Genomic DNA, 283,675 nt, shown 5'->3' with positions numbered 1-283,675 from the left:
TGATTCAGGCATGTTAGTGTCTGTGGTTCTAGACGGATTAGACTGAATATAAAAACACATAAGATTTTTTTTCCCCATGTTTTTCTTTTGCGCATTACCATAGCTCATGGTGAAGCTGGTTTATGTGCAGTGACTTTCCATTTCTTACTTGCACATGTTTGGATTGCTTTTCAGTTTAACCTTAATGCTGAATATCCTGTTTTATCATGCTTGTTTTGTTCATGGTTTCAGTAACTTTACAATGTTTTTTATCCTGGTATGTATACACACTTTTAACTCTTTCAAAATGTAATTTCTTGTCTGGGAATTTCCATAGTTTTTTGTTTTGTTTAATAGTCATTACAAGTTCCATATGCAAACACCAAACAAAAGCCCCAAAAGACTGCTAGCTTGTGATACTTCTGAATTGAAAGGATACAGTGTCATTCTTAAAACATTTCTATATTGTTATCTTCTAACGACAAATTGACCTCTCCTCCCAAGTGGCAAAAGGCAGCCAGAGGACAGCTTAGCCAAGCTTACAGTTGCTTCACATAGCCAGAACAGTGCATAGCAGCTTAAATGTACTCATGAATCTTGCTCTTCTTTTGCAAGTGAGTACAACTGGCTATGTGAAGGGACAGCAGAGGTAGTGCATTCCTTGAGTCCCAATATCTTTGTATTTAAGGGCTTCTTCAGTGCTCCTTCATCAGTTTCTATGACTGTGCTCCTTCCATGCAGTCCACCAGATGCCTCACAGAGATGACCAAGCTGGTATACAGCCCCAGAATGTCAGAGCAGCCACAGCTGGCCCCAGTGGTATACCAAGGAGAATTCTGGACACGTGTCCAGTTTCCCTTGTACTACAAAGTCATTGCAACAATAGGGCTGCTGGATGTAAATTAGCTGTAAAGGAAGGGGAATGAATTGCTACTGATATCACAATGACCTCACTTAATTATTACCTGGCAGCAGCACTGTATAAACAACAATTAGCTACTATACTTATTAATAGCTTAATTACAATCTTGTTTCTTTAAATGTAGCTGCTGAATAATATTTCACCATATGGAGAATTTGCAGCATCTGTGTTAATCTGTGTTTTTAAGTTCCTTAAGACAAAGAAAAGATAAACACATGACATTTCTTAAAGGATCCAGTTTTTAACTGATTTTAACTTATAGACAGTGTAGCTGTGGCAGAGAGGGAAACCCTGAGGCATGTGAACGTGGGCCTGGTGAACAAGTAGCTGCTATGGACTTCTCTAAGTATGGTGACAGATCCAGGAGAAGTGTAGAGAGCAACACCAGGAGCTGCTTATGACATTCATTGACCTAACCAAGGCTTTTGACTCCATCAATTGTGAAGTTTTATGGAAGGTGCTGGCTAGGTTTCATTGTCCCCTGAAGTTCTTCAGCATCCTTAGGTTACTCCATGATAGGATGACCACCACAGCCCTTTGCAATGGATCAGAGACAGACTCATTTACCATCTGTACCGGTGTCACACAGGGCTGCGTTATCACCTCAACCCTTTTCTCCAACTATCTGTCTGCAATTTTGATTCTCATCCATGACTGCTTTCCTCCCGGAATTGGGGTTGAGTATTAAATGGACAGTCAGCTTTTCAACCAGCTGCACCTTCACAGCAAAACGACAATTACCAAGACTTGCATCACTGACCTTCAGTACACTGACAACTGTATTATCTTTGCGGACATTGAAACCAATCTCCAGTCCATCCTTGACCTTTTTCAGGTGCCTATCATAGCTTGGGACTCTCCCTTAATATGGGGAAAACCAAGGTGCTCCATCAGCTGGCCCCATGCCCCGCAGATAATTACCACTGGTGGAGAACCCCCAGAAAACATCAAGCATTTCCCATACCCTGGCAGCCACCTCTCCCAGTCAGTTAGTCTTGATGTAGAAATTGAACATAGGATTCACTGTATCAGTGTATCCTTTGCAAGCCTGCTTCACCATGTCTTTGCTGACTGAAATCTGCAGCTAGAAACTAAGATCATAGTCTATAATGCAATAGTTATACCCACACTCCTCTACAGGTGTGAGATGTGGGTGACACATCAAGGCCATTTTAAGCACCTGGAACGGTTCCATCAGCATTGCCTCAGGAAGATCCTTCTCATTTAGATGGGAAGACAACTGCCGGCATCCTCTCTGTAGCTAACATAACCAGCATTGAGGCAAAGATCATAAAACAACAACTCCACTGGGGTAGCTACTATGTGCAGATGGCTGACACATGTCTCCCAAAGTAAGTCCTTTTCTCTCAACTCAATCATGGTAAGAGGACCTGTGGAGGACAAAGGAAGCACTACAAAGACACCCTGAAAGCATCCCTTAAGAAGGGTGGCATCAACCTTATGAAATGGGAAGTGCTGGCTGGTAACAGGTCGCAATGGCATTGGACCAGACATCAAGCTACAGTCCACTTTGAAGAGAACAGTCTTGCTCAGGAAGCCGAGAAATGGCAGAGGAGGAAGGAAAGTGCACAACATCCTGGCCAACAGCTGTGCCCCCACCAAGTACCACCTCTCATATCTGTGGAAAAACTTGCAGACCATGGATTGGGCTCTTCAGCCATCTTAAAACTCCTTATGGCAGACATCATCTTCGTATCGAGGGATAGCCGAAGAAGAAAAGAGGTGGACAACTAGCTGCTGTGGAGTTATCTAACAATGATGATCTGTAATAACTTTATGTGACCTCATCACTGTGATGATCTCTGTATATTGAGTTGTTAAATATTCAGGTATGAATGTGTTGGTCTTGCAATACACTGGCTGTTTCTGGGAAGGCCAGACTGTCCTGCCACACAGACACAGCTCCTGCAGGAGGCTCCAAAGCAGTTGGTGCCTTCACTGGCCTCAGGAGAATATTAAGTCTTAGAGAGGCACAGGTTGTATGACCTGTTATCTCCAAAATCCTGTGGTCCTAAATGAATGATGCTTTTCTCTGAGGCAGGTGATTGGTAACTGGATACCATTGGTTGTCACTACTACAGGTACTATTTCAGGTCTGTTGAAGTAGTCAAGGGGACAAGGACTGTGTCTTCTCAATTCAGCCTTAAACTGGGCTAGCTTGTTACTTGTAGGCCTGAGGTGCACTTAGCTTGGTAATCTTCGGCTAAAGCTGGGAAGTCATATTCACTGTTAATAGCTCAGCCATTGTCTTGTGACTATCTCCCATGTGGTTCTTGGCGGCTGCTTGTCAGGAGCCACTGTGTTGCCTTCCTGTTCCTTGCCCAGCATCCTTCACATAACCTAAGCCAGTGCATTCCTATCTGAAAGTCTAACCACCCAGTACAGCTGCACAGGAACTGTCTCAGTGACCAGTTACGAGCAGCATCCATACAATTACTGCTGCCTGGCATCCTGAGAATATTCCCATGTCCACCATAGCAGGCACTGGACACATGTGCAGAAGTCACACAGGATTTCCCATATGGTGCTTAGGATACCGATCTGGGTTCAGGGGAAAACAGACCTATCCCCAGAGAGGGACACTGTGCACAGGTTTCCCACATTAAAGGACTGCACTAGGGAGCATGCTGCCCCCTCCAAAAGGTGTAATATGGTCCTGGGCACAACCTGTGCACTGTCACAGGGGTGCCTACTAGTGTGTGAATAGCATGGCAGCAAAGACAGCTATATTATATCAATCAGGGTACAGCACACATGGAGCAGGCACATTGTGTGTGATCCTTTGACCATATACTCATGCCCTAGCAGGCGAAACAAGGCATTTTTGTGTCTCTGCAAAGATTTCTGTGGCAGACATAGCAAGATGACCTCAGAGGGGTCATTAGAGAAGGACAGAATAGTGGCTTTCTCAGAGAAATGCAGGAGTCTTGAACACAAGAGGTAGGGTCAAAGGAGCATGGGGCAGGGCGAGTAGGCTGTTCCTGGCACTTCCCAGGTCACTCCACAGTCTGAATACAGCTCGGCTTGTTTCACCAGGTAGCCCGTTTACCACAATGGTTGTGTGGGACAAGTGCACTCTGGGTAATTTACTTTTCTCCCCTCTTCAACGTAAACCTCAAGTTTCCAACATGTTTTGTGATCCAAGAACTAACTCACATAGAGGACTCAGGCCTTGGGTCCAGTGAACATTGTTCCAGTAAATTACCCTCGCTCAACGTTTAGAGAAATAAATCTAAAAATACGGAGCGGCACTCCATTCAGCCACCTGGAATTAAATTCCCCAACTCTATCCCAGCTGATTCACTGTTCAAAAAGGATTAGAGAAACATTAAAACTTGCTTTGGCATGAAGACTATTGACTACCACAGTAAGTGGTATTAGACAGCAAGCATGTGCTTTGTGGACTACCAGAATGGGAGTGATGTGGGCCTTTTGTGCTTTGATATGTATAATTTTAATGTCATAGTTGACAATGCAGCTGTACTGACAAGATCGGCCTCCTCGCCTTGTGTGAGGACGGCTCCTATTTCAAGTACACAAAAGGAATGCTACCATTGTGCTCAGGTAGAGAGGCTGGTAAAAAGTCATGAACTGCACCTCCCATTGAGTAAGCAGTCAAGAAAGTCACATAGGCTCCTGTTCTAAGAGAACAGTGGATCCCTGGAACGAACAAGTGACATACATGTGCTTTTGGTGCTGCAAAGTGACAATGCGGTGCTCCACCCGCAGTGAGTAGGCAAGAGAGAGGAAAATTACTTTGCACGCAAAAACCAGGAAGAAGTATCAGGTCTTAATAATGCCTAAACATGGCTGTGCTATGCAAACATCCAGTGCAAGTTTGGGCTTCCCCTATTGGTGCTAATTTTTAATCCACTTACTGCACAGATTTGGGGGTCATGCCCAAATACTCCTCAAAGTCCTCTTCCCTCCCACCTTCCACAGCACAGAACTGAGAGGTGATACAAGACAGAAATGATGGGCTTGAGGTCACAAACCACTGTGTGAAATTACCTGTCCTGAATGATTATAAGGGTCCGTTCTGCCCTTGAAATCCGATAGGCAATTGTGGTGTGGCTTTGCCAGGCAGAGTTATCAGGGCTTTGGTACTACCAGAATCTCCTAACAGAGGAGGCATTCTTGAGGATCTGATAAGAATATCACTGATGAATAAGGCAATCAGGACTTGTAGTAAAGATTGTATCTTTTATTAGACCAACAAGATTTTTGAAAAAAAAAAATTGCAAAAGTCTTGTTGGCCTAATAAAAGATATCATCTCTACTACAACTCCTGATTGCCTTTTCTTCTAGACCAATATTGCTACAACCTGGGTACCTGTCACTGATGAATGGGCACAGATCCACTGCTTGCTTTAGGCTGCAACTGGAGCTGGCCTGTGCTGGGTACGTCCTGAATTTACCTAGCATGACAGTGAATCATCCTGCCCAGCACTCTGCAACTTCCTTTAACGTATTCCTTCCCTGCCAAGGACCTTTCTCTCTTATAATATTCTTTTACTTTCCCAACACAGCCACTTGAAAGTACACATGATAACCTTCCAACTAAGTTAGTGTATGTCTGAGACATGTTGTGGTGCAGCTGCTCACAGATTTCAGCAGGTTTTGGATCCTGACATTCTTCACTTACAAGCAGAGGCACGCTTGCAAACCAGTATGAGGGGTTAGCTCTTGCACACTCACAGAGTAACTGCTATGTCAACACCTGCTAAGGTATGGCACAGCTGCTAGTCAGTAGGAGATCAGCACCAGACATTCTATATAGAGCAATGGAGTAAAGAAGCATTACAGAACAGACTGAAATAGTAGGATAACAGCTTCCAAGCCATCTGGATCACACTGCACTTTCTCCATTTTTACTGAAATCGATGTCATGCTGAAATACCAGGGCTATATTTTATCTTCTCTTTCAAAGCTAGATCCATGAACCTTCCAGCTAAATAAGGTGCCAGACTAACCCCCAACTTTGATCCATGCCTTCCCAAAGATGTTTATGTATGTATCTAACTACAAGGGGACCCTTCTGATTGGAGGGAGAGGGGGGAAAAATATGGTCTGTGGGCCAGATCCAGCCTGTCACCTGGTTAGATCCAGTCCACGGCTGCCCCCACAGCGCTCAGCTTGGGGCCAAGCCCTGCCTGAGGCAGCCTGTACCATGATCCCACCCATATCTGCTGGCCATGGTTATGGCCATGGCCCCAGCCCTGGCCAGGGTGCACAGCTTCGTGGTGGGGCTGCTCTCACAAGCACACAATATATTAGTAAGACTTTATTTTGAGCAATTATGCAATAGCCTCTATTATACTACTCAAAAAAACCCATAAACCAAAACAAAAAATATTTTTTTTAAATAAAATTAAAAGATGTTATAGTAGATGTTTGAGTTTTAGTATATGATTTGGACTTTTTTATCTATAATTTGTTGAAATTATAGTTTCTGAAGGGTTTTATGTGCGGCCCTCAATAGCTCACCAAACTCATTAAGCGGCCCTTCAGCCAAAATAATTGCCCACACCTGTTTCAAATCCATATCACTGTGAAACAGGGCATCCTGAATCATATGGAGGGCTGGTCCCATACTTACGTGGATTTCTTTCCTATTTTTTCCTTCTGTTTGTCTAGAACATAATACCAGCCCCTTGGGCATTTCAAATGCCTAGCAGCCCAATGTCTGCTTTTCAGCATGGAAAACTGCTTTTCACATTATTTTTCCTAGCTTTTAAATTGGGGTTTTGAGTCAGAGTTAAAGAGCAGTTTAATAAATGCATGTTGTAGGCCTGGGTCTGCTCCCTGATATGAATGTCATGACACACATCAGCATCAATGGAAAGAGACTGAGGCCAACATCAGTGGAATATCCCAGCTCAAGTTTTGGGGGTTGGCTGACTCCAAAGTTCTCAAACTCTTTTGGCCTTCCCCAATTTCAAAGTCCACTCCAGGGCTCACAGGGACTGGGCTCTTGAAATTTCTCCTGCAGGCTTTTGTCTGCCCAGTGATACTTTCTGAACCAGGAGCACAAATCAGTTAGAAGTGAGGGATGCATAGTAAAGTGGAGAAAATTCAGCATATTTCATCTTTAAATGGCCATGGACAGAAGATGTTCATTCAGTATAAATGAATCAGCATTGACTATGGTGGCACTAGCTGCTACTTCTGTTTCTATGGCCCAATCCACTGGATAGTTTTACTAAACATTGTGATAGAGTTTCCTTTGCAGACAGCAGGAGTGAAAGCTGAAGCAAAAAAGGGATCTGAGCTGAAGGGATTAAGTGCCCTGCTGGAGAGCAGCAGTCGAGAGATGTATTCCTCTGGGTATAGTACCATAGAAACTGCAGTCGATTTACAGTTTGGAGCAGGCTGTGGCCAGGTGCTGGTAAGTATAGTGGTTTTCTCTATTATACAGACTATGTTTTATAAAAGAAACTTTCTTATGTAGCACTGAAAAAAATAAGGGGCAAAAAACTGAATCCAGTGGGCTTGTGTCTGATTCAAAAGGTCTTTTACAAGAGGAAAAATGCATAGGAAAAAGGAAAGAATAAAACTGATTGTCCAGTATCCTAGCACTAGAATGAAACCTGAAGAAAAGTCATTTGTTTTTCATCATGACATATTTCCTCCCAGGAAAAGTAAATAATATTTATGCACATTTAAATGTTAACTAAAGACAGAACAAAATATTCAGCAAGTTCCCCAGCCTATGGGAACTGTCATTATTACCCCTGCTTAGAGCAATGGAAGACACTGTCAATAGGTGTTTTGAAGTAATTACATTTCCAGTGCACAAAGTCTCAGCATGGGATTGCATTTTACTGCCAATTCAAATCTCGTCCTGTTTTTACAAAATGTTTGTGTGTGATGGGATCTGTGAAATGGGTCCTTGCTGGCAACATCTAATTTCGCTGCAAAAAACTTGCAGCACTTCAGAAGACTGCATATTTTTCAGAGGCAAATTATACTTTTCACTCAATGAAATGAAGCTTTTCATGAAATTCCACAGTTCTACAAGTGCTAATTACAGAGACCCAAATTCAGCAAAGCACTTGAGCACATGCTGATCTTTGAGCACATGAATAGTCCAATGGAGCTCAATAGGACTTGACATTTAGGGATGAAATTTTCCAAAATATATAAAGAGTTGTTTTTGAAAAGAGCAACATATCTTCTGCTCCTAGTTCTTGTAAGTGCATTTGAAAATCTTCCTCCAAACACTGAGGAGGATTACCTTGCTGATCCCTACCTTTTATAATGACATTTATGTGTGTGGTCCTTGACAGAAGTATTAGAATGCCTGCAAAAGGTATTTTCAACTTAAATAATTTAACTAAAAAACAACATATAAAAGGAATAAAAAGGAAACAGGCAATAGTAAACAATAGGGAAGGCAATACTGCTAGTGGAGAGTTGTTTTAAAAGCAGACCTTATACTTATATCATATATTTTTTTAAATACATTAGAGCAACATTATGTGGGTTGCAAAGTCAAGTCCCTGAGAGTTAGGAAATGTGAGGTTCATAATTGCTTATGCAAACTTAACGGGGTTCTCTTATCCATCCTATGCACTGAATGAGGCAAGGGTGCTGTAGGAAAGGCAGCAGGTGGTCATGTACCTACATTTCTAAGTTTCTTTTAGTACTGTGTAAGTTCCAGTGACTCTTTCCATTGACGCTGATGTGTGTCCTGACATTCATATCAAGGAGCAAACCCAGGCCTACACCATGCATTTATTAAACTCCTGCTCTTTAACCCTGATTCAAAACCCCAATTTAAAAGCGCAAAAAAGAAAAGCCATTTATGTTTCCCAGTGGCTCTTGCCCTACCTAATTTCAGAAACCTATTGCAAGCCTTGAAGAGGAGCTGTCTCAGGGAAGAGTCACAAGAATCTCTGACTACAGGAAGTAATAAATAATTACATTATAAGGGTCCCTCCCAGCTTCTTCTATAACATAGCCCTGGGGCTCGCAACCTATGGCCTGTGGAGCTATTTGATTCATCCTGTTAACTTAGGGCTTCAGGTGCCAAATTAATCCAGTTCAGTCAGAGATGGGCCGACACAGAGAGAGTGGGTACCTGGACCCAGCCACCGCTGCTGGCACTTTTCCCAGTGACTGAATCAGGGAAGTACCTGCCACTGCCGCTTTTCCCCACAGCAGCATAAGAAGTGTCCACAGCTGGTACTTCTTCCTCCAATAGCAGAGGGCTTCAGCAGCAGTCACCTTCCCCTGCCACAGTCACTTCCTCCTGAATGCCAGCTGTGGACAGTCTCCCCACAGTGTTGCAGGGAAAAAGGGCAGTGGGCATTTCCCTGTGCAGCTCCTGGGTGGTGATGGCAGCTGGGTGCTAGCTCCCAGTGCTGTAGCAATGAAGTCTGGCACCCGGGGTAAAGACTGCAGTGGCAGCCTGCCCTCACCCTGTCCACAGATATGGGGGGGTGGGGAGGACACATGCCCCACCATGCTTTCTAGGGAATACACACAGCAGCAGGAGTCGCCCTCCCCCTGTCCCTGTGCCCCCACAAATGAGCTGCTTGTGGCTTTGTCCCATGCTCCACCCTGCCTGGGCAGTGCACCCCTTCACTTTGGCACCTAGGGCACTCACCCCATTCACACCCTCCCCCCCACTCTTACTATGGCACTGCTAGCTCCCATCATCTGCACACCAGCCCACCTCTGATCCAAACTGGGTCAATCCAGCCCATGGCAGGAAAAGTTTGCTGACTGAAGACATAGCCTCATCTGATGTTTATTCACTTTTATTTTTATTCACAGTAGACAACAGATCAAGTTGCGGGGCTGCGAACTACTTAGTAGTCCACACTGTGACCACTAGTGAGTACTTACCTGCATAAGTAATCTCAGTGCCTTCAATAGAACTATGCACTCAAGTATCACTGGCCCTATGTGAAAAATATTAATGCAAGCTGTTGTCATAAATACCCTAGTTGTACAGCCCCAAGAACTTGCACTGCCTTCAGCATGAGTTCCAGGCACAGAAGGCATTCAGGACTGGGTTCCATAATGGGGCCCAAGGCTGAGGATGTAGTGTCCTCAAATCCCATAGTGTGTAGTCTCATGGGAGATTGAGTGCCTTGTACTGAGTTTGATGTTTAACATAAAGTCAGGTACCATAGAAGGAAAGATCATTTCAGGAAAAGCAGAGTGAGCCAGATTCTTGGGTATGTTGGGGCTGCTGCCAAAGCTATGTATGTCACCCAAGAAGATTGCCTCTTTGAGGGAGCAGATCATTACCTGCCTTTCATTTTCTGTTCTGAGCTAAGGCTTCAGATTTCTGCTAAATATTTGCAGCTCCCATAAAACCCTCCATAAAATTACTCTCATTGCCTTAGGGGTGAATCCCAGTCTAAATTAAGTCAAAGGCAAAGCTCCCCATTGAGAGTAGATGTTGACATTGGTAATAAGTGAGTAAAACATTCTGTTTTCCTCTTTGCCTTACTTTTCTAGACAGAAGCAGCTTGTTTGAAGAAGGATGTTAGACTCCTATTTTCTGAAGGAGCTAGATGATGAACAGGTAAAGTATCTGAGCCTAGGGTGGGAAGCTGAGGGCCGAAGGCAAGCCATTTACAATAGAATGACTCCCACTGATATCAGTCTGTTTTGGATCTTGCTGTCAGGTTTGGAGATTTCAGTTACCTTCAAAACTGTACATGTGTATTCACTGCTTTGGAATTAAATGGATGCAGTAAAGCAGGGAGAAGCTTTGGCATTTTGAAGGCCATACTACAAGTAAGCAAGCATGGTTTCAAGATCCAAGAGTTAACTACACTACTTAGTGTATTCCTTCAACAAAGTGCCCTACAGGCACTAATGAATAGCCTACCTGCAGTGTAGGTAAGCCCTATATTTAGGTACCTACCCAAATCGTGATTGCATGGATTTTGTGGAAATCACAAAATCAGGTGATCTCCTTGAAATTCACAGGCAAAAAAAATTACTAAAAATAAAATGCTGCCTTCCCAGTGGGAGCCAGCAGCCCTCCTGGTCACAGATCCCACCCAAGGAAAGAACAGAGGGAGGCTGCCAGCATAAGGCAAGCAGGCAAGATGGCTGCTGCCCCCACCCCTCACTACTGATTGGCTGAGAGGGCTACTTGTCATGTGGCCTGCTCCCTCCACCAATTAACGGTGCGGGGTGGGGCCACATGACAGCCCTCAGCCAATCAGCAATGAGGGGTGGGGCTATGCAATGGACAGTCTCTCCACCAATCAGCAGCAGGGGGCAGGACCACCAGGGCCACTCAACCAGCCAGAGGCATGGGGAGGCCCCAGTCACAATAAGCCCTCAAACATAGCAGCCAGCCCTGCAATCTGCCCATGAAATTGGGTGGCTGCCTCGTTAAGTCGGGTAGACCCCTATTATATTGCTTATTTTGCAGGTTAAAATGCTGCAGCAGAGATGTTAAAAGGCTTGAGGGAGGCTACAGAGAAAGATCAATGGCAATGTGAAAATTAAAATGTAAGATCTCCTGGGGTCTCCTCTCCTTGCATCATTAGACGAGGTCTTTTTTTGGCACCTCTAAATCCTGGTTATGAAATGCTTACTTGCCACTGGAGTCAATACAGCACATACTTTAGTTAGGAACATGTTTAAGTACTTTGTTGAACTGGAACCCAAAAGCTTTGCATATGTAATTGTGAATAACCCTTTGGATTCCAGAGAAATTCCAGTCTATAGGTAAGATAAAATTAGCACGGCATTTTTAGGCTTAATTTTAACCATTATCATCATCACCAATCTCTTGCAGTCAAGGATGATTGTCTTCCATTATATTCTTATCGGTGGGTCATCTTAAGATGGCTGACAAGGCCAATCTGGGATATTGTAACTTGGGCATGTGTTTCCATGTGAGGTGGGTGGCTCCAGATCCTTGACGTGGTCCACAACACACTGTTTCTGTCATAGGTGCAATACCATTGGTATTAGGTGCCATTCAGTTAATTCAGTGGGACTCCGCACATACTTCTTGCCCATCAAGGGCATGGCTGAGCTGAGTCCTCATAAAGAATATACATGTGCATGGGTCGCCTTGTTTGGTTTGCTCAAAAAAGACCAAGGATTGAGGAGTGTTAGGAAGAGATAGTAATCAGATGTTTTTTTATTCTGACTTAAATGGTTGAAATCTCTTATAGTCAGGCAACATCTAATTAAAAAGCCACAGAGCTAGGTCTACCACTGATCACTTGTAGCTATATTATGAGGGATTATTGAAACAGCTTTGTTTTTTTCTGTTTTATAAATTAGTATTTACTTGCATTTCTGTCAACCCTTGGCTAATGCTCTACTACTCTATTTAAAAAAAAAGGGGCCAGTTTTGCCAAAGACCTCACTATCCAGCCACTATAAGCACTTAGGTGGACATGTTACCACAACTACCGGCTGAGAACATGCAGACTCCTTTTGTACTAGATAGTCTTTGTATAAAAGGTGGCTTTGGCCTCAGTGAAAATGAGTACTATGGTCTTTTTCCTGTGTCCATCTATCTACAACACCGAACTACCATATATTATGTCACTGGTGCTCAATCATTTGGCCCAGCAGCCAAATGAGAGGTACAGGGCCAGGCTGAGGGCTAGAATAGACCCCACACCTCAGGACTGGGCCCACACATCTGGATCCAGACCCTACCACCACCACTTGGCCTCACGTGCTAGGATCAGTGACCTGGGAACCCAGGCCATCTCTACCTGGCCCTGCACACTGCAGTTGGTGCCCTGGACTCCAGCTGCCTCAGCTGGGCTCTGTGCACCAGGATTGGACCATGCTCTGCCCTTCATACAAGAGCTAGCGCACAGAGCCAGAGCCCATAGGGTTCCCCACAGACCCATGGCTCCCAGCACCTTGTCATTGGGAGTCCAAGCTTCCCTGTTCTATGACACTGACTTTGTTCAAGACAGACTCAGAAATTTGATAACATTGGGATGCTGTACGTTAGGATGTGTGTATATTGGCTACTTAGCAGCTCACGCATTACAGCGCATTGGAGCGGACTTGGTTAATCAAGTCTGCTGGAGTGCGGTAATTACCATGCTCCAGCAGCCTCCAGTATTCAAAGAGCTTTAGTTAAAGTGCCCCTGCTGCCATTTTTCAGCATGGGGACACTGATACATGTAATGCTCTGAGCACTTTAGGTACAGATTAATTAAAGCGTGCCCCTCCCCCCACCTCCCAAAGTACATATATAAGAAATACACTATATGTCTGTTCTCAAGCCTGATACAAATTACTGTTGTGTTACTACCAGTGTGCCACTGCCATAAAAACTGTATTCAAACACCCAGTTGAAAAGAAAATTAATCAAAGAATAAAGCTGTTTTGCATGCATCTCCCACAAGATCTGCTCCAAACTTGTACTATTTAAACTTCTAAAAGCAACACTGCACTTCTTCTGGAGAAAAAAACCCTGTAAAGTGATTGTCATAGGCTTATTTCCTTCCTTTCTTTAGGTGGCCTTGTTTGAATTCAACAAAGGCTGGAAGCTCTCTGGGATCCAAAATATATATTATAACTGTCTAGTTAAAGAACTGGGAGGTTTTGGCACAGACCCTGGCAAATTCATTTGGCCAACCAGTGTGACCATGACTCTGGATGGAGATCTGGCTGTAAAAGACAGTGGAAATGAACAGATTCAGCTCTTCTGCTCTGAAGGTCGCTATAAACATAGATTTTCCTATGGATCTGCGCCAGTAAAAGGACTGGGAGATATAGTATGTATACAAGATGGTTTGTTGCTTGTGACAGATGGATCCAAAGCTATCAAGGTCTTCTCTAGAGATGGTGAGATGATCCATCAGCTGAAATCTCCAAACATAGACTGGAATCACTCCTATGGGATGGCAATCCTGAAGTCCAATGATATTGCAATAACAGACTGGACAGATTTGGGAAAAATCCACATACTTAGGATTGACTTGAGAATGAGTGCTATCATGAGGATGTATGTGATGGATGGGTTCCACAGACCAGAACACATTGCAGTCCATAAGGTACAGTGCAGAACATCCCAAACCACAAACTACGAACACCGTTATAAATATTTAAGTTGGGGAAATGCCCAAAACGTGTTAGATGCTTTCCAAACATAGGAAGAGCACAGTTCCTGCTCTCAAAACCTTACGATTTAAAATGGGTAATAGGTCTTAATAAGTACTGTTTGTGAGTTAACAGTTTGTGCAACAAGCAGGTAGAACTGTAAGGAACAAAGCTTTCTTAAACAATTTGCAAGAGTAGTAAGTACATAGACAGAAACCACAGACTGAGTATGTCACAACCTGCAAGCACTCTACCAGTTTTATGTATCTGGTCACACAAGGGTTGAACCTAGTTCTCCCAATCTAAGTCCAGTGTTTTACCAGCAAAACTGACAGTCTGAAAGGGTGCCTGGGTAGGAAAAACATGAGTGAAGCATAGTGAACCGAGTATGATCTACTCACAGGCAGCCATCACACTCAAAATTCGTTTAGTTATACCTCAAGTAATACTCCTTTTCTTCCTTTTCTGGTGGTGTTGATAACTTCTCTTTATAGCTCAGCTATACTGTTAGCATGCAAACCCTTGAGTAGCTTTCTGAGTTATTTTGTATCAGCAATAAAGTCAAACCTTTTGAAATTCTATTAGTGCTAACTAGGAAACTATCTCCCCCCGCCCCCCCTTCCTGTCAGAGAGAAGAGATGCTGGTTACCGAAGGGCAGCTTTTTGGAAAAAAACAAGGCTCCTGTCTCAAAGTCGTGAACAAAGATAGAATTCAGAAGACAATTGGACCAAGCTATGAAAACAGGATTACCTTTGTAAACCCCTCTGGAGTCTGTGTTGATTCTGATGAGAATTTCTTTGTAGCAGATAGAGGGCAAAACTACATAGTGATGTTTAATCCTGATGCATCTCTGGTTTCTTTGGTAGTAACTGAAAATTTAGAAGGCCCTTGTGGGCTTTCAGTAACAAAAGATGGGCTCTTGGCAGTTGCTGACTGCTATCACCATAGTGTAAAACTGTATAAGTATAAATGAGTGTAACTTTGACATTGAACTTGCCCAAATACATATATTTGATTTGTATGTTGTAGATAAAACAAGAGCTGTAAAAATCTTGGTTCAGAAGCTTTTGAATAATGGCTATTCCAGACTCCAAGACAGAGGCAATACAGTCTCAGATCATTCTAATCCCATTTCTTCTACTGACTTTGTGCCGGATCTTAGGCAAGTCCCTTTATCACCTCACAGTTCCTTCACCTATAACACTGGTCTGACAAAACCCATTTCCCTAGTATTTAAATAAAAACATAGGTCAGGGTCAGGTTTTGGGTGTTGAAGAGGTAAAGTCCTACATAAGAATAAATCGTTATAACAAATTCCCAAATTTTAGAGATGTTTTATTAAAAGAATTAAATGATTGCTTTTAAAAATCCAGTGTTTCAATCATTATACAGTGGAACGGAGATCTCCACAAATACTTGCAGATTTTTTTCCTTGATAAAGATAGGGAATATTATTAGAGCTCACACATATGTGGTAGATGCATTTACTAAATACTGATGTTTGAATAGCTCATTAAAGTGATCAAGTAAAGTCATTTTTCCAATCCTAATTAGTTTCCTATTTTTAAGCTTTCCAGATGTGCTGGGACTCTCCTGCAGATAGTCCACCTTCATCTGGAAGTTGAATTGAGAAGGAAGCCAGAATCTAATCAGGGCTGCTTCTTATTCTTTTACTGCAATGGAGATGCAATGGGTCACTTAGATATCGCTAGACACTGCAGTTTTGCACAGTTTTGTATATATCTATGTAACTCTTAGCCATCTGATTTGGTCAAGTTCTCCCACTGGATTTCTATTGCCCTAGGAGTGTCTGTGGAAGGTTAACCTGTTTAGGAACCTCACTATCTTCAATACCTTCCCTATGAAAAATTATCCAGAACCAGTTAGGAGAGATGAAAAAACTGGGCAACCATTATTAGAATGCTAAATTATGCATGTGGGAACTTTCTAACAACAAAACTGCCTTCCCCTTGAGAGTCTGAGGAAACAAAGCACTGCCTCTGGCCCAGGGACATTTTCATTTAAAAAGTAGGACTTGTAATTCAGGCTATCTATAAAAGTTGTACCAGTAGAAATGCAGGATACTATGCCAGTGTGACAGAGTTATAAAAAAAAGCAGTACATGGAAAAATAGCTACTCTTGCTGCTTGGCCTGTCAGCTTTGACTCTTTTCTTCCCCATTAACCATCTCAAACACAGCTAAAGTAATCACCAATGGGAGCCATGTTCTATATACATAGTGTTTGCCATAGCTCAGCCTCACAGCACTAGAAGGAAGATGCCATCCCAGCATGCTGACAGCCGGGTAGAAGACCACACCAGGCATCTGAGCATAATTCTGGCAAATACCATGACTTGGGAGAGTCACTTGAAACTGTGCAATCACATAAGTGCTATTGGTAGGCTTGGAATCTGGCTTAGAGGGGGAAGGAGAGTTGAAGGAGGGTGGGCCAGAGAAATAGCACAGCTGCAGGACTCAACCAAGGCAAAAGTAATTCTAGAGTATGTAATCATTTCCATAACAACAACTGAATGGGCCATAACCCAATAACCTGCCCACTTATCCAGAAATTCCCCCATGCCAGTAACAAAAATAACTCTGGTTCCGGTCCTGCTGCTGATAACTCTCCAGACTGTTCCTTTGGATTAAATTCAAGCAGATCCTCACTACATGGCACAGGTGAAGTCCCCAGGCCCCTGGCTATAGGATCTGCTCTAGGATGTGTTCCAGCAATTCTGCTCCCTCTCTTGTGATGTCTATATGGGGCCATCTATATTCCTGTGGTTTCTGGTCTGGAAAACAGACTAGCCCTGATCAAAGTCTGTTCTGCGTGAAAGTGGGTTCTGTACTCTGAGCAGGACAATGTTAGACTCCTCACAGAAGATGCAAGTAGGCAGGGGGCTACCAGTTTTGATGCTGACACCTTTAATTTGCACTACATAGCTTTGAGGATTTTCATTGAGTTCCAGCACTGGGGAGATATTGGCTCAACTCTGTCTTTTGGCAGACTCTCAGACAGTCTCCTAGAAAAAATGATTTTGGGTGCCTCTCCCCCTAATCATACCTTCAGCTGAATTTAAATCGAAGGGCAACCAGATGCTTGGTGTAATCCTCCAGCCTTCTATGTCTTTCCAGCATAGTTTGACTAAGCTGTGATAAGCAATGTCTAAAAGGAGTAGGTCAAGTGGACTGAAGGATTATATACAAGCCAGCAGGTAATTTCTGGTGCACAGTAGAAAAGTGGGAAGTGAATAGATAGAAAAGCCAGAAAATACAGTCCTAGGGAGTTATGGGATGGCAGAGAATGACTGCCAAGGACACCGAACCAAACAGACTGCAATGGAGCAGACCTCATTCCAGCAGGTCAGACCAGGGTTTTCTACTTACTGCAGCAGTCAGCCATGGGACTCAGTCACCCTGGAAGAAAAGAGAAAGGACAGAATGAGTTAACTCTTAGCCATCACTTACCCAAAGACTGTTCTGATTGAACTGCTGTTGGAGCTGTTTGTAGTCTGGGAGGAAATCCTAGAAAATAAGTGGAGCAGCTGTTTAAATTAAACACCTTGAGAGCACCTGGTATTCTTCATTTGGGATTAATCTTTTAACTCTTTCCCAACAAAGGCCTGGCAGGAAAACTGCTGAATGAGGCAGGGAGGGACTCCATCCCCATAACACACTGCTACCTAGACTTCACCTGCATTTTTACTGCTAAGGAGACACATTGGAATCTAATTTAAAACAAAAAATGAGCTCTAATCCGTATCCTCATCTGGGAAAACAAGCCTCAAATCACATACAAGAACCAGTTTAAGGATTTTGTTTATAAAAGATAGGGTGCACTAGGCTACATACCCTAATTTGAACTGGCAGCAAAGATGGACCAAAAGGCCAGACGAGAAAATTAGAAAAGGGAAGTAGTTGTATGTTTTGTGTCAGAGACACAGAGAGCTCATTCAGCACCTGGGGTGGTTGGACATGGGGAGTTTGCTAACCACTGTAGAGAAGCTGTGGGGGGAAGGTAAGTCTTACCTGCTGGGCTGTCTGCACACTGAAGACAGCTGATTCTGTTGTTACTGCTGCTGCTGTATACAGTGTCATCTTGGGCAGCAGTAGCTCTATAGCACCAGCTTCCTGGGAGACTCGTTTGCTCCTCCCACCCCAGATATGCTGCAGGGCACAGGATTGCATCTGATGTGCCAAAAACTGTAGCGGGGAGGAAGTATCATTCTGCTGTCTCCACTTGTCCCTGCCCACAACAGATGCACTGCTAGGTGTGGGGCTACATTGCCTGGCTTCAATAGCTAGGCAGCACAGAGCTGCCCCTGCCCTGGTCAAGACTCCAAGCGGGGATTCTGATGGCCACTCATAGTCGATGCCCCACTCACCCACCTTAGTTACACTACTGGTTTTTGTTTGGAATCTGGCTACTTCAATGTGCAATAAGAAGTTTTTTTCCATTGGCATAAAGTTTGTTTTTACCACTTGTGAGATAACAAATATTAAGAAATCTACCCTGTAAGCCCTTGCTATATATCTCCTTACACTCTTCAGTTTGCTTTCTAACAAAGAACTTTCAGCACTTTACAGACCATGTATGAATTTTGCTCAGTGTTCCCATGCCCAGTGTGATCTTGTGGAAGGTGTGATCAAATGCATATGCAGCTTTCTGTCTGGTCTGGGGCTGGCTAAAAGGAACAACTCATTATTACACTTTTTAAAATAATGTTTGATACACCTCAAGTAACTTGGTGTCTTTGATGATGAAAGGACCCTGAGCTTAAAGTGGTTATAGAACAAGCTCAGATCATTACTAAAATCTTTGAATAATTAGATGTCATTGGTCAGTTGTCCTTAGATAGTTTGGTTTCAAGAATAATTAATTTAAGGCAGAAGCCTGGAATAAAACTATTTTACCTTAATAATTTAAGCATCTATTCCATTTGAAAACAACAAAATAATTATAATTATTATAAATAACCTACCACTAAAATAATTATAACTAAAATAATTACATGAGTTCAGTATTAATGAGCCTTAAGGACTCTGGACTTGAAAGATTAAACACATGCTAGAATCTTTTCTTTAGCATGCTTCTTCCTTTATAATTGTTATATTCTTGTAACGTTCCCCGGGCGGGGAGGGGAAGAGAACTAGAAATAAACAAAGCTATCAGCTTTTAAAATATAGGTCTCTAGAAGGAAGATGAGGATCAATAATCTGTCTGAATCTCAGCCCTTTCTTCTTAGCTGAATACCAATGGGCTTATTTTAGATGCCAACATCCTGCTGACAGCATGAAAACATCGCTTCCAGTGGTTGACTTAGTTCTGCCAGAACCCCCCACCCTGTGGACATACTCTGCTTCCACAATTCAGGGAACTGGTGTAACTGAAAGCAGAAAAACTCCTTTCAGCAGTATACACTGCATCTGCACTAGAGGGCTCTGCTGCCTTAACTGTAACAGCAGCAACCTCTATCATTTACTTGCAAGCTGAGTGCAAAGAGATACAAAACTAACATTCTGATCTAGGCATTTCACACCCACTCAGGCTGATGAAAATGAAAATCTCAAGTGCAGTACCATGCAGAATCAGACCCAAGCATTTTTAAAAGCCATCTTGGAAAAACACCTACCCACTTTCTCATCTGAGATTTATATTCTCCCCTTAATTTATATGCTCATTCAGAGTTGCAATAGGCGTGTAATCTCTCTAATGGGCTCAGACAGCTGATCTCTTAAAATCTGCAGCAGTTGGGGCCTTGTTGAATTGGGTGGCAATATGTCCTGAGGCACTGTTTTCATAAAGCACTTACAGAATGCACTCAAGCCTGCAAGAAGCAGACCCTACTGCTCACAGCAATACTTCAGTTATTACGGCACTTGCCTGTCTTTTTATACAAACTGGAAATACCAGGCAAGTTTGCATTGCATCCATCCATTATGTATGTCATCAGTTAAGGACAAAATATGCTTCATCAGCACAGCATATGTTCAGTCAGGTGATACAAACAGTGTCAATATGGATCTCACCTGCGTTAACAGAAGAGGGTGATCATGTATAATACAGATTGGTTTGAAGATGTAATGAACACAGATAGGCTGGCATCATTCAAAAAATGTCTGGGATCATGTTCCACTTGCTTGGACTTGCACAGACACATTGCAGGGTGGATACACTGTGAACTCTCAAACTGCTCTAGTCTATATACACCATGCATTCTCACTGAATCCAGTGATAGTTTGAGGTATAAATCCAGACTGGTTTATGGTCACTTGCTCCCAGAGAACTATCCTGGGTACATGAAGGAGCATTTTTTATTGTTAAAATTTATTTTAAAAATAAAGTTGACATACTACAGTGTATAGGAGAACTCTATACCCCCCCTGAATCTGAACAATATCACCTGGAAAAACAATGAGAGAGGTTCCCCTTGATTTCCAGTGGGTGTTTGCTGTCTGACTACCAGTTGTGCTTTTGAAAATCTCCCCCTTATTCCAGTGTGGGAAGAGTCAGGTACAACACTCAGCAGAAAAAGGGATGGTCAGTGTGGAAACCATTATTTTAAAATGGAAACGTTTGGTTCAGTTAAGGGGAAGATGTTGACCTTGCACAGCTGCCAGGGAGTTAAAGTCATCAGTAACTTTGTCTAGTTAGGCAAACATCAGCAGATTCACTATTAATTAGTCCCAGGGAGAGATTGTTAACCTCTTTGGTACAGAATGTTACTTTGCCACCTCCAGTTAGATCACAAAGAGAACTTGATACCTTATCTAATGCTGGATTGTGTTCAAGAGTCATTTATGTAACAGTCAAATCTAAACTTTTTCTCCCTTTATAGAGAGAAGAATGATTATGGGAGGGAAGTCCACAATCTACAGGCTGGCGTCAGAAACCAAATCTCTTTCTATAATTTTGCCTCTGGATACTTTCTATTTTTGTTAATGCAATGCCAGACATTTGAAATATATCACTTGCACTTTGGGAGCAGGTAGACTAGCGTTATTGCTAAAGATTTTACCTAATTCATTATGACATCTTAACATCAAGTTTACTGTTTTCATCAGAAAATGGCATCTACAAGTATTACACATAAGCATTTCTATCTGATGCAAAAAGTACTTTATAATTACCAGGAGTGTACTTGGTAGCTGTGTTGGTCTGAGACAAAAGGACATACAAAAAACTAGAACTCTTGGTTCCAAAGAACTCTTGGTTCCTTTTATTAGACCAACTGGAAAATGGCAAGAAAACTGTTCTTTTCTGCAAGCTTTCAGGATCAAAGTCCCTTTGTCAGGCTCTGGGAAAAGTGTAGATGGTAGAAGATGGTAAAAAGTCCCCATAGGTAGGAAATAAACATTTTTGCACAGAGGGAGCTGAAGGTGGAAGGCTGTACCTCTGAATCCATGACAGTGTCTTTGTGAGCTGTATTGAGTAGCTCTTTGATGTGTTGATCAGGTAGAATTCCTTCCCTGGAGGTGTCAGATGGCAGGCAGGGAGGTAAAAAAACTTCCTTGTTGTTCTGCAATGAGGCTTAAAATCCAAAATCAGCTAAAATGTGGCATCTTCCATGTTTCAGGGATGTACTTGGTAGCCGTGTTGGTCTGAGACAAAAAGACATACAAAAAACTTGAACTCTTGGTTCCAAAATGATATCTTTTATTAGACCTACTGGAAAATGGCAAGAAACTTCTCCTTTTCTGCAAGCTTTTGGAATCAAAGTCTCTTTGTCAGGCTCTGGGAAAGGTGTAGATGGTACAAGTTGGTAAAAAGTCCCCATAGGTAAGAAACTTCACACATCCATGGACCCAGAGGGACAGCCTCCCATCTTCAGTTCCCTTTGTGCAAAAATGAAGTTTATTTCCAGATGGTCTAATAAAAGGTATCATTTTGGAACCAAGAGTTCTAGATTGTTGTGTCTTTATAATTACCAGGTGTCTTAACCCATTTGTGAGTTATATGGCACAGCCCTTTCAGTAGATGGTACTCAAGAAAAGAATAAGTACACAAACAAGAAGCAGGGTGTAAAGTTCCCCACTTTCACAGTAATACACTGGCATTGCCCTCTGTGGTCTGAAAAAACATATGTCTCTGTGTTCTATAACAATACATACAGTAAAAGAACTAGAGTGACCCCAAATATCTATGACACTGAATAAGAGAACAGGCTAAATAATTAAGTCCAAATTATTTTCTCAATCAATGTGGCTTTTTTATATATCTGTTAGCAGACACAAATTTCCACAAGTTTGTGAGCTATTCAGAATCATTTACAGAATAATCAATGGACTTTGCATTGTTTACAAGCAGTTTGGTGCATGTTTAAATTCTGAGCTGTTTCACAGTTTGGTTCAACTACATGAATCAAAAGGTACATTTCTGTTTCCCAATTTAATGAGTGAAACTGTAAATTAAGGTTTCCATTTGGATAACTTTGGGTTTTTATAAATGCAAAACTTGCTTTTTGTGACTAGTCACTTAAGATGTTCTTTCCTATCTGTAAAATTGTTGTTAGATTAATCATGGAAATCAAACACAAGAAAGGTATAAACAGTCGCAACACATTTGTTAAAAAATTCAAATGAATATAACAATATTTGACTAGCTCTACTGCAGAATAATATTTCATCCCTGGGACTACATCAACAAAGAAAGATCTTACATATCTTGGTAAATGTCTTCTTTTCTGCCCTTCATGTCTTCCTGCACCTTTCTCTGAAATACAATTTGTTTTTGAATTATATCAAAACTAAACAAAACAGTCTTAAAGTGGTGGTAACTGCAATTGTGATCAGTACTACATGTCAGCTTCATTATCTGAGGTTCTCTGCTATGACAGCATTTTAATACAGAATAGTATCACTTGGAAAACACAAATAAAACTATTTTATATAAGCCTGCATTCTCGTTCTTCCTCCCCCACTCCATTAATATGTTGTGTTTTGTTATCAATTAGATTTTTTTCTTGGAGCAGGGGCAGTTTCTAATAATGGGCAAAATTATGCAGAATCACACAGAAATCACAGAAAATAACAGAAACTCTCACCTTATTCTGTGGTATACTACCTGGTTAATGGGAAAGCATGAAGGCTGTATAAGACATTTTCCTACCCAGCAGAAACTGGTCATGGAATAAACAAAGCCATACTTTCCCTCTTTCTGGATACTGGCCACTGGAGTTGGTTGTATACAGGGGGAGGGAATGGAGATACTGAGTCCATCAAATGGAAGTACTGTAATACCTTATGCCTCCTTCAGCACAAAATGGAAATAGTATGTCTCTGTAACGCAATGTCTTTCAGTGTCTCACTTGGATCATGCATTCAATGCTACCACTCACCATGAGCTGTTTGCAAACAGCAAGATCTATTTCATGTGGGCAAAATCCTGGCTCCATTGAAGTCAAAGAGGATTTTATGGATGGTTTTAATTGGGCTAGCATTTACCTGCATATGTATCTACATAGTGCCTACTAACAATATTCTGGAAAATCACAATACTTGTAGTGAAATTGATTTATAATCCATCCCTTATACATAAATCATAATTAAATTAAAGAATATTGGGCCAACTCCTACCATTTGCAGCTGATGGGAGTTTTACTGAAGGGAAGACTGAAGTCTGCAGATGTGGTTTGCTGAATCTCAGTGTCTGATGTTCTGCATTGTACAGCTTTTAAGTACTTACTGCCCTGCCATTATGGAAATCAAGAGTTGAGAGCCTCTGGCATCCCTGGACAATCACATCTCTCTTAATTTGATGTTTACATGAGAACCTAGATATCAAACTTCAGGTATCCAAAGCTTCTGAACTTTGCCCAGTTTTGGTAAACCTGTAAATCAAAATATATCCCCCTGCAAGGCAGTGAAACAAGAATGCAAATACACTGAGATTTACCAGCAAAGTTAGAGAAGCAGAACAAGAATAACAACAGTGATGCGAACTTTAAAATTTATCTTGCTTTTGCCACAGCCTGGACACTAGCACAAAAAAGCTTTGCTCTGATATTGTTCCTGAGAAGGTGTTAACAACAATTGTGTTTCAAAAGGAAGTATGCAGCTGCTATATTAGTTGGGAAGTGCCACACTTGTTTATTCTAACTAACGCTTTCACTTCTCATTGACTTGTGGGAAGTTGCACCTTCCGCTTCCTTTCTCCATCCTGATCAGTTATCTGGATTGGCTTATTTTCTTCAGCAAGCACCAGTTGCGTAACAAGGGGTGGGTGACTGGGGCACCAGTCCAACATAGATAATAGAAGTGCCCCAGAGAGACTCTACTGCCGTGCTGCAGTCTTTGCTTTTCTTGCTGCTGGATCCATCCTTAAGCATTGCCACCGGTGACAGAAGTGGCTGCACTCAGCACAGGGGCAGGGGGTAGGATACAGTGGATCTTGAAGGTTTGGATCTGGGGAGTTGAGGCAGATGATGGAGTAGCTGGGGACTCCTGGGAGTTGCATCCCAGTAGCTCTAGTCTCTTCATCAGCCTTGGTGGCAGATGCAGTAAGGGTCCCTATACACGATGGCTGCTGTGTTAAATCCCTGGCTGCTGGTCATACCAATACCTTCCCTGGCAGCAGGATCTCCCCTGGAGGGAGAGGGGTTTTCTATATATGTATTTTCCATATTCCAAGCCAAATTGGCCAAATCAATTCCAAATCTGTGGGTTAGTCCAGAACCATAAGTGGCCCTACTACCAGTAAACATCCTCCATCCCCACTTGGGGATCTTTCAGATGTTCCCAAATCCTTTGGGAGGCATCCTACTTGCAGGCCCAAGCCTGGGGTTGGGGTTTGGATGCCCCTGAGTTTTGCTTGCCCTTAGCCATAAGGCCCCAGGGGCAAGCAAGGGAGAAATCTCCCACTTCCACAAAGTGGGCATAAAGCCAGGGTTAATTGCATCACCTACATGAGTACTATTTCATGCCAGCAGAGTGGTTCTCCCCCGGTGCAAAGTAGGGAGTCACTGTGGTGATCACGGTATTTCCCCTAGGTAAGCATAGACTATGCTTGAGCCTTGAGCCTTGGGACTGGTACTACTGGGACATGACACTTATGCTGGCTGCAGGATACAAGCCTTACCAGTTATGCCTCTGGCATACATTCTAATCAATTCCCCTGTTCCCCAATAAATTCAATCTCCAGACATACCACCAATCATCCTCAGGTTTCATGGATGAAACCTCATCTCCACAAACACCCGTTGGCTTATTTTACCCATCCCATGTTCCATGCAACTTCCCCTGACTTCAAACAAACTACTCAAGCACTCAAACTAATTGCCTCCTCACCACAAGTTTCCCCATTAATATGGGACCCCACCTACAGCCAGCCAGTTCACAGAGCCTGAGTTCAGTGCAGGAATCAAAGGTTGAAATCCCCCAACCTGCATTATTCAAGAGGTCAGAACAGATGGTTCTTTCTGCTATTCAAAGTCCATTGTCTGTGGATATTTAACAGTCCTCAAAATGGAGCCCTTACCTCCCATGAATGTCAGGCTACACACACGTACTTTTTAACACTTCCCCCCAAGATCAGAAATGGTCTTGAAACTGTCCTGCTCAATATAGCAGTTTCATCCTTCCTCTGGGAGAGGTTTGAGAACTGGTTTTTGTCTTTGCTTTTATACAGTTGGATGCAAGAAAGAGCATTTATATGTAACCCTTGCCAGCACACTAGGCTGGGCGATGTGCTCCGGATTCTGGATCCTCAGGGTGTCAGTAACCTTGGGAACTCCCTCAGGTGGGTCTCCAAACTGAGGTGTCCCTGGGGAAGGGGTCCCTCACTTCCCAAGATCCTCACTATAAGCCCCACTGAGAAAAAGGGGTTTCCTTTGTTTATACACAACTATATACAGGAAGGGAAAAATGGATTAGTAACAATAACAGGAAATTTTTTATATATATAAGATCAATGGTAATTATTAGAAAGAAACAATAATTTGACTACTGTTTACAAATACAACATTAAGAGAAATGATGGTTGTTACCATTTACAGTCAACTCCCTCACTGATTACATTCCCCTGGTCATAACCTTTGAAACAGTTTCCCTCCAGGGTTAAAACCCACTCCCCCTCCAAATTTAAACAGCAACATGGTCGTCAGTGGTGACACACAAGGGGTGGACGTGCACCCCCTGACAGCCACGTTCCCTGCTTAGGTGATGGGCGGGGAGAGGGGGGCAGGTGAGAGCGCTGGCTAGGGAGTGGGGGTGCTAGGAGAAGCAGTCCCCGCAGTCCCCTTGTGGCCAACTGCGCCGACCCGCGAGTGCCACGCTGCTGGCACTTCTGGATCAGCGCAACACTTTCAGGTGGGTGCAATTGGCTGCAGGCGGACCCTGCTCCCATTGCTGACTGGCCGCTGCAGGGGCAAGTGCCCCCCCGACTCAGGAGGCACCAGTTGCTGGGTTCTAGCTTGAACAGTAGTTTTCCATAACAAGCCTCTGACCCAGCAGTTTCTCCTAACGCCCAGCCAGCTTCCAAACTCCTCCCCACTCCTTCTTTGGGTACTAGTGTCCCTAGGGCACTACAGCTCCCACTCCAGTGAGGAATTAGTTTCTCCCAGGATGACTCCGGCTCTCCCCTGCCCTGAACTCTGCTCCTTCCCCTGGGGAAAAGGAGGGGACTGAGTCGCTATCCCTATCTCCAGGCTCAGATTTCTCTCCCCCCCCCCCCTCCCCCCGGGGTTCTTTCCCTCCCTCAGCTTTTTATGGCTCCACAGCAGTCAATCAGAGTCCAGGGTTTGTGAGGGGGGGCTCTGGCCAGTTTAAACGCACCAGTAAAAAGCAGGCATTTTTTCTCTGCGAAGTGCTTAGGCATGGCTCATCTACTCAGTTTGCAGCCAAGCAAAACTCTGCAGCTGTTACTGATATGACAGCATCTCTGCTTCCTCAGAGCAGGAAGCCTAGAGGAGTGCACTTGGACGTACTCGGGAAAGCGAGTCCCTTTATCGCCAGCTCAGCTTTGGTTCAAGATAGTGCCGACCAAAGCATCCTGGCTTTTCAGCGGGTCACGGAGCAGAGCTAGTTCTTAGTCCACGCTACTAACACGTGCAATACCAGTCCCAGCGCTCTGAGGATTGCCTGCTTTGTTTTAGCACTGGTGGGAAAGCAAAGCACCTCAGAAGGCACAGGAAGGAGAAGGGCTTTAAGTGTTGACCAGCAGATAAACTAAGGCGGGGGGAGGGGCTTTTCTGACACGGGTGCTACAGGCACGACTGCCTGCCGCCTCCCGGGTCTGCGCGACGCACCGAGGCGCGGCGGGGCCGACACGTGACCCCCGGGGCTGCCGGCAGCGTGTGGGCGGGGCGGGGAGGCCTGTGGCAGCCCCGCCCCGCCCCCGCGCTAGTGGCTTCCTGCCGAGGCGCGGCCATGCTGGGGCTGAGGGCTCTTGGGGGGCGGCTGGTAGCGGCGGCGCGCGGTTCCGGGGTCCGGCGCCAGGTAACGGGCGGGGGCGGAGCGGCCGGGCCCGGGCGTGCTTGCTTTGCGGCCCGCCACATTTCGTACGCGCGCAGGGGCCCCGGCCGCGCCGGCGCTGCGCGGCGGGTCGGCCGGGCAGGGCGGCCTCCCCCCTCCCTGTCGGCTCCTCTGCGCTCCCGTTGGAAACAAGGAGCGGCCCCGGCTCCGCAGCGCTCCTGGGCGGGTGGAGTCGCCCCCAGGCGGCGGTGCTGGTTCCGGGGGGGGCCTTGTCCCTTTGAAGTCCGCTGTCGCGCCGGTTGTGGTGCCATCGTGGCTGCTCCGAGTTACAGATGTGTGGGGAGCCCTCCAACGAACCTGACGGTCTGAAAGGGAAAGCGGGATATCTCCATCGTGTTATCCCAAAGTTTCACCTAGAAATTCAGCTCTAGCACTGACTTAGAGTTTATTTCCTCACCTGTCACCCAGATCTTTCCCTTGCAAAACAAGAGGCTGATGGAAATTGGGGGGGAGGTGCTGTATGCAAGAAATGGGACTCCCCCTGGATTTTTGTGGGGGGAGCCACGGCAGGGCATGCTGCCACCACGCCCCCAGCTGAGCAACAGGGCCCTGCACACAGGATTGGGCCTGCATGTGGGGTTGGTTCATGGGCCCCATCCATCATGTGGCCCGGGACCTGGCCCACAGGGTTGGACCCAGCAGGTGGCCCTGGACCCAGGCTTGGTTGGGCCATGGCTGGATCCTGCATGCTGCGTCCAAGTCGACCTGCAGCCGCAGACCCATCGTGCCAGAGGGAGCAGTGAGCAGGTCAGGTTGCACGCCTTGTCCAGTGTGCAGGGCTGGCAGCCGGCTCAGGAGCACAGTCCTATTCTGCACAAATCCAAGGCTGCTGGGAGGCAACTCCCAGGAGCCCCCAGTTACTCCATCACCTGCCCCAACTCCCCAAATCCAGACCTTCAAGATCCTCAGCATCCTGCCCCCTGTTCTGCAGAAGTCCAGGGGGATAGGCTCCCTAGTTGCTGGTATTGAGATACTTACTGAAGGTAAGAACTTGTTTCTTCGTGCTGCCTTTTCAAAATCAGGACGTGCCTAATATCTTGGGGCAAATTATATGAGAGAAAGTACATTATTTTATGTGGTGTACTTGCTAGGTTGCATACCACTGGTTCCTATAAAATCACACAGAACGTCCTGCAGCCACTTCCCTTTGAATTTAAGGTGAGATTTAACTGCAAATCATTTTCCCTGGTGAAACTCAGATTGCAAAAAGTGACTTCTGTTCATTTATTCAAGGAGTTAAAAAAAAAAAAAAAATTCTGGGGTTAGTGACATGTTTGCATTAATGTGAAATAGGCAGATCACCTTGAAGGGAGCCCTTGGTAGGCTATCAGAAAGTGTTTGGGGTACAAAATTCAGGAAGAGTGCTAGGTGGAAGCAGGTCTTTTCATCCAGCGATTAAATTTGTTCTGCTAAATAATATTTAAATATCAATATTGATTTAAAATTAAATGAGTCAATGTGTTGTGAAAGCATTTATTTGTCAGGGAAAGATATTTAGCTAGTAGTAGTGTTAAATTAACTTGCAATCTAAAAGGTAAAGAAGAAAAGAAGGTTACTTGATACATCCAAGTAAATAAAAAAATATTCAAACTGCTGCTTTGATGAAATTATAACTCTAAGTAGAAGCTGTATTACTGAGCATAACTGAAACTGGTTTGATTTATATGGATGTTTAAGCAAGCGCTCTTTTTGTATGGCAGTAATTTCCCCCATATTGTGAATTCAGTTTTGAACCATTTTTTGTTTCAAGAGTACTATATTTTTCACATGTAGCACACCTTTATATATAGTATCCACCTATATTATAATATAGTATACTGTATATACTAATCCACCTATGATTTTTTTGAAGGGGAGGCTGAAGGAAAAAAATCTTTGATCTAGGTCAGTGGCAGCACCTCAGTCCTGCGCACCAGGTTCCATGGCTATCTGAGCCATGGCATTTAATGCTGCTACTGCTCAGCTGCTACTCCCTTCCCCACTACATTTCTGGATCCATTTGGGTCCTTTTTCCTCACATATAATGTGCACCCCAATTTTCCCCAGATGGTTTTTGGGGAAAAGGTATGGTTTCTATGTGAGAAAATACAGTAATAATCGGTATATTGAATTTTTTGTCTATACAAGCAGTAGTTGCGGGGCCCAGTCCTGTTCTGCCAATAATCAAGGGGGTAGGTTGAAAAGAGAGAGCCACATTACCCACCTCCTAAGATTTAGGATTCGGATTTAACAGAGTTGCTTCTTTTAGATTAATGGCTATAACTTGCAAACACTAACTTGTTTTGAAGTCCATGGGAGACTGATGTGAGCTAGGATTTTCAGGAATGGGTGCTGCGTTACAACCTTGGGCATCACTTGGTGGTAATGAATTATTGTTCAGCTGCTGTATCAGATTAATAATCTGTGAGATTTGTGCGTCACTGGGTACAGCAAAATAATAGCAGTGTATGCTGAGGGAACGTCTCCCAGTGGAGTCTGTCACTTGGGTGTCGTGCTTGGCCTGGGGGTTGATAAGTTGCTCTGGCAGCTCAGATTTTGCCAGTGCACTTTGTGGCTCTTTCTGCTTTACTTGGCAACCTCAGGTTGGGAGTGGGAGGTATTCTGCAACCTATATATGCTAGATGGCACTACCAGTTTCTCCTTATAATTGTGCATTAAAGTCTAAAATGGCGGCGGTTTTATGAGTCAAAATATCAGCTTCAATTATTTTATTTAACTTTCTTCCTTAGGTATTTGCATCTCTTGCTACAGGGCCCAGGCAAAATAATGCCACGTTCTATGAAATACGTACCTATGATGTTAAACCGGCGAAGATGAAAGAGTTTGTGGAAATGGTCGATAAATACATCCACCTTCGTGCAGCTCATTCAGAGCTGATAGGATTCTGGACTGTGGAGTTTGGGGCAATGAATAAAGCCATCCATATTTGGAAGTTTGGTATGAGTGGTGTTTCTTCATGCTGCCCTGGTTTTGTCTGCCCTGTACAGTAGACAGATAAAGGAGAATATTTCCCATGGATATCATTTCTGTTTTTGACTGTAAACAAACAATTGATAGGAAAGACTAGCTCCTGTACAGTCTGCTGAGAGCAGATACTTGCAGAGTTCAGGTGAGGCATTTAAACATCTCTCTGCGTGCCAGTTTTAGTGGATGTATGCAAATGCAAGCCACACAGACTGTTTAATGTTAATTCTAGTTTAGGGAGGCAAGCTTCTTTGAGTAGATGTGATATCTTTTATTAGACCAACTGAGTCACTGGGGAAAAAGCTCTTTGCAAGCTTTTGGGCTCAATCAGGCATAGGGAGTATCTGCTGTTATGAGATCTCCAAGGAATGAAAGAAGCTAAAAGTGTGACAGGATGTCAGTGAGAATGTAAATAGGTAGAAATTAGGAAAACAATGGGAAGGGTGGAGAGACAAAGAGGAAAAAATGCCAAAGGTAACTAAGGGAGACTGTACTGTGGTTGAGTTCTGCAAGGTAGAAAAGAGGTAGTCTTGGGGGAAAAAAAATCTACCATAGACACTAATTTGGGGCCAGATTCTGTACCATGGATGTCAGTATTAATTCTAACATTGATTGCAATAAAAGAACAGTTGGGTTGTTAGTAACTTTAGTGCATTTTATATAGTTGTCCTTCTTTGGTCAGTCTAGGATGTAGATTCTCCTCCTGCCTCTCTTTGGATTTAATCCATATTTGTGTGCTTGGAGTCATTGTCCTACTGGACAGTATTCTAGGGCTAGTTGAGTCTCCCATCCTGTAAATAGAAACAGATTCCATTTTGCAGAATTTCTTGTTCTCTTTTTAATTAATTATTTAAAAGGATTTTTTTAGGATACCCACTAAGAAATGTTTTCAGGGAAGCATAAGTAAAAAAAAAAATGTTACTTCCTGTCCAGTTCGTTCCCTAACCATATTCAAATACGGCTTTGTATTTTCTGCTATTATCATACCAAGATATCATTTCTTATTCTTCATTTATGTGTGGTTTTTTCCTTAAATTCTTGAAAAATCTTTGCATAAACATTTTTATGCAAGCTATTAAATTGAAAGGAGAACGTAGGGTCATTTTAGAGCCCTTCAGATTGAGTGGAAGATTTAATTGGGTCATTTTATGCTTTTACTTTTTAAAAAACAGGAAAGATTTAATTTTTAATATTTGATTACATTTCATATAACCAAGTGAAATGTACTTAAAGGTAAATAAAGAGGAGATTATAAAATGAAGAGACAGCAGCAAACTTTATAAAGGCTATATTACTGATCACTTTTTTTTTCTTTACCTTTTTCTTTTTTGTTTCAGTAGCCAAATATCTAACAATAGCTAGGGAAAACATATGCATGTATATAAAAATCACTACTGGTCTTAAAGCTATTAGAAGTCATGGTAACTTAGAAACTGTTGTAAATCTTGTTTTGAGTCTGATAAGAATCTTGCTTGGAAAATTGGTTTGACCTGACACTGTTCTAACATTGAGTGGCAAAGAGATATCTGCAAAATATGATTAAACTCCACCAAACTGGTTTTGACTTAATAAGTCATTTTAAAGAAATGACCCCTATTTGAAATATGACTCCTAAGCAGTTTTCCTCCTTGTAACCATTTTATTTAATTACATTTGGTATGACATGGAGGCTGAATATAATCAAGACATAATTTCTTTCCCTTTCTTACAGATAATTTTGCTCACAGAGCAGCTGTTCGGAAAGCCATAGCCAATGATAAAGAATGGCAAGAAAAATTCATCTCTCCTGTTCTGCCCTTCTTGGAAAAACAGCACAATGAAATTGCATACTTAGTTCCCTGGTGTGAGCTTGGGAAGCCTCCACAAGAAGGGGGTGAGCATTGCTGAAAGCTGCTAATGTTGATTCAATAATGAGAAATGGTTTAATGTTTAAACTGAGTGCTATATCATGTAAAAGCCCAGCAGAAAGCTTTATAGGGACTTTCTTCTACAAGAATGTAAATGAGGCAGACTATAGTATTGCTTCCTTTCTAGGTGTGTGCACTTTCATATCTGAAGAAAGTCATGGAGCTAACCTAGAGTACAGTTTCAGAGAAACTCATGGCAAGAACTAATATGAGTGGAGGCCAATATCTTGCCCAATATGATAGGGAAGGAATCTGAAAATTGGATGGTTGGAGACCAACAGTTGCCTAGGATGATTTGGATAGGAATGGCCTTACCTTGAATAAGAGGGTTGGAATAGATGACCTGCTGAGGTCTCCTCCAGCCCTACTTTGCCATGATTCTGTGCAATTCTCTGTTCAGCTGAGGTAGTTTGAACTGCAGAGGGGTGCTTAATTAACTTGGCATTGGTTTGGTTTTTTTGTTTTTTATTGTGATCCAAATCCCACAATCCTCTTTGAGATGTTGGATCCTACAGCCTATTGGGGCATTTTTTTGTTTAACAGCCAAAAATGCTTGGGACTTTCTGTACTAAGTCAGGGGTATCAAAGCTACCAGCCCATAGGGCCCTGTCATCCAGTCCTCCACCTGTGGGTCTCGGATCAACCTTTTGTCCTACATGCAGACTTATGCTTGCCGGCCCCATGTGCTGTGTGTGGTGCATAGGGCTGGTCTGGAATGGTCTGTACATAGCACGGGTTGAAGCCACAGCACGCAGGGTCAGTCTGGGACATGCACTGCATAAGATGCTTGGGGCCAGCCCAAGGCATGCTCTGCATGCAGAACCTGTGCCAGACCAGCCCTGTATGCTGGATCTCAGGCCTGTCTGGATTGGGTTTACAGACTAGTTGTGCATGCTGGATCCAGCTTACAGGGCTGGTATTGCATAGGCACCACATGTTACATCTTGGACCAACCCCATGTGCTGCACAGGGCTCAGGTCAGCACATGCTGCACATGTTGCACGGGACCAGTCTGGGGCATACACTATATGTGAAACCTGCATTGGGCCAGCCCTGCGCACTGGATCTGGACTGGTCCAGATTGGACTCTCAGACAGGCACCGCTTGCCAGATCCAGTGTGCAGGAGCGGTCCAGCACGGGTGCCACAGGCAATGCACGTTCCAGACCAGACCCATACACCGTATACAGTACGTGCCCTGGAACTTGCCATGTGCCATGCACAGGTCTGGGGCTGGCACATGCTGCATGCAGTGTGTTGGTCCGCGACTGGCACTGCATGCGGCACATGCACCAAATCAGCCCTGGACACAGGATCCAACACATAGTGCTGGTCTAGGCCCAGTCTGGCATACAGACCAGCTGTGCTCTCCTCATGTAGCCCATGGACCCAGATGAATTTGACATCTTTGTTCTAAGTGAATTGTAGCTGTGACAAGAGCCCTCCAACCTGGAGAATCAGAGTGTTCATTTTGCATTTCTTTTTTGTATTTTTCTGCCAGGGGTATACGAGATGGTTACATTCCAGATGAAACCTGGTGGACCAGCTGTGTGGGGTCAGGCATTTAGAGCTGCTATCAGTACTCACATCAATACAGGCTACACTAAACTGATCGGTGTTTTCCACACAGAATATGGGCTACTGAATACAGGTACAGCATTAGACAGCTTCCAATACAGATATGGGCACAGAGAGGTAAACGCATTCCCTGCATTCTTACCTAATGTGGGTTGTCTGGTAGGGGAAGAATATGGACCTGTATGTCCTTGTAGGGCACAGAGCTCATCTTATATAGGTCTGTTGTCAGCTACCCCTCACTACCATCCCCACTCAAAACCTGTTCTCACCTAAGGTAGCATGGCTCCATGATCCAGGTAAGCAGGAGGAAAGTTGGTAAAATTATCTGAACTCCTGTTTTTGTTCAGCCACAGCTTTGGAGTTTGAATTTGGATCTGGGGCCCATTATGTGGCTTTAACGTATTTAGAACCACTTGGGTCTGTCTCTGACTATGCTTGTCCAGAGCCAAATATCCAAGATACAGTTACTGAGCACTGAAATCATACCAATAGGGAGTTCTTGTTACTGCACATGCACCTTGAACCAGGGTGCTGTCGGGAATTGTAATGCAATATGCATGTCACAGAACTAAGACCTGAAATTTTAAAGAAGATATATTTATGCAAGTAAGAATATGGCCAAAGCTTATTTCCAGATTGTTAGAGACCTCTCAAACGGTCAGTGACCATATGTAGTGGTTGCCTGGTCATTGTCCTTTTTTTAATGATTCCAGAGCAAAGCTGTGTCCCTGAATTCGGTTTTACATGGTATCTACAGACCTTAAAAACTTGGGTGCTGAGAGAGAGGTTTTCAAATGCAATGAAATGAGCTGATGAAAAGTATGCAGAAGGGTTGTCTGCTAGTTTGCTTGTCTTGTGAATTGGTGCAGGATTCCAGAACAATAGAGAGGGCCTTCAGGAATCAAGTCTCTCTCATTCTTGTTTCCCTAGTTCACGTTATGTGGTGGAATGAGAATCCAGACAGCCGGGCAGCAGGAAGGCATTATGCACATGAGGATGCCAGAGTGGTAGCAGCTGGTGAGCGAGGGCTGGTTTTGGCATGTCTAAAGATAGTTTGTAGTACTGTCCACCTAGGATCTCTGTCTTGTTTTAACTAATTGTGTGTTTAATTTCAGTGCGGGAAAGTGTCAGATTCCTGGAGTCCCAGAGAAGTATGCTCCTGATTCCTTTGCCATGTTCACCATTGAAATAGCTTTTACCAACTGCTGTAATGACTGCAGAACAAAATGCTGTAAGAAAGCATTTGAAGATTGATCTCTGTGCTAATGTAATCTGGGCAAATACTCTTCAGTTGACAGTTATGTGGGCTAATCCCTCTCATTGTTAAATAGTAATTTTTTCTCTTCATTTATCTCTAGGCTGTCCAGGCTCCAATAAAAATTCAGCCTCTGCCCCACATGGGAGAGAACCTTTCTGCAAACTTTTCCTACTGTCTACTAATCCTACAACTTGTATCCAAAGCTCATCACTGTGCTGCTGAAATTTTGACCTGAGGGCTGCAGCCATCTGCACAGCATGCTTTGCTGCATCTTTCAATGACCAACTATGGGTCTAAGAAGAAGTCCTAGGTGCCTTGCAACCCAGATTGCAGTCAAGACCGTAAACCTTACTGGTGTGTCTGCTTGTATTGTTAAAAAAAAACAGATTGCTGTGATTATAGCTGAGAAGTCTTGCAGTAAAGTTGGTTAAGTGGTGTTTTACGTGCATGTTTAAGCAGTGTTCACCCTTTTTACCTCTTGAAATACTGCTTTGCAGTCTCTGTCTCTTTCCATTTTGGGTCCAGTGAAATCTGTTCAGTTCCTCATCAATAATGTATTTCATAGATCATGGAAACATTTTAATACTTATTCAATATGCATAAATTGGTTATGAATTAAAATCGAAGTGGTTCATGTATGCATTGAATCAAGAGAGACATGCCTACATTTTTTCAAAAACGATTTGTTCCACTGTAACACTTTAAAACTTTAATAAAATAGTATACAGCACACATTTTTAGTGTTTTCAAAGTATGTAACTTGCTAGTCTGGGACTCCCCTTGTCGTCTTCAACCACAAGGTTATAAAATCTCTTCTATGAATGCAGTATTCTGGAGGCTGTGCATCTTGGCCATAGGTAACCTTGATAGTTTTCAGCCAGCTAGTAACATGGCCCTTAACTTATTGGAGGTGGTCAGTGACCATTCAGATTCAAGCAGAGCTGACAGAAGTCCTCCCCTCCGGTCAGTTGCTGAGCCATGGGGGCACTGAGGGACCGAATTACTTGGTTTGCCACCAAGCACATAGAGGGCCACCCCGCACTCCAGTGGACTGGTCCGTGCACCCCAGCATTGCAGCATTCACAAGCCGTGCTGGTACCTGGAGGTACGTAGAAATAACTTCTAAAGCTGTGTCTATGTCCGAATCGCTGCTTCTCCAAATCAGCATCAAATCTTCGGATTCGGGCAAATCGGATCGGGGACAGTGATCTGAATCAACGAATCGAATTGCTGTCCCTGATTCAGGCCGAATCTGAGTTGGAATTGCATAGGGCCCGTTTCACACCCCCCCTATTCATTGCTCACTTCAAGTTACATTTATGGTTGAGAGTATGCTGTATGGATGGAATCTGATTAAATTTCCCAGCTACTATAACTTGTATCTCTTTAAATATATCTTCATTCTGTGGGCTACATAGAAGAAATCTGCAGTGTTCTTAGGAGGATGGTAGATTTAAGTCCAGTCCCTGGAGGCATCTGTTTAATCAGGCTTTGAACTGATCCTACTGTGTGCTATATTACCTTGCTAGTATCTATTCTTTACCTCTCTGACCTGAAACAAACTAACTGGAAGGATTAAGTTTTAGTAAAGTAAGAGGCCAAAATGGCACAGAGCTGTAATGAAACTTCCCTGCTTTCTTATTTTAATTTGAGTGAAGCTCTAAAATTTACATAAAGTCTGTAGGAAAGGAAGAATCAAAGTCTTTAGAGACCACAGTTCAGATATAAAATCTTCCTAGAAACACACTATTCATTGTAATTCACACTCAAATGACCCTGGGATTGTTATATGCACATGGACTCTGAACAGGAATCCAGACTGCTTTTTAATTAAGTTGAGAAATGAAAGGTGGAAAGAGGGAGTTAGAAACTCTGCTGATGTTTGAGATTTAAAAACCCCTAGTCTCACCTTATTTCAGTGTGAAATGAAAAAAGAAAAAGCTATAAACTGGTTGCTCCTAGTTGGGGGTAGAGAATGAGAACTGTCAGATACTTTTAAACCAAATTTCCTATCAGCAATCAGACTTTTTATTATACTCAAATTAGAGTACTTAAATTCAGGGAAGGAGACAAGACCCTGTGCTTGATAACTACTTGTTTTCCAAGTCCCTGTTATGGAGAGGCCCTCTTGAGCCTGTTGCATCAGGTCCAGTCTAGGTCCATGGATACTGTCTGTACTGCCAGAGCAGCCAAGCACTGAACCTGTGAGCTGCTGGAGAAGAACTTGAAGGTAAACCTTGGCACAGACCTTGGGTGTTTGCTTGGGACAGATAAGATGACTGGCTCTGGATGCAGGAAGAGCAGTGGACATGATGTACCTCGACTTCAGAAGTCATTATTGACTCCAAGAACAACCTGGGCCGACAATGTGAGGACATGGTCAGGAAGGCTAACCACACCTTGTCATGCACCCAGAGATGCATCTTGAGCAGGTCCAAGGTGGTGAACCTCCCCCTCTATGCGACACTAGTCAGGCCACAGTTGGAGTACTACATCCAGTTCTGGGCACCACACTTCAGGAGGGAGGTGGACAGCATGGAGAGTGTCCAGACGAGGGCCACTCGCATGATCAGGGGGCAGCAGGGCAGGCCATATGAGGAGAGGCTACAGGACCTGAACCTGTTCAGCCTTTGCAAGAGAAGGCTGAGAGGGGATCTGGTGGCCGTCTACAAACTGGCCAAGGGGACCATCAGGCAATGGGAGAGTCCCTGTTCCCTCGAGCGCTACTGGGAGTAACAAGGAATAACGGCCATAAGTTGACTGGAGTAGATTCAGACTAAACATCAGGAAGCGCTACTTCACCGTCAGGGTGGCTAAGATCTGGAACCAACTTCCAAGGGAAGTGGTGCTTGCTCCTACTCTGGGGCTCTTTAAAAGGAGGCTAGATAATCACCTAGCTGTCCTTTCCTGTCCATGGCAGGGGGTCGGACTTAATATTCTGCTCAGGTCCCTTCTGACCCTAGCAACTATGAAACTATCCCTCCTGCCCTCCCTTGGGGGTCTCCACAGCTTAGCGGGCAGGACCCGGTGATGCTGTAAGCCCTGCATTGCCATGGTCTCTTGCCTAGTAGTACTGTTGGTTCCTATATGGACAAGCAGGAAGGTGTACTGGTCTGAGGCATGAGTTGGACCAAGGTCACTGATGCTCCTCCAACCTGCCTTTCTGGCCACCAAGAAACACCCATGCATTTGAAACCCGAGGAGGCCATTCCTGGGTGGAAGCCACACTTGAACTCGCCTCTTCTCCCACCCAGACTTGCAGGCAATCACTAGGCTACAAAGAGCTGAAGCCCTTAAGGTTAAAGGTGCGGCCCCTTGGTTTTAAGAAAAAAGCAAGCAGGGATCCAGGGGTTTGGCTGCACTTGGTCGTGAGGTGTGAGGTGCAGAGGCAGGTCTCAAGCCCAGGGTGTTAGCAGGCTCTGCCTGCTAAACTATTGCCAAGGGGCTAGTGACCTGCCTCTGACTCTGCCCCACGGCGAGCTAGATGTGTTCCAGGGAAGTAACTCAGGACACAGGTTCTGCTTGATGCTACAACTTGGCTCACCTTGACTGCTGCTTTGGGCAGGATTCACAACTGTCTGTAATATTAAGGAGACTCCATAGAAAGCAGGGGTTTGGGGGGAACTGCACCTCAAGCTGCTGACAGGCAAAACTTGTGACATGAGTGACACTGTGTGTGTTAAGGCGCAGCAGGGTGAAAGCTGTAGGGATATTAGCCCCTGCTGTGGCCACAAAGCCTGCCAGCTGTCAAGGATAGGTGCAGGGGAAGGTTCTGGGGTCCTGCACCTCTAGCTGCTGACAGGCAAAACTCGTGACATAGGTTGCTTGTGGGACTGTGTCCGTCTTGGGGCAACTGATCAACTGTATTGGTTATTTCCTTTCCTTAGTGTATGGTTTTGTAGGTATTAATCATTGCTAATTAACTGGCTGCATTAGCTAGGTACTGTGTATTGAGCTGGTCTCTGAGTGATCATGATTGATTGGTAACTGGTAACACAATAGCTTAGCAGCCAGGCATACAGTAGTGTCTCCCCTTCCCCCCACACTTCCATGCCCCAAGAAAGACACAGTTGCACAAGCACTCATGTCACAAGTTTTGCCTGTCAGCAGTTAGAAGTGCAGTTCCCCCCCCAACCCCTCCACCTGTCTTCTTGAAACTTGGCAGGCTTTGTGGCTTCACCAGGGGCTACCACCCCTGCAGTTTTCACCCCCCTGTGGTATAACACATACACGACATGAGTTTTGCTTTCAAGAATTTGGGGTGCAGTTCCCCCGGAACCGCTGCACTGACATTATTGAAACTTGGCAGGCTTCATGCTCTCAGCAGACACTACCACCCCTGCAAGTTTAATCCAAATCAGACAAAAAACAAAGTTATAGATAGTTCATTGATTCCCCGTTATACCCTATGGCCGGATCTCCGAAGTAGCTCCGAAGCTTCAGCCGGATCGAAGCAGGAACCCGGTCCAGAGCTTTGAATCGAATTGCTGGCATCCGAAGTGGCTGGATCCGAAGCCCCAGATTGAATAGCTGCCTACTCACACAGGCCCATTATTCATTATAAACATTCAATCCTCAGCTCCTTTATTTAGCTAAGAGTGCTGGCTCTTACAGCACAAAGGGAAATTAGTTGTCGACACATATTAGTAACTTGCTGTGCCATTAGGACTGAAGTTTTCTAACTCAGGCTCATGGATTTTAACCACTCAAATCAATGTCCTACTATTTAAAAAACAAAACACTGTCACTGAAATTGGAGAAGGGTAAGGATCAAGGTGGGGTGGGCCAGTACTACATTCTTAAAAGTATGTCCCTTGTCTGCACCCATCCTGGTTCCTATTTTAATCCCTAGATCCACCCAAACTCTGCAGGACAGGACTCAAACCTGGCATTTTTAAAGACATGGGTGGGTGTTTGCATTGTAGTGAAACTCTTCCCAAGCCAGGAACAGCAGACTACAGTGCAGCTCAACAGTAAATGCAAATCAGTGAAACTTATGTAGACCAACAGTACTGTTATCGCTTTATTTTTTTTATTTAATACAAGGTAATCAAAATGCCTTTTTAATACTTCACATAAACAGTTATTAGCAAATACAAATATATATACTTTTTGCTTCAACTGAAAATGTCCATTGAAGGATTTAACTTAGAAATTTCTGTTGTGAAATCTCTAGATTTTGCAAAGTTACTAGATATTCCAGTGCAAAAATAGATCCCATTACAGACAGCATAAAGTGCTTGGAATGAAGGACCAACTCTATCTCCTGGGAGAGGAGAAGCAAAAACACCCACAACTTTATCCTGGGGAAAATATAACATGTAGAGTCCTAGCTGAAATACAATTAGGGAAGCAACAATTTATTAACAGCACAACAAGTGGTAACATTGTTTTAAATCAGTAAAATGCCCTCAGTGTAATCTATTATTAGAGCTGTTCACAGTCGTAACACATGTGGCACTTGGGATCATTTCAGCTGACACCCAGCTAGAAGGGCAGGAAAAAAATCAACTGAAATAACTTCAGTGAGCAGCTGACTGAGCAGCACGTGAGAACTGCAATGTCTGTATGCCATGCAGATCAAAACAGAACAAAAAAGCCTTGCCACATTTATGGTTTTGCCAGGGACTGAAAAGCTGTCAGACAATTTGGCTATCCTCAGTATTTAGCACAACTCTTCTTTGTGTCACAGAATCCAGGTTATGCATCAGTTTACTAATGCTACAATAGCAGTAGGGTTCTTCAAGACTCCTTTTTGGCAGGGTTAAGAGAGAGAATCACATAGTAAATACCCTTGGTGTGGCATATGAACCAGTACAGCAAGAAACTGCAACCATTTATATGGACCTAAATGCAAATACTTCCACCCTTGCCTTTCGGCCCCAATTCCCGCTGAACTCACCAGTAAGACACCATGGCTGGACTGAATCCATAACTTCAGTTGTTCCTGGTCAGATTGTGACTTAATGCCAACTGCAGCAGTGGTTTTTAGTGGTGTTAATACAGCATATGTTCCTTATTCATATGGTGAAGGATTGGGCCTACTATTTCTGTAAAGTGCAGTGTATATTAATCTCCTAGCTCCTTTGTGGGGATGTTTTAGGGCAGTCTCAAACTGAGTCCTTGTGGGTATGCTATGAGAAGTGAGGTATGCCTTCTACTTCTCTCCTCTCCCCCTTTAAAACAGTATTTTACACTTAAAAAATATAACGCACTATGAAAAAGGCACTTTGGCAGAGCCAAGATTAGGTCTTATTTTATGCCAGGGCAGGATACAGTGAGGACAATGCTAAGAAATTAGCATTTTATGTATTAAATTGAAGTTGTCAATGATCCCAAACGTATGTGGAAAAATCGCATTACCTAATGGTGCTAGGTAGTGTGTTTCAGTTTCTGTCACTTCTCATATGTCTTAAAAGATTCTGGGGGAATTCCAGAAAAACATCTAACCAGTAAACTACTCTTCTGGTACATGAGCACAAGGAGCTAAAACAGAACTTCTGCATGTGCTAACAGGATAGGCTCAGCAAAGGACACAAGGCACATGAACGAGACCAGTCAGTAGCACCGCTCACACGCTGTAAGTTAAACCTGTTCCTGAACCTAGGCCTAACTGTTGAAACAAGCCTAAGGTGCCTGCTGAATGCATTACTGGAAACATGTTCCTCATGCCCTAGAGAGAACTCCGGTTTAGCAACAGGACAGTCAGCCATTCTCACCATTAAAAAAAAATTTTTGCTCTGGGAAGGTCTGAGTCTCAGAATATCAATGGATATCCCAATGACTAGCTGTTCAGGGGAAACTTTTAAAAAGGTGCTTTTTCCCCACAAACAAGAGCTAGGGATCAGATAATAACTAAAACACGTTATTACAGAATATTACAGAAGCTGAAACAGTAATCATGTCATCTCCACATAGGAAAATCTGAGGTGAACTTAGAGTAACTGACCCCAGGGATCACGGTAACTGCTAGAACACAAAACCTGGAACTTGCACAGATTTCATTACATATCTATAACAAAACTAGCACTGAAAAGAGACAAAGCATAAACACAGTGATGCAGGCATAATGTAACAAACTACACTATGGCTACACAGATCAGATGGAAGCATTTTCATACCTTAATCTTGCTATCTATTTACGGTCATAAATAATACTGTTTAAAAAAAAATCTACATCTCTTCTGGTTTTAGTTTAACTGGTTTGGTAAAGCCAGAATTGGCAACACATTTTTGCTAAGCAATAACAACTTTAGATGCTGGGTACCTTTCTGATACCAAGCAGGCATGAAAGGGCAGATAGTGCACATCAGAACAACAGGCAATTTGCTCATGGCACTAGCAGCATATGCAGCCAGTGAGACTGCGGCTGTGGTCTAGTCCCTAGTTTTGCTTCTCATCCACTGCTCTCCACCAGGTGCTCGTGGAGCTGCTGCAGTACTTTAAAAAGGAATGGGAAAGCACTTGTTTACAAAAACCCCAGGTAAGAAGTAGGTGATTGGTCACAATGCTGGTGGGACAGTCCCCTGCCTTTTGCAAAGGTTGGAGTTTTGCGAGCTACCATCCACTGCAGCAGATGGCGAAGGATGGGCTAGTGAATCCATGTCTACCATCTAAGTACAGTATTGCTTTGCAGCCTATGTTTATCACTGATTGACCAACACAAACCTTGAAAGAGGAGCTAATCAGATGTGTTTTTCACAAAATAAGGCCATGGCACTGGGGCGTTTGGTGACTTCTGGTCACTGGCTGTTTTGGTGCATTCATTGCCAGCAATGGATGCAGCACCAGGGAATTTACACTCCTGACATGAAAAAGGATTGAAAGAGTAAATGTGCATGCCAAAAATATATCAATAAATAATCACTGGCCATGATTCCTCAATGAGCTATGGTTGCAACCCTAGTAAAAAAAAATTAAAAGATGGGTAAGAACAGTATGGTTGAAAGCCCACGGCCTCCAGTGGGTGCCATACTACAGTTTCACAGAGTTAGGCTGTAATAAATGAGATTCAAGTCTTTCACTTGAGAACAGTACAACAAGGCAACAACTCTGGGAGGCACTGCCTCTGTAATGGAATTTTTGTTTTCATTGCATTGAATTGCATTGCATTGAATGGTTATCAGTAGAGAGTCCAGTTTGTTTCTTTCCTCCCGTGTTTCCCCTTGGGAATATCCTATCCCATGCAAAGGAAGGCTGCTTTTCTCTTTTGCTTGTCTGGTCCTTGCAGACACAGTGGCTCACACATAACTTTCTTTCACCTTCTCATCTTGCAGAAAGGAATTTAGCTTTGCAACATCCACAACAGTCTGGTGTTTGTGCAATGACAAGTCCTTTGTGTGGTCATCGTCACTTTGGTCCTTGGCAAAGTTTACAAATACCTGCAAGAGAAAAGGAGGGCCAATGGTCCCTTTTGAGTTCTGCTTTGTACAGGATACTTTACAGGATCCATGTTTACCATGGATTTATTTCTACTTTTATTGAAATAAGGGGAAAAGTTCTCCCTTTAGCTTCAGTGGCATGATGGCTGGGCCCCCCAGCATCCACCTCCCTTTTTAGAAAGGAAAAAGTCTGAGGTGGGGGGATCTCAAGCCTAAAAACTTGGCTACCTTCTCAGTTGCTCTGTCACCTCCATGCACTGTGTTGGCTTCACCTGTCTGAAAGGTACTTTGGAACAAACTCTCCTTTCAGCCCAAACCCACTCCATGTCCTCTCTTCCAACCTCTGGTCTCTCTTTTTGCCTTTCAGCCTTCTCTCCCACTGGCCCTAAGTCCTGGAACAGGCCTCTTGCTGCCTCTGCCAAGAATCTTTGAAAACTCTTTCCTAGAGAAATCTTTCCCTACAGACCGCCGTTCCTTTCTAGGAAGTTTATTCAGGGATTCTTGTACTGAAAAAAGAATTTGGCTCACAGCTTATGGGAAACTTACTTGGTCAAGTGTAGTCTGAGAAACGGAGTAGTCTTCTATGTGAAGTCTCTTTTTGTTCTGAGACAAGACACTGAATATCCTGGCCAGGGAGGATGGCGAGGACGGGAGCTGGTACTGAAGCATGTTTCGATGCTTCTCCTTTAGAACACTGCCTGGGAACGCAAGCCCGAAGAAGTCCTGCACAGGCGTCAGGTCGGGGTTTGCTCCCGCTATCCGCACGATGATGGTGTAGCCATCTCCAAACCTGAAAGCAGAGTGGGAAACACAGGAGGGTGGGCAAGCTGCTTTCCAAGAACAGAAGGCACTCAAAATACAGGGCCATCTCCTGAAGCCTGAAAAGCAACAAAACTGGGGGCAGAGTAGTTGAGGGGGCTTACAACAGCTGCAGAGGGATGAGTTGGAGCCTCACTCTGGACTTGGGTGACAGCAGCCTTCAGTCAATCCAGCTGTAAATGGGCATGTGGTTATTTAGGCTGGGGAGTCAAAGACAGCAGCTGGATGTGCTGCTGTCCACACCATTCCTGTGTGTGCCACTGGCTATGGAAAATGGTGTCCAGTGGGCTGTTCAGCTAAGGCTGGCCTTTGACTTGGAAAAGCAACAGGAGTAACACAGTAGGAGAAAGATCAACTCTTCACCCAATAGCTGAGAACACAACAGAATACAGGCTACTCCCCTTACAGTTCTGTGGCAGAAGCAAATTAAAGGCAGTCACCTGTTCTTCAGATGCTGGACGCTTCCCAGACACCTGAACCGCCCATTGACCATAATTGCCATTCGAGTACACAGGGCTTCACATTCTTCCATGCTGCAGGCAAACAAAACAACATTTAGCCCCGGACAAGACAAACACTTACTGAGATCACCCATCTGTATTTGCAGAAACAGCAACTTAACTGAAAATGAACCTAGACCCCATCAAAGCAGACCAACGCAAGTAGACACACTGCTATAATGAGCACTACATGCCTGTGAGATGTCAGCACCACTGATCTGCCCTCCTTGATGACACTCAGAGCACAGTTCCAAAGGAAGCGTCGTGCTTTGGGATCCATTCCTGTGGTTGGCTCATCCTGCAGATGACATTTGATAAATCATGTTATGTAGTAGCCCACTACTGATACACATTGTAATCCTGTAGAAAGTAACTGAGTGGAGAAGAGGAAAATGGCAGTGAAGCCTTTTCCTTTTCTTTTTAAAATTTAAAAGTGTGATACTTCCACCCCATAATTGAAGTTAGGGGGAAAATTTTTTAGATCTGCTCTATAAATGGTCCCAAACTGGGGAAAAAATGTTGTGAAGATTGTTGTCCTTCCTCCTCTCAGATTATGAAAATCTGAAATTTCACCAAATTTCAAAATATCACAGGACACTTAGCTACTGAAACCAGCTAAGGCAGAATGGGTACCCTTTTTCTTCATCTGTCATAGATTACATACTGTATTCACTCAACTATAATATGATCCCCTTATAATTAAATTCTATACCTATAAAATTTCTAAATGTGTCATAATTTTCCAGGTATAGAATCTAACTACTGGAGGTTTGCCTTCAATTTGTCTCACTCCCACTGCTATCAGAGGGGAAAAAAAATATAGGGGATCAGGTAGCCCCCTTGTCTGCTACCCCACCCCACTGCAACCCCTTCCCCCTCTCTTTACTGTCAGACTCTGCTGTTACTGAGCGCGTGGAAGCGAGGGGCAAATTTGAAAACAGACCTTGACATAAACATACCTGTAGTAATTTGCATATATGCAAATTACTAGTTATCCACAGACTTAGTTCTGATGCATTTTACCTTTTTTTTAAACTGCTGCAAGTTTTAGCACAGCTACTCCATCAACACACTTTTAAGCAACATTTTTTTTTTTTTACCTACTTATATACCTTTTTTTTTTTAAATTTTGTATCCGAGGCCAAATTAGTCAAAGCTAATTCCAAATCCAAGAGTCCAGAACCACAAGTGGCCCTACTACCAGCAAATATCCTCCATCCACACCTGGGGCTTCAGACATTTCCAAAACCTTTGGCGGGCATCCTACTTGCAGGCCCAAGCCCTGGGGCTTGGGATTCAGATGCCCCTGAGTTTTGCTTGCTCTTAGCCATAAGGCTCTTGGAGCAAGCAAGGGAGGAGGCTCCCATTTCCATAAACTGGGCTGAAACCCGCTGCACCTCAGTGGGTACTGAACCACACCCGGAAAGCGGTTCTCCTACAAAGCAGTTCAGGAAAGCTACTTTCTTGGACATAGATACATGGTATTTCCCCTGCCAGGTTAAGAAGCCGTTGCGCTGATCTGAGCCTTATATACAGTATACGCTATGCTAGATATTAGTCTATCTGTGATGGGCTGGCTTCAGGGATGATGCTCAAGGGCAACCAGCACGGTTTCATTAGGGGCAGGTCACGTCAGACCAACCTGATTGCCTTTTATGATCAGGTCACAAAAGCATTGGATGCAGGTGGACATAGTCTTTCTGGACCTCAGCAAGGCCTTTGACACCGTCTCCCACGCCAACCTCATTAAAAAACTAGGCGACTGTGGCACTGATGCGTACACAGTCGGATGGAGTGCAGACTGGCTGAAGGGTCACACTCAGAGGGTGGTGGTGGATGGGTCATATTCGACCTGGGGACAAGTGGGCAGCGGAGTCCCCCAGGGCTCGGTCCTTGGGCCCACACTGTTCAATTTCTTTATCAGCAATTTGGAGGATGGAGTGAAAAGCAACCTGTTTAAATTTGCTGATGATACCAAAATTTGGGTTGAGGTGAGCACGCTAGCAGGGAGGGAAAGACTGCTGCAAGACCTGGATAGGTTATGGGGGTGGGCTAGCAAAAACAGTGTTTCAATACTGACAAGTGCAGGGTGCTGCACTTGGGCAGCAGTAACTAGCAGCACCCTTATAAGATGGGAAACTCCCTTCTTGAGAGCACGGAGGCAGAAAGGGATCTTGGAGTCATTACTGACTCCAAGATGAACAAGGACTGACAATGTGAGGTCATGGTTGGCAGGGCTAACCGCACCTTGTCATGCATCCACAGGTGCATCTCAAGTAGAGCCAGGGAGGTGATCCTCCTCCTCTATGCGGCACTGGTCAGGCTGCAGCTGGAGTAGGAGTACTGTGTCCAGTTCTGTGCGCCCCATTTCAGGAGGGATGTGGACAACACTGAGAGGGTCCAGAGGAGGGCCACCCGCATGATCCGGGGACTACAGGGCAGACCCTACAATGAGAGACTGCGGGACCTGAACCTGTTCAGCCTTCACAAGAGAAGGCTGAGGGGCGACCTGGTGACTGTCTACAAACTCACTAGGGGGGACCAGAAGGGTTTGGAAGAGACCTTGTTTCCCCTAGCACCCCCTGGCTTAACAAGGAATAATGGCCACAAGTTGTTGGAGAGGAGGTTTAGATTAGACATCCGTAAGAACTACTCCACAGTCAGGGCGGCTAGGATCTGGAACCAACTTCCAAGGGAAGTGGTGCCGGCTCCTACCCTGGGGGTCTTTAACAAGAGGCTTGATGTGTACCTGGCTGGAGTCATTTGAGCCCGGTTTTTCTCCTGCCCAGGCGGGGGGGTCGGACTTGAAGATCTACAAGGTCCCTTTTGACCCTACTTCTATGATTCTATGTTGAACAGTACTGTAATACTTTTATTTTGATTTTTATTTATCTAAATTTTCTGTATCACGCAAAATAAGGGTTGGGGGGGGGGGTGCGTGCATGCATATATACACATACACACATGCCCACTTCCTCCTCCAGCCCAGCACACTGTAGGCATGGGGGAAGTTGCTGTGCTGCTGGGATGTCAGCCTGCTGCCTGGACCCTGTGCACAGCACCACAGAGCTCAGTGCCCACTTTCCTTTATCTTGAGGTGTTTGCTGCTCCCCCGCCCTGGTTTCCCCATGCTCTCCGGCAAGGAAACCTGCCCCCTACAGCCAACAGTTTGCTCTGCTCATTGGTTCCCACCTGAGTTTGCAAGGAAGGACCTCACTGGCTAGCACCCTGCAGCTGGGAAGGCAGGGGCAGGGACAAACACACACAGAAACACGCAGTGCACAGCCCATGCCCCTGCATTCAGCCAGTGCTCAGCAGAAGCCTGCCCAGGCACTAAGGCACCAGCCTATTCTTATGTCCGCTTTCAATAAATTGTGATTCTTGATGGAAATATGTTTTCGTTGATCTGTGAGCATGAGGTGAAATCGATGTTCGTTGACGTTAATGGATAAAAACTGAATCAGGCCAAGCCCACACAGATCTTAATCAAATGGCCTGCACTAAGTTATCATTGTGCTAGGTCCCTATCAGTATGTTTTCCCAATGTTTTATAGTCAGTGTTGGCTGTATTTAATCAACTTTAAATTTGGTTTCCATTACTGAGCACATGGTGCTATTGGCAGCAGTTTAGTGATAGCCAATGTATGCAATGTGGTTTCCTTGTTTGCGAATGTAAGATGAGGAGCTTTTTACCCCTGTGCTGACTAGTGGGGAAAACCTTATCTTATATTTGAGTAACTGTTAACACAGATACAGAGGGCTGGATCCTGGCATCCTGTGGAAAGAACTCCCAGGGACAATATTGGAGTTTCAGGTGCTGGTCCAAGTTCTCTGTGAGTCTATACCTGCAGTGCCACTGTCATGGTAGCTGATGGTTTTGGCAAAATATTCTCTGGACTGAATTCCCAGGAACAGAGGCCCAAAGTTTGTGCCATATCTTGCCCTGTATTTTCAACTGTAACTGTATTTCTAATAAGCTCATTTGTACCTTTAAGAAGAGGCTTGATGCCTACCTGGCTGGACTCATTTGAGTCCAGTTTCTCCCACCCAGGTGGGGGGGGGTTGGACTTGAAGATCTACAAGGTCCCTTCTGACCCTACTTCTATGATTCTATGATACCTGTAAATTGGGCTTTTGCACACACAAGTGACTAGTGTTGCATCTGGATTGCTATTTTTTTGCCAAATGGCAGAACTACGTTGACTTCAATGGGTACTGGATTGAGATCTTGCTGTTGTGAGTGAAAGGAAGGGGTAATACAAAAATGGTTGCACTCACCAGGAAAACCACCGGAGGCCCTCCAATCAGGGCAATGGCCGTAGACAGCTTGCGCCGGTTCCCTCCACTGTAATTCCCAGCATATTTTTCTCCATATTTTACAAGACCAAGTTTACGAACTGCCCAGTCCCCGACCTGCAGGAAGAGAGGGCACCGTGACCTGACATGAGGACAGCAAGGACTCCTCGGCAGCAAAGGGATGCAATTTTCCTGACTCTGGTGGGTCCTGCCCTGCTGGGTCTATCAACTGGAAATACCACCTGTGCCAGTCAGTGCCAACCGCCAGCACTACAACTGTGGTCTCTCAGACCAGGGTACTGGATCATGGGATATAGCACAGCTCATTCCCCATTGAAGGCAGGAAAGGAGAAGGGCTATTTGCTCCTCTGACACCTAAAGGTACCAGTGCTGGCAGCACATCCAAGGCTGGGCACCATTGTGCAGGAAGCCAGTTACGCAGCATAGTCATTGCATAACACTTGACACAAATTTACTTTGTGGCCCCAGTAGATAGCCTGAAAGGAAAACCACCCAATATTGCTCAGGGTCTTACACGTTGCCAATATCGAGTTGGGGCTTTCAAAAGACGGGGGGAAGAACTTCAGCTGAGATGAAATAGCACAATGCATTTTACACCAGATTTGGCCCAAAGCCCCTAAGTGGCCTTGTCCAACATGTTCATTACATGTGCCGGGTCCACATTTCACCCGCCAGCTCAACCCATGGCCATGCTTACCTTGCAAACTTCTTTCTCCGGAACGCCTCTTAAGAGTGCAAATAACTCCAGATGCTCTCTTCCTGTCAGCAGCTCGCTAATAGCATCAAACTGAGGGCAGTAGCCCATGTTCTGATGGACTTCCTGGATTTTAGACAGGATGCTGCAAGGCAAGACAATATCTTGTTAGCCTTTTGCACTCATCCATTGCCATTTCAGGTACAGGAGACAGGAAAGGAATGAGGCAAATGAGTGATTTTTGAGGTGTATGACCCTAACTACTGAGGTGAATGTGTCGCTGAGGCCTCAAAGCAATTTTGGACAAAGTGAATTCATTCTGACACATGACTTAAGTGTGATGGGACCCGTTTTCATATACACCCAAGTGATTTAGGAGTATAAGTCTTGTTTTCAAAAGGGGCACAATGCAGTGTTGAACTTTTCAATGCATTTTAACAACACAGTTTTGAACTGTGACTCACATTCAGCAAAGCACTTAAGGCACATGCTTAAAGCTAAGCAAAAAGGGTGTCAAAAGTTTTAACCCCAGTGTAAGGGGTGAGACTGCAGCACAGCTGGAGACAAATATCAGGAATTTTCTTTGCATACAGAAGAGGGGAGTATCAAGACTTGCAGGATCTTCCTCTAACCTGTTTCCCTTGAGAAAAGCTTCTCCCCCCGTCACATCCGTGTCTCCAGTTAGCATCTTGAAAGTTGATGACTTGCCAGCACCGTTCACTCCCAGGAGCCCAAAGCACTGGAAACATTAAAAGATTGGCTGAGCACAGGCAGATGGGAGGGTGTTGTGCGAGCTGCAGGATCTTTATAAATGAGACTGATGCATGAGATGGGAAGAGGCCGCCCTGGCTGGCTTCAGAGTCAGGGAGGAACAAATGTCTTTGTAGTTGTGAATGCAATGAATTGGATCTGAACTTCATGAGACGGAATGAACCTGAATTCCTGCCACTGTAGAGTCACCCTCAGGTTAATGCTGAGGTAATGAAGTTAATTCCAAACACAAATCATTTGGAAGGGAGAAGTGAACAAACTTTACATTATCTACCTACTTTATGAACCCTTGTCATTGTAATATCTGGGGACTTGAGAAACCTTAGTGTTTCTATCCTAATACCCCACAGTGAGGTAGTAGGGTGCTGGTGCCTATCCCTGTTTTTACAAACACAGGGATTCAGGCACTTCCCCAAGGTCACATGTGGGGAGCCTGTGGTTAAGCTTCTAACTGCCTTAACCCTAGGGCTATCTTCCCTCTTCATTAACAACTAACGTCAACGGCTGTGTAGACAAAACAGGGGGCATTGGTGCACGACACTTTACAACGGGTTAAATACTTTTGCACTGCTTTAATGGTGTTGGTATTTGCATGCGTCAGTGGGGTACTGCGCAGTAATTTCAGCCACTGTAGCAAATTCAGCAGCGTAATGCACCTTAAATGACTTGGGGCGCAACAAACTAAAACTCCTCCAAGGAGTTTGCTGCCCTACAGCTGTGGAGCAAAGCACTGGGCTCTGTGCAGCTCAGGAGCTCTGCAGAAAGCCTGTGCAGGCAGCCTGGCAGTAGCCCGGGAAGGCAGGCTCCGCCCAAGAAAAAAAAAAAGCAGAAAGCTTGATCTTTTTTTTGCCCTGGAGCCTGCCTGCCTAAGCTGCATGGAGGCCTGGCGCTTCCCTCCGTGGCTGCAGTGCCCCCCCAGGACTGCCTGAGGCAGGTGCCTGTGGGTGGGTGCTGCCACTGCTGCGGAGGGAAGCATCAGCCCCCACCGCAGCCCAGGGACCGCTCCACCCGCTGGCAGCCCGCCCTCCCCTCCCCACCACTAGAGAGGCAGGTAAGTTCAAATGTGTGCACAACACAGGGGTTTAAAGGGCCCCAAATTGAAGCAGTGTTTTAAAAAATACACTACTTCAATGTAGAGCCCCCATTTCATCTACACACACCCAAAGATGTCAATGCCTAATTCTACTTGTGGTTTCCAAGCGCTCTGGAACCATTCAGCAAAGCCAAATGCACTGATACATGTGATCAATTGGCAGTTACCTCTCCAGGGGGGATGCCAACACAGATCCTGTCCACTGCTGGTTTTCGCTTCATTCTATAAATCTGGAACCAGAAAAAGTGAATGAGCACAAGGTAGGTGAGAGGGGAGAGAGGGGAAGTCTGAGCCAGAACTGCTGCCCAAGGTTCAAGTCCTGACCCCCTGTAGTGGCAAAACTCCCAAAACGCTCCAGAATGAGCAGGTAAGGGCACCTTTTATTAGCGGATCAAGCTGTACTAGCTAGATTTATGGGAGTCACTAGTTAATTGGGTAGCATTGGACAATGAAGGGAGCTTGGCTTTGAAGTCTGCAGCCAGGTAGGCTGAGGCTAGTTCTCAGCTGAAAGGCACTGGCCTTGCTTCATGGACTTCCATGGTGCTACCAACTGAAAGCCTGGCCCACTGTGCCCGATTCAAGCCTAAATAATGAATTCCTCAGACAACACCATGGGCATGTAAGACATGCCAAAAAAATCTGTGGTTCCAAGCATGAACAAAATGCTGGCATCCAGTGCACTAACTGATGGCACAGAGCAGCATTTTTTTGCATCTGCAAGTGATACAAGTTTGGGGCTTGATTCAAAGCCTATGGAAAGCAGTGGGAGTCTTTCTACTGATCAGGCCCTCAGTGAACTATGCTGTTCTGGGAGATTCATAAATGTTTGGGTTGGAGAGGAGCTCAGTAGATCGAGTCCGACCCCTGCCCTGGGCAGGGAAGAGTGCTGGGGTCAGACGACTCGAGGCAGGTGTATGTCCAGCTTCTTCTTAAAGACCCCCCAAGGTAGGGGAGAGCACCACCTCCCTTGGAAGCCCTTTCCAGATTCTGCAACCCTTACTGTAAAGAAGTTCTTCCTGATGTGTAACCTAAACCTCCAACAGTTTGTGGCCATTGTTCCTAGTTACTCCAAGGGATCCCCTGGTAAACAGAGCATCTCCTATTCCTAACTGCCCTCCCCCTCACCCTGATGAATTTGTAGGCAGCCACAAGATCACCTATCAGCCTTCTCTTACAGAGGCTAAAGAGATCCAGGTCCCTCAATCTCTCCCTGAAGGGCTTTGCCTGCAGACCCCATACGAGTGGCCCTCCTCTGAACCCTCTTGAAGTACAGTGCCCAAAACTGGACTGTCCCCCACCAGTATTACTAGAATGGGCAGCCCCTCTCTCACCTTGGTCAGCTCCTTGATTTCGAGGATGTCGCTCTGTCCTCCACCACTAATTATCCTCTGCCTCTCCCTGGTCACATCCTCATCCTCATCGTTCAGAGGGGGAAGCTTGGCTTCAACCGGCCTTTGGAAAGAAAGAAATAAGGGGAGAGGCCTACAAATTTAATGCACTAAATATGAAAGACACAGTACTAGTCCGCATCCACATCTGGGAAGCCCCTGAATGTCTGAAGTTCACCAGCATACAATACACTCCTATGTGGACAGCTAAAACAAAGACCACATCCCTCCTCCATCCCCTGTAGGACTTCAGAGCAGGGCTTAAATGCACAGGCTTCATGCTGACTGTTGGTGCACACAGCTGAATTCCACCTATGGCCAATGCACCTAGGATGCTTTATGCTTAATTCAGAGATTCTTTAAGCACTTCACTGCTAGATTTAGGCACTGCATAACACTTGACAGAATAAACTCCTGTGTTATATGGTTACTGCTCCATTCACAGAGCCTTCTCCAGACAAATTTGATTTCACACACACTGCTCCCATTCAAAGTATTATAAACAAGGACAAACATCCTGTCCCTGAACTATTACTTCAGACACTTTCGTTACACTTGGGTGACTCTTCTTCTGACAGAAATCTGCAGGGCAAAATAGCACTCGGTTCATCTAGCGGAAATGTTTGCTTGTGGTATGTAGGGAGATCGACTCTGAGTTTCAAAACTGCACCAGCAGTGCAAGCTTTGGGCCTAGCTCATTGCCCTTTGGAGATGATGGAACAGCTGCTTCCAGGGCTCGTCTGCACAAGCATTTTTTTCCTGCGGGTATCTACAACTGGTTGCAAGAATACTACTGTCAGTGGGAAGTCACTAAGGATGATCTGATGCTCCTGGCTGGATCTTCTGCAGCATGGCTCTGACTGCCTCACCCCATCTGCTAGTGGTGCCGCCAAAGCCACTTCCTCATACCAGACTCCAGAGCAGACCTTAGGCTTCCTTTCCCCACCATCCCCCAAAGCCAAAGCAGTGCAGATCAAGTCCTACCTTGGCTTGATGAAGAACCTGTACTGGATGAGCACAGTGATGAGGAAGAAGACCACACCTTCCACAGCCATGGCAAAGAGGTTGCGTCCCACCAGATCCCAGGACAGAGGGGACACAAAGCGATTCTCACCTGTTGAGATTACCAAAGTGCAGAGTCAGCTTTGCAGACACCGAACCAATAAGGTCACAGGCTGACCCAGGTTTGGTCTGCACATCCATTGTAATTTTAGTGATGCCTGAAGATCTCTGCTGTGCTAGGCATTGCACATACATAGAAGAGACAGCCACTGCCCTGAACACCTTGTGGCCATATAGACCAGACCAGCAAGTGAACTATATCTCCAGAACCCACAGTCAGTGCTTTTGCCCAAAGGCTATCTTCCTTCTCAACCCTTTTTTTTTTTTTTAACTCCCTATTTTAAAAACATAAAAACAGCTCACACCTTTGTAATTCAAGTTTTTACATACCAGAGAGCTGTTCCTCTCTGGCTCTGGTAGTGAACCAGGGAGGCTACCAGCAGGTTGTGGACAGCTCAGATCAGATCTCTGTGACTGCCTGAGGCTGGCACCAATCCCATTAGGTCCTGTGAGCTGAGCCCTCAATAACCAGTGATTTTAGTGGAAGTGGAGGGTGCCCACTTGAATCAAAACCAGGCCCTTGACAATTTGTCAGGGATCCCATGAGGATTGGGTGGGAAAGGGGTTATCACTTACCAAACCTTTCTAAAGCATCTGCCATGGCCTGATTTTTCACCATGTCAATGAGGCCCCGACCCAGACAGAAGTGGGGGAAGATGAGGAAGACAGACTTGAGGATGTCATTGATGTTGTTCAGCTTCTAATGGAGCAAGAGTCAAGCACAAATCAACCTTCCTGGAAGCTTACTGAGGGTTGAGAACAAAGAACAGATCCCCACTAGACCCCACCTGAACCCACTGCTGGCCTCATTCCCAGGCATCCCTTCCATTCCCAGACCAAGTGTTAGCTCCTTGGAATTAGCTGCTAAGGGCAATGTAGAACCAAGGGAAAGACACTGCCTTAAAGCTGGGATTGCCAGCTACGTTGCCCAGGGGTAGGGGGGGAGAAGACTGGGGGGAGAAGAGGACACAACATACATTATTGGTGAAAAGCTCGAGTACAAAAGTGGCCACACTGCCGTTGATGCCAATGAAAAGGTTCACACTGGTCAGCACTACGTAGGCAGTGCTGGGGATCTTGAACACGAAGGAGGCGGGGTACATCAGTGGTGTGATGGACCACCTGGTAAGCAAAAGGAGATGGCATAAGACAAACTCATTCACAGCAGCCAGCATGCTGGACCTCAGGAATGGCTCTGAGAGGAGCAGCCTTACCCATAGAGGAAGAGCAGAAGGGCCAGCACGGGCAGGTTGGAAGAGGAGACATAGGACTTCTGCTGGAAGCAGATGAAGATGATGATGACCAGTGTGGCAGGAACCACATAGTTGCACTGGAAGAAGAAAGAAATGGCTCTGTTGGGAGTTGCAAATGAAAACCAAAGGCACCTTAGCACTGTGAACAGTGGGTAAAAGGGAGATTACGGGAAAGCAGGACAGAAAATTAAAATATTTGCTCCAAAAATACAGCAGTGCCTTATAAATGCTGATTAGAGGGCTTCTTAGCAGCTTCACATCTTGCTTAGTTCAGCAAACCTATACTAAGGTAGATCACACTCCCATGGAACGGGAAATAAGTCAGCGATTATTTTCACCATAATTTCTATGGAACAGTGTCTGCAGGCCCCAGGTGACATGGGGGTCTCCACGGGGGGAGAAACATAGTAAGGGGTGAGATAAGGCATTACACGCATTAGACTCTGGTCTGAAGGGCGAGTTCATGGATGCCATCTTACCATGTCCCAGACAAAGTTTGCCAGCCAGTAGATCAATGGCTTCACCCCACTGATGAACTGCAGGTGCTTGGCTTTGCTGACACGTTCCTGGATCAGGAAAACTACGAAGCTGGCAGGGACAAAGGACATGGCGAAGATCACGCAGATGGAGACTAAAACATCCACTGATGTGGTCATCCTGGGTAGAGAGAAGTCAACAAGCCCTAATAAATCACTGTCTTATCCTGATCCCACCAGAAAGGAGCTCCCTCGCTCTGCACTGCTACTCAGTTCTGCTAGCCTACTTACTCTATGTGCATAGGGGGGAGGAAAGGAGAGCAGTCAGCCTGTCAGGTTAAGACCTCTCATGGGCATGTTCACTTTTAAGGCCCCATAGAAATGAGAGGTTTTTAGCGCATGTCTGTGTGGCCAGGGTTCTCCAGAGTCTGCAGGAACCAGAGGTTTGGGGAATGGGAAACCCCTGAACCGAATGGTAAAGAGACTGGGTCTTACTGCTTGGTCTGAAAAGCTACCAAGACTGAGAGGCCTGGGGTGTGGGGGTGGGCGTAACTTAGAGAGACTCGCAGGAACAGAGCAGCAAGGTGTCCCAGCAGAAGGTTCCTTTTAACAGCTGAGGAAGAAGGAAACTCGCTGAACAGCAGAGAGGGGAGGAAACCTAGAGGTTTCTGACCTAAGCCCTGAAAACACTCAAGCATGTGGAGGCAACAGTGGAGACAGGCAGTGCTGTCCTGTCTTGCTCTGTGTAGTTCTCCATTCACTTAAATGGAAACCAAATGGTTTTTAGAGCCTTGACAAAGCCTGTGTGTCTGGATCTCATCTCCCTCAAGAGAGGGACTATATGGCCCAGGGCATCTAGCTCCGAGCTTAAGGAAGAAGTGTTTATGTTATTGAGGTGTCCACAATGGGGGCCTAGGATAGCTGGGCTGAGACATCCCATGAAGAGGTAACAGCCAGCCTGAGTATAGGGGAGTTAAAGAAAGAGCCAGTGTGCAGACTGCTCAGAAAGGGCTGACCCTGACACCCAGTTAATGGAAGTCTAAGAACACATGGACCCCTTGTGGTGGATGGCAAATACAGCAGCCTGGTGAGCATCCAGCAGGGGATGATCTAGCAGAGAGTGACCCTCCCATTCTCCCCATCACCACTGCATCAGGACGTACAGTGCCACTTCAGAGAGCTGCTGCTTCGTGAGGTTCAGTGGGTGGTTGTAGGCGGTGATGCCGTAAGCGTTGGGGTTCTTGCCCCCCCGGAGGTTGGCCCTGAGGATGGCATTGTTGATCACATTCAGGAAGGAGCCGATGGCATGCCAGCCCTTGTTGTTGAACCACACCTGCAAAACCAACATTCCAGTTTCTGCGGGGCTGCCCCAACAGAGGGCCAAAAGACAGAGCAGCTCTTCCCAACTTTTCTCAAGCTCCTGTCTACCATCTTAGAGACACAATACACAGTTTGGTCATGGGAACACTCATGCCAGCCAATTAGCTCAGCAAGGGTGACATCCCCTCCATCCACAAGAGAAGCCTAGGATTCTCGAGAGATCTTAGTCATGGGAAAATGGTATTACAGCGCCATAGGAATCTAAAGGACTACGTATGCTAGGGCAATATGTTTCCCAATACCCGTGTGCAGCAGTCACAGCCTACTCATTTCCAAGGCCATGACTTGACAAATACTGATGTCAACAGGCAGTTTCAGGAATTTCAATGCATTTGGGACTGAGTTCCACGAGCCTCCTCTCTCCCCCAGCTTTCTACACAAAAAGCTGTGCTATTTTCTCTGTCTTTATAAGCAATTTGGGCAGAAGGCTCTGCTCTGAGCACATGTGGGACAGAAATCATGAGACACCACTACTTAGGAGCTGAACTTCAGTTAAAACACAAGGTTACCTGAGCCTGGGCTCAGTGTGCTAGGCACAAGAGGCAAGAGTTTACCTTGACATTGTTTTTTGTGTCCAGTCCTTTCATGAAGCTTGCCAAGCTATTCAGAAACCGATCTCCAGAGCTCCCCTGTGAACAGCAGAAGATTCACTTCAGTCATTGCAGCACAACGCAACAAGCACCTTATTTGTACAGCTTCCTTTCTGGCTCAGTAACAGATTCCCCATGTAACTTTAGGTGAGTCTCTCAAGGCCAACATACCCTCTGAATTCACAATGCACAGCACTCCAAAGTGGGAAGAGAGCAGAGGGAGCCCAAGAGAACCCCAGCACTGGCTTAGGTTTTAGCAATTATTAGCTAAGCATGGAGCACAATTTTGGGGAACACTAGTTCAAACATGGTGGCTCAGAGGTTATTAGGGAGCTGGTTGCAATTCTCTGATTCTCCAAGGTCATCTTCCCCGTGGTGTATGTCAGAGCAGTTTAAAAGCTGCTCTAACCTATGCTGGGTGGCAACTGCTCTGGACTGGGCACAGAGGTGCTTTATGCTGGATCCAGGGACGTCTCAGCTGACTAGACCCTGCTGTGTGTACCATACCCATATGGGAGGCTCCACTAGAGTGAGTGTGAGAATCTAGCAGAATAGAGGATTTTTCCAGTTCTCTCTTGTGGCTCATGGGGCACTTCAGGTGCCCTTGCTCACATACACACATGCTGAGCTGGGGTCACTGACAGTAAAAGCTGACTTTCCTAAGGCTTTCATGCTGAGTCCCCTTTGCAACCAGTGGGAGTTTACCCGAGTGAAAACAGTATTACCAAAGGGCCATGTCCACTTCAGGTCATCTTCATGATACTTTGTCCTCAAGATTAGCAGGTATCCAGAGACCTTAGTACCTCAGTGGCTGTTCCCAGACAAAGCAGTAAATTCCTGTGCCCTTTGATGTACTTATACTGGCTCAGTACCACCCACGCTAGTCCAGGTGCAGGGACTCTCTCTCAGGCAGCAGGAGCTGAAGTTTTTAAACCTAAGGGCTTGCTTCCTGTAGACATCTCACCCAGGGGTGCCACTGTCACACTGCCACAGCCTCAGAGCTGCAGGGACACCACTGCTCACCTTGGCAAGCTCCAAGATCTTCTTCACCTGCCTGATGGCATCATTGACTTCATGGCTTGGAGGAAGCACAAGGGAGCTGCTGGCACCCAGGGAAAATCCTCCGTACCTGAAGGCAGAAAGGGGGAGTCAAGCACAGACTGATCAGACACACCCTCCAGAAAAGGCTTCCTGTTTCTAGGAGCCTAGGAACAGTATCTAAGCTAGGGGCCTTTGCTAGTCTGATACTGCTAACAGGGATTGCTCATACCAGCAGGCACTAGATGGTAGGCACATACAGGATCGAGCCCTTGGGGCTCTGAGGGCACCCGTGTACCCCCAACAGCTGGGGAAAGGGCCAGTCAATATCATAGCTAGTTCCAGCAAGAGGCTAAAAAAATGAATCTGTTGCTGACATATTTCTAGCAAGCTTAGTGTGGAGCACAACTTCATTTTTCAAAAGAAGAATGATATTTATAGGGAATAGTGTGAGTGAGAGAGAGATTGAGTTTACCAGTAATAAGAAACCCCAAGCAGCATAATGGAGGGGTGGCAACTCACCTGAATTCATTCACCCAGATCTTATTCTTCAAGCTATGGAGATAAAGAGAAGATGCTATTTATAAAATGGGCTACCAGTTGGACCCAGCCTGAGGCCAAAGGCACTGGGACCATTCACTACTGCAGGGCAGATTCATTCTGGTTTAACTCCAGGGACATCAGGTGCATGACACTAGAGTTTGCCAACCAGTGTACCATGGCACACTCATGTGCCATCAGGCATGTGCCAGTGTGCGGCGGCATTTGGGGCTGGAGCCACACCCCCCACTATACCACAACCAGCCAGACAGGGAGCGTGGTTCCAGCCAGTGATTCAAGTGCTGTGCCACCAGCTCCCTGCCACTCTGCATTTGGCCACGTGCCACCCCTAACCCCCACCCCCTCCACGTTTGGCTGCTCCCCCCCTGTTGGTGTTTGGCTGGTATGCTGTGGGTGGAGAGGCCATGTAAGTGTGCCGTGTAGAGAAAAAGGTTGGGAAACGCTGCACCCCTGGAGTTTACCCTGCTGCTTTTTAATACCTAAGGCCCACTCCTATTCCCTCTGAACTGCCACTGACTTTGCTGGCAGCAGGATCAAGTCTGGGGCACCAAGCAAAAGTGGGTGTCAGGGTCCAATCTGGTGGCAACCCAAGCCAAAGTTCTGGGTTGGTCAGTAACATTCATGTTACTGCCAGTGTATCACAAGGATATGGGAAAACCAGGGACTTCTTAGAAAATGGAAGCGGACACGGCAGCTTTAGACTGGACTTTTCAAGCATCTCTGCTTAATTTCTAGGAAAAACCCATGATGGCTGGTTGACCCCATGGTAGAAATAATTCCTGCTGGGTCCAAGAGGTTCATGGGAGCCACAGCCATAGAGAAAGCAATGAATGCTCAGCCACCTGGTCTGAATATAGGGCTAGGCCCAAAGCCCATTGAAGCCAATAAAAAGGCTCTTACTGAACATGGTACACTTTGGGTCAGGCCCATGAAGGGGATGCGACAGAAGCAGCATGTCACACCCTGGTGTGTTCTGAACAGGTGTAAATAAGTCCTACCGAGCAACAGCAAGTCTGTACGGGAGTACAGCACAGGTTTCTGGGCCAGGAGAAAGAGTGGATTACACTCCTTAAGACTCCCCTGGACTCGCATTTCAAATTGGCCCACAGTTTTAAGTCTTTTCATTCATCCCTGCAGGAGTGTAATGTTGCAAGAGGACTTTGGCTGAGGCTCTGCACAGGGGTAAACTGCATCCTATAACAGCTGGCAGCAAGCAATAAGGGGAAATGTACATAGTAGGCACCTTTTCCCAATGATTTGTGCGTAGGTCTTCACCAGATAGTCCGATATGTTCCGGCCTGTCAGGTTCTGTAGGATGTCAGCAGTGTTTTGCTCTCTCTGGGGTCACAGGCAGGGGAACAAAAGGACACTGAGTTGGGTGTGCTTTGCTCACATCCCACCTAGAAGCCAGTGCCAACCCCTCAGTTCCCTCCCCAACCCCAGCCCATGGGCCCCAGTGAACTGGAGAACAGTCAAGTCCCTTCTTACCTGCGGAGGAGGGAGTCCCCCTGCACCAGGAGGGCACACAGGCAACATCTTCTTGATTTGCTCATTGCTGCACTCACAGGATGGGGAGGGATTCTCCATGCTCCAGTTGCCATTCAGGAGAATGTCCCTGACTGCATCAGGGACTAAAGCTGTGGTCCACTCCTTCTGCCCAACGATGCAAGGAGTGTCTCTGAGCCACAACAGAGCCAAAGCAAAAATGCCATATAAGACTGGCTTTTTAGAAAGTTTTAGGCAATAAAGACAATGAGTGATGGCTGGGACTTGCTCAAGTGCTCAGCCTTGGGTTCACACAGTCCCCACTGAAATCAACACCTAAATTCCACCACTGAGCTCTGTTACCATTTAAATCAAAAGAAAACTCTTCATAGAAGCAGGCCAGCCCTCAGCATGTTGGATAATCACACCCTAAGCTACAGCACCTTTCTGGGGAACTCAGGGCTTTAATTCAGCTTCACAGTTCTCACAAAACCTGGTACCACAAAGGCATGGGTTCAAGTGTACCCATAGTGCCAGCTCTGTCTTTGAGGTGACATGCAGTCTTGGGGAGCACAGTGGGCATGGGGCTTCCTCACCCTTGCATCTGCTGTGGCCTGGGTTTTACTTACAGAATGGATTGTCCTTGCATACAGCGAGTTCCAAAGCCAGGCTCATTGATAAGAGCATCCAAAAGCTTCTGCGTGCCTGCATCCTCTGGGGCATCGTTACTAGGGGGGAGTCAGAGACAAAACATCAGGACCCTGCGATGGTGTACACCAAGCCACCCAACAGCAAGGCAAGGCAAAGACACAGGGAAAGGGTCAGGGGAACGAAATGAGGGAAGTTTTCTCTGGAGAATGTTCAGGCACACGTGTATACACAACACACACATGTATACACACTCTCCCTCTTATTTCTGATTGTTATTTAGCTACTTCCAGACTTACCTAAAACCTTGAGGGAAAATTTTCCAAGGCACAGATTGAACATGCCTGCCCAACTCCCATTGAAAGGCTATGGGAATTAGGTGTCTAACTGCCTTTTGAAATAAGCCTTTGAAAATCTCCTCTCCAGTGGGAAGCTCAAAGCACCAACATGCAATCAATGTCTGACTGCTACCAAACATGACTGTCTCAGTACGGCTGGCAACAGAATAAATCATCCAAGGGCACCTCCACATGCCTGTACCCACCTTACTGCTCTCTGCATAAAGGTAAAGGTGAGCTGGCATGCTGGCAGCTACACAATTAGCTGAGCAGTTCCTAATCCTTGAGAAAGCTCTGTGAAGCCCCGCGCAGTCAAACGCAGGGGGTAGGAAGAGGCAGAGTAGGAGTGAGGAGCCGCTGCTGCAGGACTTGTCTTCCTCCCCAGGAATATGCCCTGCAAACATCATCCCCACCTGCTGGGAACAACAGCTCTTCCACCTATGGATGTGGGAGTTACCCACGTATACACAAGCCCACAAACTCCACTGAGTAACTGTGGCCACTACTCTTGTGGAAAGCAACTCAGCAAAAAGCTTTTGCTTCCTTTTCATGTGATGTAGCAGCAGAGTGCACTAAGTTCTATGGAGGGAAAAGCATTATTATAGACCCCCTCCTCTTTTTAAAGCAACATAAAGGTCAGTAGTGTCTTTCAGTTGCACTGTTTGGTGAAAAAGGAGATCAGAATTTGCAGGCACACCCCAGCTGCCTGGACCCCTGTATCATGCAAAAGGTACCTGATAAAGGTGTACTGCTCATCATACATCCATGGCTGCAGCTCCAGGCTGGGGTATTTGCCAAAGGGAGGGACAATCAGGCTGAACATGAGGGCAATGCACACGAAGACAGCTGGCAACACAATCTGCAATCACAATGGAAGAGGAACAGTTGCCTTAAAAGGGGTGTTTACAGACTCAAAACAAAGAATGCCTTGAACTACAGCTGGCCAGGAATATTTCAATGAAATTTTCAACCAGGAAGATCTCTCAGATGAATCCCCAAGGGCACAGCATGGGAGACCCAGGTTCAAACTCCTGCTCTCTGTAAGGATCCTGAAACTGTCTCCCCCACATCCTACACCTGAGTTCAGAAGTATTGGCTATTCTCTGATGGGTCTGTCTGAATCTGACTTTTCCACAAAAACATTCCAGAGGGTCTCAATCCTGTTCTGACACAGAAAAAAAACACATTTTGGACCCTTGATGTTTTTGCCCAACAGAGGATCCCTTTGAGGCCAAGCCTGGGTTTACGTCAGGCCATGGCAGCCCCTGGGAGGGACCAAGATAACCAGATCACCTTCCAGGGAACCCCAAAAGAGCCACCAGGTCTCACCTGGGCAAAGAAGCCCTTCCGGCTGCGCTTGGCGATGAGCAGCCTCTTCCACAGCAGAGCAACAAACTGTTGCTGGGTGAGCTTCCAGCCTTTCATCTGGTAGGAGCCTTTGCCATCCATCCCGCTGAGCAGGTCTGTCTCTCTGGATTCTGCCAACAACAATCACCAGATTTCCACGTGAACAGAACAATAACTTCTCACTCATGGGCTGCTTCCTCTTGGGAAGGGAGAGTGTGTGCGCCTGAGGAGGAAATGGGGCAGGAGAGAGGGTAGAAAAGCTGCACGCAGCCTTACCTCTCTATCTCCTGGCTCAGAGCAGGGTCAGGCCACCCAGCACTTAAAATGCTGCTGCCCACAAGAGCCCTGCACTCCTGCCAGCAGCTCTGAACTAGAAGCGACAACAGCACAGTCTTCTAGTAATGAGGGAAGCAAATCTCAGAGCCTAAGCCCGCTGATGACACATGCCCTGGTATCTAACCCAACTTCAAATCTCAGGACTTGTTGCAAAAGTGCCCCAGCAAATAGGGACTGGCGCAAAGGTACAGAATAAGGGGAAAGGTGTCAGAGAGGATATGCATCTATCTATATTTATTCTCTCTGTGAGGCAGGAATCAACATACACTTAGGCTGAGGCTCTGGAAACCACCAATGGGACTAATGCCACATGGACATCAATCCCTAATGCATCTGATGGTGCAGCTTGTGAAGCTGAGGTTTCTGAATCCATCTACTCATTAAGACCTCCCACATGAAGAGGTGGCCCTGAGCCAAGACATTAGTCCTGAACACCTGCAAACACTACAGAAAAACATAGTTCTGGAGCTCAGCTTTTCAGCCTAGTGCCACCCTGAATTATAAGGCATCAAGTAGCAAACATGGTGGTCTATCTATTCTGAGAATGGGAATATAAACCTGGCCTTGGTGAAGGGCATTTTGAATTTCAAAGGGCAGGTAAATACTGATACAAGAGTAGGAAAATTTAACAGCTGAGTTACAATGTGCTTTAGGAACAAAGTTATTGTGTTGATGTCACATCTCCATATTCAAGATATCACTGTGGATACTATATCAGTATAATGAGCTGGGCCAGTGCCCAATGAAAACAATGGTAAAAGCTGCCTGTTGACTTAGTGGGCTTTGGGTCAGGCCCCATAACTCTCATTCTGGCAAACTGCCTCATATTTGTGCATTAGATTCTTCAGGGTCTTACCACCCACCTCATGCGCCCGACCATCTTCTAGGCTCTGAGTGCCTCACGTTTAGCTGACCCCCTACTTGGAGCGGACCCATTAGCCTGGGGGTAGGGCTTCCACCATCCAGGGTCTGAAGTGATCCTGGCTCTGTGCCCCCTGGGAAACACAGGCCTAGTAGCCCTTGGGGGTACTCGACTCACTTCAAGAACCTGGTGTGCTTCCCTCAGTCTGAAGCACAAATAGTGGTCTCCCTTAGTCAGCCGAACCAAGGGGACCCCAAGGCATAATCTAGATCCACTCCCAGTAAGTCTCCCACACAAGGTACAAAGGAGAACTTTATTGGTTACACAGAGTAGGTCTGGAATAGGGTACACGGTTGGGCAATATCAGAAAAATCGCATAAAGCAAACAGGGTGGCTGGGTATCCTTTGATCACACATTTGAGTTACTGCAAGCTATATATCTAGTTAGATCTCAGGTAGCTTACTCACGAGTATCATCCAGAGGCAGGTGGAAATTCTCTCTGGAGGCAGGCAGTTTACTGACTGTCTGAAACTTGCTCTCTCTCTTGAAACTCATGATCAAGGAACTGCCTGCCTCCAGAGGGAATCTCCACCTGCCTCTGGATGATACTCATGAGTAAGCTACCTGAGATCTAACTAGATATATAGTATCTCAGTAACTCAGATGCGTGATCAAAGGCTACCCAGCCACCCTGTTTGCTCTATGGGATTTTTCTGATATTGCTCAACCCTGTACCTTACTCCAAACCTACTCTGTGTAAGCAAAAAAGTTCTCCTTTGTACCTAGCGTGGGAGACTTATTGGGAGTGGATCTAGATTATGCCTTGGGGTCCCCTTGGTTTGGCTGACTAAGGGAGACCACTATTTGTACTTCAGACTGAAGGAAGCACACCAAGCTCTTGAAGTGAGTCAAGTACCCTCAAGGGCTGTGTTTTCCAGGAGGCACAGACCCAAGATCACTCCAGACCCTGGGTGGTGGCGGCCCTACCCCCAGGCTAGAGGGTGTGCTCCAGGAAGGGGGTTGGCTAGACGTGAGGCACCGCCAGGGAGGCACTTGGAGCCTGGAAGGTGGTCAGGTGCAATGAGGTGGGTGTCTTTGCGCAGGAGCACCCCCTACTGGCTCGCCACACTGGAGCTCAGCTTTTCAGCCTAGTGACACCCTGAATTATAAGGCATCAAGTAGCAGACATGATGATCTGTTTATTCTGAGAATGGGAATATAAACCTGGCCTTGGTGAAGGGCATTCCGAATTTCAAAGGGTGGGTAAATACTGATACAAGAGTAGGAAAATTAACAGCTGAGTTAGAGCGTGCTTTAGGAACAAAGTTATTATTGTGTTGATGTCACATTTCCATATTCAAGATGTCACTGTGGATACTGTATCAGTATAATGAACTGGGCCAGTGCCCAATGAAAACAATGGTAAAAGCTCCCTATTGACCTAGTGGGGTTTGGGTCAGGCCACATAACTCCCATTCTGGCAAACTGCCTCATATTTGTGCATTAGATTCTTCAGGGCCTTACTGTGCACCACAGATCAAGTCAGGATACATAATTCTGATTGCCTGACTGACTTTGCTCCACTCTCCTCGGCCATGACCCATGAAGGAAAATAGGGATTTAAAAATATCCCGCCCAAGGACAGAACAGCCAAGGTTTCAGTCCATCAGGGATTTTAACACAGCATAGAAACTAGTAGCACATTCACTGGAAGGAATTTTGAAAATATATTCTTCTTCTGTAGACCTACAACCTAATGCGTATGAAATCGATGAACTCCTTTGTGTGATGCTGCTTGGCTTTTTCAATTTCTTCCTAACATCCAGGTTCTCTTGTATTGCCATTTGCCAAACAATACAGACAGGGAACAGGTTTTTTCTAGAATTACTGTTTTTCAATGACAGAAGAATAACTGGGCAGAGAGAGAGACACCTGCACTTATTAAGACATGGGTCCTTCCAACTCTACCTGGGTCTATGTCTGAATCATTGGGGTCAAAAGCATCGTCTTCTGTGAAAGGACGAAGGCAGCTCTGTCTGTCTCCAAAGACCCGCCTATTCCTTCTTGCAGGTAATGTACCATCTAAAAGGTAACAGTATGTATTAGTTGTCTTACTCTATTGAATAAAGACAGCAAACCAGCTTAGGTCTCAATGAGATGTAGAAACTGGGAACAGAAGTGTTTACAGCTCTTACATGTCAGCGACAACATTTATTTTATGCATGGACCTAAACAGAGGCCAACAGACTACAAAGATTACAGAGCTGAATCTGAATCTGTGGCTAAGTCAGAAATGGAACTCTCATGTTCGCTTATTTCCGCTTCCTTGCTTTATTTAAATCACTAGACCCCCTTATTTGCCCAGTGACTGCATTCCTTTTAACAGGAATTCACCCCAACCAGGAATTCAGCCCTCCATCAGCTGCGTTCATTAGCAGATACATAAAAGTCCTGTGTCTAAAGCAGTACAGCTAGAGCTTGCATGACACCTGTGGCAATGTGGGCCTGAGACAGCTGTGCTCACCTGATGTCTCTGCATCCACCCCACTGTCATCAGCCACTTTGAGAAAGATCTGAAAGGCAAAGAGAGGTTACAGTGGAAACCAGAAATGATGCACGACAGCAGTGATGGGCTGGCAGAGATAATGTGGGAGATCCTAAGATTGCCAGGGGAGTAGGCAACATGCCAACATGGGAGAGAAGGGTCATGGTATTTGTTCCCTGGATGAGAGTGACTGGGGGAAATGGGGGGACTTCATGGGACACTGCTTTGCAGCCGTGACTATAGTGCAATTAGTGACACCTGACCACTTACCAACAAAATGTGCCCCCTAGAATTCTGATCATGGAGCTTGGGATGCTATTTTTTGCTAACAGCACACGTGCTCTCTTAATTCTCATGGATGATGGCATGCAACACCCACGTTCATGTACATTATGAACTTTTTTATTTATAGCACTGTTAACCTGATAGAGCCACCATTAACTCTCAAGCACAATTAAGCAGAGTTAGTGCTGACTGTAATCTTCATCTCTTTGCAATGAAGAGGCAGGCATGAAATAATACCCTTAGGTCAGGGGTGGCCAATTATTTAGGCCCATGGGCCATATAGGGAGTGTTGAGGAGCTGCTGCAGGCTGGGCCAGCATCCGCCCCTCTGTGCAAAACCTCACCAAACCTCCCTATGTGGGTGGGGCTGCGGGCAGAGGAGCAGCTGATGTCAGTACGGGCAGGCTGCAGCTTCAGAGGCAGCTCAGCTGGTCCCCCACCACCACCAATGCCACCTCTGGGCCATCCTTCTACCCCAAGAAGGGGCTGGAGCTGTTGCCAACCTTTGGCATCAGCTCCCCAGGTGCAAAAATGGCAGCAGCCAGGCACAAGCTGCTCCTGGGCATTGGGAAAAAGTGGGGCCTGGCTGTGGGTGTAGCTGCCTCTCCCTCACTGCTGCCGGAGCCCTTCTCACTGAGGCCGCCTGGAGCCTGAGCTGGGGCTGTCCTGCAGGTCCTTCCTGCTGCCAGGCACCACGGACCTGGAGCAGCCTGGAAGCAGTGCTGGTGTCAGCAGCAGCAGTGGGGAGGAGCCACAAGGCATCCCTAGTGTGGGCTCTGGATGGCCACAGCAAGAAGTGTCCTGGCAACAGCAAGGAGGAGGTGGCATGCCCGCCGCCAGGTTCTGCTTCTTCCTGGCACCCAGCAGCAACATCTATCAGGCTGCTGCCATCGTGAGCAGGGGGTAGATAGGGGTGCATCTCTCTCTCTCTCTCTCTCCCTTTCCACCTGAACTGTTCTGCAGTTACAGCATGCCCTAATCCACAATGGCCTGGCCCCTCCCACAGCTTACACCGGCTTGCACCCTGCACACCAGAAACAGAACCAGGTAGGGACCAGCACCAGCTGTGGATGCTGCCGGCAGATTCCCACTGGAGACCAGGGCATCTGCCTGGGTCCACAGGTGACGCTGGATCCCACAACTTTGTGATTGCCTGCTCATGGGACAGATACAATCAACTGGTAGGTCAGATCCAGCCCACAGGCTGTATTTTGCCCACCCCTGTACTGGGGGCTGTAGAACATGTTCCTGAGTGCAACTCAGAGCAGCTCCGAAGTATCAAGAAGTGCTTCATACAGTAATTTAAAAATATTCAAGATCAGCTCATGGGTGTAGGATGGGTACACCTCAACTGATTACAAAGGATTTGTGTCCATATACACCTCCTGCAGATCCAGCTGTTAATTCCTAATGTCTGTCTCTCATGAGCACAGACCTAAATGGGGCAGGGGGAAATAAAACTATTTTCAGACTCCTGCAGATTATAAGCTCAGAGCCACACCAGTTCCAAGGTAGGCAGGCTGCTCAGGGAGATGGGATGACTTTGCCCAGGTCCCCACAATCACTTGCTTTACACTTTCTAAGAAGCTTTAGCTCACATACCTCCTCCAAAGTAGTTTCAGAGATGCCGTAACTTGAAATACCCAGGTCAGAGAGGCGGTCATCAATCTCATGGAACAGCTCTACAAAGGCTCCCTCTCTAGCAGCTTCATACGGCAAGACATAAGTAAGTTCATGGCCAATGTCCTCCACCAGCCTGGCCTCAGGAACGTGTTTCATAATGAGGTTGGAAATAGCAGACACATCTGGAGGAACCAAAGTACAAGAATGTGCCTGTGCTGTTATTGTGCACTACTGGTTAGTAAGGAATAAATAGGCTCAGGAACCTCCTTGGGATACATCCTCAGATGGTGCATATCACCATGATTCTGCTGCAGGATCAGATCCAATGGAGCAACAGACTTATACCACATTAGGTCCCAGCCCAGCAGCTCTTTTGTAATTACAGCATTTTCAAGACTCTTGGAAACCAAACAACAGTAAAGGAGCCCTACACGCCACACTGTCCTAGCACAACAACAACCTCTACATTTAGACGTTTATCTTGCTGGGATCCTTTGACCCCAGCTAACTTCCTGCCCCTTGGGCAGGGGGCTGGACCCAATGATCTTACAAGGCCCCTTTCAGCCCTAATGTCTATAAAATCTATGAAACCTCTGGGAATGCAAACAGGCTGACAAATGGCATCATCTTCCATGGCCATTAACTCCTGGGCCTGTCTGAACTATATTTTGCTCATCAAGCAAAATATCCTGATATTTAGCATACTGTGTTCATAACGCTCTAAAAATATTAGTTGGTCAGTCCTTACAACCCCCTCCAAGTGGCTGGTAGGTCAATGCTATGATCCCCATTTACAGACAGAAGGAACAAAGGCACCATGAGGTTGAGCTGCCCAATAGGTGGGTGAGAGAGGGTCATAGTGTAATCACTTGCAGTCCTTACCGATTGTCAGGGTGTCACTCTCATGGTCGCTGCCAAGCCCAGCATCAGAGCTGCTTTGGGACACGCTGTCATCCTGGTCCAAAAAGAAAAGGTGAAAACTTATCTACAGCTGGATACCTAGGAAGCCAGCACTATACTGCACTCTCCTTACAACATCCTCTAGAGTGGAACAGCAAAAGAAAGGGTCTAGTATAGGGAATTTTACTATGGTTTGCTGCAGTAAACTGTTGAGATAAAACAGTAGGGCAATGACAGATGCTTGTATTTACTCTATTCAACACAGGAACCAAATTTCTCAAAGCAGAAACATCCGTTTCCATGCTGAAAACAATGATTTTAAGGACACCCTGCAAATGATGCAACAGTTTAACCAGATCTAATCTGAAGGGCTGCATCAAATAAGAAAAAAGTCTTCTGTGGCAGTGAGATGGGATTTCATTTCAGCTCACCTATTGTACTGTCTCTTAGTCAATGCTTTTTGGACAAGCTTAAGGTCTGATACAAGAATGATGAGCATGAATAGGGAAAGGGAGCAGATAGCAGCTATGAGAAGCTGTACCTTTTTCAGGTAAGACACAGTGCTGCTGCTGTTTCTACAGGAGCTCAGTGAAGAGTCCACATCCTTCTTGACCAGGGTGAGATAATAGCCTGTTCCCAGCTGGTTCTTTAGGAACAGAGAAGAGCCAACACAGCACAGTTTGCCATGAGAAATGATGGCAATGCGGTCCCCAAGGATGTCTGCTTCATCCATGTGGTGTGTGGAGAGAATGATTGTGCGGCCTAGAAATAAGGGAAAGGCAGGATGATGTCAATAAACTGCAGCAAGTCAATGATATCACTGATCTCCTCATGTTGTTGAGTGAGAGCTGCATCCAGGCTAGATGGTGTCTGCATATGGTTGGGAGATAGAGAAGAAAGTACCTGGCATCTGTTTGGTATGACTTTTCTCTTCTGTCCCATGTCCCAACACCCTGTTCATGCACTCATAGTGCTAGGATTGAAAAGGAAGCACCTGCACTTGCTACGGGTAATGGCACTGACTGCACTCACTAGTCTGCATTTGTGCCTTTATCTCAGACATGCGAGGTGCAACCTATAGCCAAACTCCTGACCTGCCAGATTCTGCTCAGCTGCGGGAAGAAAGGAGGTTTCAGGGTCAGGCAACTAAAAGGGACTGAAACCAATGATACAGTCCACATGGCACATGAAGGTTTTTCCCTAATACAGACATTGAAGAGCAGGTTCTGATCTCAGCCACCCAAGTGAATCAGGAGTGAATTACTCCAGACCCATACCAGCATAAGGGAAGAATCAGGATCTGGCTTCAGGTCCTCTTCCCTCCCTTAGAAGTGTAGCAGGACATGGCTCATTCTTTGGCCCTTTGGTATAGTTCCACCCTCTAAAGAGCAAGGGCTCAACAGGCAGCTTGGACATGGACCAGGGTATGCTGGCCTAAAGTACTGTCTGTTGCTGTCTCCTACACAGGCCTTTAACAAATTTCACATAAAGATACAAATAATGCCCCTGTGCCCCCTCTGATCAGTCAAGGAAGAATAATCTGCTCCACATAACCCATAAGCCACTGATGCTGTCTGGCTTTCAGCAACATGCGTTAACCAGGGGAGGAAGCAGGTACCTTGTCGATATTTCAGCAGCAGTTCCCATATGCCCCTGCGAGAGTATGGGTCAACACCAGCTGTTGGCTCATCTAGAATGACAACCTTTGAGCCACCTACGAAGGCCAGGGCTACCGACAGCTTCCTCTGCATGCCACCTGCAGAATGGGGGAGAGAAGCATTCATGTTGGAGTGCTCTAGGTAGGCAGGTGTGACAGTGAAGCTCAGCAAGGGGTATCTATCAGATTCCCATCTGCCTGCACCCCAGTGCCTCTTGCAGTCATGTAAGAGAGTTAAGAGACACTAGGCTCAGTGCTTTCCCCACCTCCCCCCAGTGGCATGGTGCCAGGGTAAATCAGGAAGGGAGATGGATGAGGTGCCAGGGTAAATCAAGCAGGGAGAGGGGTGAGTCATACATGCTGAATGGCAGGTTACATTACAATCCCTTGACACTGAGGCAACGGAATCTCTTACAGTGCCCTCCTCAGAGCTTTTCAGGCAACTAGAGAGAGAGGCATGAAGATCTGAAGCTTCTGGACCTACCGGAGAGTTTGCTTGTCTTGGCCTTGAGTTTGTGAGGCAAACCAACGTCCATCGCCATCTGTTCCATCTCCTCTTTCACCTCCTTTTCTGTCAGGCCTTTCAGGCGTGCATAGAACCAGATGTGCTCTTCTACCGTCAGTCTAGGGGATGGGAGCAGGCCCAGGCACAACTCAACACTTGGACTCTCTCTCAATTTAACTTGTTTATGGGAAAATAATTTCTAGGACCAGGATCTCCAGAAGGGGATAGTGATTATAAGTGCTCAGTGTAGGGCCTACGAGTGGGTGCTCAGTACTGTGAAATTCCTTTATGGTCTGTGCTTGCACCTACATCCAAAAATCACTTTGGAAATATTTGCCTTATTTTCTCAGTGAAAAAAAAAAAACTTTCCAGAAAAATGGTGTCTAGGGTACGGTTATAAACCCCAGGCACAAATAACAAAATGGAATGTCTTCCTGCCAAGCTGTGTATTCTGTATATGCCCAAACCTGTTTTGCACTGGACTGACACCTTTGAGTACACCTTTTTGCTATAACCCACACTACATGCTAAGTCATGGAACAGAACCCAAGAGGTGCCACATGTTTGCTACACGATATTGCCATCAGTGAACGTTATAGGCCAGAATCCCAAGCCAACAAAACCATGACACACATTTAACTTGGCATAGCTCAACTGACACAGATGGACTGGTACGAATCAGTGGGGGATCTGTTCTTACAAGTCTTGATTCTTGGTCTGTGTACATTTTAAACCATAGTGATAAAAATAGATGCTCTTTGTGGTTTGACAAATTTTCAGAAGGAACCTTCTCACTGCTATACCCCAATTACCTCAACAGCTGGGTTTCCCTTATTCTAATCATGGCTCTATGGAGTTTCTCTGGAATTAAATTACCATGAATGATTCCAGAAGCTGGCTAAGAGCTGCAGAAGGTGGCAGTGTCAAAGACCAATGCCAGCATGATGTTTTGTGATTGATACTCACAAGTCAAACAGCACGTTGTGCTGGGGACAGACACCCAGGTTCTGCCTGATGGTGCTGAGCTCAGAGCGGATATCTTTGCCCAAGATGAAGGCTGTGCCTGAAGTCGGAGGAAATAAGCCAGTCAAGATAGACCTGAAATGACAAACATGAGAGGTACTAAGTTCCAAAATGCCATAGAGCAGTCCAAAGGGAGAAGTTCAAGAGCAGATGAATGGATAATGGCTTGGACTGAACCCTAGGGAAATGTGCAGACCTGGATCTGCACATTTCTATCCATCCTTCTACCTGATGACCCACATCAAGTAGTTGCTGCATACAAGCAAACACTAACAGGACTGTCTCCTAAATGGCACTGCTAGGTTTTCACCACTGTTACATCACAGTGCATGTGCTTGGTTCTGTGCCAGAGAAATGTTTTCCCTTCTTCCAAAAGCCTGGAAGGATTCCACAGAGTCATCCTATTCCAATAAGCCAGGGTCACATACTGGGTTATTAAAAGCACTAACTGATAGTACATCATTCAGATACATCCTTGACCTGAAACCTGGCTACCCTTCACTACCATCCTAAAGCTGCACCCCCTTCTACCTTTTGGGCTCCACTGAAGTCAGCAGAGACAGGCTGAGGCCCTGGATCTATCCACCTATCTACCTGCATAACCTGAGTAGGGTATTCAGGATAGAAAGAGTACTGGATTTCAGAACCACTTTAAGGGGTGCTTCTCCCTCTCCTTCAAAAAACATGCTGTCCTTACATAGTGGTAGTTTTCCCAGCTCCATTATGTCCTAGGAAAGAGGAGATTTGCCCTTCATAGAAATTCAGGGTGAGCCCATCTACAGCAACTTTCTTGCCATCACGATAAACCTTCACCAGGTTCTGAATAGACACCCCAAGTTGGAGATGAGTGGGTTCTTCCTCCATGCAAACTGAAAGAAAACAAAAGCAATCAGCCAGGTAGCACAGAACACACATGGGCCCCCTGTCACTGTGAGGCTGAGCTGCTACTGAAGCAGCCGCTGTGTTTCTCAGCAGAAACGCACAGGAAGGTGGGGCAGCTAGAAAGCCTCCTGGTTTCCTTTTCCACAGGTGCAATTCCCTCCATGGCTGCCCACTTCAGCTTTGTACTAAGTAATACTTGGATGACCAGCATGAAGACCCTGATCTGTGGTCTGGTATAGTTCATGGAAAAGCTACAAGTGTTAGAGCCTTTTGCCACTGAGCATCCACTCCTGAGACAAACCGAGAATCATTTGCCTCAAAAGAGTGAAGTCCTACAAGCCTCATATGGACAATAATTCCACTGATTTTTGTGGAGTTTTTGGCTGTACCAAGACTACACAGTCAGACAGTGAGAAGGGACTAAGGTAGGCATGCTTTTAATTGAGGAATGTTAAACCCTGATGTCCCCTACCCAGGCAAATCCCCACTGACCTCATCTAAAACAGAGCAGCTAGGTTCTGGGCACAGCACATCCAACACTCACCCTCTGAAGGGCCCTTCTGATCAGAATGGGGGTACTGCCTCTTCTCTGATTCTTCACCAAACCAATAGGACTTTGTGAAGGGGAAATACCAGGGCCTGGGAATTCCATACTGGCCTAGATGGGCAACAGAAAGTAGTTGCATCAGCCCAGAAAATCATGCACATAATTTCTTTATTCAAAAGGTACAGGATAGTAATTTTAAAATCTGCATCAGATTTAAGGGCTTGGATACAAAGCACATTGACACCGGAATAATCAGTCTTTACACTGATATAGACAAGGAGCAGACAGACAGTTTAAACACCTACATCTGAGTAACTTACCTGAACCTGGTGTACAGCCATCAGGGGAAAATTCAGGGATAAAGCTACACAGGTGCTTCATGTATTCACAGCTGTTCAAAGGTAACCATTGCCATAAGTAAGCTATCACCTATTCCCCTGCCAACTGCCAGCAAGGTACTGTAACAGCATTCACTGCAAGCTGCTGTCTGGGAATAGCTGCTCTTCTGTCTGCTTTGCCTCAATGTAAATTTACACTGGTGTATAAAGCCAATAATTACCAGCTTTGACTTGATTTTACTGATGGCTGAGACTTCCCCCAATGCCCTTTTGTAGGAGACATATCAGTTCTGCCTGAAACAGGCAGTATTTGGTCTCTTGGCAAACAGGCAAGAACAAATCTAAAGAGTGGGTATCAAAGAAGAGGGGAAGAGAAGGGTAGTGAAGACAGAACATCATGTCCTACAATCAAGGCTCACCTGGGAAGACAGACTCAATGTACCAAGTCATAACCACATAAAGGAACGTGTCAAAAAGCATCATGGCAGCAGAGGTGGTGAGGCTGAAGCTATCTTCTTCCAGGGGGCTTCTGAAGAAGTTGTCCCACTGGATGCCAACTCCCTGCTCCTCAAACAGTGCAAAGTACTCACAGCCAAACCCAAAGGCTACTGGGGACAGCAAACTCTAGAGGAGGAAGAGGTGAACATGCTTAAGTCTTTGTACTGTTCCTGACACAATAAGACCTGGTCTTTAAAAGTGAACTCACTGGGGGCAGCTCAGAGCTAATGTAACGTGACACCCCTAGCTTACCACACTAAGGATGGCAGCTTGGCTTCACTGAAGTAAAAATTCCCAGCAGGGCTAGGACTTCCACCCAAGGTGCACAGACAGGGACCTGTCAACCCCCTTCATCTGATTTGGTGCTCACTCAGTCCTCCTTTAGGGTTGGGCTCATGGTCATGTGACTCCCTTAGAGGACCATGAGACAAGAAGCAGATGGAAGGAAAAAAAGCCAGTGGTAAGATAGGTACACAGCCTGTACAAGAAACGACTTAGCTTTTGTGTACATGGGGGAGTGGGGAGGGATTCTCTGCCCCTAGTAAAAAGCAAGAACTTCCCTTCAGCCACAGAACCTGTTGGCCTGGTTTGTTCTGACTGAGTGATCCTTTGAAGAGAACCCAGATTTCTACCACAGAGGAGGTGGTAAAGTTTTGCATTTTCAGAAAAGTTTTTGAAGTGACCCAAAAATCATTCTAGAGGTTCTTGAAGCCTCATTTTCCATAATGCCTGCCTGTCCTTCACTGCAACTGCATCATCCTGAGCACTTTCCTGACCTCACCAATACCCAAAGCTGCTCTGTAGTGCCAAAACTATTTCAACTTACAGCAAAGATTTTGAGAGAGAAGCTCACGTAGTCCTGCCAGGCAACACACAGCACATACGGCAGGTAGAGGATGAAGTAGATGATTCCACCGCAGGCTGCTGCGAGATTGGCCCGGGAGAATATAGTGCTGATGAGGAAGCACTGCAAGATGGTCACCACAGCAAAGACCGAGAGGAAGACGAACACCACGCTGGGGTCACTGTACGGCAGTAGGTTTCCCATCTGGGCAAGGACATATTTTGTGTATCAGGCATCAGACAAGCTCCCCGGAGAAGTAATTAATAACCATGGCCTACACTGCCCCAGCTTGCCTGCTTCAGTAATCAGTGTTGTAAGCAGCTGGGACAGGGGCATGGCTAATGGTATATTTTCCTACAACGTCAGCAGGAGCCTAGTGGCAGAGCAATTAAGGTATCACACTACAGCTCCAGAGGGGCTATTCCATACCCCAGGGGCTGCCCCCTAAGTTGACTCAGATGTAAATAGGAATCTACTTGATTGGGCTGAGGAGTCAAAGGTGGCTGGGTATGATGCCAGCCACATCATTCCCTGATGGGCCACTGGCTGCAGAAGCTGGTGGACTTTCACTACACTAGCCCAATGGGCCACCTCACCTCAGGGCTTTCTGACTGGACTCATGGTACCTTGAGGAGCACTAGCTCAATAAAACTGCAGCCCTCCTGTTATTTTAAACCATTCTGCCTTGCTCCAGGACCAACTGCCTCTTGCCACTGGGTTACCACCTGCTCCCTGAGTTTAGCTTTTCTAGGTTGCTGGTGCAGTGAGGCACAACGCTGTGATGTGGCTACAGAAGACTGACACCACAGCAAAGGGGACAGAGACAGCACCCATCTCACCTTCAAGATCAGCACCAGCAGCCCAGCACTCATAAGGAGGGGGATGAGACTGCTAATGAACCAACTGAGCCAGAGGATGCCATTGTCCAGACCCATGATCCTCATGGTCTCCTTCAGGCGGGCCTCCTTCTCATACACAATCCCCTTGATGATCACAGCCACTGAGTAGATCCACGCCAGGGTCATGAAGAGAGGCATTGAGCGGCTCATAACACGCAGGAAGCTGAGGGAAGGAAGGTAAAGGGCCACAGGAAAGGGAGAGGGAAATGCTGCTGTGGTTATTTGTACTGCAAGAAGTCATGGGACACACGGCACTCAAGAAGTGGCGAGGAAGGAGAGGATGGCTGTGGGTTCTGAGAACCTCTGAGACAAACTGATGCAGCTTCTTGGGTAACACTGGGTGAGTGGCTCACCTCTTAGCACTGAGGTTACATCCTTGCATGGCAGGTGGAAAAACAGTGCTGAGCCTCACTAGGGCCATTCCACAGGCAGTACATCCTGGACTGGAAGTTGTGTACCTGCCTTAACATGGACACACTTCTCAGTGCCTCTCAGTAGGACACACTAGGATGTGTGCAGGCCACTACACTAAGCAGCTAAATGGCTTCTAACACAACGGGAACCATGTGTGTAAAGTGGGAATGCCATGTCTCAGCATAGCCCCCTTGGTGCCATATTGCAGCGGCAGACATGTGCCCAAGGGCCCTGAACAAGGACCAGTCACCAACTGCATCCCTTGTACTCTCCTTGTATACAAGTTCTGCTTCTTCCACAGGGAGTAAGCTAACCACCTGAGGGTAAGGAGACAGTTTCCCCCATGCACACAAGCCATGATGGCTGACCAGCAATATGGGGAAGTAACTACCCCTGCCCCCCCATTTTGCACCTGGGAGGTGCAGTCCCACTCAGAGTTCTCCTGAGGCAGGGCCTCCCCCACCCACATGGGGAGGTGGTTTGAAGCATCACATAGTCCTAGATCCTTTGGACACATTCAGAGTGCAAGAAACCCCAAGCTGAGCAAAGGAGGTGGGTTCACACATTGATACAGAAGTACAGGGCTAACTCAGTAGTATGCCAGAAGCCCAGTTCTGCTAGAGACAATAGCCACATTCCTTGCAACTCTGTGGATCAGCCCTGGAGCCAGCAACTTTCCTAGAAGGTGGATGTCATGCCATGCAACTTACATATCATCCACGTAACATGGGTAGGGCATCTGCTGCACATAGACACCGGTCTTCTTCTCTGTGCCCGTCTGCACCCTGATGATTGCCTGCTCCACTACATCCTGCAGGTAGGCAAAACCTCCCCAGACATAGCGCATGTCTTCAAAGGGGTCAGCGCGGGGACCAGGGTCCCAGTACCTAACCCAAGGGAACAAAGATGACTTGTTAGAAATCTTTGCCCAAGCTCCAGCCTCTCATAAGATGAGCATGGGGCAACACTCACCCATCCTTAATCTTGTTGGTCCTTTCTACATTGTCTATGTCCATCCGTATCTTGTACTTGACATGTGGTGGCAGCTCTGTGCTGTCTGGAGCAATTTCATTGAAGACAATACCAGCCCAGAATTTCCTCTCGTCCAGCAGCTCCATAGACTTATTTATCAGCCGCACTTCTGTGGCTATAGGCTCCAGTTTGTCCAGATTAACACACTAAAGGAAAAATGTTTTGTAAGTAAAGTGTGCAGGTGACACTATGCCATGAGGGAAGGAAAGCACTTTGCAGGGCAGGATCAGAACTCAAAACTACCTTAATATGAGGGAAGGCCTGAAATCAACAACATGAAACTCCCTAATGACAAAAGTGCTACACTCTGGAAGGAGAAATGAAATGCATAAGCACAATATGGAGATCAAAGGTTGAGCAGTAGTATTGCATATCTATATATATCTATATCTATCTATCTGGGGGCTATAGTGGACCACAAAGTAAGTAAACAATGCAATGAGCTGCACTATAGAATTCTGGGAAGCATGTACAGGAATCAGCCCCGATGAAGCCTCAGCTGTCTCATTGTGGGTCCTGCGCATTAAGAAAGATGTAAGTATCTTGCAGAGTCTAGAGGAGAGCAACAAATAGAATAAGAGGTCTGGAAAAGGCCAAAGTGCAACTGGAGTTGCAGTTAGCTACAAGCATGTCAGCAATAAGAGGAAAATCAAGGAAAGTGTGGGTCCTTTACTAAATAAGGGAGGCAGCCTAGTAGACAGATGATTCAGAAAAGGCTGAAATACACAATGCCTTTTTCACCTCAGTCTTCACAGGCAAGGTCAGCTCCTAAACTACTGAACCTGGCAGCAGAGTTTGAAGAGGAGATAAGCAGCCAACAGTGGTGAAAGAACAGATTAGGGACTATTTAGAAAAGCTGGACATGTACAAGTTCACAGGGCCAGACAGGATGCACCCAAGGGTGGGAGTTGAGGGAGTTGGCTGATGTGATTGCAGAGCTGCTGGCCACCTTTTTTGAAAACTCATGGTTCTTGGGAGAGGTCTCAGTGACTGAAAAAGGGCAAATATAGTGCCCATCTTTAAGAAAGGTAAGAAGGGAGGATCCAGGGAACTACAGACTGGTCAGCCTCACCTCCGTCCCTGGAAAAATCATGAAGCAGGTCCTCAAGGAATCAATTTCTAAGCACTGGAGGAGAAGGTGATGAGGAACAGTCAGCATGGATTCATCGAGGGCAAGTCATGCCTGACCAACCAGATTGCCTTCTGTGATAAAATGACGGGCTCCGGGATGTGGAAAAAGCAGCGGATGTGACATATCTTGACTTTAGCAAGGCTTTTGATACAATTTCCCACAATATTCTCACAAGCAAGCTAAGGAAATACAGCTTGGATAAAAGGACTGTAAGGTGCCTAGACAACTGGCTGGATCATTGGGTTCAGAGGTAGTAGCCAATGCCTCATAGTCTAGTTGGTAGCCAGTATCAAGTGCAGTGCCCCAGGGATCAGTTCTGGGGCCAGTTTTGTACAATATCTTCACCAATGACCTGGAAGATGGCATAGGAGTGGGGCCTCAGCAAGTTTGCAGATGACACCAAGCTGGGGGAACAGTAGATATGCTGGAGGGTAGTGCTCAGATTCAGAAAGACATCAACAAATTGGAGGATTGAACCAAAAGAAATTTCATGAGGTTGAACAAGGACAAGTGCCAAGTCCTGCACTTGGGGAGAAACAATCCCATGCACCAGTAAAGGCTGGGAACTGACTGGCTAAGCAGCAGCAGCAGCTCTGTAGAAAAGGAGCTGGGGATTAGAGTGGACAATAAGCTGAATATAAGCCAACAGTGTGCCCTTGTTGCCAAGAAGGCTAACAGCACACTGGGCTGCATTAGTATAAGTGGTGCCAGCAGATTAAGGGAAGTGATTCTTCCCCTCTATTCAGCACTGGTCAGGCCACATCTGGAGTACTGTGTCCAGTTTTGGGCCCCTCACTACAGAAAGGATGTGGACAAATTGGAAAGAGTCCAGCGGAGGGCAATGAAAATAGTTTGAGGGCTGAAGCACATGACTTCTGAGGAGAGGCTGAGGGAACTAGGCTTATTTAGTCTACAGAAGAGAAGACTGAGAGGGGATTTAATAGCAGCCTTCAACTACTCCATCTGGTTCCAAAGAGGAACAGCTGAACAGCTAAGCTGTTCTCAGTGATAGCAGATGATAGAACAAGGACAAAAGGTCTCAAATTGCAGCAAGATAAGTTTAGGTTAGATATTAGGAAAAACCTTCTCACTCAGAGGGTAATAAAAACCTTAGAACAGGTTACCCAGAGTGGTTGGGGAATCTCCATCCTTGGCAGTTTTTAAGACCCAGCTAGACAAGGCCTTGGCTGGGATGATATAGTTGGGGCTGGTCCTGCTTTGAACAGGGGGTTGGACTAGATGGCTTTCTGAGGTCCCTTCCAACCCTCATTTTCTATGAGTCTGTCTGTGACAGAGCACAGCTTGGGTTCTAAACTACCTCAGGCCAGGAGGCTGAACCAGATGACCTCTTGAGGTCCCATCCAACACAACAACATTACTAGGAATCCATTACTTAGCATGGCATGACAGGATAGACAGAGGTGACCTGATACCTTTATAGGTGCTGCCAGGCAAGAAGCAACACTGAGTGAACCCAGAAGAAGTGGGATGTTGCACCATCTAGAGGTGAGGGTTGCAACAGATTATTCACCAAAAGATATGCCAAATAAGAGATCTGCAATATGATTTCCCTATATAAAAGTCTCCACAGATGGAGCACTGTTTTCCTCATCAGACACAGTCCTAGTCCAAAGCATCTGTATATCAATAAAAAATCTCTGATTCTATATGTCAGTGAAGAAACATGAAAACAGTTCCCATTACTTGCTGTGACCAGGAGCAGTCTGGGCAGCCAAGGGCTTCCAGTAACCCCAGCTTGTTTTGCGGTCACCAGATAACAACACATGCAGAAAAATAAGCATCAACAGCACCAATGAGACTGGCTATTATCAGCCACTCATAACAGTAGGGCAGGGCTCCATTGAGAACCACCTGGAATGGGTATGACAAGAGTTACAAAAAGAGGGATCCTAACAATAGGTTCCTGCATCCATATTTAGGTATCTAAATAAATGCTGACTGCCCAGCAAGCCCCACTGAAACAAAACTACTTAATTTAGATGCTTAATTATAGACTTCCAAGTGTAAGTATAGACCCCCACTTTTAAAATCTCAGCTAGACCATTTAATTGATTTCTTGAAGCCAGTTCTCTTAGGTGCAATTTGCCCGAGACTGCAAACGTGGAGACCAAGCCACAACCCCATCCACGCAGTACTTTTAGCTTGCCTCACTTAGCCACTTTGCAGGGTGTGGAGATTAGGCTGGCACTGGAGGTCACAAGAGAAAAGACTCCTTGCTCTCAGCAGGGGAGTAAAACCATTACTGAGCACCAGCAGAAAGAAGCATGCATGCAAGCTAACCTCCATGAAGCGGGATATCGTCTGGACAGCCCGGTCAGTCTCGTTGAAGGCATCCATCCAGGTGTAGGTTGAGCCATTCACCAGCTGAATGTCTTCAGGTCTCTTTGCCAAGAAGAGGGAAATGTCTTCAACTGTCCAACTGGAGCCACGCAAGTGCATGTCCCAGAGGCCTCTACTCTTCAGCAGCGTCTACAATTGTCATACAAGGGGAAACAATGACATTTAGATTTGATCTGTAGCTCTACCACGCATGTGGCACCACACCAAATGCATGAAAACTCCCAGAAGGAAATAAATTCTAGAGAGACATAGAGCTGGTGTATCACAGCAGGGTATCTGTGGCACCTGGGTCAGCTGCTTGCCCGCTGACTGAAGGGTGCATCCACTTTACTTGAAGATAAGCCAAGTGTAGCTGCTGCCAGGGAATATAAATCCCAGCAGAGGCTGGCCACCCACAACAAAGCCTATCACCTTATGAGAGGCAACTTGCAGTACAGAGGAAGATCACCGGTAAAGCACCTGAATCCTCTTCTCAGCTCTGCCACTGACCTGCTGCATGACCGTGGGCAATTTACATCACCCATTTCCTTTTACATCTGTGTTTGTCTGGTCCATTTGCTTTATCAGCTCATCAGAGGAGAAATTGTGTCCCATGAGAATAAGGTCCTCATATTGGGGTGCTTCTCTAATACAAATAATAAACAGAAATCTACAGGTGTGTCTAACTGCCTATTTGAGGTATTCCCAGCACCACACACTCTGCCTTGCAGGATGGAGATTGGTCTTGTATTTGGCCATCTCTATTTCCACTAGAGTGCAGCAAAGAGCTATGTACTTTGGACTACAAAATTAGAGCCTTAACATCCCAGAAAATCACAGGCTCCTTTGCTAAGTCTCTTCTCTCCACCAGGGGACAGGCTTCAGCAGGGTCCTAGGAAAGGCTGAAAGCCTTGCAAAACAAACAAACATTAAAAAAAAATAAAGCCCGTGTTGAAAAGCAGAAAAGCACAAAGACAGAAAAGAAATGTGTTCAGCTGATCTGTGGTTGCTAAGCAGCCCTGACACCTTCCAAACAATTCTACCCTTCCAGCTGAGACTGGGCCGATCAAGCGTAGCCGGGAATTCAATTCTTGAGGTGCTAAACATAAATATCAATAGAGTGAAGCTGAAGTGGCCTCCTCCCTTGTGCACTTATTGTACATTACTGCATGCTATAATCCTTGATGCAGAGAGGTTAGACAAGGAGGAACCACTGGCTGGGATAGCAAAAGGAACTTCAACACTTATCCTGTGTGCTTGTGTACACGTTATCTCATGGTTAGGCTGGGCAGCAGTCCTACAACAAAGCAATGCTGCAAACAGAACAGTTAAATGGGCATGTGCATGACAGCTGCAGGGGGACGAACAGTCCAGTATGCTGTGCCTGAGAACCCACAGATCTGGGTCCAAGCCCACCCACTGCAACAGGCCCCTTGTGTAACCCCAGATAAATAACCTAATCTTGCCTCAACTCCTCCTTTGGAAAACAGATTATACACCCTTTGTCTGGTTAGCTTTTAAGCAATTTGAGGCAGGGACTATATATATGTGCAGCACAGCACACAGCTGGCTTTGACTGAAGCAAGAGCCTCTTGACAGTGATGTAACATGCAACATTATGTACAGGATAAGGGGTTGTTAAAAAAAATAAAATTGCAAAGGATCTGGCTAGGCAAAAAGAATGTAAGGCTCAGAAATGGTTAAAAACTTTAAACAACAAAATAAGAAACGGGATGTCAAAATGAAGGAGAAAATAGCACAGGGAAAGAATTTCAGCAAGCACAGCTGTGACAGACAGTCAGAAGGCAAAGGGCTGTGAGGTTAACAAAATAATATTGCAGAATACGGAAACAGAGCAGACTAGGCCACACTGACAAAGGAGAACGCAGGGAAGAAAAACAGAAAGGGAAGGGGCTAAGTGATGTTTTCTCTAGGCCCCTCTTTTCCATTTTGTCTCCCTGGAGCCTACAAACACAAACCCTCCCAGCAAAGAGTCACACTTCCTGCAGTGAGGGGTCTCGCACTTTTCATATTCAGCATCCATGTTACAAGCAAGCACACTCAGGCAGACAGATCCTGCTTCCTTGTAGTCTTGAAAGCATCAGGATCAAGTCCAGCGTGTCAGTCAAGAGCTAAGAAAGCACTTACCATAAACATGCAGTGCCCTGAAAAGCTAGAACATACATACAGTAACACGATCACCTTGCTGTCTTATGGATAGCATATCATTCAGCTTAGACAGGCAGCTGCCAAGGTCATTAGGTGAAAGCACTGACCTTCCTTAACAGTGGACTTGGCTGGAAAGGCTTGCATTTTGGCCCAATATGTATGTAACCAATCCCTGTTCCATTTCTAAATTTAACAGAATAGTGACACCAAAACTTGCCAGAGTTGTTTGCAGTAAAGGACCCCATGAACCAGCGCTGGGATAGGTGGCTTTTATAACTGAACTGTTTGTTAAAATTCTGGAGGGAATGGGCAGCTCTTGGAAATCTCATGAAACTTCTGCCAGAGCCAGCATGGGTTAATGACAAGGATAAAACACCTGCCTGGGAAATCTGGGATCTCATTTAAATATACACCTGCTTTTCAAAGGATAACAGATGCCTGGCCCTGGGGCAGTGTTCTACAGTTCAATTTACCCTCTCTAAGCCTGATGTTGGCCTCACTTAAGCTAGCCCAAGCAGGAGTAATACCCATTAAACCAATGCCAGCACAAAGGTGACCTCCTGGGGCTTCCAACCTGTTTGTGTCTATGGGAGAGCACACCACGTTGTGCAAGGGTGTGGAATGAAGAATAGTACCTCTAAGCCTTAAAGGATTCAGAAGGATTCCCTCAGTAAAACAACACTATTCTGCTGGGAAGGCAAAACCTGACTGGAACCAAACCCAAAGGCTTGATTCACTGCTGTATCACTCCCATTTTGCCACTGGTGTAACTCCTGTCACCAATAGGGAGAAAATGCTGGCAGTCTTACTCTGAGCAAAATAGTGTCATGCTAGAGTACAACTGGGTAAAGCAGCAGTGAGCTAGACCATTAATTAATGCTTATTGTAGACTTGCCGGGTCCAAACCTCTACTCACTAACAGAAGCATAAACAAGGTACTCCTTGCAGATATGTAAAAGCAGGCTCCTTCTCTGTAACTTAGTATGTATGGCATGTTAACCAAGTGATCAGGTATGCAGTTAGCAGTTGCTGTTCCCCTAGAGAATTTTTATATTGCAAAATTAAGCATAGTATCCAATTCAAAAATAGATTTGACAAGGTTTGGACCCAATCCTGCAAGGTCTGAGCATCTACAGGACACGGAGTACACAGTGCCTGCTACACTCAATGGGATCTGAAGGAACTTGACACCTTACAAGCTCAAGGCATAGGTTGAGTCTGATTTCTCCTGATAACATCTGGAAAGTACTTGCCTTAGAACTCATTGCTATGCAGACCTATAAAGAAGATCACAGCTCAGCAAGTTAAATGCATCAAAATAACCCTGCTCCCTGGGTTACAAAAATGTTGCAGGCCACCAAGTTTTGCAGTGTTAATAAGAAGCGTGGATGAAAGAACCCAACCCAGCATGGCAGATGTAAAATCAGTGGCTAATGATGCTCTGCTCCTGTTCATGCAGCTTGTAATGGGATTACAGGGTCCTGTAAAACAGAGCCTAATGCACCTCCCCTTGTTCTGAACTCAGGTTAGCTGGATCTTCAGCTAGTGCAAAGTTGGGCAAATCCCCAAGAGTCACTAGAGCCCTGCTGAGAATTTAGATCATCTGGGTGTAATACACTCTCCATTTCAGAAAAGCACTTTCCTATTCAAATGATACAGTAGCTGTGTACTGACTTGAGCTACCCCACGACAGAACTGTTTTGAGAGTGAAGCATCCCCTATGCAGCTTCCACATGCCACCCTTTGGTCTCCCTCAATCTTAAAACAAATACTTGAGGTTTTCTTGCCAACAAGTGGCTTTGGTGAGGACAAAGCTATCCAAACCATGCAACAGCAGCACACTAACCCGGATCAGATCCATCTCCTGGCTGCTTTCCATGAACGTCCAAATCTTGGGGCCTATCTCATCCCACATGCCTCCAAGGTCACGGAACACACCCAGTTCCTGGAATGTCTTGTTCACCTGCCAGCAAAGGAGAAGAGTTAATCCAAAGCAATGAAGCCCTAGGTCTGAGCAGCAGCCAGGCCTGGTGAACAGTGATCTGCAAAGCCAGGCATTGCACTGGCTATGCTCTTGCACTTAATGGAGAACTTGGGAGCTACTGCAGTCAGCTGTGTTTGAGGAGGGAAAATATGATCATGAGCCAATACATCTGCCTACCAGGGCAATGCTCAGGTCATTCCATTTGGAGGCTGCTTTCTCAAGGATGCATGGCAACAGGTTTTTCCACAGGGAAAAGCACACAGGAAAACCACCTCCCAGTTGCCCCTCCGTATTACAGCTGGCCACACTATGAGCATTCAAGGCTTTACTAGTACCCCTTCCTGGTGTCCCCAGCTCTCTCTCCTCCAGCATGGATGATGAATTAGGGCATGGATGTACTCCAACCTTCCCTCCTTTCCTTTGATTCCCCATTTTTAGGTTTCAACAGAAGGCAAAAGCAAAAGCCTAAGAATTCCTCGGCTGGCATTTTGCCTACAATCATCTTTATGCTCAAGTGATCCTTCCTGGACTCAAGGAGCCAGATCCAACCATCCTCCTAACCCAAAGCAGCTGAACTGTGCTGATTCCACACTGACATGGGTTGTGTAGCTTACCTCAGACATGACCTGCCTTGTGGCTGGAGTGTCAGGGGTGTACAAGACCTTCCCAATCAGCAAAGGTTTCAGAGCCCTCCAGATAATTCGGGAAAGTGGACTGGACTCCAGGTTCTTCATCAGCTCATTACAGTAGGGAGCTAGGGAAAGAGGGGACTTGTGTGAGTCACCCAGAATCACATGACTGAATAGTTCCAAGGTGCTTGCTCATGGCAAATGGCTCAGCTGGGTGCACTTAAAAATGAACATCTAAGCAGAAAGGGCTTCAGTTAAAAAAATAAAAATATGTGATCCTTAGTTACACAACTGTACTGGAAACCAGGTGCAGTCTCATTATACACCTCTCAATTCCCCAGGTAGCTCTGCAACGCTGTCACTCCGAAAGCAAGACATATAATGTCCATAGTGCAAACTGCCTCTATGCTCAAGGGATCCTCTATGGCTCATGAACTGAAAGACACAGTTCAAACAGAACAGAACAGAACAGCACACTCACCACAAAGCCAAATTTTTCCAAGGTTCCAGGCCAGATTTTCAAAGCTCATCCCCAAGTGGGTACCCTGCATACTTTGTGTTTTTGAAAATCCAGTCTATCGTACATTAGTCAAGGCAAAATGGCAAGGATATCGGGGGGGGGGAGAGGGGGGAAGGGTCTCTTTTTTTGGACCAACTTCAAGTTTGGGATAAACTTAGACAAGCTTTCAAATGTCACCTGAAGAGCCGAGATCTGAAAAAGAATATATTGTTTAAGAATATCCCAACAGTGAAGCTGATCAAAAAAAAAGATATCACTCACAAAAATCCTTGCCTCCTGCATGTTTCCTGAACCATCATGGTTATAATGTCACTCAACACTACCATATCAAGGCAAAGTATAATGAAGCCAATTGGAGGTGCTTTTTCCATTGAATTTCCTAAGCTCAGATTAAATGGAGTGGTACCTACAATAGCAGGGGACTAGATTCAGTGGTCCTATTAATCAAGACTGCACTATGTAAATTAGGAGAACTTGCACTGCATTGTATGCTGGGAGCCAAAATGTACATCAGGTTGGTATTCAGTATCTCATCACATAGAGTCTCAGTATGTGAAAACATGCAGCCAGAAGCCACTACTCAAAACAACTATTAAGTAGTGTATCAATCACAAGAAAGGGGTGCCATGTAATAAGTGGGCTAGTTGCGAGGTAAAAATGTGCGATGTCCATGACTGAACTCTACTTACTTGTAGAATTATCATAGAAGCTAGCTACGTCATCTTCAGTGCTGTTGCCTCCAAACAGGGCTTTGTAATTGTTGTCCTCGTACCAGTTGAGAGACTTGATCTTCAGCCCTCCCCCCTCAGGATGGCCACACACAATCCTCGACACAGCCTGGTATATCTGGGCAGAGGAGCTTGAAGCATTCACATTGGTCAGGAACATCACCTCCTGCCTCATGTCACTCCAGCTCTTCATGCTCAGCAGCTGTAAAAGAACAATTGAGGGAAAAATTTTGCTTTTATCTCTGACATTACACAGATAGTTTGACATTCAAAGGATCCATCTCAAGAGACATCTGATCTAAGTTAATACAGCATGAATATGTAACAGACCTTGTAAGAATAACCCATGCATTATCAGTGGGGAACAATATAATATCCATGGGATAGGAGGGGGAAGCCAATGACCCTATTGCAGTGTCTTCTTTATTCTGTATTTTTGGCTTAATTGCCTGGAAACTTCCCTCCCTTCTCCCAGCCAGAATCCACTGCTACTCCTAGTTGCAAAACCATTTTTGTTCCAACAGTCGCCTCCTCCTGGCTGAAGAATGGGGTGAAGCAAGTCAGAAGCAGGGAAATAATGCAAAATGACTCAAATTAATTAGACACAGCTCTGAAACATTCAGAGGTCAAGCCATGAGGCTGAAAACTAGCACAGCTTCATTGAAGTAAATGCCAGCCTATCCCTGCAGAGAATTTTACCCACGTGGTCACTCCCTCCCCCTTCCTTAGCAATAGCATTCGCAGAACATCCTCGGTGGTAATGCTAACAATTACAGATACAGCTGAACTTCTGGGTCACAGCAGGGAATCCATATTATCCCCACAATGGTACCTGGTCAAGCACTAAAATAGAACCGTTCTCTGTAGGTGCAGGGGAGTCATCTCACAGGTCAGTTAGGGAACATGCTAGCCTTCCTCTAGCATCTGACACCAGCATGTCTTGACTCACTTCCAAGGGGACGTGTAGCCAAACACTTCAGAACTGGACAAAGATACTGGACAAACATCCCTCAATGGCTGTACCTCTTGGACCCTGGGAACAGGTAACAGAGGGTCTTCCAAGAGCTGAAGGGAAGGGACACATTCCCCAGGACTACTCTGAGGCCTCCGCCTCCTCTTCCAACACTCCTGCTGGCCTCTGCTCCCATCAGCCAGCAGGAAAAGAAAGGATGTATCTTACCCAGAATTAGCCCTGGTCATCTCAGGCACATTTTTGTAGTTCCACACAACTGTGATCTCTTTCTATCCCAGGTGTCACTTAACATTCTGCAGATTCCTCTTTCTGAGACCGACCCAGAGAGGGTGCGGGAGATGTTAACATTACAGGGGTACAGTCTCTCACTGGATTTCCACAGACAGTGACACAAAGTCAATTAGGGTATAGCTGTCCTGCTAGCTTCACGTATTGTGCTCTGACTTGTCACTTTATTTTTTTACTAAAAGCAGACAGGTAAAGTAATCCAAGTCTCAGACTGCTGACACAGCCACATAGCTAATGACAACCCAGAAACTGGGCTGCATCTGAACAATGCAAACCAAATTCACCCATGAATTCGACAGCGCTTGGATCCTGGGTCTTTCACTAGGGGGGAACCCGGCCCACTGAGCTCATTCCCAGAACTGTGGATGTTTCAGACGTGTGCCAACACCTTGGCAAAATCTCAAATGTTATTAATCAAGAGCTGTTCCCATGTCACGCACAAGATGTCTGTTTATTTTTAGCTGTATAAAAACACGAGCCATATTGGTATGATGGAAGAGAGTAGGCAGAACAAGCGAAACCACAAAGGCTGGACTGTGTTATCTGTTTACCTAATGTTAATGGTTTTCAGCAGATTTTTACTTCTTCCACTGCCTGGGTCTGCATCCTAGACTGCCACTACTACAGCCAGCAGGTTCAACACTTTATGTAGGAAACTAGTATTGCTTGATGCAAGGAGAATAACCATGTGCATTTGTTACTTTAGGCTGCATATGAATTCACTTGAATTTTTCAGCTTGATAACACTTAAACAGTTGATAAGGCCAGAACTTTCTCAAGGGACTAGGGAGTTTGGGGTGCCCAACTCAAAACCTCCTTGAGCAACTGTAGCCTAGAAAAACATGCCGCTTTTCCTTTGCTGATGTAGCTGAAGTGGTAGAATATGCCTAGTGCGGATGGAGTTATACCAGTATCAAGGTGCTGGGGGTGGCTATTTCAAGAAGGAGAATAACCATACTATTTTAAGTGCACAACACCAGGGCCTATTACTGGTATATGTATACTGGTTTAAAAGCCCACACAATTAGTGTAGAGCTTGTCCACACACGAAGTTAGCATGGATTAACCAGTGTAGTGTAAATTTGCACCTCCACTCACTAAGGCCTGGTTCCCGGGGCAGCTGTTCCTTGTGCACAGTCAGTAAGAGCAGCGCTTTCAAAGTGGAGTAAACGACCTCACACTTCTGTGTGTTGAGAGAGTCTGCACAGGAAGTCTATGCACAACCGCTGCACTGCCACAAAGCTGTGCACTAGCTTATCATAGACTAACTCCCCAGGGTAGACACAGTTACACTGGCCCAGCACTCCAAGTCTCCTATGTGCACTTGCATGGCTATACTGGGCAGCCATGAGACCAGGTGTGATTTGCAACTTTCACAGCTGTTCCAGCAAATGACCCTTGTGGGTAGATGCAGTTCTGCTAGTGAAATGGCAGATTTCCTGGTATCACTTAATTTTCTCTGGAGGCTACAATAAGCTAGGCTACCAAAAGAACAGTTCTGCAAAAGGTTCTTTGCCAGGATCCTTAAGTTGGCAACACCTGGCCTTGAGGAGGGCTGATTTTCAGAGTTTGAAGTATTCATACTCTGAAAATCAGACCCCTTTGTCTTCTGCTGGTCATCAAAGACTGCTAGTTTCCAAGTACCTTGCAGTTATCACACTCCTACACCCATCAAACAGCATAGGGAGCCTCCTGCTGTATTACTGACTGGATTATGTAACCTTTTCTGAGGGCAAGCTTGATTAGACTGATAAAATTGACTAAATCAGACTGAGTAGTCATTCTGGTGCCTCATGGCTCATTCAGTCTACTCCTAAAGCTCCTTCTATTTTCCACCAACAATGGGTTCTCTTTCTGCACCTCCATTCCTGCTTAGACCGTACTAGGAATGATACAGAAAACTCGAGCATGAAACCGCTCCCTCCCTTTTGCTGTAGGGGTATACAAGTGGCATGACTAAAAGCCTCATTCTACTCTGGTCCAGAAATACATCTAGAGTGGCTCTGCTGAAGTCAGGACACCTTTACAAAGCATGCCTCGATGTGTTAACCAGGGAAAAGGGGAGGGGGCAACTGGAACGCTTATCATCAGGGAGGGCTTGAAAGTCCAAGTGGCTAGTTTCAGTCTGACGGCAGTGGTTTTACAATGCCCTGGAGAAAGCAGTCTCCACTGCAGAACAGTTACTGAGTAGCAATGTGGTTTAGGGCACAGGGTACTGGACAGGCACGCCAGAGCCCAGCTCTGTTGCTGACCTCATGTGTGACCCTAAGCAAGTTACCTCACCTCTCTGTGCTTCTTTGTCCCACCCCACCAGCACCTAACCCACTCTGTGTTTGGACTAAGCACTTTGTTCCAAGAGCTGTTCCATGACTATGTATGCACAACACCCGTCACTTGGAAGCCTATTAGAGGCCTTCTGGCACAAGCATAATACAAATAAGTAATAAGAAATGACCCTTAGCTTGATCTAGCAGACCCTGCCATTAAAACAAACATTATATCCTTTGTGCAAGCAGCTTTGCCTAGTCTTTCAGAGCACACAAGGCCCTTAGAGAGGAGGTTATAATAATAGCACCCCCTGTGGGGAGTGATGCCTGTTTACACCAGCTGAGGATCTGGCCCTTGTGTATTTTCAAAGGCATTTAGAACTGTTTTCCTAGAGAAGTTGGGTGCTTCTTGCTGGCTAAGGCAAGGGAAGGTTCAGCACATAGGCTGATTCAGAGAGAAATTCAAGAATATGAATCCAGACATTCCCATAGGGAACTAGGCTTAGTCCTTTCTGTGATTAAAATCCTCCCCTAGAAAGGTGAGTAGGGTATGGCTCAAACAACAGCCCTCCCTCCCTCATCCGCCCCTGGGCTGCTGCCTCACTAAACAAGGGAACAAATTCCCCTTCCCCGTTTGTTACGCAGAGAGCAGCCTGCCAGACAACCAAAAGTAACTTTCGGTCAAGCCGTCTGGGGTGGCTCCTGCTATGCTGTGCATTGCAAAGAAAAAGCTGCCTTTGTTTGCAAGGCAATAGGGGCGAAGAAAGGTATTCCCACCCTGGGACAGCTGCCAAGCACAAGGCATGTTACTCAGGCAAGTTTTCAGCCACATCAGCAAAGCGAACATCACATGGCTTCAATTATTTTTACCCCAGACAAAAAAAAAAGAAAGAAAGAAAGAAAGAAAGAAAGAAAGAAAGAAAGAAAAAAACAAATGCCAGAGTGATGTAACGGGAAACAGCTGTAACCAGACCTCAAGGCAAGGCTTTTAGATCAGGCTGTCCTATGAGCAGCAAGCCATGATTATGAAGCGAAGCTGATCTTGAAATCATCTTATTCATTTCCCAGTAAAGAGACCCCCTGGCAGGGTCTAGGGCTCGATCAGGGTAGGATACATGTGCCAGGCACTACTGGCTCACATCGCACTGGCTCCCAACGCCCAGCCTGCCCTGTGGAAGGAGCACTCGCAGCGACCTGAGGTGACCCAGCCTTGCTCGCGCCGAGAGGTTACTCCAGTTCATGGCTGGAAGGCGCTCTTACCCTCATGTGCCGCCAGAAGCCTAACAGGGAGGAGGTGGAGGAGGAGGGCAGCATTGTTTAGTTTAGATTAAACAGCAATTTTTTTCCCCCGGAGAGACAACATTTAGGCATAGTGACAGCATATTGCTTAAAAGTCAGGATAAGAGCAGTAAGCAAGATAACTCCCTTGCTCCATAAATAACATCTTTGGGGGGGTTGGCTAGCAACGGGCATTTCAGACTTCAGATTCCCCCACTCCCACCATTTCATCTGCAAAACCATGCATTAGCCTCTAGAAAATTGGCATTTGTAAAACAGTGCAGGTTGCTGACTGCTGAAAGGCACTGAGCAGCTGGGCATTTTTTTTACTTCACAGACCCAGCCGGGAATGGGATGGCAGAGAAAAGTTCTCTCCACCACAGCATGAAGGAACAGCTTACCTCTTTAACAAGCTTCCCGAGACTCTCCACCAAAGTATCTGTGGCATCTGAAAGGTCCTGCAAGGAGGACTCTAGAGAAATTCTTTTCTAGAAAGGAGAGAGAAACAAAAGCTGGAGATCACAAAAAAGGAAGAAGCAGGGAAATGTAAGCCCTCTGGCACATTCACACTCCCAAATAGAGCCAAGGCAATGGATGGCCTAGGGCAACGGTTCTCAACCTTTTTTGTACCAGGACCCATTTGTAAAACATCAATGGCCAGTCCCGACCTAGTGCCCCTCACTGCTGATCCACTGCCCGCCGTCCCCAGACCTCAGCCCCCCAGTGTGTGGGGCAGGGAAGTTGTGTGTGGGGTAGTGGGGATGACCCCAAGCAGCCTCTTGCAGGCTGAAATTCTGCCAGCCTGCAAATGAAAAGCCACAGTTTCCCACATTTTTCTCCTTTAAAGGAAAATCCGTTTTTAAAGTTTGTTCGCGACCCTTTCATATGTTCTTGCGATCCACGGGTTGAGAAAGGCTGGTTTAGAGGACAGGGCACTGGATAGAGATGGCCTTGGCCCAGACTTCCTGAATGACTTCGAGGGAGTCATTTAACCTGCAACGGACCTCAGCTCCTCATCGGGGACCTAAAATCGGGACCACCCATCTGGGGTCCTAAAATCAGGGCAAGCCATCCTCTCCTCTGAGGGCTTGGATAGAGGTGCTCAGATACATCAGCAATTAAGGCCACACAGACAGAAGTAGCAAAATGTGTGTCCCTTCAGCTGGGAGGGAGTGATATGTTCCCAACTGCTCTCGGCCTCAGAGCACAAGGAGCCCCCTTCCTCTCAGCATCATAATGCTGCTCTTCAAATGCCAGGGTATGACAGTTGCAGGCCTAGACATGCCAAAGCTGGGGAAGTATCCAAGTCAAATGAGGGCAGAACTGTCATTACCTGCAAGCCACAATTAGGAAGGGAGGCAGCCAAGCTACCTGAGAGTATAACAGGGTTGCTGGTCATGCTAGCACGTTCCTGCCACCTCACCTTTGCTGCAGAGCCATGTTTGCAGTTTGGTCCCCCCACTCTCAGACCCCAAAGGAATGCTAGCTTTGGTGGCCTTAGGTGAGGCCTGAGTGTTTGAGCTAAAATGCATATAATTTCCTTTAAAAGCAACTGGTTTCCATAGAATACTATCTGTGGAAAAGAGTACTGATAGGTGCCACGGCGTGGGAGTCACTGCTTTCAGGAAGCCTGTACTTATTCTGAAGGCAGATCTGTGCTAGCTGTGCTGTGTGCAGAGACCATGGCAGGCAACTGCCTGCCAACTGCTTTGTTTACACCTAGTCCCAGGATCCATCCTGGGCATTTTTATTTCATCTCATTTTACTTTGGGAAGGAGCAAGGAGCGATCTGCAAAAATTATACTTGAATGCAAGACATTTCACAGGAGACAAGTGTCAAGATTATTTAGCTCAGGTGTTTGTGCTAACAAGTTTGACAGCATCTCTCTTTCCGAAGGCAAGGGCATCTATCTTAAGATCATTTTCTAAGGTTATGCATCTGCAACTAAGAGCATGACAAAAAAATCAGACTAACACCTGAGAAAGCCCTTCCATTTTAAACCCCAGTTTTTTGGTAGTTCTGAAAAATTATCCTGCAGACTAAAATCTCTCGTGCTTATAACACTGATCTGGGAGGGAGAAGAACCTGTGAGGATTTCCTTTGGCTTATTCTCCTGAGAAAACAAGTGGCTTGAACTGCAGTTAGTCTAAATGGGCACTGCTCCATTGAATCTGCTGGGAACACTTATGCCAACTGAGGATCTGCTCTTCATTGCTTTTACCCACTAAATGTTTCACCTGCTTGGTTGGTGTGTTACTCAAAGTCTGTTGAAAACTGTGGACAGACACTCATAGACGTCAGTGGGCTTCAAACAATCAAGGCCTTAATCCTCAGATAACTCAAAATACACAATGAAAGGTAAACAACAACAAAACCAATTCAAACCTGCCTCAGGCTTCCTCCTTAATGAGATGTATTTGAAAAAATGTGGCTCACAAACAGCAGTCACAGAAGTGTGCTGACACATTAACAATAAGCTAGGGTAGGAAGCCCTACATATCTGCACACAAAGGACAAGCTCTTCTGGTGAAGCACACATAGGAGACAAAAAAAAAAAAAAAATCAACCCCCCCTTCCCCCGATTTCCTTTTCATTATATTACAGTAGCATTGAAAGGCTGTGACAGAGCCTGAGGCCCCCATTGAATTATGTTGTGTACTGACACATAGTTGGAGAGAGCCTCTGCTCTGAAAAGCCTTCAATGTAAATAGCTAAGATGAACCAAGCACAGAAGAAGAATATATTATATTATCCCCCACTGCACAGAAGGGGAAACTGAAATCCACAGGGCGTTGTAGTGACTCGACCAGAGCTGGGACAAGAAAGAAGCTCTTATTGAGTCTCAGCCCCGACCCTTGACATGATTCTGCCTCTCTTGTGGAGTCCCCGCAATTTGCATTTATGTTCCTTCACACTGTAACTTCACAGAAGCGTGCACTGAAGTAAGAGAGGAGAGAATGTGGCCTTCTGTGTTCACTGTAGTTTGATCCTGATTCATACCCTATATGTGTGAAGCAAGTCAAGCTAAGTGTAGTGTTAAGACCTGTGGAAGCATATCCCCATGGGTCTTTGCATGGCAATAAACTAAGACGCTCTATTAATTTTTTCCAGCCAACTATGGAAGAATTCATCTGTCCTTCTTGGGCATGAGCTGAGAATAGTGGGAAAGCTTTGGAGGACTGGCAGTGCTCAAAGAGAGCCACCCTGCATTCACACTCCAGAGTGGCTGTGTTAAGGGCTGAGCAGTTCTACATTCAACCCTGCAGAAAATGGCCCACTCCCTTTGGGTGTAGGTTGAGAGAACTTGAGGAAGAGATTGACTTATTAGTAGATGTTTTGGATCACTCGATATCATGTCAAATTAGCTTTGCAGAGAAGCCAAGCCCTAAACAAGGAATTCACAATCTGGCTTAGTGTTCTTTCCACCTCTGCCCTGAAGGACAAGAATAGATGGCTGACAGTCAGAATAGACAATGCACATCCCAAACCATGGATGTTAACAGATGTTTCTCATGCAACATGCAATAGGATGTGTTTGGATTGCTTGAGTAGGTCCAAGGCTTGTGGCCAATGCAGCTGCACACTTCCACATGACAGCTGGTTGCTTCTGGTAAATAAATGCAACTTCTTAGTCATGTTTGCTTTAAAATAGGAAATTGTATTATTTGTTAAAGTTACAATTTAAAACAGAATCTGGTTGATAAATCACTCGTCCTAAATTTCCCCACATTGTTTCCTAATGATACAAGTCCTGAGTTACAGTTTATGGTATGGGTGGAACCATAGCATTCAGCCAAAGACGAAGCAAAAACGACAGCAGAAGCTGGAAACTCAAATGTTGCTTGTAGTTCTAAGAAAACCTTCCCTTCATGGCAACTTTGCTTGCTGCATGAAATTAACTGGAATGTACACACAATGGAAAGTTCAGTTTATGCTACAGCAATGACTAAATGCCACCCATGTCATTAAGAGAGTGAGAAACAATTGTTTCCTGTTATCCCACCCAAACCCTCCACATGAGACTGGTGTAATGTGAATCACAGCATTTACAGAGTCTGCAACCATACTTATGAGGCAGGAGAAGGTTGGGTTACATGTGTTCAGGGGGATGTCTGCAGTACTCCATGCAAAACCCCACATGACTGCACTAAGGTACATGTGAGCTGTCCCTGTACACAAAATACTAAAACTACAAAGATATAAGGATGGCAAAAGTTTCTCTATACCTGAGAAAAAAATCATTTACTTTGCTTTGTTTGTCACCTGGCAGCAAAAAAACCACTCACAGAGATTCGATCGCTGTCTGTCAGAAAGCAGAAATAACCCCATATAGAACTGGTACAGGGGACAGTTGGTGTCAGATATGGTGGGTCCACATGGTCATACACACATATGCACACACACACACCTGTTCTACAAGGACAGCATACACCCATTTTCCAAGAAAAGCTGCTTCCTCTTTTGCGCTTTTAGGTAATCACTTGCAGAGTCACTGCTGTACTTCCATCTAAACTGACTTGCCTATCTATATATGTGCTTATACGAGGCAAAATCCAATTAACCATAATTAATTCCTCTGCCATGTTGTGACCCATCACCATCCTCCATTTTGAAGATGGGGGATCAAGATGCAAAATTGCTTGGTCCAAGGTCACACAGTAGGTCAATGACAGAGGAGCCAGACCCAAGTCTTCACATAGGGTTCTCTCTCTCAGGCCATCCCTGGGACACATCTTCAGCTATTTCCAGTTTAGGCAATTCTTCTTTGGGATATTCTAGATCTAAGAAATCGACTAATATTAAGTAGGATAAACACTACTCTTTGGGTCACTGTCTTCACCAAGCTGCAATCCTAGCAGTCAATTCACTTCACTTTGGGCCATATTTATTTCCTGTCTGGCACCATGCTATACACATGATTTCCCTGTAAAGGCTGTTTCCTTGCTAGTTATCTGTCACAAAAGATTTTTTTCCCTTCATAGTTGAACAAATGCCCTAATGCAGGAAGATCAACATACCACTTGAGCCCTTACTGTATAACTAAAATGGCCATGGAGTATTGTAGAGGGTGTACTGCAGTGAGGTGAATTTAACTGAGACTTATCTGCTCATACTATTCTTTTCCTTTGGTCCTGAAAAGATCAATGAAGGCAGTGGAGCCACATGCACATACATCAGCTGAGAACCTGCCCCAGAACTTCTGTTAATCTTGCATTTGAGCTTGAGAGCCTATAATTAAAAAGGGCCATTTCAATGGGGTTCCTTTTTCAGGACCTTAACTATTACTTCTATGATTTCTGCCTGTCAGTTTAACTGTGAGGTTGAGGCCAAATGAAGCCTTTCCAGAGTTTTCTTTATGCTATTGTCTTCATGGCTTTGTGTGTAAGTATGTTTGTTCTACATCAGCTTAGGCAGTGCCTATTTAACACATCCTCAACCTTCTCTATTTCCCATTTTGTGCTTCCTGGTATGTCTTTCCATGTGTAATGTCCTATCCAGGTGCAGCTTAGGCTCACCAAATTTACTTCCATATTTTGCATCCACCATTGAGTTGTGGATGGAAATTGCCAGGACTCCAACCAAACTAACTATCCTTGTGGAAACAAGTACTCAAAAGTTACCTCTATAAATCTGGACTCTCAGCAGAGATAATATCTGGCTACAATCTGGATACCCTCTATAAATCTGGGGCTCAAAGTAGATGGGGAGATCATCTTGCGGTTGCAAATTGTTCCTACATAGAGAAAGGCTGGGACTCAGTTATTTGAAGCGTCACCTCTGTGAAATGGGCAAAATACACCCCTATGAGGAAGGCTGGAAAAGGTCACTGAAAACTTTTATCCCCTTTTCCAAGTCACCAAAATGCAACCATCACCTTTTATTAACACCTTGAATAATTAATACATTAGCTCATATACACAATTAGTGTTCACTAAAACAGTTTCCTTCCAAGAGCCTGCACTTTTTCCAAAACAGCTTTCAGTGCTACCTTGGTTCTGGCCGCTTTTACCTCGTATCTCTACACTCACCACTGGTTCATTCTCATCTCTCTACATTCATCACTGGTTCGTTCTCTCTGTAAAGGCCTCTCTTAGGAAGGAAAAATGCAGACAGAGGATATGTAGAAAACAGAAAGTGAGCTACAGTAAAGAAGAAACTGACCTTTATGTAAAGGGCTGAAGAGTAATCAGATTCTAATGCTGACTAACCAACCCATTTGACTGGCGAAAAAGTCAAACCATTGATGCCTGACTGTTTGTCCTGGGAGCACATCAAATCTGCATGCTCATCATGGGTTTATTTCCATCAGGCAAACAGCAGAGTATTTCTTTTATTGGACAACAGATGCATCCTATGGCCCCTTCTGTTCTGTACTCTTTGAACGAGCATTGAACAAGCTTTAGTTCAAGTGCCTCCGCTGCCATTTTGAAGTGCAGGATGCTGAATACACAAGACGCTGAGGGCGTTTTAATTAAAGCGACTCTAATTAAAATGCCCCGCCACCCCCACCCTGGAGCACATATAGATGCCCAAGTGCATTTCTGTTGGATGTCTATGGGTTCATTCCAGTAGGGCATGTCATTTAGTACTTGCTTAAGCTATGTGGCAGTAAGTAAGCACTAAATTAATACACAGTACTTAAGCAAGTACTAAATGACTGGGCAGTAACAAGTTTTACTGAGCAGTCCTGACACTGCACGGGTTTTTTTCCATAGCACTGTGCAGTAGCATCAGCATCACGGTTTGTGCCCAGAGATGCTACATCGCCATAGCAATGAGCTACAGCATTGTAGCTCGTTGCTATAGCAAGTGTCTTGTATAGACTCACCCACAGAGGCACACAACATCAGACCAAAATACAGGAACAATGAATGGACCCGCTGGTTACCATGCAGCATAAATATTTTTCTCCTGACAAATCAAATTACAGACCACACACATTTGCAAGGCAACATCCTCATGTAACACATCATCCCAAACAAAAGACAGTAGATGGATGATTAGAGAAAGCTTGGTAGTTAGCTTGGGAGTCTAAGAACCTCTTTATTTTCCCCACTGGCATTAAATAATCCATTCTAAAACTAAAGTGTCAAGTACATTTGAGCACTTCCCCAAAAGCTTGCCCAACACAGCCATTGTATCATGGCTTCCATAAAATCCCCTAATGTCCAGCACTGCTGCTCCCATCACAGGTTATGCTTTCTAGTCAGTGTACTCACCAGCAGAGGCTTCAAAAGGTCTATATTAGCATGAAAGGCTAGGTCTGCTGCGTGGAGCTTTTCCTTAGGCAGGTTGCAAATGAAGCCTTCGCTGACCGCTGCTACTGTCTGATTGTGGATCATAATGAAATCAGACAGCTTCGATGCATTGCATAGATCTTTCAACCGCATTTGGTAGCCAGACATAATGACCTGGAAACATTTGTGAGATGGCATAAAAGGTCATTAATAAATCACTCTTGGAGCTAAGCTAATATCACCTAGATAGAAGGTTTCATTGAGCTGCATCAGTGTCTAAAAGTTAAAGTTAAAGGAGATAGGATATTTCTCCCTAAGGACTTCATGGTTATTGTCTATGAATGATCCTGAATTGTGAAGTGGGGGAGTATGTGTTCCCACTACAGTGCATAGGAAAATCTCTTATAGATGAGCTGTAAGGGGATCCACCAGTCAGACACACATGCACAATAGCAGGCTCTTTACTCTCCACAGCAACCATTTCCTGAAAACTAAGGCAAGCACATTGCTCAATTCATGTCTGTCTGGGAGCTCAGTCCCTGTGAAGGCTTGTGGTTAGCTTGAAGAAGTGTGGCAAATGTAACTGAAGAACAATGACCCGTGTCCTAAGTGCCTGCACAAAGCACAATTTCTACCTTGCAACCATATGGGACCAGATTCTTCTTGCTTCACACACAGGCCTGCCAAAGGGAGTTGAGAGAGTGAAGAACTTGTGATCTCTGCTTTCTGAGTTAATGGAAAGGCTCTCACTGAATTTGAGTACCAGCTCATACATGTGTGAGAGGGAACGGCAGCTTTGTTTGTAGTGTCAGACAGTCCCATTGGTGCTTCCTTCCCAATTAACAAATACATACAAGATGGGAGTGTTATCTCCTTCCCTCCCCTCTCACAGACAAGTAGCCACAGGCTAGCGTTTGTAATTTTGCAATGTTTTGGAACTAATCCAGTGCCACTAAAATCAATGGAGACCTGCCACTGTCTCCAATGGACACACGATCAGCTCCCTGTCAGCTGCCCACAGATCTTTCACTTCAAGTTAAGGCTTCCTTCGTGTCCATGAAGACATGCAAAGAAACCTCTGAGTAATCATTTCATGCCTGGGACTCTTGCTGAGTTGATATTATGTCCCTTTGATAGGTCATTCTGGGATTTGAGGCCTCTGGATAAAGGATGGTAAAAGGGTAATAGACAAGAGAAGTTCCATGACTTTACCAGAGGGCAGGGAAGGAAGGGTGTTGTTTTGCTTTGTGCATCTCTCTTTCTCAGCTTGTTGGGTTTTTTTGTTTGGTCTGTAATGACTGTCAGGCTTGGACCAGACATCAGCCCGGGTCATATCTGTTGAGCCATCAGAGTAAGATTGCTCTAATATTTTTCAAGGATAAAAGTGTGTCAAGCACCCAAATGCCAGTTCCAGAAAGTATGTATATGGAGCTGGTAGGAGGGACAAAGCTTTAAAGTGCAAAAGTCTTTAGTCCACCTCTGTAAAAGAAGAAGGATCCAACCTTAGCAGCCTGCTGAATAAATGGAGGACATTTGCCATTTATACATGATGACCCCTTAATAATAAATCAGTAAGGTGAGCATTGCCACCACACCAGAAACAGAGAATAATGGTATTGCTGCTAAAGCACTGGATTGGGAGGCCAGGCCTCAGTTTCTAGCTTAGACAAAGGACTCCTAGACTCAGGGTAAATCAGTTCATCTCTCTATCCCTCAGATATCTATCTGTAAAATGAGGATTAACACTCCTTCCTTCCACCTTGTGACCACCTTGTCTGCTCCAGTAAGCTCTTTGGGGCAGAGACTGTTTCTCACCCCATACTGGTCTTAGAACAATACGTTCCCAATCTCAGTTGCATCTTCCCAGTACTAACATAAGACAAATAATAGCTACATAAACATTTCTCTAAAATAACGACACAAGAAGCCCTGACTGCCCATCGCCTCCCTAAAAGACCCCCAACCGTATGAAAATTCTGAACTGCCTGAAATGGTGGTAACTTCAACAGGAGCATAAATTATAAATGACAGGATCATCTCTCTGAAGATACTTAATCTCACACTCCATTTTGTAGACGTTGGGATGGTTTCTGAAAAACAAGACTCAAGGCACTTTGCTGGATGCTCCCTAGTCATGCTATTCTTTCCAGCTGAATAAGCCTTGCATATAAAAATAAAATTGGGAGATTTGTTCTAGGCTCTGCACACCCAGGCAGGTAAAAGCAAGAAAATCCCACAGCTCAAAGCTAGTAGAGCTGCTATACAGTGACATGAAGCAGTGTCACCTTTCCCCCAGATATCCAATTAGACCGGGATCATTGGGGTTAGGATCCTTTTTTTTTTCCTTTTTGGTATATATGCACAGTGTCTAGCACAAATGGGTGCACAAAACTTTTGACATAATAAATATTAAGCAAATTGTAAAATTCCTTTGGCACTCCTGGTGAGAGAGGGCAGAGTTTGGGAATAACCCCAGGTCTCATACATGGGTACAGAGCAACAGTCCCTAGACAGATGTCAGGGATGGGGACATGTGTTTGCAAGGGGAGCTGTAGTCATTGCACTGACTCTCCGTTACTCCATCAAAGTCAAAACTCAAACCAGGCCTTCCTCCTCCCATGTCAAAGTTCAGCAGCAAAGCCAGACCTCTCACAGGAATCACCAGCAAAATCAAACAGAAACATGGAAGCTTGTCCCATGCTGTGGCTTTTGCCAGGAATGATGGAGTCTACTTCGATTTGATGCTATTTGCATTATAATAGTACCTGAGTGCCAGCAAGAGCTGCAGCCCCACTGCCCACCTTAACTGAACTGCTGATTTTGGACTTTGATTTCCAGATCCCAATATGAGATTTAATGATTTCTGCAATACTGGCATGATCCACTTGTAATGGAGTTCCTCAGTTAGCAATGTCATGGTTGCCAGTGTAGTCCTAATATGTTGGACTGCTAAGTATAACTCATCTTGTTTCTCAACTGCTTTTGTGACTACCATATTAAGGTTTAAGACCATGCCAGTGAGTTGATCTATTTAAAATGTTTCTGTGCCTTCTGTTGGGATGCAGTGGCAGAGGAGTTAAGGTCTTATGCTTCAGCTCTAAGGGTGCAAATTAAAGCCCTGTTCTGGTTTCTGGCCCACATTTGACCCAGCTGTAAAAGGTCATGGAGGTGGGGAGCGTGGGGGGAGCATCAAAAGCACCGGTATTGGATGCCATTCAAATCACTCCCCTGTGTGCTGTTGGCCAAGAAACTGGCATGCCTTAACCTCTCTATCCTGATAGGCTATTAGGTTTGGAGGGACATTCCTCTCCACCTCTAATACTCTGTGCTATACACACACTGCAGTCCTCTGACTATTCTGTATTCATGTCTCCTTAATTCTGAGTTTCAGAATGAAAAAAAAAACCCCTACAGTTGCAAACAGAGTCCTTAAAACAGTTAAAAAGTTTTTTTTTTAACATAACATATAATTAACTTGCATGATTAATTATTAAAGTGTATTACTGAGACAGATGGCTTCATGAAATTCAGAAACGCATCAGACATTTATATGAATGAAACAGACTATAAACACCGCAGAGGCAAATCTAGAAAGAGCTGATGGTCACCATACTACAGAATATGCAGGGCTCAACAGCAGAGGAGAGGAAAGAGTCCCCCACTGTGCAATCTGATGTCTCCAGGTAAGTTCTATCAGCAGAACAAACCTGGGAGAATTCTCCCAGATCATCTGAACACGTGTACACAGCCTATCCCTCAGCTCCCATCTGTAAATGAGGTAACACTGCTTGAAAAGGCATATCAGCTCTCTCAAGTCAAGGGCCCCAGTATTCCCTCATGGTGCCTTTTCATTACATGCATATCTTTTAACCTACTGTCCTTACGAATCTCAACTGAAATGAATCCAAACAGGAAAGAAAGCTGCATTACCCCATTTTGTAGATGGGGAGCTGAGGCATGAAAACTCAAATGACTTGCTTACAGCAACACAGCAGTTCTGGAGCAGAGTTGAGTATCTCCTGACTCCCAGGAGCTAATCCAACCTTACTGGATGCCAACTGAAGTGGGACTGTGAACTCTTTGGGGCAGGCACCATCGTTTGGTCAGCATTTTTACCATTTGCACCATGTGGTCCCTGCTTAGGACTAGGGCTCCCAAGAGCTAAGATAATACAAACAATAAATGATGCTCGAGTTCCTTACCCGCTGGAGGTTGACCTCAGCATCCAGCATCTCATCCACAACAAATGGTGGCAGGGACATATTTTGATGGAGGAAGTCTGAAAACGTCTCATTGTCAACCAGAAAATCACGGAGTTTCAACCCTGTCAGGTGAGAAACATTGAGTCTCGGTTAGAAGCAATCTAAAGGAGAAAGAATATGAACTCTTCAGACTAGAACAATGAGAGATGAGAGGGGTGAGGGCAACTATGCAAACCAGAGCACAGAGGAAGAACAGCAGCTGCTGCCTGCATGCTCTGAAACACAGCTTTAATGGATACATTCAAATTGCTGAGTTTTCATTTAAAAAAAGAACCTTTAAAAAAACTGTTTTCCAACACCCTCACAAAAGCCCAGCTTGTGCATTTAATCTGCTGCCAGGCACGTGAGACACCTCCCAGAATAAAAAGTTTTTCACTTTGGGTGACAGCTGCTGTAGCACAGGAGGCCTGCGCAAGTTTCTGGTCCCATTGGAACACTATTTTGCAGTCTGAATCAGGATTGGGCTTAAACTGGTGCACATGCCATTGAGAGTCTTATCAGAGTTTATCATGCAAGTGTTCAATCATTGCTAATACAGCTATGAACAATAATCAGTCACAAGATACTTGAAGACTAAGCCAAGACAAAAAAGTGCAGACACAAGTACATCACGTAGACAGATCACAGAATCAATGTCATCACTTCTGTGAATTTCCTTTTTTCTTTTTTTGTACAACTCTTGCACGAGTGGACTTCTCCCCCCCTGAAATCTCAAGTTCCTGGAGTCAGGGGATTACATAAGGCTCAGCTCCTCATGTTTCAGGAGAAAAGCTGGAAACTATGACCCAAATGTACCATTAAGACTCAAGAGGGTAAGAAAAAGACAGCCATAGGCCAAGCCAATGAGGTAGATAACCCGGCTTGCTTCCACTCAAAAAACAGTGAAGGCCTTAGACAACTGACATATGAGGACAGGCAGTGAACAAAGCCCATGGGTCGAGCCCTACAAAGATGATAATGCCCCTAGCCTCCCTACTCCATTGTGGCTGTGTTTCTCATCCCTGAGGGAGCAGCAGCTGCTATTGCACAGAGTAGCTCTCTCATTTTTTATTAGCCTGTCTACTTATAAGAGATCCTTGGCACAGATGAGGAGAACCCAAATAACTTCCTCCAAGCTGATGGGGAAGGGGGGTAGAGGCTCCATGTCACAACAACACGGGCCCTTGCTCTATGTATGCCACTCAGGGCTCTCTTTTGTGCTATTCAGTGTTGCCTTGGCAGGACACCAGTCTGCTTGAAGAATTATGATGAGAAAGCTGGAAGGGGAGGAAGGGAAAAAAAGCAAGGCTGCTTGTTCTTCTTGCAGCATGAGTGTATCGGGGTTACTGTCGGTCATTGCTCTCTAGCCTACATCTCTGGTTACAAGTTCCATGTAGCCTTTTTGTTCTACATGAAAAGTAATCATGGCCATCAGCTGGGTTGGAAGGAAGCTGGAATAAAGTTGACAGGAGGTTACTCAAGTAGGAAACACTTTCTTGCTCCCTTCCTAGCCAGGACCGTTTATGAAAACACCCATGGATCACACTACATGGGGGCTGGGGGAAGAAAGAAAAGACACCTTAAGCAGGCTTTTTCAAATTAGAGCTGTATTTCTTTTTCCCAGCTGGGGCTAGGATAAAGAAAAAAGGGCCAAATTCTCATGTGGCATTAATCGGTGTAAGCCATTTACACTGTTTTGCACCAGCTGAGGGCTTCAGCCCAGTCAGACTGAGATTTAGTGTTCTCTTCTCTCTCGGATTTCGGTTATTTCTGATGTGCATGCAGCTGGCTAAACCAGGGGCACTCAAACTTTTGGCCCCATGAGCCAGATGAGTAGGGCAAGGTGGGTTGGATTGAGCCCAGAGTGCCAGGATTGGACCTTGGGGCCCAGCACTGCCCCCACCTCGGCCCAAGCACCAGGAGGGGGCCCGAGAGCCTGGCACAACCCCCCCACCACCCCCGCGCACCAGGATTGTTCTGTGGAGGCCAGGAACTACCCTCTCCCATCCCAGTGCACTGGGATTCAATCCCAGGGTCCTGGCACCACCCTCCTTCTGGCCCCTCACACCAGAATTGGGCCCTGGGGAGCAGCACCATCCCTGCCCAGCCCTGCACACTGGGATCAGGTTCCCCAACCACTACACAGAGGCCACAGCTCCCCATGTGTCCAAAAATTTGGGGATGGGGGAGCAGTGCTTCTGCTTTCCTGCTGCCAAATGTCCAGACCCATGGAGAACCTCATGGGCCAGATGAAACAGGGTCCTGGCCGCACTTGGCCTGTGGGCCAGAAGTTGAGCACATCTGGGCTAAACAATTTTGCTCCATATTTGTTTTTTAGTGAGATCATCAACAGGGCTGAAATTCAGAGACAAAGGGGAAGGTGAAAAAAACAGAGGCAGCTAAAACCCTTAAATAAAACAATTCTCGTACATTTCCCAGTTGTTCTTCATCCTTTGTTATTTATTACTGCATGAAAACAGACTCTTTGTTAGTTGAAACCCTCTGTGTAATTTTGTCTTTTTGTACAACTTTTTGTACAGGAAAGCAACCTAACTCATTTTATAGAATGTCAAGAGACTTTTTGAATTCCCTCCAAATTAACAAATATAACAGGCCCAAAGTGTGTGTTTTTCCTCATGGTAGCTATCACTTAAAAAAATGCTCAGTGCTAGACCTGACTAAATACAGAAATGTCCCTCACACAGGATTTTTACATGTCTTCCAAGTTTATTTCCATAAATATTTGTGGGACAAGAGGTCTAAATGATAACACCTTTCATGGAACAGAGTTCTTGACCCTTTTCAATTCAGACATTATGCTTTTGATTGGTTTGAAGTTAAGCTGTTTGCCTTGAGCCACTTGTCTCAGCTGATGCAGAAGTCTCTGGCAAAACAGGTAAAGGCCAAGTTGAGAGCCCCAGTCCTGGTGTTAACCAAAGAAAAATCATTCTCTCTTTCCCTCCAGTGTCCCTTCCAGCTGTAGACACTGAATAACGTATAAATTTCCAAGTTCAAGTGAAATCCTTCCAAATCACTGAGAGCTACATAATGACTCACACAGGAAGCCAGAGCAATGCAAACTAAATTCCAACACTTTATAGATTAAAAAAAGAAGGCTCTTTCCTAATACTTCCTGTTCAATACCACCATCATTCTATCCAAGATTTTTTGTCCACCATTGAGTAACACTGAACCATGCAATACATTGGTTAAACACTTGCGCCAATGCCACGAACAGAACAGGCAGCAGAGCTAATGCCAGATGTATTAAATAACAGAAGCATTATGGCATGAAAGAACACATGCTGGCAATGACAGCGTAGTTTCAAAACACTTCTCTGCTATTAAGAGAAATTCTTCAAAACTCACCGGGAAAATCCATATACGACATACTGGGGCAGGACATCTCCCCTCCTTTCATTCCCAACAGAAAAAAACAGGACCATAGTATTGGTAGTATTTCTAGTGAACCAGCTGCAGATCAGGTTTCCAGGGTGAGTGAAAGGGACGAAGAGAAGGCAGGAATCATCCTACACACAGCATGAAGATGATTTTACCAACATGCACCCAGACCCAAGGGCAGAACTAGGTCTCCTGACAGTCAGTCCTATCCCCGGCAGCAATGGAGTCCAGGTCCTAGTGGACAAGCATCCACTTGGTGCTCACGTGTGTACATATGTACCATCACAAGTACCACTCAAGGGCCAGCTTGTTAACAAGTCTAAGCAGAGAGGCCAACAGCTGTGTTAGCACAGAGAGTAAAACACAGTTCCATTCCTAAAGAACATGTTCCCTGCCAGAACGAAGCCAGAACATGTCTGGGTGGGGCACTGCACCGTTCTGCCTGCACTGCTAGTCGAGTCCTGTGCCTCTCACATGAGGAACAATAGACATCACAAGAACTGAGGGAACAATACTTATTATTAACATTCTGTTAACCAGAAATTGTGAAGCAAACAAGGCAGCATGTCAGGCTGTGTGCCAGTATCTCCAGCGATTCAAGACAGAAAGCAATTATGGTATTTTCTGTACTTCCACTGCTGTTCCTGGATTTATTAATATTTGGCAAAACTTGCATTTCTCAACAATTCAGCTTCTCCTTTGCCTCGATCCTGAAGTGACATTATAACCCTTCATTTATTATCTCATGTTCTGCTCATTTGACAATGACTGTGTTGCTATAAGAACAGCATTATCAGTGCAAGATCAAGCAGCAACATGAGAGGGACTATGGAAGTTTTGCCAAATCATAGAAAAACAGAAGTAGGAGCACCTCACAAAGCCATCTAATCCAACCCCTTGCTCAAGGAAGGATCATCTTTGTCTAAACAAGCTCAGCGAAGCGTTTGTGTAACCTGCCCTTAAAACCTTAACATTCCCCAGCCTCTCTTCTAAGCGGTCTGTTCTAGTGCTGAACATCCCTCAGAGCTGGAAGCTTTGTCCTTACCACCAGCAGGTGTCTTGGAAGTGTCTGTAGGAAATAACAGAGGGAGATGAGCCGGTTCCCAGGTCAAAGACCTTAAACACACCTAATCCCTATCAATTAACGAATGTGGCAACACAAGAATAGGAATGATAAATGTCTTTTTCTCTCCTAATGAGACAACAGAAGGAAGACTGAGACGGACAAAGGCACACACTTGGTAAAGTTCCAATTCATTGGATTCTCAGTTATGGCTAAGCTGTACTTGGTACTGAAACTAGAGGAGGGGGACACCTCTGCCTTTGCCCCTCTCTGTATTCAGGGGATGATCCCATTGATGAAACAGGGCAGCTCAAATGCATGCTTGGCTTCCAAAGGCCCAGGTGGGAACAGCCAAAAGTAGCGCAGCAGTCCTTTGGGCATGTCCCAGCCTCTTCAGCCACTTCCCTTGCAGCTGGCACTGCTGTACAAAAACCCCAAGGGAACTGCTTTATTCTAGATGTTCTGCCCTATAGCCCACTTGGCCTTAAGTATAAAAGGGGCTAAATGGCTGGGTCCATTGCTCTTGAACCAGGTTTTAGGTGCAAGAGAAGGTCATGTTCATACATGGTGTTTGTTAGTACTAAGAGGACCTCTGCTTTTGGAAGAGCTGAAACTCTGGACCCCTGTCCTATCAGTGAATATCAAAAACAGCAGGGCAGAATAGACAAAGCAGATGCACTTGAAGAATTAAAAATTATTCTCCATCCTTGAACTCCATTTAAGTTTTACAAGTCTCATGTACCTGAGAGAGACAATACTTAAATACCCCAGAGAAGTGTGTATGGCAAAATGACTGGCAGCCAGAGGCTCCCACACCAATGGCTTGTCAGTGTGATTTAAAATGGAGATTGAAGGGGTTTGAGTTTTTCTTTTTAAATTTCCCTACAACCTTTACAAAGAAAAAAAAAAAGAGAGATCTCCTTTCAGACAAATAATAGAACTGGGACTCAGAACCATGGACTCTCACCTTCTCTGGTTCAGGCAGAGGAAAGAACAATTGCCTTAATGCTGGACTCTGAGTTAGCAAAGTGACCTACTGAGCCAATGACCTACATCTGTTACACAAAAAACAACCCTTTTCGATTCCCGGTGATCAGTTGGCATTTGGGCTTAGCAAGTTTTGCCTGCTCTTGTTATATTTCCCTGATTAAATTTTTGGCATTGTGGCTGCAAAGCAGGCTGGTGTGATACATGGACCTCCTCTGCTTTTAATTGCTTCCTTCCTCTACAAGGCACCTCCCCATTTCCTATATAGTGGATATCATACTCTGCAGCTAGCTCTGTTCCTAGCTGATACCAACAGGAGCTAAAAGAGTCATGGGAACATGTTATGCAACATTACCCTGATTCACTGACAAGTATTTGAGTGGCTCAGCAAGCTCATGGTGGAAGACCAGTTAGTATATGTTGCCGGCACAAGGTGCCCGAGGGAGGCAACAATTGGGTTCGTTGCCCGGTGTGCGTTGCGCCAATAAACACACTGGGGGGAGAAGTAGACAGAGTTTATTTGAGCTCAAGTAAAAGGCGCAGGGAGACTGTATGGTCTCAAATCCCGCGCGCCTAGCCCTGCAACAGTTTATATTTATATCCTGGTTATTTTCTGCAGTAGTGTTTTCCACTAGCTGCCCCCGCCCCACCCCTTTGCCTCCTCTCTTCTCTCTCTGAGCGGTGCCCTTGCATTCCACAGATAACAGTTTTTAGGGAGTTTCAGCTTGCTTGCTACTCATCCTGTTTTCCAGTATTACAGGAGGTTACAAAAGTTCAAAGAAAGGGTTACAAAGGTTCGGCGGGGGGGGCCTAGAGCAGAAGGGCTTCATCGACACTCGTGGTCTTCCATCCCTCTGAGTTACCTAGGGTTATGCCCAGTGACACCAACATATAGAAATACTGGGTTAATTTCCTGGCAGTTGTAACATCATTCCTTTTGCAGGTATAAGCATGTTCTTTTACTCGGACAACCTGCCTTTCTGCTCTCAACCCATAAGGCATATGAACAGTATTGTCAGTGTTAAGTCACCCATAGCCCACACATCTGTCTACTCCAAACCTCTCCTGAAGGTTGAGAAAGGTGTAGGCGATCTTCCTTCCTCTCTGCTTAGTTTACTTCTGCCGCTGGATTTCTCCTGAGCAGTAGTGGTGGGATTAGGGAGAAAGTTGTGTGCTAACTCCTCACTTCTCTCCCAATACAGAGATGGCTAACTCCTTCGCTTCCTTCTGCCAGCTGGCCATGGCTGGGAATATTTCAGAAGAGCAGTTCCATCTTAAAATAATGTGTGGGCCAGGCAACCCCCAAGCACTTCAGATTGCTCAGTGGACCAGGACAGAAAGTCAAGAGCCCTCCACTTTATCCACTGCACTAACAGTCATCTTTTTTAGGTCTGTCACTCATTTTAGTCCCAGTGACCACACCCTTCTACACAAATTTAGTTTCCTCTCAGTTACATCATTGCAAATGATTGCATGTGGCCATAAAGAATCCCTAAGTAGGGCTGTAGGAAAAGGAAAATATGTCCCTACTCAAAATTCCCTGCACAGAATCAACTCCTTGCATTCCTCATTTTCAGGTCCTGCTCCCCTCCCTTACCACAAACTTGGTCCTCTGCCTGTTGAAAGTCTCAGCAATACTAACCACAAAAGACATGGGAACGGCTGCCCCTTTACACAGAGATGAGGTAGGGAGAACAGAGCAAGACGATCATTGCAAAAGCCTGGACAACAGGGGGTAACGAGGCTCTGGGTAAGAAGCAGGTGACATTTTGCTGTTCAGGCAACCCTGTATCTTACGTCATTGCTGCACATTCAGGAGAGAGGCAAGTGTCGTAAAACTGGACCCAAAGAGGTGCAGTTCAACTCTGGCCGTGTTCTGTGCTCAAACAGCTGCAGCTGAAGCACTGAAAACAACAGCAACAGGAGAGGGAAATAGACAAACAGAACAGCCCCCAAGGTAGAAGTCAGGGCAGGAAATGCCTTTCAGGCCTGCTGAGCTCACTTTCCAGGAATTCCCCAAATATTATTTCTTTGGTCACCACCAGGGCAAAGGAGGGACTTTCATCTCATGTCCTGCCTCGTGCATCTGACCCAAAGCAAAGATCAGCATCAGAAATACTGCAGTTCATAACTGAAGAAGAAGCATTAGGCAAACGTGCCGCCTGTGCAAACAGCAGCCTGGAGTTAACTGGAAACCCTGGAGGGAAAAAAAATGAACCAGATTGTATCTTCACTCCTCCATTCCTGCAAGGCAGTAAAGCAGATGCACTGAACAGCATAGTCAGCTCTCATGCAAGCAACACCATCGTCCCAACTGTAAGCACTAGTCACTGTGAAAGAGCATACACTGAGGGGCCGGGGCCACGGCCAGATCCTCCACTAGTGCGGGTCTGCAGATCCCAACAAAGAGATGCCAAGATGCATCAGTGGAGATACTAACACCGCAACTGGCCAACCATTGCAAAACCAGCCACAAAAATAGTGTGCACTCTACTAGGGCAGTATTACTTGCCCCATTTAGTACCAGAACCCTGTTGTACTTAGCATAACAACGTACATCCCTACCCAGAACGACTTACAGCAACAGAAGGCATAAAGACAAACAAGACTTGCCCAAAATTTGCATAGCAGGTCGGGGCAGAGCTGGGAAGGAAACCCTGATCTGCTGGTAACACCATCACACTGGAGGGTAGGGTGAGTTCACTGGAGGTGGTAGCCCACAGAAGGAGCTCCCTCTGCTCCCTTTCCCTCCTCCTATTCCGAAAACAGCACTGGGGCTGGGAACAGGGAAAGGCATTGTTAGGGGAGAGTGACTGTAGGTTCACAGCAGCTCTAAACAGCAGCTTGATCTCCCAACCCCTGGGACTCAACAGCAAACGTCTGTTGGGTCCAGGTGATCATTTTAACTCATGGCGCTTTCTGCAAAGGATGCCCTTCTATGCTTAGAGACAGAAGTGCATTTCTGGAAAACCTACAGGATGCATTTAGCTTTCTTTGCAAACTACATGGAGAACCTCCCCCTTTCTAAAAAATTCTAATAAAAAACACAACCATGGAGGAAGAAAAAAAAAAATGTTTATGGTGTTTGTGGAAGTACCTCTGAAGAGCATATGTTGCTAAGACAACTGTTACTGCTTATACATTGACTGTGCTGGGAACAATCTGACCTAGATAATACATGTGGTTATAAACTCAAAAATGTCAACTCAAAGCTACAGTAAAATGTATAAAAAGCAATAAACACAGAAAGGAAAGTAAACCAAGAGCATGTGCGCACATGCATGTGTGTGCATGCACAGTGTGCTTGCATGTGTACACCTGCAGCATGACTTCACAGCAGAGCTTGGCCTTCAGATAATGCTGGAGGATGCTATGCCATTGCTTGTGGAACAGAACAGCTCAGGCTCTTGAACAACACAGGCCAGGTGGCTTTGGCAGTAGGCCTGCAGCCCAGGGGCAGGGGTGGGGGAAGTGTCTTTTCTAGCACCTGCACCAAGGCAGACAGCTGGGAGCTGCACTTGCACCACGGCCAGTACTCTCAGCTGCTCCCTCCACATGCTCAGCTTCCACCCAGTTTGGGCCTCTCAGGGCTAGAGAGCTGCAAAGTGTATCTACACTACCTCTGCTTCTCTGCTTCGCTCTCCCTCATCTCATTTATGGTTTTGAATAGACTGGCCAGTGCCTTTCATGCTACCACCCACTGCTGGCAAAATGGTATATATAAACCTATTCAAGTGCTTGGGATAATGTCATCTTCTATGGCCTGGCCTACAGAGAGGATCAAACCTTAACACTACAGGCAGCAAACAGCAATTCTTATTTAGCGGAGAGAATGCCAGCCTGTATGTGTGGATATGAACATGCCGAGTTGTGTTCTTGTTGCCAAATGAGTACGGTTTACATGAACATGTTTGAACTGCCAGATGAGTTAAAAACACCATTCATGAGGCTTCCCCCATAGGATGTTCTTCTCTGGACTATACCCCTTTTAAAAAAAATTAAGTTAAATTAAAGCAAAAACAAGGGGAGGCTTTTACTTTAATGCTGACAAATGCTTCCATGCTCCTAAGGACTGTACTGGCTTCAGGGATAGCTGTGATCAATGGCTATATATTTATCTGTGCGCCTTCTGCCGTTGCTTCAGTTTGTGGTTCACTTGGCACTACAGCTAACCTGACAACAGAAGAATTGGGCAGAGCAACTGTGGCAAGCATCACCTTGAAGAACTGCTTCTAAGGCCATTATTCTGATGTTTGTTACAGTGGGTTTAAATAGCTTCACATGATGCATTGAGCTCTTTTCTGTTCCCTCTTCCCCATACAGTATATACAGTCATATGATCAAATCTGATTTAGACAGAATGCCATGGGGTCAGTTTGAGGCACGCTGAGGAAATGCCAGTGTTTTGCTAAGGTGCTGGCAATTATGCCATTCCGATACGGGGGACTAGAGGAATGGGCTCAACTCTCTCAAAGGCCATGTCTCCTTTGACACGTCAATCTACCTGCTCTGAGATTCTCCTGCTTCAGGAATGCTGAGTGCTGTTAAAGGTCTGCCCTATGGCAGCTGGATAGCATGTGTTGAACAAGCACTCAGAAAACCATCCCACAGCCAAGTCCAGAATGAGTGTGTACTTTCCATACCCCACAGGTGAATCCATTTCTGGCATACACCATGTTTTAAGGACAATGTGACAAGATCTGATGTAAATCAGCACAGCTGCATCAACTTTAAACAGAAATTCTCCAGTCATACAACAGCAGATGAGTGACACACATTATGCAGATTTTTATTATTATTATTATTATTTTTTTTTTTTTTTTTATCTTGAAAGAACCCAGAATGCTTTAGAAATGTAAACCAGCATACAGTGGTAGCAATTTCACAAGAATAGACAAAGATGGTGGTAAGTCTCCTTAGAACCGATGATCTTCAAAATGGTATATATAAAACATCCTCAAATTCTGGGCAGATATTTCATAAGACACTGCCGAACCAAATCAAGCGTAGAATCCAGCCGTGGCTCAGACGTGAACTATGAATGCTACCCGGACCCTAAGCCAGCCTTCTCAGCAGAAATAAGTCAAATGCAACCTCCAACAAATCAGGCAGTTTTTACATTTCACAGTTTTGAGGTTAAAAAAAATGCCAGAAATAGACCCAGAATGTGTGTCGAGACAGCCTAAAGAGGAAAAAAATAGCTGCAAAGACAATAATACGGATATAGGTCTGATGGTATAACCCTGGTATGTGGTACAAACAATGCTGACAATATAAACAAAGAGAAGTAAAGAATGGAAGAGCATTGAAGTAGTATTATTTTTAGCAAAACTTTCATTTCTCAATTCCAGATAGCATCTGTGTTAACTGGTAGAGTTTTAAAAGCTGCTTTAGATGACTGAAGCAGTCACAGAGTTTTCAGAACCAATACCAAAGAAGTCTTGTATGTGCAGATATCGTTTGTACCGAATCCACTATCAGAATTAGGAAGCACTTGCTTGTTTTATTATTATATCTGTACTCAGACAGTAAAGACAAACTAACAGCAAGATAAAAACTGTACCCATAAAAGGCTGTACTTTGCTACCTACTGGAGTAGCCTTATGCTGTATTCTAGTTTTAGAAAATGTGAACTTCAAATGTTCCCTAAGCACATAACTAATTGGTAAATTGCCATTCAGTGCACTGCCGAATATAGCAAGGGTACCAAAAATGCCATCCTGCTGGTCACCAGTACAGACCAACATATGCTTGTATTCTTGTCACATCTCTATTTTGACACACACACACATACACACACAATATCAAGGGGAATTCTCAAAAAACACTCAGCCAACACTTCGCATTACTAAGTCAATGATATAGATCAGTGGGAGCACATTTAACCTGAAGCTGAGCATGTTTAAGCTCCCTACTCCAATGCATATGCACCTCTCCCCCGTAAAACTTTCTCCTATCTGAACTATAGTTTCATAGTTGGTAGGGTTGGAAGGGACCTGAGCAGATCATCAAGTCCAACCCCCTGCCATGGCAGGAAGGAATGCTGGGGTCAAAACTCCCGGCTAGGTGATTGTCCAGCCTCCTTCTGAAGACCCCCAGCGTAGGAGCCAGCACCACTTCTCTTGGAAATTGGTTCCAGATCCTATCTGCCCTGACTGTGAAGTAGCGCCTCCCGATATCTAGCCTGAACCTACTCTCAGTCAACTTATGGCCGTTATTCCTTGTTACTCCCAGTAGTGCTCGGGGGAACAAGGGACTCTTCCACTGCCTGCTGGTCTCCCTTGGCCAGTTTATAGTCGGCCACCAGATCCCCTCTCAGCCTTCTCTTTTAGAGGCTGAACAGGTTCAGGTCCCGTAGCCTCTCCTCATAGGGCCTGCCCTGCTGCCCCCTGATCATGCGAGTGGCCCTCATCTGGACCCTCTCCATGTTGTCCACATCCCGCCTGAAGTGCGGCGCCCAGAACTGGACACAGTACTCCATCTGTGGCCTGACCAGTGTCACAGAGGGAGAGGATCACCTCCTTGGACCTGCTCGAGATGCACCTGTGGATGCATGACAAGGTGCGGTTGGCCTTCTTGACTGCGTCCCCACACTGCCGGCCCATGTGCATCTTGGTATCTATAATGACTCCAAGATCCTTTTCTGCCTCTGTGCTGATGAAAAGGGAGTTCCCCAGCCTGTAGGTACACTGCTGGGTCTTCCTCCCTAGGTGCATCACCTTGCACTTGTCAGTACCGAATCCCATCTTATTCTCATCCGCCCACCCCTGTAACTTGTCCAGATCCAATTGCAGCCTGCCCCTCCCTTCTAGCGTGCCCACTTCTCCCCACCTCTTAGTGTCATCTGCGAATTTGAACAAGGTGCTTTTCACCCCCTCATCCAAGTTGCTGATGAAGATGTTGAACAGTGCAGGCCCGAGGACTGAGCCCTGGGGGACCCCACTGCCCACATCCCTCCAGGTCGAAAATGACCCATCCACCACCAGAGCTGGCCTGAATTTAAAACACGGAGTTCCAGACATCCCTGGATCCTGGGGAATTTCAGATGTGAGCTATGAAGCTGGCTCCATTTCTGCAAGACTCGCACAAAAACAATGCACATTGTACTGCGCCACCCTGTATCACGCTGCCAATCTCAACCTCTGACCAAGGACACGCCAGTAAGCTGTTAAAGAAAACTGAGGTGTTGAAAGTTCATGAGCATCCTGGCCCCTGGGACGCTGTTTCCCAGGTAAAATAAATTCAGGCCTCGACAGACCTTTGTATCTGAATTGCGGTAGAGAGAATTTTGTTACATAAATCTTATCTTTTTTGTGAATGGTTCCTTGGAAAAATAGAAAGAGAGCACCAAAACTCATTTAATTTTTAAAGGGATAAACTCTCAAGCACAGCACATGGAGGACTCTGTAGGTAAAGCAAGCCCAATTAATGAACAGTTTCACTAATTTCCCAATGGACACAGTCCCATCAATATCACATTATCTTCCTAACCATCCTGCTGCTTTTCACTAAAAGCTGGCTATAGTTCTGGTATAAAACAGAAAAATCAAGAGATAATCCAGAGTCAGTTAACTTCACTATCTGTTGCCTGTGGTATTGGGACACAACGGCAGCCTACCCCAAAGAGACGCTAAGCAGCCTAGAGGATTTAGGCACAACGTACATTCATTTTAATGGAAGAAATATGTGAGATTACCAAAAATACTAGTGCTGACTTAAGGGTCACAGAGATTTCAACAAAAGAAGAATTCACAAGTAATGACCATTTTGCAAATCTGATCCTGGGTGTCCACATATGCTACACAACATTCAAAAATCACAAGGACCGAGACTGAGACAGGGGCATCTCTAAAAAGTTACCTGGATCATGCACCATGGTACTATTTTGATAGTGAAAACAAAAGCAAAACTGTGATATAGAAGGCTACCAGTAAGAAAGCAGGATCCCAATGGGGAAAGCAATTAAAAGGCTAATTAAAATGCAGGTTAATTGTATCACAACCTTCAAACAAGTTGCATGTAAAGTGTGTACAGCAAATTTAACTCTTCCCAAATGCCCTCACCTGGGAGCAGTTGTTTCTTCACACCTTAGGGTGCTGTTTTTCGCAGCATTTTGTCTGGAGCTGCTTAACTTCATTTTGGCTCACACAATGGCGTTTGTGAGGGCTGCTGTTTACACCTATGCACAACTCCCTCAGGAATGCAGCACTGCAGGGCAGGTGCCTCTACACTGCTCCCTGGAAAGCAGTGAGTTTGTTCTTTGCTTGGCTTGCTTTAATTTGTAGCATATGGTTAAGGCATTTCACCACAGCTCTCAAGGGGTGAGGCTGAGGCTTGCATTAGCCCCGAGCTAAAAGCCATCCCCAGCTGTAAGCAGGTGGGATTAAGAAATCAAAGGTAGCTGGCAGCCACATCAATATCTTGTGCACTGCTGACTACAGAAGCTGGCATGCCTTATTCACGCTAACCCAATAAGGTGCTAAGCTTGGGCAGACATCAGATTTTAGTCTAATTCACTGATTCCTAATCAAGGTTCCACCACACTCTCAGGTGTCCTGAGATCCTTTAAAGGGTGCTGCAGGGTGCCACAAAATGTTAGCATGATACATGAAATAAGCCCAGAGATAGGAATCTATAATGTCAAAAGAATCCTGACTTGCCATGGTCTATGTTCTTTGCAACAACAGAATTACTTTTTTTTTTCTTTTTTTTTTTAATAGTCAAAAAACAAGGGAATGATAAAAGCTGGTATTTTCTGAGGGACCCTTGTGCCAAAAAAGGTTGACTACTGCTGGTCTAATTCCAGAGGTGTTTGGTTTCCAAGGGTGAGCTGAGCCCCTTAGATAGTAATGAAAGAGAAAAGGATTTGAGGTGGCGTGTGTATAAATAAAGAAACCTAAATGAAAAAGGAGAGTGGTGAAGCAAGTAGGAAAACAGGAGATTGTTTGGGTAAAAGGGAGTTTATTAAAATAGCCTCTAGCTCCATCAGCTCACACACTGTTCCTAGGGTTTTTTGTCAGACAGTTTCTGGTCTATAAAAATAAATTACACAAAGGGACAACCCTCACATGGGTGTAATTCTGGAATATTACAGTATGTTTACCAAGACAGTTGATTAGAGTCCATGTTTTGGATGCCATCAGGTTTCTTCCTATGCTTCCTCAACAAATAGTGAGCAAATTTCATGTGGGTACCTGTTCTGGATCTACGCAGTTAGTCTGTTTTAAGGTTTGATGGGCTGTTTCAGTTTGGAGGAAAAACTGATGATGGACTGTACATTCATTTGGGCATGAACTTTTCTTTTATATATCTGTAAAACGTTTAGCACAATGAGGCCCTAATTTTACTTGGGGCCTCAAGGCACGGATGTCATATGAATAATTTGTCTGTGTAACTACCTTTTGCTGCTGGATAGTCATCTGTTCTGTAATTCTAATTATTCAGATGCCCAGACATTTTTTTATAGCATTTTTATTATTGTGTAAATCTAAAAAAAATAAAAATAAAAATACAAAACCTTGAAAAAAAAATGAGTAAGCATCTGGCCTTCCAAAGGGGTTAATGTCTCACTGTTTCCAAGCTCTCAGAAGATTTGTATTTCTATTGTCTGTTTTCAAGCCTCATTGACTCCATCTGGTTATCATTTAATTGCCTCTTCATATACCTTTTCAATCAGGGCATTTAGCATTTGAAGGCATTTTTCTATGCAAAGACAGACTGGAGAGGTGAACTCCTAAGGTTGAACAAGTCCTTTCATCCCCATACCAATCACCGGACTTGTAGTGCATGTTTATTGTGAGTTTTCAAATATTACAAACTACTGGATTAAGATGAAAAAATGTGAGAGGAGAGACTGATGAAGGGGTGAAAAGGAACAGAATGAACAGAGTTTTTGATAATCATGCGTTCCCTTCACCAGCAGCAGCCCCCTCTGCAAATGTCTCAGACCCCAAGGCCATTTCAGATCAATTGGTATAAACTTTGGTCACTTCTTATGATGGCCAAAGTCAAAGGATTCTGGCAGCTGCTGACTAAATACCCAATGCACACTAAGATACAGATGCAGATATCATTAGCCATGCCAAAAAGCAGCATGCTTTTGAGAGCAAAGAATGTGCAGGAAAGAAGTCTATACAATATTTCGAATGTTTCCCCTTATAGCACATTTAGGGCCTCTTCCAAAGCCCCAGTGAAAAATCTTGCCACAACTGATTTCAACTGACATAGGGCTAGACCTGTACCGGGAAGGGTAATACAAAGCAATTTAAATAATTATCTAGGAGTGGCTTTATTTGGTAATAGGTCCTACTACTTGTATGGAACATTTGCATCCGAGAGTACCCTCTTTCCTGATGACAATCAGTGCCAGTATCTGAGGAGACCCTCTCTCTCTCTCTTTCAGAGGAAGGTGAATAATGTCTCAGCATTTTCCATGGCTGTGCAGTTGGTTTGCAGGACACAAGAGCAGTTTCAACTACCTGAAAGGCTGCCATACAAAGGAGGGAGAAAAATATGAATCCTCCTTGCCACAGAAGGCAGGACTGGTGGAAAGAGGCTTAAAGTCTGCTGTGCTGGATTTTTACATCAAGTATCAGGCAAACTTTTCTAACTGTGAGAAGAGGATATCAGTAGAACAAACTGTTCAGCAAATTCTGCTCATGGGAGACTTTCAAGAGGAGATCTAGTATTGTTACTCCAGATAAATAGTTGCTTTCTTTACATGGTGATGGTTAGGGCTAGAGGTTAGAGCAACATGACATTTTTGTCTACTAGTTTTGTTAGCAGGCTGCTCAAACAGGTGATTCAGGGTTGCCCAGCCTTTGCTTTCATACAAGTCAATAGTCAGTCTCCCATGAATTTTCCCCTCGAAGACAGATACTGGCAGATTAAATGCCTCTTTCTCAATCTCCCAAAGAGAAGTTCTCCGAGCTACAAGCTGGTTGCTCATTCCACGTGGCAGGTCAAACATTTAATTTCTGATGCATAGAATTTGATCCTCTGGCACTGAGCCATTTATGCCAACCCAATCTATCTTTTCTGTAAGACAGGAGCAGTAAGACACAGCCTTAAATCTGTTCCTTAAGTGGAAAAAATATGCAACATGAGGATTTGGTTAGCAGCAGCATCTATTTTGGATATGGCATGACCTGACAACCTTGGGCTTGCAACTCACACAAAACAGCCTCTCCCAAACAGCACTGTTTTTTTTCCACAAGGTGTTTGCATTAGAAAAGGGTCCCTCACACAGGGAAGGCTCTTAGGAACTACCACAATACACAACATTAAAATACTACATTTGGGCTGCTCAAAAATGATAAGCAGTCTTTTAAAATTATTTCCCCTCAAAATGTAACAAAATATTTGGCCAGGAATTAATTTTTTTCCTGTATGTGTGGATAGAAAAAAAACTTGAAGCTTTAAATGAGTTTTTAAAATTGTAATGGAGAGGTCCACACTTTTTCTAGTAAAATGGGAGGGAAATGAAGCTGCCATTTCATTGAGAACAAAAATCTCAAGATGAGCTTTCTGCAGACTTTTTCCATTGAAAAAGCCATTTTTCAGTGGAAAAATAAAACAAATAGGGGGCGAAGGGAGGGGGGGAGAAAAAAAGATCAGTTCTAGTGCAACTCCAGCCCCCACCCCCCCAAAAAAAGACCAGCAATGACTAAAATAGAATTAGCAAACCACATTACAGACATTTGGTGGCTGGGAATGGTACTGCAGACTACCAGATCCCTCCTCCCTCCCTTTATCCTTCAAGAAGTGGTAGTCTGTGGCACTTCAAGCTGAAAGATCATTTTTTCTACGTGTCACTGGAGAAAGACATCAGGCAACCATGAGAGACTGATATAAACTTGGTTTAATGGAGACTTTGTAAATCACCATGTAATGAAAGGGACAAACCGGCTTTGTTCCTTCTGTGCTGCACCAACAATAGAGGGTCTGTCATGCTAAATACACTGGGAACCACAGCAAATGCTGTTTGGAGGCTTCCCTCCTCTACTCTTTTATACACACTTGAATTTTTTTTTAAATTACTTTATTACAGAAATATGATCTTTGATGTACTGGCTCCAAACTTTTGTTTTGCAATCAATTTACCAGTCTTTATTCCCAAACATAACATGAGCATGCTGGCTTGGAGTTAGGAAGTTGCTCCCTACGCAAGCCATTTACTGGCATGACTCTTCCCCTGGATGCCTCATGCAGCTGTGTAGTTGTGATAGAGTTTTTGTACATCCAAATTTTATTCTCATTGTAAGTTTCAGGACAGAATCCTGAAGTATAATCTTTTCAGTGCAATCTCATATGCAACTATCATGCTTGCTGTTTAATGACGTGCTGTTAGCTTCTGGAAGGCAACATGAATTCCACCACTGATTTCAGCAGGGATACGGTGCTGAAAAACAAAAAGAGCTAAAATTTTCCATCCCCTACCAGTGATTTGAAGCCCCTCAAATTTTGGATGCCCAGAGTAATACCTCTTCAAGACCGTGCCGAGGCACTCACCATCCAAAAAGCTAGCGCCTGGGTACTCGGACATTAAGGGTAGACAAAAACTGCCCACTGTTTAGTAAGAATCTTGGCCACTGCTCCTCTCCTGTGCTGGAGCCGAGTGGAATGAGACTGTGTAGTTGCCCTGTATATGGCATTGGCTCCCAAAATGCAATGCAGGCAGGCTTACAGGAATGTTGAATGCATCATAGTTAGGGCCTGTCAGAATGAGGATATTCAGGAAGCCATGCTCAAGTTAACAAAAGGTGTTATTTTAAAGTGCATTAGTATAAATTTGTTAAACCTTCATGTAGGCCCCTCTTTCTGACGGAGAGTGGCCTTACTTCACATTAAGATAATTAAATCTACTGAGGCCTCTGAGCACAGAGCTCAGGCTGCATCCCAGCACCCAAGGAGACCTTGTGGAGTTTGGGCCGTAAGACAATGGTCCCATCTGTCCACACTCACGAGACAAAGAAGGGAGCAGCTGCTTAAGGCTCTTAAAGTCCCCGAGGCAGAGAAGTGTTTCAGTTCTCCTCACAGGTAAAACTCAAGGCTACAGGCAGGGCTTAGGAAATATAAGAAAAAGCAGGTGCTGTGAAAAATTGTGGGCTGATTTTTGTAATTCTGGAACTGGCACAGCCCTGACTTCAGCACTTGAAACCATCTAAAAATCAGCAGTGCTCAATCCCTGGCCCACAGCCCAATGTCATCCAGTCTGCAGGGTTCCCCATGGGTCTGGAAAATTGTGGTGGGAGAATAGTGTCATCACACCCCTGTTGCCAAATTTCTAGATCCACGGGGAGCCCTGGGCCCTACACACCAAATGGGATGCCTAATCCCAGCACACAGGGCCAGGAGGGGGTGGTATCAGGCTCCCAGGACCCAATCCCAGTCCATGAGGAGTTGGAGAGAGCAGTGCAGAACCCAGGGCCCGATTCAGCCTGCAGACTAGCCCCATAACATTCAGCCAAGAGACTGAGCACTACTGATCTAGATAAACATTTTGCACAGCCTCGCTCTATATGATGCAGAGTGCTTGTGTCCACTTACAGGCACTATTGCTTCCAAAGACTGAAGCCATGAGAAAGATTACCAAAAGCAGTAAAGTACAACCTCTGCTTTAAGGGAGCACATAGTCTAAGTGTGGTCCAGTGAGCAGCTCCTGGAATGGCTTGGCAGGATTGGAATGGATGTAAGATTCACGAACAGATAAAAGGCAGTACGTGTGGCAGAGCCAAGCCGGTAACTACATAATCTTATGACCAAGACCCTGATTCTGCAGAGTACTGAGCATGTGTCAACTCCCCACTAGATGATACCAGGCCTCTGCTTGGGTGCAGAGACATGTGCATGACTTGATCATTTCACTAATTGCTAATCTTTTTTTTTTTTTTTAAAACCACTAGCACCCTCCACTCCATCACTTCTAAAAGGGAGGCAGAACATACAGAAGCCCCTTCCTAGGGGCTGTCATTTACTGTAGCCCAGTGGTTTTCAACTCGTCATTTGTAGACTTCTAAAAATGATCTAAGGAGGTACAGACTCCTTCGAATGATAAGTGTGGGTATTCACATACTTTTGATTGATCATAGGCATCTTTTAAGGACCACTTAGTGATAATCTGCAGACCCCCAGGTTAAAAACTACCGCTCTAGCCCACTGGTTAGAATCCTAGCCTGGGTCTTTGGAGAAGTGAGTTCAATTGCCTGTTCTGCTATAGACTTCCTGTGTGACCTTGAGCAAGTCATTTACTTTTGGCCACTGTTCCCAGCCTGGGAAGTGAGAGGAACAGCAGCACTTCCTGTCCTCCCAGGGGTACTGCAAGGATAAGCAGATTAAAATTTGAGACACTCGGATCAGATCCAGCCCCAGGCCATCCATGGTGGTAGTACCCTCAAGCACACAGCCTGCATGCCACCTCCTAAACCAGAAGTGGTGTAACCACACCTGCACAGCACTTTGGGCAGGTTATCTAGTGCTGAGTGATAGAGCCAATTACCCATTCACACCATGGGAACACATCAACACTGCTTCTAGTTCACAAAGTGGCCAGTCCAGAGCAGCACAGAGCTGCCAGAGACAGTAAGTTTCCCGTGTAAGCATGGCTGGAGGGAAAGGACAGCACCTTGTTTTAGGGCCCCTGAGAACTATTTGATAGTGGAAGGAATCTCATAAGAGCTCTAAAAAAAAAAACAACCTGAATATTAGGAAGGAAGTAGGTAAATTAGTTTCAAAATAAGATTCCACTACAGGTCTGCGCTCACTCTCCCCCAGCTGTGTTCTTTTGTCTCATTGACTTGGTTTCTTTTACATAACATTTTAGCCACACTGAAGTACCTGCTTTGCCATTGTTCTTAGAAATACACAGCTATTATTTCCACAAAATGCATGCAAAAAGCTACAGCACTAGCAAATTCTCAAATGCATCTTGGGTCAACTCTGAAGTTAATAATTTTACAAAAAACACTTAAAAAGATGCATATATACACAGCCCAGAACTCTGAATCTGGAGATGAGGTTTGTATTGGTATGATGTACAGATTATTTAGCAAATCTGATCCATCTTTGTGTTGTAGACCATCTTGTTTACAAAAAGAGAGAAAAGGGCAATCAGTTGTAAGCAGCAAACTATAGTTAAATGCATGAGGCTTTTTTCAGCCTCTAGTTACCTGAGCCAGACTTTCCAAGCTTCCGAACTTTTCCCAGGAACTGCTGAACATCCTTTATGCTGCTGTCCTGCTGGCTGTACAACAGCAACCTCTTGGCATCAGAGAACAAGCGGGAAACACTGGAGGAAGGGAAGAAAAAGCCACCATTAACCATGCAAGGCCACACAAACCTGCATATAAAGATTCAGTTTGACATCCTTGGTACCAAGACTCAGTTCCTTTTATATAAAAATACAACCCTCCATAATACAGTGAAAGCTTTGTTAAGCCATCACCCCTGGACAACAGTGAGACCAGCTAGTAAAAGAGAAAAGTCAAACAGAGTTCTGGAAACCTTCAAACACTGGAAAGCAGCTGTATAAAGGTGGGGGTAGGGAGCTCCTCAATGCAGGTCAGACTGCTCTCGTCTGGTGGGAGAGAAAATGCCATTTGGAAAGAGCCCTTTAAAGCTCACCATTCTAAAAATGCATCTCCATTTCTTTAAAATCCTTTTCCAAGTAGCAAGTGAAAGACCCTTAACTCTTTCCTTTTTCATGGCCTTGTGACAGTATTTAGCAGAATTCACAAATTCATTGGGCTGTCAACCCAATGAACCACACTCACTTCTGGTTTGTCAAATGTGCGCCTTGGCACCCTTGCCCTTAATCCACATCTAACAATCAGATGCTGGTCCTAAACCTCCCAGTTCCTGCTTTTCTCTTATGAGCACATACAAGGAGAAACAAGATTTGGTACTTACATGGACCGGTTAAAGTTTCCGACAACACCAGGGGATTCCCCAGGAGTTGGGTAGCGGAAGCAAGGGTTGTTAGCATTACAAATAATCCCCTGGACCCAAGGCAAGGTTCCTGCTGAAGGCATGGCCTTATTTGGAAAGTGACCTGGAAGAGAAGAGCAAACATTTGAGAACAAAGGTCTGATTTTGCCAAAACTGTGAAATCTTCTGAGAAACAGGAAAGACATCATATGCAGACTTAACCTTGTGTCTCTTATGCATCTCACACCTTTACTAAAAGAGAACAGAATTGCCAGTTCCAGTATTTTGAAAGTCATTGGTCTGTTCTTCCGACCTTTATGAGATTTTACAGGCTAAGCAAGTCTCTTTGTAATGAAACTGGAGATTTCCACAGGTCACAGGAGCAAAGGATTCTAGGAGCTGGGCCTTTTAGAAGAAAAACATGCCAACATTTGAGAGACTCCTGATAAAAATGGAGTGGGCAGGATTGACTTGGTAGAAATTTGGCACGAACAAGGAATTAGTTATCCAGCCCTTAATTTGGAGTTAAAATACTATCCAAATTTCTTCTACTTCAGCACCTGGTTTCTCATGTTCTGGCAGTGACTTTTGACCGCTCCTGGGTAAGCCTTACAACCACCTCTACCTTTCCTTGCAGACTAAAAATGAGGGGCCAGCAGGCAAACAGAGTGGGTATGGAATAGTGATCATTGCTAAGAGCTTGAATTTGGTGTAGCAAAAGGACACGAATATGGCCACCCTCTTGCCCTCCATTTCCTTACATCTATCCGCTGTTCAGGGCACACCCCAAACGGAAATCTTTTTTCCTGGTGCAAAATGTCACACATGGAACTTGTGTACCCAGCTGCCAGGCTTAGTTGACATGTATATGTGTGCATACACACACACACACGTCAAGACCCTGAAGTTACTCTTGATTTACACTGCTCTTACTGAGAAGAATTTGGCTTGTGGCAATGTGCAAAAACTGGATGCGGGGTCTTTAGGTCCTAAATTTCTGAGTTGCCTCCTTTTCAACTCTTGTTTGCTACTTTTAGTTTTAATTTTAAGAGGCACTTCCCACTCTACACTTTAGATGTCAGGAAAAGTTCTGAGTTACAGATCACAGAACCTACAGCTCACCCACAAATGACTCAGCTCCTAGGGAAGGATTTACAAAGAAATTCAAGAGGGTTGGGCCCCCAACTTCTAATGGATTTCATATTAGTTTAGGCAGCTGTGCAAACCCCAGCTCTTGTAAGAAAAACAAAAATGAAACTAATCCTGCCCCCCCCCTAAAAAAACCTATTTTTTTTTTCTGGTCAAACAATGCTACAGAAATTAAGGCAGTGACAAAGTATTCACAACCACAAGTTTTTACAGCATTTTACTAGAAGGTCTTAAGAGACTTTGTCAATGGATGGGAAGTTAAATGCTCTCCCTTGCCCTGGCCTACAAGATTATGGGTCTGATAAAGCCTGTCATTTTGTTTTCTGTGCAATGGAAGCACCCCATACTACTCGTCCCTTATAATGAATGAAAGAAAGAATAAACAAAGTCTACAAAGATGACATAAGCACACTATTACTCATGCACAGAGAGTGAAAATGTGAAACAGCCACTGCCATTTAATAGTAAGTGGCCACCCTTTGTATTTAAGAGGTGAACCACACGAAAACAGACTGGTTAGCATCTCCTTTCTGAGGCAGATCTGCAAGCACTACTCTTCCTTTTCAGTAATTTCAAAAAATTAACATGAGGTTTTTGGTGGGATTTTAAGCAAATGGTTTCTAATCACCGGGAGTCAGGACACTCTAGATGAAAGAGAAAACAAAGGTAACAAAAGATAAAGCCAGCTATCTTGAAGAGCTGTGCGCACAGTGGTCTTTAGTTGACTATGGTAGAGGCCATATAAATAGCAATTACACTAAGCAAGTTTTCCCTTCATTTCAGATAAACTGCCATTTTAACCAGTCCAGGCACTTAGAAATTGGATTTCTGAATGGCCAGTCTAATCCAGTAATAGTTGGGACCCTCTTAGATGCAAGCTGGCAATTTTAGTTTAGTTTTAAACCAGATTGACCCAAAACATTTAAGCCCTTTACAGTTTCAAAGCACTTGTGCATTGCCTAGTCAATACAACCATCTGGAGTGACTGGCAAGTCATTTCATAACACTGTATACCAGGGGTTTTGAACCTTTTTGAATCAGTATACCCCCAGCAGTCAGACGTGGAGAAAGGAATGGAGGGGGTACAGTCCCCAGCTGCCCATGCCCCCTTGGGCCTTCTCAAGTACCCCCAGTTGAAACCCCTGCTGTACAGCAACACCATGGCAGATAACAACCCTATTCCCCTACAGGCGTATGCAGAATTGCCAGAGTTCACTGTGACCTGGTTTCAAGGTTTCTCCTCACAGCCCCCTCCCAATTCAACAAAAGGCAGCATTCTGCTTTACAAGACATTTGTGTCGGGTTGCAAATGAGTGAGTGTTCAGCGGAACTGAACCAGACTAAAAGAATCCAGTTACTTGTTCTTGGAAACTAACAGATTAGAGAGCAAATTAAAAAGAAGTTGTCAGGCGCCACTCCAGGTTTCCCACTAGAACCCTTGGAAAATAAAAGCATTAAGAGGAGGAAGGAGGTGAAGCACTGACGTTTCAGGTGAAACAACAGCCTATTAAAATTCAGCTCTCAACACAGCAGTGTTAAAGCAAAGGATTGAGACAGACATATGCAAATCTGGGTGCAAGTCTGAATTAAACTGGGCATTTGCTGCTGACCTCCTTTAGTCTTCTGTGTCAGCCACTTGCAAGACCTCATAAGGAAAGATGAAATGAATGTCGCAAAGAATTTGAACACGTGAAGTTTCACACAAGGAGGCTTCAGGTGCCTGCCAAACACTGCAAGAAGCAACAGACCAGCCTGGCACAGAACAAGGCTGACATCCTCCAGAGTTTGCTGGAAAATGGGACACTGCAAACAAACTTGGGTCCCACTGAAGTCCAGATGCTGAATGAAGTATCTTTGTTTGAAGAGATCCCAGCTGGCAGGCAACATTTTGTACACAGTGCATTGGTGCGGAATAGCGTGCTGATGCTATAAAACCACTTCCATTACCCACTATGTCTATTTTAAAGTCACTTATGAATCCCTCCCAGTTTTATACAGCTGACTCTTAGCACAAGTATTAGCCCTTACCTAGCAGCAATCCTGGAATGGAAAGGTAAACAAGGAGCCCCTCCTCAACTATCTGATTGCTAATGTGAGAAAAGAGTTACTATCTGAAGAGCACAAGGGGCACAGCTGACAGAAGTCAGGCTTGCTAAATAGCAAAACCACCTGGAGTCCTGAAGAAGTATCTTGAGAATGTGTGGAGCAAGCCTTCTAATGTTAAGAGGTAAAAAAGAAAAAAAAAAAAAGAAGGCTCATCTCTATCCAAGAACCTTAAAAGGAAGTTAATGAAAAAATCAGTTGTCCTAAAAAGGGGGGTGGAAGGGGGGCGGTTCAGGATTATCTACCTAGTACAAAGCCAGCATAGCAACTCGTTAGAATGGATGCCCTTTGTAGCATCTGAAGATCAAACCTCCACAATGCTAGGTGCTGTATATATATTTAGTAAGAGAGAGTCCCTGTCCCAGACACATTGCAATATAGGATGCCTACACAGAGCAGTGCAGCACCACAGAGATAATGCAGCTAGCTCTGGCTGCATCACGCTATACAGACATGGCCTAATTACACACAGACACGGGAAATTATTTTCTCCACAGCAGGAAAGCAACAGAAGTTAAGAACAGAACCCACGCCCCCGGTGTCAGTCCAGCACTCTATCCTGGTTAGAGCATTATCCTCCCAAAAGGGAGGAACAGGCAACGCTACAGGAAGATGGAGTCGTAGTTTTCCATGCCGAGAGAGGGGAGGGCTCTGCTGCTTAGCCTGCTGATGCAAATAACCTCCCTGCAAGGCAAGGGGCTCTGCACTAGATGGCTGTGGACTCTCTGGTCAACCAGGGCTCTGTGTAGGTGCACAACAGCACGGGTCTGCTCAGATGAGGCAATTCTTAACATTAGCTGCACTATAGGAGGCAGCCACACTAGGGAATGCTATTACAGCACAGCAGTGATAAAGGGCAGTGCTCAAGCCACAAGGTAAAAAACAAACTGGCAGGACCCATCTCTCCCTGCAGCAGACTGAGGTGAAAGGAAGGATCTTAAAACAGCCCTGAAAAGTTTCACTCAAGGCATATAACCAAGAACCCCCGTTTACTTCTTAGCAGTTGTAACCCTCCCTCCTACACATGAAACAAACTGTACCCAGCATGGTTATAAACTGTGTTTTGTACTTACATTCATGTTGCTCATAGGGCGGATATGAAAGTCTTACGGAGATCAGTATAAAGAAGATAAAGAGAGGCCAGGCAACTTCAATCAGCAGCTGAAACTGGAAACAATAAAGACAAAGTCTTAGGTTTTCATATTTCAAAATCCTGAGAGCAGAGTACAACTCTCCTGTAAGCCAGAAAAGACACTGCAAGAATCGCATCAGCTCCCTCTACTCATCTGCTCCAGGGTCAAGAAACTGTTCCTAAACAAAAATATCAGAGAACACTTATTTGCCAGGGATTCCAGTGGCAAGCTCACTGAACATACAGAACAGGCTGTAGAGAGGGGTTGTTTCTAATTACCACTTGCTTGAGTCCCTGGAGAAAAGCTGGCACTTATCCCACAACACCATACAGGCAATTAGCAGACATTCTGGCCTTATGTTTTCGGCATCACTTGTAGGTTTTTTAGGGAAGGACAGCTCCACTTTCATCTTTACCAAACCACTACCATGTCAAATTCAGTTGTCAGTGGCACCAGCATGTAACAGGAAAAAACTCCAGTTTAGCTAATGGAGATGCATAGCATACAGGAGAGCAGAGCTGAACCCATACTTTATGAAGCCGTCTGAACCCATCTTTATAGTGTACAGATAGTACATACAGTTGCAAATAAAGATTTGAGCTGCAGTAGACTGGGCATTGTAGATGCACATAAATGAAACCCAGTTCTAAATGCAAAGGACTTAGAGCCACCTGCCTGGGGCAGAGAAGATGGGAAGAGTGTGGTATTTTTCTCCAAAGTTATTCAGATGCAGAGAATAAGTGTGCCCATGCACAATGAGCACACTCTCTCACTCCATATTAAACCTAGAAGGTGAGAAAAACAAGAAGTTTTTTGGGTTTTTTGGTTTGGGGGAGGGAGGAGTTGTTTTATTTATTTATTTGCCTTTTTCCAAAGTCCTCTCACTTTTACAGCAAAAAGATGTTTTTGGTCTCTGTCCTTAGTGTTCATTTCAGCCTCAAGGGAAGCACCAGGTCTTTTGCAGTCCAGTCTTCTCAAAAGGTATCTGCTCAGTCCTTCCACACATCACAGGTCAGTGGGAAAAAAAATCTATTCTGATTATATAACTGTGAGTTCTAATCTTCCATGCTATGCAAGTGTCCACGTACTGTACTGCAAGCAGCTAAAATTAGTCCCCTGACATTCAATGCAGAACCATCCATGCAAAGTCAGGGAAACATTTCTAGTTATTTACTGTAACTTAAAATAAACCCAAAACCATCATCCTGGTACTGTACTTTCAAACAATTACTACTTATTCCATCCCCAAAAGCCACTCAGTGAGGTTTTCAAGGATGCCTAAGGGACACAGACACCCCATTCCCATACAAATTAATGGGGATTGGACATCCAAATCATATAGGTACCTTTAAAAATTGCCTCAGTTTTTCCAGAGAGGTTAATCATTATTTGCAATGTACTTACATGTGAATGTAAACACTACATAGAGGAAGTCTAGTGACAACACTGTGGTAAGGTTTGTTGATAACATCTGAGCTCTACCTTTACAAAGATAATACAGGAGACCCTCACAAGTCCATACAAGTAGGTTATTCAGGGTTACCAGGAGAGCAGGACCATTCCTGGGGATGACATGCTTCCTGCAGCAGCAGATTGCACTACAGTTTCACTTCAGGCACTTGGGGTTCCCCAGATGCACAGCTAGTAGTTGCTTACTGTTCTTTTCCCTAGGCTGTTCCTCAAGCTTCCCATTCCACTAAGAATAGCAAAAGGATGGACCTAGGGATAGCAACTCCTCTATAGTCCCAGTGCACTGCTCCCACTTACTGATATCTGCAGTTGGAGTCTGCACAGCTGACAGTGGTGGCTGCTGCAGAGGAAAGGAGCAGAGTTGTGAACTGTGGGTTTCTGAAAACTCCTCATGCTCAGGGCTTCACACTGTTTCTCTCCATTTTTGGAGACAGATGCTGAAGTCCATTAATAACCCCTGAGCTCTCTGGCAGGTCATTTCCAGGAGATATGGATGGGAGTGGAGCCCAATCAAGTGGCGCACAACATCTCCCATCCTACCCACTTTCAGCTAGGCACCACACCAGCCATATGCATGCACACACAAGCGTTAGACAGATAGCAAAATACACAACGTGCAAGTGTGTAGGGGAAGAGGGCTCAAGCCCTTTAACCTTCAGGGAGAAAGAGAGGTGGCACTTTACTGCAAACTGCTGCATCACCACAGCAAAAGCATGCAGCTGGAGCAGATTGTCTGCTCCAGCAGGAATGGGCATGGATATGGTACATGGAACAAGCTTACAACTAAGTTGGAATTCCATAGGATGGTTTTGGTTTACTAGTTGAACGCTGTGTCCATTCCCTAAAAAACAGTTCTCATCCTTTTGCTTCCAAAGTGCAGTGGCTTCCTTCCACAACTGCTCTGGCCTTGAGGCAATGCCAGTTACCTTATCACTAACTCCGTATAAGCTTCATAACTGGGTATCATCCCTACATTTTCTGCATCTATGCAAACAGGCAGTTCGGGGACATGGGTAGCCCAAAGTTGCACAGAAAATTTAGGCTGGACTGCAGAGTTCCTAACTCCCTAGTGTGTACTGTAGGTACTACTTTTTGCCTCCCATAGCATGTGATTATTATTGTGATGGCAAAGCAAAATGTCTAACCCTGCTGAACAATCTGTTGCTTCCTACCCTCCCATAGCAGCCAGGGGGAGAACTATCATTGCACACAATGGATGGGATCATCAGAAGAGCTCAGGAGTGGGGGTGCGGGACAGAGGAAAGAGTTATATACACATCTCAGTGGGAATTTTACTGTCATTAGTCAACTGGACTGATGTCAAGCACTAGTTGGCACTGGGCTCTTTGAGGGTACAGAGTGAGATCTTGCAGCACACCAATAAGAAGCTTGCTGAAGACTACACCCACAGCCACCCTGGCAACATTTTTAAATTCAGGGTGTTGCCAAATCCTGTGCATTGCCTATAGCCATTTACATCTCTGTGCAAGATTCTAAAATAGCAAACTATTTGCAAAGCCAGACAGGAACAAGAGGAGGTATTGAATAAAGGAAGCCGAATCAGAAGAACATGTTTTTACACAGTACTGACCCCTGAACCTGATTTTCCTTTCCTTCCTCTCACCTGCAGAGCAGGCAGGATACAGTTCTGCTGTTGGAAGTTCTCCAGTACAAAGTAACTCTCAAGCTGCACACGTCAAGCCGAGCTTTGAACCCACCTTGTGCAATGCAGATCAAACTCGCTGCAATTCTAAGGACAGGCTGCAGTGGGAAGCATATGTGACAGCAGCACTTGTGGGAAGAGAATTTAAAAAGGAAGGCGGGGGGGGGGGGCAAATATATATTTTCACATCCATGTTCAAGCTCTTTTCCAAGTCAAATCCTCAGTTGGCGTAAACCAACGTATAGCTTTGAGGCACTTACCCAATCTGCCCCAGTAGAAGGTCTTACTGCTTAGCCTTCAGCAACAAAATGAGCAGAGAGAAATGTCCCAGCTGGCCAGGAGAGTGGTGCTGCAGGGACATGAGGCCCTACTGTTTTCATGTTTCCATAATTTAATATTCTTCCCCTCTGGCATCACCAGTCAGAGCTCACATGGGGATCATTAGCAAAGTAAAAGCCTTGGGGACAGACCATCAGCAGCAAAGACAATTAAGTGAGCCTGCCCGAGGCCTGCCTTGTAACTTAGTTAATGATCCATTAAAATAAAGAAGATTACTGTTTTCTCACACATCCGATGGACAGCTATGCTGGGAAAACTGCAAAACAAACTTTCCAGAAGGCAGCAGAAAGATGGGAAAAAAAACAAAACAAAACACAAACAGACCCAAAAACATGCCAAAACACAAGCTACAAGGGCCTTCCTTCCTCCTTCCCCATTGAAGGATGCCCAGGGGTTGCTACTTTAATCTTGTGGGACCACTAAATGGGTTAAATGTGCCCTGTCACATGGAGGTTGCTCTACGCTGTTGTCAATGCGTCTAGACCTAAAGTAGACCCTCTTGACTTGCCTTCCTTCTCTGCCAGATTTAATTAGTGGTTTTAGCAAAGGCCCGGGAACAAGAGACCAAATCCTTTGGCCAACAAGTCACAGTGGCAGGACAACAGGTGGTGGCAGAACACTGACAGTTGCTTTATTCATGACAAGTTAGGATGTTTTTGATGTTTCGGGCATTGTGCAAGACTGTCTGTCTGCTAGGTTAGACCAGAGGTTAGCAACCTACAGCTCAGAGGCATTGGATCTGGCCCACCGGCTGCAGGTGCTCTCCCCATGCTGCCTACCACCCTCCAGGCTCTGACCCAAGGCGAGTCATAGCTGGAAAATTTTGCCTACTACTGTGTTAGACAAACACTTGGCTAGGATGGTTCATTCTGCAGTGGGTAGAGGTTGAAGAGACTTCTTGGGGTCTCTTCCAGCCCTACTTTTCTCTTATATGAACACAGCCCACAGGTGTCGATGGAGTTCTGTCGGTTTATATCGAGGTAGAATCCAATCCCTAAGTTTTGTACAAAAGTACAGACCTTTGAAATGGGGCTAGAGCATACACTGGACTTCAAGCATCCTTGTACTCTACCCACATGAAGAGTTCTGCTGCAGTCAATTCATACATGAGGCCCTGCCACAGCAGGGATGTCCCATCCATTATCACAGTACAATGAAGGGGACCTAAATGTACAACTCCTAGGTTGAAGACCTAGGCAAGGAGGATAAAGCCCCTGTGAACAGGACTTTATGAATAATGTGAACAGAATGAGAATAATATGTAAACTGCACACAGCTTCCTGACCCTCTCCTCAACAGCCTTGTTATTATGTAGACAGAAAGAACCCAGGCTCACATTAGGAAGTCCTCTTTTCAATACCATATGATAGGCCATGGTCAGTGCCACACCGAGTGGCCATGAACTTAAAATGGATCTCTTCCCTGCTTACACCACAGCTAATTTGGTCCTGAGAGAGAGTCAAACCAAGGCTTTAGGGACATGGTTTCCATTTCCTCGAGTGACCACAAATCACCCTCCTAATCCAGTGCATCCAAGATCCATGCATAGCCAGCTGGCAGTGCCTTGACATTTACAAGATTCAAAAAGCTTAATCGGACCACTTTCCATTTACCGTCTAAACAACTTGCTCCAGTGAAAGCACTCTCCTCTTACACAAAAGTAGCCTCAAAGATTTTTCTCTTTTAGTCTTCAGAGAAACCACTGGAGCTACAATACCCTAAAAGGTGCAGCAAGTTAAAAGTCTGGGATCGTGAAAGGAATGGACTGTGTTTTCTTGCATATTTCCTTAGGACCATATTCTTGCTGGTTTCCTTCTCATCCCAAGTAGGATATTTCCCTGTCATTTATGTTGTGTGGTACTTCAGTACTAAGGTTTAGGGCACAGGCACAAACTAGCCATGATGAACTCCATGTTCCATCAAAAGAAAGTAGATGGCTAGCCTTTAATGCTTCTGTATTTGAATGCATGGCTGTACCTACAGATTCCCCCCCAAGTCTGCTATGTAAGCTATACCCAACCACAGGCATTTCCACCTCCCTCCAAGTGGAGGTCATTAGGAGAGAATCTGCTATAGCAGAACAGAGGGTTACATCTTGGCCCCATTGATGTTTTAGTGGGGAGTCTGCCATCAATTTTAGTGGGGAAGGATTTCATCCCTGTTCTGCAAGCAACAGAAGCTTTTAGATCAAGAGCTCACAGTACTTACAGATGGCCCAACCTAGTAGGATTCCTGGAGATAAACAGATACGATATTATGCAAGTGCTCAAGTTCATGGGATGCTCTGCTCCTGCCCCATGCCTCACTGGGGTAGGGAGTTTGCCTGGTCTCAGCTACGTAACATTTTGGTTCAAGCACTCAAGCTCCAATGCAGAATGCTGGAGGTGCCTCGCACCTTGTACTCCCACTGACGTCCGTTCCCTTCAGCGTATCAAGGAAGATGTGTGCTTACAATGGATCAAGACACCCTAGATCAGGATCATTCTTGGTGTGGTGGGTTATGAGGCTGTGACGGAGGCAAACAAACACAAACCACCCTTAAAAGCTCCCACACACTTACAGTTTGCCTTCTCCGGTAAGTGAAGTTCTTCCATAGCAGCAATCCCAGCTGTGTCCAGAAAGCCATCTTCCTTCAGCAGAGTGCCACAGCCCCCTTCGTGCAACAACAGCACACAGAAGGGACGCTGTGGCTGAGCATGAACTGGAGAAAGAGAGGAAAAGCCTCCATTAGCCCGGAATAAAGCAATGAACAAGGGCCACATTCTGTTTTCATTTACACTGACAATCTTGTAGAATCCAGTTGCCAACTGCTGCAGGCTGGCTGGGGGGAGAAAACAGGGGGAAGTAAGTGTTAGGGAGGAGAAGACGAGGATGTGGAATCCTGCTAATTCCAACAGATGTAACCAAGTTCTGACTTTGACCCGAAGCATCTATTACCTCAAGGTTCCTAAGCTTAGTAGGATGACATCCCTGGGAGAACAATTTTCCCCAATTTTTCTCCTGATCAACAAGTTTGCAGGCACAGAAACTAGGAAACAAGACTGCTCTAGTCACAGCAAAGCTGTTTGGAAGGTCCTTTGATTTGTATGCAACCCTGTGGTGCTCCTAGGAGCAACTTTGTTTTGTTTTAGTGCTGCCTTCCACGTAGGTTTTAATAGCCAAGCACTGGCATTGAGATAGGCACGCCACTCCTCCCGAGCTCCAATTTGTGGCAGGCAGCAATGCCACTTCCAACGGAAATGCTAGGCAGGGGTCAATGGAAGGAGACACACCCATCTTGCTGAACACAGTAAAACTGACAGACTTTTGCCCTGCCCCTTTAGCCTCCAAATGCAGGGAGGTAGTTGGCCATGTTAGTCTGAAGTCAGACTGAAGGCAGGGCAGAGATGTACCTGAACCCAGTCAGAGATGCAGAAGCTTTCGTGAGCCCAGATCCACTTCATCAGATGCTGAATTCTTGGCACAGCAGTGGTGACAACAGTTTTGTATTCTAGGCCAGGACCTGACAATTTACAACCCACAGGTTGGATCTGGCCCACCAAGTGATTCCATCCGGCCTGCAAAGTCAGGATGTCAGCAATAACTCAGCACTGGCAGAAAATCTGCAGCAATTTGGCAGCGCAGAAGCAGTATCTGTTTTGGTGACAAGCTGGTGGTGGAGAAGCAGCTGCAGCCAAGTTGCTAGTCTTCAGTGCAAGCTGCAATAATTTGGCTCACCACTCCCAAAAGGCTACCAACCCCTATTCTAGGCTCGTCAGCATAACAGGTTCTGGTTGGTAGTATTGCATATGCATCTGGCCTAAAACAAGTGACAATGAAAAGGGCAGGACAACCCAGGATCAGGTTCTTGTGCTTTTGTTCAGCCAGCACTGCCTTAATAATCCAGAAGGGATTGATCTACATAAGGATACTCAGGAAAATTAAGCCAAATTAATCAAAGGTGTAACTTCAAAAACAAAGTCACTACACAGTGTAGAAGCCTTGTGTGGATAGTCTCATTCAAGACTAAAGTGGCCCCTAAAATCAATTTAGTTTATTCAGTAAAATAAGCTAAATCAAATTACCATAATAAGGCCCCTCAAATTACCATAAGGCTGTCTATACAGGGAGTTAATACATCCTAGTTAGCCCACTTTTCAAGTTAATTCAGATTAAAATTTACCAAGGGTCCACCTATAGATAGGGACATAGACCAATTCACAGTTTTGCAGCTTTTACAGAAACAGTGAATTTGGTAGGCCTCCCATAGAAAAAAAATCCCAGTCCCTGCAAAAAACAGGAAAACAGCAGTGGGGGTGGGGGTGGGGCTGCAAACAGAAAATGGCAGCAAACCCTGGTGCCCTGGAGCACAGGAAGAGATTGACAGGTGGCCACCTGTTAATCTCCAGGGAGGGGCAGGACATCCAGGTCCCCTAACCCAAAAGTGTAGGGAAGGGAGGGGGATGAGGCCACTTCACTTCACAGCAAAAAAAAGTGGTGGCTGATGCTATGCCGGGACCATGAAATACAGAGGCCACCTCCATGAATTAGGTAGGTTCCTATCTGTAGACAAGCCCCATGTTTATAGGAGAGGTATTACGTTTATCAAACTCCTACCTAACCGATTATCCAAACACACTGAAATACAACTGCCCTCCATAACATCTGTTGAACTGGGAACATATATGCTTTTCATAAGTGTCTGCCATGCCAATGTCTCAGTACTGTGACTGCAAATTGCATGCCTATTTGCAAGCTACACGTTTCCAAAGAGCACAGGCATGGTGCAAACAACCTCCTTGGGCGAGAACCTTCTCTAGGCTGCCGCGCAGGAGCCCAGAGCGCACGTGGTCACCATGGTTCTTTCTGTACTTAAAGTCTCAGGATTAGTGAACATGCGGCTCAATCAACTCTCCAAATGTCATCACAGGCTAGGTTTCATTCCTACAAAGCAAAACATCCCAGGGACATTTAGATTCTAAGCATTCCCTACCTCTCGTGCAGAGTCACCCAACCCCTCCCTACAGAATCAGCTACAGCCCTACTTTTTGTCATAGCAAGGTCCCACTGCAGCTTTGCAGCAAATCAGCATTAAATATTCCCAGCTGTAACCAAATGTAACCCAGACAAGAAATGGAATATGAGGTGTTCAGTTCTCTATTCCCAGTCACCCACACATCTCTGCTGGTGTTGGGGGGGGGGGGAAGGAGTTGACAGCATTTCTTTATTATACACTTCAGCACCCATGCTTGATCATTACTCACTGCGCTTTAATACAACAGACTAAATCTGACTGCTACCTGATTACAAAGAAGCGACTCCAGGAAAGCAGAGCACCCACGCAATTAGATAAACATTTTCAAAACACTGGCTGCATGGCCACTGCCTGTGGGTCATGAGTCAGGCCTCCTCCCTCCTGTGTTACCACTTAAGTCAAAAAATAATTTCATCCCTTCTTCCACAGGGACTGATCCTGCACCCATTAAAGCCAAATTTACCTCATATTCCTTTGCTGAAGTCCCTGTGGCCCTTGTAACAAGGCACAGTAGAAACCAGAGCTGTAATTTACAGGACACTCCAGGTGATGGCTAACTGCTAGGTAGCTGGGTTAATCCACAGGAACAGAAAGCCAAAAGGTGTGTCCCACACCACTGCAAGCAGCCTGTGTGGCCCAGCTAATAACTCCTCATGCAGGGCAATCTACTTGGTAGAGCCTAGCTGCATGTCACAGACTAAATGCAATTGTGCTGGCCTTGGAGACTAGACGAATTAGCCTGGAGGGAAGGTAGAGATGCAACAAAGGCTGACTTCATCAGGGACTTGAGCTGGATGTTTCCACTCTTCAGTTAAAGGACAGTTATGGCTACTCTCTCCCAAAGAGGGACACAGCCTGGCCCTGACAGAACCCCAAAGTACCAAGCCAGGTGTGCAGTGTACCCACTTCCATCCCTCTGAACCATCTACCTACTGCTGAGAGCTACATACAGACATCCTGCTGGAATGCCTGTCACAAATGTCACCACAGATTGGGCAACAAAGGGCATATACTGGGGCTGCTCCAATATGCTGTAATTACAATGTGTCAGAGCAGACTTGATTAAGTCTGCTGGAGCAGGGTAATTACCATGCTCCAGCAGATTCTAGTGCCATGTGTATCAGCATCCCCACACTGAAACATGGCAAAGCATGGACACTTTAAACTTAAACTTAAGCTTTTTTTTTTTTCCTCCATGAATTTTACAGCTCTGTGGGGAAGTTCAATGCCAAGAGAAATCAGCCAGTTTCAGTCATGGTTCATATGCCTCACCCCATTAAAGTAAAAGAAAGCATTTTGTGAACCATGATTATGTGCCCCAAACGACCATTTCCAAAATGCACAAAACATAAAAAGTAAGAGTGCAGGTCTAAAACCAAAGTTTGCTCCCATTTGCTATTATGGGCCATATTCTCTACTGGTCTCATTTGATATTGTTACACCATACGATCTAACCCTGCCAATTTACAGCATGCCAGCTTGCTTTTATATAGCACTTATAGCCTGACAAAATAGCAAGAAGCATCTTTATCCTCACCAAGAAGTGAGGTATAATAAAACCTCCAGGTCAGAACCAGATATATGCTTAGCACCAAGCCCAGTAATTACTACTGTATGCAAGTCCTGTAGGTTCAGCCATTCCCAGGAAGCAAGCATTTCCAGGAATAGGCCAAAAGGTAGCACACACCATGAGAAGATCCTGTGAGGTGTCCAAATGGGTGTGTGCACGCACAAGCAGGTTTAATTTTCTAGCTTTGTCACAAGCTTCTTGTATGTGCCTCTCAGGGCCTTGGCTCCTCCTCACGAAAAGTTGGACAGCAAGTAAGGCAATGTGGCACCTTAGAGACTCACTGGTTGAGAGAGGCTTAAGCTTTTGCAAGCAGCTAACTTGCAGTCAGATGCTATGATGTGTTGCAAACCAAGCTGTGGCTTATGAAAGTTCATGCCTCTCTGAACTAGTCAGGTCTCAAAGATGCCATCTTGCCCCACCTTCTGCCCAACTTCTTAAAATCCTCAGTAGAAGAGGTGGTATGCTTTTAAGAACAGAGACCAACTGGAACAATGTAGTTGTACTGTACATAGCATAAAAGGGTCCTGATCAGTAGCAACTCCTCCCTCCCCCATGAAGTGGCATTATGTAGCAGCAATCAATCAATGTGAATAACAGCGTGTGGGGTACGGGAAAATGCACCCTGCTACGAAGGTGCAGACACACACCAGGTTTCGAATCCATCCAGGAGACCCATTACTGAAGAGAATCCAGAGAACAAAACTCTGCTTACCACCCTTGGGGGGGGAAGAAATGTACACTTTCAGGAAGGACCCATTTCTGTAGTTCTCCAAATATCCCCCAGATCATTCTGTTCAGCTGGAGGGAGCAGGGGCAGGGAACTGATTCTTGCATTACCAAATCAGTAAGCGTCTCAGTCTACAGAACCCGTGGATCTCTCTCACAGGTGGGCAAAATGTGGGCCAGATGCAACCCACCAGGGCCATTCCATCTGGCCTGCGGGGCCCCTAAAAAAATTTAGAAAGTTAAATATTTATCTGCCCCTGGCTGCCTATCATGCGGCCCTCGACGGCTTGCTGAAACTCAGTAAGTGGCCTTCCACCCAAATAATTGCCCACCCCTGATATATCTGAATCTCTGCTCTTGGTCAGAGGCCATTTGCTCCTCTCTAAATCTGGATAGCAAAGTTTCAGAGTAATGGCATGGCACAGTGAGGGCCTCCTTTGCCCCTGCATCAGGAAAGACCTACATCTAGAAAGCTGCAAACAGATGCCAAGTACTACTTTTTAGTCACTTCTTTGCTGACATCCATGGCATCCTCCTATTCTGCTCACCACATCACAGTCCTATGAGTCTGTCTCTAGCCTACCAAGCACTTCTACAAGGCCTGAAGACAGGTGGTTTCAGTGCAGATGAGCATCTGCTCATGCTAGGGAGGGAGGGGAGCAGGGGTATGTAACAGAAAGAGCAAACCAACAGAGGACAGCCTCTATTGTTAATGCTGAAGGTGCATTAATAGCAAAAGACAAGCTATGATGCACCATTTATTAATGGTACCAACCTGCCTCCCTACTCAGAAGACAAAACTTCAAAATGCCTCCAAACCCAAACCAGTCCCAGCTCAAAACACAAAGCCTGTACTTGTAGAATTTAAGACAGAAAAAAAGAGCTGCAGTAGCAGAGACTCAATCCCTGACTTTTCTTCCCACTCCTCCCTCCCTCCCCTTCACATCCTGCCATTACTGCTGGTCTATATTAAGCAAACATACAACAGCCTTGAAAAAAAGCTTTCTGCAAACAATGAAGCTATTTGCTGTCTTTTGGAGGGGAGGAAACCTTTCCCCTAGAAAAAGAAAAAGCAAATGTATCAAGCCCCTGGTGACTGGAATGTTTTGGTATACCAGGACTGGAGGGTTGGCAGGGGCAGGAGGGTGGTGGTCCTTAATTTATATGTTGCCAATTTTAATCCAGCCCTAGTCAACTGGGTCTAAAACCCATCACCAGGTGATGAGTGCTCAGCAGCCCACATGAAATGGAACTGGATGAATGCCACCGCATCTCAGTGGACAAGGGTCCACATCACAAAAATCCCCTGTCACTGTTGGCAGCTATCCAGAGACCAATGACTGAGGGGCCAGGGAGCATAGTACTCACAGCCTGAAAGACAGACCTCTGCCAGGTCTCTTTAGAAGCATATGGGTGGGATGGCATAGCCTTGTCCTGCTAGTGCCAGTGCCGTCCACATGCTGCGAATAGATAAAAAGTCTGGTGGATTATCTATTCTCCCTCATGCATAAGCAGCGAGGGTCAGAAGCAAAGCATCTGCTTGACTTCACCAGGCTTTGGTTCAGGTCCTAGAATTACATTCTTTTCAAACAAACATATCAGAAGAGGGAACAGACAGATGAGCACAGAACTTAAGCTTCTTGGGGCACAGATCAAAAGTTACATTTTTCACACAATCAGCCCCCTGAAAGTGCTCTACAACTGTGCTGCAACATGTTCACAGCTGCAAAGTGCTTCTAAAGTGGCTGATCATTCAACAAATTAACCCTCAAAGGAGGCATCAGATGAAGGCACTCCACTTTAGAGCACCTTAGGAAACTTGTGTTCCCTAGGGTTAATTTGTTGCAGCCCAGTCCTGCCCCTGGGGTTGTCTGCAAGATGGATGGATGGAGTAAGCTGCCAGGTGGGGTTTGCCCAGCCAGAGCTGCTGGGAAGGTTGCGAGGCTGGGGGAGGGGGGGGCAGCGCTTCAATCTCCAATACACCCTCATCCATCTATTGCACCAGGGGGCATTGATTCTTGGCCCTTTATGTAAAGCACTGAGTTTGCCCTTGGAGAAGTCTGTAAGACATCTCAGGATTTGGTGCCTTTTACACAACTCCAGATGGCACTTCATGTTATAAAGTCACATGCTCTGCAAGACCCATGCTAAGGCAGAGCCCTTGACAGAAGAAGTCTTATCACAGCAGCATCTACAGTCCAATCATTGGGATCAGGGCTGCATTGTGCTAGGTAACACGCACCCATTTAGTAAGAGATTTTAGTTTGAATAGACAAGGCAAGCTTGGGACAGCTGCTATTCCTATTTACAAATGAAGAACTGAGACAAAGATTAAATAACCTGTCTAAGCTCTCATGCGAGGAATCTAAGAGACCTACAGCTCTCCCAAGTCACAGCCTATTACTTTAGCCACCTACTATCAGAATCCTTCAAAATCAGATGCCATGCTCTCCTAATGCAATGGGATTACAACAGTTAAAGCGAACTTATTCCTACTCCATTACTTGCACTTTGCACCACACAATCACTGGCTTTGACAAGGACACGATTGCAGCTTGTAATCAGAAGTTAAAGGTGCATCAAGCTGGAGAAAAGCTTTATCAAAGCTCCAGCAGTTTGGACAGTCACAGAATGGTGAAAGTTACAGGGGAGTATGCAACTTAAGTTGAAATCAAAGGATGTGGAAGGTTGCAGTCCTGATTCTATTCAGGCTTAAAGAGGGAGTGACTGAGGACAAGTGCACGCACAAATTTACGGACTTGCACCTGTACTGCTCCAAGAGATTAATTCCCTTGGAAAGATATTCCAAGATGCTTTGCAAACCCACAATTAATGCAGACTGTAAAGGAGAGGAGTCATTATGCATCCAACAACAGCTCAAAGGGTTGGAAATTAAAGAGGAGCAAGCCTCTGATACTAGCAGTTTTCAGATGGACTAGGTACCACACCTCAGCAGGCTCTTCTAGAAGAGCCAGAAGAGATAGAGACAGGACCCCAGTTTTTAACATGTCAGTCATCTGAACAACAAGGTTTCTACAGCAACAGAAACATAATTGTTCTCTTGCATCACCTGAGGAATCTGAAGCAAGTTAACGTACCTTTTGTCAGTAGCTCTTTTAAGTGACTTACCCAAAGTCACACAAGGAACCAGAAAGCAGAGCTGGGAATACAACCCACAGACCCAGTTCTCAAACTGCCTGCCCAAGCACAGCACACACTGCAGCACTCCTGAGTACTGTAATGCAGTCTCAGCAACAGCTGTGAGCTTTGAACCCACAGCCAGAGATGCAAAGGCACTATCAACCCCTCTGCACAGACACCGGAATGCAGCTCTTTCGAAATTTCCCAATGCTCAATGGTGCTTCCTTGAAGTTTGCCAAATAGGCAAGTCAGCCCCCAAATTTCCTACTCAGTCTTCAGATGTAATTCAGCAAAACATTCTCTCAAAAACATGACCATGTTAAATTGCTGGTTTATACTGGGGTATTTTTTAGTAGCACAGCTAGATTAGTGTTGACTCAGCAGGCAAGAGGAGAAAGGTGAATTACAGTGGCCAGTAACTACTTTTGGCTGGCCACTGTTAGCAAGATCCTGAGCTGATGATTTACAATTGTTGATACAAGCTGCCCAGATGGCCCTACATGTACAAAAGGAAGGGGAATAAGATTCAGACTGCTTTAACAGTTTACAACACAACATACAAGTTATAGGAAGATGATTAAACCATCAAAGAATCAGTTTAGGGACCCAATGTCTCAGATCTGAATAAAACCCAGCTCATTCACAGGGTCTGGCAAGGTAAACCTGGTAGTATTTCATTTCCCAAGAGCCCAACATTACAGAAATGCAAGGTCAGCTGGTGAAAGACAACTCGGCCTTTTGCAGGGTGAAAGTCTGGTAGCTTGGTGCATGGATGGTGCGGGGGGACGGGGATGGTGTTGCATGCGTCGGGGCTAGTACCATTCTCAGGCTCAGACCCAAGTTGAAATGAAATGTTAGGTGTGGGGAAGGCAGCAGGAGACAAAAGGTCAGAGCTGTAAAACAGGAATAGGAAACTGACCCACTGACCCAAGCTAGAGTGAGAAGCACCTGGATTTTGTCTCTAGTCACTTCCTAGGTGCATGCCAGATCATTCTCCTACTAGGCTCCGTCAGTACTGAAAGACAGCCGCTTGGCATTTCACATCCCAAATTAAACCTGCAGTGACTGTACTTAGGTTAAAAAAAAGAAGAGTTTTTTTGCAAATTGGAGTACATTTGAACTGGAACTCAGAGGCAGACAAACCTTGCACCCCAGAATATTTTTTCCCTTTCAACTTGTAATTGCCCTTTAAGGACATGAGCACCATAAAATCATTTAATGGGTTCTATCCTAAAAGCACGAGAAAGACCACTGAATAATCAGCAATCAGAGGACAGGGAGAGATGCAGAGAACAGAGAATACCCATACAATTCAATGCTCTGGGCATAGTTTGGCAGTGCCCTGCACCTGGCTCATTTTTCATGCCAGCATGCAAAGTGTAAAGGTCTACCAACTCAAAATAATGGTGTTTTACATGCTCTTTGCCCTAGACCAAGCAACTGCCCCAAGTGCAAGGCAGCGGAGGAATAAGGGGACATCTTTCTATGACATTTCCTGCATTTCAAAAGCCATCTCCTTCCCCCAAACACGTAGTTCATTCACCAAGCACTGTTCTGCTTTTGTAGCACGACGATGCCCAGTTAGCTCATGCACTGCAAATAAGATCCTTAAAGATTCTTCTTCTGGCTTAAGGCGTGATCCTACAGTCTCCATGGAACAGCAACCAAGTAGCCAACTTTTTGCAAAAAAGCTGTATTTGCATATATCACAGAATCTGACCTCAAGAAGTTGTATGAATGAATCATGGTATACACACCAAATGATGTACACTTCAAAATTACACACAAAATGAAACGCATTCATCTGTTTCCAGTAGCTGTAATCATTTTAATACAACAAGAGAGCATTCTAGTCTCTCTTTCAGTCATTTTAATAAAAATGCCTACCTTTTTCCAACCTAAAAATAAAAAAAACTTCCAAATCTAGTCCTTCTCAGGGAAAACAAACATAGGAAAAGCAAGGTTCAAATCAGACCAAAAAGACAGAACAAATAAGTTATTCAATTCACCATGGCCAATGTCCAAAGATCCAGAGTCCAGAGTAGCTGAAAATCCTTCCTTCCTATATCAGAACTCATGGTAGGGGTGATATCTTTTACTAGACCAACTAGATTTTTGCAAAAAAAGTATTGATTTGTAAGCTTTCAGGCACAAGCACCTTTCTTCCACGTTCTAGCCTCCACAGGGATGACGTGGAAACGGTGGTGATCATCCATCCTGTTGAGATAACAGGGATGCTCAGCCCTAATTCACCGTGATGAGCCTTGACCACAGACCACCTCCGATACAATATGGCCAACAGGTGAGCCAGTTCTAGTAAAAATCAGTTTTCTGGACTGATAGTGAGACCCAAGTCATATGTTTAGAAGGGCTAATATAGGATGGCATCTAACTCTGGAAAAGACGCTTTTTAGCTTGGTAAGTCTTCAAAATGACGATCACCACAGGTTCTCTGAGAAAGCCAAACAGCGCACCGCTTTCTGACAGATAGTGCTGAAAGAGACACAAACAACTCTGGGCACTTTTACATGTGCTCCAGGGGTGGGGGGAGGGAGGGCACTCTGAGTGGCTGGAACAAGTTTTGTATTTCAAAAACCCCTGCCACCATTTTGAAGTGTGGGGATGCCAATACATGAGACGTGGAAGCAGGCTAGAACAATTAAATTGAGTCTGCTCCAACGCACTGTAATTACAGTACATCGGAGCAGCTCCACAGCACGTCTGCAGGCACCCTCTGTTCTTAGACCAGTGATTCTAAACCCGGATGCTGCAATCCTTTCAACGGTGCAGCTGTGTTAGCACAGGTAGGCATGTAAACTTGATTTCGCAAGATAAATCCAGAGATTTCAAAAGGGCTCCATAGTGTTAAACATATTCTGACCTGTGGTCTGAGTTCTTTGCAATGGAAGAATTGCTCTATTATTTTTCTGTAATTACACTTTTTTTTTTTTTTTTGACTAAGATAGCATTTTCCAAGACGGTGTCTCAAGTCTAAAAGGATCAAGAATTACTGGCTTACACAAAGCAAGAACCCCCCCATACTGAGGACCAGATTCACCACTGAATTTTGAACACTGAATCACTTTTTGAATGCTGAACTGTTATAAAGCTAGCTTGGGCCAAGGTAAATTTACAGATGTTTTGTATCACACTTGCTGAAGCATAGGCAGTGAAGCTAGCCCTAAAGTTGCAATTGTAAAATCTACCCTTCAAGGGTCTGGCTATGCTAACGTTCAGCAGCACCTAAAGCAGTGATCATACAAATCAGAGGACACGGGGCAAGAAATTATCAAATTTTGGACCCTGCTTTTCAACTTAGAGTTCATTTCCACTTCCAAATGTAACTTGGCTCAAATTTAACACAAGGCGTTGTGTTATAGCTGAGCTCATTTCAATGCTTTGTCTGGGAAGGGCTATCTTAGTTCTCCATGCCTTTCATTTCCAACATTTTGGGGTGGTTGGTTCCTCAAACAAAGAGGTCTGGAAGGCAACAATGTGTCTTGCACCTCAAACACTGCTTTTGTTAAGCTTTTCAGGGGTGAAGTTATCCTTCTGTTTTCTGCCTGGTTTTGATATCAAAGGGAGTTTGAAATACAAACTGTAACTGGCTCAAGTTGAAACTGCAGTATTAGCTGTGCAGTTCATTCAGTGGAGTACAAACAAACATCACTATCATTTCCCTCTTGATCTTTGCCATCTGGGGCCAATATGCCAAGAACCATCGTGTGTCAAAGTAACAAGGAGCAACGACCACATGCTTTTATATGAAAAGGAAATTTTTAGTTCTACTTTTAGGATCCACTTGTATGAAGAATAAAGTTGCCAGTTAAATTTATGAAAGACAAATTTTGCCGAGTTATACCCACATCACTTCAGTGAGGTCATTCATGAGTGCAAGTGAAAGCAAATGGGGCCATTGATACACATCTCAAACACTTCAAAACATGCAACCAAGAAAAACCTAAGGAGTGATGGGGAAAATGGCATTCCTGTTGAACACCAAGAACAGAGGACTTAAACAATTTATAGCTGGCAAGATGTTACACTTCTTTCAGGCATAGCTAGAGACTTCTGCAGTATCAGCGTACACAGAAAGACAACAGTGGTAGAAGAAAAGTTAAGGGCTCTGTAGGCTAGCTTTTCACCCAGATCATCATTTGTCAACCAGGTTTTCAACCCTTGAATAACCACAGAAGAGTGCAAATGGCAAAAAATAATCCCTCGCTCCATGCTTCGCATAACCTCCATCACAAATCACCCAATACATGGACATCTTGCAATATGCCAACAGTCAATGTCTTTTAGGATATTGTTACATGTTACACTTAACACGTTATATTTAGATTATAGTAAACATTAATACAAACTTAGAAAGTTTTCTGAGCAGTTGCACGTTAATGCTTACTACAGTCTAATACAGATCAATTGTAGTACTGCACTGAAGTCTTGAATTCACTCCCGCGCAGTGCCGTGCCAGAGCCCTGAACTGCTTGCCGGGTTCCCACCCTGCTACCAGCATCAGAGCCTTGCCAGTACAAGGCTCCATTGCAGTAAAGAGGCTGGGAGCCTGACAAACTGCTTTGCTGGGGGCTACCATTCTACCCACACCCACCACACTGGAGCCCCTTGATCCAATCTGGACATATCGGGTGGGGGGTGTAACTTTACTACGCTATGATGGCACTTAGCATGTGCTTCACTACTTGAATGCTCAGATACTAGTGTTTTAAGTGCAGTTAGCAGGTGCTAAGTGTAACATGAAACACTCTCCTTTTTATATGAAGGTGCAGGATTCATAGCTAAAATTAAACAGATTTCATTAACATCAAGTGCCTAGATTGCATCAGAAAACACCTTCCTACTGCTTGTTTTCAACAGACTTATGAGAAGCTCTGACTCCAGATCTAGCTCTTACAAAAAAAAGTGACAGCTCAGGTGTGAGCCATGTAGAGACGGAGAGGCTGTCCAGCATCACGAGGAAGACAGGGTTAAAAAACCTAAAGAGAATCCCAGACACCAACTCCAGCATCACATTAGGATATGCCTGGAAATGCAAGGGGAATGCATTCACAGAACTTTTTATACTCCTCTGTGAAATCTGAAACATCATAACCAGAAAGAAATAAGAACACATCCTGCTTACCACCAAACAACTTTGAGGTAAACAGACTATTCCAACTTTTTCTCTGAGCCTAATCTGCATAAAATGAACTGTTTCAAACAGGAGATATTACCACATGTTCAACTCTCCTATGAAATATGAACTTTCATTTCTCCCCAGGAGAACTTTTACAATCTTTTCTCCTATGCCTGAAGAAGGGTGCTTGTGCCTGAAAACTTGCAAATAAAATACTTTTTTGCAAATATCTAGTTGGTATAATAAAAGGTATCACCTCTACTATGAGTTCTGATTCCTTTCACAGAACTTGGCAGTGATATGCAAGGTGGCAGGGATTTCCAGAAGAAGTGTCAGGAAAGCAGTGGTGGCATTTACCAGCTTAAATGAGCTTTGTTCCTCAAAAATATAAAACCTACAGGCCAAGCTACAAAAATATCTTCAACTCTAATGTTACTTCAGTCTTAGCCATGAAAACCTGAAAAGCACTAAAAAATGTGTCTAAATGCCTCAAAAGCAGAAGTCTTAGAGATGTCCCAGGTAGTAAATGGATTGAATTTATAAACACAATCCAAGAAACATTTCTAAAATTATGCAGAAGAGGCAGCAGAAATGTGTCATGCATATGACTAGAACATCTGCCATGGCTAATGCTCTCTTGCAGGCAGATGGGGAAGACGTATATGCCAGCAAGCGCAACTCACACATTTCCCCTTCCGGCCTATGCCAGAGGACCAGTTAATACCAAAATGTGGTTTCTTCTCTAACTGTTGTGGCTCATGCTTTCAGCTCCCATGTGTGTTGGCCCAGAGGCAGACTGTTAGACATGCAAAAAAGGGCAAATGAAAGTAATACCTGTTAAATATAATTGTGGGGGTGGACTTAACACCTTGCCATCAAAAACAATCAAAGAGGACTGTAGGCTGAACAGAGCAATAAGCTGTTCATTCCCTGAAAATGCCCACACTGAGCAGAATTTGCTCCATTAACTTTAATATCCTAAATGCTGGTGCAAGATCATCTATTTTAATGACCGCCTATACCACCCCTTTACAAAAAGATGCATGTATATTATGCCTTCAGATACCCGCCTTAGATTTCAGACTGCAGTTTCTGTTACACACATGGACATGGACACACACACACACACACACACACACACACTCTCTCACTCTCACTCTCACCCTCACCCTCACCCTCAGTCTGATAAGAGTGTTATTCTTCCTTCTAGCTTCCTTTTTTTTTTTTTTTTTTTTTAAACTAATTCTGTGCTTTTACTGAGGACAAGACATTCCTAGCTGGTGAAGTGACATTGCTCTGCTAAAGTAAAAGTTTATACCAGCTAATAAATGTCTCATGCAATGCACCCACATTTTTTCCATGTGTGAATGGGACTAAGAAGAAGTCATATGTGGGACATGGCATCTGGAAGAAAAGAAAGAACCAAGAGGACAAGAAGGAGAAAGAAAAAAAAAAAGTCTCCATACAGATCAAGTGACCAGGATTTCCCCTTTTGAGAACTGGAAACTTAGGGCTTGTTACACATTATTATACTTTGAGCTTCTCACATGTTGATTAGTGCTGGTATAGCTCCAGTGTGGAGCTCATACATTCAGGTCAGCAGCAGCCTTGAAGTCTGGAAGGTAAAGAATCCCCACTCCCTTCCCCTATCCCCTCTCTTTCGTTCCTGGCTCCCCACACCCCCTCAGGGCTCCCCTCCTCAGCCAGCTTACTTGGGGCTGACCTAGTTCTCCCTTCTTGCCTGCTCCCCAGGGACAGTGCCAGCAGCCAAAAGTAAACAAGGAGCTGCGGGGCAAGGGGGAGTCAGAGGACTGGTGATCTGGGATGTTGGGGACAGCAAGCCTGACCCAGAGGAGGTCAGGTGACACAGGCTGATTAGGGCTGTGCAGCTGCAGCAGGCTGATCCGGACTGGTGTCTCCCCAGCTGCCCGTCAGGGGTCTCCCCTGCCCAGGACTCTATCCTGTCCCCCCGGCTTACTTACAGCAGCTGTCACTGTCCCAGGAGAGCAGGCAGGGAAGGAGAACCCATCTGCCCAGCAGCTGCCTCTACCACCACCATCGCTGCCATTGCCACTGCCTGGGCCCAGCCCAGAGAGTGGCATCAGCAGCTAGGCAGATGCCTGACTACTCCCCTGGGACAGTGCTAGCAGCCACAAGCAAGTAGGAGGCTATGGGGGCGGGAAATAGCAAGGTGAACCAAGCTGGTGGTACCACTCTGTGCTGGTGGGTGAAGGAAAAGCAATGAGCAGATGGTGGGGGACCTGCTGGGGGCAGGCAATGCCAAGGAGTGGGGTTTACACCAACGTGCAACTTAGAGTGGCCACACATTAGTGTAACACAAGCTGGGTAAAATCACCAATAAATGTGCCCTACAGTGGTGTAACTTTAAGCCACCTAAAGGGTGCTTAAAACTAAATTCACATGTTAATAACCCAGGAGTTAAATACTCCAGGAGCCACTTAAAATGAACATGCAACAGAGTCTTTGGACAAGGTAAGAATTAGAACAAATCGGTAAAACTGGCACAGAGCTGAGAACAGAATTGAGATCTCCTGCCTAGGAAGACAGGCATGGGGCAGATGCTCAGAACACCTCTGCTACTGAAATTCAATGGACTATGGAGCCTAAGAATCTCAGTCAATTCCACCACCAAGATTGCCAATAAGTATTTTAAAAGGTGATGTCTTCCTCCCTCCCCGCACTATGGGCCACTGTTCACTAAAACCATCTGCCCAGGGTTGTTTCTCACAAATCAAGCTGGCATCAGATGGTAGCATGTACTTTCTTACAGCACCCACTCTCCTGTAATCTCTGGCACACGCGAAAAAAAAAAAGGGAAGAAGCCCGTATCTCTTTTGTGCTGATCTCTGAACTCTGGCCAGGGACCCTGGCTTTTTTCATTCCCAGGGAATATACGTTTCTATGTAGCCAGACAACCAATCTTAGAACCAGTCTTCTGCTTTCCTGCCTAATACCAACGGTTCCCTAGTAAATATAAAAGAATCCAAAAAAAGATCTTTTATTGGACTGAGCTAAGATTCTGAGCAGCTCACCTACAGAAATAACTGAAGGGCATAAAGAGTCACCACAAATATCCACATTCGAGCTACTGAAACTGTGGACTATAATGTCCATTCTTAATACAACCTTTGATCAAGCTTTTACCCTAATATACCAGAGAATAATGTTCTGAGGTATTCTTTATTTTTCCATGATGTTAGGCTGTTCTGTCAGAAGAGCTGCATCACCAGTTTTCCATCCTACCCTGTCTCCCTCAGCCTTTAAGGCAAGAATGTTTTTATCCAATGACAAATGTTCAAAAAAAAAAAAAAAAAAGCTGTATTTTAGCCATTTTCTTTTTATTAAAAGAAAAATCTATGTTTAATCTATACTCAAATCAATACCCTGAACCTAGCAACACTAATATTCTTTCACCACTTAACATTTTCATAGGACTTACTGTGCAGTGAAGAAAATTTTATTGAGGTTGAGAAACTTGGCTCAAGTCAGATATGTGATTTTTACATGAACTGTTGCGGCTCATCTCTCCTATTTTTGCAGTCTCTCTAAGAATCTCCTGCGTATACTTGCAATGCATGTTATAACACTCAGCATTACAAATGTGTTAATGTTAGGTACTTAACACACAAAATACATGCTCCAGAGCCAAATTCTCAGCAGATGTAAATTGGCAGCATTCTTTTGACATTGACAGAATTCTAGCAATTTATACCCAGGGAAAAATCAGAACACACCCCCTCCCCCCCTACACACATGTCTTCCCCAGTTAGACTAAGATAAGAAAGGGAATTTGGCATTAAAGTAAAACACCCAGGCTGGATTCTGCTGCCACTCACATCAGAGTGCCAAAACAATGGTCCCGATACCCTGGCATGCGAGCCAATACACACCCTACAGGCACCTTTCTTCTTCCCAAGTGAGATTCACACCCTGTTGACACTTCAGTCTCATGCAGCCATTTGACATTCTTTACAGTGTGAGCAAAGTTACGAAGGGTCTGAGCCTATCACAACACAATGAGAAGAGATAAAACTAGACCTTTTCCGATCCCTCCCTAGAACAAAAATCTTGCTATCAGTCACGGCCAGATGCGCTCACTGATGTCTGTGGCATCGCACACATAGCAGAGGGGAGATGCACCATTGAAATCACTTCCGTTGCATACAATTCACTCAAGATCTAACCTTGCACTCATGATTAGATTATTCTCAGTCAGTCAATCTAAAATACCTTTGAAATCAACACAGCTTCTTCAGATTTGCACTGGGGTAAATGAGAACAAAGCCTGGGCATTAGTTCTTAGTCTGTAAACCCCCCTGCAAAAGCATCAATAGGAATTTTGCCGAGTTGAGACTGCAGAATCGGCTGTTGGGTCTTTGTGGAGTTTTGTCTCACGCACATACACCTAGGATCTGCTTCTTGGTTGAGGAAGCAAGATAGGTTAAGCAAGGCAAAGTTCAATTAAAGAACTATTGGAAAGGTGAAATAACTTGGAAAACATACAAGGTAAGATCTGTTTCTACTGAGGCCCTCATATAAATGAGGATCAGGACAGTAGCACTGAGGCAATCATTTGTGCCACTAGAAACTCATCCTTAGCAGTGGTTTCTGTAGTAGTGCAAACAAGCATTTAGATACTTTTTTCCAAGACACCCAATTTTATCAGGTAGCTAAAGAGAAGAAGTCATTATTTAATATTTCATTATTTAACATCAAGTCCCATCTGAAAACTTTGCAGGGTACAAATGGGGCTACCCTGACTTTCTGTAAATGCAAAGATCTCTCAGGGTGTTAATTTCATATGTAGGACACAGTGCAGATAAAAAAAGACACATTTAATTCATAAGAAGCTCTGTAGGATCTATGGCCACCAGATATGGAAACAGATAGAACTGGATCCACCTCAGAACAACACAGGGCAAGCACCAGTTTGTTCTCCATCACAGACATGCTAACAGGAGTATGCCCAGCACTGATTCCTCACATCATTTGGGGGCTCAGAAAATGCTGAGGGGGTACAACATGCTTACTACAGCACTCCATAACACAGTCTGTAAGTAGTAAGTAGAGGCATGCCCAGAATGATCTGTCATTGATCGCCTGTGTCCCACCAAGAGATTTCACCCAGCAAGATCTGCTTCAGACCCAAAAAATTGCTGGCTGAACCCAAGCACACCTTTCAGAAACAGACAATGAGTCTCATTGTAAAGACTCCAAGTGGCAGGGAATATACAGCATCCATTAGTTAGCTGCTCCAATGTTAAATAACCTGAAGGTGCCTTCTTAACCTGGCAGGGAGAATACCATGCATCTGTGTCCAAGAAGGCAGTTTTCCTGAACTGCTCTTCTGGCATGGTTCAGGACCTGCTGAGGTACAACGGCTTTCAGCCCAGTCTATGGAAATGGCAGTCTCCTCCTTTGTTCGCTCCAACGGCCTTATGGCTACGGGAAAGCAAAACTTGGGGGCATCCAAACCAATGCCCGCCAAAGGTTTTGGAAACATCTGAAGCCCCAGGTGTGGGTGGAGGATGTTTGCTGGTAGTAGGGCCACTTTGCCCAAATTAGCCAAAACTAATTCCAAATCCAAGTGTCTAGAACCAAAAGTGGCCCTACTACCGGCAAACACCCTCACCATTAAAATGGTTGCAGAGCAAACAAAACTTTGGTCTAAAACGCAAAAAAACAAAAGCTAGATTTCCTTCCCCACAGAGCCCCACTGAAGCAGGATAAAGTGAGATAAAGTGTCACTTGGTGCAAGTAAAGGCACCAGGGCTTGGCTCTTTATAGTCAGGAGCAAAGCAGGCAGAGTTTGTGTAGTTGCCGTTACATGTCATTCCAATAATGTGGTAGACAAAGTCCCTAAAAGTAGGCAATAATAATCCTTGTTGGATCTCATCATATACCGCTGGTCACTTTTTAATTTAATTTAAAAAAAAAAAAAAAAGGCAAAATAGGCAGTAAGAGTCAAGCACTTGCAATATTTGGAGTCAATATCTCCTTTTTTATCCCGGCTGCCCCCATTCAAAAATTGAATTCGTACAGGGGTCAGTCAGTTATGATTTGGAATCCAGTATTTGGATTTGTTAACATGGCCACATGTTTGAGTAAGCTCAGCTCCCGTATCAGCCCAATGCAGCAAAGTGCATAAGCAGATGCTTCAGTCCTGCCTTCAGCGCAGTTACAGATACCGATTCACACCGACTGAAGGTCCACCCAAAATAAACTATATACAAGCGTCTAGGAGGGTGGTTCTTTGCAGGGAAAACTATTCTCAGTCTAAGATACTTAAAAGAAATTAAACTCAAAGTTTAGGAAAGTTCGTTTAGGACTAAAAAATAAAGGAAGATGGAAATCTGCGTGAAAACTTTAAAAGATATTTTTTGTTTTGTGGAGGAACGAATATTAGAGTTTAGGCTGCATTCCTGTATCCCTTTGCTTTTTTCCCCCTTAAATATTTTTAGGTATGTGAGACATGACACTGCCAAAATAAAACAGGAGCACTCATAATAGGCTAATGACAGGTTGCAAGGCAGCTCTATAATAGGCTGCAATGTAAAAACAGAAGATATACTGTGGTGTTAAACCCACAGCAAGGATATGAATGATCATAATCCTACGTGCCTGTGGACCGGGAGCCGCGCCGTTTATTTTAATGGATTTACATGGCGCAAATGGGAGACCAGACCCCGGCCCATTAGGTGTCGGCATTCCTCAAAGAAGGAAGAAACACAGGGAAAGCAAAGTCTATGTTGCCCATGGATACACTGAGGTGAAAAATTCATAAAGAGAGAAAACAGAAGGGGGGGGGCAAACAAACACAAAAAAAAACCTTTTCTTCTCCTTCCCCCCCCAAGAGTTTCCTTTATTCTGTGAAAACATCCTCGTGGGGACTGCTCCCGACTCGGCAGCAAGGGGAAGGGAAACGAGAACAGGACCTCCAGCTACTCAAACCCCATCTCTTTCTTCTCCTCTTCAGTCACAAACACCGCTCCTCGGGCTCGCAGTCGTTTCCCGCGGAGGCGCCGCTCGCGGCCAGGGTTACTCTCGGGCAGCGCCGCCGCCCCGCGCAACAGCCCCGGCTGGAGGCGCCTCGCGGGGCAGCACCCGCCACACACCTCGCCGGGCACCCCGCAGCAGCAAGCCTCCCTCCTGCTTTGTTTGGCGGGGTTTAAGAAAGGAGACACTATTCCCCCCGAGAAGGGGGCGAGGAGGGGCGGAGCGGGGCGAGAGGGCTCAGCCCTACCTGCGCGCCCCGTGCTGGCGGGCTCCCCGCTGCCCAGCGCAAGTCCCGCGTGCCCCGACCACGACGTCTGCTTCTGCTACTGCCGCCGCAGCTCCGCGCTCGACCCCGGCTGCCTTTATTGCCTCGCTGAGAGGTTATTACCGGTCAAGCCCGGCTGCCTCCCGCGCTGTTTATACTGAGCCGTCACTCAGGCGGAGCACGTGGAGCCGCGCCGCCCTCTTAAAGGGGCCGGGGCAGGCAGGCGAGCGGGGCCGGCGGCTCGGCAGCCTCTCCCGCCCCGCAGGCGGTGAGCCCCAAGGGGCAGCGCCGGGCTCCCCCTCCGCTGCTAGTCTGTGCAGCGGGAAACGCGGCCCCTTCCCCCCCGCCCGGGGTAGTTGCCAAGTGAAACGCAGCAGTTGTGCTTCGCTGGATGAAACACGCTGCCTTGTTGTCTCGAAGGTGCGAGGCGATGTGCGACACGTTTCCCCCGGCTTGGATCGCCCCCGCTTGCCCCTGCTCGAGCGCCTCCACACCGGTCTTGGGCCCCGCTGGCAGGCTGAGGTCACCACTGTAAAGCATTGGTGCACGTGCCCTGAGATTGGCAGTGCGGCCCCTGTGAAAAGGCGCCGCCAACAGTATTGGCCTGCAGGCGGTTTCCGCTCGCCATCCACCTGCTTCGCCCCCGACACCGCTGGGAGTATCTGCCGGCAGTCCGTGATCGCCACTGGCAGACACTGACGCTGCCAGCAGTGTCTGTGGGTGGTTGCCGACTGCCACCCCCTCCCCGCCCCCGACGACCGTGCCGTGGCTGCCTGCAGTGGCTCCCCACTTGCCTTCGCCAGGGTCCTGCTGCTGACACCGCTGCCTGTGGGAGCTCACCATGCCCCCCTAGCCCCCAGGGGCATGAGGCATTCATGACACAGAGGTGCTACAAAGCCAATGCCACCAGCAACCAGGCTGTTCTCCTGCAAACTCAGTTGCAGTGGGCAGGTCACGTGGCCCAGGTGGACAACAACCGTCTACCAAAGGCTGTGCTGTACATGGAACTGACAACTGGGAAATATGACAGAGGGGCCTCACACAAGCATTTCAAGGACGCCCTGAAGAGGTCCTTTCCTGCCTGCGGTGTTGACCACAAACTGGAAAACACAGGCTGCAGATCGTGATGCCTGGCGGCTTCAAACCAAAAAGGCAGTAGCCCTATTTGAATGACAGGGCAGAGCTCACATCAAGGAGAAGAGGAGGAGAAGCAAAGATACGCCCTCATCTAGCAGCAACCAGCCATACACGTGTGACCGTTGCAGCAGGATTTGCCTCTCTGCAATTGGACTAGTTAGTCACCAGCAGGCCTGCAACTGGCACGGGCAGTTACCTTCCTATTACCTTCATAGACTTCATAGACATTAGGGCTGGAAGGGTCATTGGCAGATCATTGACTCCAGCCCCCCGCCGGAAGGGCAGGAAGTCAGCTGGGGTCATAGGATCCCAGCAAGATAAGCATCCAATTTTCTCTTGAAGGTGTTCAATGTAGGTGCTTAAACTACCTCTGATGGCAGGCTGTTCCAGGCCTTGGGGGCTCAGACAGGAAAGAAATTCTTCCTTATGTCTGCCCTGAAACAGTCTTGCAGGAGTTTATGACCGTTCAACCTCGTCATCCTTTGGGGCGCTCTGGTGAACAAACGTTCCCCCAGATCCTGGTGGTCACCCCAATAAACTTATAGGTGGCCACCAGATCACCCCTGAACCTGTGCTTTTCCAGGCTAAAGAGCCCCATGGCTCTCAGCCTGTCATCATAAGATCTGTTTTCCTGACCTCTGATCATGCGCGTGGCTCTCCTCTGGACTCTCTCAAGCTTCTCCACATCCTTTTTGAATTGTGGAGCCCAAAACTGGACACAATACTCCAGCTGCGGCCTCACCAAGGCCGAGTACAAGGGGAGAATGACGTCCCGAGATTTCCTGGAGAAGCATCTATGGATGCAAGCCAGAGTTTTGATCGCTCTACTAGCTGCAGCATCACACTGCAGGCTCATGTTCATCTTGTGGTCAATGATGACCCCCAAGTCTCTTTCTTCTGTAGCGCTATCCAACGTAGCACTGCTGAACCTATAAGGATGCTGCAGGTTTTTCCTCCGAAGGTGGAGAACCTTGCATTTTTCGGTGTTAAACACCATCAGGGTCTCGCCCACCCATTTGCTGAGCCTGTCTAGGTCAGTGTGGATCGCCCTCCTGTCTTCTGGCATGGATGCTTTGCCCCAAAGTTTGGTGTCATCAGTGAACTTGGCAAGTCCGCTTCTGACTCCAATGTCCACATCATTAAGAAAGATGTTGAATAATATGTGTCCAAGGACAGAGCCTCGGGGGACCCCACTGGTCACAGGTTACCATGATGAGTGACTTCCATCAATTACTACCCTCTGGGTCCAACCGACCACGTAGCCAGTTCTCCAGCCAGCGGATCGTGGTGAACCCAAGGCCACAATTGGCCAGTTTCGCCAAGAGGTGATCTTAGGATACCAGATCGAAGGCTTTTTTGAAGTCAAGATATATGACATCAATCTCTTCTCCCTTGTCCAGGTGATAAGTCACCTGGTCATAAAAGGAAATGAGATGGGTCAAGCAAGACCTACCCACAACAAACCCATGCTGGCTATCCCTCAGGATGTTGGCGTCGGCCAGTCCATTAAGGATGGCCTCTTTAATAAACTTTTCTAAGATCTTCCCTGGGATAGAAGTCAGGTGGATGGGCTTGTAGTTTGCCGGATCCACTTCCCTCCCTTTCTTGAAGATTGGCACCACATTGGCCTTCTTCCAGTCTTTGGGCACTACACCAGAGCCAGAGGCTGGGCTGTGATGCTTGCCAGCTCCTTGAGCACCCTGGGGTGTAGATTGTCAGGGCCGGCTGACTTGAAGGTATCCAGCCTCTCAAGGTGTTCCTTCACAAGGCCAGCATTAATGGAGGGCAGGGGATCTCCCTCACCTGGACCTCCCTGTCCCATAATGGGCAAGGGCATCCCATGGGACTGATGAAAGACTGACACAAAGTACCCATTTAATAGGTTGGCTTTTTCCTGGGCGTCAGTTGTCAGTTGCCCCATCTGATTCAGCAGGGGACCAATGTTGCCCTTGCTTTTCCTCCGGCTCCCCACATATCTGAAGAAGGACTTTTTATTGTCCTTGATGTTCGAAGCTAGTTGGAGTTCAGTTGCAGCCTTGGCTTTCCTGGTTTGCTCCCTGCAGGACCGGACCAGTGCAAAATAACCTTCCTTGGAGGTGAATCCCATCCTCCATCCTTTGTAGGCCTTTCTTTTTAGCCTCAGGAGGTCTGCTACATCCCTGGAAAGCCAGGAGGGCTGCTGTGCCCTCTTACTGCCTTTTCTCCAAGATGGAATAGACTTAGCTTGTGCATTGAGGATTGCTCCCTTGAGAAGCAACCACGCTTCTTGAACTCCCCTCCCCCTGGAGTCGTGGTCCCTTAGGGCCTCACTGACCAGCCTCCTGAGCTTGTTAAAGTCAGCTTTCCTGAAGTCAAGGACTCCCATGTTGCTGACTGACTTGCCAGCTTTACAGCCGATGGTGAAGGTGATCGGCTCGTGGTCGCTGTCACCCAGCTTCCCATCGATCACTACATCACCGATTAGGTCATCCCCAGTAGCCAGGACCAGGTCAAGCAGCGCTTTATCTCTTGTTGGCCCATAGACTTCTTGAGTCAGGTAGAGGTCATCCACGCACGAGAGGAACCTTTGCGACCGCTCGGATTTTGCTGAGTGATCCTCCCACGAGATGTCCAGGTAATTGAAGTCACCCATGACAACCATGGTCCTGGAGCATGCGGCCTCAGTCAGTTCCCAGCTGAACTCCTGGTCAAGCTCAGGACTTTGAGTGGGAGGTCTGTAGTAGACTCCCACCACTGTGTCCCCTGTGCCGTGTTCCCCACAGATTTTAACCCAGAGGGTCTCAAGTCGTCCACCCTGGTCACCAAGATCAGCTTGCAGGGACACATAGCTTTCCTTAACATAGACAGCTACACCCCTGCCCCTTTTATCTACTTGATCCCTCCTATACAGGGTATAGCTATGTTTACCCATGGTCCAGTCATGGGTGGAGTCCCACCAGGTCTCCGTTATCCCTATGACATCATAATTATTTGCACTGAGCAGGAGGACGAGCTCCTGGCATTTGTCTGTGAAGAACTGCCAAAAGGGGCCTAGTTCTGTGCACCCTGACAATATCTATAAATCTGTGAACTCCTGCACAGGCCCAGGCACCCTCAAGCCCTGGGAGCACTTTCCCAGCCCCTCCTGCTTACTGAGATGCATACCCGGGATCTCTGGCATGTCCCCAGTAAGAGGGGAGACTCGGAGTTCCCCCTTACGGAGGCACATCCCAGAAATGCTAAGATTAGTTAACCTAGAGAAGACTGAGGGGGAATTTGCCAAAAATCTTCAAATACAAAAAAAGTGTCTTTTAAAGGGCTGGTGATCAACTGTTCTGTGCATCCGTGAGGGGACGGGAGAAGGCATACTCTTAAATTGCATAAAGGAAGATTTAGGTTAGACCAGCAGTTCTCAAACTCTGACAGATTATGCACCACCAATTTAAAACAATACAACCTTACGTACCACCAGCAAATGTTTCAGTTCAAACTGAAGTACCACTAGCAAATTTTTGTCATGTAAAGTAATTAAAATAAATCTGTTAATGTGTACGACTGACAAGCTGTCTGCGTACTGCTGGTGGTACCCGTACCACAGATTGGGATCTGCTCGGTTAGACATTAAGAACTTTCTGAGTTCCGTTAGCTTTCCTGGATCATAATATTAACTGAGAATATTCAGACAACAGACATGTTGTAGAATCAGAAAATATGACTGTTTTCTCTTTTTTTAGGATGAGTGATTATTTATACAAAATTCATTAAAAAATGTGCTTATTAAGCATTTGTTATGTTCCTATTTAAAATGTTTTGAAGGCTTCTCCACCCACATCAGCACTGGTCTAGTTAAATTGATGCACACAGAAGCACTAACCATTTTTTTTTTGTTTGAACAATTTATTTTGTTTTTACTTCACCCTGTTCCTAACCAATGTAAAGTAACTCCAAATAATACCTTGTCTTCACTGCAGTGTAACCTCAGATTGGCAATTATGAGTTAGGCAGAAGGCAGGGCAGAGCTGCACTTTGTACACTAACTATACCAGAGATGTATAACATAACCTTTCATGAGCCCAAGCTCACTTCCTCAGATACTGTGAAGCAACATGCACAGACAGGGCTGGTCTCTGTGCATGGTCTTTTAATTTACAGCATCTGATGAAGTGAGTTTGAGCTCACAAAAGCTTATGCTACACATCTCTGATTTAGTCTACAAGGTGCAAATCTACCTTGCCTTCTATCTGACTTCAGACTAACAGAGCTAACTACCTCTCTAATTATGAGTTAGTCACTTTCTTTCAGCACAGAGATGTTGAACAGCAGTTGAGTATCATCCATATGCCTGCTACTGTATTCCATAGCCACAGCAGCATGCAGCCAGCATGAGAGATGATAGGTTATATCTGTATCGCCACTCAGGTTTGGACTCGGACAAACCCGAGACTGTGGCCCTGCCCACTCACTCTTGCTCCATAAATGCTCCTTGCCTGGAAATGTCGTGTCAGTGCTTTTTGGTAAGGGATCTTAGCCCCGTGCCTTCCCTTAATAACTCTTGCAGTACCTGTGAAGTGGAGTGAATGGAGATATACACCCAGACTTACACGCATCTTGCCTGAGGCTCCATTTGCTCTCATAAGGTATTGTGAGACAATCCGCTTTCTTTCTTCTGAGAGACAGAAATGGTCTAGGCCTAGGAATTCATTACCTGGAAGGATCAAAGCCAGTGTGCTATTGTTTCCATTTGCTCAAAGCCTGGACTAAACTGAAGATAGTGTCCACACAAACCTCTATATTGATTAAAGTAACATTTTATATCATACCTTAAATTAAACCTGTGCAATGAGGCTGCAGATAGGGCCTCAGTCATCTAATTATGGAGCGGAAACAATCCTGGGAATTAAATCATGGCCTTACAAAAATCAATGCCATTGACTGGCTTTGTGGCCTGGCTTTCACTCCATAGTTCTTACTGTAAGTAGGAAGCAATGAACAGTGTAATGTAACAGTTTCCCAATAACCTATAGAATGCTAATTTGTTATCTGAACAATTTGCTAATACTGGTGACTTGGTCACACATTTGGAAAGAAGCTGACATCAACCCATAAATTTAAAAAAGGCTTAGGTCACATTTTAAATGATTTGTATTACATCATTTGACCAGCTAGAGTTGCAAGAAACATGACCAATATTTTTCCAACTCCCTGAAAGCAAGGCTTTATTTTCACAATTTGTGATTTAATTGTATTATAGTTGTCATACCTCTATTTGTACCCCAGGTAAAAATCTGCCTCAAGAAGTTTATTGCTCTTCAGATTTCCCCTTCCCAGTGCCTAGTGGCATATCACTTTTAGAACCAGGAGCACAGCGTCCTTGGAATACATTGTATGAATGAGTCGCTATGAATTTTTTAATGGATGAAAAGGCTGAAAACATTTAATCTACAAAAGACAGGCAATTCTAAATTATGGCTCCCTTTCCAAACATAATACAGCTCCATTGCTCATATGTAGTAAAATCTTCTATATTATTGGGTAGGCTGCTAATGCTTTAATATGAGTGCAATCTGGTTGATGTATGGTTGCTGTGGAAACTGTATCTTTGAATTTTCTGTCTTATGTGTTTCAGTTTTCAGCCATAAAGTTGCTTTAGCATATTTTTGCATTGTATTTTTTGTTTCTTTAAAGAAAAAAACAAGGGAGAAAGTTAATATTCTGATCTGAATATAGATTCATGAGAGATGAGAGTGATCAGCATTGGAAATAAAGTCAGCCACATGAGACTCAAACACACCATGGAAATATTCACATAAATATTATATATTCACATAGCCAAGTACATGGGCCTACATCTTGCATTCAAAACAGTGGCCTTAACTGTACGTTCAGTTATACCTGCAGAACCTCTCAGAATAAATTTAATCTGTGAGGTGGAACTGGTTCAAGACTGAACATTTTTTTCAGTATATATCCTCAGATCAGAGGAAAAAGGAATCATATCATCTTATGATCAATATATTAGGAATTATACAAGACCATACAGAGCACTAAAAGAAAGCTAAACAATGGGGGAAGAATTTTCAAAAGAAGGCAGCATTTACTAACTGTATAAATGGTTAGCACTGAGCATCTGGAAATATCACCCTGATAGTTATCTTAAATTCTGTTTTGTTTTAGAAGTACAGAACATTTAAAGTAGTCTTTTCAACCAAAATACAATAGTTTTTTTAGTTTTAGAATTTTATATTTCTGTCAATTAATAAATTGACAGGTGCTTTATCTGTAAAAATAAAATAAAATTAAAATAAATAAAACTTTAAAAAAATAAATAAAATCAGAACCTTCTGTTCAAAGGAAAAAAATGAAGACAGTTTCATTTAGCCTGCACTGTTAAAACACTGATAGCATTATATGCACTCACAATCTACTTAATAATATTTTTAGCCTTATACTGTATTTACTGACTGCATTAGAGTGGCATCTAGAAGCCCCAACATGCTGTGCAAATACAAAGTGAGAAATGGACCCTGTCTCAAAGAGCTGAAAATCCCATTACACAGGTCTGAAAGAGGGCCGACAGGAGAAGAGGCATGGAGAAATGGAAAAAGTAGTCTTTGGTCACCCTGCAAGTTAGTGGTTGAGAAGAGAACTCCAGTTTCTTGACCTCAAGCATAGTGTCCTTCAAGTATAATGGCTTAATTTGCAGCAGAAAGTATTCGCTTCAGATTCAGATTTGTCTGATTCGGAGGGATAATGATTCAATTCAGAGATTCGAATCACTGTCCTAATTCAATTTGGCTGAATCAGATCTGAAGATTCGGCACCGCTTTGGAGATTCAGCCATAGACTAAACAGGCAGCAGTCCTCTCCACAATGGACACAGTTGCCTCCAGCTGGTAAGTCTGTTGTGGTGGACAGCGAGGGAATGGAAGGGGCATGTGGGAGGAAGGGATTGGGGCTGGGACAAGCTGCCCAGCCAGGGTGGTAGGCGCAGGACTTGGGGAGGGGGGCGGAGGGGTACAGGATGCAGGGTACAGGTGCGGCAGTGCGGGGAGCTGGGGCTATGGCCTGGTGCCACTGCTGCTCCACATCCTGCGTCCCGTGTCCCCCTGCCATGGCGTCCCTCCACAGGTGTTGCAAGCAATGGCAACACCTGTCTCCCACACCACGTGCCCTTCCTCACCCCAGCTGGGCAAGCAGTGGCAGGCACAGCTCCCCACCACCACATGCACTCCCAGGGGAGATGGGGGACCTGTGCCCTCCATATCTCTACATGGGGCAGGTGCTGGTTGCAGGTGTGGATTCCCACCCTGCTTCCCTCCTCTGGGGCCTCCACCACCCAGCAGGCATGACCTGACGTGGCTGGGGACAGTGGGGCTGTGCGGAGATCTCGCTGCTGCTTGCCCCCCTGCTGCCCTGGAAACATACCTCCTCCTCCTCCTGCTGCTTTGATGGGCACAGCCCCACGGCACTGCCCTCACTGCAGCCTCGTGTGCAGGAGGTGCATTGCCGAAGCAGTGTAGGGCAAGCAGTGGTGGGCGAGGAGATCCCTGCATGGCTCCTCTGCTCCATGACACACCAGGTAGCGGGAGAGGGAAGCAGGGTGGCAGGGAACAGTGGCAAGCAGCTTTTTTATTTATCCTATTAAAGGTAAATAAAAATGATTTTTATACACTGCACGTTCCTTTATTACTCATAGTTTCATAGTTTCATAGTAGCTAGAGTCGGAAGGGACCTAGGTAGATCATATTCAAGTCCCTAACCCTATTTTTCCCACAAGCATTTTGTCTTACCAATCACAGTTTTGCCAACTATGGGAACTTTCAGGAACCTAACCTCCATGGTTGGCAAGGGAAACCTGTACTTGTTTTTTTAACTGCCAAGTCAGCATTTGGGGCATTTGCCCTATTCACTCACCCTAGTTATGCCCCTACCCCAGAGCATTTTCCATGGTGAATTATTGAGTTTGGAGTGTGCATGTGGGAACAGGTTAACAGATTGGCATGCTCTGGGACAGGGCATAGCCAATTTGTTTGGCTGGTGTGCCACATATTAAGCTTCAACCTTGCCCAAGTACTGCTCTGATCCCCACCCTGCAGAGACACACCTGATAGTGTTTGTGCCTCAAGATGCCAGAATGGAAGCAGGAGGGCTTCACCAAGCGTCAGAGTAAACCTTTTCTATCCCAACAACTGCCACAGTTTTATGTGGTGAGCAAAGATCCAAAGCCGTGAATATGGCAGTGGCTGTAGACCCAGGGCAGGGTTAACTTGTTTCTTGACTCTTGACATCTAACTGGGAGTATAGAAAAATGAGTGCTAAACTAACAGTATGGGTGAAAGGAGAGGCCAGGTGGGAAGTAGAATGTGAATGGGGAGTCTGAGACATATTGCTCGGGATATTCCTCTTGTGACAGCTGGGTAATCTTTTGGGACTCGTGCAAAACACATCAGTTGGCAGAGGGAGGGAGCGAAAATAGCCATGGGAAATGAGGAAGGATCTTGCAGAGAGGAAACTAAGTATACCCATTCTTAAATCCTACATGCAGTAAGCTGTTTAACAGTGTGGGCATAGTGCACATTTCTCATTTAGGCTCTAAAGTCAAAGCCCAATGAAGTCAATGAAAGAGGGTCTTTATTGGCTTCAGTGGGCTTTGGATCAGATTTGAAACATTAAATTGTTTTTTTCCATTGGACTTTCACAGGTTATTTTTGTTTCATCATTTGCTTTTTTTCCAGACTGCTCATATCCAGTGCCACAGCAATGAAGTTTGGCACCCAGGGCAAAGCCTACAGTAGCAACCGACCCTCACCCCACACACAGATGCGGGGGGCGCATGCCGCCCATGCTTGTCTGGGAGTGCACACAATGGCATGAGCCACCATTCCCCCATTCCTGCACCCCCTGAAACAAGCCAGTCGCGGCCCTGTCCCGCACCCTGCCCCAGCTGGGTAGCGCCTGTTGGCGCCACTTTGCTTTGGTGCCCAGGGCAGTAGTCCCGCTTACCACCCCTCCTTCTTGCTACAGCATTGCTCATATCTATTTTCATTGATCTCATTTTCCTCTTTTTTGCTGGCCTGGTTTCGCTGCATACTGGATCAATTGCCTGGTCAATAAACTGTCCTGGTAGAGTTAGATGAGACAAACAAGCTATGCAATTCCCCTCTCTCAAGCACATCAGACCTGTCACTTTGTTACTCATAGCAAGAAACCATCTGATGTAAAATTAGGACCTGGCTTTGAGCAGTAAAGAAAATGAAAGCTGAAAGTATCTATTGCTCTCCTTGAGGGTCTTGTAGTAAGAGTATTATGGGGATACTGCATCTAGAAATCTGAACATTTTTAACCCTAGATGACCTAGTTAGAACAATTCAGGAAACAAGAAAGATGTATGATCCGTTTAGTAAAACTTTTCTTCAGGAAATTGTTTCCCAGAGAGCTTTGATCTCTTCCTCCCTCACATTACTTGACAGTGATGTAGCATAGCCTCAGAGCCATGATTCTTTACTAATGGATTTCTTCATGCAAACAGAATTGCATCAAGCATCAGCCCTGGTTTTTGAACTGTTCCGACCTGGTTTTCATTACCTCATCCCAATTAGGAAGGCTCCAAGCTTGAGTTCGTGGAAGGATTGTCCTAATTTTAAAACAACATTATCACTTTGCTGGGTGAGATTTTGTTAATGTGACATTTTATCATCCCACCTCCAAAGCACATCTCCTTTCATGGGCGTTAGTCACAGAAGTTTAGTTACAATCTATTACAGTTCCTCCCCCTCCATGCGGTCCAATAGGAAAACCTCTTTATATACAACTGGCAGCTAAAACGGAGTCACTTTGTTTAGGGTTTTGGAGGTTTTTTGAAGTCTTGCTTATGGAATGTGTATTTAACATATTCAAAGTTAACAGATAAGAAAAAGTCATTTTTGTATAGGGATATTTGTACAAGAATCCTTATAGTCATCCTGATGCTTCCTTATACAACAAAGCTGTAAGACCTCAGTGCCTTATAGTTTAAAAACTACAATAAATAGTAATTTTTAAAGGTTCTGAGTTCTGCATGAGTGTTACTATCTCCAACAGAAAGTGGTATCCCAGTGTTATAGATACATCTGTTCTCTATCCTACCAGTAACCTCTAGACAATACATATCAGAATATGTTTACAAAAAACCCCAAAGTGATATGATACTCATTGTTTAAAAAAATGAAGTTTCTAGATGAACATGCCAGTCTATATGTTCATTTAGAAGATGATTCTTCTCTATTGCTAGATCTTCAAGTAGTACAAATCCACGGACTTCAACAGAGCTAAACTGATTTTCATCACCTGTAAATCTGGCCTATAATTTCAAAAACAACGATGCATAGAGGTACAAATTAAAATACTAGATGCTAATCTAGGTCAGGATTTCTACATTTTATAAAGAGATTCTTCTCCCTTTGGACTCCCCAAAGCTAATATACGTCCCATATCATAATGCAGCATATGCGTGTCTTAATGTTAAGGCTCCAGATCTGTTCCTATGAAATCAATGATAAATTACCATATTTACTCAAATCAAGACAGGGTTTTTTCCCCCAATCAGGATGGACATCATCAAACACAGCTCCAAACAGTTCGCCCAGAATCTCTCAGAATCTTGGCCCCTCTTTCAGCCTGTCACATATGATCAGAAAGAAAAACAAAATTCTCCCTTGTGTGTGTTAATGTGTATTTTGACTAAGATCAAGCGAGACTGGGGACATCTGAACCCCATGGCCTGGGGTTTGCATGTAGGATACCTGCCTGGATTTGGGGAGCATCCAAAGTTCTGGACCAATGGGTCTCAGAGGGAGGATACTGGCCCAGTGCCAGAGTCACGCAGACTTGACTGAGTTCTTCTCAGTCAAATTTTGGAACTTGATTATTGGGCTTTGTCCAATTGAATTTGGAACTGATTTGGTGTTGATAAAAATAACCCCCTCCCCCATCCCGGTTTGTAGTATATATATGTAGATGCCAAAGTGGTGCTTGAAAAGTTTGTTTATAGAGAACCCATTCTAAAACTTGCAGCAGTTTCAAAAAAGGGAAAATGTATCAGTTCTGGATCAATTAAGTGTATAGGTACCGGTAGTAGTAATTTGTAGTACTTTGCAGTAGTAATTTGCCTATATGCAAACTATTACAGGTATGTTTATTTCAAGGACAGTGTTTTCATATTTGCCCCTCACTTCTTTATGCTTACAGAGAGCATGCCCTAACAGTAAGAAGTGGAACAAGGGGATACCTGTCCCCTAGATTTATTTTGCTGCAACAGTGGGAGGGGGCAAATTCAAGGCAAATCTCCAATAGTTAGATTCTATATCTGGAAAAATATAACAACTTTATAAATTTTCCATATATAAAATTTACTTACTGGAGGGTCATCTAATAATTATGGTTGTTATATATATTCAGGTAAATATAGTATTGTCAACTGCAATGGGACCAGGACTAGGAAGTAAAAGCTTGAAGAGCCTGAAAAATTGCATAGGCCAGTAGCGCTCAACCTTCATCCTATGGGCCAGATCCAGCCCATGGAGCTGTCATCTGGCCTGCAAGACTCCCTACAGGTGCAGAAATTTAGCGAGTGGTGGGGTAGGGTGGAAATCTAGTGTGGCAGTGGCAACTCTAAATGTTGCTCCCTTACTGCCAAGTTTCGAGCCAGATAATGTGGCTGTGTGTGGAGCCATTCTGGTGTGTGGCCAGATTCGGGTACATGGGATTAGGCTAGCACACACCTAGTTCCAGGCAAATGGGGTCAGGCCAGCACACAACCAGATCTGAGAGCGCAGAGTCAGGCCAGAGGGCTGAATCAAATCCATGCACTGACCTCGTATGGGATCCAACCCGTGGACTGACCCTGCTCCACTCATCTAGCCCATGGGGCCAGAAGCATATGCACTCATAAGGTAGTCAAAGCTGAGACATCTGCACAGGCGTTTCAGCCTGTTCTGTATATTACAGGCCAAATTTTCAAAGAGCCATTTTGCACAAGTACAGATGACCCTAGAAATACACACACTACATAGGTTTTCTGTGCAAGCATGGTGGTTCCATGGATACATAATTAATGTGCACAAGTCAGATGTGCAAAACTGAGGTTTTTTAAAACTACTATGCTGTTTTGCCATGCCCAGTCAGAATAAGGAATGTGAGTCATGCAGATTCATAGTGTCATGCTGGGACATGGCACCAGAAGCAAAACCTCACGTTAAAGCAGAAGTGAAACTGACTATGCACGAGCTCCATCAAACACAAAACATTAACACACAAAAGGGAGAATTTTGTTTTTCTTTCTAAACTCAATTTAGGTCACTGGAGGCCAGATCCTGAAGTAACGTGAACTGGACTGTCTGCATCGTCCTGCCCTTTTTAGTTTTATTTACAATAGTAAAAACTTTAGAATCCTCAGTGCAAAACCAAACTCCTCTCAGTTAACATTGGTTCAACAAGCTAGAATAGCTTCAGTGATGTCTTAGATGTAGATTTCATAGACGTTAGGGCTGGAAGGGACCTCGAAGATCATCAAGTCCAGCCCCCTGCCCCAGGGGCAGGAAGTCAGCTAGGGTCAAAGGATCCCAGCAAGATAAACATCTAAACATTTCTTGAATGAGTCCACAGTAGGTGCCTGCGCCACTTCTGGAGGGAGTCTATTCCAAGTCTTGGGGGCTGGGACTGTAAAGAAATTTTTTCTTATGTCCAACCTAATATGGTCCTGTAGGAGTTTATGACCGTTGATTCTTGTTTTTCCTTGGGGCGCTCTGGTGAACAGATGTTCTCCCAGATCCTGATGCACACCCCTTATGTACTTATAAGTAGCCACCAGGTCCCCCCTGAGCCTGCGTTCTTCCAGGCTGAAGAGTCCCATGGCTCTCAGCCTCTCTTCAAAAGGCCTATTCTCTTGCCCTCTGATCATGCATGTGGCTCTCCTCTAGACTCTCTCAAGTTTCTCGACATCATTCTTGAATTGCAGAGCCCAGAATTGGGCGCAGTACTCCAGCTGCGGCCTCACTAAGTCTGAGTACAAGGGGAGAATGACATCCTGAGATTTACTTGAGAAGCATCTATAGATGCAAGCCAGGGTTTTGTTTGCTTTACCAGCTGTGGCATCGCATCGGTGGCTCATGTTCATCTTGTAGTCAATCATGACCCCAAAGTCTCTTTCAGCAGTGGTGCTAGCAAGTGTAGCATTGCTGAACCTGTAAGTATGCTGCGGGTTTTTTTCCCCTGAAGTGGATTACCTTACATTTATTGGTATCGAATGTCATCAGGTTTGTGTCTGCCCACTTACTAAGTTTATCCAAGTCAGCCTGGATCACTAGCCCGTCCTCAGGTGTAGATGCTATGCTCCAAAGTAGTGTCATCGGCAAACTTAGCCAGTTCACTTCTGACACCAATGTCCACATCATTGATAAAGATGTTAAAGAGAACCGGTCCAAGGACACAGCCTTGTGGGAATGCCACCGGTCACGGAACACCATAATGATTCGCTGCCATCGACTACTATTCTATGGGTCTGACCTTGGAGCCCATTTCCCAGCCATCAGAAATGTAGGCTTTACATTTTTACTCAGCTTAACTCGTAAAAATCAGGGAGTTTTTCGTTGGTGTATGTACTCTGGATTTGACTTAATAAGTAAAAAAAAAAACCCTTTCATTAGGGCAAGGTTCTTAGCTAGTGTAAATTTTAGTCTTTTCAGCAAAATCACCAAAGGTCTGATGATTTTACAATAGATGAGAAGATGGTTGTTTAAGTTCACAAAGGGGCTTACAGATTTGGTTTTGCCCCTTTAAATGTTGGGTTAGATGATGTCAGTCTTCGGTTCTCTTTATCCACCAGGCAGCAAAGTCCTGCAGTCTTCTAGATGTAACGCAACTCCTGAAGTCAATAACAGTTAGATTCTAAATTTTGTCAAATAGTGTTTTCCCTGCTAGATAGTCAAATAGTGTTTTGCATAATCTCCCCCCTGACCCCTTGTGGACATGTGCCAGGATAATTCTTTCAAAAAGCTTACCCAGGATCGAAGTAAGACTAACTGGCCTATAGTTTCCTGGGTCCTTCTTCCTCCCTTTTTTGAAAATGGGAACCACATTGGCCCTATTCCAGTCCTCTGACACCTTGCCAGAGAACCATGAGTGCTCGTAAAGCCGTGCCGGGGGTCCTGCAACGACCTCTGCTAATTCCCTCAGCATTCTGGGGTGGAGATTGTTAGGACCAGCCGATTTAAATACGTCCAGTCCCTCCAGAAGTTCCCTGACTAGATCCTTACTGACCCTAGGCCTGGATGTGCCTCCCCTGGGTCCTATGTGGGTCCGGATTGGCAGGGGGGTGACCCAGTCATGGCTCAGAAAAATGGAGGCAAAGAAATTGTTAAATAGGTTAGCTTTGTCATCTGGTGCGGCGACCAGATTTCCTAGCGTGTCTTGCAGGGGCCCCACGTTACCCGGTACCTTCTTTTTACCCCCTATGTATTTAAAAAAGGACTTCTTGTTGTCCTTGATCCGGGTAGCTAGTCCCAGTTCCATCTCCGCCTTGGCCTTCCTGACTGTCCCCTGGAGTCCCAAGCAACCAAGGTATAGTCCTCCCTGGTGATGGCCCCTCCCTTCCATTGGGTGTACACCTGCTTTTTAGCTAGGAGACATTCGCGTATGCTTTTGGTGAGTCATGGAGGCTTTTGCGCCCTCCTGCCCTCTAATCCATGTTGGGATTACCTCCCTTTGGGCTTGAAGGATTGTCTCCTTAAGGAACAACCACTCTTCTTGGATACCCGATTCCCCTCCCCTGCAGGACCTCAGTGCCTCCCTGACTATTCTCCTTAGCTCATTGAAGTCCGCCCTCATTTAAATTCAGGCTCAGGCTTTTTGAATGTCTGTCCCTAGCCCTTATCTTGTAAGTCTGTGCCTCAGGAACCTTTTCTAGTTATTCAGTTACTGCCAGAAAACCTTGAACTGGGCTTGTAGGGTGAAGAGTTGACAGCAAATTCATGGTTCTTGTAATCGGTGGTCTGTTGAGCTGAGTGGTCAGCGTTTTCCTGTCATTCCAAGCACCTTGAGTCAAGTTATATCTTTTTTTCCAGCATCCCCTAGAGCTGTACTGTCCTTCAGAGATGCTTGATGGCTTCCTTAATTGAAAGTTATTCCAGCCTCTGGTTTCTGTAACATGTTATCAAAGTTCCTCAACAAAATCATGACGTCTTCAGAGGCTGAAAATGGAGTCCACCTGTCTCCCCTGACCACTAGGGGGCTTGAAACTTCTGTCATTCTCTTTTTACATCCTGGAATCTGTTTCCTTAATACAAAAGCATATGCCCATTAGAAAATCTACACACCCCAGAGCTACCATTCATCTTTGCAAAGTCCAAAACCTTAATAAAACACAGCCTTCCACGTGGCCCCTGTTCCCCACAGCTAGAACAAGTTGCCCCAGGGCCCCATACTCCTTTATGTTGCATGGCAAAGACTCTTTAATAATCATGGCCTCCACAGTTTTCAGTACTCTAAACAACTGGGTAGGACTTACAAACCCATTCCCCTCGGAGTAGGTCTGTCTAACATGCCTTTTTGTCTGCAATCAGACCATGTAGTCAGATAAGCCCTGCACCTTCTTATTTTTCAAAGTCTACAGTAGCCAGTGCTTTTCATTCAGGAAACCCCCAAGGCAGCTACTTGGGTACTTCCAAAAACAGGAGCTGAAACGTCCACAGTTGTGGCTGGCCCTACATATCTGAGAGGCAAATAAATCACAGTCATAGTTGCATAGTCAAGAAAGGGGTCTCCACCTCACTGCTTAGTTTTCCCCTCCTGGATAGCTGGAGGTCTCAGATTCCAACAATTCCACCAGTTCTTGGGAGGCGCCATCCCAGAACAGTCCCACCAGGCCTGAGGTGGTCTGGCAGCATCTATAACCAAGTTTTCATTTAGGTCTTTGCAATAATTTACAGGTCAGAAAATTTAAACTAAGATCCACGCTTTGTGGGGTCATCATCACTAATCTCTCACAATCACAGATGATTGTCTTCTATGATTGCCTTATCTGTGGGTCTGAAGATGGCCGACAAGGCCAATCCAGGATCAGCAGGCTCTATTGCAACTCATGTTTCCATGTGGGGTGGGTAGCTCTGCATTCTTGGTTCCGTCCACAACACACGTTCTGCTGCTCCCCCTTTTCCATCTTCTATTGCCATTGTGACATTTCAAAGTACTGAGATCCTTGCAGCAGATTCTTGCTCCATTTAGGGTGGTCCTGAGTGATATACTCTTCCATGAGTTGATGTCAATGTTGCATTTTTTCAAGCTGGCCTTGAGGACATCCTTGAAGCACTTTCTCTGCCCTCCTCTTGAGCATATGCCTTGACTGAGCTGATAGACTAAAATTTGCTTAGGGAATATCAAGTTGGACATCTGGATGATGTGGCCATGATGCTCATGGTGTTTGCTTGTGAGAGGACACTAAAGTTGATACATCTGTCTTTCCATTGGATTCAAAGGATCTTCTACTGGCAATGGTGATGGTATTTCTCCAGTGACTTCAGGAGTCTCCTGTACGTTGTTCATGTCTCAGCTCTGTACAGTAAAGTGGGGATCATGACTGCTTGATAAACCATGAGCTTGGTTTCAAATCTGATGACACAATCTTTGGACACCCATTTCCTCAGGCATCTGAAGGCCATACTTGCACATTTGAGGTGATGTTCGATTTCTTCATCAATATCAGCCTTCTGTGAGGGATGGCTTCCAAGGTACAGGAAATACTCAATGTTCTCCAGAGTCTTATCATGAATCTGAATTACTGGAGCTGGGGACCACTTATTAAGAGCTTGTTGATGGAGGACCTCAGTCTTCTAAATGTTAAGTCCTATTTTCTTGTATGCCTCTGTAAAGACATCAGTGATTACCTGAAGGTCTGCTTCCAAGTGATTACACACTGCAGCATCAACATAATGGAGCTTGATGATTGAGGTCAGGGTAGTCTTGGTTTTGTCTCAGAGTCAGCAGAGATTAAACAACTTACCACCTATTCTGTAGTTTAGTTCCACTTTTACAGGAAGCTTGTTGATGGTTAGGTGTAGCATCACAGTAAGGAATATCAAAAAGAGTGTTAGAATGATGATGCAGTCTTGCTTAACCTCAAAGGGATCTGTGATAGATCTATTACTGAGAACCATTGCTTATATACCATCATGGAGCAGGCAAAGAATGGTGATGAATTTTGGTGGGCATCCATACCTCAGAAGGATCCTCCACAGTACTTCTCAGTTGACAGAATCGAAGACTTTCATGAGGTCAAACAAGGCCATATAGAGAGGTTTATGTTGTTCCCAGCATTTTTCTTGCAGCTAACAAGCAGTGCAGATCATCTTGGTTGTGCCTTTTGATGCCCTAAACCAGGGGTAGGCCAGATTCAGGCTGCAGAAGGACTTTCTGTGGCCCACGGCAGGTCCCTCAATCCCACCTGGCCCCAGACTCCAGCCTGCCCTGCACCTGCTCCAGACTTAGCTCAGCACAGCGGACCAGTTTCAGACCAGTTGAATCTCGTGTGCACATCCCTGACCCCCACCAGCTCCAGAATTGGCTGCCCACATTGAGCAGCGGCCAGGCAGAAGCTGCTGCTTAGTGTGGGGGAAAAACAGACCCTGCCCTTCACTGCTGCTGGGTCCTTCTTGCTGCAACTGCCTGGATCCCATGCCTGGGCTGCCCTGAGACTCCCCTGCACTGGCACTGCTGCCCTGCTGGACAGCCTGGAAGCAGCAGTGATGGCAGCAAAGAGGAGCTGCAGAGCAGCCTGGGTATGGGCTCTGGGTGTCTGCACCAAGCAGCATCTTCTGCCTGGCTACTACTGCTGCTCAGTGTGGGTGGGCAGTCTGGAGCGGGCATGAGGCAGGCCGGGGTTGGGACTGCACACAGGTTCCAGCTGGCCCACTCTGGCTGGGGTGAGTCTGAAGAGGGTGCAGGCTGGGGTTGGGGCTGTGCACTGCTGATGGTGGTAAGGAGGAGCTGCAGGGTGCATAGGCTCTGGGCTGTTGCAGTTGTGGTAGGGGAAAATGTGATGACTGGCTTGCAGCAGCTGTCCAGAACTGCCTATGTGGCCTGCAGGACCAAATAATTGCTCCTGCCCTAAATCCACACTGAGATTCCAGGAGGAGCTCTTCAGCATGTGGAAGAAGATGGTCCAGGACGGTTCTCACAATGATTTCCTGTGGTGGACAGATAGGCAATCCCTCTGTAATTTCTACCACTGTACCCATCTCCTTTCTTGAAGATTGTCATGATCATAGCATCACTGAGGTCATTTGGGATATTCTCATCATACCAGATCCTTAAGATGAGGGCATGGAACTATGATATGAGGTCCTCTCCACCTGCTTGAAGAATTTTGCAGGGATTCCATCACCTCCAGATACCTTGTTATTCTTCATCTGCTTGATGGCTTTCCTTACCTTGTCAAGGATTAGAGGGATTTCTAGATTGTCTCGGATTTCTAGATTGTCTAAGACTGGGTGTTGTTCTCAGTTTCATCACACACCCTTGCCAACAACAGAGTCTTAGTTGAGGTCTTCAAAATGCTTTTTCCAATGGGCACTGATGGTTCCCCTTTCCTTGATCAGGTCTCCTCCATCGTTAGGTCCCAAGGGGGCTGGTCCCTGAGTGCTCAGACTGTAGATGGCTTTGGTGGCACTAAAGAAACTCTGCATATGTTGGAGGTCAGTGAGAGGCTGAATCTCCTTCATCTTGTCTTCCCATCATCTGTTCTTCATATCATGGGTCCTTCTTTGGATCTCTGTCTTGGCTTGTTGGTGATTCAATTTCTTGCCTGATTTCTTTTATTGTGGAGAAGCTGCTCCACATCAGCTTCCACATGGTTCTTGACAGAATAGTACTTTAATTCAATGGCAAGGAGGCCAAGACAGTTGGAGATCTCATTCTGCTGCTTTGTGGTTTAGAGTGCATTTAATCCTTGACCAAAACATAGACTCTTACTAACCGCTCAATCCTAACCCTTCTTCTTCATTCAGATGCCCTGTAGGCCTCCCTCAAGAGGTGTGTTGGATAGTTCATGAACATTCTTCTTCTGTACTAATTCAGGGTAACTTCATACTTAAAGCAGTTTCTGCTGATCAGGAGACTAGAAGTCCCCTTCTGCTATCCTCTCCCCTATGAGGCAAGAGGCAGAATATGTCATTCTTATTCCCACGGTTTTCTCTGGTATAGAAACAATCCTTGCCTCACCCTCCCCTCCAAAGCAGTTCATTGGAGGCCCTGACCAAAACAATATTACACCTTTTCCCTAAAGATGCTGCTGTAACAATTTTTCAGGACAATCCTACATTTTGGGGCAGTCTCAGTGTCTCTAAGGAATCCCTGAAATGCAACTTTGTCCCAAAATTTGGAGTATTTGTCCTGAATCAACCAATCCTTCCAATCCAACCCAATGAATGTTCCTGAGATGCCAGATACTGCCAAGCAGCATCTGCCAAAAGGCTGTATTTAAGTATCCCATGCACAGCCCTGTGGGACCACAGCTACACTGCTTCCGGTTCAGGAGGTAGTCTTGCGGGTAACTGGTTCACCTATGGTGCTGCATAACCTGGCTGCACTACTTTCCTTTGGTTCCAGCTAGGCCATGTCTGGTTCAGGGGGTCTGTGATTTGACAGGTAAAATCTGGCCTGAGTTGATCATTCTAGTTTTGCCCACACCACAACTAGTCCCCCATGACTGCTTGCTTTCTCCCAATATCTTCTTTTGCCATTCCTTGGGGCCTCCAGTACTCCATGCTGTTGGAACCTTCAAGTGGTTATATAATGGATCAGGAACTGGCTGTTCCTGTTATTTGTCTCATGGCTAGCAGGCCCTGGTGCCTTTAAAAGGGAAGAGACCACATTTCTATCCTTCCCATTTAATTAAAGAGGAAGGGCCTAGCCTCTTCCTGACCAGCCACTAAAACACATTCCCTTGGGAGGAAAAATCTGTCTCCAGCATCCGTCTCCCCACTGAGATTGCAGGGCAGTAAGATTTCCTATTTACTGGTAGTTCCCTCTCTTGGTAGCAACAAAGAGTGTCTCCTTCCTTACCAAACAGGTTGGAAGACCTTGTTAAAATCTTGCTTGTTAAAACTGCTGTGTTCTGTGATCTCCATCCAGAATTCTGCTGTGAATGTTGATGTTCACATATTTATAAGGAAGGCCTCATCCAGCTAGAGCACTCTGTAAGAGAAAGATCAGATTACCAAGAGCCCTGTTGTTTGTCTCATGGGTTATTTCACCACAGTAGGTGAAATAGTCAGGCTTCCAGGAGGAAATCTATACAATGATACATTCCTAGGAGCTGGAATAGAACTCTGTCATTAGTTGCCAAAGGAGCCATTCAGAAAACACAGGGGCCAGAACTGATAGGTGCTGTGTGCTAAAAGAGGAAGAGAGAACAAAAAAGAAACAAAACAAAAAACTGGAAAGCAAATGTATATGCAATCAATATGCTGTAATTCAAAGCTCCCACTCCCTCTGTGTGGTCAGCCACAGAGTCTTCAGGAGTTTAAACTGTGACAGGTTGTATTTCACTTCTTAACCAGTGCAAAAGCAATGGAATGCAACTTCAGCAGACTTTTAATTCTGGGTGCCAGAGAATGTAATACAAAGCCAACATTAGAAAAAGCTGTATTCCAAATGTATAGTATGCAATTTTATTCTTAAGAGTCACTTGCCAAATCATTTGGAAACAGCTTTAAATAGTTCAGAGAAAGAGATTTCCTGGAATTCATTTATTGCTTTGTTAGTGCATAAAGCCAGGAGAGACAGGAGAGTAGACTCCCTATCATCATTCTCTGGGATGCCTGGTTCAGAGACAGGACACTAGAAAGGTGAGCTTTGGGTCTGACATAGGCTGGTAGTTCCTGTGTCCCCAGGACACATGGATTAGTCTGATCACTAAAGGTTTACTCATTTTTACACCTTCATATCTCTCCATTTATGCCCAGCTTAAGGCATCCTGCTATAGCACGAACAGTATAAGGCCCAGCCTTCTCCATACTTATAATGATAGTCAGCTCCAGATGACCTAGTTATAAATGGGTACCTAGTCATTTGGATGGGGAAGTCAAAGGCAACCAGAACTGAATGCTGGCTACATCATTCCCTTGTGTGAGGCTATGGAAACTGCTGTGCCATGATCATACTAGCCCAATAGATTTCTAGTCTCTAATGTAAATTTATCTCAAAATCAGCCTTCAAACCCAGCTCACGATTGACCAGGTTGGGTGGGTTTATCTTGTGAATCATGTATAGGTGTTTGCATACCTAACAGTGCTAATGCTGTGGTACCCTGTAGCCCCCTTAGAAAGGTTCTCATGGCAACCAAGGGTGCCATGGCACTCTGTTTGAAAATCACTGGCATATAGGAAAGCATCAAGACCTAAACAGTATTTTCCTGCCTTTTATTTCTCCTGCCTCTCATTTAAAGAGCTTGAGCTAGACTGCAGGCAATATGGCAGCATTGTCATTTTGTGCTTTTTACAGGACAAAGTGCCATCCAAGGTTAGGTGATCTATTGGGCTAACATAGCTAAGACCCTTCAGTTTCTGAAGCCAACAGCACTAAAGAGAATGATGGAGAAAGTAACCAATCTGGCTATCTTTGAGCTCATCTACTAATTACGTCCATGGCAGGTTATGTGGAAAATGGACCTGAGCTTGTCCCACTCACCTGAGTCCACTGATGTGTTCCAGCACTGGAAGTTTGCCTATGACATGCTCTATACTCATTCTTAGTGTCTGCTCCCAAGCTCGCAGTCTAGAAGCTGCCACTGAAGTAATGTCACTGGCAAACTTCTGACCCTTCAACAGGTTAGTGGAAGGTTGTGCTCAGCCCCATATTCCACAAGATTTATGGCTGACCCAGTGTGAACAAACACGTAGACCTCCTAGCCCAGGTACTCATCCTCACCTGGTGGTTTTCTCTGGCACAAGCCAGGAGGAAGGATGAAACTCATTCTTTTGGCTCTGTAGCAAAACACCTTCACTACTGTCCCACCATGCCCCAGACACACAGCACAGAACATAGTCCCCAGTAAAGACAGTTCATTCTCATTTAAAACACCCACAATATTTTAATTGCTTTCCACTTTAATTTCTAAGTGTTACATGCAAAGATTGAACTACAATTGTAAAGCCAATATTAAAGACTTGTTTCCATGGTTCAGGTAAGCACGACAAATAAATCTCCAATGGCAGAAAATTTGAAGCATTGGCTGTTTACTATGCAATTACAGCTTACTCATGTGGCTAGAACAATGGCTAAAACCCTTGTGACTTTCTTTGTATAGGGAACCTAATATTGAGTTATTGACAGTTTCCTGCTGAGAGCAGATCACCTGTAACATTGCTAGTGGTGTCACTTGTCAGCTATTAATGCCAAAAATCCCAAACTGCACTGTTACAACCAAAGAAGTATGTGTGTGTGTGGGGGGGGGGGTGTTAAAAATGTAATTTTAAAAAGTTGTGTCAAAAATGTCTGATTTTGAGGGAAAAATCCCAAACAGGAAAAATCAGGAGGGGTTTTCTCTCCTTCCGTTTTCTTTATTTCTATCTTTCTTCAGTGGAAAAAAAAAGGCAAATAAAAGGGGAAAGGGAGAAAAAAGACAAAACCTAAGAGACAGGTTGGAAAAGAACAAAAAAATCTGATACAGTAGTGCTGTAGTGTTGTTATATAGCTTTAATGGTGAGGAAATATGCAAGAAGCAATACCTGTTTGCTGGTATCTTATATTGGACCAGCTACACCGTTGGGAGAGATGATAGACAAGTTTTCAGGTCTGAAATGCCCGCCCTTCAATATCTCTGGATATTTAGTGTCTAAAAGCTTTTCTAACTTCTCCCTCAACTATAAAGCATGTCAAAAAATGGTTGCATTTTTCCCCAGTTATCTTCCCTCAAGGAATCTAAATAATTTTCAAAAAATATGTACCATTTTTCCCAACTCCTTGTAAAGCACATTGCATATAGGCAAGGGATGTCCAATTTCTGCCTGCAACCTGGATTTAGCCCATAAAGCTGTGTCATTTGGCCTAAAAGGCTTGCAGAGGGGCTGTGTGTTAATGCAGCTGTTTTACCACTGATCCAGGGCTATGCTGACCAGCATGACATGTGTAACTTTTTCCAGGCTACCAAGACAATCTACAGACCCTGCTCCATTGGACAAAACCCTCTCCAATCACAGAACAGTTCCTGGCTGCTCAAGAATGACGATGCCATCCATTTGCATTGGGAGGAGCATTTTGAACTCCACTGTATCAGAGGAGACCCTCCAAGCCATTTTGCAATGCGCTGCGGGGGATTCCCTTGGCAATCCACCAACCATCAGAGAGCTGAAGCAGGCCATCTAACAGATGAAAGCCAACAAAGCCTGCGGGCCAGATGGTATACCCACAGACTTCTACCATAATGGCAGCTTGTGGCTTACATCACTACTCCATTAGCTTATCTTCCACCTTTGGGATGAAGAGGTCATCCCCAGGGAATCTCAAGAACACGACCTTTGTGACCATCTACAAGAAGGGGGACAAATCTGACTATGGGAACTACAGGGAGATTTCCCTCCTGTCCATTGTGGGTAAGATCCTGGCCCACATCCTCCTGAACCACCTTCATCCTGTTGCTGACAAGAACTTTCTGGAAACCCAATACAGCTTCTGACCACCCCAGGACACTGTGGATGTGGTTTTCATTGCCAGGGAGATCCAAGAAAAACATTGGGAGCAAAAATCAAGAATTGTTCGTGGCCTTCATTGACCTGACCAAGGTGATCAATTCCTTAAACCATGAAACTCAGTGGACCATTCTCCAGTGCCTTGGCTGCCCGCTGAAGTTTGTCACCATGCTGAGACTCCTGCATGACGATATGACTGCCACTGTCCTGAGTGGAAGACCTGAAACTGATGTCTTCTGCATCCGAAACAGGGTCAGACAAGGTTGCATGATCACCCCCACTCTGTTTACCACCTACATGACTGTCATCATCTGCCTCATCCAAGATGATCTATCATCCAGTGTCAGTATCTAGTATTGACTAGACAGGAAGGTTTTCAATCTTGCATGCTTCCAAGCAAAAATGAAACTCACCACCAAGGACATCCACAAACTTCAGTTTGAGGATGATATCTGTGTGATGGCTCACTGTGCACAGAATGTACACAATGGCACCCTAGATCTCTTCAATGCTTTGTACAAGAGACTTGACCTGTCCTTGAACATTGCCAGAATGAAGGTTCTCAACCAAAGGAAAGGGTACAAAGACACACTCATGGTCGCCCTCAAGCATGGAGACATCAACACCAATGGCTGGGTGGAGCAAGCTGCTGACCATTCAGCATGGTGCCACATGGTTCACCAAGGCATGTGCCACTTCGAGGCCCAACGACTCAATACAGAGGTGGAACGGCAGCGGTGGAGGAAGGAGAAGGAGACCAACCTGGGGCTGTGAATCCCACTCTCCTATGCAACAACATGCCTCCATTACCGAAGAACACGTGCATCCAGAATTGGGCTCCTCAGTCACCTGAGGACCCATCATGCCTGATGGACATCATCCTTGATTTCAAGGACTGCTACTGACAATGCCTGACTGCAAACCCTGTGGAGAAACAGAATGCTCTGTGAGTTATTCATGTTGTGCCACTTAGCACTGTTTCACGCAGGAGTGAGCAGCTCTGTTAAGGACTTAGAACAGAGCAGACAGATTCCTGGGTGGTCACAGAGGGATAGAAACAGGGCAAATACCCCAGCACCAACACCCCTGTCCACACTAAAAATCTTTTAACTGTTATTTTGGAATTTGGCTATACAGTCCCTATAGCTGGTTACAAATAGCATGATATTTTTTGTGCCTGCACAAAAGCTTTGCTGCTAACAGCCACCATGGGCATATTCCCAACTCCCAAAGTGCTCAAAACGAGGTTCATTAACAGATATTGTGGGGCAACCTCCTTCACTATCCCACACTGCCCCAGCAAGGGAATACAGATCAGTACACAGAACTCCATCAGCCAGATGCTTAGCAATACATTCTGCTGCACAGGAAGCTAAGAAGAAGAGGGACTAGTTGGGCCAGTAAAAGAGGCTTCCTATAACATACCATGCTGGATGGTTACAGGAAGACAAGCAGGCTGTCAATAGGGAGGAATTTAGGAAAATCTGCCTTCATTGAAGCTCAACATGAACCGATAACTGTGGGAGTACCTGTGTAGACCAGCTGCTGGCACTTTCAACATCAACAAGGGCTTTAGAAACTCTCTTTATTTCAGGTTTAAAATCTTTGCATTACTACACATATTTTTGTCCTCCATAGCAACTGCAATAGTCTTCAGAAACTTGAGTGACTCACTGCTCTCAACAGATGCTCTTCCTGTTTGACAATCCCTCCAGTCCCACCCCCATCCTACAAATGTTGAATATATGGAATGTATGTACTTGCTATTAGGAAGTAATGGAACTGGAGCGATTGTAGTTAACATCCACTTTAGCTATTACACTGTATTCTTAGAAAGAAAATGTTTTATTTCCCTTTAAGCCCTAGACAACATTTCTGGCAACTTTCATGAGAGCTTTGCCATGCATGTGAGGTTTTGATGCATCTTTCTCCCTCTGATTTATATCTTCCAGCCAGGCTTGCCTGAAAATCTTCTGCAAGAAACAAGCCTAGGGGGCATATAGGAAAAGAGTGGGTCTGATTCTACAGCAGACAGCAAGCACAGTCAAATTCAGGTTTCCTTCTTCAGATGTGAACATACATAGTCATAACAAGTTATTCATTCTAATTATTCATTCCCACAATCGTGCAAGTTTTGCATGCATATATTTTTGAAAACACCAATCTCAACAACCAGAGGCTTCCTAGATTTCTGTTTCTAGCACTGATTCACAGTCAGTTAGAAATCAAGCTCATGGTCTCTCAACTGCAGTCCCCTGTGCTTTTGCTATAGTGATACTGACAGTTGCTAGGCTTTGTTTTGATTCTAAAATCCTGTAGGGTCATAGGGATAGCTGTATGTAAACAGCTGTCATCAACTTTTTCTTTTAAGATGCAGAAACTAACTTACAACAGTGTACATCTACAAAGTTAGAACTGAATATAATGGAGCATCAAAATAGATTGGGTAAGCGGGCTTGGATTTCAAGCAATACATCAAAAAACCCCTACTTTTGATGCCATCACCAATACAGTGTCCCACTATTTTACTCACACATCTTCCTACTGTATTGCATTACAAGAATGGTTTTAAATCACTTGTATTCCAGTGGTTCCCAGAGGCCATCCAAGCTGTTATGGTAGGTCCTGTACAAACTCAGAACAGCAGATTGTCCCTGCAGAGGGATATTGATGATTGCAGATCCTTCTTGAAGATGGGATTCAATCTCTGTATTTTTTTTTTAAGTCAGTTCAATCAGACCACAAGGAACCCTTTGCATGTCCTCACTATACACATCCATGATGAATGCTGAAGAATTTTCTCCAGCTAATTAGAAAAAACACTCTTTTCCCAGCTCTCTGCTAGAATACCCCTAATGAGCTCAAGGCAGTCACACCAGATAATCAGGGTCCCAAAATTGTACAAATAAAGGAAAGACTGTCTTCTACCGTTTATCGGGACCAACAGAAAAATGCAGTGAGGTATACAGCTGTAGCAACACTGAGACAAATAAAGGCTAGAGATCCAACACTAAAAGTCTCTCTGTAGCTTATAGTCAGGGCTCATATCAAATCCAGTTTGAAGAGCTTCATACAATTATCAAAGGCAGATCCATAAATAAGACATTTAAAATTATGTGCCTTTCAAGCTCTTATAATTACTGACAGGCTTAATGATATTAAAATAATCAAGTCCCCATTTGCTTGATGTCAAAGAAGATGTAACAGTTGACGGCATCTGAGGCTCTGACCTAACTGCTTGTAGCATTTGGGTTTGTTTTTCATTTGTCTTTGCCAGCAGTTAACACTGAACCATCCCTTTTGCATTTATCCACAAGACAAGTACAATGCGGACAGAAGTACCAAAAACCTTCCCACTGGAGCAGGAAAAATGATCTTTGGTGGATAGAGGGACATGGTCTCTATGTCCTTTCAGACTGTGGCCTCTATTCTCTTCCTGTATATTATTCACAGGCAAAAACCCTTACTCACATCCCACCATCTCCTCACACATATAATTCTTAGTAGTTTTTCCAGAAGGGTTCCTTCTCCCTGATAACTCCATCAGCTGGTCTATGAACCAAGTGAAAGCTCCTGGAGCCAGATCTTCAGCTGATGCATATTATCACAGGCTTATCCAATTCAACTGAAGGAGGCTAACTTGCAACAGCTGAAGACATGGCTTAGCTCTTTTCTAGGTAGCTAGGGGCTAGTGAGTTAGGTCATGCTGCAACTTATAGTACAGTGACTTAGGTCACACATTTTACCTACGTAGCAGTGGGGACTGACCACTGGATCCGGAATCATAAGCCTTTAGTGTTAGTCACTAAAACTAGAAGAATCTTTATTCACTTTATTCAATAGCCATAGATAATTACATTTTCTCACTGTTACGAATGGTAAAAGTTGCAACCTAATTTTTATGAGGAGTGTTTTAAAGAAAATAACAGCTCTTATCTGGGCATAAAGGGGAAAGAAAGGAAGTTGTAAATAGATACTGGAACATGGAACTATGTGTTGTAAGTGGAAGGATCATAGCAAACATATAATTTATTGACTCAACCCAGGAACTGCTACCTCACATAGTTAGGCACATCATAACAGTGCTAGAGACTGTAAGAATGAAAATAGGTAACTGGATTTTTGTGTCAATGGGCTATTATACCTTTGCCAGAAGGGACCCTGGTGTGCAATCCACAATATACAATGGTTCAGGGTGAGAATGCTGTCTCTTGGCAGCTGGAAAGGCAGTTTTTACAGTTACTAGTTGTTTGTAACCCCTTAGGTTTGTGGTACCTGACTTGCCACATGTATCTGGGGCTACCTTTGGAAGGAGGCTTTCAGTGCTTTTGAAAATGTGTGGCCCTTTACAAGGTCTCAATTTGTGTATCCAAACACACTCATCACTCTTCAGAATTTAGGCTCTAGGTTCTAATTTGCACTCTGCATGTATTAAATGGCCTTAACCTAATTATTAATGAGCATTGATGCATCTTAGAAGATCACCACCCAGCTGGGGATGATACAGCATGACTGAGGACTTGCCTGCATCAGGAAATCAGCACTCTGTAGGCTAAAAATGCAAATTGATAGTGCAATAGCTACTCTGTACTAACTTCCCATATAGAAGCTGTCACTGCAAACTAAGGTAGCTTCTGTACAGGCATGTTCTGAGTGAGTCTTTGTATAGGGATAGTCCAGAGCTAGAATATCAAGTAAATTGCAGGAAGGGATTCCAGAACTGTTGAAATAGAAGATTGTATAATACCTACCTACTTAATCCACATCTACCACTGCTTCATTTCAATGAGCTGAAAGCTTAGCATATCAAATTGTGCGTTCTGAAAAAATAAGATTTTTTTTCTGCAAATACCATTAAAAAGAAACTATTCTGAGCCTTCCTGGATAGCCTGGCCAACAGTCTTTTTTAACACTGGTGACAGTCTGGGAAGGTAACCTAATAATAAACAACACACAAAGCTATGGTGGAAGAACATTAAGGCTGCCAATTCAAGCACTTAAAAGTTCAGAATTAAGGTTGCTAGACCAGATTTAATTCACTACCATTATGATGGCCTTTACTGGTCATACAACCACACATTCTTTTTAGCCCTGCCTCATATTTGGCTGAGGCTGGAAAGCTTTCGCCCATGAGGGTCAACAGCTTGTTTTCTCCTTATATTCAGTGTGTAGTTCTATACCTAAATCACTAACTATTATCCAGATTCCAGAATCATTAATTTCCCCCTGGGCTTTTCTATGTTGCTCATCACTATGGAGTAAGTTGTTCACAAACTGTAATGAGTGAATGTTCACAAAATACCTGTTTGGTGATAGGTTGACATTATCCAGTTATACAGATGAAAAACTGAGACAGAGGGATGAAGGTTCAAACTGTCCCCTGGTTCTCGATGCTCAGTTTGACATGTTTAGGATCTGAATATTCAGATTATTTAATATTTTATAGTACTTGATGTATTTAAAGAATAGCTCCCCTTAGTTCCACTGGATCCATTTAAGAACGTCTGCAAGTTAGCTCTTGGTCCCAGAAATGGCTGAACCATTTTCAACAGCAGCTTTCCAAAAAATTCACCCTGAGGCCTACATTCTGCCTGGGAAATTTCAACCTGAGTAGTCAAAATTTAGAAATGTTGCAAGCAACTGTGAAAAGTCTCACAAGGGAAAGTTATAGGCAGCCTTAAACAGAGGCATCATTCTTAGCACCACCTGTAATCATTAGCACAGATTGCACCATGCTGCTCAATCCAGTGGCCAAATGAGATTAAGGGTTAGTAAGTATCAGGGAATCAGAAAGTCCTTGAGCAACATACAGTATGTTCTATAATTTCATAAAGGACACTGTAATCAATTATCAGGAGTCATCTTTTTATTTAGAAAACGGTTACACCATGAGTTGTTGCTGAGCCCAAATACTAATACTTGAAACCTAGCCTGCAGAGTACATTTCTCAAGACTTGCCAATTAACTAGACTGGAACAGATGACTGGAAGGGGCTTCTAGAGCTATCAAGTCCAGTCCAATTACACTTAAGGCAATACAAACCTTAACTTTTGTGTGATTAACATGTTAATTGTACGATAAATTGTAACATGTCATATGGTCAACCAATTTATCATGCAATAACAATGGCAAACCAGCCAGAAAGATGTTTCACATTTAGTGTTTGCATAGGGCTTTAATATGAATTTGTGACATGTTAAAGCTGCAGGGGGCACAGCCCAGCATAAGGACTGCATGCAGAGACCTTTAAGGCTTTGCCATGCAGCCTGGCATCAGGGATCAGCCTCTGATGCTGGGCTGCATGGCATAACTTTAAAGAGCCAGGTGTGTGATGGAATCTGAAGAATTTTATCTTGGATCCCAAAAATCACACATCCTGCAATATCAATCTTGAATGTCTGGCATGGCAGGGAACATAAAATTCCTCAGATCCCATTTAATGCTAAAATTAATGTCTGATAAGGCCTCTCACATGAATCAAGTGATACTGGTATAAAGGGGCCTGGACTAATATTAATTACCTATGAATAAGAAAGGAAGTAGGCTATAGATCATTACTGCCCCCCCAGTAATTACATTACATTGGGGGCAAAGGTCTGACACAAGTCATTACAGATTATATATAGACCAAGCCAGCAAACCCAAGAGATATAAACTAGGTTTAATTCAATATAAGAATGACTACCCAGAGTTGTCCTGTTTTAATAAAACTAGCATGAAAATAATCCCATCTGCAGTCATATCAATATAACTTTGTGAGCAGGTTTGGCTGATATTCCCAACAGAGATATGTCAGTTGTTTCTAAGCTTAATGGAAGGGTTTTTGCGATGTATGTGCTGGTACAGAAGTAACTGGGACTGGATCCACCAGTTTCACCCACATCCTGTGTGGGTCAGATGGTCATTAGCATGAATGTCAAATTTTCAAAGGAAAAATGAAAGCCTATGCCTCTTCCTCTTTACCCCTCTCCATCCTGTACCTGCTGGCATTATTGTTTTTCCATGTGTCCTACAGACTAGGTTATTCCTACAGTTCATTTCTCTTTTCACTTACACTTTTCTCAGAAAGCTTTGCTTTCTTCATCTGACTCTCCTTGTATCTCATTCACCTTTGATCTTCCTCTCACCTCTCCCTTTCTCTGTCCTTATCTGACATCACCATTATCTTTTTCCCCATTTCCCCCCTTCCTGGGACAGGAACAAAAGGAAGAGCTTTCTGTAGGTGGAGGCTGAAAGGCAAGTCCCACTCACACTCTGAAGAAGAATATTTAGGGAGGCATTTGAGGAGTGAATTTGAGAGCATCCTCAAATACAGGGGAGTTACCTGCTCCAGCCTAGCCATCATTTGCTGTCTTAGCCTTCAGCTTCTGAAACATTTTTGAGGTACTGCTTTCTATGAAGAGGTCAAAGTAATTGAATTAAGCTAAATGAATGAACTCTTCAGATAGGAAGAGTTATAGACATATGCATTATTGTGTTATTATTTCACTGCAGGTAGTACTGCCATATTTGGGTGTGAAGAATCTTTTTATTCCTTAGACCATGTGCACATGCAGAAATTATATCAAGGATGCTTAAGATGATTTTTCAACCAATAAATTAAATTAGTGTATACATTTTTATAACCGCTGTGATGGCAGCACAAGAGAGAGTCATTTCAACTGAATATAACCAACTTTAGTTAAGCCAAAATAAGTTTGGCTTTAGCTTAAGTAAACTGGTACATCAGGCTCCATGGACTTTTAACTAAATCAGGTTAAAATCAGACCTTAAAATAAACTGGTGGGCCACCAGGCTGTTCTTGGTGGGGACTTTCAATGCTTGGGTGCTTATCTTGTTTCTAAGCTTAATGGAAGGGTTTTTGCGATGTATGTGCTGGTACAGAAGTAACTGGGACTGGCACCAGGGGCTGGACCCGATGATCTTGCGAGGTCTCTTCCAGCCCGTAATGTCTACGAAATCTGTTAAACCTTGTATAGACAAACCTATCGATACAACAATATGTGGTCTGCAATGCACCAATAAGGGAGGTGCTGTTGGGGCCCAGTGTTAATATCAAGTGCAGCTAAATAGAAATAATTCACACTTTTCTCCAAGACACTGTTTCAGGCAGCCCTCAAAATCAGGCGTTGTTGCACTTTTCACATTTTAAAAGGTCATCTGTGCACTTATCTCAAAAACTGGGGTTTTGTCAACGCACAGAAGTTGTACTGAATTAACAGAATCTATTCACACTCTTAACTATGTTAGAGCAACCCCTTGTGAGTGGGTCAGGGGAATAGATAAAGGTTTTATAGGTAAGCCAGAACTTACTGGGTCAAATTTGAACTAGTTTAAATCATTTACAATATAAATTATTTGCTGTGACATCAGATCTTTAGTCATTACACTTTCACTAAAAGTTAGGGCCCACCCCAAGTTACATTCAAAACTAGGCTACTGTCTTACATTACTACAACTCTTAGGTGTAGATAAGTCTGATTTAATATTTGTTACTGAAAGCTCATGTTCATGAGAACACCTATACGAAATGAAGAATTACCCAGTTCTCCAAGAGTGCAAAGTTATGCAGACATTTTGATAATGGCATCATCACATTCCTCATGGGGCCTGCCATTTAAGCTTACACTATTGCTGCATGTTGAGAGATACATTTTGTGGGATCACCCAGCTGCCAGGTGTGACCAGTGAAGATTCGCATTCCCATAGTCTAGGCTCTGGCAATTCTAGAACTTCCATGCAAATTTAAATGGGAGGCAGCTGCCCGAGTTCTCCATCTGGTATGAATTACCCAGCAGCAAGGTCTGATTGCAGCTGCCCAGACAGCCATGCACAAGTTGAAATCTGTACACAATACATAGCTCAAAGAGTGCCAGAGGGTAGGCTTACAGTGAACAGTCATGTCTGTATCGGTTTCTCTTCTAGCTTTCGTTGGAGGCATTAAGACATGTATGGTAAGTATTTTAAATTAGCTTAAAAATATCTTTGGGAACACTTTCTTCTTATGGAAAAGGCGCAATACCCTTTCTGTTTAAATATCAGTCAGTGTTGTCTCCTAGTCAGCTGTTGTTTACAATGGCTTTTATTTGCTCTATAACTGTCTTAGCTCTTGTCCTACTCTGTAATTGCCCTTTTAAGCTTTGAGACAAGCAGAGCTCTTTACAGGCAGACCTACTGCCAGGCATGTTGGGAACTGTAGGTCTTCCAGTTCTTTTCTATACAGACCTCAGCAGCTGGCGCACTACAGTTCCCAGAGCACAGCACAGAGTGTACTGTCCCGGCAAAGACACATGGGTTTTATATTAAGCACAGGCAAAGCAAAAAAAAAAAAAAAAAAATTACATTATGATCCGCTTTTAACAGCTTTTGTACTGAAAATGAGTAACTGGAAATGCTTCCAATACTTGCCAAACAGAGTGGATTCTGCAGGGACCTGAGCAATGAAGCAAGCTAATTGCTTTTGTTCCATTTACCTACAGGAAGAAAATGTTCTATAAGAAAAGATTAGAATATGTTGAAGGCTTGAGCTTGCTAGTAAATAGATTTGTCAGGCTAAAACTGAAGAGTGCTTTTGTATTAGGAATGAAAAAACCCATGAATTAATATAATTATTCCTATAATTGCTACTGAAATAAAAACCCACTTGGATTCTGACAGGTAGGATCTAATATGACCCTGCTTCCTGACATTACCTATACCTCCAGCAACTACAAATACAGTCAATGCCTTCATGATTAAGAATAATGGGAAAAGCCCCAAACTGCCTCATCAGATGCATCTGGTTAAGACAAACTTAGCACAGCTCTGCCTGACTCCATCTTTTTAAGCTTCCCATGAATAAGCTTCTGTCTACAGAACCCACAATCCAAAACTTGGTACTGATGACGTACAGAGCTAGGCCACTTGAGTGGGACTCCTATTTCTCAACTGGTGAATTCAGCTGTTGCATATAGCCCTCCCTTTGGGAGAACCAGCAGTCCCCTTTCGCTGCTTCTGTCTTGAGTTGCAACTTCTTCATTAACTTGATTCCTATACATGTGTTTTGCTGTACACCTTCCCAAGGGAACTGAGGTCCATTTGCAGACATGTTACCTAATAAATATAGAAGAATGCCAAAAATCACTCAGGATTGAACCATCTCTTTGCACAATTATTTGCTAAGAATCATTTTTTTTCTTGTTTATTAGCTCAACAGCAAAAAAACTGCCTGCTCAAACATGCAGCTTTGGATGATACACAATGCCTGGGGGGTTTCTTTTCTTGCTCTCAGTCAGTTCTCATTCTTTCTTTGTGTTTCAGATGGACAAGAAATAAATGTATAAAAGATGAAACAATGACTTCCTAGCAGTTTGTCCTAGTTCTCATCTAAACCATACAACTGTCCATGTTGCATACACTTACCAATTTTACAGCTCCTTTTTCAAGGACCCTGGAAAATGCGACCCTCAAATTGCACTGATGCATTTTGATGTTGTGATGTAGCATCCCATCCTGTGACAAAGGGATAAACAGAGTATATTTGAAAATGCATCACAGAAAATAAGAAGGGGATCTATTTTAAACTTGTAAATCTGGAAAAATTAGAAAAACCCTGTCTATAGTGGGGATTTTTGCTTATGTTCACCCCCAGTGTCTGTTAGAGGGATAAATAAACCAGCACAACTCTTTAGTGTATGTATGCAAATCAAAGTTGTATAGCTATACCAGCTATATATGACAATGGTTGAAATCAGACCAAATGAAGAAAAAGCATAAATCCTTTATTTTTTAATCACCCCAGTATGCCTATCTATTGTCCATAATATGGTAGTTTGGGCTTTTGATGAACATATCTGATAAAATTATCTGGAACATATATTTATGACAAAATAGAAAAAAAAACCCAGTCCATTTTCACTGCAAATGTTCAGTTTTTCTGTAGAGCATCCAAATCACAGTGGTAATTTTGTTTGGGTTTTTTGCTTTGGAGTTGTACTGAAATTTCAGTTTCCATATTTTCACTGAAAGCTCAAGAAATGTCAAGGAAATTTTTCAAAGAAAAGTAGAGTTTGTTACAGTTTTTCAGGAAAGAACAAACCATTTCCCAACCAGCTCTAGTTACTGTATCTTTAAGGCCCCTTATTTCAAGTTGGGACTCTATATCCTGTAAGACATTGGCTCTGTTAGCAGCCTAGTACAATGGCAGAACCCCATTTAAGCGAATTAAATCTGCCTGGGCATTTGTACTTTCAGGACTGCAGCCTGCATGTTTACTTCCAGGGACACTGTCAAGCAGTTTCATATAGTATTTCACTTTCCTACAAATAAGCCAGCAATTGTATCTCACTCAGACCCTGATCCCATTGACATTTGTCCCATACATATAATCAGCACCTTTTCCATCAAAATGAGCTGGTGAAACTTGTGGTGTATGCTAAAGGTGAGAAGATCTGGATCCCCATGGGTCTGGAAATGTGGTGGTAGGAAAGTGGTGGTAGCATTAATTGCTGCAGTTTTGGGGGTCATGGCAATTAACATTGCCACTACTCCCTTGACACCAAATTTTCAAACCTCTAGGGAATCCTTCAGCCATATGATGTGACTCCTCGTGCTAGATTGGGCTGGTGCCCTGGATCAGCCCATGGCTAGAGCCAGCATGTTGAGTCAGACCTGGCATGCAGGGCTGGGCCCACTATTTGGCCCTGAAGCTGGCATGGGGTCAGACCCAGCATATAGGGTCAGACTCAGTGTATCAAGTCAGACTTATCATATGACCCCAGAAATCATGAGTGGAGTTAAACTCATTGTGTGGGGTAAGACTTAGCATGTTGCCCTGGCACTGGCATGTGGGGTCAGACTCACTGCACCAGGTCATAATAGCACATGGCCGTGGAGTTGGCATATGGGATCAGGTATCTCATGTGGGGAAGATTTGACATACTGGAGCAGACCAAGCATGTGGTCCAGAGTTTACCTGGGCTTGGGATGGGCTTGGGCTTGACATGGGGTCAGACCTGGTTTACTGGGTCAGTCCACAGGCTTCATCTGACACACAGGACTGGCAGCAGGCTCAGCTCCTTAGCTGCTACTACTTGGTGTCTGCAAGGATTTTTTTTCATTCTGCCTCTTAAAAACAAGGTGTGTGTGATATCTGGGGGACATGGTACATGTGAGAAAATACGGTATATCTCACAGACTTTACAGCCTGAGGGATAAGCCCTGAATTTTTTAAGGTACAGCTGTAATAGGGTTTTAAAAAAATCCGTATTGATTGCAGCACTGTTCTTGAAGTCGGGGGGGGGGAAATTTTGCTTGCATCCATGCACACGCTGATGTGCACACACAGTATAGTTCTCGAAGTTGAAGAGTTCAGTTTGATACACAGCACATTTGTTTGCACATTGTGCTCCTCAAGATCAACTGAGCTGTGCTATAGTTCTGGCAAGGGAAAAATTGTACAATGTATTAATGAACAGTATAAACAAGTACTGAACATTCAGTGAAATTCCTGAAGTCCACCTGAAAGTTTACACCTCTCACACCTTTCCGCCATGCCATCATGAAATCCAGGACTTGAACTTTAAATTGTGTGTGCCACCACAAAATCCAGCCTCATGAAGTAACACCAGTATCGGTTCCTGTTGACAGAGAGTTATTCACAGTAACTAAAGGAAGGGAACTATCAATAGAAAGTTGTATAAACTCTTTTAAAAAAGTATACTTTTTTTCTAATGTACATTACCTCAGTTGTAATATAATAGGCTCCTTGCGACATTTTCTTGTGTGTTTATAAAGTCAATGGAATCACTGTCATATGTAAAAAGACCCTAGATAATTAAATGTTTAGTAAACAACAACTGTGCTGTTTGCCTTAAATACCCTGCAGTGAAAGACAGCAAATGTAGGTGGAAAAATCATCAAAACAGGAGGAAGCAATGTTATGGAAACATAGCTTTAAAGCTTGTGAGGGTGCAAATGGCAAAATTTCATTTTGTGCCTGTAATAAGTTGGGGTTAACGAATTATTTTCTTTCTTAAGGGGACATGGGAGACAGAAAGACAAACAGCCTTGTTGTGTACTTAGCTGCTTTTGACTGTTTATGGTCTCATTTAAGGAGTTTGAGCCTTATATATGAAGCCTATATTTTCCTTCATTATACTGATGTTTTTGTACATTATAGGAATATCTGGTAAACAGCTTTGTTGAGGAACCTGAAAGACTCAAGATAGAGTCTGTGTCCAGACAATGGTTTGGGTTTCTAATGAAAGAAAGAAAGACCACAAGAGGGGGAACCCCCACCCGACCCCCTGCCCAGCAGAAACATGGCTTTCCCGAGCAAATCAAAAGGTATTTTGAGAGAGAGACAATTGTCTCTCAAAGTACCTAGTGAAAAAGATGTGGGAACAGTTTTTCCAAGTGTCTTTGGTAGTTATTTTTACATTGCTTTGCAGCACAGATGCAGGAACATACAAATTATGTAACAATGAGTAGCTGAATTATGAGCAACATGCAGCTCCTGAAGACAAAGCAGTTTCTTTCATCTTTTTAATAGATACTTAATGACAGCTAAAGTTCTGGTGTCTCTTTTCTATGCTATGTACAAAGAAAAAGAAAACCGTTGGGTTTTTTTATGAATACCACAAGCACAAATCATTTTTGCAGAACTAATCTCACTGGTTTTCTGCTTTCCTTCAGATCTTTACTAGTATTAAAATCATTTCAAAGGCAATTGTGGAAAATACACTCCTAATGAGGATCAAATAGCATCCCTGTGAAGGCAGTCTATGTCATTAACCAAATTATAGGCCAGCTGAGTCCTGTCCACACCCTGTTCGCCCCTGAGCCTTGTTGGACCTGCATCACTGAACAACAGTGCTTCAGCTGTGGCATAGGTAGGGCCCTTCTTGAAAGGGCAGGAAACTGATTTGCCTGTGCAATGACTACGGGATTAAGTTTTATATAATGTCCCTGGAGGCCAAATTCAGAGTCCGTGGAGTTTGACCCACTTAACCAAAGTGTGAATTTAGCCCTTATCACAAAATCCAGACCAGTTGAGAGGCGCACAGATGGCTTAATCACTATACTCCTTGCTCATTTTGTTGTGCTTTTTAACAAATTGCCAGGCTTCCCCACTCCAGCATGGTGGTTTTAATTTTGTCCCATCCGGTCGGAACTACAAGGAACGTTGCTTCCCTGTCAGAAAAGACTGCAGACAGAGGCCTCCTTTTATTTAACTACCACTATGTCCATTCTTTACTGCCAGCTCAGAAGCAGTGCCTGGGTGCTGGGCTAAGGGGGCTGCAGAAGTCCCTTCCTAACTGCTAGTCTTTAAACAAGACCAAAATAGGTAGCGCTGCCACACTAACTGCCTTACGGCATAGGTATAGGATGCGTGCACCACCGAAGGGTCATTCACGCTGCTGGGGGGGAGCGGCCATGGCGTTTAAAGGAAACCAGAATCTCAGCACAGAAAGGAAGACCGAACGTGCACAACACAACCACCTTTTCCTCTACAGCCCAGCAGCACAACACCCGAGTTGACCGAGAGTAACCCCGTGCGGGCTGAGCTTGCAGTGAAAACAGGCTGCTTTCTTGCCAACATCTGCAATGAGCAAGCACGAGCTGTATCTGAGTGAGCCTGAGCCTAACTTTTCCAGGGCGGTGCGGGAAAGACTGGAAGAACAAAGGCGTTACGGATCCCTTTTTGCCTTGGCGGGAGCCACGGATCCCACCACCGACCGTCACCTCCTGGCCGGGACACCCGCCTTTTTTTCTCCCGCACTTCGGGTGGCATTTTAGTGGCAGGGGGCATCTCTGAAGAAACCCGCTCTGTTTTGCGTGGAGAGGGAAGGGCGAGGGGGGCTCTGTGTGGCATGGGAGGGGTGGGCTGCCCAAGGGCTTCGGGCCAGCATGGAAAGGGCTGCTGCCTGCGGGTGAAGAAGGCTGGGGGTGGAGGAAAGGGGGCGGGGGCAGCGCAGGCTGCAGCTGCAGCCGCCGCGCAGGCGCGGTTGGCGCCAGCGCTTGAACTCTAGTTACCCCACGGAAGCGGCAAAGTAGGTGAAAGGCAACTTAGTGTCAGCGCTCCCGGGGCTGGCGACTCGCAGCGCGCATGCGCCGCGGGGCTGCGGTTGAGGCGGCTGAAGCCGGCTGTGGGGAGACGATGCGTTGGGCCGTCTGAGCTGAGCTGAGCTGGCTGGAAATGCGGGTTTCCCTCAAGCTGAGGCAGGGCTTGCAGCACACGTCCCTTTTCTTAAAAGCCCCAGATTCTGACCCAACTGAGCAGGAACTGGCACGCTCCTGCCCAGGGCGGCAAGGCGCTGGGGGTAGAGCCATGATGTCCAGCGGAGGCTAGAGCCAGGGCTTGGGAGGCCCTCGGGCTCCCCCAGCCCTGCATAGCTCGGAGCACAGGTGCATCGTGCATGGGCCATGTCCAAACACGCTCTGGACTGGGTTGGAGTCAGGGCCCTGTAAGCGCACAGTGGTACAGGTCACTGTTTACATGAGCTTTTCCTCTGCCATCTCGGGCACCTTCAGGAACGCGCTTGCAGATGAGGCCTGTAAAGGATAAATGTCCCAGGAGCTCCCGCATTGCCACCCATAGCACAGTGGCACTCCAGCAGCCACCCCTCCGGGAGGCATCCTGTCTGCCACCCAGCACCAATGGCAGCACAGATCACTCTGTCGCTTTGATTTAAGCCTTTGTTTTTGTGTGCTTTTATTAGTAATGGCAAAATTGCACTTAGTAATGAATAAGTTGGGGGTTAATGAATGACTTAAATGAGACATGGGAGATGGGAGGACAAGTGGCCTTGTTTTGTGCTTAGCTGCTTTTTGCTGTTTATGGTCTCATTTAAGGAGCTGAGGCAAGTCAGGCTCTGTAAAGACCTACAATGCCTTTGACCTTTCCATGGCCATTTCCAGTTGAAGACTTGGGTGCTGACAAATTAGATGCTGCAGTACCCGATTTCTGGGTTTCCAGGCCTCTGAGTGGATGCAGCAGTAGTCACCCAGGCTCTGCATGCAGCAGCTGGGGAGAATTAGCACAATTCAAAACCCCACACCATGCAAAGCATGTAAAACCCACTCTCTGGATCTTGAGTGTCAAATTCAAGGTTGTAGGCCTCTGTCCATGTGGAAAGTGGATCTGTCCTAAGGGCAGGTCTTTCCATGGGCAGAACTGATCTTACCATTTCTCTTTTCAGGCAGGGTGCCAGAGGGGTGATGGTGCTGCCATTCCATCTGATAGTAGCTGCAGTGGTTAGAGCACTCGTCCAAGAACTGGGAGACTTGTCTGTAGGAGTCTCCTGTTCATCTTATGCCCCAGTGCAGGAAGGAAGGGGTCATTGGGCCAGGAAGAGAGGCCAGGTGATGCTCTAAACCAGCGATTTTTGGGCCGTCAGGAGAGGAAGGGAGCTGGGGGGTTTGCTCCCTAGATTGTTCATACATTTCATAATATATTAGTCCTGCAAGCAGGGACCAGAACTCAAGTTTCTCCCTTGCCTGGTTGTGTTAACCAGGAGGCTACAGAAAGTCATAATTGTTCTTGCTTTCTTTTCTTCTGAATCCATAATTCTGCCTGTTGCACAGTGGTGCAGCTTCAACAGGAAGGGTGGCTGCTTCTACCCTAGAATAGCAACTAATTTGATGGTTAGGGTAATCTCTGGAGAGATGGGACACATTCCTTAGAACCCTCAAGCCTAATGCCTGGATGAGTTCATGGATTACTAGGGCCCTGGCCACGCGTTACATTTGTCATGATACATATGCTATGCATTGTGCTAAAAAATGGCTGATTCATCAGAAAAATAGTGGATCTACAACAAAAAGTTGCTGTTTCATCTGATCTGTCCTGGAATTTCATCCTGTGGCAGGATCTAGTCAGCACAGAATATGCCTGCATGCTTTGTGATCCTTATAAATAACAGAGAATGCCACCACAACAGTAGTGCCCTAGCTTGAGACCCACATTTTTATTTAAGGACATCCAGAGAGAGAGGATAATGATTAAATGACAAAACAAAGATTCAGTGATGAACCATGAACTTAGGTGGTGCTTTATAAATGTCAAAGAAGCCACATTACTCCCCCTGAAGAGCGTATGGAATAAAGCAGTGATTTCTGAATAGAATGTTGTTTACTGAAAGTACATTGCGTACCAGTGTCTCTGGGAGGGAGAGATTCCTAAGGATCTGTTATGTTGAAATGCAAAACAGGGCCTTGTCTAGCCAGAATTTATTAAAGACCCTGGCTAAATGGTTACAACTGGTAAGAACCTGGGGTGCTTAACTCTTCTGGGAAGAATCAAACCTCTTTAAATTTAGGTCTCTAAATATGGATTTAGAAGCCTCGTATTAGACACCCAGATATGAACTTCCCTCGATTTCTTTAATAGTAGTATGGCATTCCTACATGCCCTGATGGAGACAGATATTTCCTCATTCCCATTCAGTGGAATCCCTCCACCCATCATGTCTTCCTCTGCACCTGCCAGTTTTTTGTACTGATACATTTCCCCTTTTCAGAACTGGTCTGTGTTGTTCCATAACAAATAAGTGGCACCTGTCTAATCACATAGAGCACATCAGTCTCCTCAGAACCCAAGCAGGATGAAGCAGAAACTGTCACTTTAAACCAGAGGACCATGGTGCTAGTAAAAACAGAATGATGCTGAAGCTACTATAAGATAGGTTGGCAGCACCATCACCTTCTCTGGCAGCATGTCTTAAAAAGGAAAAGGTGAGATCCAGCCTGTTCATGGAAAGACTATTGTAGGTGCTCACTCTTAGGACAGATCCACATGGAACACTGGTGTCTGAGAGTTTGGGGAGGAGTGCATTATCTCCCTGTATAACAGGAAAGTACAGTGTGTCTCTATCATGTTTGATTTGGCTATACAACAGTGGTAAATAAACAATTTTCAACCTTTTACAAAGCCCATCAAAATGCTAGATGCCTCCCAGTACAGGTGAAGACAGAGTCCTAACCCCAAAAGCCTGTAGTCACTTTTCCTAAGTTAGGAACAAGGTTTAGAACAATTAAGGTTGGCCTCCAATACATGACTAAGCCATGGGCACTTCACATCAAGCATGCCAGGCTGTTAAGTTATGCCTATATGCAGGAAGGTGCTGTTTCCAGTAGAGCTCACCATTGGCCCCACTTCATTCTCAGAGTCCACAGCAGAATTCACACAGAAGTCAAGGGGGGAAAAACTTGGGGACTCTTAAAAATCTCACAGCTATTAGAAAATGGGATGGGTCATGTGAGGTTCTCCAGTCAGCTGCTAGCTGAAAGCCTGGTAGTAGGGCTTAGAGCTTGCACACCCAGTTGCAAAATACAGGCCTATACCTCTGACAGGCTATCACCAAGCTCAGTTTACTCCAGTGAGAGCATTATCTGAATAATGCAGGACCAGCAGTATTGCAGTTTAACAGCCTGGGAAATTAATCTTTCTTTCACTCTCAGCTGTTCACTGGAGCCAGCACAGTTAACCCTGAACCTCATTATCCTTGCCCAAGTCCTTCCTGAAGGGCTCTTTTCACAATGCTTGCAGTAAGTGGTTCATTGAAATTTTTAGAGCCAATATTATAACATGATTTCTCTCCACTCTGGGTTTCTTAAGGCCTTCCTACCTTTGTCTGTATGTGCAACAGCAAGCTCCCCAGGGTGGGCCTGTTCCTCAAAACTTGCACTAGGGCAGGGACATGAACAGGGAGGTGGCCTGCAGCTCTCTCACTGCTTGCTCCCCAGCACAAGCTCCTACTGCCTTCTGAGGCTTGTGGCTTGTCTTCTGGACAAATTCCTACCTACCTCACCGCCTGCCCATCAGCATGACCTCTGTACCCAGACCAAGGATGCGTGGGAAAAATGGCTTTTGCCATATGGGACCAGTCATTGTGTTAAACTCCAGCATCCCTTTACCCCACACTCTTTTCACCTTATATTATTTCTGAATACACGGAGAAGAGGTCAGGGTATACTTCATCATGAAGGATGGTCCTTCTGTATTTGCAATGGATGCCCCCTAAAAGGCCCCTCAGAAGAATAAAAATGTGCATCCCCTAATGCTTGCCAGGTCTTATTTACCAAAAACACCTTAATAAATTCTGGCACTATGTAAAAAGCGGTTTATGCGTAAATTAACATCCCTGTGCCTTGCTGGGGGTAGTATGAACCAGTGAAAAGGCTTCAGTTCTTACACAGGAGTTCAGCAGCCTTTGAAAGAAGGATAGATAGAAACAAGCCTGATCAGTATACATTTCTGGGCCCTGCATACTGCACAAAGAAAAGGGTGTATCTGGGTAGGAAGAAGAAGTGGTTCTATTTTTAAAATCCCAGGAACTGAGAGGTATAAAAAATCTGGACATTTCATTTAGGTGCCTTGGTGGGAGCTGTTTAGTGCTGAGTTCCACAAAAAGTCTGGCCCAAATAGTGTAATTTATTCTCAGACACAGCACATTACTCTGGCTAAAATCATGTGGACCCAAAGAAAAAATGAACCTCTTCCTTATGCTTCTCATGCAGCCTGTTCTCATGCAAAAGGTGAATGACTTCTTGTAACCCTGACTGATTTCAACACCAAGTGATTAAGCCCTGACATCTACACAAAGTAAATTAAGGAAGTGGTTTTACAAAACAGGCTGCCACAAGACAGGCAGAAGACTAATTTTGTACCAAAAAGTCTGAGTCACACATCTCACATATGTGCTTGGGATATATTCTTATAGAGAAATAGCTCCAACATGTGGACTGTCCATGAGGCAGGTACTGTATTACACTTCATGTGCTATAAACTGTGATACTTACGCTTTTGCTTGATCCTCCTTCTCTGAAGATTAAAGTGAAAACTGGTGAGTCCACCCTTGTCTCAGACAAGCTTCACCACAGGCAGCAGCAGTATCTCCAAGTTCCTGGGTATTATCTAGCAGGTTTGCAGCAACTCAGTAAAACATTGCTTTTCCCTGGTGATTGCCAGTTGTATTCAGAACTTAACAAAAAATAAAAGATTATGGAACTTTTATGGTTGCAAAAATATTAACCAGATGTTAACAGATGCAGTGACCTTAGAGTCCCACATCCCCTCAGCAGGGTGAAATGACTTAATCATTACGTTTCAGAGTTAACAAACAAAACTGTTTAATTGCTGGTCCAAATAAACCAGGAGGAAGACAACAATATGTGAAGTTCTGCAAAGTCTACATGTAAGTGGCATCTCATTGTTACACTGTAACCAGATAGAACTTAGTTTACTGGCAGAATTTGGACAGTACTTTTACTTATTTTCTCCTGTCCACAGAGGGGTGTTACCTGAGAAAATTACTGGCTCCCAAACTGTTTCAGCATTGTGGGGAAGGAAGGAAAGGGAAAGGCTTGTGATTAATGTGGGTTAAAATTCTTCTGCTTTTGAAATGTAGGTCCTCCATCCTGCAGTGACCAAAGCACTTTCTGCAGTGTTTGATACCAGCCAGGCAGGCATGCAACTCGTTCTCAAACAGAAGCCTGCAAGAACAACAAGGGCAACATCTCTTGTTGTAATCTAACCTCTTCCAAGTATCCCTCTTCCTCAGCAGGTCCCTGGAATCCCTTACAAAAGAAACGGCTCTGTTTTCTCCCCAGACTACTACTACCATAATTACAGCCGCCTTGTCTGAGGTACCATTGCATTCATAGGTCACCAGAAATTCTTCAGGATATCCACAGAATACCTCAAGGCATAGTCTGTTGTGTGGCGTCAATTCACCAGCTCTCCCACAGCCTTCTGTTCAAGCTGCTTTACTTGTACCTTGAGAGTTGCTGGTCCCTGGGATTACACTTCTGCTTGGTGTCCTGGTACATAGTCATACACATTTACCTTAGCACAGTGAACTGGATCACACTGCACTGCTCCTGGCTTTCTTGTAGATTTGCCTTTGTCCCCCAGCTCTCCTTAGAGGCTGACTAAGGACACGCTGATCCCATGGAAGAAGGATCCTAAGGAAAAAGAAACATGGAGTTCCTGTCCTTAGGGAGCTAGCTTAGTCCTACCTCAGCCTTCCCATGCTGAAGCCCCTGAACACAAGTACCTTTCAGTCATTTGCCATTTACCCACATTTAGTGTTTGTTGACCCCTGCAAATGTATGTCCCCAGAAGCCACATGACTTATCTCACTAGCTCAGTATTTTTTCTCTTGTATAATTCCAACACTGAAACATAACATTCTCCACATCCTTTGCTGACCTTTTAGCTGTGTTGTGTATTGTTGAATAAATAGCCCATTATGAGAGTGGGTGAAGGGGTATATGTTGTACTTGCGAAAGTGCTTTGGACCAAAAGAACTCAGATCTAGAATACTTTTTGTACTACAGCTGTTAGTAGATACAACTCCTGAGCTGGCTGAGATGCTGAGGCCACTCAGCAGAACTGGATCTGTGTGTCTGTGACTTTAAATACACAGAAGGGAAATTAAAGCTGTTCTGTTAGCATTAAACTCCAAAGGTGCATCTAGTTCAGAAGGTGGTGTTTGCAAAAGCAGGGGAAAGGCAGCTGGGGGCATCCTGTTATGAGCAATTTAATATTGTTTGCTTTTGTTCTGAAATCCATTGACTTCTGCATAGTCCAACAGAAATGCAGGGAATTCTCATTGGTTGCCAGAGCAGTGAACTGACAGAAGTGGTGTTTTGTTGTGCCATTGGCCCCCTGAAAGTGCTCTACAGCCATGCCCTGACAAGTGTATAACTGCAGAGTGCTTTAAAAGTGCCAGATCAGTGACAAAAGAACCCTCCTTACATGAGGGTTCAGATGAAGGTGCTCCAAACCAGAGTACCTTCATTAATTTCTATCATTGCCTGCCCTGCCCCGCCTCACCCCACCCCATACTGTCTTCAGGATGGGAGGGGAGGGAGCTTGGTCTGGGGTTTGCCCAGCCTGTGCTGAGGATGGGGGTGGATTGGAGTCTCCCCCACCTCGTCAGGCTTCTGTTCACCCTTCCCACCCCACCAGCACAGGCTGGGCAAATCCGGGACCATGCTCCCTCCCCTCCCATCCTGAAGACAGCACTGCAGCAGGCTAGGGAGGGAGGCTGCAGACATGCAGCCAGCTCCAAAGTAGAACTTGACCCCTCACCCTCTCCGACCCAACAGAAGAACATCTGTTGGTTTGGGGAGGTCACTGTAACTCACAGTGCTTCCCATGAAGCTCTGTAAGTTACAGCGGGGAGCTGAACATCTGTCAGTGCTCTATGGGCCAGACTTTTAAGAGTAGGTGGGTGGCTAAATAGCTAAATTAATGTGGTCCATGTGCATCATCCTCTGGCTATTAGCTTTGGAAAGTAATTTGTTATAAAAATTCTTTGCTCTTAAGATGAAATCAATCTATTGGTAACTAAAGTTTTAAAAAACCTAGGATTTTAAAGTAATTTCTCTTGTATTTATTTTCACTGTTATAAGAACATTGCCCTACAGCATAACAGGCAGTACATGAATAAAGGGCATCATCAAAAGAGAAAAATAAGTCAATTTAATTGTCACACCCAACTTTCAGAGAACCATTTTGCCCCCTTTTACAAAGAAATCTGAAGTAAGCTCAAGGATACAGTAGTGTCAGAGATACACCAAGGATTTTCAGGATGACTACTCCTCTACAGTTCCTGCTGTGTTACATTGCCAGACAGCCTTTTGGAAAGGAAACTCTTGCTGGGTTCTGGTTGAGGGGGATTCATTCTGCTTATTCTGTTACTCAGTAAGCTCAGGCATCCATTCTGGCTATAGCCCTTTCACCCCAGCAGGACTTTATCCCAGCTCTCTTGGATGAAGGGTAAGAAAAGTGCACTGCAATCTTCAAATTTTAAAGAAGCTTCTGTGCTTTGGTCTTGACTGACCTATATTTATTGAGTTCAGTTTTACCTTAAAGCCCTAGTTCTGTAGGCACAAGTTGGAGTGAGCATATACATGCTCCTCCAAAGGCCACAGAATGATTTGGACATTGTGAGAATGTGCCTAGACTATTCTCAGATATAAAATTCCTTACATCTGTAAGTGGTTGTAGGATTAAGTCTTTAATTTCCTTTTGGCAATAAACTACAAATTATTTTTGCAAATATTCATCAGAGCAGTTGTGGGAAGTGACTATGAAAGGGTTGTGAAATTGTTTGGATTGATGTTTGCTTTGTGTTTAAAGACATATTCCAGGTAAGGCATCAGAGAGAGCCCAGAAATCACAAGATCCAAGGTCTATGCCTAGCTCTGCCACTTGCCTGCTGGGAAGTCATTCCTGCCCTCATGAACAAACCTTTTGTCTTACACCATTTCTTTGCTGCACCTGGAAGAATCCCCCCCCGCTCCCATTCAGTATGTGCACCAGAAATGAAGTTATGTTGCTGCTTCACAAGGCACATGCAGCCTTGAGCACATGTTGATGTCAATGTCTAAGACAGAAAGACTAACAAAAACTTTTAGGTTTTTGATAGCCATACTCCTTTGTTTTGGGGAGCTAGTAACTGCAGAGCAGGAGAAAGAGGGCAAAGTGTGCTTTGCAGTGGTACTCTGTGTGTGGCATGGAGGCACTGTAGACAAACTGGGTTTGTCTACATGAGACAGTTCTACTGCGCATCAGCACCTCATGGCAAAAGCTGTGCTAATGTGCAGTAGAATTAGCCTATTGCACATTAAGCATCACAAAAAGACCATGAGCCTTTGCTACTGCTGTGCATCTATGTAGTGCCTCATATTAGAGGTACTAAACTTAATGTGCAGTAGCAAAGGAACATTAACACATGCGTAGATGCGCCCGCAGTGAGCTACTTGGGGTAGGGACTACCTTCCTATGTTTGTACAGCACTGAGCACAATAGGGCCTCTATGTACACCTGTTACATAAATAGTTCCAAAAGGCAGATGTTACCTGAGGTTGCACAAGCCACTTTGTTGTCTTTGAACAACACCAAACTGGAAATAGCATGTAACTAATGTATTTTGAATGTTCTATAAAACAATGAATGCCAGTGTGATAGATAAGGATGTTAACAACTTCCCAATGTTCCTGATGAGTCTGTAAAGGAAACAGCAATGCTTGCATCTCTTTCTGGTGGTATATAAATACATTCTATAAGAAATAATAAATGGAATGTAAAATACTTGTGCTGATGGCTAAATTCCCAAACCATGATTCACATAGTCTTTTAGCCACACAACATCCATTAAGTTTAATGAGAATCAAAGCATTAAATCCCCACACAGTTTTAAAAAGTCTCTTATGAGCATCCAGTACCTGGAAACCATTTGGTTTAATTTAGAGTTTACTGGTGGCTCCATGACAGGCTGAGGTGAACAAGTTGCAAGCCCATCATTAAAGCCAGTGCCCAAGTCAAGTGGATTTGTGTCTACCCTCTGAATCACACATTACTCAGCACCATCACCAACCACTGAGGCCGAAATGTCACTGAATGAGATCATGCATAACAGTGGAGTAAAAAAATAGCATATATGTATATGTTAGGTTTTGACTGGAAACAATGCTATAATTCTCCAAGTGGCTGCACTGCTGTAAGATTGGATCATGTCAAGATTGCCTTCTCAGTTACCAAAGCAAGTAGGCCTTGCAGCTGCAGTTGCCAGACATGGAAGAGAGTAATTTTCTGGACACTGCTTTTTCATGCTGCTTTTCTCACTGGCAGGCAGAGCCAGGCTAAGTGCTGGTAAGACTGGGCAAATTCTACTGAGCTCCTATAGGGTGTCCCTAATACTAGGGTAACTAATGAGGCTGCTCCAGGCATCATTCAGGAATCTATCTAAAGATATTTGATGTATCCCAATATTTTCTGGTGCTCTGGAGAGGAAAGTTTCTAGCTCTCTCCAAGCATGGGCTGATTAGGATAATTTTAAAGGAGCAACAATTGCACTTGGAGAAGTCTGAAGTAATGAAGCCCTTTGGTGAAACACATTAATACGTCTCCTCAGTGCCGTAGCAAGGGAGGGGCAAGCAGGGTGACTACCTGGGATGCCAAAGCGAAGCAGCACCCACAGGCGCTGCCCAGCTGGGGAGGCACAGGGATGGGGGAAGGAGGGCTCCTGCTGCTGTGTGCACTCCTGGACAAGCATGGGGGGGCATGTGGCCCCCAGATCTGTGCCTAGGGCGAGGATGGGCTGCCGCTGCAGGCTTTGCCCCGTGCACCAAACTTAATTGGTACAGCACTGAACCGCCTTCCTGAAAGAGCATGGGTACAGTATTTGGAATAGGTCACCAGCACAAGAGACAGACCAGTGATGGAGAGAAAATATGCCAGTTCCAGAGTTGCACCCCAACATCTAGAAGTGTTTTGTCTAGACCTTTAGAAAAGCCTGAATGCTTATTCTAAAGCACTGAAGTAACAGAGCAGGCTCTTCATAGAAATGGAGGTAAGGGACTCCACCCTACAGACAGCAGAATACTTTGACCCAGCCCAGCAAAGCGCCTTGAACAGATGCAGAATGATTCTGTAGTTAGCAACCATGATTCTTCTATGGATCATGCCTTGTGTAGTTACATATACCTGCACAGAGTGTAAAGAGGGTGCAATTACTTGACTGCAGTCAGAGTTTCCTGAGGGACAAAATTGACTAGGGGCTTTAGTCCATGCTACTGTTTTATATGGGAATTTAAGTCATAATTACTTCAGAGTTTTGTGAGGAGCTGGTAGTTCTGAGTGGACAAGTATACAGCCTGATACAGACTAAGAGAACTTGATTTGCAAAAATGATTAATATCCATCTTCTGTGAAAACAAAGAAACAAATAAATAAATAAAACCCAGGCTCCTTTCAGTGTTTCAAGATGGACACCCTAAAACCGTGGAAAGAGTGCAAAGTCCCAGCTCATTTTTGGAAGCACTGGCCAGAGTACCTAGAACGTAGAATTAAGAGTTTTAATTATGAAGATTGAAGTACGTGGCTCCAAAATGGAACCAAAGCTTATCTGGGACTGACTTTTCTCTTCCTTTTGATTTTTGGCAGTAATTTGTTAATTTTTCCACCAGTCAATGACTCCTAGACATGTTACTCTTTGTGGGAAAGCTGGTGTTTTTGCCCCAAATTAATCTATGGCTACAAACATCCACCAGAGACCACTAGGCATATTGCATTTTTGACACAGTTTACTACAAATGTTTCCCAGTTCTTTCTTTTCATTTAAATCTGCTTATCAGCTGCCCCACATGTTCAGTTTCCACAAGCACTGCACCATTCAAACTATTTTACCGTAAAGATTACAGAGTGGTCATAAACACACCTGAAGGAAATACAATTCTCATAGCTCTACAAAAGGAACTGAAATTGCTGGCTGGAAAAGTATATCCACTAGTACTGAAGATTTGTAGTAAGTGAGAGCTAGAGAGTTCAGGAACAGATTTTTTGCTTTTTGGGAAAAGCTGTAGTTCAAAATTAGTTTTTTTTCCAAATCAGAAGACAAATAATTGAGGTTTCTTTGCAACAAAATAAATGTAGCTGTCCCCAAACCAGGTTTTTTAAATGTTTCATTTTTCATAAAATAATATTTTGGTTTTAACTTTATTTTTATTATGCAACAACATTTCAGGACAAAAGAAAAAATGTTCCTTCCCAAGAATGCTGAGACAGAACTTCATGATGTTACCAACATGCTTTTCTTAAATTCCTTATTTCTCCAGATTTCTTTTAATGGAATATGATCAGAATTAAATATGTGCATGCAAGGAGTTTAGGTTTTCTCACAAAAAATCCCTCTCCATGCCTCTTCACCAACAAACTTTTTCCAATGCAAGTTTACTGCTTATTTTAAATATTGATTAAGGGCCATTCCTGTAATTATCATGCATCATCTTTACTCGTAGGATTAGTCCTATTTTGTTGAAGCCAAAATGATAAGATTCTGATTGTATTCTACTCATGGTCTAAACGCAGATGAACACTTCTTCAAAATAACTAGTGAAATAGAAAACCAGGTAAGTTCGAAACCAGTCATGCCCTAGAATTGCAGCTGGGGTGGCCATCATAGAGGACAGTCCAGTTGTCCCTTGTCCTCTATTAATACAAAACCCGACACCTTTATGTCCTCTATTTTTCTCTTGAAGAGAGAGAAATCCTGGTTTTTTCTTGAAGAGAAAAATAGAGGACATAAAGTATTACAGGGTTCATATCAATAGAGGACAGAGTAGCAGAAAACCAGAATGTCCTCTATGATAGCCACCCGAGTTGCAATGCATTTTGGGTCTTCTGGTGTTTGAGGAAAACTTTCTTGCCTTTACTTAAAAAACAGACAAAGAAAAGATTGAAATAATAACTCCTAGGGGTCAGACATTAAGGAAATTAATTATGAGGCTTTTAGTATAGCTCTGGGACCTAGCAATATCACATTGTTTGCATGAGGAAACAGGGCAGTTCACACTCTGCAGGAGACTGAAACAGTAGAGAGATAGACAGGAACATTTAAGCAGAAGGGCATGTTTGCTGTTCTATAAAAAACAAAGAAGTTGAATTCTGTAGAAACCTGCCAGCATGGAGTACTATTGTTTATCCAAACAAAACAACTTCCTGCCATTCAAGGAAGCAGAAAGACTGGAGAAGCCACATGTGCATGTATTATAGAATGAGCTACCCCAGGCTGGAGTTCCACAAAGCAGGAAAAATCAGGCAGAAATACTGCTAGCTTCAACAGCAACAGCAACAGAGAGTGTTTATGAAACCAGGCCACCAAAATGTGAAAGATAGGAAATGTATGTGAAAACTAGAAAACCATGTTCTCACCTATCTAGAGATGTTGTACACATGCCATTGGCTCTATAGACAAGTGGGAATTCTACAATAACTCCAAAAGGAAGTCTAAATGGATACAGAAGAGTAACTGCTCTGTGGCTGTTGAGTTAGTTATTGGAAACTAACAGGTTATTACTCATAGAAGTCACCCTCAGTCAGATCTTTTAAAGTCTAACAGATAACATAATCCCCACTCAAGACTGGTCATAGATTTGTTTTTCCAGGCAGTGCCGGATTTAGGCTTAAACTACTTAAGCTACAGTTTAGGGCCTCAAAATATGAGGGACCTCTAAATAAGAAAAAAAAAAACCTGACTCAATATTAAGTTGAATAATAATCAGTTGGTAAATAAAGAAGATATGGGAAAATGACTCTCTAAATATGGACATTTTTGTTCTAATATGACAAAAATATACATGCATTGGATTATTTTATCGTATGGGGCATAGTAAAATGGACATAGTTTAGGACCTCACCATGTCATAATCCAGCACTGTTTCCATAAACCCAGACACTTCCAAGGGATTTGGTAGGAAAAAAAGCTGTAAAAAAAGTAAACACCTTAAGGTTCCCTATCCTTGGGCAGTCCTCAGATTCACCCTAAAGACTAATTACAGTCTAGGAGTCAAAAATTAAACAAGAGGGGAAGAGGGTCCCTGGAGAAACAAGTGCAAGTGCACTTAGTAGGTCCAAGACCTCCTTAGCACCACACAAAACAGACAAGAAGCATTTAACCAGCCTCTGTATAGCAGCATAGCAGCACAGCTGGGTGCATGGGATACAGGGGCAGTGGCGACTTCTGGTTGTTCCTACACCACTGAGGCAATCATGACCATGTGGCTGCAGGTGTCAGCTGGTTTTTGTGTGTCCCCCCAGTTGGCTCCAGAGTTACTTGCCCTGGTCCCTCCACTCTAGTTATACCACTGGATTAGAAGCAGCTTTGACTTTTTCAATACATGCACCTATCCTTTAGGGAGTGCAGAGGGAGGGGTGGGGACCATTTCTATTCTGCCCTCTTTCTCAGCATGCCCTGCAGAGAAGACCAACAAAACCCAGCATTTCTACACCTGCCCTTTCTATTTTGTATGGATAGGTTCTATCTATGCTTGAAAAACCCACCTACTCTTTTCAGTTCCTCTCTCCTCATCCTCACTGATGGCTTTTTTGGTCAGTGACTGCCTGCTTTGTTCCCTACTTCTTTGTTTACAGGAAAAACCTGGAACTAGCTAGCTAGACATAGCCCTGGTGACCTTCCTCCTCAGCATTACAGGGCCATCAAGTTTAGATTCACTCCAGTAGAAACCTTTAAAAGCAACTTCAGATACTCTCACATCAACAAATTGGCACATATGTGCATTGAGGAAGTTATTCTAAATTAATGTCACAGAGGTTAACATCAATACAATGAGTTTGAAGTCGAGGTATGTTATTTTGTTTTGGCATCTTTTGGAGGGGGAAGTGAAAGTCTTATTACAGAACACTGAAGAGTTCATGACAATACTGTAGGCAATGTGAATGCAGGGACAAATGTGGAGGACTTCTGTGTTTATCCAAACCTGACTTGTTGGAGAACATTGTGATGCAGTCTTAATTATTGCTAAATAAAGCTGTTATGTGTATATTGTTTAGAGGATTTTTTATACAGGGTTGGGGTTTTCTGCTTTTGGTTAGGGAGAGAGAAAGGAAAATCTAAGACAGATGATCTAAGACTGAAATTTTAACCTAGATTTTGGTGTCACACCCTAACTATAGATTATAACATTTACATTACAGATGTTTGTAACACAGTGCTCTCTCACTCTGTGAATTAAAATGTTTGGGGATTTATTCATTGTCATAGATTGTTAGGGGCTGGAAGGGACCTTGCAAATCATCGGGTCCAGCCCCCGTGCTTTAGGTAGGAGGACAAGTGACCCCAGCGAGGCTAATTTTAAATTAATTAACCCTAACACCCCACCAAACACACAAGCCATAACACCCTACCTCAGGGGTTGGCAAATTTTTAGGGCAGCGAGCCAGGTGCTTGTGACTCAGCCACAGCCATAAGCTACTGATCCCATGCCACTGGTCCCCTCTCAGCTCTGTGCCCCCCTCCACTTACTGTGTGCCACTGAAAGCCATGGTTAATGCCAACTGAGAATGGCAAATTTGTCAGTGGGGGTACAGTGTAGGAGGCTTTAAGTGTCCACTGTTAGTGTATTCCCCTTAAATCACCTTGGCCCAGATCCAAACTCTTTGTGGTCTGGATCTGCAGGTCATAGTTTACGGACTCCCATCTTATCTCCTTCAACAGCAGGTTTTGACCCATAGCTCTTCACACCTAGATCCCTTTTGCTGCAGAGGTAATTGTTACCTTTATAGTTTGACTATTGGAAAAAAACTTGGGAGTCTTTCCCTAGGGTTACAGAACAGCAGTAGCCTGTTGGAGGTCAGGCACAGTGTTCTCTCTGGGGAACAATGTGGTTTAGTGGTTAGCTACAGGGTAATGCACATTCCATCTGAATGCTTGTGGCTCTACCATGTCCGAATACTGGGTTGTGTTCCTGCTTGCAGAGGCCTTATGAAACCCTTTCTCTTGCTAGCTTATTAGTGAAATAGGGAAGCACCTCATGCTTGACAAACATCTAGTGTTGTGGTTTATGCTTTGGTCAATTAAGGCAGGAAAAGTGCATTGGAATATAAAGCTCAATACTAGAGTGCTAATGTTTGAACTCAGGGCTCTCTTTTTCCCAGGCTAGCAAATGTGTCTCTAGTCTAGACAACTGGCTTTATGTGATGCAGCAGTGAGCCTCTATCCCATTCTTTTATATAGATATGTTGCTTGATCATGGCTAGGTATGACAGGGTCAGTCTGGCTCCTGTTTTCTCCAGTTGCAGAGAAAAAGTGAAAAGTCATGAGATAGACAAACGCTTCCCCCTACATAACTGATATTGTATTAATCAACATGGGAGGAGTACAGATGTAGAAGTCCATGACTTCTCTTGCAGATAGTGCCTAGAAAAGAACAGAACAAGCAGTGAAAACAAGTTATATGTAGCAGCACATCCATGAATGAAGCCTCTTCACCTTGGCTGTGCCATGTATTCACAGTGAGCTCTGAGCTCACCACCTGGTCTGCGCATGCTTCTGCCAAAGCTCAGCATGACTGGTGAGCTCTGATCTCACCTACTAATCTGGATGGGGTATGGCCAGACCCCCTGCTTTCATGCAGCTTTGGAAGGGGTGAATGCTGCTGCTATTTGCCTTTCCCTTCAGCAACAGGGGAAAGGCTGGGATGAGCAGTGGTTGCCCCTGGGATCCAGAGCTGCACCTAGGTAGGGGCTCAGGAAGGCCCTATGCCAAGAGCTGACATGCAGCACAGCCAAAAGGAGGTGTGACTGTGCTGCCTCACCCCTTCTGGATCCATTGTGTCACATTGGAATACATTATGATCTGTATCTACCTAATTTTCATGGAAAATTCACATGCTGATCAAGTTGATTTTGTATGTTCAGGTTTTTTGGGTCTTTCTGAAAGAAATTGCAAGACCAAGGGTTTAAACCTCGTATCAGGCTTGCGACTCCTCATTAACTAGGAGTCTCAACCTGCAACTTCATAATAAATTATGTGCTTTTTATGCCTTTTGGTTGCCAAGTTTGCCTCTACAACCAGGAATGCCAGGCATTTGGTTTTTTTAAGAAAAATGAAAGCTGGGATTCTTGTATAACATGAATCCAGGAGCTGGTTCTTACTCTACTAATATAATACCTCTCCTCTGATGGTGTTTCCCAGCTTTATAGCCCAAAGCATTTTACAAAAAGAGAAAAAAAGTATCATGCCTACCTTACAGATGGGGAGATTAATATGTACAGAGAGAAGCAACTATCCCTGTAGAACTAAACCAAAATAGGCCTGAAAGGGGCTTCAGGAAGTCATGTAGTGTAATGCTGTGCTCAAGGCAGGATTGTTTCTATCTAAATGATCCCAGCCAAGCATATCTAAGCTGCACTTAACAGCTTCCAAGGTTGGAGATTCCACAACCTCTCTAGGCAACCTGTTCCAGCAATTAGCAAGTTCTTCCTAATGCAAATCTAAATTTCTCTTGTTCCAATTTAAGCTGATTACTTCTTGTCCTGTCCCAGGAGTATAAAGCAAAGAGGTGCTAGTACTGACACTGGAAGCCAGTTTTCCCAAGAAGGGCTGTGTAAATAATGATTTTTTGGGGTTCAGTGTCCAAACCAAAAAAAGATAAATGGTTTTAAAAATGATTGTTTGGGATAACCATAAATAAGTATGTCTGTTCCCCCATTTTCTCTGTGAAAAATAATAAAAATCATTTATGGGTTGAGTGAAACATTTGCTTGACTAAAACAATTTTTTGTTTGATTTCCAGATATGTTTTTTTTTTAATTTAGCTAAACTAAATAGAAAATCTTTCTGAGGTGACAAGTAAAGGCATTTCAAAATGTGTCCAAATGAACTGCTTCCACATTTTAAAAAGTTTTTTTTTCATCTGAAACTCTTTGCTCAATTGAGACTGATTCTCAGACAGTTTTGACTGACCTTTTCCAGTGAGCATGAACTTGGTTTTATACTGCTCAATGCATGTCCTTCCAAAGCATCTGATGAAGTGAGCTTGGGCTCACAAAACTCGTGCAATACACATGCACGTGCGCACGCGCGCGCACACACACACACACACACACACACTTTGGTTAGTTTATAAGGTGCAATTCTACCTGGCCTTCTACTTCACTGCCTTTTTCAATGAATAAGCTGGTTACCAAGGGAAAAAAAAGAACAAAAAGTTGAGACCCTAGAATCCCAGTCCTGTATGTGGTATCTTCCAGGCCCCTCTATTTTCTCAGCTTAGATATAAAGCAGTAACAAAATGGAATTAAGCTTTAGAGAAAGGCTGGTACTCATTTCTTCTTCCTGAGGACCATAAAGATCCCCTAAGTAAAGAAGTCAGGTACTGAAATACATGAAAGAAGCAGCTTTGTGGAACAGATTTAGCTGCAAAGTTATTGTGGGCAAAGGGACAGGGAGGGCTAGAGTCCATATTGTAGATCTTATCTTTATTGTTCAAGGACTTTCATACGCTCTCTTCATGGGCAAGCGCTAACATATGAAATGCTGTTTGTTTCATCTGCCAGCAGCTGTTTGTTACCCTCCTACTTCGTTCCTTCTCAACTCCCTCAGAGGAAGTAAATTTCAAAGAAGAATGGGAAGCACTAAAAGATTTTATCAAGAAGAGACACATCAGAACTGCACACAAAGGGGAAGGGGAGTGTCAAACAGGAGAACTTTGGGACTGCATCAAACAAATCTCTGGGCAAAGATGCCACAGAAGAAATTCAATGAAAATTACCTTCTGTACTATATGCAGTGTTAAAAATAAGAGCACAGACTTTGCTGGGGAAAAAAAATCTTAGCCTGGACCGGGTAGATTGCAATTGTTAAAAAAAAATCCACACACAAACTGAGAAATCAGAAGTCTGTTATTTCTATGAATGACTATGCCATAAAGAACATCTAAATCTATTGATGCAAACCTTTTCTTTTTGAGAAAACGCTCCCCCCTCCCCACAATGCATTAAAGATAACAGTGATTTCTTCAGCTAAACTGGAAGACTAAATTGTCACTATCACTTTGATATGGGCACCTTTGTAGGCACTTTTGATGTTGTATCTATTTACACCAGTGCCTTTCTTGAAGTTTTCCTGCAAATGTTAACAGAAGCTCTTTTAAAAATCAATAAAGGAACCAAATACAGAAGCACTCACTGGTAGGGCACATCTCTTTCATACCTTTAATGACTTTACTTTCAATAGAAAACACTATCTATAATTGCAAGGTGTAATGAGGGGAACATAGCCTTGTGCTATGCAAATACTTTCATGAAGAAATTCTACTCATCTCTTTTTTCAGTTTCCCAAGATATATCACACAGTGTGTGATCTGTTGTTTAGTGTCAATCTACATAATTCAGACACTACAATGGGCAAAGCTTCATCTTCTCTCTCTTTTTCTCACACACACCAGTGGCTACCCCAATACACATATACGTGTGTATGTTTCTGATTCACTGAAATATTCTAGGAGCTCAAGTCCTATTATCAAACACAACATTTCTGATAAATTTCAAAAGATAACCATTTTCCCATACACGCACAAAATGCTGATGTTCCAAAGCTGCCACACAGTATGTTTTTTAAAGTTTCAACCACTCGTACAGTGCCATTGGCCAAAACATGCTGAACTGGGACATGCACCATTGTCATAACATATTTGCCAATATTGTTAGATCTGCATGTCTCAGCTTTGGCACCTTAATTCATACTTAAAGACCTGAATTTAAATAACCCAGTTGTCAGAGTTACAAGCCATAAAGAACATTATCCCTGATAAGCAGATTGCTTCTGTTTCCATTATATTTGCCCACTTTGTCCTCACACTACTATTTCAGGTTTGGGAATGCCATATACCTACAAACAAATAGCACTACTACAGGCACATGTATGATCACCAACATATGCCTGACAGCCCAACATATGTATGACAGACCTTGAAGTCCATTTCCTTCACAGCTGCACTCCCATCACCATGATCTACCTAAGGTCTATCAATGACATCTTCATTGTATGGAAAGGAATCTCAAAGAATTTCACCAGGACTTTAACAATTTACACCCCTCCATCAAGCTGACTCTGGAATACTCTGCATAGCAAATTCATTTCCACATTGCCACCACATTATATCAGAAACCAACTGGCCACAACAGCTACCTTCACAATGACATCTTTCTTGCTAAGCACACCAGTAGATCCATTGTCTACAGCCAAGCTTTGCACTACAACTGTATGTGCTCTGTTGTAGGCGGAGGCATTCTCTCCACCACTTACTAGGATGCACGTTAAGAATCTGGACCAGGGATTCCTATAATTACAATACAACCTCAAAACTGTAGCCACTCAAATCAACAAAGCCAGACTCAAAACCCACTCTGACCAAGGCCAAAACAAGTTTCTCTGTTTGTTGCCTTTAGCCCCCAGCTTGAACACCTTAGGCATATCGTTAATGACTTCCAACGCCTCCTGGAAAAGGATGGCCGTTCCAAAGTAGTAGTGGGGGAAAAAAACTTGTTGGCTTACAGTAAGCCCCACAACCTCAAATGGCATCTCACAAGCAACAGGCTACCTAATTCCAAATCTCACTGAGGCACCAGGCCTTACAACAGACCCAGATGCCTTATGTGCGCCGGCATCAAAGCAAACCATGTCATCACTGGACCAAATAACATGGATTATAACATGCAAGATTCAGTTCACTTGCAACTCCACCAAAGCCATCACCTGCTTACAGTGCCCCTCTGCTATCTACATTGGACAGACTCAGAGATCCCTACATTACAGATTGAATGAACACTGCTCTGACATCATCTGCAGAAAGATGGGCAAGCCTATGACAGAACACTTTAACTTCCCTGGATCCTCTGACACGGACATGAGGGTAGCTGTTTTCAGACGGCAAACTCTTTAAATCCGATTTGAATGGGAAATTGTGAAACAAGAAATCATCCACAGACTGAATTCTGTTATAGATGGTTTAAACAGGGACTGCAGATTCTTATCCCTTTATCTGAATTAGCTGTTGTGACTCCTTTGTTCCTATGGGTTTACTGCTTGTTTGTTTGCCTCTCCCACCACTGTTCCCCTTCCCCTCTCTCCATTCTTTCTCTCTCCTCCACTGTCCTTATTCTAATTTCTCTCTCCTATATACTCTGCTTTCTGCCATCTTTTCACATGAACTTCAGCTCACAAAAGCTTGTGGTGTATCTACTTTTATTAGTCTATAAAATACAAATCTACCCTGCTTTCTACCCAGGGCTGCCAGTTGCCATTGTCCTCCTTGAGAAATGAAAAAAATCAGGCCCCTTTTATTCAAATATGGATTTCTATTCCCAGCTTTAGCTATCCAAGTATAAAATGTTTTCCAATTGTTCTTAATTTGTTAGCAATGTTTAAAGAAGAATGAAGAGAGGAAGACGTATCACTAGACTGCAGTTGATCTTTGAATCATTTTGTTTTCTTATTTGCTTTGCTTATTTCGTCAACTCCTCTAATTAACCAGGAAGGTAGGAACAATTCTTTTGGTTAAATATATCCTGATGATCATGGCTCCCATTGTCAGAAGGCATGTAATTACCAGGAGTTGGATCCAGGATTTTTTTAACAGTTGTCTGGTATAATAAAAGGGTTGGGAGCCAGAATGGGCAGAACTGCAAGCAAAGAAGGAGGCATCTTTTTGTGTCAATGACTTTGTTCTAAACAGGATGATGAGTCAGGATGTGAGCCACAACAAGCTTTAATACAAAGTTTATAAAATATTGAGAATGGGGTCTTGCCTTCCTGTTGGCAGCTGGACTGGTCTTTCTATTCTAGCAACAGGCTGCTGCTTTAATGCAGTGCCATACATTGTTTTTACTTGGGGCTTTCTCTTGAGACGGATTTATCTCCCCATCTTGACTTCATCCTACTAGAATGAAAAGTGAACTTTCTTTCTCTTCCTTTCCTGCTGGTAAGAAACAGGCTTGGACTGATACGACTGAGACAAGGAAGTCATGATCGGCATGTGATTATCCGGGGTTGAACTGGAAGTCATAACCTTCCCTAACAACCTCTTGGTATCCACACCAGTCCAGCTCTATGAGTTGCTGTTCCCAAATGGCTAAACTGAGTCCTGATTGTTTTTGGAGCTGCTAGTAATTACTGTAAGACTAAGAATGCTGATAGGAACAGGTTATTGGCATCTGAAAAATTTCAAATCTCAAGTGATTTGATGATGTAAATGTCCAAAGGTCTGAGGTGAAATCCTGCCTCTGCTGAAGTCAAAGGGAGTTTTGTTATCAATTACAGCTGAGCTTTCATGCAAAGCTTTCCCTGAACTTTGTTGGATCTGCAAATTCCTCCTGGATAATGCATTAAATCAGGCTTTGTCAGGAGAGTCCGCTCATTTTTGCTCACAGGTGAAAAGAGAGCAGCACTGACCTTTCTTGATACTTTGCCACAACCAGATTCTGGTACTTAAACTGCCACTTAAAGGAAGACTTCAGAGCTCCTGAAGAGGTAGAATTACTTGTTCATTCCTGAAAGGCTATGGCCTGAAATCAGGGGCTCAGCTGGTCTAGCACAGCTGGTCATCCCAGTCTGACACCTCCTGAGCTGAGCACCCAAGCTAGACACAGGTAGCCAGGACCCTCCACCTGGGCCTTGCCACCCACCCACTCCCTGCCCCTGGACTGACCAGCCAGAATAAGATGACCCTTCACCCCCTCCCTATATAACCCCTATAAGTCTCTGGGAAATGGGTTCAACTCTTAGCTAGACTACTTTGTTGTTCCTGAGGGCTTATGACTCTACTGCAGGGGTGGGCAATTATTTTGGGCAGAGGGCCGCTTACTGAGTTTTGGCAAGTCATTGAGGGCCACATGATAGGCAACCAGGGACTGATTAATATTAATTTTCTAAATTTTTTAAGGGCCCTGCAGGCCAGATAGAATGGCCTGGTGGGCCGCTTCCAGCCCCCAGGCCGCATTTTGCCCACCCCTCCTCTACTGGCTCTTTGCCTGACCCTTTGGGTCCCTAACTCAGTCTCTTCCTCAATCCAACTCTTGACATGATGTGTCAAGGGAGGCAAGAGGAAAGGTGTATTTGAGCCAAACCCTGTTGCCCCTTCCTAAGTGGTGAAGCAATAGTCATTATCAACTGATGGCTGTTGGTAGCTCAAGTAAAACAAAGTGGCAGTATCTGTCCAGTCCAAAAACACTATTAGAATTGGTGCTGACTGGAAACCATGCCCTTGTGGGGAACAGCTGAAGGATGTGGAGAACCAGAGCCTCAGCTGGTGTAAAATCAGTGTTGTACTATCCTCTGGGCTCAGGGCCTGAAGGGTTTGACTGGTGAAGAGCTGGTACTTTAGTTTTATGCCACTCAGGGACCCAGTTTCATGAAGAGGGGCTGCAGCAAGCTTGTTAAGCACTAAGCAGCTGGAGCATGCCTGAGGAGAGGCCCTAGCCCTGTACCTGAGGAAGTAAAATTCTCACCTGCCCCTACTTGTATTCAACTGAAATGGTTTAAAATTGGCAGTGGTTGGGGAGAGTTACATTGACTGACATTTTCCAGAACAAAGCCCAGTTCTCCTCCTGCCCTATATCTTGTGGCATGCCTCCTACCTGTGCCAAGCAGGCGTCAACACACTCTCAGGAGGCACCATCAGGGGCACCATCTGATATCCACATTGCACAAATGTCATTGAATCTGTAAGGCAGTGGAGAGTCAGGCTTGGTGGATTTCATTCACCACCAGGTCCCCCCTTAAGCCATCTTTCTGCATTCCCATGGCCTTCCGTACCCAAATCATCCTGCATTGGCAACAGGTTTTGCTGCTTTGCTGGGAATCACCATTTTATTTTTATGTAGTGACTAATTTTTATTCCTGGTCAGGACCTGCTTCTTCCCCTTACGTAACCGCTGCTTTCCTGTGGTTACTTATTCTCCTTAATAGTCTCTGATGAAGTATTTTATCCAAAGCAGTTTGGAAACCTCAATAGGTGGTCTCCCGATTAATCTTATCTTGGACAATGCTCTCATCTGGTGTGAATCAGTATTGCATTTTTGAAGTCAAAGCACCATTTTACAGCTGTGGAGAATCCAGTGGCTGAGAATCTGTCCCATTACAGTATAGATTCATTGATGCTAGGGTCAGAAGGGACCTGGGCAGGAAAGAGTGCTGGGGTCAGTCTTAATTCTGCAAATATTTACTGCAGAGGGGTGACTCTACTTTGTAGAAGCAAGGCTGGTTTACCACTATCACATTAATAACGTCTGAATGTTGTACACTTCTATCCCTAACAGATTCCTCCTTTTACTACTTTAAAAAAAAGGATGACTACAGCATAGGCCGCTCTCCAGTCAAGCAGCTGTTCTGGATGATGCACGTTTTTGTCAACAGCCCAGCTGTTTTATTCTTGAGTTCCTTAGAAATTCCCAGGCAAATGTCATCCAGCTCTGGCAATCAACTGACATGTTATTTCTGAAGCTGCTGCATCACTTCTTGTTGGGACACCTCTGTTTGTGATAGTGGCTCATCACTAGAGGAGATGCCAGGTGCCTTTCCCATGGCTTTCCCCAGGCGCAAGCATCATAATGCTGTTTCCTTGCAAGAAAGAACCAATACAAAGTCTCTAGGAAAGAACTGTCCACCAGAAAAAATCACATAAATGAATTCTGAGAGTTCAGATTATTATTTGCTGTTGCAGCTATTTCAGGAGCATCCAGGAACTGACGCAAGAATGAGGGCCCTATTTTTCAAGGTATTGCTCAAACAAACAACAATGATCATAGGCGGATGCTTAGCTGGATCTTATTCAAGCTTAGAGAGCTTATGGAATTTCAGGTATTTCCTGGTTCCAACTCCCAGGACTACTGAGCGTTTACATTTCTGAAGTTTTAATTGCTCCTTACAGAAGACTGGTAAGATGGTTCCTGTCAAGTTTATTATCTACCACACAGGAGAAGAGGGAAATGGAGAAGGCAAGAGTCTTGTACTAGAATGAGGAGGAGAGACGTCAGAGCCCATGAGCTAGAATTAGTTTTCCATGCACAGTCATAGATTCAAAGATTGTTAGGGGCTGGAAGGGACCTTGTAGATCATTGAGTACAGTTCCTCTGCACTAGGCAGGAAGACAACTGGGGTGAAGTGGCCCCAGCGAGGTGACTGTCCAGCCTGTCAGACCATTAGTCCATCCTTCTTACTAAATATATATAATCTTAGTGACCTGTGTTACCAGTCCCACTAAAACCACAAATTGGGGAAAAGGGAGTGGAAAGGGGGAAACAAACAAGCCCTAACTACTTCTTGGAGGGGAACATCCATTGACATTTGAAACAAGGTCATCAATTTGAAAAAAGTCCCCAAGATCACCATACCCAGAGAAAATTAGGTGGAACACTCTTTTCTGGTTTTTTCACATTGTGCCCAACAGCATTCTTGGGAGTATAAACTGTCTGAGTCACTGCTTTGCCAACAGACCGGTTGCATTTTGCCTCATCCACTAGCATAATGGCATTATTCTGGAGATCTCACCAGTGTGCCCCTCCCTATGACTCACAAGAGGGTAGTCATGATTAACAGGCACAAGCACTGCAGGCACCTGCATGAGCAGAAAGAAAGAGATGGGAGAGGGCAAGTGAGTTTGAGAAGTGCACATGGGATGAAGCTACCTCCCCAACCCCCCTCCCCTGAGACCCCAGTCTTGCAAAATGATTTTCTGCAGACAGCCCTTCAGACACATGGAGCCTCTGTGGGGGAAGTGAGATCTGTGAGTGCAGGGGTCCCCCAGTGCAGTATATTAATAGATTATGGCTTAAGGCCCTTAGAAACACACTTGGAGTTGTATATACCATACCTACATCATTTGACTCATGCCATTTTAAAGGTTAGAGGTTTGAATTTTTTTAACACCCTCTCTTTATGATACAAGAGATTTGAATCAGTTCCTATTTTACACAAGCTCAGTCAGCCATCCTCCTCTAACTGTTCACATGGGATAGAAATATCCAAAGCTCCCAAGTGATTTAGGAGCTAAAGTCCCATTGAAAGCCAATAGGATGTGGGCATCTAAATTACTTCAGCACTTTTGAAAGGAAAAAGCCACCTACAATGCACTTGGAGATACTTTATAAATGTCCAAAGAGGGCAATAGAAGAATTGGAAACAGAGCTTGTATTGACTTTAGCCTGAACAGCAGTTAAGATATGCAAAATGTTATCCAAACATCCTATGTGACCTCTACAGTGCTGAGAGAAATTTTGGAGAATAGTAAACAGTAGAAAAATACCCATTCTTGTCATCAACCTATTTCTGATCTAGCAAGCACTGTCAGCACAGCATCAGCCTTTAAGTTCTACACAGACTGAACAGGCTATTATTTCCAAAAGCTTACAAAAATATGTCTTGATCTCGCATGTATGATCTCGAGTGTCTTTCCAGGTAGTTGACATGCAATCTTAGCTGATGTTTCTTTGATATGTCAGCACTTAAAACCATAACAATTTGAAATGGGTCAGCATTGTCAACTCTCCCAGCTTGTTCCAATTTGGATATGGAAAGCACATGCCTTATTTTGTTCTGCATTTGGCAAGGATACTCAGGGTGTGTCTGATTTGTTTCTAAGCCCCTTTCTTCTCTCTTTGACTCTCATATCAAAGAGAAATACAGCTTGAGCATTTTCAAATCCTCAGTCTTAGGCTTCAATGCTCAGGGAGTTAGCAAAGTCCCTCTTCTGCAAAATATTTGCAACTATGGCAATATGAAATGCAAAGAATAAAATCCACAAGACATTAACCAAAAGTTTCTGAAATTGCTTATACACAATTAAAAAAACCCAGCCTCATAAAGACTTCAGCCCAAAAGACAACACAAGCATTGCAGTGTGTCCAGAAAGTGAGCCAATATCTATGTTATTAATCCGCTAATAACACCCTTCCATTTAAGCATGGAGAAGGCAGGGTAGGTCACGCTGCTGATTAAAAAGGCAGGTGGCTTGTGCTTATTAGCAAATTAGGACCCAAAAGAGTTGTGGTAATTAGCACACCATTAAACATTATACAGAGACTGCTGTGTTAAAAAACTGACCTACCAAGGCTCTAGCATAGCTTATTGGGGGATTTGCCCCTACTTCTGAGGTCTTCTGTGCTCAGGGAAGAGGGAGGCTGTCAAGAAAATGATTCAGGCTCCCACAGGGCTCTAGCATAGACTAGAGCACCTGAGCATTTCATCACTGATATGAAGTCCCGGGGTGACTTGTGCCAGAGAAGGATAAGCCCCCGCTAGCCTACTGCCAGCACCCCTTCTCCACCTCACATGGAAGCAGACATAGTGGGGAAAGAAAGTGCCGGGCTGCCTTCACTACCTTCCCACCTTTTTCCCTTTATGAACGAAGAGTTCTGCTGGCCATATCTGGCCCAGATATGACTACCTGTGCTGCCTGAGCACCACCAAGTGGCCAGAGCTGACTAGAGAACCTAACCATTGACTCACCAGCAAAAAGAAGCCTTCAAGGCCAATTGGACATGTGTGTTGGCCCTCTCCCACAGGACAAACCTCACTGAGAGAAGGAAGTAGTCCAAATCTCTCAGAGCATTAAAACCAGCACCTCAAACTCTACCCAGAAGTTTTCAGGCAGAAATATAAGGGTAAGAGTATATAGTAACTAAAAGCATTAGAGTCAGCCTGAGTTGTTTGGCCCTGTCTGCTTGGCCTTGCTTCAACTTGTTCTTCATGGGGTTGTTTGCACCCAAACTCTTAAATATATGACTACATAAAGGACAGGGCAATGTAGAATGAGGCCCCTTGGGTCTAGGTTTGAAATGATAGTGGCTGGGGGGAAAAATACCCTTTGGGATGCAACTTCCAAACATGGTCCTATTTCAGTGACCAGCATGAAAGATACTAAAAGGGGCTAGGCTGTCTATCACTTTGCATTCTTCATGCTCCATGTACATTTTCAGACAAATACAATAAAAAAATAGAATCGTAACCCTTATTACTCTGCCCTGGCCCATGTTGTGGTCCAGGCTGCTATAAGGAGCAGACTGCACCGTCTTGAGAAACAGCTCAGCTTTCACCATTCTTTTTAAGACATATATTCCTTCCTAAGCAGCCCCTGGGGTGTTGTGGATAAATGACACCATTGGTTGGCAGTGTATGAGATTAATAGGGAAAGCTGGTTATTTGATGTGCCCTATATAATAGGTATTAGCCTTCCCACTCCCCTCCATCCTTGCCACCTCCCCTTCCTCCTGGCTGTTGAGTACGTGTGCGCCCACCTCTGCCTCCTGCCCGCCTCCGCCTTTGCCTCCTCCACTGGGCAGCGGGGCCTCACCCCACTTTCCCCCACTCCCTGCTGGCTGTTGGGTGCATGTACACCCACCTCTGTCCCCTGCCTGCCTCCAACTCCTCCCTGCCTGGGCCTGCACAGCCAGTTGCCGCAAACCAAAAGCATTATGGACAGACAGACATGCAGACAGACACGCAGACAAATGGACTAAGCCCTTTATTATATTCGAATTTTGGGTGAGGAATCTATGTGTTCGGTGTTTCACAGCAGTTTCAATGAGTCAAGCAGTTTCAGTGAGTTTTAAGCCATCCTACTGGTCTGCTGCGTTATGTGAGAGAAATACAGGAATGAAAACCTTGGTAAGATTTCAGTTATTTGTATTTCTTACATGGCTGCCACGAGTTTTTAAAGTAGCTTTTCTCTAAAATGCAGATTGCTAAATTGTCTTGTTTGCAAGAAGAACAGTGACATCTGGTCACAAGATTTTCAAATATATTCTGCATTTTGAACACTGGATAGCTGCTTGCTAATCTTTTTGTCAGTTATCTTCATAGGGGTAATGGGCCAGACTTTCCGTCAGTGGGAAATGCCTTCTCAAGGCCATGTCAGGCTCCTCAAAAAGTTAGCTTGTATTTTTCACATTTCAGGGGAGGAGGAAGGTGTGTCGCAGACATATCTGCTGTGAATATTTTTAGAACTGCTTCCTTAAGTGGGACTTTTCCTGAGGACCCTGCTAAGGGTGATTGGACCAAGCTATCCAAGTAGGCTGGATTTGCTTGAAGGCCTTGGAGGGAGGCAATACCCAGCAGAGAGACTAAAATTAATAAACCATAACAATTAAGAGTAAGAATGAAAAGACTTTTCAGGTCATTGAGCCCTCTGACAAAAGACTGACATCCCACAGCCTGAGAGGTATCTCAGGGACAGGAAGTCATGAGTGTCATCAGTGTATAGGCCACACCTACGTTTGAACAGTCTCTCACTGTGCCTGAAGAAAGCCTATGAGATAACACTGTTGTCTGGCCCCTTATCTCCAGTTCCTGTTTCATAAAAACCCAGAAAACTGCATGAGCTGACAAGCTTGTAACCCCTCCGCTTTTATGTTAACTCATTTTTGGATGCAAACCAAAGCGTGACTGGTCATATGCTTGTGGGAGCATCGATACAAGTCCACAGGGCAAAGATGGCAAAAAGAAAGCTTTGGAGCTTCATACAGAGAAAAGAAACCCATAATGATATTCTGCAAAGTATACTCTATATTCTTTGCTTGAAAGTCCATACAATCTTAACATTTTCAGTTGTAATCTGCCTAATACAAGTAGTCAATCTTCCTCTTATCAGTGTTCTGGTCCATCTGGTGCTGTATTCCTGGGAGACAGCAAGAAAGAAAGGGTTAATCACTGCACAATGCCTACATTTGTAATGTAGAAAGCTTTTTAATTTGGTTTGCTGGGGCAGTTCAGATCTTAGCCAAGTAATTTCATTATCAAACATTGTAATCAGCTCCAAATTCTGATCTGACTTTGATAAAAATCTGGGAGTTTCATAGTTTCTAGGGTCAGAAGGCACCTGAACAGATCATCGAGTCCAACCCCCTGCCTTGGGCAGGAACAAGTGCTGGGATCATAATACCCCAGCCAGATATCTATCCAACCTCCTCTTGAAGACCCCCAAGGTAGGGGAGAGCATCACCTCCCTTGGGAGCCCATTCCAGTGCCTGGCAGCCATAACCGTAAAGTAGTGCCTCCTGATATCAAGCCTGAACCTACTCTCAATTAATTTGTGGCTGTTATTTGTTGTTATCCAAGGTGGTGCCCGCGGGAACAGAGCCTCACCTATTTTCTGCTGGTCCCATCTGGTGAGTTTATAGATGGCCACCAGATCCCCTCCCAGTCTTCTCCAGTAGAGGCTGAGAAGATTGAGGCCCTTTAGTCTATCTTTGTAGGGCCTGACCTGCTGCCCCCTGACCATGCAAGTGGCCGTCCTCTGCACCCTCTCAAGGTTAGCCACCTCTCTCTTGAAGTGCGGCACCCAGAACTGGACGCAGTACTCCAACCGTGGCCTGACCAGTGCTGCATAGGGGGAAGATCACCTCCCTGGACGTGCTTGTGATTCATCTGTAGAATTATAACTGCGCAGATGTCTCCTTTGGTCCCTTTATTTTTGGTGTTAATCTGAAGAATCAATTAATTTGATGGTTAATTTTTAACCCAGTATTTATGTTCATTTATTGATTTGACCTTGGCTGGATTTCCATTTGATATAGGTAGGGGCTCTTATTTTAGCATGAGGAATAGTAACCAAGGCTTGCAGATATGTTTTTTTTCATTTTATGTTTATTGAATGTTTTTAATAAATTTACTACTGAGTCGCATTTCTTTCATTAAGCACTGCAGGTCCAGACTCCCAGAGGACCAAAGATGGATATAATCTAGACAGCCTGCCAGCCTGACCTGGTCTGCCTGATTAGCCATTGGTTCTTACATTTAAAAAAAAAAAAAAAAAAGCCAAGCTCTTTGATTTGTGTATGTAATAAATGGGGGGGAAATAAGTGCAACAAACTGATTTAGTGTCTAAAAATAACGCTTAGCAAAGTCATGAGCTAAAATATATTTTGTCTCCCTGTGACTATACCATTGGCAAATGGGAGAAGAAAAAGATGTTCTCCCTAGACAAATGCAAACATTCGAAGGTGTTGATGAGACTGTCAACCTGCTAATCTCAAGTGGTACCAGAACTGGAGCCGTCAGGAAGCACTGAATATTTTCCAAAGAATTTTTTTTTCCATGGGAAACAAAATGCTACCTTTCCAGCATAGAAAATACAGAATACACCACATTCAGAAAAAGTCAGTGCTGTTATTTAGTACAATGCAAATTGAATTTCATGCCCACATCTCTGTCCTCCTCTGCTTATGTTGTCAGTGATTATATGCCTCTGAATAACAGCAGGGTGAACAGAAATTGTGCCGTGCGGGTCTCTTTGTTGGCATCATTAAATGCAGACCAGCGCAATAAATTCCAGTGTCAGTAGTTTAAGAATTTCATCAAGGAACATTAGAGAATTGATCTTGAGAAGTGGCTGCATAAGGACAGCTGAACTCAATGATTTATTATTTGTTATTATTTAATACATGCTATAGGAGATCAGAGATCAGGTATTCATTGTCCTAGAAACAAAGAACGACAGACAATCTCTGCTGACCCAGACAATTCATGGTGTACACATAAAAGGCTTGACAAGAAAAAAACAAGGCCCAGAGAAGTGCAAAGACTCAACCAACTTCACAGGCAGCATCAAGAACAGACCCACATGTCTCATAACTGTTAGTTAAGCACCCTATCCTTTAGGCTACACAAAAGACAGCATTATGCCTTTGTTATGGTTCCTAGAATGACTCTGCTCAGAAGCATGGACATGCTGCTTCAAGAGGACATATCACAGTGGTTCTTCAGCTGTGGCCTGGTGACCATGCCACAACTTCAGTGGAACTATGCCATTTTCTACCAGCTATGGATTTGGCCCATAGTTCTAAAACTAAACCAAGGTATGCGACTGTGCCATTTTCTGGAGCATGTAATGAAAAGCAGACATAACAGTTAATGTCGCAGTTTATCATGCATTAGCAGATGGATGACAAATAGATCCAAGGAGGTGATACTTCCCCTCTATGTGGCATTGGTCAGACCGCAGTTGGAGTACTGCATCCAGTTTTGGGTGCTATACTTTAAGAAGGATGTGGATAACCTTGAGAGGGTCCAGAGGAGGGTCACTTGTATGGTTAAGGGTTTGCAGACCAAGCCCTATGAGGAGAGACTAAGGGACCTGGACCTCTTCAGCCTCTGCAAGAGAAATAAGGCCGAGAGGTGATCTTGTGGCCATCTACAAATTCATTAGCAGGGGGCAGCAAGGAACCGGAGATGCTCTGTTCACCGGGGCGCCTCTTGAGGTAACAAGGCACAATGGTCACAAACTGACAGAGAGCAGATTTAGCCTAGATATCAGGAAAAACTTCTTCACAGTAAGGGTGGCCAGAATCTGGAATGGGCTTCCAAGGGAGGTGGTGCTCTCCCCTGCCTTGGGGGTCTTAAAGAGACGGCTGGATAGGCATCTGGCTGGGGTTATCTGACCCCAACACTCTTTCCCACCCAGGGCAGGAGGCTGGACTCGATGATCTGTTGAGGTCCTGTCCTACTCTGGCATCCATGAATCTATGAATCTGTGAAAACCAGCATGAATCACCCCAGGCTTATGGCAACTGAAATCAATGACACTAAACTTGAATAATACTGTAATAACATAAGAACTGCCATTGACTGGGTCAAACTATAGGCCTTTCTTGCTCAGTGTCCTGTGTCACACAGGGGCAGAGTGGATGCTGAAAGGGAGAGTGAACCAGGGGGGTTTCCACTGTTCTTTTCTCATTGCAGCCTCCAGCATTTAAGGTCTAGGACGTTCTGATTTAGAAGCTGTGTCCCTGACTCCTGTGCTCAATGGCTACTGATGCCCCTTTCCTCCAAGAATGCGTCCAATCCCTTTTTGAACCTGGTTAAACTGCCAGCTTCCACAACATCTGGTGGCTGTAAGTTCCACGCTTTAATTACAGGCTATGTGAAAAAGATTTCTTTTGTTAGTTTTAAACTTACTACCTACTAGTTTATGACCTCTAGTTCTTGCAACATGAGAGATAGTAAATAATAAATCCCTATTTACTTTCTCTTCAACATTTTATATCCTGTAAACCCTTATCACACACACTCCTTCAAGCATTTCTTTTCTAAACTGAAAAGGCTCCCCTCATATGGAAGACCCTCCATACCATACAAAAATAATGGACTAAATATATACATAAGATTTATGGCACATTTTAACCTGCCTGCCATCCAATAACCCCAGCTAACCTCTATATTTTACCAGCTACATTTTATTAGCTGTTGAGATTCCCTTCTTTTGTTCCCCACACCTACCTGTCTCACACCTGTTAACTCCTGTCCCCTCTGATCTTCCCTGCCATGTATTTACATTTTCACAGACCTGCATTTTGCATATTGGCTTAAGCTTCTATTCCAGCATTTCTCAACCTGTGGGTTGAAACCCAAGAGTGGGTCACAAGAATGTATGAAAGGGTTGTGAACGAACTTTAAAAATGGATTTTCCTTTAAAGGAGAAAAATATAGGAACCCTTTTCCCCTTGCATGGCTTTTCCCTTGCAGGCTGTCAGAGATCCAGCCTGCGAGGGGCTACAGGGGGTCCCCCGTGCCCCCCACACACTGGGGGGCTAAGGCCTGGGGGCAGGGGTTTAGCAGGTCGAGAGTGAGGGGCACTGGGTTGGGATGGCTATCAACTTTACAAATGAGTCCTGATACAAAAAAGGTTGAGAACCACTGCTCTATTCGACCCAAGAGAGAAGAAAAACACCAGAGGACTCTCCCTATGTCTAAAGAAGAGTGCCTGTGCCAAAAAGCTTACAAAGAACAATTTTCTACCTTCTCTAGTCCTTATCCTTTCTGAGGTGCGGAGACCAAAACGGGATACAATATTCAAGGTGTGGAGATACCATGGATTTATAAAGGGGCATGCTACTATTTTCTGTTTTGTTTACAGTTCCCTTCTTAATAATCCCTAACACTTTGTTTGCTTTTTTGCTGGATGATGAACACTGAGATGATGTTTTTAGTGACTCCCAGATCTCTTTCCTGTGGTAATAGTGTAGACATAGCTAGGGTTATTTTTTCCCACAGGCATAACTTTACACTTATCTACGTTGGATTTCATCTGCTATTTAGTTGCCCATTCACTCAGTAGTGCAAGATCCTTCTGTAGTTCCTCACAGTCCACCTTGGTCTTTACCACTTTGAATAATTTTATGACTATTTTAACACCAGCCCCAACACAACCCTGGAAGTCCTTGTGGTTTATTCCTTTCTATCCAAAAAACTGACCATTTATACATACTCTTTGTTTTTTATCCCTAAAACAATTCCTAATCCACAAGTGAACCTTCCCTCTAATCCCATGACTACTTGACTTCATTAAAAGCCTTTGATGGGGGACTTTTTCAAAGGCTTTTTGGAAGTCCTGATATATCAACTGGATCACCCTGATCTACCTGCTTATTGACACCCTCAAAGAATTCTATTAGGTTGGTGAGACATGCTTTCTCATAACAAAACCATGCTGATTCCTCCCCAGCAAGTCATGTTCATCCATGTACTAAAAGGTTCTTTTTTTCATTATTTGTTCAACCAGTTTTCCAGGAACAAAAGTTAGACTCACCAGCCAGTAGTTCCCTGGGTCCCCTCTAGAGATGTTTTTTAAATATTAGAATCACATTGGCAACCATCCTGTCCTCTGGTACCAAGGTTGTTTTTAGTGATAGGTTGCATACTATAGTTAGGAGTTTGGCAGTTTTCAAGCTGAACTCCGTCAGGATCCTAGGATAAATGCCATCAGGTCCTAGTGATTTGCTACTGTTTAATTTATCAATTTCCTCTACTATCTCATCTATGGGGTTCATAATTTGGGTCAGCTCCACTGCCTTGTCCCTAGAGTGAAATGGATCTGATGAGGGAATCTCCTTCACATCTTCCACAGTGGAGACAGATGCAAAGAATGCATTTAGTTTCTTTACAATGGCCCTGTCATCCTTTATCACTTCTTTTACACCCTGATCATCCAAAGGCCCAACTGACTCTGGGGCAGGTCTTTGGCTTCTAATATACCTAAGAAATTTTTATTGTTGACTTTTATGTCCCTAGCAAGTTTTTCCTCAAATTATTTCTTAGCTTGTCTTATTACAATTTTATGTTTTATTTGTCATAGTTTGTTCTCTTTTTATTTTCCTCATTAGGACTAATTTCCACCTTTAAAAAAAGCCTTTTTTCTATTTATTGCCTCTAGAAATCTGCCATTGAACTATGCTGCCTTTGTTTCAGTTAGCTTTCCTTTTTTTGATTTGCAATATGTATTTGCTCTGTGCCTCCTATATGATGTTCTTAAACAGTTCCCATGCTGCTTGCAAGTTCTGTAGCTCCTTAGGGGCCCCTTTTAACTTCAGTCTAAGTAGTTTCCTTATTTTAATGTAGTCTCCCATTTTAAAGTTAAAGGCCACTGTGGTAGATTTTCTTCTTATCTCCCCTCCTACATGGGTGTCAAACCCAGTTACAATCACTGTCACAGAGCGACTCAGTGACACTTACCCTTTGCACCAAATCCTGTGCACTACTTAGGACTAGGTCAAGAATGGCTTTTCCTTTTGTAGGATCTGTGGTGGGCCAGTAGGGAACACTCCTGCGCAGAGCCACCCACCTCACTGAGCCTGATCAAAAACCATGCTTTGAGTGTCTCCCCTGAGACACCTACATCTGCCCAACCCCTTTCCTGGAGCCCACTTGCAGGCCAGGGGTAACCGCAGCCACCACTTGGACTCAGGTCTTTGTTAGGTCCCACCCGGGGTACGCAGACCCTGTAGATCTTGAGGGTGCTTAACAGGAGGAGAGCAAAAAGCCAGGCCCATCTTAGCCAGGCAAGTAAGTGATCCAAAAAAAGGCTAGTCCCTTCCCTCTAAAGCACACACCATGAAGTGCCCTATATGTGAGAGAAAGAAGGAGCCAGCAGGCTCCAAGGCTCCCGGGCTAAGCGGAGGGTCAGCGGCCCCAGGTCTGCAGCCCCAAGGAGCCTGGCAGAAATTCCCCTTACCCAGGTGTGCTGGGAAGGGAGGGGCCGATATTGCCCCTGCCGGTATAAAGGAGAGGCCGGGACGGAAAGCGGAAGCAATGCAGAACCGGAAAGAGGTGGAGCAGGAGCAGGAGCAGGAGCACACCGGGCACGCTGCAGGGAACGCTGAAAGCAACGAGTGCTGGTAGGAGCCTCTGGCAGAGCAAAACCCCAGCGGGGTTTTGGGACCCAGTTTACTGGCCCCTGCGGGCCTAGAACTGTTTGTTTACCGGCCTGGAGCTGGCTGAGCCCCTGCAGGAGAAGGGTACGGTAATAACCCTAAAAGAGAGGCATTGTTGACTTTGGGTACCATAGCCTCTGTAATAGGGGCACAGTTCAACAGGGAACTTAATGAGATTCCTTTTTAACAACTTAAGCCCTACAAGGGGGCTTTCCGAGAGCCAACAAAGGGGTGCTTGACCCCTCGAAGGTCAAGCTTGAGTTGAAAGACAGCTGTAGACAAACAGAGCAGCTACACAGATCAGGGGAACCTTCATGGTTGTTGTGTTTGTTTTGATTGACCTTTTCTTTTGTGGATTATCTGGGAGGAACTGAGGATACGTGGCCGGACCAACCAGTTGGCCACCACCTGGTAGAATGGGCGAGGGTGTAGGGGTGGCGGAGCCCTCAGAAACTCGGGACCTCGCGAGACGCCGGGGAGACTCATAATTGGACTACACGCTGAAGACATCTGAACCAACTCCATTAATATCAAGTCGTGGCAGAAAAAACGTATGCGTGTGAGACCCCAATTATAGGTGATGACACCCTAAGCAACTGGCAGGTGGCATCTGTTAGGTCCACAGGGGACAGTGATACCCGACACTGTAACAAATAGCTTTATTGATCCCAGAGGGATAGGGAGAAGAAGGAATACAAAACAGCAGAATATAGAAAGAAAACCAACCTTGAGCAAAACAGCATAGGCTTGATGCCTTTTGATACGTGACTAAAACACTGAAATCTAAGTCCCTAGCTAGATTTCAGGTAAGTTACTCACATCCCCATCCAGAGAATGTTGGAGGCCCAGAGCTTGATTCAGTGACCAGAAGATGTGTCCCTCCATAACAGGAGGGATCCTGTTAAATAACCTTTCTGAACTTATCACCTGGACCCAACCAGGATCAGGTATCTTCTAAGCACCACTGATGCTAACCAGTCAGTTTGAACTATGTCAATCCTCACCTTGATGAGTGGCCACTGCCTTAGGACCGACTGCCCCTTCAGGTAAATAGCAGGAAAGGTCACACAGAAGACCTGGTACAGGAAGATGAAATCCTTCCCCCCCCCAGGATCACCTAGGCAACCAGGTTGAAAGACACATGAGCAGAGAGAGAGAAATACAAAAGAGATTAACAACCAACCCAAAGAGGGGGCTGGGATGGAGGTTTTTCACAGGTTCCAGGACTAATTGCTCCAGAAAGCAGGCTTTTATAATGTCAAGAAATGCTTGATCTCTATATCCTGGCCTGAGGGTAGGTTGGCCCAGTCTATTTGTGGATAATTGAAGTTGCCCATTATGGCTGTGCTTTCTGCTTTCACAGATTCTCTCAGCTCCTGTAGCATTTCTAGCTCACTGCTGCCATCCTGTTCTGGGGATCAGTAATATAGCCCCAGACATACTTTTTTCTATTAGAATTTCTGCCTGCAGAGAGTCTATACTACCTACCTTACCAGTTAAAAAAAATCTTCTCTATTTGCTTTGATACAATCTTTGATTTAAGGGTAGTATTCATTCATGAGTACAACCTATTCTATCATTCCTGTATAACCAGTATCCTTGTATTGCAATATCCTGTTGATTTTTCCTCATTCCACTATGTTTCTGAGATACCTATGATGTCAATATTGTTAGTTGCGGCTCAGCACGGAGGTTCCCCCATCTTGGATCTTAAACTTTTGGCATTAGCATAAAAGCACTTATACTTTTTCTCATTGTCCATTTGGAACTGACCTTTTAATCATTAAGTCTGTTTTGTTTGTGCTGGTCTTCAAAACAGAGAAATCAGGCATTTCTTCAGATGTACCTGGGTAATTGTATCTACTGTGCAGTAAGCTGAGTCTCCCCTCAGCTGTACCCTGCATACTGCAGCTGTCTTTGAAAGGCCTCAGAAAGTGGAAGGGTGGGGACATGTCCTATTTCCCTTGGTGGAAAGCAGCAGATAAAGTTTGACTAAGTTGTGTAATATGGTCTTTGAAAGAAAACAGAGAGGATGAAAGCACAAAATGGGAAACAGTGAAATTTGTTGAGCTTAGATTACTGGGGCAGTGAACTGGTTGACAGAGACAAGCTAAGGAGTCTCCTGCAGAGAACCTGCCAGCAGACTTCAGATCCCCAGCTACTGCAGGTCAGCATAGCCCCACTAAACACAGCAGAGAGATGCTGAATTACCCCAGCAGAAATCTGGCCTTGGGGTTATGTTTTAATGTGTGAAATAGAACGGTAATTCCTTACACATCAGTTTGGGAATGTGTTGCCATCTTGAGTTGTTTCATTTTGGATTGCCTCCTCAGCCATTTCTACAAAAGGAATTCAGGCCCTGGGTAGACATTACACTTAAGACATAATTAAATAGTTAATCATATCTTTAAAGCATAAACCAACCACATGTTCAGGGGATTAATGGTGCAATAACATAGGGAATTGACTATAAACCAACTACATAAAATAGGTGTAATAACTCTGTAGCCAGTTTCTATTGCACCTTAAATTGAATGTGTGGCAGGGACTGCCCCAGGACTTGAGCTCCAGAGTGGTATTGACTGGCTGATCATCAGCTAGCACAGATGGCTCGGGGCTTGAATCACAGGGAGATCCCTTCCAGTTTACAGCAGATCAGGACAGCCCTGGGGCTCAAACCCTGGGGACTTCTCAGCCAGCTGATTGTTGTCTGGTAGGGTTTGCCCCAGGGCTAAAGCCCCTGGGCCATCCTTGCTAGCTGATGGTATATTGGGATAGCTCTAAGCTCAAACCCCGGGGTGGTCCCAGCCCTGCCACAATCAGCTGGTTGAGACTACTCTGGGGCTCAAATCAGTGAGGAATCTAATGCTGCCAACAATCAACTATTTGTGATGGCTCTGGGGGCTTGAGCCCCAAGGCAGTCTCCATCAGCTGATTGTTGTTCAGAACAAAATTACCCCAGGACTCCAGCCCTTGGGCAGTCCTGATCTGCTGATCATCAGCTAGCTTTAGGGACCACACAAGGGCTCAAACTGGGCCCATCGGTATCTGGAGACAGCCAACAATCAACCGATCTTGATCCTGGGTTCCTTGTGTACCAGCAGGCATGACTGGGCTTCCTACCATGAATGTGAAGCATGGCAAGGGCATGATTGTTTGAATCAAGGCTCAGATCCCATTGCGCCTTCAAATGAACATTTGTCAGAGGCTTTAGAGACAGAAAGAGTGAGAGTGAAGGAGGAGATGAGAAAGAGAAAAGATCAATGAACATAAAGACTAGAAGTTCCACTCTGAAACGTGCAGCTGATGTAACAAAGCAGTACTAGTAGCCACCTAGGATTAATTATTTCCTGATGTATGTCATACTTGCATCATCATCTTCTCTGCAATGCTCATGCCCCACCCAAAAGGAATAGCAGTGAAACTAATTTAAGACCAGTTCTCGAGAGCTATGCTATTTAACCACTGGTAATTTGGGTCATAGGTGGAATATTTGACATCAACCTTTTACCTAGCATTGTATAACCTCCCAGCTTGTTTTTTATTCTTTACTTGTTTCATTCTTGCTGGCATAGGAACACTTACAATTAGTTAATACATAATATTTAGATATTAAAGGCCCCATCAGGAAAGAGAGCCTGCATCAGCTTTTACTGTGCCAGGTGCTGTACAGACATATAATGAGAGACTATATATATGCAGCTGTGGCAGGATGGTCCCTAGGGGTGCTGTGACCGCCCCTGGCGCCCTTGCCTACCGTGCCAAGTCTGGGTCCTGAACGCACCCTCTGTCTCGCCCGCCACGTCTTTGATCTTATTATCAATGGGAGGCTGCCTTCTTGCCCCCGCCAGCACGGGGCTGGTCTTGCTATACCACGATTCTGGGGCTACCCCCTGTGCCGGCCCCCGCCGGCCTGTCTCTGTGACTGTTCTAAGTAGCCCACTCTCTTCAGGCTTCCTAGTAGACTTGCCCTTCTCTCTGGGGCCTTCCACTGGGCTTGCCTCCTTCCGGGGCTTCCCTTTCACAGGCAGTGCCCCGCTGGGCCTGCCCGGTGTCCAATATACGCGCCCTCTCCCGGGGCCCTTGCCCACGCTTCTTGCGCTCTCCGCCCCCACCGGGGCCCTCTATGCTCGACTCGGGCTTCCCTGAATTGGGGCTCAGGTGGCCTCAGCCTTACCTGGCCCCCAGATCCCTTTTTGGATCCTGTGCCCAACTCGGGCTTCTCAGGATTGGGGCTCAGGCAACCTTAGCCTCACCTGGCCCCCCAGACCCGCCTCTTCGGGCCTACGTCCCACTGGGGCTTCTGCCTACACCGAGCTCTTCCCGAAGCTGCCCTCACTGGGCTGGGGTCAGGACACCCCCAAAACACAGCACCCCCTGTGGTGCCAGGAACACCCCCATTTTACTGGGGAGCTCCTGATGAGGCCGCCTCCACCCCTACAGCCTTGCCCAGGCCTCCGGTGTAATAATCAGAACAACCAACCAAAACAGAAACACAAAGCCCCTTGGCCATAACACAAATCTTAGGCCAACCTGGCTATCCTTCTCTCATCCCTGTCAGGGTCCTCTTCACCCTGTATCTGCACACTGGTGCACACCACCCTGCTCACTCTAGCAGAGCTCTCGCTCCTTAGGCTGCCAAAGGGGAACTGGCTCTGGCCTCAGCCTTCTCTGTTTATGAAGGCCAGGCCCTGCCCCCTGGCGGTCAGCTGACCCAATTAGTTGCTTTGGCAACTCACAGCTGTGCTGCCCTATTGTGTGGCAGCCAAGCCTATATCACCATTATCAGTAGCAGGCTCCTTAGCGCCCTGCTACACACCATTATCTAGTAGCAGGCACCCTGGTGCCCTGCTACAGTAACCCTGTTTATATTTTGCATGTTTGACTTGGTTCTGTTCTATAATGATAATTTTACCCATTTCTCATCTCTATATCCTCATTAGTATACGTGTTTGAGGGGCATCTGTTTTCCTTGTTTGTGCACATGGGTTATGCTCTTTTGAGGTTAAAGTGTATGCACACCTCATGATGGGGGTCCAGCCTGCAGGCAGCATATGCCCCATGCTGGTCCCAACACGCTGTGTGCACAGTGAGCCCTGGGGCTGGTGTCTGCTGCCTGGGCTAGACTCAGGACTACAGGAACTACACCAGTGATTGGTCCCCTAGTGGGAGGTTGGTCCCAGTTTAGCCTGTAGACCAGCCCAGTGACCCTTGGGCAGGATGAGTTTGTCACTTCTGCTATGGTGTGTTTTGGTGATTCACTATAGCAGAAAAGGCTGAAAGAACTCCCTAAAAATACCACTGATATAAGGCAAGGTCCAAAATAGCTGGGATTGGGAAGCAACCTGCAGAGGACTGGCAGAGAAGTGGTGGAAGCTTCTGGTGGCATGGAGGAGTGGCAGAGACCCCTGGCTGGAGGTGGCAGCCAGAACGGCGCTCTCTAGCATCTCACCCTAGCAATAGAGTGGCACTCCAGTGCAAGCCTCTCTACCTAGCACTTGCTGCTTTGGCTGGTGGAGGTGCTAGAAACCTTCAAAACAGCCACAACCACTGGTAGTGTGGAGCAACAGGACCTCCAAGGGGGGCCACCCTACCCAGCACTTGGCACTTTGTCTGGTGTAGTTGGTAGAGCCCCAGATGGCAGACCTGGGTGAGACTCCCTTCCCAACTGGGTGGGCTAGGTGGTAGCTCCCTGGGTTGGCTTACCGGTGACTGTGGCTGAGATCTGTTTTGAGGTATAGTTAAGGGTTAATAGTTAAATTTTTCCCTGAGGTGTATGCTTGGTGCCCTTTTCCCTTGTAATAAATCTTGTTTTAGTTTAACATTTGCTTGTGAGGGAGGAAGTTTGTCCACATTAGAACACCTACCTTAATTTTATTTTCCCAGTTTCTGGGTCGGGGCTTGAGCTCAATTTAAAGAGCTGGTGTGAAACCCCTAGATTCAAACCTGGCCCTTGTTACTGCCATCCAGTGCTTGTCAGAAGGGTTACATATAAAATCACCTGAAGGGATCCTGCTTTTGCAAGAAGTGATCAGGTGGAATAGCAGTGATCAAGTGGAATCCACAAGGAATAGGTAACGTGGGGTTGGATTCTGTCACCGTTATTCATACTGATATTCCACAAGGAATCCCTTTGACACGTGTGGGAGTAAAGGAGGAGGCCTGGAAGAATCCAGCTGTCCATGGCTGCTCCTAACATTTAAACAGAGAACACTTTTGTGCAGAGGACATCAGAACATAACAACTACCATTTACTATGGCAGATCATAGGTCCATCTTGCTCAGTATCTTGAGTCACACAGGGGTGGAGAGGGGAAAGGGACAATGAACTGGGCTTGACCAGAGGCATCTTTTCACTGTTTCTCTCTCACTTGCAGCCTCCAGCATTTAAAACCATCTCTGCAGGGATCAGGAAAGGCTTTTTGATCCTTCAGTAAGGTCCTGCAGACCTGAGCGGGTATCTCACTGGGGAGCTTTCAGCCTCCTGCAAAGCAATGGTTCTATTGATGAGCCCATGATATAACAGGAAAAAAATGCTTGAAGGCAGGGATCCTGCCTTACCATCCAGTCTAAGAGATGTGGCTGTAACTCCAGGCAGTGACTCCCCCTCCTCATCAGCATCTGTGACAGCTATTATGTGAGTCAGAATAAATCAGCAACTTCACCCAGCAAGGCAAAATGTTATCACTTGGAAGGGGCTCTATCAATGCAGATAACAGCTTGTCATTCTGCAATGTTCTGCCAGTCTTTTGGCAGCAAAGCACCCACAAAAAGGAGCAACCCATGCTGTCTGCAGCTCTGCAGTGAACTCAAGTAACCTCTCTGCCTGCACTTGCACACTGTATGGAGAGCATGCCTACTGCCTCAGAAAATCTCAGCTGAGGGCCTGGGGGGACTTTTCAGAATGGCATCTTGCCAAACAGTGTCCTCCACACACCAGAGCGACCCAGAGACTAGAACAAAGATACTCATTGATAAAACACCCTCTGCAAGATCCCGCCTGAATAACAAGAGCATATGTTCTGCATTTAATTATGAACTCGCAAACCTGCTGCATCAGTAAATGCATCAGCTATGCCGTAAGAAAAAGGCTATGCAATCACAAGCAATGTGCGAGCCCTGCTACAGGAAGAACATGAGCTGGTAATTGTGTCTCCTAAACTAATTAATACTCACTGACAGCTAATTACCTCTACTTCAAGGGGTTGTTAGAGCATGTTCGGACATTGTTTCAACTTTGTGGGTTTTGTGGAGGTTTTTTTCAACCAGCAACAGACATTATAGGCTGACTGCATGTTTCCATGTTAGGCAGGCCTAGTGATCACTCTGACAGGTAAGGCCACTGGAGGGAGGGAGTCAGTGTTTCACCTCCATGCCACTAGCAGTTAGACAATAAACCATCAGCCTGACTGTGGGACTGAAAAAGTGGGACAGATTCCAGCAGGATCACAGCTGCAAACATACCCTTGTGTGGAGTGTGACACTGACATAAGGGAACAACAACTAAATATGTGTTTGAACCCTAGTCCGGATGTGGAAACATCACCAGACTGTTTGTCACAAATTGAACATGTCTGTCCCTTCACAGAGCCTCTTTCATCTGATGAAGGTGTGATATTGAGCAGTCTGGGATTGTTATGACCAAGGATCCTGGTTTTCTCTATTTAAAAATTGCAAATTCTCTGCTGTAAAAAACCCCCAAATGTTCTCTGATTAAAAGCCCCCAAATCAATCTTTTCCTATGATTAAAATTAAATGCCTCAATATTTTATTGATTTATTTACAATTTTTAAGCAATTTGGAAGCCTACCAGTGCCTCAGTCACTGTAACAAAATACATTCTAAATGCCTATAAATGTTGGTGTTTGATTTTTGGAATTTTTTTTTTTTTTCATGGAAAATCAGATTTCTTCCACCCCCTTCACACACCAGGATGTAGGTCCAGCTGTGGCTTCCTCCCCCACACCATGCTGCTTTGTGGCATTGAGCAGTCATAATATACTGATGCCCTTCCCCTGCCTATGCTGCTGACCTGCATTTCCAACCCATAGTCCCGTCCCCCCAGCCCTGCTGGTGTCCCTTACTCCTGACCCAGAGCCCTCTAGCCCTGCCAGTGCTCTTCACTCCAAACAAGCGGCACCCTGGCCCAGCCAGTGTCCCTCACTCCCAGCCTACAACCCCCTACCCCAAATCCCCTGTGTGAGAAAAGGAGTGGGTATATGGGGAAGGTGGGGGGAGGGTACAGGTGACACGGATTGGGGACACATGTGCCCCCTGATATTTCTGTACCTACACAGTGGGGCATAGGACTGCAGCCAGGCTGGACCAGCTGCAGGCAGAAGGCACCTCCATGGCCTAGTAGGCAGGGCCTGATGTGTGAGCTATGGAAGCGGCAGAGGCAGTTATGCAAAGTTGTGCTGCCGCTGCTGCTGGATGAGCAGGAGGTGCCTGCCCTGAGCTGGTCCAGCCTGACCACAGCCGTGTGCCCATCGTGGGTGCAGAAGTCTCGTGGCTGCCCCCCGCCTCCACCGCGTCATCTGTGCTCCCCCCTGCCCCTCTAATGCATGGGCTGTGCCCCTTCCCTCCCATAGACTTACCTGGACAAAGCTGCAGGAGCTGCTTTCCACGCTGCCTGGTTGCCATGTGTATGTATGCATGCACATGCATATGGCACCCCCTGCCTCTGATTGCCCTCCCCACTCCCCACAGTTCGTTGCAACCTGGAACTCAGCCAGCCTGCAAAGGGAAACCCTGCATTTTACTTTTTTAAGGGAGAAAATCCACATTTTTCTCAGTTAAAGGAGAAAATCTATGTTTTTCTCCAGTGAACAGAAAACCCAGATCCCTGGTTATGACTAGAGGATCAGGGATCATCCACTGTCCTATTGGCTCTCTGTTCAGTGTTCCAGCAGCATAATATCATTTTTGGATCCTAAAAAATGCCCCTTGGAGCCAACAGGACTTGGGTATAGCCCTAAGCCAGCAGGGTCCTAGATGCATTTTTGTAGAAGGAAGGCAAAATCCTGAATCAATACTTCCTCCCTTCCCTCCCCCTCTCATGGGGATATACACTGCTATGGGGGGATGTGCTGTGAGGGAGTGTCTAGCAGTAATTGCCCCTAGTGCCCCCACTAATCCCTATACCCCTGTAGCAGGCTAGGAACCTGAGAACTGTTGTGATGCCCTCTACAGGTTGCTTCATCCCTGCTAGACTTTCTCTCTCAACACTGGCTCTAAAGGTCTCATCTTGTTTTCCCACCCACCATGTCTTGTTGAAAACTTAATGAAAGGAAGGCTGCCTTCGGTGACTGCTGCCTACACTGCTTGCTTTCTTCTCCCTGTGGTCAACTCTTCTGACCTGACTTGCCAGTCAACTCTTCTCACCTGGCTTATGTTACAACCTCCAGCTGCCCCCAACAGTCACAGCCATGCCCTGCTGGTGGTATGCAATGTCACATCCAGTGGGACACTTGTCCCCAAAGCCACCTAACCATTTCAAGCCTTTTACTACCATGTTGGGGCCTCAGCCTTCCTGGCTTGCACGCGTCTGCTCTAGCTGGCTCATTAGCCAAGGCCCTCTGTTCTGGACCTGGCCTCTGGGCTCCAGCCCTATCAGACTCTCAGGCTTCAGGTCCCCATCCCTATCTCAACCCTGTTCTGGGTGCTGGGCCTTTGGACCTTGTCTTCATCCTGCTCCGGGCACTGGGCCCCTTGGCCATAAGCTCTGCCCTTCTTGAGCTCTGGGCCCCCTGGCCTCCTCATCTGTGCCTCACAAATGGGATCTCCAAACACCACCTTTCACAGTCCCACCCAAACCACCCATTAGCAAACTGGTTATCCTTCAGGCTTTGTAACTAACTCTTGGCCTTCATTGCAGGCACTCAGCTCTGTTCCTTTAAGTACTGGGCTCCATCCCGGGTAGCTGCAAAAGCACAGCCCCAGCCAATCTCTCTGACAAAGTCCTCTTCAGGGCAGAGCTTCTTCCCAGGCAAACTGCGGACACTCATTGCACCCTCTCTCTCCAGATCTGGGCTGGTGTATTTCCTAAGCCCTGCCCTGCAGAACAAGTGACTCCCTTGTCACCTGACTTGCCCTGCAGGGTCTTTCCTTCACCACTGCTTTGCTGGTTGCTACAAAACCCCTGCCTTTAAAGGGGTCATGCCACTTTCCAGTAACAAGGCAAGGATTCCATTACAGCCCCTGTAACCCAACAGATCCAGATAGATCTATTAAGGTCCATTAAGGCAGATGCATGAAGACAGAAGCTCTTCTTTAGCTTACCCAGTCCCAGAAGACATGACATTCCATGCATGCAACGAATGAAGGTTGCTTTGATGCAGCCTTTTAAAGAGAAGGGGCAAGGGTGAACCTAAGGAAAGTAGAACGCACAGGATCCTCCAGGGTTCTGATCAACCACTGAGGTGCATCGGTAAGACTATTCTGTTGCAAACCCCCCAATCTAGGGGAGGAAAGTGGGAGGCATCTTCCATATTGCATTGTAGAGAATGCTTTTGGAATGGCAGAAAGAGTGTGCTAGTCAAAACAGGGAACAGAGATTCAGCAGCAGTTGGCTGCAATGAAGAAAAACTTATGAAGCAGCTGTGGTAATTTTATTAGGCTCAAGAGAGAAAGTTACATGAGAGAGAACGTCTTCTCAGACCACTACTGAGAAACAGCCAACACCTTAGCTGCTGTAAATCATCCCAGATCTACTACCTTCAACACACAACGCCCGCTTATACCAGCTGAAGATCTGTCCCAATGCATTTTGATCCCAAATGATTCATTCCTCATCTCATACCATGTATCATCTTCTGTGATGCGGCACATAATGTGCCAGCGGACAGGTGCATGTAACTCTTTTACCATGCTGTGCAGTATAGTAATTCACTGTTCGCTGATGTGTCACAATTTTTTTTAATGAGGTGCCTCTGCTGCTTCAAAAAGTATGAATGCTGAATATTAATTTTATTATATAGATTCCATATTCATTTGGATCCCATGGAAGGTCCAGTATTTTGGGGACTGGACGTGTCACCTTTTAGTCATCCTTCTGTTAGATAGGGCTTGGGAAATAAATCTTTTAGTTTTCTTTCCCACAAACAAGTCAGAGGTAGAAAATACGGATTCCCAGGGAAAAAACAAAGATCTGTGATGGAAAGCTTTATAGTGTCCATGTCAACGCGGAAGAGAAAATACATCCTCTTTGTCTTTCATTTAGTAAGAGAGGGCTAGAGCCAGCTCATCACATGTCTGTGGTATGAAAGCCAAGAGCTGGAAGAATCCTGCTTATGCAGGCTAGAGGGAGTGCCTATTTGTGATTTCAGAGAAGCTAAAGCTGAAACCTGATATAAATCTTGTATCATGCACTGAGTCAAAACCAAACCCATGTAATCTGTTCCATTCCCTATTCAGGAAGAGACTTAAGCACATTCCAAACCTGAATCAGATGGAGAGTCCCATAAACTTCACTGTGGCTAATTACATGGTTAAAATAGGGCACATACTTCTTTCTGTCTGCACTGGGGCATCTGAGTCTGATTCCACTTCCAAGTCAAATTACTGGAAAGACTGAAATCTGTAGAAATGAAGCTGGATTTGTGTTTAAAACGATAAGGAAAAGCTGGTGCCGGCTAGCTGACTATGACTATGGATGTATGCAGTTAAAAAAGAAGCATAATCTATTATAATATAGTATTGATTTTTTAAGGTCTATTTATAGTATTACGTTAAAAAAATTCACAGGCCATATTGTCATGTAGTGTAAACCAATCTAACACCATTATAGTCAACAGAACAATGCCAGTTTACATCAGCTGTGGGGCTGGCCTTGTGTTCATGGAACATACACATCAAAAAATTCAAAAGTCACTCTGGACCAAACTGGCTCACACACCCTTAACTCTGCCCCCTTGTGTTTATTAATTGACATTACCCAAGCTCCTGTTTCTTCATTCATAGCAAGTGGGGCAGCTGAATTCTTCATTCTTCATGGGTGGAGACCTTCCTCCCTCACATCATCAGCCTATCAAGCTATCCATCGTCTGGGCACTGAATGAGACAAAGCTTTCCTAAAGCTTCCTTTGAACCCATGTGCACAGAGGCAATTAAGTGTCCATGTGTGCATTTAAAAACCCTTATTATCTGGCTAAACCAAATTGGATCTTCTCCAGGTTGCTAAATATGACGGACACAGAGATTATCTCTGTGCTTGGCTTCAGTATTCTGATGTCTCCTTCAATCTAGTCAAGAAAAATCACATTTTTCTTTTTAAACAGGATAAGAGAGAATATTTCTTGTTCTCTTGTATCAAAAATAAATTCCAAAAACAAAAACAATAGTGAAACTGTTTCTGCTTAAACTCACCAAAACAATTCACTCAGGCAAAATTCAAACCTTGAAAAGTTCAGCCCTAAAATTTAACAAAGTTGCTAATACTTAGAGGGAAAAAAGAAACCTGTAAACTGGAAACAAACTGGCAGCCTTAACTGTAACTGGGCATATTTACATGTGCAGTTAGTGCTCTATGGGTTTACTGCACAGTAATTTACTCCATAGTAAACCAGCCCTAGGCAGTCATCTATACACGCAGCCATTTGGAAGCAGATTTGCTCCTTATGGCAGTAGCTTGCTCCAGGCTTCCCCCGGCCCTGCTCCAACCCCCTGCAGCATCCAGGGAGAGCTGGAGCTCTGGCCACAGCTGCCTGGGGGCCATGGGCACTCTTTAAAAGGCAGCCCCACGTGCTGCTCCCTGGCCACCTGCATTTCTGGCCCAGAGCAGTCTGCAGAGTGCTGGCACAGCCCTCTACAACTCTGTCACCAGAGCCTGCATCCACCATGCAGTGGCTGCTCCACCCCCAGTCTAGGAGCTATGACCCATGGCTCAGGCTCCTGCTTGCCATCCTGCTCGCCATGTTTCCCTGCTGCAGCACCCACAGGCTGGGCCAAGACATTCTCGGCCTTATCTTCCCCTGCATGCCATGCAGCCAAGTGGCCAGGCTCACCGCTGTGCCCTCCAGGATGTGCTGAGGCACACCATGCTCTGGGTCCACAACAGTCTGGATGTGGTGGTGGGGTTCTGTACCCTGGGCTTCCCTCAGTGCTTTGAGGCCCTAAATAGGACCCACATCCCTGTCATCTGCCCATCCCGTGGTGACCACTCATACTACAGCCGGCGGGGCTTTAATTTCATTGTGCTGCAGTCTGTTGTTGACCACCAGGGCACCTTCACCAACATCAGCACTGGCTGGGCTGGCAGCATCCCGAATGTCTGTGTCTTCTGCAATTCCACCCTGCCTGCCCTGGTGGGGAGTGGGCACTTTGTGCCAGGGGTGTTGGACCTCCAGCTGGGCCAGGTGACAGTCCTGCCCCTCCTCATTGGGCACGCTGCCTACTGTTCCTTCCCTGGCTCATGTGACCCTACACTGACCAGCTGGACCCCCACCAGGCACATTTCAACAGGTGTCTGGACTGGATCCACATGCTGGTGAAGTGTGCCTTCAGCCTCCTGAAGCAGTGCCAGCTGTGGAGGCAGGAACAGCGATGGACCTCCCACACTGAGGCCCCAGGTGAGCTGCATACCTGGTAGTGGGGGTCAGAGCACTGGGTGTGAGAGGTGCTGGCAAATCACCTCTTCCTGCACCCTGCACTGTCGGCCATCTGGCTGGCTGGCCACAGACCCCAGCCCCACCATACACCCCCAGCACCATGCTCACAGTGGACAGTTTTCTGCAAAGCACTTTATACCCCTCTACAAAAACAGACCTCATCCCCCCACCCCAAACAACAGACCCCATCCCCCTCTCTCTCTCCAAAAAAGAGCCCCTCCCACCCTCCCTTCAGTATAGCAAAGCTCAAAGCAGGACCATCCCCAATGAGATCATCCCAGGCAAGGCTTTGTCCAGCCAGGTCTTAAAAAGCTCCAAGGATGGAGAGTCCATTACCTTTCTGGGTAGCTTGTGCCAGTTTTTTACTACCCTCCCAGTGAGAAAGTTTTCCCTCATATCTAACCTAAATTTCCCTTGATACAACTTGAGACCATTGCTTCTTGTTCTGTCATTGCCACCACTGAGAACAGTAGCTCCATCCTCTTTGGATCCACCTTTCAGGTGGTTCCCCCAGACTCCTAACCATTTTCATTGCCCTCTGCTGGACTCTCTCCAATTTGTCCACATCCTTTCCATAGCGGAGGGTGTCATAGGACAGTTACTGGCTCCCAAAAAATGTCCAAGTTCATTACATATGTATGTGTGTAGTTGCCTTCTCTTTGGGGACTTTCCTGCCACCCCTTGATAGGAGAAAATGAATCTCTCTCTCATTGTGTGTGTGTGTGTGCACGTGTGTGTGTGTATACAAATAGATAGGAATACACACACACACCACAAAGGGGAGACCCCTGACTCACATACAATAAAAAGCATCCACTTTGACGTTTGTTGTTGTTGTTGCAGGGCTCCACCTCCCCTTCTACCCTATCCATGCCCAACCTGTCTTGGTCTTGAAATTCTTAATTCCTGGAGGACACAGAATGTCTCACCCTGCTTATACCACTAGCAGGTTTGTTCCACCGTCAGTCCTCTGATCTAATGTTATCAACTATCCAGTCTGTTTTACAGTTACACAATCCCTTGCATCAGCATAAGTTTACCTCCCAGGCCTCTTCCCAATAGTGCATTCAGGAAGGAATCTTTCCTTTCTTTGTTTCTCCATGTAGCAGAGTTCAGGAGAACTTTCTCATTCTCCTCCTTCTCTTCCTTCTGCTTCCCCAGCCATCCCTTTCACCAGGACTCACTGTGACTCTCACAAAGCTCTCATGGTCAGCAGTTCCATTCACTATCAGCTGTCGTTAGTACAGTCTACCCAGCTCTATGCCTCCACATAGATCACAGCAATTACTGCCAGTTGTTCCTCTGTCCCCTTCCTGGGGAAACTAACTTTCATGTTATTTCTCTTTTATAGATTCTTCCAGTTCCAGTGGATATTCCAGATCAATCAGCTTTCCCCTCTGCTGACCCCAGAGGCTCCACAGGTGGACCCCATTTGATGACGTCATTTTTTCATGCCATGCCTCACACTCTCATTCTGGGTAAGTATTTTGCATTTTTTTCCTCTTTACAGGGGCCAGTTACGGCTTCCTTGTTACAGAGGCCCACAACTGAATGTAGTATTCCAGATGTGGCCTTACCAGCGCCAAATAGATAGGAATAAACACTTCCTTTGATCTGCTGGCAATGCTTCTACTAATGCAGTCAAGAATGCTATTAGCCTTCTTTGCAACAAGGTCACACTGCTGGCTCATATTCAGCTTATTATTATCCATTGTAATCCCCAGGTCCTTTTTGCAGAGCTACTTATTAGCCAGTCCATCCCCAACCTGTAACACTGCAGGGGGTTGTTGTGTCCTAAGTGCAGGACTTCGAACTTGTCCTTATTGAACCTTATAAGATTTCTTTTGGACTAGTCCTCCATTTTTTCAAGGTATTTCTGAATCCTACTTGTACCCTTCAGCTTATCTACTACTCCCCCCAGCTTGGTGTCATCTGCAAATTTGCTAAGGATGCACTGTATCCCATCTTCCAGGTCACTGATGAAAATACTGAACAAAACTGGCCCCAGAACCGACCCCTCCAGTTGATACCGGTTGCCAGCTAGACATTGAGCCATTGACTACTACCCTTTGAGCCTTATGATCCATCCAGGCTTCTATCCACTTCACAGTCCATTCATCCAACCTGTACTTCCTTATTATCCAACTTGTACTTCTTTGTCATCCAACCTATACTCCCTGTAGCCGTTTTTCTGATGCAGTTTTTATTCTTTTCCTCCTTTCCCATTATAGTGCAAGAACTCCCCAGAGACTCTATACAGAAGTGATTGTTAAATTAGGCACAGTAATAGCCTTTGAATAACACTTTTTCAAGTCAGAAGAATCCACTAATTTGATGACAGTCCTGCGTATAGTTTTAGGAAAAGGCACAGTTTCCACCAACACATGCATACTCAGACATTCATACACTAATGAAAAATAAGAAAGATAAGAGAGAAAGATGCCTCTTCATTACAATTAAGGTGAAGATAGAGAATTTGTGCTGCTGCTTCTTCCCTTGAGACCGCTAACTCATGTGGTTGCTTATTATCTGGACCAAAGTGGTGGAAACTGACTTGGAGCTTATAAGGCATGTGGGGTCTCTCATCAAGCAGGAGAAAAATCTGTGCTGGCTTCACTAATTACTCTGGCCTTTCAACAGCAAAGAAGAAAGAATTTGGAGGAATTAATATAAACCCATAATTTGTATTAATGGCTCCTGACCTGAGCCCCTGAGCTATAGGGGGCCCAATCCTTCCCTCTGCAGTGTCAGCACCCCCCACAAAGCCACCCAAGCAGGGTACTAGCTGCACAGGTGGTGCCCCAGCTCACAGGCAGCACCTGCCAGATCCAATTCTTCCCCAAGCCGGCATGGGGAGCAGCACCCAGTGGGCTTCCAGCATGCAAACTCAGGAAGAGTTGGATCTGGCAAGTTCTGCCTGTGAGCTGGGGCAGCACCTGTGCAGCTAGTACCCTGCTTGGGTGGCCCTGGGAGGTGATGACACTACAGAGGGAAGGATTTGGCCCCCTACAGCTCAGGGGCTGCATGGCCTGGTAGCAGCTTGTGCAGGCAGGCTCAACTGAGAAAAAAAATGGTGGCAAGGGGCCTGATCCTCTTTTTTTTCCCCACAGAGCCTGCTTGCCTCTTCTGTGGCTGGGGGACAGGCTGTTGGCCGGCTCTGAGCTGTGGGGGCCCCAGACCTTCCCTCCATGGCGGTGGCACTTCCCAGGTGGCACCCATCTGCTCACAGCGCACCCAGGCGGCCCTGGGGGGTGCCGCTATTGTGGAGGGAATGACCAGGGCCCTCGGCAGCTCAGGGGCCACTTGGTCAGCCAGCAACTTGCCCCCTGGCTTTGGGCAGGCTCCGTGTAAAAAAAAAAAAAGTATCGAGCATTTCACCACAACAGTGACAGAAGCCCCTAAATTGAAATGGTAGGTTTTTAATCATTGCAATTAAAAACACACTGTTTCAATTTAGGGGAGTAAACCCCCATCATGTGTACAAGCAGTCTAAGAGAACAGATGCTGTCCCACCACCTTTTGGGACTACAACATAGTGCTACCCCTTACCACTAAGAAAATAGGAGCCAAATTCTCAGCTGCTATGAATCTGCATGGCTTTAATTACTTCAGTGGAGCTGGGCTGATTTATGCCATGTAGGACCTAGTCCTGTATTAACAGAAAGGAGTAAAAGCTCTATAGGGCAGGAAGTTACTTCTTGTTCTGTATTTGTACAACACCTAGTGAAAAAGAGACTGGGGGTCTATGATTAGGTTCCCTGCCTGCTACTGCAATGTAGTCATTAACAATAACCACATTGTATTCTTCAGACCAAATTTACTGGTTTGCAGTACCGTAGCAAGTGTGGGGCGAGTGAGAAGACCACCCCGGGTGCTGAAGTGAAGGGGCACCAACAGGCTCTGCCCAGCCAGAGTGGGGTGCAGGACAGACCCGCGAGTGGGGGTGAGGGCAGCTCCCACCACTGCGTGCACTCCCAGGCAAGCATGGGGAGGGCATGTGCCCCCCAGATCCATGTGCGAGGCAAGGGCAGGCTGCTGCTGCAGGTTTTGCCCTGGGCACCAAGCTTCCTAGCCACAGTATTGCTGGTTTGGCCACTAATCCTTCAGATCAAGTTTATACATACTCTGGGCCACATGCTAAGCTTGCATCAATCACTGTAGTTACATAGACTCAATGACCTTTTGCTGGCTTCACTCCATTGAGTTATATGGGGTTGCATGGGGATTATTGCAGTTTCATTGACCCCAGCTGACCTTTATGTCCTCTGAAGTGAGATATGCTCTTTGCATAGAGTTTGTAATTCAGCAGGTAAATGGTTAATGATAATGGAAATAGATGTGCCTGGGTTGAGTGTCATTGTGCCAGCTCTTCCTCTCTGACAGTAGTCAGAATCCAGTATTTCCATTCAGTGTATGGGAAATACAGACACTTCAGCCTGAACTAGCACAAAAAGGCAAAATTTCCCATCAAACAATCATTTTCCCTCGACACCAAAAGCCATTTTTTTGAAATAACAAAAGGATCTTACTGAAATTTTTCATTTCAATAAGGTCAAAACATTTCAGTTTGTTAAGGTAAAAGATAGTTACACAAGATATAGAAAGAGAAAAATCAGTCTTCCTTATTAACTAGAAAACTTCGGAATGAGCGACATGGTTGCATTGGGGCTGGAGTATTGTTGTAGCCATTATGGTCCAGGAAACATACAAAAGGTGAGGGACTTTTTGTAATATCTTTTATTAGACCAACTATAAAGTTGGGAAAGAAGTTTGGCAGGTTATCAGGCACGAGCTACTAGATGAGGAGAAGTGTATGTCTAAAAGCTTGTCAAATTTCTTTTCCAATTATACAGCTGGTCCAATAAAAGATACCATGAACGCCCCCCCCCACAACCGCTCTTGTCCATTGTTACAATCTGCACCAATCTGAGTAGAGCCTGTTTAATTACTCTGACTCTGTCGACAGATGGGATGACACACTGCTAGGAAGAACAGAGGGAAAACAGATCAGGTTATTTTTTTAATCACTTCTTGCCAACTTCAGTTTAATCAAATTGGATGTGATAGAACTGTCTGACACAGCAGTAGGAAACTTACCCTCTTGCTATAATTCTGTGACTGATTTATCAGCTTAGGTTATTATCTTGCTAGATCTTAACAGCTAAAGCCTGGTTTGAGCCTAGTCACCTGAAGAGAATTTGTTTACAATGTAGCTAGAACTTGTGAAAGTCCAGCTCATAGGAAGCAGGGGAAGAGTGTATATTCATTTTGTCACAGCCAAGGCTGGCAATATCATGCAACTCTGAACCATCTCCTGCGGGGCCTTGTTCTTTTATTCTTTACCTGTACCTTCCATCCTTACACTGTTTTCCAAAAGGAATCCATAGCGTGGCTTTCAGGATCAATACTCTGTTTTATTGTCTCCTCTACTGTTTCTTTTCCATTGCAGATAAATATTACCAGTGTGCCTTAGCCTTGAATTAGTTCAGTTTTCTTTTCATCTGCTGTTAATTCAAAGGCTTTGTTACAATAGTCACTTTCATTCTCCTCCTCTTTCATCACCTGTCGCTTCCAGTCGTGCTCAGTGTCAGTCTTCCCCATATCTCCAAGCTGCAAGAAAAAAGAGAGCCAGTCTCCATATCAGGTTAGAACACATTTTTGGCTGACCTACATATTTCCACCTTATCTCACACTATCTGTTTCTACAGGGACTGTAATGAACACAAACACACAAATCCAACAACCTTGGGTTTCTTTTTTCCTCTTTACATCTTTTAAAATAAATCTGGTGAATGTTGATGTTTCTCAAAGAAACAAATTGCTCACAATACCAGGCAAAACCAGGTAACAGCTTAGAGCTGGGAGAGGACAGTGCCAGGAAAGTTGTTGTACCATCCCCACTACCCTTGTACCTGGGAGCAGTTGAGTAGGAGGTATGGTTTTAAGATGGAAGCAGTGGCTGGATTAAAGTGTTCTTGGCCCATGCCAGACCCTTCTTTCCCATTTCTGCCACAGACTCCCTTCAGGGCAAGTTATTTAGCTTCGTTTCCCCTCAGTTGACTCCCTATAAAAAGGGCCAATCATTGTCTTTTGTCTGCTTAGATTGCAGCAACTGTCTCCTGCTATGTACCTGAACAGCATTGAATGCAACAGACCATGATCTCAACTGAGGTCTAGTGGCTGTGCTATCATGGAAATAAGAAAAGCAAACAGGAACAGCAAGTGTGTATCCTGATTCAGATAAAAAACAGAGCAGGATAAGAAGGTAGGCCCCCCGCCTGAAAAGCGAAAAGGAAATGTGCTAAGTGGCAATGTCTGCATCTTCCACTTCTAACTCCAGAATCAAACAAAGCACTTAAGCATGCACTTAACTTCAATCCCTTGAGCAGCCTCATTTAATTCAAAGAAGGGAAGGCAATTTGTGTCGGCTGAGAATCTGGCCCTATGGCACTACAGTACTGTAAAACGAGCAGAAGTGGGGAAAGCAGAGGCATAGCAAGGCAGGGCTGCTGACACATGGGGCAGCACCAATTCCTACCAGGCTGACTGGGGCAGCACAGTCTGCTGCCATTACAATGGCAGCTGTGTTTGTCCCCCTGCAACAAAGGCAGTATCTGGGGCTATTTTCCTGGTTGTCCTCCCGTCAGTTACTCTGCAAGGAAGAGAATCAGGTCCAGAGTATCAAAGTGATCCTGTGATTGACAGAGAAAGTGAATTCATGATGGGACCTGTTAGATATGTGAATGTGGTGAATCTGCATGTGTAAACCTTAAGGTACTTTTTGTTACTATCTCTCGAATTAGCTCATGCTGATGTGTGTAGAGTTTTACTTTCGCAGGCAAGATTCTTTGAGTCGATGTGATTGTGGCAGCACAGTAGGGGATGCTACTATGCAGAAACACCCACCACTGTGCCAGGCCCAAAATCTCGCTTTGAGGGTCTGCCTTGGGGAGCCTACTTCTTGGAGAACCCCTGCAAGCCTAGGGTAACACTGCCACCACCTGGGCACTGGTCTCTCACAGGGCTCTGTGCAGCCTGGGGCACATAGATCCCACGAACCTAGGGGGTGCTTTGCCCACTAGTATTTCTGGGTGCTTCTTTGAGCCTACGGCATCCCAGGATAACATCAGGAAGAACTGAGGGAAAATAAAAAGACAAACGTTGGTGACCAGGTAGGGAGCAGAAGGCCTCTCTCTCTCTCCGTGCCCAACATTGTAGGATGTAACCCGACACCTTTATTGATCAGATGGGGGGACTTGGACAATAAAAATCAGAATACACTTTAAGCAAACTAAAGCAACTTGATTATTTACAGAGTCTGGGTACAGTGACCCTTTTAAGACATGACTTGCCTATATTTAATTCCTAACTCCTGGCAGGTTTCCAGGTTTCTACTTACAGAAATCACCATGCCACTGCCTGGGGTACTTGCTTGTAGTTTCACAATGCCTACCAGAAGGAAGAGAGAGCTCCCCCACTCCCTCTAGGAATTTTATCTGGCCAGGTCACTTGATTGACTAGCCTGAACCACAAGGACCAGGGAGGGAGAGGGGTCACCTGGGCTGTACCCCTATTCTTCATATTGCTTATGGATTCATAGCTATGCCCTTGAAAAGCACCCTACTTCACCTATGTCTGGGAACCAGCTGTGTCCCCTCCAGTTATAGTCAGACTGAGCTGTGCTGTGACCTTCAGTCTTGAATATCCCTATTCTCTATGTCTCAGTACAAAAGAGCTGCCCTCAGGAGAATCACAGCTGGTTCTGAACAAAGCAGGCCATCTGCCCACTAACCCAGCCTCTATCATTTCAGTGATGTGCTCATTTTACTGGCTTCAACTCAAATGTAAGATTATCATTTCAGTCTTCAAATTACCAGAGAGGCTGTCTCTCCCCAAATGGACTATAATGGCTGTAGGAGGTTATGCCCATGAGAACAGTGATGCTGCCAACAGGAAGAGACACTCACATCTGCATGAGAGTCTGATCTAGGCAATTGGCCCATCCTTTTCTACCTCGGCAATACCATAATGACCAGAGACCTTACCTTCATGTCAAAAAAGATACACAGATACACACATAGGGCGCATCCACACATGTAAGCACATGTGCTTGCAGCAGCTCAGAGAGAAGTGGTGCAAATTTGAGCCGGGGCTTTTTGCTCCAGCATACGTGCTTGGACATGCACTTTGTTGAGGAGAAAATTGTGCCACTTGGGGCAAAATAACCCTGCCTGGCTCCTCCCGGATCTGCTGCTAAGGGGAGCTAGAGCCTGGGGTCAGAATCTATGCTGTCCCCAGCAATATAAAAAGCTGCCCTGTCCTGGCCCCAGTGGTACAAAAAGCTGCCCTGGCAAATAGTTCAGGCCTACTCACTCTCAGGAGCTTCTGGGGCCCAGCCAATTGGTACCTGAGGACACTACCCCTGGTGCCAGCTGGACTGCTGAAGCAGCCCGGAGAGTTCCCTGCACCCTCTCCCCACTGCAGCAGTCTGGCAGTGGGGGCTACTACCTGGCTATGACCTGCTGCGCACCTGCCAGACTGGGATGAGGCATCTGCCCCTCTGGGCCAGCTGCCAGTGGGCTGTGGCTGCAGGGTTGGCCTGTGTGGTACTACTGCCATGCGTGTCCCCTGCCTGGCCACCTGGGCAACTATCACCCAGAAGATGTTCTGGGTGTGGTGGCCTACTTTGAACTGGCAAAGCATGTCCTCCTGGCCCCATTTGACCAGGAGGTCAGCCACAGCCAGCTGGGTCCAAGGTGCCAGCTCTGAGCAGGCAGGGTCCAGGCACTGGCCTCACTAGCAGGAATTCTGGTGTTCCCTACTAGAAAACTGAAAAATCCCTGATCAAAAAAAATCCCAAAGTCACTCTGTAAGCTACCCCAAAATCCGTATTCCTCCACAATTAAAACAAAAGACTGCTATAAAGAGAGAGAGTGAGAGACAGAGACAGCGATCAGTTGCGCAATGTTTTATTGATATATCTACAGTGTTAAAGCACTGGCTGTTGGGGGGCTATGGTCACACAGGGGTTACAGCTCCCCAACAAGGGCCAAATGGCCCCTGCAGGGGCTACCACTCCTCCCCACAAGGCCCACATGCCCCACTCCAGCCCCCCCCCCCCAATTGCTGCCCCACCTGGCCCCATCCCCCACCAGCTGCTGCGACTCCCGCTGATGGCTGCCCCACCCAGCTGCACCCCCCACTCCTCCAGACCCTCCAATGGCTGCCCTGCCCAGCCCCGCCCCCCACTTGCACCCCCAGGTCCCCATGGCTTCCCCTCCAACCCCAGGCACTGGCACTTAAAAAAAACAAAAAAACAAAAAAACAAACCCTCAGAAAAATAAATGGAAAAAAACCGCCTCTACTTACCCCAGGGGCAGGGGTAGGAGGGCTCCAGGGCCTCCTGGCAGAGCCCCCCCAGGTAGCATAGGGCAGGAGGGCCCGGGTTGGGGCTGCTGGGGCTGTCCCTCTGCCCCACACTGTGTGGGGCCCCAAGTGATCCTGATGGCAGCTGGAGCTGCCAATAAGTGCCAGGGTTTCTTGGTTTTTTTCTTTTTAAAGTGAGCGTGCTGGGGTAGGGGGGCAGGGAGTGGGAGCCTCGGGGGTCTGGGCAAGCCGGGGGTCGGGGAGGCTTGGGGGATAAGTGAGGGCTAGGGCTGGGCATCACAGGGATCGAGGGGGCTGGGGGGGACTGGGGCGGGCACCAGCAGGATCAGGGGCCTCGGGGGGGGGGGCAGGCAAGGGGTGGGGCCGGGCACTGCAGGCATCAGAGGGTGCAGGTGGGGCCCCCCATAGTCCCCTCCCCCCTCCTCTAGCTCCCCCCCCCCGACCCCTTACTCCCTGGCTCTGGAGCCCTGGTGCTGAAGCACGCTGCTTCAGCACCAGGGCGAGGTGCCAACCACGAAGACACTCTGGCAGCCAAAGCATCTCCCTGGAGGACTCAGCCTCTGGTTTCCTCAGGCCACAGTCCCAGACTATGCCCTGCTCCACTTTTTTAAACTCCAGTTTTTTTAGACCCCTGGATATCCAGGCATTTAATTTTCTCGCCACGCTGCAAACTTGTAGCGCAGGGAACATCTTTTCATTCCCGCACTACAAAGGGGTTTGAGACGGGGCAAGAGGCACGTGCCTGCTTGCTTCTCAGACTAGTACCCTAGCAGATGGAGAGAGAGAGAAATAAAGATAACTTATGGTTACATTTTATAAACTGGTGAAACAGTTGACTATTGTGATGATCAGCCAGGTTTAAGATTGTAAGAATGATAGACGCCATGGAACTGATCACCTAAGTGACAGTTTGAATTAGAATCAAAACTCACCTTGAGTTTTAGATCAGGCTCAGCAATGCCTGAGCTCCATCAAGATGAATTTGACTCATGTTATGCTGCATTGTGCTGTGAAGCCCCTATTTAGCCAACTATTTTAGCTAGCACCTGGTCTGAAGCATGTGAATTATAACACTGACATTAAAGGGCCAACCTACATGCTGTATGTGCTGAAGTGGCTGGCTGAATGAGGTCCTAAATTTTCATGTCAGGTTTGAAGTGTAAAAGATGCTGCCATTTCAACTGCATTCATAGAGGCCCAAGTAGCATCCGTCAATGTGCAAATGAATGCACGGTGCTGGAAGAATCGTATCTCCAGACATCATCCGTAAGGCAGCAGCTGCCAATGACTTGTTAAAAAAATGGAAACCTGGAAAATCAGGTGTTCAGAGCCAAAAATACCCAATGACAACACAAGTGATTAATATTTATAATGCCAGTCCCAGAATAACTTCTGTGTTGCTGAGAGATGGTTATACACTGAAAGCTGAACTCCCACCACATGTGGTATAGGTGTAGTAGGGGCACGTAAGCCCCAGTGAGATTCTGTAAAGATCAGTTTCAAGTACGACAGAACAAACTGGAACTCTATTAAAACCCTGGGGCCCAATTCTGCCCTGCATAACACCCAGTCTACACTGATGGAGCTCAAGCAACATTGACAGTCCTCAGGCAGGTTGCACTGTTAGGAACCTGTGGTGACCGAGTGAATAATCCAATCTTTCTCCCTTTTTCTGATGCAAATGAGCAGAAGCTCTGAGATTATTACTCACCCTCACATGATCCAATTTGCCTAAAATAGTAAGCGACTTCAGTGAGTTTCATTGTTGCTTTATTAAAAACTGTGGGCAAAGAAGCCAAACTTTTCAGATAGGAATGACTCTATTCTCCAAAAATTCACCTAGGAGCAGAACTGAGAGGAATAACCATGCAATATCCAACTTCTGCTTCCAAGCCCTGAGCATGAGGCAGGCTTATAACCCTGACCAGATGTAGTGCAATTGCTTGCATGCCTGTATTGTATGAGGAAACATGACATTCCCATTCTTCGTTTAAGGTGAGCTGTGGCCCAGGCTCATTTTTCTTCTCTGCCTTTTGAGGTTTCTGCATCTCCCTACAAGCCCATCTGCACTGCACTGGGTGTGCTCTATTGCATGCATCCCCTGCCTCATCTTTTCTCTCTCACTCCCTCCCCTCCCCTTGGCTGGCTCCTGGGACCTAGCATGCAGGCAGCTCTCCATACATGCACAATCCCCCACAAACCCACCGAGACATACACACACCCCTCCCCTCCGTAAACACCCCCCACAACAGGGGACAGCCAGACTTAGTTGGAGACAAGCTGGTGGCAGGTTGGAGATACATGCCTCTTATCAGGTCCTGTATTTTGTTGTTGTTGTTGTTCGGGAGGAGAGAGAGACCGGCAAGAACAATCCTGCCCACAGCTGTTTGAGAGCCAGAGGGATCAGGGCAGTGCCCAAATTCTGAAATGCCTTCGCCCCAGGGAGAGACTGGCGTACCGGCCCAACAAAAAGGGGAACAATTTCCACTTCACAGAAGCTCTGAGAACCACAGCAAGAAGGCCTTGCCTGAAAGCTGCTAAGTCCCCTTGCCATGCAAGGAGGGGGATGATTTTTGTTCTTTTCCATTTTTTCTTTTCCCTGTGCAGTCCCAGGAGGAGGACCGTTAAGGTCTAAGTGAACAGAGTAACAAGAACACAGGTGAAATAAGACCTTGAGCCTGTATGGCAAGTCTAAATATAAATCCACCCATAAAGATCCAGGGTGACAGATGTATTAATATCTGGATGGTGCAATGTCAGGGAGTAGGGGAGGTTAGAGCCCCAGAAGATGGGCTAGGCCCACCACACCAGAGTCAAGCTACAAGGGAATTCAACTCCTACCGATTAATATATTGGATAACATCAAGTCCTGGCAGGTGAGAATTGGGCAGCTTAACTAATTCAAATACTCATGGCACAGTCAGGCTGAACACAGGGCCATTGAGCCCCAACATCCTATCGTGTGCTGCATTGATAATCCTGACTACAGTTGGGGATCACAGGGGTGTCACAGCGCGGGGACCTAGGAGTGGCCATGATCTCCCTAACACCCCCTACCGTGCCAAGTAGGTGATTCAGCACCCTCTTTCTCGCCCGCCACGTCTTTGATGTTGTCTAAATTTTATAGAGGAGGCTGCCCTTTTTCCCCTTGGACACGGTGCTATGTTAATCCTGTCCCCTGTTTTATATGGAGTGACGGGTGCACGCCAGCCTTATGGGCTATGTGTGCCTCCAACCTCCCCTGTAGCACGCCCCAAGCCTCGCCGATGTACCAGACATTGTCTGGTCAGTTTCCTTCCTGCTCCCTACCTGGCGCTCCTGGGCTTGTCATGCAACCAGCGACCTGACTGGCACCCCCGGGCTTGTTAGCCCTCTTGGGCCTGCACAATATGTCTGCCCCTCTTAGGCCCGCTCAATATGCTCGCCCCTCCCTGGGGCTCCTCCGCATACAGACGGTGCCCCCCTGGGTCCTGTCTCTCCGCGCACTTGCCCTCCCCAGGCTCTCTGACCGCACACTCGCCCTCCCCAGGCTCATCTTTATAACAGCACCTCACCCTGGGTTTTGATTCACGTATGCCTCCTGGGCCCTAACATGAACACCCTCCGGGCATCTGGCTGGTGCCCGCACTAGTGCTCTTAGCAATTGGGGCTCAGGTGGCCTTAGCTGTGCCTGGCCCCTCCAAAATAATCTGTTCCCCTTCTCAGGGTTGGGGTATTGCACCCCTAAACTACAGTGCCCGGCTGGCACCAGGGCCTCCACCACTGTGGAGCCCTACTTAGCTTTCCCAATATTCTCTCTCTGGGTCAGGACACCCCCAAAGTGCAGCACCCTCTCCAGCGCTGAGAGCACCCCACTTTACTGGGGAGCTCCTAATGAGGCCTCCTCCACCCTTACAGCCTCACCCGGTCCTCCGGTATAACCATAACTAAACAGAACCATAAGCCAATCGGCTGTAACACAACAATACATCTCCTGGCTATAACATGCAATCTAGGCCCACCTGGCTTTCCTGCCAAACCTTCCAGTCAGGGTTCTCTCGCCCCGTACCATGGTACGGCCACTCGGGTGCTCCGGCTGCTCTGCTCAACTCAGCTGCAGAGCTCTGGCTCCTCAGGCTGCCAGAAGGGAACTGCCCGCCAGGCTTCAGCCTGGGCTGTTTATAAAGGCCAGGCCCGGCCCCCTTCTGGTCAGCTGACCCACGGCGGTTGCCACGGCAACCAACCCCTGTTCTCTCATCATAGGAACAGAGTGCCCCTGTGACAAGGGGTCAAGGAGTCAACAAGTCAGTCTGGAAGGAGGAGTCAACAGGCAGAAACCAGGGACAAGGAAGCCTACAAGCAGGACCCAAGGAAACTAGGAACCAACAATCCTAACCCAGGAAACTAGCAATTTATAATCAGAAACCAGGAAACAGTAAACAAGGAGTGGGAAGCTCAAGGCTAGAGAAAGAAGCATTTGTCCTCCTGACTAGCACCTTGGGCTTTGAAAGAGCAGCTGCTTTTAAGTAGACAGCCATACTCATGCAGGCAACTGGGGCCAGCTTGAGGCAGTTAAGCCACTGGCAGCCAGGCCCACTCAGGTAACCAGGGCCAACTGAGGGCAATTTAGTCTGCCTGCTGCCCTGGCTTCTGACCCTTCCTAACACAGAAAGGCACTGGGAGCTTCCATCCCCACGTCCATTCAGATATTTACTGAGCCAACCAGTGCCATTTTGTTGTGGTCTTTGGTGCCAATGACTAGACATTAGATTGATATGCACACCTCTTCCCCCCCATGCACAATTTTATGCTTTAAAAATAATGAAATATGCACTTAAAAGAAAATTCATGATACTGTTCACAATTTACAGAAAATGAAATAAACCCATAAAAAATAAACTTAAAAAAATTTACTTGGTAATCATCCACATAACTAGTAAAAAATTAATCCTAAACACATATGTGCTGATTGTATTTATGTTCTTTTACTTGCTTGTGAATGAATAATTAATTTCACAATATGAAACTAGTATTTTTTCCAAATTTTCCAATGTCAATTTGTGATGCTTCTCAACCAGAAACAATTTGTACACTGAGACACATTTCTCAGTGCCCACAGATGTTAAAGGACAAAACTTGAAAACAGAAATAGTATAACTGGCACTTGTCTTTGTGGTTCCAGACCAGTAGCATCCCAATAACATTTCACAGCTAACAGCAACTGCACTTCATAGCCAAGGTTCCTCTTCAAACATCTTTGCAGCTTGTCTAATTCACCGTAGTGAGAGCCCCCATGTCTCAAGTTTCTTGATCACCTATGGCAGAGCAGGAAATGTGTCTCAATCATTACAAGATCCCACCCCCCCACCCACAGGGCTATCAAAAGCTGTTATACAATACTGATAGAGGCTGCTTTGCTGGCATTAAAACTTATCACATTTGTTAAAACCTTGAAATGCTGAGTATAAAATAGGGCTGCTTTTAGTTAACATGGCTGCATTTAGTTAGGCCACGTGTCAGTTTGGGCTCTGGGGGCATGGGCATGTCAGGCAGAACTTCTTTGTAGAGAGGCACCCTTAGAGGTGCCTTTACAAACACTATGTTTGCACTTGAAATTATAAAGTTGACAACTGGAAACTCAAGTTTAATTTGTTCAGCAACCCAGTTGCAGCCATGCTTCAAATAAGTGAAGTGCAGCAGGTAAGGATGGAATACTTGAAGTGCTGTTGCTGCTTTCAGTATACTGGCTTCAGCAACAGAAAGTAGATGCAATATCTCTTAACTGCTGTCAGTGGAAGTAGGCCACAGTAAACATGCAGGGTCATTCATAGGATGAACATGGGCTGCCAGTGTGATGCTGTAGTCAACAGAGCTCATAGCATGTTGGAATGCATTAGCCAAGGCATAGCAAGCAGGGCTAAGGAAATGATACTTCCTCTCTACTTGGCATTGGTGAGACCCCAGCTGGGGTACTGTGTCCAGTACTGTGTCCAGCACTTCAAAAAAGATGTGGAGGATCTTGAAAGGGTCCAGAGAAGGGCCACAAGAATGATTAAGGGCCTGGAGGTCAAACGTTACAAGGAAAGACTAAGGGACCTGGGACTGTTCAGCTGGGAAAAGAGAAGACTGAGGAGGGACTTGGCTGCCTTCTGTAAGTATGTAAGGGGTGAATATCGGGAGCTGGGAGAAAAACTGTTCACTAGGGCGCACCAGGAGAGGACAAGGAGCAATTGACATAAACTGTTAGAGGATGGTTTCAGGTTGGATGTAAGGAAGAACTTCTTTATCATAAGGGTGACCAGAATCTGGAATAGACTTCCCAAGGAGGTGGTACAGTCCCCAACCTTGGAAGTCTTCAAGAGGAGACTGGACAGACACCTTGCTGGGATCATTTGATCTCAACAGTATTCCTGGCCAGAGCAGGGGGTTGGACTTGATCTTTCAAGCTCCCTTCCAGCCCTTAATTTCTATGATTCTATGATTCATAAAATGTGCTATTGCATTATTTGTCCTCTCCAACCCTTTTCAAGGCAAAAGGTTCAACAGCGAGTTTCTCAGCTATTAAAGTGACTACAGTTAAAGCTCTGTTATCTGGCATCCCCCCCAGAATGGGGGGGATGCCAGATAACAAAACATGCCAGTTAATTGAGTGGCCCAAACAGGCATCCTTGCCTGTTTGGGTCACCACCTCTCCGGCCACGTCCAGGACATCGCTGCCCCTTCCACGGTATCACCGACCCTCCCGCAGGCCCTGCAGGCTCCATGGGACAGAGAGGCTGGCCCCACGCAGCCTGCTATGCCCCAGGCCATGGGGGCTCAGCAGCACAGGCTGCTTTGCCCTGGGCCATGGGGGCTTGGAGAAACCGGAAGTGCCACGGTGGGCACTTCCGGTTTCACTTTACCTTACAAGCCGGCATGCCAGTTAATAGAGCATGCCAGCTTGTAAGGTGCCAGTTAATGGAGTTTTACTGTATATAATGAGCAATTGCCTGAAGTCTCATCTACAGCAGCCCAAATGTGACTTTCCACATTATCACTATGAACCTCCCTGTAAACTGTGTCAGGATAGTTTTCCCTACAGTCAGTTCATCTGGAACATGCTGATTTAAACCGTATTTTTCCAAGAAACCACAACAATATGGATTATTTAGTCTATTCTAGGGAAGATGGCTGCACACCATCGTTTGACAAAGGTCAGCATCAAAATTGTCAAGCTCTGCAGAACTAGGCATTTGTCCAAGAAGAGTTTGTTACCTTTTCTTTTCTTAGTTAAATGGTTGCTAGTCTTCGCACATTGCTGTATCTGGAATTTTATCTCCCACAGAACCTGCTTCCCACATATTTGACAAAAATATTTTTGCCCTCAGTCATAAAGTTAGTGCAACCTGCTGATACAGCAGTACACTTTTGCTTTCGGTAAAATTTGGTAAAATAACACCTTTTGGTATTATTAATAGTAAGTAGCTAGCACTAAGGAAGCTCTCACATAACGTTAGATTAATAAAAATGACAATCTCACTTAAACAGCTCCTTTAAGACAAGACTACCTCATTTCACAGAGGCAAGCAAGGCTTTATTAATGGCAATGGCACCAATGGTATATCCCATGCCTGCCCACCTGCTCCACTTGCATACTCCCAACCCAGAAATACACCAGCGAAGACTTTCTAGGGTGTCCTTTTTTGCCTGTCTCAGGACATTTTTGTCCCCTGAACAGTAGGGATGACCCCCAAGTGGCGTTACCAGTTCAGTCCCTGTCATACTAGCCAACAGTGAATGTAATGTGCATAAAGGAGGTGGGACCAGGGAGCACTCTGCAAAATTGTGATGACTGTTAATTTGGGCTACAACTCCCAGAAACCCCCAGGGCCTGGAATTCATGGGAAAAAGAAAGAGGAAGCTAGAGGCTGGAGACGAGAGAGACATGTGCACATGAAACCTGGTCAGCCCTGTGCAGGAGGAGTGCACAGTGGAGCTGGAGATCCCACTGGCGTGGTTAGCCAGGATTATGTGGACTGAAGGAGCTGGACTCAGACTTGGGGGCATCTGCAGGCTTCTGTTTGAATGCTCTAGGACCAAAGGCTTGTTTGGGGACAGCTCCAGAGGTGGGCAGTGGGGGGGTGGGGAAGCTTGGTGATAAGTATATGTTATCACAGTGCTGATGTTTCTTTATCTTTTACCCTTCCCTCCATTTGGCCTATTATCCTGTAACCCTGACCCCTATGATTTTCTGTTTAAAAGTGGGCACTCCCCCTTGCTTCTTGTGCTGGTTTCTGGGGCTGCATCACCCCCAGCAAACTGAAAATCTGGACATCAACTTACATGCCTAAGTGGGAGCTGAACTCTCCTAAAGAAGTGGCTGTAAGAATGTGAGGGGTTAACTTACAGAGCCAAGAGAAAAAGAGAACGCATTAGAAACTGATCTCAGCCTCCATAAATATAGCAACAAGGCGAGTTTTCCTAATGCATGTCAGTGGAGCTGTCAAGTTTTAGATTTGTATGAGGCATCACCTTAAATAAGCTTTTCTACAAGAGTTTTTAGCAAAAAAGAGATGTGAATATTGCAGGGGGACTGCTGATTTGGGGGGCAGGAACTGACTGGGCTAGAGTGAGGGCAAACCAGTGCCCGAGTCACAGAGCAGCTCTTCCCACCAATCCTCAAGGCTCGTGACAGACATTACACATAAACCAGTTTAGGTGATCAGACACTGGTTGAAACCTGTAATAGAGCAGAAGTTCAGTGCACACAAACCAGTTTGAAAATGGCTGAAACCGGTTTGAGATAAACCTGGTTGAATATAGTATCAGACTTAACTGATTTGGGCCAAATGGGTTTATGTCTGCCCCAGATCCCTTGCTGGTTTAAAATAAATCAGACACCCTCAATATCCCGGCATGCTCTCTGGGCTGGGCAGTGCTCTCTGTTTCACAGCAGGGCTGGCCCTTCCCCTCTGCTCCCTGGCTGGAGCTCTCCAAGATTTCTGGCTGCCCCACCTCCCCTCACCACTTCTTGCTAAGCAGGAATTCCCCCCTCCCCTCTAGCAGACCACATACTAGCTACAGTCCCTGATGAATCAATAGGTAGCTAGTAATGTCCCTCTGTTGTTTTCTTAATGGAGTGATAAACACTGAGTTAGGGGTGATAAACACTGTGTTATCAATTCCCTGCAGGGCTACTCAGAGCATCCTGCCTGGCCTGCCCTCCTCAGCGCAGTACTGTGCAAGGGAAGGGAGGGCTGCTCTAGTGCTCCCCAGCTTCTAGCTTGATCCACTGCAGCCATGTACCTGCATTTCTGGGATATCTGTCTGGTTACAAAACTGATTTAGCCTAGACAGCTTAGCCTACCCTGCAAAGATTGAATCAATTTAAGCTCAGGCTTTTTGAATATCTGTCCCTAGCCCAAGTGTTCTGAGAAGCGAAACGCAAAGGACATTGACAGACGTGAGTTTGCCATATGATCGACCTCTGAAAGTGCTCTACAGCTGTGCACTGACAAAAGTGCACAGCTACAGAGCACTTTAAAAATGCCTGATCCTGTGACAATCTGGATCCTTATCATATGGGCAAATTGATCTGAGCATCTCCATTCCTAGAACAGCATGCTGGTTGAGACAAGGAGATGACAAAGTGAGAGCTGGCTTTCCTCTGATTTGATATTTAACGTAAGTGAGTGAACTTGATCAGTGCTGGCTTGGCAGCAGCTTTCTGCCCTTGGTCATTGACTAGGATTCAGAAAAGCTCTGTTCGTTGGAAACTTTGTAGCTTGTAGCCTAATATGGCCTAGTTACTTATTTCCAGGGGGTACATAACTTGACTTCATTCCTAGGGATGTTTAATGACACCCCTGTGTTATTGGCTTTAAAGTAGAAGGAGAAAGGGCAATGAGACCTCAGAGAAAAGTGGCACAGAAATCCTACCTTCTTTGTTAAACTGCAAGAACATGCTTGATACTGCCAGAGGAAGACAACATTCCTCCCCACACAGCTTACAGTTGAAGAGCTCAGTCCTCTAAGAGCTGCTAGCCAGACTCGGACATAGGCATGGGTGAACTGAGTGGCCACCCAGGGCCCAGACAGAAAGGGGGCCCAAAAATGAAAAAAAAAATCACAATTGCAAAAAAAGTTTTAATATTGCACATATATCTGACTGGCAATGTTATCAATTGAGAATGAACTATTTAATGACATTGAGACCACAGATGTGATAAAAGACTTTTGCAACAAAAAAATCAACCTGGTCTAACCCATGTGGCAGCCCAATAGTTGCCACCTCCGCCCAAATATCAGGGATGATGTGGTGACAATGGGTAGGGCTTCCAGCCAGCACCAATTTACTTCCCAGCTGGCCCCTGTTCCCCACAGGGCAGCCCGTGGTCCCAAGAAGGTCTAACATTTAACTGATTTAACTAGTTATACCTTATTTACAAAACAAGAATAATAGGAAAAGTTATTTACAAGTGAACTCAAAGGCAAAACAAACCAGAATGCATTAGTCAACCCTTGACTCAAGAACCACAGGTCGGGTAACTGGCAGCTTTCAGCCACTGCTGAGATGCTACAGCAAGGAAGCTTCCAGCAGTCCCAACGGGCTTCCCAATAAGCAACAGACTGCCACAGTGTAAGATTTTCTGGTTTGTAGCAATCAAATTGTATTAAACCCCAACCCCACAAAGAGGCTGAAGGGTGACCCTCTATGGCAACCAAAAAGGCAAGCAACAAGCAACAGAATAGGCTCCTGCAGCAATCAGCATGACCCAAGCACAAAGCTCATGGACTCCATCCTATGACAATCAGCTGCAGAATAAGGGACAGGACTGAGTCCCCTCTGGGGCAGTCAGTGGCAGAGGGTCAGCAACTGTTACCAGATTTGCCCACTACTTTGGGGTGTGCTCATTTATTAGGGCTAGGGTCTTGGTAATTCTATTAATGTGCTGCTTGTGTTACTGGTGTTTCTATACAGAGCTGTATCTCTTCCCCTGCAAGCCTTCACCCCCAATGGAGCTATCTTGCAGGACTCAGTTCAGTGGGGCTGGGTTCCTCCAGTCCCAAATCAGTCATACACACAAACACACACAGATTAACGTGACACGCCTGACCTGGCTGGGTTGATCAGCATGGACAGGCTGACACCCTCATATGCCAAGAATCAGTTCATCAGAGCAACAATAACCACAGTCAGACACAAGCACACATTTAAACAGAATACCTCTGAATCCGGCTGGGTGTCCAGATGACACCCCCATGGGCCAGCATTCAGTTCATTAGGGCACGTCTGAGCCAAACTGGGTCAATCAGCCTGTACAAGCTTATGTGTTTCAAACTCAGCATGTCCCAATCTTTTAGCCGCTTGATGAGCAGACCCCACAGTATTTTTGGGCTACACAGGGATCTTTAGCTTAGGTAAAAGGAGTGTTGCTGCAGAGCAAGTGGGGGAAAGAGAAGTAAAGAAGGAAAAATATACCCAATTACCACCAGTTTGACTATAAAACTTATTTATTGCTAAGTAGATGAAATGTATATTGACACTAGTAGTAATAGACATGCAAAGGAAAAACAAATACACAGTTACAGTATACCCTGGTTTCACTAAGTATTTGGGGAAACTTAGCTCAGGCTTACCTAATACAGTTCAAGTTCAGAAATCTATGCTGAGAGAGAGAGAAGAGAAAAGAGAGAGAGAGCTGGGATCTCACCAGTCCACGGCACTCGGGTTGCAAAGCTGACAGGTCAAAGTTCTCAGCACGATCCTTGAAGGGAGATGATCTTCCTCCTGCAGCCTCTCCAGAAGAAAGCGGGTGGTATCAGCGCACACACTGCTGCTTCTTTTACAGATTTTTATACCCCCAGTTCAGCTTCTTTCAAGCATTCTCAGTAGTGTAAATCAAATTCTTTTCTATTGACAAGGGGTTATCTGATTGGAACATCTCAGGAACTTGATTGATACTCAGGAAACACCTACTTGGGAGCCAGCTTGACATTCCTATGGATAGCAGATATACTTGATGGGATATCTCCTGGTGTCGTCAGAAACAATAGATTGCAGCATCAGGGTTTTGGATTTTTACTTGCTGTGAACAAGCCTCAGATTAGCATGACTTTTCCAGATCTTACTATAGTCTTTTAACAGACTTAAGGCACTTATTGGAGTGTTCATAACCTGTTGTGGAGAGGACTTCTACCAGTTGTCTCAGGAAAAGTATGATAACACTTGTGGTCAGGGCTCCAATGGGCTGGACGCTGTGATGAACCCTGTACCATTGTTCAAATGTTATCCATACCCCCTCGGACTCGGTCTATTGCCTCAGCATTCCCTAACCCGGCAACTGAGTTGTAGCCAATTAAGTTTACATAGGCCTCCCATAGTGGGACCAGGGAATGTACGGCCCGAGATGCCTAGTAAACTTACTCTTGCTTAGAGGTGGGGTGGGGGGAGGAGGAAAAGTCCTTTGTAAATCCAGATTAGAACTGGTCTGATAAGTGCTGAGCTGGGTGTGAGGGTTGATTAGCATTTGGAGCACAGCTTCCCATCATGCAGTGCTCCCCTGCTTCGCTGATCCCACAATTCACTGCAGTCTCTGCTTCAAGTTTTCTGTTCTCCATCTCTCATGTAAATGAATGGTCATCTGGTTCCATCTCAGATGCAAATGAGACCTAGGGCAGTTGTTTCACTTTTGTCACCCTTATCTGGAGGGTTTTAGGTGTGTCTCTCACTGCATCTTAATCAGTTTCTGTTTTGGGGGGGGAGCGATTTTTTGTGAGTCAGACAGTCTGTGTCCTGTGTCAGGGTTCCCCAAGAACATGGAGCTGACAGGTAACACAACACACAGGCAGCTCCCAGGGGTTGCTGCTCTACACCCCCGCTCCAGATGACTGGCTGGGTGCCCCACACACCTCGCTGCTCGCCAGTCCTGCTCTGAGTGCTGACCTGCGCCCTCAGGTCCTGGGGACCCTCATCTTGGTGCTCTGCTGCTCCTCAGGATCCCAGTGCCTTGCCTACTGCTGTCCTGCTTCCCCAGGGAAGATGAGGTGTTTCCTCAACTCACCAGCCCAGCTTCCTGCTCCAGATAAGGATGCCGCCTGTGCTCCTGCTTCTTCTCTGCAGTGGAGTGGGGGGCCGACCACCACCCCTAGCCTCCAGGACACTCGACACGTCTACCACACTGCGATGGGGCCTTGGGGCACCAACTCTCTGCCCCAAGCCCTAACCGCAGCTCCCTTTCTGCTGCAGGCCTGGAAGCATGGCTCAGGGCCTTCAAGGCTCTTCAGAGGGATCTGTTAGAAATATTATTAAAAATGCATTATCAATAGCTGTTAGCTCCCATCAATAGGGTTGTCCTTTGAATAAGCAAGGCTGCCAGCCCTCCTTGTCTCCTTAATGAGAGAGGGAAGGGGGGGTTGGAAACTGAAGGAAAAACTCCAAGAGCTCTCTTTGTTCTGCAAATTTACTATCTCTTTGTTACACTAAATCACACTTTCTTTCATGGCTCCCACGGCTCTTAGGCTAAGATAAGAATAATTGCCATCTTAGCCTTGAGGTTAAACCCTCCATAACCTCCAATGCTTTCTGGGCAAGCGCAATAACCTAATACATATTAAGCCTATCCGCCCCGCATACTTAAGTAGCTAATTATAATACACATGGGATGCATGATCTGACGTATTCTCATGCATGTTTGTATGAACCGGAAATGAGTTGTAAGAGTTCCTGTTTCTGTACACGTGCCAGAAAAGAGGGGATAAAAGCCTGCTAATGATTGTACTCAGGGGCAGAGGGTTTTGATCTTTTGTCTTCTCCCTCTGACCCTATTTGCAAATATATACCTTTTGTCTCACCAACAATGTGTGCCTAAGGATTTGTTATTCAATGAGCCTCCAAAGAAAACGAACCGAGAGAGAGTTTTTTTTACTTCAGATCTCTGCTCCCTCAGCTGGGTCAGCTCACCCCAGCTCTTCTTAGGCCCCCTGCATCGTTCCCCAGAGTCACTGTCAGCAGTCCCCACGCCACTTCGGCTGCTGCTTTTATCCCCTCCGGCAGTCCCACCCTGGCTTGCAAACCGGCCAACCAGGGCTCAGGGTGGTGGGCCCCCAAACCCGGCCATCCCCCTTCCATGCGAATGGGGGATTGAAAACCCCTTCTTTCTATTGGCTTCTCTTTTTCCAGAGGGCAGGGCTCCCCCGCTCCCCCCTTGGGGTCGCTCAGAGTTCACCAGCACTGTTTCTAAACCAGGGTAAGTATTTCAGGCCATGTGGTGAGCCCACATTGGCAGTCTGTTACACTGGTTAGACACCCAAAACCAGGATTCATTCTTGAAAACACAGGCCTCTTACCTGATCAGGCCATTTATTTCTACAGTCTAGAAACTATGAGGAGAATTTTATCACTATTACTGTTTAGAATTCCTCAAGTTGCTCACGTTAGTTTGGGTCAAAGGATGAGGCATGTAAAGACATACATACAACTTGTCTGTGAAGGACACAGCAAAATGGTGCAGTCACTTGGACAATATGAACGCCAGTGTTTTTAACTGGAGTGCAAATGAAAGCTATGGTTAAAGGCTACCCAAGTGTACATGAAGTCCCCTTTCTCCTTCAGGGATTTCAAGATCAGGTTTACAAAAGCTAGTCTCAGAGCAAAAATTACTTTGCTGGCTAAAGTTTAAGCCCAAATGGCTAATGAGCTATTTCTGGTATAGAGAAAGTGAAAACAGAACTTTTCCCAAAAATTGTGTTTTTTGGTGTGACATTGTGCCGAACAATCCCACTGTAGGAAACACTGAGAAGATAAAGTTGATATCTGGAAGGAAAACACTGCACTGAATTAAATCATTAATCTATGTGTTTTCAGCAGTAGAAAACATTAAAGGGCATTAAGAGCCCTCTTCCTATGCATTAATTATCTGCATTGCAGGGGTAAAAGCAGTCTCTGCAGTGCCATTGCTTTCAGTCTATGTAGCATCAGGTAGGATAAAAAGTGAATGAGGTACAGTAAGTTCCAGCATGACCACTTCCAGCTGCTGTGCCGGTAGCAGCGAGTGAAATGCTTAACTAATAGAAGGCATGCTGAGATGCATTTAAACAATATTAATTTTATGGACTCTCTTTATTTGGAGCACATAGCTTGGATTTGTTTTTACATTTTTTAAAATCAGATAATACTGATTTGTAGCAACCACAATTCTTTATGGAAGTGAAACAGTTTGAATGAAGCTCTCATTGGGAGAGGGGGAGGCTGACTCCCTAACCCAGAGGTCAGGGAACTCATATGTTGAAGTCCACTGCCCAGCTCAGACCAGGATCTTGAACCTAGGTCTCCTATCTCCCAGAGAGCAGCCAAAACAGCCAGTTATTCATTCTGCTGGGGCAGGTCTTGCTGGCTTTTCAGAATTTAAAAAGATCTTAGTTTCATCCTGTTATGGATTGGAAAACAGTATCCTACCTGCTCTAACACAGCATTATGAGCGCATAATGCTACAAAACACTGTGCACATACCTAAGACTGTAGAGTAACATGTTGTACAAGGCAAAATCTAGACACTGCCTGTGAGAAATTGTATGCAACCATATAATTAGACCATCAATACTTACACACAGAAGCGGGGCAGACCAGGAGCTGCTGTGGCCCTAGCAAAGCTGACTGCTCAACCATGAAAACTGTTAATTCACCATCTTAACTTTACTAAACTGCAATAATAATCCTAAAGAAATGTTCATGTGTGCCAGGATGGGTAGATCTTGGATTTTGGAAAAGGGCAACCTTCACTGTAGGCAGCACCCCAGCTCCTAGCATCCCTCCCATTGCCAGCAGACTGTGCTGGGGGAGCAGCAGTATGGACTTTTTTTTTTTAAGTCCTTCAAGCAGATAAGAATCTTCCCTTCCCCTTCCCTTCTCCTCCATGTTCAGCTGCATGTTTCTTCCCTTCCCCTCCCTTCTCCTCCCACTTCCTTCTCTTCCCTCCTACCCCCATCTGTGGAGTGTCATCTACAGGCTGAGCTACAGCAAGGTTATAACCGCTGACTCCTGCAGAAATGGCTACAAAAAATACCATTGCTATCTAGAAATCCAGATATTAAAAGCATTCATCTCCTTGCCTGGATGCACTTCATAATCTTGCATGCTATGTGGATGGACAATGACCCCACCTGCTATATTCACAAACAACACTGCAGCAGGAATCAACCATGCCAGACATGGATGTGTACTCTCTGGCTTACTACTAACTACCTAGGGCTGTGAGAAACAGGGCCTATTCAATTCTTATTTGGATTTGGCTCAAATCAGGGACAGTGATTTAATCTGTTGAGTCGGATCACTATCCCTGATTTGATTCAGCCGAGTCTGAAGATTCAATGCTGATTCAGCAAATCAGTGATTTGGACACAGGCACAACTTTAAAAGTTTTTTTCTACATACCTTGAGGTAGCAGCACAGCTTGAGTGCTGCGGTGCTGGGTCACATGGAGCGTCCCGACACAGGAGTGCAAGGGAGACCTCCATGTGCTCAGCAGCGAACCTGGAAGTGGACCGGAAGTGCTTCTGGTCCACTTCTGGATCTGCCAGGGAGTTCACTGGGGGACCCCCCATTCCCACCTGGCTCAGCAATAGGCTGCAGGGGGACTCCCCAGACCCAGGAGGCCCCCCCAGACCCAGGAGGCACCAGTCAACAAGATGGGGTGGAGAGGGCCCTGCGCACTCCCCAGTGGACCAGAAATGCTTCCAAGTCTGCTGCCGAATGCACTGGGGAGCCCCCCGCACTTCTGTGGGACTCTCCATGCGCCCCAGTATTGCAGTGTTCATGAGTTACCTGGTACCTAGAAGTATGTAGAAAAAACATTTAGAGTTGTATCTACATCTGAATTGCCAAATCTGTCTGAATCAATCTGGAGAGATTAAAGTGTCCTCTGATTCAATTCAGATTTGGGGATGCGATCACCAAATCAGGCCAATCTCTGCCGAATCGAATCAGGGACCGAAACTTTGCACAGCCCTACTATCTATCTCAAAGAAATGTATTTTTCCTAACAACTACCTGATTCTTAAATATCTGTGGTGAATAATTGGCAAACAGGAGGTGCTGTATATCAGGCAGTGGAAACTGTTGGATCTGTCTGGCTTCACACACTAAGGGCATGTCTAAATGAGAGTGCACATGTGGTTTGTGGCACCGCAGACTCGGGTGCTTGTACAAGTGATGAAAATTGCCCTTTTTGCAATTTAATTTACACATACAGGGCTCTTTTACGATTTAAATGAGGTTGTTGCGATGAAAAATAAACCATGTTCCATTGTATTTTGGTTTCCTTTGACACAAATTGCAGTGATATAGCCATTGATCTGTCACGTGTACATGTGAATTCACTGAATCATTGGCGATGCTCAAGAGGGGGGCACACGGGTGCATGTGCACCCCCTGAGCATAGTGGTGCATCCCCTGTGAAAAGATGCTGCTGGCCTGTGGGCGGTTGCCTCTCACCACCCCCTCCCTGCTGCCAACACTGGTGGCGGCATCAGCAAGCAGTCCGCGATTGCCACTGGCCATTCCACTGCTGCTGGCAGTGTCTGCAGGTGATCGCCAACCACTGGTCGGCGCTCACCTCACACCCCTCCCACGGCCAACAGCTGCCTGTGGGAGCTCACTGTGCTCACCATTCATGCATTGAATGATGTGTAGTGAGCCCCTTTGTCCAGCAGATATCACTTTAATTTGCAGGTAATCTGCTTGTTTCATGCAAAGAACAGAAAACTGCCTCACCACTTTATGCAAGTGGCCAGGAGTGGTTTCATTTCCAGCTAAAAAGTAAACTGCGGCCACCTGGTCCCAGGACTGCAGGCAGCAGACAGCTTCAGGAAGTGGCCGTCTCCTGCATGGGCACCCCTGCCCACCCAGCATGGCCCTGGCCAGGGTGCCCACCTGGGCCTTGCTGCCCCTAGCTCCCCCGGGGAGACCCTGATTGCCAGTGGCACTGTTGGCCCACAATCCACCCTTGCTTCATGCAAGGAATAGAAAACTGCCTGGTTGCTTTACCAGAGGTGGATTACGGGTTGACGGTGCTGTAGGCAATCAGGGCCCCCTTGGGGAGCTAGGGGCAGCACAGCCACAGGCAGGCATCCTGGCCATGGCCATCCATGGTATCCCTGAGGGTCCTTGTAGGTGACAGCGGCTTTCCAGGGATGTCTGCTGCCAGGAGGCACCATGGGCAGCCCTGCTCCTACGCACTGCCATTTGCGATCAAACACCATCCCTGCTCAATCCACAGGTAAGCCAATCCTCTCACATTACTGCAATGTGTCTGAAGCAAGCTAGGGTATATTTGGCTTGGCTTACATCTCCCACATCCCCCAAAGCCAGGCATTTACAACTTTTCCTATGACAGCAGGCAGAGTTGGATGAAAATTCCTTTTTATTTGACCAAAGCAGTTACTTTATTGACAATAATCTAAGCAGACCTGAAATAGCACTGGATGCCCACTCCCCAATTTCCTAAAGAAGCAGCAGCATTACCAACTAAGAACCTCTCACCAGCAGCATTACCTGAACAGCAGCAGCATTAACAGAACTCTTCGTCCATCATATGCTCTTCTTTCCCAGCCATGTACCCTCTGTCTGACCCTCCCCTTCTCCCCTAGAGCATAGTGGTGCTCTCCTGGCCCTGCTGGAGTTGGGGCACTCCTCACTCACAGACAATGTGGGTGTCCCTTGGGGAACAAGGACAGTGGCCTCACTGAGGGTCACCTCCCAGATACGGGCAAGCTTAATGGATCTCACATGTTTGGTCCCGAGGTGGAAGAGGGGGAAGCTGCTTACAATTTGGGGCCTCAGTCACGTGCCTAAGAATTTCCTCTTTAAATGTTGACTCCAAGTGGTGGGTCTCCTCAAGATTAGCATGGCACCATGAGGCCATCTCAAGAAATTGTTTTATGCTGTTTATGATATCCCTTTGGAATTCCCTAGTTCTGGCTGTGCTTTCCATATTTATTTCCTCTAAACACCTACCGAATTTCATCCCACCAGTCATCCACTGTGTTCCCTTGCAATTCCACAGCTGTCACCAAAGCCTCCATCATGCTCTCTCTGGACCATTGCTGCCTGCAGTGGGATTCACGCATATGCTCAGCTCCAGTACAAGCTGGTGTCCATGGTTCGGGCTTCCATCAGGTGTGGTAGCTGGTAACAGGAATGGGAAAACAGAGTATTCATGGTCAAAGATCTCATCCCCACTCACTAAATGAAGTTAAAGTTAACCCCCACCTAAGCTACTTACAGAAAACCCACAGCACATCCACCCTACTGGGAGCAAAACATTGTATGCCTGCTATAGTCCCACAAATCAATATAATGCCCCTTCCCCAAAACTTACAAGTCCCTGGGCATGGATCCTCTGGTGTCTCCAGCACTGAAACCAATCTTTGGGTCTCTGGAACTTCTTCCATGTCACACGAGTCCAGGGGAGACTGTACAGTTGCATCCAATGTGTCCTCCTCTTCCTTTGTGTTCTGTGGCCAAATCATTGGGGATAATGACTTACTGGTCAGGATAACTGGATCTTGGATGTCACCGTCAACCAGCTCCTACGAGCAGTTGCCTCACATCTCTGACCTATTTCCTGTAGGAGTGGCAGGACAGTCTGTGGACTCTTGGCTAGATGCAGTCTCCTGAACCCCTGTTGTCCCACACGGAGACAAGCCTTGCCTGCATCCTTGACAAGAACGATGGACAGCTGGTCATAGAAGGGTGCAATTGTGCATGCTGCCCCAGAACAAGAGTTCTCATCCTTGGCCCAATGAAAAGCACATTTCAGGGCCTTGATCGTGCTATGGCACTGTGTCCAGTCACAGTTGTGCCCATGCATCTTCATTTCCTTGGTAATGGCTGTATAGACTGGCTTATTTAGCCTGTTTTCCAGCCATTCAAGGATCTTTTCTTCTGACCAAATATTTATTGATCAAATCCTTAAGTTCTTCCCAGGTCCAGTTGGGGCCCTGGTTTATAGATGTATCTGGCTCCTGCTCTGTACCCTGCAGACTTGACTTGTGCTTCGGCATCACCATTGAATATCTTTTTGTGGCCACTAGGAGTCAAGAGAGGGCTTGCTGTGCTGTCACCAGTCATGAGATGCTTTCTGGCAAAGACTGAGAGCAGTTATATACATATATGTTTAAAGAACCTTTTCTGAAATTCCACATATGCATACCTATGAAGGTGTGAACTGTGTCTCAGTACTGGCTGTCAGGGGAATATGCTCAAGTGACCTTTCCTAACAAAACACCAGTGATATCCATAGCCTGCCCCAAATTGTCCCTCATCATCCAGAAGCATAGATCATAATGGCTGTCTGCCGATCACACCCAGAAGTCTTTGCCTGGCCGCTCTCCCTTCACGCACACACACCCTCTCCCCAATGTCCTACCTATCAATTGCTCAACTGTTCTGGGGGTCTATGTGGTCTGATGGGGGGGGGCTTGCGGTTTGTCCATCGAAGTGTTCAGCATCCCCCTTTTTACTGCTGAGCACTTGGTGGATTTCAGGGGGCATCGCCAAGAACCCTAAAAGCCCAAGTTTTGGGAGAAGGGCTGGTTAGATGAACCTAGTGTGTTTAGGAATTTAAATGGAGCAGGGCCATTAATGTTGCCCTGTTCCAAAACCAGTTATGAGGCAATTTCAGACCATTTTGAGTGCAAGATTACTTGACTGTTCTGGCACCTTGTTGCCTGGCATAGGTGTTGATGTGCCAATGGTAGGTAGCTATTAAAAAATCGTGCTGGTACCACACATCCACATTTTTCCCTGTCTTATTCCGGAGTGGGGTATCTTGATAGGATGATAATTTTTGGTGGGCCTATTCATTGGTCCAGTAAATGCCATTATCTACTCCCCTGGGAGTATGATGATTTTCTGGGGTCATCCTACACCCCATGTTTTTATGGGACATGCCCTTTCCCCCTGCAAGCCAAATGCTCTCCTGAGCTGTGTACGAACTGAAGTGTAAATAGCATGGCTGTTATAATGCTAATGGAGTCTATTCAACACCCCTGCCTATTCAAACAACACCCCCACCCCACTCCCCCTAGTGCATCCTGGTGGTGCTATGAGCAAAACAGCTACCCTGTTGTGTTCTGCAAAAAAAACATGCTTCAGTGAACCCTGATGGACTGAGCGAGGAGAACCAAATACTGTTGGATGCTCTGGAGATGTCCTACCGCAGAATGGAGGCAACTGATAATCCGGAGATGATGCTACTGACTGCAATGCAGATTATGAAAACTTCTACAAAGTTGCGAAGACACACCAGAACCTAATCATGCTTGGCTATACCAGGCAATAGCCTGTGTGGTAGAGCGGGAGAACTGAGAGGCAGCCACAGATACTGAGGCTGACAGGGCTCTGTGGATCAACCTAAGCACAATGATCTCAGGGTCTGGGCCCACGTGAGCAGCTCTGACTGGTGGGTGGGAATTGTACTGTTGACCTGGGATGATCAACAGTGGCTGGAGACATTCCACATGGGCAGGGAGGCATTTCACCATGTAGTCTTGATGCTGGGACTGAAAATTGTGTCAGGAGACTGTCATGGACTTAATTCATAGCACCAGATAAGAGGGTGGCCATGGCCATCATGAAACTGGCCACCCACACCAGCCTCTACTACATCAGGAACCAGTTCAGTGTGGCTCCTTGCACTTCTGGGGTGGTGATATGTGAGGTATGCCAGCTGCTGCAGGACATCATGTCAAACAGTTTTATTTGCCTCTGTTGGGTTAAGCCAATGCCAGCTTCCTGTGTTGGGGCCACCTACTGGTTGCCGAGTGTATCCTCACCTTCGATTGAATGTATCGCACACGCCTGTCTCGCCTGCCACGACTTTGATGTTAATGGAGTTGGTTCATATGTCCAACGCGTGGCATCCAATTATGAGTCTCCTCTGCGTCCCGTGGGTCCCAAGTTTCTGAGGGCTCCGCCGCCCCTACACCCTCGCCCGTTCCACCAGGATGGTGGCCGCCAGCCTAGTTCAGCCACGTGTCCGTACCTCACCCGAGTAGTCCACAAAAGAAAGATAAAGATCAACACAAGCACTGGGACCAAGGGGCTTCGCCTGGTCAGATCGGCTGCTCCCGCCAAACTGCACTCGTTCGCCAATAATAACTCGCCCTCTGTGGGTCAAGGAGTCCCTTGGGAGGGCTTGATCGCGTTCTCCCTCCTCCTGTTAAAGCTCACTGTGAGCTGTGCCCCTATTACAGGAGCTATGGTACCCTGATTCAAACCGGGCCCTTCTAATACAGTCTTTACGGTACCCAACTCCAGCCGGGTTCTCTCCGCTCCCTGCCAGTAAATCAACAGTCCTATACCCCTCTGGGGCCCGCTGTTTGGCCTCGAAACCCCAGCTGGGGCTTAGCTTTTTTCCAGAAGTTCCTACAGGCACTCAGCGTTGCTCGCATCCTCTGCAGCATATGCCAGCCTGCTCCATCACCTCCACATCCTTCTTCCGGTTCCACTTTGCTCCCTCTTGTCGGCACCGGGCTCTCTTTTATGCCAGCGAAGGAAGTGTCGGCCCCTCCCTTCCCTGCACACCTGGGTAAGGGGGGTTTCTGGCTGTCTCCTTGGGGCTGCGGGCCTGGGGTCACTGGTCCTCCACCCCGGATGGGAGCCAAGGAGCCCATTGGCTCTTTCTCTCCCTCACAGCCTCCATAACCCCATGAAAGCCTTGAAGGCTTCAAGGGGTTCCCTAACTAAGTGGGTGCATTGGACAGCACACACATCCTGGTGTTATCCCCATCGCAGATGAGCTGGTCATTCACAAACAGGATTTGTCTTGGTGATCCTCCAAGCCAGACTGGATCACCGGGGCCATTTAACTAACATTTATACAGGCTGGGCAGGCAGTGCACACGGTGCACATGTCTTTAGAAACTTGCTGCTGCCTCATATGATGGAGAAAGAACAATATGCACTTGGAGTCTCTGATACAGTGATCCAGGGTGTTACCATACCCTGGCTTATCACAGCGGATGCAGACTACCCTCTCTGGCTCTGGCTCATGAAGCCATATGAAGGACACATTCCTGACCTGCAAAAGATGGCATTCAACTATCATCTCAGCAAATGCAAGATGATTGTTGAATGTGCTTTTTCTGCCTGAAAGCACAGTGGAGGTCACTGAACTACAGGCTAGAGGTGGAGCCTGAAAACATAACGGCTTTCATTGTGGCAGCCTGTGTGCTCCACAGTATTTGTGAGACCGGGGGGAGATATTCAGAGAGTCTTGGGCTGAGGAATTACAGGAGGCAGTGGGCAGACAGAGAGATGGGCAGGCAGTGCACAGCATCCCCCATCATCAGCATGCAGGTGCTGTTTGTGTGGCCATTGTGCGGAATTGCCTGGCCACACACATTATGACTGCTGCAGAAGGAGATGGTTCTCTCTAGGCCAATGGATATGTTACTATTACTGCTGAGTGTTTCTGTGAATAATAATATATTTTTTGTTGCAACAAAACACTTCTGTCTCTTAAGTACATGGTGTGTAGTGGTGGGGAGCAGGCTAGGGTGACAGTGGGGTGGGGGGGAGTGGTGGGCATGGGGCTCCCTGTGGGCAGTTGCAGTTTCCTGTTGTTACTTGAACTCTGAACAACCGCTGCAGGGGCTGTGGCAGGCATGGTGGGTGGGGAGGGAGACGCTACCCAGGGGAGAAGGATGATGGCATTTTCAGGCTGCCAGGTATGGCACTGGAGCCACAGCCCAGGGTCGGGGAGGCCACAGGCATCTCAAGCCTTCAGCAGGGCCTGACTCTAACTGCTGCCGCCTGCATGAATCAGTGCCCAACATGTGGCCCTGCCTGACACCCCAAGCCTCCCTGTACCTGGGCAGTCCTGTGACTGGGCAGGCACCATTTGCTGTGAAGGGCAAATGAAAGTGCTCATGACAGCCAGCAAAGTGGTTATTAATTCCTTGCAGGAACCAGGGGTGGATTGTGGGCCAACAGGGCCCCTGGATATCAAGGCCCCCCTTGGGGAGCCAGGGTCAGCATGGGCCAAGCAGGCACCCTGGCCAGGGCCATGCTGGGTGGGCAGAGGTGTCCATGCAGGCAGCAGCCACTTCCTGGGGCTGCCTGCAGTGCTGGACCCGGGCAGCTATAATTTGCTTTTTACCAGGAAATGAAACTGCTCCCAGTGGCCTGCATAAAGCGGCCAGGTGGTTTTATATTCTTGCATGAAGTAGGGACAGGTTATGGGATGATGGTGCTCCTGGCAATCAAGGCACCCCTTGTGGAGCCAGGGGGAGCATGGGTCAGGCAGGCACATGTGTCCGTGCAGGCAGTGGCAGCTTGGTGGGGCTGTCTGCTGGGAATCCAGGTGTGTTCTAATAGGAGTTTAATGACTGTCCCCGCTAAGGCAGTTAAATCTCTTACAGCTTTTACACACACAGCTTTTACACCGCAACGTCCAGAGTGAGCATGCCCATAATTTATTGGGGGAGGGGGGTATACTTCCCTTGACCAAGTGGCCCCAAGACCAAAGAATGGTTAATGGGCCCCCAAATTTCTCTTGCTGCCTGGAAAGCTGTCTTTAGCAAACATGTGGAGATGAACTCTGTCCCAGTTGAGAGCATTCTGCTCTGAGGCCTTAACACATTATTGGATTTTGGTGGATCCTCAATGTCCCATTGCTATCTGTAAAGTCAGGCTTTTGCAACAACCATGGACTCTATGCAACAACAAGGGAGGTCATCTCTGGCCCTCTTGGGTGTTTTCTGCTCTGAGCAATTAACATGTCAATAGTAGTGAAACCAGCACCCAAAGTTCAATGGGCTAGCAGCAGTTTTGGGTTGAACAGACTAGAAGAAGACTGCATGCAGTAACCCGAGACATGGAGCCACCCAGCACAGCCCTGCACTGATCAAGAGGCTACAGTCCAGCAATAAGGCCCTATTCCCAACATCTCCCCATTCCCCACCACCCTCTGTACTCACCTATTCCTGTCCCACTGTCCTGTACACCCTTCCCCACTCCCATAAAAATTATCACGGTAGTGATGCTACTGCCACCCACATTGGTTCTCATTCAGAGATCCACTGCGGTGATGCTTCCCGCCCCCACCACCCTGCTTTCCTCACCTGCACCCACCCCAGCCCCCACCCCATCAGCCACAATGCTGGGAACAGGAGGCAGAAGTGCAGCAGGTGGTAAATTTGCTGTTGGGAGGAAGGGGGGACTTGGCACATGTTAACATGTTAACATTTTGGGCTAACTGGCATTTCTCTTACAAATGCCCTGCAGACATACCTATTTTGAGGACAGCAAACACAGCAAGCCAGACCCCTCTAATGGGATATTTAGCTGCAAGAAGAATGTATAGGTATGGCCAGACAATGCATGAAGAAATCTCCCAAGGGAGATTTTGTAGCCTGTATGGGGAGGAGAAGAAGGTGAGTTTGGGAGTATGGGGCAACCCCTCCCCCTGCCCATCTTCTTTCTTCCCCTGTAAAATGAGAGACCTTTTCTGAACAGTGTCTGAACTTCACTGATCTGGGACTGCTGTTTTTTAGAGGCAGAAAAGTTTGGGGGGCCAAGTTAAATAGTTAATTTAATGTATTGCTGTGTAGTTGTGGGATAGGGGAGGGGGCATCAAGTTGTGTTTTTTTGTTCTCCATTCAGCTTGTTTATATATTTATTTGAATAAATGTATCCAGGAAAGGGGCCACTGAGAATGGCCTTGGGGGTATCCCTGGCATTGTGTTCAACACCTGGGGCCGAGCTTAGGAAGTTCGTTTTCTCATCAATCCTCCCCGTCAGGAGTTTCCATCAATGCCAAGATGCCTGCATCAGAGAAATCAACGTGCAGCTCTAGAGTTGGTGCCATCATGTGGGTTTTGGCTTCTACAACCATGATCCATGCTTCCATGAGAGAGGTATTCTGAGATGAGATGGTCTTCATCTTTCTTCTAAAGGTAAGACTGTGTTCTCTTAAGGTTGGCTGATCTCCGAAGGGTTTTAAACTAGGTTCATTGGGGGACAGGAATGCAGTGGACAAAGAGACCCTAAGTTCAGGGACCCATGAGCCATGCATTGGATCAGCCCAGGTAAGCACTAAGGGCTTGATAGACATGAGGACAAGGGGGTATCAAGGGCACCCATGGGGGGGGGGGGCTTAAATGTTTCTACACTAATGCTAGGAGCATGGGGAACAAATAGGAGGAAATTACACTCCTGCTTGCAAGCAACAACTTCAACCTGGTTGGGCTAACTGAAACCTGGTGAGACCCAACTCACGACTGGGAGGTAGGCATTGAATGCTATAAGGTGTACAGATGGGACAGAGTGGGGAAAAAAGTGGGGGTGCTGCTCTCTATGTTAAGGAGCAATATATGTCTTCTATAATCAAGATGGGATCAGAGGACAGCCAGACTGAGGTACTGTGGGTTGGGTTACAATGGGGTTGGAGGGAAAGGGACTTGGTAGTAGGGGTCTGCTATAGACCACCACACCAGGATGATGAGCTAGAGCTGGAATTCTCCGGGCAGCTCTCAGGAGGCCAAGAGATACGGTTGTCATGGGTGACCTAAGCTACCCTGACATCTGCTAGGAGGATCAGTCAGCTAGAACTAACCACTCATATAGGTTCTTAACCTGCATATAGGATCTCCACCTAATGCAGGAGGTATACGATCCCACTAGGGGGACTGCCTAGCTGGACTTGGTGCTGGCTACAGGGAATGACCTGGTGGGGGATCTGCAGGTACAAGGTAACCTAAGGGATAGTGACCATCAATTGACTGAATTCACTATCCGGCGAAGGGTGGGAAAAGTAACCAGCAGGGCAGAAGTGTTAGATTTCAGAAAAGCTGACTTCAGTGCACTTAGGAGATTAGTTAGTGGGGCATTAAACCTCAAGAGCATTGACAAAATGGGGGTCCAGGAAGGGTGGTTGTTCCTCAAGGAAGCGATCCTTCAGGCAGAGAAGGAGGCAATCCCACTACGTAGAAAAGGGCGCAAAGGGGCTAAGCAGGAAAATCCATGAAAGCCTAAGGGCAAAAAAATGGGCATACAGACTGTGGAAGCAGGGGGTAGCTACCAAGAAGAAGTATACCTCCCTGGCTTGCACTTGCAGGGAATCGGTTAGGAAGGCCAAAGCAGGATTAGAACTTAGGCTGGTGACAAAAATTAAAGGCCACAAAAAATCTTTCTTCAGGTATATAGGGAGCAAAAAGAAGGTGTAGGGCAGCATAGGACCCCTACAGGATAGACAAGGACAGTTGGTGACAGATAGGAGGGACAAAGCAGAGCTCTTCACTGAGCTCTTTGCCTCTGTATTCTTGAACACAGATCTAGATAAATCTCCCAAAGTAGAGGGACACTTGGAGGGGCTGAATGTGTTTAATTCAGTGGGACCAAATGAGCTCCAACCAAGGGTGCTGAAGGAAATGGCCAGTGTCATAGTAGAGTTCCTGGTATGGCTGTTTTAGCACTCATGGTGCTAAGGTCAGATCCCAAAGGACTGGAAAAGGGCCAGTGTGGTCCCTAATTTCAAGAAGGGGAGAAAGAAGGATCTGGGTAATTATAGACCAGTTAGTCTCACTTCTATCCTTGGGAAAACCCTTGAAAAAATTATCAAGGATCACATTGGAATCCAGCAGGTACTATAACGCTCAAGGGCAACCAGCACAGGTTCACAGCAGGTAGATCCTGCCTGACTCACTTTGTTTCCTTCTATAAAGAAAGTCAGGTCACTAAATGTTTAGATGCAGGACTCGAGGTAGATGTCATCAGCTTGAACTTTTAAGAAGGCCTTCAATACAGGATCTCATCTTATTCTCATAAGCAAATCGAATGGTTGTGCCATATACAATTATACAGGTGGCAAATTGGCTTAAGGGTTGTACCAGATAGTGGTAGTGGACAGGTTGGTATCGACCTGGAAAGATGCGGGCATTGGGGTCCCCAAGGCTTGGTCCTTGGACCAGTGCTGTTCAATGTCTTCATCAGCGACCTGCATGAGGGCATGGAAAGCACTCTGTGGAAAGCACTCTGTCCAAATTCTCAGATGACACCAAACTATGGGGTGAAGTAAACACACTTAGATTTGGAAGAAACCAAATCCAGGCAGACCTGGACAGGTTAGAGAAGTGGGCGGAGAACAATAGAATGCAATTCAACAAGGACAAGTGCAAGGTACTGCAGCTAGGGAGAGAGAATCACCAGCACACCTATAGACTGGGGGATGACCTTCTCAGCAGCACAGCAGCAGAAAGAGATCTTGGAGTCATTGTCAACTCCAGGATGAATATGAGTTGTCTATGTGACGAAGTAATTAGCAGAGCTAACCGCACTTTGTCCTCCATTAGTACGTGCATCACGAACAGGTCCAGGGAGGTGATGCTTCCCCACTACGCAGCACTGGTCAGGCCACAGCTGGAGTACTGCATCCAATTCTGGGTGCCACAATTCAAGAGGGATGTGGACAACCTTGAGAGGGTCCAGGGCAGGGCCACTGTTATGGTTAGAGGCCTGAAGGGAAGGCTCTATGAGGAAAGGCTGAGAGACCTGGACCTTTTTAGCCTCTGCAAGAGAAGGCTGAGATGGATCTTGTGGCAGTATACAAATTCACCCGGGGGCGGGGGAGAAGGGGGGCACAGCAGAGAATAGGAGATGCTCTGTTTATCAGAGCACCCCTTGGAATAACCAGGAACAACAAACATAAGCTGATAGAGAGCAGATTTAGGTTGGACATCAGAAAGAACTTCTTCACAGTTAGGGCTGCCAGAATCTGGAATGGGCTTCCAAGGGAGGTGGTGCTCTCCCTTACCTTGGGGGTCTTCAAGAAGAGACTGGACAAGCATCTGGCTGGGGTCACATGATCCCAGCACTTTTTCCTGCCACTGGCAGGGAGTCTGACTCGATGATCCATTGAGGTTCCTTCTGACCCTAGTATCTATGAATCTATGAA

General features: G+C 45.4%; 2 protein-coding genes across 3 annotated transcripts; one reads left to right on the top strand and one right to left on the bottom strand.

Annotated features, from left to right (window-relative positions):
* The first annotated feature begins 27,264 nt into the window (after positions 1-27,264).
* NIPSNAP3A (nipsnap homolog 3A) lies at positions 27,265-35,891 on the top strand. Its single transcript, XM_090038924.1, has 7 exons — positions 27,265-27,417; positions 30,183-30,390; positions 32,129-32,290; positions 33,825-33,974; positions 34,832-34,918; positions 35,017-35,132; positions 35,260-35,891. The coding sequence occupies exons 1-6, from the start codon at positions 27,349-27,351 to the stop codon at positions 35,091-35,093; spliced, it is 753 nt and encodes a 250-aa protein (XP_089895050.1). The 5' UTR covers positions 27,265-27,348; the 3' UTR covers positions 35,094-35,132; positions 35,260-35,891.
* A 4,278-nt stretch (positions 35,892-40,169) lies between these two features.
* Positions 40,170-156,571, bottom strand: ABCA1 (ATP binding cassette subfamily A member 1). 2 transcript variants are annotated; one of them, XM_090038922.1, is made up of 50 exons: positions 156,424-156,571; positions 136,132-136,272; positions 130,040-130,133; positions 125,697-125,838; positions 124,958-125,076; positions 104,300-104,421; positions 100,080-100,271; positions 93,260-93,346; positions 88,014-88,254; positions 86,790-86,929; positions 86,038-86,154; positions 81,984-82,172; positions 78,491-78,696; positions 78,229-78,405; positions 77,045-77,267; positions 76,188-76,409; positions 75,283-75,487; positions 74,523-74,636; positions 73,794-73,965; positions 73,040-73,171; positions 72,053-72,192; positions 71,530-71,667; positions 70,453-70,673; positions 69,894-69,966; positions 68,991-69,193; positions 67,084-67,132; positions 66,528-66,641; positions 63,343-63,491; positions 62,748-62,872; positions 61,657-61,755; positions 61,031-61,220; positions 60,786-60,880; positions 59,504-59,536; positions 58,967-59,072; positions 57,908-57,982; positions 57,137-57,306; positions 55,977-56,154; positions 55,459-55,574; positions 55,222-55,366; positions 54,821-54,944; positions 54,107-54,236; positions 53,066-53,186; positions 51,902-51,964; positions 50,503-50,609; positions 49,874-50,015; positions 49,138-49,272; positions 45,054-45,157; positions 44,800-44,892; positions 44,087-44,330; positions 40,170-43,540 (listed from the first exon to the last, which is right to left on the bottom strand). In XM_090038922.1, exons 2-50 carry the CDS (start codon positions 136,195-136,197, stop codon positions 43,400-43,402), a joined length of 6,783 nt encoding a protein of 2,260 aa, XP_089895048.1. In that variant the 5' UTR covers positions 136,198-136,272; positions 156,424-156,571; the 3' UTR covers positions 40,170-43,399. The 2 variants fall into 2 exon arrangements, with proteins under 2 accessions (XP_089895048.1, XP_089895049.1); XM_090038923.1 differs by lacking the exons at positions 124,958-125,076; positions 125,697-125,838; positions 130,040-130,133; positions 136,132-136,272; positions 156,424-156,571 and adding an exon at positions 107,708-107,840.
* Between the last annotated feature and the right edge of the window lie 127,104 nt (positions 156,572-283,675).

The sequence above is a fragment of the Crocodylus siamensis genome, chromosome 3, assembly GCF_052110815.1.
Source record: "Crocodylus siamensis isolate JL-2025a chromosome 3, ASM5211081v1, whole genome shotgun sequence".
Classification (NCBI taxonomy): Eukaryota; Metazoa; Chordata; order Crocodylia; family Crocodylidae; genus Crocodylus; species Crocodylus siamensis.
Note: the sequence above shows the minus strand (reverse complement) of the source record. Positions and strands in the feature narration are given on the sequence as shown.

Excerpts from the sequence above, each read along its gene's own strand:
- NIPSNAP3A (XM_090038924.1), top strand. The coding sequence starts at position 27,349 with ATGCTGGGGCTGAGGGCTCTTGGGGGGCGGCTGGTAGCGGCGGCGCGC. Across the intron at positions 30,391-32,128 it reads CATCCATATTTGGAAGTTTG|ATAATTTTGCTCACAGAGCA; the intron begins GTATGAGTGGTG and ends CCTTTCTTACAG. Across the intron at positions 33,975-34,831 it reads ATATGGGCTACTGAATACAG|TTCACGTTATGTGGTGGAAT; the intron begins GTACAGCATTAG and ends TTGTTTCCCTAG.
- ABCA1 (XM_090038922.1), bottom strand. The coding sequence starts at position 136,197 with ATGGCTTTCTGGACACAGCTGGGATTGCTGCTATGGAAGAACTTCACT. Across the intron at positions 73,172-73,793 it reads GCTGGGAAAACTACCACTAT|GTCTATCTTGACTGGCTTAT; the intron begins GTAAGGACAGCA and ends TTGTCATTTCAG. Across the intron at positions 54,945-55,221 it reads TCGAGCTTTTCACCAATAAT|AAGCTGAACAACATCAATGA; the intron begins GTATGTTGTGTC and ends TTGCTCCATTAG.